The 235,656-nt window shown below is 41.1% G+C and overlaps 9 protein-coding genes and 1 long non-coding RNA gene across 28 annotated transcripts; 8 read left to right on the top strand and 2 right to left on the bottom strand.

The window, feature by feature from the left end:
* Positions 1-18,158: 18,158 nt before the first annotated feature.
* Positions 18,159-86,135, top strand: ighd (immunoglobulin heavy constant delta). Of its 7 annotated transcripts, XM_069525275.1 has the most exons (13): positions 18,159-18,236; positions 18,327-18,628; positions 75,541-75,592; positions 77,009-77,305; positions 82,126-82,440; positions 82,529-82,819; positions 82,905-83,216; positions 83,321-83,602; positions 83,773-84,099; positions 84,289-84,606; positions 85,180-85,467; positions 85,614-85,762; positions 85,851-86,135. In XM_069525275.1, the coding sequence occupies exons 1-13, from the start codon at positions 18,194-18,196 to the stop codon at positions 85,857-85,859; spliced, it is 2,985 nt and encodes a 994-aa protein (XP_069381376.1). In that variant the 5' UTR covers positions 18,159-18,193; the 3' UTR covers positions 85,860-86,135. The 7 variants fall into 7 exon arrangements, with proteins under 7 accessions (XP_069381376.1, XP_069381382.1, XP_069381379.1 ...); XM_069525281.1 differs by lacking the exons at positions 18,159-18,236; positions 18,327-18,628; positions 75,541-75,592 and adding an exon at positions 74,786-74,973; XM_069525280.1 differs by lacking the exons at positions 18,159-18,236; positions 18,327-18,628; positions 75,541-75,592 and adding an exon at positions 75,109-75,265.
* Positions 49,514-52,315, top strand: LOC138407780 (uncharacterized). The gene is made up of 3 exons (XR_011241119.1): positions 49,514-49,566; positions 49,657-49,733; positions 52,208-52,315. It is a non-coding gene; the product is annotated as an uncharacterized lncRNA (long non-coding RNA).
* Positions 86,136-90,646: 4,511 nt separating the features above from the next.
* Positions 90,647-104,990, top strand: nacc1a (nucleus accumbens associated 1, BEN and BTB (POZ) domain containing a). 3 transcript variants are annotated; one of them, XM_020102919.2, is made up of 8 exons: positions 90,647-91,093; positions 94,994-95,147; positions 96,277-96,543; positions 96,974-97,604; positions 97,859-98,029; positions 98,794-98,899; positions 99,069-99,166; positions 100,857-104,990. In XM_020102919.2, exons 2-8 carry the CDS (start codon positions 95,022-95,024, stop codon positions 101,153-101,155), a joined length of 1,698 nt encoding a protein of 565 aa, XP_019958478.1. In that variant the 5' UTR covers positions 90,647-91,093; positions 94,994-95,021; the 3' UTR covers positions 101,156-104,990. The 3 variants fall into 3 exon arrangements, with proteins under 3 accessions (XP_019958478.1, XP_019958477.1, XP_019958474.1); XM_020102918.2 differs by lacking the exon at positions 90,647-91,093 and adding an exon at positions 91,174-91,776 and having other exon boundaries at positions 100,857-101,629; XM_020102915.2 differs by lacking the exon at positions 90,647-91,093 and adding an exon at positions 92,098-92,321 and having other exon boundaries at positions 100,857-101,629.
* A 958-nt stretch (positions 104,991-105,948) lies between these two features.
* On the bottom strand, positions 105,949-111,901 carry olfcb1 (olfactory receptor C family, b1). Its single transcript, XM_069525259.1, is given in 9 exon segments — positions 105,949-106,988; positions 107,123-107,240; positions 107,456-107,671; positions 107,852-108,358; positions 109,614-109,844; positions 110,071-110,362; positions 110,767-110,842; positions 111,620-111,664; positions 111,880-111,901. Coding segments are annotated over 9 exon segments (2,430 nt in total). The 3' UTR covers positions 105,949-106,065.
* Positions 111,902-113,461: 1,560 nt separating this feature from the next.
* Positions 113,462-115,655, top strand: gstt2 (glutathione S-transferase theta 2). Its single transcript, XM_020102823.2, has 5 exons — positions 113,462-113,728; positions 114,460-114,547; positions 114,672-114,822; positions 114,976-115,152; positions 115,229-115,655. The coding sequence occupies exons 1-5, from the start codon at positions 113,605-113,607 to the stop codon at positions 115,373-115,375; spliced, it is 687 nt and encodes a 228-aa protein (XP_019958382.1). The 5' UTR covers positions 113,462-113,604; the 3' UTR covers positions 115,376-115,655.
* Positions 115,656-118,360: 2,705 nt separating this feature from the next.
* Positions 118,361-205,650, bottom strand: cacna1aa (calcium channel, voltage-dependent, P/Q type, alpha 1A subunit, a). Of its 11 annotated transcripts, none has more exons than XM_069525268.1 (49): positions 203,731-205,646; positions 183,679-183,785; positions 182,874-183,013; positions 174,902-174,993; positions 173,894-174,046; positions 173,361-173,548; positions 170,927-171,030; positions 170,654-170,769; positions 169,369-169,413; positions 169,187-169,270; positions 168,319-168,525; positions 167,558-167,670; positions 167,359-167,471; positions 167,117-167,248; positions 166,800-166,872; positions 166,341-166,458; positions 166,154-166,221; positions 165,891-165,997; positions 163,145-163,195; positions 162,168-162,336; positions 160,838-161,469; positions 160,302-160,651; positions 160,049-160,184; positions 159,758-159,887; positions 159,368-159,427; positions 159,146-159,252; positions 153,377-153,476; positions 152,897-153,057; positions 152,587-152,727; positions 152,293-152,494; positions 151,942-152,106; positions 151,521-151,631; positions 149,852-149,935; positions 146,013-146,129; positions 145,769-145,834; positions 145,266-145,363; positions 144,996-145,146; positions 144,689-144,816; positions 141,644-141,740; positions 137,113-137,230; positions 136,533-136,640; positions 135,361-135,464; positions 133,812-133,897; positions 133,575-133,707; positions 130,669-130,782; positions 129,315-129,353; positions 127,127-127,343; positions 126,622-126,899; positions 118,361-125,063 (listed from the first exon to the last, which is right to left on the bottom strand). In XM_069525268.1, the coding sequence occupies exons 1-49, from the start codon at positions 204,059-204,061 to the stop codon at positions 124,245-124,247; spliced, it is 7,563 nt and encodes a 2,520-aa protein (XP_069381369.1). In that variant the 5' UTR covers positions 204,062-205,646; the 3' UTR covers positions 118,361-124,244. The 11 variants fall into 11 exon arrangements, with proteins under 11 accessions (XP_069381369.1, XP_069381368.1, XP_069381370.1 ...); XM_069525267.1 differs by having other exon boundaries at positions 133,812-133,921; positions 135,361-135,461; XM_069525269.1 differs by having other exon boundaries at positions 135,361-135,461.
* ier2a (immediate early response 2a) lies at positions 118,433-119,428 on the top strand. The gene has a single exon (XM_020102803.2). It carries the CDS (start codon positions 118,433-118,435, stop codon positions 118,964-118,966), a length of 534 nt encoding a protein of 177 aa, XP_019958362.1. The 3' UTR covers positions 118,967-119,428.
* Positions 205,651-213,220: 7,570 nt separating the features above from the next.
* Positions 213,221-215,131, top strand: alkbh7 (alkB homolog 7). The gene is made up of 4 exons (XM_020102812.2): positions 213,221-213,613; positions 214,258-214,431; positions 214,581-214,705; positions 214,897-215,131. Exons 1-4 carry the CDS (start codon positions 213,347-213,349, stop codon positions 215,015-215,017), a joined length of 687 nt encoding a protein of 228 aa, XP_019958371.2. The 5' UTR covers positions 213,221-213,346; the 3' UTR covers positions 215,018-215,131.
* Positions 215,132-216,051: 920 nt separating this feature from the next.
* Positions 216,052-221,703, top strand: LOC109639395 (GDP-L-fucose synthase-like). Its single transcript, XM_020102825.2, has 10 exons — positions 216,052-217,712; positions 217,992-218,106; positions 218,794-218,922; positions 219,063-219,136; positions 219,443-219,576; positions 219,724-219,788; positions 219,920-219,986; positions 220,134-220,207; positions 220,392-220,491; positions 221,049-221,703. The coding sequence occupies exons 1-10, from the start codon at positions 217,558-217,560 to the stop codon at positions 221,102-221,104; spliced, it is 969 nt and encodes a 322-aa protein (XP_019958384.1). The 5' UTR covers positions 216,052-217,557; the 3' UTR covers positions 221,105-221,703.
* A 79-nt stretch (positions 221,704-221,782) lies between these two features.
* LOC109639390 (adhesion G protein-coupled receptor E1-like) lies at positions 221,783-231,943 on the top strand. The gene is made up of 21 exons (XM_069525154.1): positions 221,783-224,420; positions 224,563-224,694; positions 224,779-224,931; positions 225,027-225,152; positions 225,985-226,128; positions 226,247-226,393; positions 226,483-226,629; positions 226,738-226,775; positions 227,214-227,294; positions 227,670-227,699; positions 227,803-227,965; positions 228,060-228,173; positions 228,589-228,764; positions 228,852-229,028; positions 229,129-229,332; positions 229,604-229,845; positions 229,957-230,023; positions 230,118-230,209; positions 231,077-231,236; positions 231,381-231,446; positions 231,573-231,943. The coding sequence occupies exons 1-21, from the start codon at positions 223,979-223,981 to the stop codon at positions 231,618-231,620; spliced, it is 2,949 nt and encodes a 982-aa protein (XP_069381255.1). The 5' UTR covers positions 221,783-223,978; the 3' UTR covers positions 231,621-231,943.
* Positions 231,944-235,656: the final 3,713 nt, after the last annotated feature.

Genomic DNA, 235,656 nt, shown 5'->3' with positions numbered 1-235,656 from the left:
CCAACTGAGGCAGCATGATCACAGCTCACCCACTGTCATCACACTGACTCAATATTTACCACGTTTTCCGTCTGCAGGTGTGAAGTGTGAAACTTTGACGCAGCCAGCCTCTGTGACTGTGCAGCCAGGTCAACCTCTGACCATCAGCTGTCAGGTCTCTTATTCTGTCAGCAGCTACTGGACAGCTTGGATCAGACAGCCTGCAGCAAAAGGACTGGAGTGGATTGGGATGAGACATACAGGAGCTTCATACTATAAAGAGTCACTAAAGAACAAGTTCAGTATCGACTTAGACACTTCCAGCAACACAGTGACTCTAAAGGGACAGAACATGCAGCCTGGAGACACTGCTGTGTATTACTGTGCCAGAGACACAATGATACAAACCATCAGCCGACCTGAACAAAAACCCCTCAGTGCCTGAACACTAGTTACATGAAGCCACCAGAGGAGGAGCCCAAAGACTACTGATGATTTCAGACCAGTTTACTGGGACTGTAAAGAGGAATCAGTCCGTTTCATAAAAAAAAATCTGAAACAGAAAAACTTTTATTGCCAAGTAAGTTTTTTTACCCAGACATGGAATTTGTTTTGGTGTTGTTGGTGCATGTCAGACATATCTAAATATAAGATAAGAAAATCAAGTATTAAAATTTAACAATATAAATTTAAATTAAAAAATATATACACAGTATGTTTTAATGGTAAAAAAAATTGAGAAGAGCAGTACAGCGGGGTAGTACAATGTGCAAGTGTTCAGAGTATGCAGAGTATTTCCAATATGAAGGTATATAGCTGAGAGTTAATGTAAGCCATAGAGTTGTGAATGCAGTGTCAAAGTGACATATGGAGGCAGAGGTGGAGTGTGAAAGAGTGTCAGGGTGGGTTCCGGGCCTTGTTGATAAGGCTAGTAGCGGATGGGAAAAAACTGTTCTTGTGGCGTGAGGTTTTGGTCCAGATGGACCGCAGCCTTCTGCCAGAGGGGAGTGTCTCAAAGAGTTTGTGACTGGGATGGGAGGGATCAGCCACCATCTTTCCAGCAAGCTTCAGAGTCCTGGAGCGACGGTAGATTGCAGTCAATCACCTTCTCTGCAGACCGAATGACACGCTGCAGTCTGCTCTTGTCCTTGGCAGTGGCAGCAGCGTACCAGATGGTGATGGAGGATGTGAGAATGGACTCAATGATGGCTGTGTAGAAGTGCACCATCATTGTTTTTGGCAGGTTGAATTTCTTCAACTGCCGCAGGAAGTACATCCTCTGCACAGCTTTCTTGATGAGGGAGCTGATGTTCAGCTCCCACCTGAGGTCTTGGGAGATGATGGTTCCCAGGAAGCGGAAAGACTCCACAGTGTCAATTGTGGAGTCACAGAAGGTGATGGGGGCAGGTGAGGCTGAGTAGTCCACAACCATCTCCACTGTCTTTAGAGTGTTGAGCTCAAGGTTGTTTTGGCTGCACCAGTTCACAAGATGGTCTACCTCCCACCTGTAGGTAAAGTTTCATAATTGCAGGAACTCTTCATCAGTTCACTCATTCCTCCTGCATAACATGTCAAGAAATCACCCACCTTGCTCAATATCAGCAGAATCTCCAAATCTTAAAACCAAGAATGAAGCAGAACTTGATCAAATCATGTCAAAGAGCTTTATCCATCCATCTGTCCTCTTTCTGCACACAATTATATTCTATCATATAGGTGATGGCATCATGATGTGAAACGTTTTTGCAATGTAAGACGATAAACAGAACATTCTTATGACAAGAAGAGTTCCTTGTTATGTGATGAATGTACGCTACAATAACATGAAAAACATATTTTTATAACAATAATATGTTCAAGTCTTTATCATACACGTCTTCTTCTTTTCCTGCCGTGGCAGCTAAACACTTTCATGCATTCTGACACATGCCAGAGAGTCATGTATGGAAATGTTGCAGGAATGAGACCTAAAAGTTGGAAATAAGTTAGGAGTGTATGAGGAAAAGTTATTTCAGCCTCCAACATTGCTCTTATCTGTCAGTCTCCTGCTCAGTTCTACCTTACTCATTAACAAGACCCCGAATAATTAAACTCCTTCATTTGGTGTAGAATCTCCGTCCCAACACAAAGAAAGAGATCTGTTGTTTTCTAGCAGAGAACCATGGCCTCAGAGTTAAAGGTGCTGACCCTCATCCCAGCACACATGCAGGTCACAATGTGATGAAGTGAACAGAACCATATCATCTGCAAATAGCAAAGAGGAAATTCTGAGGCCCCCAAAACTGGACACAATCCTCCCCCTGGCTGCATCTTGAACTCATGTGAATCACAAACAGGGCTGGTGAAGAGGGACCTTGGCCTATAGGTCAATGCTCAGTTTGAGTTCCTCCTGAGAATACAGAAGACTAAATGATCACTTCATATTCTAAAAGGACCGGATTGTTCTTAGCAATGGCCCTAGAATCTGTATTCCCATCAATAATGGGAAGTTTGTCCAAATCAACTAATCATCTCATTTCACCAGGTACAAATTTGTCATATAGTCACCACTTTTTCTTTTGCAGGATAACTTCATGATTTATGACTAAACATTCTTCTTTTAACAGATGTGAAGTGTGAAACTTTGACGCAGCCAGCCTCTGTGACTGTGCAGCCAGGTCAAACTCTGACCATCAGCTGTCAGGTCTCTTATTCTGTCAGCAGCTACTGGACAGCTTGGATCAGACAGCCTGCAGGAAAAGGACTGGAGTGGATTGGAATGAGGCATGGTGGAGGATATACATTCTATAAAGAGTCACTAAAGAACAAGTTCAGTATTGACTTAGACACTTCCAGCAACACAGCAACTCTAAAGGGACAGAACATGCAGCCTGGAGACACTGCTGTGTATTACTGTGCCAGAGACACACAATGATACAAACCATCAGCCGACCTGAACAAAAACCCCTCAGTGCCTGAACACTAGTTACATGAAGCCACCAGAGGAGGAGCCCAAAGACTACTGATGATTTCAGACCAGTTTACTGGGTCTGTAAAGAGGAATCAGTCCGTTTCATAATTGCAGGAACTCTTCATCAGTTCACTCATTCCTCCTGCATAACATGTCAAGAAATCACCCACCTTGCTCAATATCAACAGAATCTCCAAATCTTAAACCCAAGAATGAAGCAGAACTTGATCAAATCATGTCAAAGAGCTTTATCCATCCATCTGTCCTCTTTCTGCACACACTTACATTCTATCATATAGGTGATGGCATCATGATGTGAAACGTTTTCGCAATGTAAGACGAGAAACAGAACATTCTTATGACAAGAAGAGTTCCCTGTTGTGTGATGAATATATGCTACACTAACATGAAAAACATATTTTTATAACAATAACATGTTCAAGTCTTTATGATACACGTCTTTTTCTTTTCCTGTCGTGGCAGCTAAACACTTCCATGCATTCTGACACATGCTAGAGAGTCATGTATGGAAATGTTGCAGGAATGAGTCCTAAAAGTTGGAAATAAGTTAGGAGTGTATGAGGAAAAGTTATTTCAGCCTCCAAATTGCTCGTATCTGTCAGTCTCCTGCTCAATTCTACCTTACTCATTAACAAGACCCCGAATAATTAAACTCCTTCATTTGGTGTAGAATCTCCGTCCCAACACAAAGAAAGAGATCTGTTGTTTTCTAGCAGAGAACCATGGCCTCAGAGTTAAAGGTGCTGACCCTCATCCCAGCACACATGCAGGTCACAATGTGATGAAGTGAACAGAACCATATCATCTGCAAATAGCAAAGAGGAAATTCTGAGGCCCCCAAAACTGGACACAATCCTCCCCCTGGCTGCATCTTGAACTCATGTGAATCACAAACAGGGCTGGTGAAGAGGGACCTTGGCCTATAGGTCAATGCTCAGTTTGAGTTCCTCCTGAGAATACAGAAGACTAAATGATCACTTCATATTCTACAATGACCGGATTGTTCTCAGCAATGGCCCTAGAATCTGTATTCCCATCGATAATGGGAAGTTTGTCCAAATCAACTAATCATCTCATTTCACCAGGTACAAATCTGAAATGTTGTCCAAACATTACATGTATGCCTTCATTGTTTCCTGCAAAGCAAAGCTCATGGTTTCATCAGCCTTACAATGTGATTTCAATGTGTTAAAACTGAGTAAATAATGAAATCAAAATACATCATGTTTTATAGTAAGCAGAGGTGATTCTCTGTCATGTTTTCCCAGAGCTGATCTAATAACACTGAGCAGCCTATTCTATTCTATTACCTCCAGTGACACCATCACTGATGATTAGTAGATTTGATTCTATGCAAACTCACAGACCTTCCTTGTTACTCAACTATAAAAACTTCCCAACAGACTGACAGGGGAGTTGACGGCACGTCAGATTCACCATAAACCATGTTTCCTGTAGCTGTGCTGCTGCTTTTGGCAGCTGGATCATGTGAGTCTCCCTGGATTTGTCATATAGTCACCACTTTTTCTTTTGCAGGATAACTTCATGATTTATGACTAAACATTCTTCTTTTAACAGATGTGAAGTGTGAAACTTTGACGCAGCCAGCCTCTGTGACTGTGCAGCCAGGTCAAACTCTGACCATCAGCTGTCAGGTCTCTTATTCTATGAGCAGCTACTACACAGCTTGGATCAGACAGCCTGCAGGAAAAGGACTGGAGTGGATTGGAATGAGGCATGGTGGAGGAACTACATACTATAAAGAGTCACTAAAGAACAAGTTCAGTATCGACTCAGACTCTTCCAGCAACACAGTGACTCTAAAGGGACAGAACATGCAGCCTGGAGACACTGCTGTGTATTACTGTGCCAGAGACACAATGATACAAACCATCAGTCGACCTGAACAAAAACCCCTCAGTGCCTGAACACTAGTTACATGAAGCCACCAGAGGAGGAGCCCAAAGACTACTGATGATTTCAGACCAGTTTACTGGGACTGTAAAGAGGAATCAGACATTGGTCTTAACGTCATTTAACAGTAACTATTTAAACCACTTTTAATACTCTGACATCACAGTGACTGACATGTCAGGTTGTATAATTTCAGTTTATAATAAATAATAATAAACATACAAGGAATTATGTTTTCTCAAGGTCTCAAAATTCACAAGTTACTCTGTGAGATTTCTTTTTTACAAAATCAATGAATGTAAGATAATAAAGTTTACGTGATTTTTCAGAAGAAAAATTTACAACAATTGATGACAAATTACCATAATTTACTTTCATCTGTGACTAAAAGAGACAGAATGACCGATACAACACACCCACACATGTAAATATATACATATAAATATATATAAAAAACTTTATTTCATCTCTTGGTTTTTTAGTCGAGTTGATGCAAATGATCTGATCTCTTCCATCTCTACATATGTGTTGGAGATTGAAGGACGGAGACACAGACAGACACATTATAAACCGGACAGAGACACTTTGCTTTTACGATGATTGGACCTGATTATTTAGTAGCTTTTCTGATCCTGTCCATTGCCTGGGATGGTAAGAACAGCAACTTCTTTGCTGACGGACCTCCTGATAAAGATAACATGCCTGTGTCTCAGTGGCTAACAACTTGTTGGAATTTCTCGAGGTACTAACGGGCAAACGCTGACTGAGTCTGGACCGACGGTTAAAGGGCCTGGAGATTCCCACACACTGACCTGCACATATTCTGGGTTTGGTGGTAATTACTGGAACGCTTGGATCAGGCAGGCTGCTGGAAAAGGACTAGAGTGGGTTGCTACTATCAGTGACGGCAGTAGCTCTATCTACTACTCTCAGTCAGTCTGTGGCCGGTTCACCATCTCCAGAGACAACAGCAAACAGCAGGTTCATCTGCAGATGAACAGTCTGAAAACAGAAGATTCTGCTGTTTATTATTGTGCTTGACAAATACAATGACTGAAGACAATGGAGCTGCTGAACAAAAACCTCCACAGACCACAAGCAGCAATGTGATCTCAGAGACGTCCGTTTTCCCAAAATCATGAAGTCCTTCACACACTTTACACACCTTCATACCAGCGTTTTAAATATATATAGTATACCAAAATCAATCATATGACAGTTTTTGTTCTTGTCTTCTTGATGTTACCTTCCAAACAGTCAGAAGTCAGAAATATGGTATTTGCCATTCTACACTGAAGGCCAATTGATCCTGACCAAGTAGAACAATAATCAACAAGATAATGGTTTCATTCTTTGTTGAAAATGAAGAAGGCAGATGAAGATTTTTGCGTCTGAGTTTCAGGATGACTTGACTGAAAAGTCTCCTAAAGTGTGCTGCAGAGAATCTGTCTGAGGTAAAGTTAGTAACATTTAGGAAGGTAAGACGAAATGTTCCTTATTTAGCTCTAGTACTGATAAAGACAAAACACATACACTCACACCTACTCATGTCAAAAAACATCACCACATATTTGTGCTACAAATCATCCAGAAATCCTTTTCCCTATCCATTCACTTATTTTCTGCATCCTCTTTTCCAAAGAATGTCTTCAGCACTTGAGCATATCCATGGACATACTGTATTTTACATCCATGAGGGTTTCCCAGCATGCACGAGCTTAAAGGTAATCTCTTCAAAGTGAATTAGAAACATTCAAACACAACAAAATTAAAAATACATCATATTTTATAGTAAGCAGAGGTGATTCTCTGTCATGTTTTCCCAGAGCTGATCTAATAACACTGAGCAGCCTATTTTATTCTATTACCTCCAGTGACACCATCACTGATGATTGGTAGATTTGATTCTATGCAAACTCACAGACCTTCCTTGTTACTCAACTATAAAAACTTCCCAACAGACTGACAGGGGAGTTGACGGCACGTCAGATTCACCATAAACCATGTTTCCTGTAGCTGTGCTGCTGCTTTTGGCAGCTGGATCATGTGAGTCTCCCTGGATTTGTCATATAGTCACCACTTTTTCTTTTGCAGGATAACTTCATGATTTATGACTAAACATTCTTCTTTTAACAGATGTGAAGTGTGAAACTTTGACGCAGCCAGCCTCTGTGACTGTGCAGCCAGGTCAAACTCTGACCATCAGCTGTCAGGTCTCTTATTCTGTCAGCAGCTACTGGACAGCTTGGATCAGACAGCCTGCAGGAAAAGGACTGGAGTGGATTGGGATGAGGCATGGTCGAGGATATACATACTATAAAGAGTCACTAAAGAACAAGTTCACTATCGACTTAGACACTTCCAGCAACACAGCAACTCTAAAGGGACAGAACATGCAGCCTGGAGACACTGCTGTGTATTACTGTGCCAGAGAGACACAATGATACAAACCATCAGCCGACCTGAACAAAAACCCCTCAGTGCCTGAACACTAGTTACATGAAGCCACCAGAGGAGGAGCCCAAAGACTACTGATGATTTCAGACCAGTTTACTGGGACTGTAAAGAGGAATCAGTCTGTTTCATAAAAGTTTCATAATTGCAGGAACTCTTCATCAGTTCACTCATTCCTCCTGCATAACATGTCAAGAAATCACCCACCTTGCTCAATATCAGCAGAATCTCCAAATCTTAAACCCAAGAATGAAGCAGAACTTGATCAAATCATGTCAAAGAGCTTTATCCATCCATCTGTCCTCTTTCTGCACACACTTATATTCTATCATATAGGTGATGGCTTCATGATGTGAAACGTTTTTGCAATGTAAGACGATAAACAGAACATTCTTATGACAAGAAGAGTTCCTTGTTATGTGATGAATGTACGCTACAATAACATGAAAAACATATTTATATAACAATAACATGTTCAAGTCTTTATGATACACGTCTTTTTCTTTTCCTGTCGTGGCAGCTAAACACTTCCATGCATTCTGACACATGCTAGAGAGTCATGTATGGAAATGTTGCAGGAATGAGTCCTAAAAGTTGGAAATAAGTTAGGAGTGTATGAGGAAAAGTTATTTCAGCCTCCAACATTGCTCGTATCTGTCAGTCTCCTGCTCAATTCTACCTTACTCATTAACAAGACCCCGAATAATTAAACTCCATCATTTGGTGTAGAATCGCCGTCCCAACACAAAGAAAGAGATCTGTTGTTTTCTAGCAGAGAACCATGGCCTCAGAGTTAAAGGTGCTGACCCTCATCCCAGCACACATGCAGGTCACAATGTGATGAAGTGAACAGAACCATATCATCTGCAAATAGCAAAGAGGAAATTCTGAGGCCCCCAAAACTGGACACAATCCTCCCCCTGGCTGCATCTTGAACTCATGTGAATCACAAACAGGGCTGGTGAAGAGGGACCTTGGCCTATAGGTCAATGCTCAGTCTGACTTCCTCCTGAGAATACAGAAGACTAAATGATCACTTCATATTCTACAAGGACGGGATTGTTCTTAGCAATGGCCCTAGAATCTGTATTCCCATCGATAATGGGAAGTTTGTCCAAATCAACTAATCATCTCATTTCACCAGGTACAAATCTGAAATGTTGTCCAAACATTACATGTATGCCTTCATTGTTTCCTGCAAAGCAAAGCTCATGGTTTCATCAGCCTTACAATGTGATTTCAATGTGTTAAAACTGAGTAAATAATGAAATCAAAATACATCATGTTTTATAGTAAGCAGAGGTGATTCTCTGTCATGTTTTCCCAGAGCTGATCTAATAACACTGAGCAGCCTATTCTATTCTATTACCTCCAGTGACACCATCACTGATGATTGGTAGATTTGATTCTATGCAAACTCACAGACCTTCCTTGTTACTCAACTATAAAAACTTCCCAACAGACTGACAGGGGAGTTGACGGCACGTCAGATTCACCATAAACCATGTTTCCTGTAGCTGTGCTGCTGCTTTTGGCAGCTGGATCATGTGAGTCTCCCTGGATTTGTCATATAGTCACCACTTTTTCTTTTGCAGGATAACTTCATGATGTATGACTAAACATTTTTCTTTTAACAGATGTGAAGTGTGAAACTTTGACGCAGCCAGCCTCTGTGACTGTGCAGCAAGGTCAAACTCTGACCATCAGCTGTCAGGTCTCTTATTCTGTCAGCAGCTACTACACATCTTGGATCAGACAGCCTGCAGGAAAAGGACTGGAGTGGATTGGAAGCAGGCATGGTGGAGGAACTACATACTATAAAGAGTCACTAAAGAACAAGTTCAGTATCGACTCAGACTCTTCCAGCAACACAGTGACTCTAAAGGGACAGAACATGCAGCCTGGAGACACTGCTGTGTATTACTGTGCCAGAGACACACAATGATACAAACCATCAGCCGACCTGAACAAAAACCCCTCAGTGCCTGAACACTAGTTACATGAAGCCACCAGAGGAGGAGCCCAAAGACTACTGATGATTTCAGACCAGTTTACTGGGACTGTAAAGAGGAATCAGACATTGGTCTTAACGTCATTTAACAGTAACTATTTAAACCACTTTTAATACTCTGACATCACAGTGACTGACATGTCAGGTTGTATAATTTCAGTTTATAATAAATAATAATAAACATACAAGGAATTATGTTTTCTCAAGGTCTCAAAATTCACAAGTTACTCTGTGAGATTTCTTTTTTTTTAAACCGATGAATGTAAGATAATAAAGTTTATGTGATTTTTCAGAAGAAAAATTTACAACAATTAATGACAAATTACCATAATTTACTTTCATCTGTGACTAAAAGAGACTGAATGACCGATACAACACACCCACACATGTAAATATATACATATAAATATATATAAAAAACTTTATTTCATCTCTTGGTTTTTTAGTCTAGTTGATGCAAATGATCTGATCTCTTCCATCTCTACATATGTGTTGGAGATTGAAGGACGGAGACACTGAGAGACACACTGTAGACCGGACAGAGACACCTTGCTTTTACGATGATTGGACCTGATTATTTAGTAGCTTTTCTGATCCTGTCCATTGCCTGGGATGGTAAGAACAGCAACTTCTTTGCTGACGGACCTCCTGATAAAGATAACATGCCTGTGTCTCAGTGGCTGACAAGTTGTTGGAATTTCTCGAGGTACTAACGGGCAAACGCTGGCTGAGTCTGGACCAGCGGTTAAAGGGCCTGGAGATTCCCACACACTGACCTGCACATATTCTGGGTTTGGTGGTAATTACTGGAACGCTTGGATCAGGCAGGCTGCTGGAAAAGGACTAGAGTGGGTTGTTACTATCAGTGACGGCAGTAGCTCTATCTACTACCTTCAGTCAGTCCGCGGCCGGTTCACCATCTCCAGAGACAACAGCAAACAGCAGGTGCATCTGCAGATGAACAGTCTGAAAACAGAAGATTCTGCTGTTTATTATTGTGCTCGACAAATACAATGACTGAAGACAATGGAGCTGCTGAACGAAAACCTCCACAGACCACAAGCAGCAATGTGATCTCAGTGACGTCCGTTTTCCTAAAATCATGAAGTCCTTCACACACTTTACACACCTTCATACCAGCGTTTTAAATATATATAGTATACCAAAATCAATCAAATGTCAGTTTCTGTTCTTGTCTTCTTGATGTTACGTTCCAAACAGTCAGAAGTCAGAAATATGGCTTTTGCCATTCTACACTGAAGGCCAATTGATCCTGACCAAGTAGAACAATAATCAACAAGTTAATGGTTTTATTCTTTGTTGAAAATGAAGAAGGCAGATGAAGATTTTTGCGTCTGTGTTTCAGGATGATTTGACTGAAAAGTCTCCTAAAGTGTGCTGCAGAGAATCTGTCTGAGGTAAAGTTAGTAACATTTAGGAAGGTAAGACGAAATGTTCCTTATTTAGCTCTAGTACTGATAAAGACAAAACACATACACTCACACCTACTCATGTCAAAAAACATCACCACATATTTGTGCTACAAATCATCCAGAAATCCTTTTCCCTATCCATTCACTTATTTTCTGCATCCTCTTTTCCAAAGAATGTCTTCAGCACTTGAGCATATCCATGGACATACTGTATTTTACATCCATGAGGGTTTCCCAGCATGCACAAGCTTAAAGGTAATCTCTTCAAAGTGAATTAGAAACATTCAAACACAACGAAATCAAAATACATCATATTTTATAGTAAGCAGAGGTGATTCTCTGTCATGTTTTCACAGAGCTGATCTAATAACACTGAGCAGCCTATTCTATTCTATTACCTCCAGTGACACCATCACTGATGATTGGTAGACTTGATTCTATGCAAACTCACAGACCTTCCTTGTTACTCAACTATAAAAACTTCCCAACAGACTGACAGGGGAGTTGACGGCACGTCAGATTCACCATAAACCATGTTTCCTGTAGCTGTGCTGCTGCTTTTGGCAGCTGGATCATGTGAGTCTCCCTGGATTTGTCATATAGTCACCACTTTTTCTTTTGCAGGATAACTTCATGATGTATGACTAAACATTCTTCTTTTAACAGATGTGAAGTGTCAAACTTTGACGCAGCCAGCCTCTGTGACTGTGCGGCCAGGTCAACATCTGACCATCAGCTGTCAGGTCTCTTATTCTGTCAGCAGCTACTACACAGCTTGGGTCAGACAGCCTGCAGGAAAAGGACTGGAGTGGATTGGGATGAGAGCTGGAGGAACTACATACTATAAAGAGTCACTAAAGAACAAGTTCAGTATCGACGTAGACACTTCCAGCAACACAGCGACTCTAAAGGGACAGAACATGCAGCCTGGAGACACTGCTGTGTATTACTGTGCCAGAGACACAATGATACAAACCATCAGCCGACCTGAACAAAAACCCCTCAGTGCCTGAACACTAGTTACATGAAGCCACCAGAGGAGGAGCCCAAAGACTACTGATGATTTCAGACCAGTTTACTGGGACTGTAAAGAGGAATCAGACATTGGTCTTAACGTCATTTAACAGCAACTATTTAAACCACTTTTAATACTCTGACATCACAGTGACTGACATGTCAGGTTGTATAATTTCTGTTTATAATAAATAATAATAAACATACAAGGAATTATGTTTTCTTAAGGTCTCAAAATTCACAAGTTACTCTGTGAGATTTATTTTTTATAAAACCGATGAATGTAAGATAATAAAGTTTACGTGATTTTTCCGAAGAAACATTTACAACAATTAATGACAAATTACCATCATTTACTTTCATCTGTGACTAAAAGAGACAAAATGACCGATACAACACACCCACACATGTAAATATATACATATAAATATATATAAAAACTTTATTTCATCTTTTAGTTTTTTAGTTGAGTTGATGCAAATGATCTGATCTCTTCCATCTCTACATATGTGTTGGAGACTGAAGGACGGAGACACTGACAGACACACTGTAGACCGGACAGAGACACTTTGCTTTTACGATGATTGGACCTGATTATTTAGTAGCTTTTCTGATCCTGTCCATTGCCTGGGATGGTAAGAACAGCAACTTCTTTGCTGACGGACCTCCTGATAAAGATAACATGCCTGTGTCTCAGTGGCTGACAAGTTGTTGAAATTTCTCGAGGTACTAACGGGCAAACGCTGACTGAGTCTGGACCGACGGTTAAAGGGCCTGGAGATTCCCACACACTGACCTGCACATATTCTGGGTTTGGTGGTAATTACTGGAACGCTTGGATCAGGCAGGCTGCTGGAAAGGGACTAGAGTGGGTTGGTACTATCAGTGACGGCAGTAGCTCTATCTACTACTCTCAGTCAGTCGGCGGCCGGTTCACCATCTCCAGAGACAACAGCAAACAGCAGGTGCATCTGCAGATGAACAGTCTGAAAACAGAAGATTCTGCTGTTTATTATTGTGCTCGACAAATACAATGACTGAAGACAATGGAGCTGCTGAACAAAAACCTCCACAGACCACAAGCAGCAATGGGATCTCAGTGACGTCCGTTTTCCCAAAATCATGAAGTCCTTCACACACTTTACACACCTTCATACCAGCGTTTTAAATATATATAGTATACCAAAATCAATCAAATGTCAGTTTCTGTTCTTGTCTTCTTGATGTTATGTTCCAAACAGTCAGAAGTCATAAATATGGCTTTTGCCATTCTACACTGAAGGCCAATTGATTCTGACCAAGTAGAACAATAATCAACAAGATAATGGTTTCATTCTTTGTTGAAAATGAAGAAGGCAGATGAAGATTTTTGCGTCTGAGTTTCAGGATGACTTGACTGAAAAGTCTCCTAAAGTGTGCTGCAGAGAATCTGTCTGAGGTAAAGTTAGTAATGTTTAGGAAGGTAAGACGAAATGTTCCTTATTTAGCTCTAGTACTGATACAGACAAAACACATACACTCACACCTACTCATGTCAAAAAACATCACCACATATTTGTGCTACAAATCATCCAGAAATCCTTTTCCCTATCCATTCACTTATTTTCTGCATCCTCTTTTCCAAAGAATGTCTTCAGCACTTGAGCATATCCATGGACATATTGTATTTTACATCCATGAGTGTTTCCCAGCATGCACGAGCTTAAAGGCAGGGTAATCTCTTCAAAGTGAATTAGAAACATTCAAACACAATGAAATAAAAAATACATCATATTTTATAGTAAGCAGAGGTGATTCTCTGTCATGTTTTCCCAGAGCTGATCTAATAACACTGAGCAGCCTATTCTATTCTATTACCTCCAGTGACACCATCACTGATGATTGGTAGATTTGATTCTATGCAAACTCACAGACCTTCCTTGTTACTCAACTATAAAAACTTCCCAACAGACTGACAGGGGAGTTGACGGCACGTCAGATTCACCATAAACCATGTTTCCTGTAGCTGTGCTGCTGCTTTTGGCAGCTGGATCATGTGAGTCTCCCTGGATTTGTCAAATAGTCACCACTTTTTCTTTTGCAGGATAACTTCATGATTTATGACAAAACATTCTTCTTTTAACAGATGTGAAGTGTGAAACTTTGACGCAGCCAGCCTCTGTGACTGTGCGGCCAGGTCAACCTCTGACCATCAGCTGTCAGGTCTCTTATTCTGTCAGCAGCTACTACACAGCTTGGATCAGACAGCCTGCAGGAAAAGGACTGGAGTGGATTGGAAGCAGGCGTGCTGGAGGAACTACATACTATAAAGAGTCACTAAAGAACAAGTTCAGTATCGACTTAGACACTTCCAGCAACACAGCGACTCTAAAGGGACAGAACATGCAGCCTGGAGACACTGCTGTGTATTACTGTGCCAGACACACACAATGATACAAACCATCAGCCGACCTGAACAAAAACCCCTCAGTGCCTGAACACTAGTTACATAAAGCCACCAGAGGAGGAGCCCAAAGACTACTGATGATTTCAGACCAGTTTACTGGGACTGTAAAGAGGAATCAGTCCGTTTCATAAAAGTTTCATAATTGCAGGAACTCTTCATCAGTTCACTCATTCCTCCTGCATAACATGTCAAGAAATCACCCACCTTGCTCAATATCAGCAGAATCTCCAAATCTTAAACCCAAGAATGAAGCAGAACTTGATCAAATCATGTCAAAGAGCTTTATCCATCCATCTGTCCTCTTTCTGTACACACTTATATTCTATCATATAGGTGATGGCTTCATGATGTGAAACGTTTTCGCAATGTAAGACGAGAAACAGAACATTCTTATGACAAGAAGAGTTCCTTGTTATGTGATGAATGTACGCTACAATAACATGAAAAACTAATTTTAAAACAATAAAGTGTTCAAGTCTTTATCTTACACGACTTTTTCTTTTCCTGTCGTGGCAGCTAAACACTTCCATGCATTCTGACACATGCTAGAGAGTCATGTATGGAAATGTTGCAGGAATGAGTCCTAAAAGTTGGAAATAAGTTAGGAGTGTATGAGGAAAAGTTATTTCAGCCTCCAACATTGCTCGTATCTGTCAGTCTCCTGCTCAATTCTACCTTACTCATTAACAAGACCCCGAATAATTAAACTCCTTCATTTGGTGTAGAATCTCTGTCCCAACACAAAGAAAGAGATCTGTTGTTTTCTAGCAGAGAACCATGGCCTCAGAGTTAAAGGTGCTGACCCTCATCCCAGCACACATGCAGGTCACAATGTGATGAAGTGAACAGAACCATATCATCTGCAAATAGCAAAGAGGAAATTCTGAGGCCCCCAAAACTGGACACAATCCTCCCCCTGGCTGCATCTTGAACTCATGTGAATCACAAACAGGGCTGGTGAAGAGGGACCTTGGCCGATAGGTCAATGCTCAGTTTGAGTTCCTCCTGAGAATACAGAAGACCAAATGATCACTTCATATTCTACAAGGACGGGATTGTTCTCAGCAATGGCCCTAGAATCTGTATTCCCATCGATAATGGGAAGTTTGTCCAAATCAACTAATCATCTCATTTCACCAGGTACAAATCTGAAATGTTGTCCAAACATTACATGTATGCCTTCATTGTTTCCTGCAAAGCAAAGCTCATGGTTTCATCAGCCTTACAATGTGATTTCAATGTGTTAAAACTGAGTAAATAATGAAATCAAAATACATCATATTTTATAGTAAGCAGAGGTGATTCTCTGTCATGTTTTCCCAGAGCTGATCTAATAACACTGAGCAGCCTATTTTATTCTATTACCTCCAGTGACACCATCACTGATGATTGGTAGATTTGATTCTATGCAAACTCACAGACCTTCCTTGTTACTCAACTATAAAAACTTCCCAACAGACTGACAGGGGAGTTGACGGCACGTCAGATTCACCATAAACCATGTTTCCTGTAGCTGTGCTGCTGCTTTTGGCAGCTGGATCATGTGAGTCTCCCTGGATTTGTCATATAGTCACCACTTTTTCTTTTGCAGGATAACTTCATGATGTATGACTAAACATTCTTCTTTTAACAGATGTGAAGTGTGAAACTTTGACGCAGCCAGCCTCTGTGACTGTGCAGCCAGGTCGACCTCTGACCATCAGCTGTCAGGTCTCTTATTCTCTTAGCTACTGGACAGCTTGGATCAGACAGCCTGCAGGAAAAGGACTGGAGTGGATTGGGATGAGAGATACAGGATCTTCATACTATAAAGAGTCACTAAAGAACAAGTTCAGCATCGACTTAGACACTTCCAGCAACACAGTGACTCTAAAGGGACAGAACATGCAGCCTGGAGACACTGCTGTGTATTACTGTGCCAGAGACACAATGATACAAACCATCAGCCGACCTGAACAAAAACCCCTCAGTGCCTGAACACTAGTTACATGAAGCCACCAGAGGAGGAGCCCAAAGACTACTGATGATTTCAGACCAGTTTACTGGGACTGTAAAGAGGAATCAGACATTGGTCTTTACGTCATTTAACAGTAACTATTTAAACCACTTTTAATACTCTGACATCACAGTGACTGACATGTCAGGTTGTATAATTTCAGTTTATAATAAATAATAATAAACATACAAGGAATTATGTTTTCTTAAGGTCTCAAAATTCACAAGTTACTCTGTGAGATTTCTTTTTTATAAAACCGATGAATGTAAGATAATAAAGTTTACGTGATTTTTCAGAAGAAAAATTTACAACAATTGATGAGAAATTACCATAATTTACTTTCATCTGTGACTAAAAGAGACAAAATGACCGATACAACACACCCACACATGTAAATATATACATATAAATATATATAAAAAACTTTATTTCATCTTTTAGTTTTTTAGTTGAGTTGATGCAAATGATCTGATCTCTTCCATCTCTACATATGTGTTGGAGATTGAAGGACATAGACACTGACAGACACACTGTAGACCGGACAGAGACACTTTGCTTTTACGATGATTGGACCTGATTATTTAGTAGCTTTTCTGATCCTGTCCATTGCCTGGGATGGTAAGAACAGAAACTTCTTTGCTGACGGACCTCCTGATAAAGATAACATGCCTGTGTCTCAGTGGCTAACAAGTTGTTGGAATTTCTCAAGGTACTAACGGGCAAACGCTGACTGAGTCTGGACAGACGGTTAAAGGGCCTGGAGATTCCCACACACTGACCTGCACATATTCTGGGTTTGGTGGTAATTACTGGAACGCTTGGATCAGGCAGGCTGCTGGAAAAGGACTAGAGTGGGTTGGTACTATCAGTGACGGCAGTAGCTCTATCTACTACTCTCAGTCAGTCCGCGGCTGGTTCACCATCTCCAGAGACAACAGCAAACAGCAGGTGCATCTGCAGATGAACAGTCTGAAAACAGAAGATTCTGCTGTTTATTATTGTGCTCGACAAATACAATGACTGAAGACAATGGAGCTGCTGAACAAAAACCTCCACAGACCACAAGCAGCAATGTGATCTCAGTGACGTCCGTTTTCCCAAAATCATGAAGTCCTTCACACACTTTACACACCTTCATACCAGCGTTTTAAATATATATAGTATACCAAAATCAATCATATGTCATTTTTTGTTCTTGTCTTCTTGATGTTACGTTCCAAACAGTCAGAAGTCAGAAATATGGTATTTGCCATTCTACACTGAAGGCCAATTGATCCTGACCAAGTAGAACAATAATCAACAAGATAATGGTTTCATTCTTTGTTGAAAATGAAGAAGGCAGATGAAGATTTTTGCTTCTGAGTTTCAGGATGACTTGACTGAAAAGTCTCCTAAAGTGTGCTGCAGAGAATCTGTCTGAGGTAAAGTTAGTAACATTTAGGAAGGTAAGACGAAATGTTCCTTATTTAGCTCTAGTACTGATAAAGACAAAACACATAGACTCACACCTACTCATGTCAAAAAACATCACCACATATTTGTGCTACAAATCATCCAGAAATCCTTTTCCCTATCCATTCACTTATTTTCTGCATCCTCTTTTCCAAAGAATGTCGTCAGCACTTGAGCATATCCATGGACATACTGTATTTTACATCCATGAGTGTTTCCCAGCATGCACAAGCTTAAAGGCAGGGTAATCTCTTCAAAGTGAATTAGAAACATTCAGATCCAACGAAATAAAAAATACATCATATTTTATAGTAAGCACAGGTGATTCTCTGTCATGTTTTCCCAGAGCTGATCTAATAACACTGAGCAGCCTATTCTATTCTATTACCTCCAGTGACACCATCAGTGATGATTAGTAGATTTGATTCTATGCAAACTCACAGACCTTCCTTGTTACTCAACTATAAAAACTTCCCAACAGACTGACAGGGGAGTTGACGGCACGTCAGATTCACCATAAACCATGTTTCCTGTAGCTGTGCTGCTGCTTTTGGCAGCTGGATCATGTGAGTCTCCCTGGATTTGTCATATAGTCACCACTTTTTCTTTTGCAGGATAACTTCATGATTTATGACTAAACATTCTTCTTTCAACAGATGTGAAGTGTGAAACTTTGACGCAGCCAGCCTCTGTGACTGTGCAGCCAGGTCAACCTCTGACCATCAGCTGTCAGGTCTCTTATTCTGTCAGCAGCTACGGCACAGCTTGGATCAGACAGCCTGCAGGAAAAGGACTGGAGTGGATTGGAAGACAGCGTGATGGATACAACCCAACCTATAAAGAGTCACTAAAGAACAAGTTCAGTATTGACTTAGACACTTCCAGCAACACAGCGACTCTAAAGGGACAGAACATGCAGCCTGGAGACACTGCTGTGTATTACTGTGCCAGAGACACAATGATACAAACCATCAGCCGACCTGAACAAAAACCCCTCAGTGCCTGAACACTAGTTACATGAAGCCACCAGAGGAGGAGCCCAAAGACTACTGATGATTTCAGACCAGTTTACTGGGACTGTAAAGAGGAATCAGTCCGTTTCATAAAAGTTTCATAATTGCAGGAACTCTTCATCAGTTCACTCATTCCTCCTGCATAACATGTCAAGAAATCACCCACCTTGCTCAATATCAGCAGAATCTCCAAATCTTAAAACCAAGAATGAAGCAGAACTTGATCAAATCATGTCAAAGAGCTTTATCCATCCATCTGTCCTCTTTCTGCACACACTTATATTCTATCATATAGGTGATGGCATCATGATGTGAAACGTTTTTGCAATGTAAGACGATAAACAGAACATTCTTATGACAAGAAGAGTTCCTTGTTATGTGATGAATGTACGCTACAATAACATGAAAAACATATTTATATAACAATAACATGTTCAAGTCTTTATCTTACACGTCTTTCTCTTTTCCTGTCGTGGCAGCTAAACACTTCCATGCATTCTGACACATGCCAGAGAGTCATGTATGGAAATGTTGCAGGAATGAGTCCTAAAAGTTGGAAATAAGTTAGGAGTGTATGAGGAAAAGTTATTTCAGCCTCCAACATTGCTCGTATCTGTCAGTCTCCTGCTCAATTCTACCTTACTCATTGACAAGACCCCGAATAATTAAACTCCTTCATTTGGTTTAGAATTCAATTCAATTCGATTCAATTTTATTTGTATAGCGCCAAATCACAATATACATTATCTCAAGGCACTTTACATAGAAGCTCAGGACCTTAAAATCTAAATATAGAGAAACCCAACAGTTCCCACAATGAGCAAGCACTTTGGCGACTGTGGAGAGGAAAAACTCCCTCATTAACAGGGAGAAACCTCTAGCAGAACCAGGCTTAATGTGGGCGGTCATCTGCCTCGACCGGTTGGGGTGAGCAAAGAAAACGGGGGAAGGAGATGAGAGATGGGTGGAAAAGAGGGGAGAGAAGAGAGAGGGATAGTGGGGAGGGGGAAGTAGGGGAGAGAAAGACCAGGGACACTTGAGCGCCATCAGGTATCAGATCTGACTAGTTAAAAAGTGAACAACAGTGTAAAGACTATTAATTATTGTGGATAACAGACACATTTGATATCATAATGAATTACTGCGATATTGTAATTAGTAATAGGAGAAGTTGTTGTCCTGAGGTTCTGGGGTCAGAGATATCTGAAATGAGAGAGAAAAAGAGAGAGAGAGACTATGAGAGTACAAAGTGAAATAGTCATTGACATGTATTAAAATAAATAAATGAGTGAATGTGGGGGGGCAGAGAGACAGAGAGAAGTGGAGAGGTGCTCAGTGGATGATGGGAGTTCCCCCAGCAGTCTAGACCGATAGCAGAATAACTAAGTGATGGTTCAGGACTCACCTGATCCAGAACTAACTATAGGCTTTATCAAAAAGGAACGTTTTAAGTTTAACTTTAAATGCTGAGATGGTGTCTGCCTCCCGAACCCAGAGTGGGAGCTGGTTCCACAGGAGAGGAGCCTGGTAGCTGAATGCTCTACCTCCTGTTCTACTCTTACAGACTCTTGGAACCACAAGAGAGCCTGTGTTTTGAGAACGAAGTGATCTATTTGGATAATATGGTGTTATCAAGTCTTTGATATATGAAGGGGTTTGATTATTAAGGGCTTTAAATGTGAGGAGCAGGATTTTGAAATCTATTCAGAATTTTACAGGGAGCCAATGTAGAGAAGCTAAGACAGGAGTAATACGATCTCTCCTTCTAGTTCCTGTCAGCGCTCGTGCTGCGGCATTTTGGACCAACTGGAGACTTTTTACTGATTTCCTGGGGCATCCTGACAATAAGGAATTACAATAATCTGGTCTAGAGGTAACAAATGCGTGGACTAGTTTTTCAGCATCCTTCTGAGACAGGATGTTTCTAATTTTGTTAATATTGCACAGGTAGAAGAAAGCTGTCCGAGAGACTTGTTTTATGTGTTGGTCAAATGACATGTCCTGGTCAAACATAACTCCAAGGTTCCTCACAGTTGAGCTGGGGGCCAAGCTGACACCATCCAATGTAACTATCTGTTCAGACAGTGATTCTCTAAGATGTTTAGGGCCAATTACAACGACCTCAGTTTTGTCTGAATTTAGAAGTAAGACGTTTTGGGTCATCCAGGCCTTGATGTTCTTGAGACATTCCTGAAGTTGAACTAAGTGATTAGATTCATCATGCCTCAGAGAAATGTACAGCTGGGTGTCATCTGCGTAACAATGGTAGTGTATGTGGTGCTTTCTCATGATGTTGCCTAAGGGGAGCATGTATAAGGTGAAGAGTATTGGTCCAAGAACAGAACCTTGTGGAACTCCATGACTAACTTGCATGTGCATGGAGGGGTCATTGTTGATGTTAACAAATTGAAATCTATCTGATAAATATGATTTAAACCAGTGTAGTGCAGTTCCTCTGATCCCTATATGTTGTTCTAGTCTCTGTAACAGGATCTTGTGATCTATGGTGTCAAATGCTGCACTAAGATCCAACAGGACGAGTACAGAGACAAGTCCATCATCTGAAGCCAGAAAAAGGTCATTAGTGACTTTCAATAGTGCTGTTTCTGTGCTGTGATGGATTCTAAATCCTGACTGAAATTTGTCCAGCAAACCGTTACTATCTAAGTAATCACACAGCTGATTAGCAACAGCTTTTTCTATGATTTTTGAAATGAAGGGCAGGTTTGATATGGGTCCATAATTAGCTAAAACCTCTGGATCAAGTATAGGCTTTTTAAGCAGAGGTTTAATAACAGCTACCTTAAAGGCTTGAGGTACATAGCCTGTTAATAAAGACATGTTAATCTGATTTAATATGGAACTGTCAATCAGCTGGAACATTTCCTTAAAAAGTCCAGTTGGGACAGAGTCTAATTGACAAGTTGTTGGTTTACATGATGAAACTAATGAGGTCAGTTCAGGAAGGTCAATAGAATAAAATTGGTTCAAACATAAATCTGAATCTCCGTCCCAACACAAAGAAAGAGATCTGTTGTTTTCTAGCAGAGAACCATGGCCTCAGAGTTAAAGGTGCTGACCCTCATCCCAGCACACATGCAGGTCACAATGTGATGAAGTGAACAGAACCATATCATCTGCAAATAGCAAAGAGGAAATTCTGAGGCCCCCAAAACTGGACACAATCCTCCCCCTGGCTGCATCTTGAACTCATGTGAATCACAAACAGGGCTGGTGAAGAGGGACCTTGGCCTATAGGTCAATGCTCAGTTTGACTTCCTCCTGAGAATACAGAAGACTAAATGATCACTTCATATTCTACAAGGACGGGATTGTTCTTAGCAATGGCCCTAGAATCTGTATTCCCATCGATAATGGGAAGTTTGTCCAAATCATCTAATCATCTCATTTCACCAGGTAAAAAATCTGAAATGTTGTCCAAACATTACATGTATGCCTTCATTGTTTCCTGCAAAGCAAAGCTCATGGTTTCATCAGCCTTACAATGTGATTTCAATGTGTTAAAACTGAGTAAATAATGAAATCAAAATACATCATGTTTTATAGTAAGCAGAGGTGATTCTCTGTCATGTTTTCCCAGGGCTGATCTAATAACACTGAGCAGCCTATTCTATTCTATTACCTCCAGTGACACCATCACTGATGATTGGTAGATTTGATTCTATGCAAACTCACAGACCTTCCTTGTTACTCAACTATAAAAACTTCCCAACAGACTGACAGGGGAGTTGACGGCAAGTCAGATTCACCATAAACCATGTTTCCTGTAGCTGTGCTGCTGCTTTTGGCAGCTGGATCATGTGAGTCTCCCTGGATTTGTCATATAGTCACCACTTTTTCTTTTGCAGGATAACTTCATGATTTATGACTAAACATTCTTCTTTTAACAGATGTGAAGTGTGAAACTTTGACGCAGCCAGCCTCTGTGACTGTGCAGCCAGGTCAACCTCTGACCATCAGCTGTCAGGTCTCGTATTCTATGAGCAGCTACTGGACAGCTTGGATCAGACAGCCTGCAGGAAAAGGACTGGAGTGGATTGGGGTGAAATCTACAGGATCTTCATACTATAAAGAGTCACTAAAGAACAAGTTCAGTATCGACTTAGACACTTCCAGCAACACAGCGACTCTAAAGGGACAGAACATGCAGCCTGGAGACACTGCTGTGTATTACTGTGCCGGAGACACACAATGATACAAACCATCAGCCGACCTGAACAAAAACCCCTCAGTGCCTGAACACTAGTTACATGAAGCCACCAGAGGAGGAGCCCAAAGACTACTGATGATTTCAGACCAGTTTACTGGGACTGTAAAGAGGAATCAGACATTGGTCTTAACGTCATTTAACAGCAACTATTTAAACCACTTTTAATACTCTGACATCACAGTGACTGACATGTCAGGTTGTATAATTTCAGTTTATAATAAATAATAATAAACATACAAGGAATTATGTTTTCTCAAGGTCTCAAAATTCACAAGATACTCTGTGAGATTTCTTTTTTACAAAATCAATGAATGTAAGATAATAAAGTTTATGTGATTTTTCAGAAGAAACATTTATACAACAATTGATGACAAATTACCATCATTTACTTTCATCTGTGACTAAAAGAGACAGAATGACCGATACAACACACCCACACATGTAAATATATACATATAAATATATATAAAAAACTTTATTTCATCTTTTAGTTTTTTAGTTGAGTTGATGCAAATGATCTGATCTCTTCCATCTCTACATATGTGTTGGAGACTGAAGGACGGAGACACTGACAGACACAATGTAGACCGGACAGAGACACTTTGCTTTTACGATGATTGGACCTGATTATTTAGTAGCTTTTCTGATCCTGTCCATTGCCTGGGATGGTAAGAACAGCCACTTCTTTGCTGACGGACCTCCTGAGAAAGATAACATGCCTGTGTCTCAGTGGCTAACAAGTTGTTGGAATTTCTCGAGGTACTAACGGGCAAACGCTGACTGAGTCTGGACCGACGGTTAAAGGGCCTGGAGATTCCCACACACTGACCTGCACATATTCTGGGTTTGGTGGTAATTACTGGAACGCTTGGATCAGGCAGGCTGCTGGAAAAGGACTAGAGTGGGTTGTTACTATCAGTGACGGCAGTAGCTCTATCTACTACTCTCAGTCAGTCTGTGGCCGGTTCACCATCTCCAGAGACAACAGCAAACAGCAGGTGCATCTGCAGATGAACAGTCTGAAAACAGAAGATTCTGCTGTTTATTATTGTGCTCGACAAATACAATGACTGAAGACAATGGAGCTGCTGAACGAAAACCTCCACAGACCACAAGCAGCAATGTGATCTCAGTGACGTCCGTTTTCCCAAAATCATGAAGTCCTTCACACACTTTACACACCTTCATACCAGCGTTTTAAATATATAGTATATCAAAATCAATCAAATGTCAGTTTTTGTTCTTGTCTTCTTGATGTTACGTTCCAAACAGTCAGAAGTCAGAAATATGGCTTTTGCCATTCTACACTGAAGGCCAATTGATCCTGACCAAGTAGAACAATAATCAACAAGATAATGGTTTCATTCTTTGTTGAAAATGAAGAAGGCAGATGAAGATTTTTGCTTCTGAGTTTCAGGATGACTTGACTGAAAAGTCTCCTAAAGTGTGCTGCAGAGAATCTGTCTGAGGTAAAGTTAGTTCTATTTAGGAAGGTAAGACGAAATGTTCCTTATTTAGCTCTAGTACTGATAAACACAAAACACATACACTCACACCTACTCATGTCAAAAACCATCACCACATATTTGTGCTACAGATCATCCTGAAATCCTTTTCCCTATCCATTCACTTATTTTCTGCATCCTCTTTTCCAAAGAATGTCTTCAGCACTTGAGCATATCCATGGACATACTGTATTTTACATCCATGAGTGTTTCCCAGCATGTACGAGCTTAAAGGCAGGGTAATCTCTTCAAAGTCAATTATAAACATTCAGATACAACGAAATAAAAAATACATCATATTTTATAGTAAGCAGAGGTGATTCTCTGTCATGTTTTCCGAGAGCTGATCTAATAACACTGAGCAGCCTATTTTATTCTATTACCTCCAGTGACACCATCACTGATGATTGGTAGATTTGATTCTATGCAAACTCACAGACCTTCCTTGTTACTCAACTATAAAAACTTCCCAACAGACTGACAGGGGAGTTGACGGCACGTCAGATTCACCATAAACGATGTCTCCTGTAGCTGTGCTGCTGCTTTTGGCAGCTGGATCATGTGAGTCTCCCTGGATTTGTCATATAGTCACCACTTTTTCTTTTGCAGGATAACTTCATGATTTATGACAAAACATTCTTCTTTTAACAGATGTGAAGTGTGAAACTTTGACGCAGCCAGCCTCTGTGACTGTGCAGCCAGGTCAACCTCTGACCATCAGCTGTCAGGTCTCTTATTCTGTAAGCGGCTACTACACAGCTTGGATCAGACAGCCTGCAGGAAAAGGACTGGAGTGGATTGGGATGAAATCTACAGGATATACATTCTATAAAGAGTCACTAAAGAACAAGTTCAGTATCGACTTAGACACTTCCAGCAACACAGCGACTCTAAAGGGACAGAACATGCAGCCTGGAGACACTGCTGTGTATTACTGTGCCAGAGACACAATGATACAAACCCTCAGCCGACCTGAACAAAAACCCCTCAGTGCCTGAACACTAGTTACATGAAGCCACCAGAGGAGGAGCCCAAAGACTACTGATGATTTCAGACCAGTTTACTGGGACTGTAAAGAGGAATCAGTCTGTTTCATAAAAGTTTCATAATTGCAGGAACTCTTCATCAGTTCACTCATTCCTCCTGCATAACATGTCAAGAAATCACCCACCTTGCTCTATATCAGCAGAATCTCCAAATCTTAAACCCAAGAATGAAGCAGAACTTGATCAAATCATGTCAAAGAGCTTTATTCATCCATCTGTCCTCTTTCTGCACACACTTATATTCTATCATATAGGTGATGGCTTCATGATGTGAAACGTTTTCGCAATGTAAGACGATAAACAGAACATTCTTATGACAAGAAGAGTTCCTTGTTATGTGATGAATGTACGCTACAATAACATGAAAAACATATTTTTATAACAATAACATGTTCAAGTCTTTATCTTACACGTCTTTTTCTTTTCCTGTTGTGGCAGCTAAACACTTCCATGCATTCTGACACATGCTAGAGAGTCATGTATGGAAATGTTGCAGGAATGAGTCCTAAAAGTTGGAAATAAGTTAGGAGTGTACGAGGAAAAGTTATTACAGACTCCAACATTGCTCGTATCTGTCAGTCTCCTGCTCAGTTCTACCTTACTCATTAACAAGACCCCGAATAATTAAACTCCTTCATTTGGTGTAGAATCTCCGTCCCAACACAAAGAAAGAGATCTGTTGTTTTCTAGCAGAGAACCATGGCCTCAGAGTTAAAGGTGCTGACCCTCATCCCAGCACACATGCAGGTCACAATGTGATGAAGTGAACAGAACCATATCATCTGCAAATAGCAAAGAGGAAATTCTGAGGCCCCCAAAACTGGACACAATCCTCCCCCTGGCTGCATCTTGAACTCATGTGAATCACAAACAGGGCTGGTGAAGAGGGACCTTGGCCTATAGGTCAATGCTCAGTCTGACTTCCTCCTGAGAATACAGAAGACTAAATGATCACTTCATATTCTACAAGGACGGGATTGTTCTCAGCAATGGCCCTAGAATCTGTATTCCCATCGATAATGGGAAGTTTGTCCAAATCATCTAATCATCTCATTTCACCAGGTACAAATCTGAAATGTTGTCCAAACATTACATGTATGCCTTCATTGTTTCCTGCAAAGCAAAGCTCATGGTTTCATCAGCCTTACAATGTGATTTCAATGTGTTAAAACTGAGTAAATAATGAAATCAAAATACATCATATTTTATAGTAAGCAGAGGTGATTCTCTGTCATGTTTTCCCAGAGCTGATCTAATAACACTGAGCAGCCTATTCTATTCTATTACCTCCAGTGACACCATCACTGATGATTGGTAGATTTGATTCTATGCAAACTCACAGACCTTCCTTGTTACTCAACTATAAAAACTTCCCAACAGACTGACAGGGGAGTTGACGGCACGTCAGATTCACCATAAACCATGTTTCCTGTAGCTGTGCTGCTGCTTTTGGCAGCTGGATCATGTGAGTCTCCCTGGATTTGTCATAGTCACCACTTTTTCTTTTGCAGGATAACTTCATAATTTATGACTAAACATTTTTCTTTTAACAGATGTGAAGTGTGAAACTTTGACGCAGCCAGCCTCTGTGACTGTGCAGCAAGGTCAACCTCTGACCATCAGCTGTCAGGTCTCTTATTCTTTTAGCAGCTACGGCTCAACTTGGATCAGACAGCCTGCAGGAAAAGGACTGGAGTGGATTGGAAGCACGCGTTATGGATACAGCACATACTATAAAGAGTCACTAAGGAACAAGTTCGGTATCCACTTGAACTATTCCAGCAACACAGCGACTCTAAAGGGACAGAACATGCAGCCTGGAGACACTGCTGTGTATTACTGTGCCAGAGACACACAATGATACAAACCATCAGCCGACCTGAACAAAAACCCCTCAGTGCCTGAACACTAGTTACATGAAGCCACCAGAGGAGGAGCCCAAAGACTACTGATGATTTCAGACCAGTTTACTGGGACTGTAAAGAGGAATAAGACATTGGTCTTAACGTCATTTAACAGTAACTATTTAAACCACTTTTAATACTCTGACATCACAGTGACTGACATGTCAGGTTGTATAATTTCAGTTTATAATAAATAATAATAAAACATACAAGGAATTATCTTTTCTTAAGGTTTTAAAAATTCACAAGTTACTCTGTGAGATTTCTTTTTTATAAAACCGATGAATGTAAGATAATAAAGTTTACGTGATTTTTCCGAAGAAACATTTACAACAATTGATGAGAAATTACCATAATTTACTTTCATCTGTGACTAAAAGAGACAAAATGACCGATACAACACACCCACACATGTAAATATATACATATAAATATATATAAAAAACTTTATTTCATCTTTTAGTTTTTTAGTTGAGTTGATGCAAATGATCTGATCTCTTCCATCTCTACATATGTGTTGGAGACTGAAGGACGGAGACACTGACAGACACACTGTAGACCGGACAGAGACACTTTGCCTTCACGATGATTGGACCTGATTATTTAGTAGCTTTTCTGATCCTGTCCATTGCTTGGGATGGTAAGAACAGCAACTTCTTTGCTGACGGACCTCCTGATAAAGATAACATGCCTGTGTCTCAGTGGCTAACAAGTTGTTGGAATTTCTCGAGGTACTAACGGGCAAACGCTGGCTGAGTCTGGACCGGCGGTTAAAGGGCCTGGAGATTCCCACACACTGACCTGCACATATTCTGGGTTTGGTGGTAATTACTGGAACGCTTGGATCAGGCAGGCTGCTGGAAAAGGACTAGAGTGGGTTGGTACTATCAGTGACGGCAGTAGCTCTATCTACTACTCTCAGTCAGTCCGCGGCCGGTTCACCATCTCCAGAGACAACAGCAAACAGCAGGTGCATCTGCAGATGAACAGTCTGAAAACAGAAGATTCTGCTGTTTATTATTGTGCTCGACAAATACAATGACTGAAGACAATGGAGCTAATGAACGAAAACCTCCATGACCACAAGCAGCAATGTGATCTCAGAGACGTCCGTTTCCCCAAAATCATGAAGTCCTTCACACACTTTACACACCTTCATACCAGCGTTTTAAATATATATAGTATACCAAAATCAATCAAATGTCAGTTTTTGTTCTTGTCTTCTTGATGTTACGTTCCAAACAGTCAGAAGTCAGAAATATGGCTTTTGCCATTCTACACTGAAGGCCAATTGATCCTGACCAAGTAGAACAATAATCAACAAGATAATGGTTTCATTCTTTGTTGAAAATGAAGAAGGCAGATGAAGATTTTTGCGTCTGAGTTTCAGGATGACTTGACTGAAAAGTCTCCTAAAGTGTGCTGCAGAGAATCTGTCTGAGGTAAAGTTAGTAACATTTAGGAAGGTAAGACGAAATGTTCCTTATTTAGCTCTAGTACTGATAAAGACAAAACACATACACTCACACCTACTCATGTCAAAAAACATCACCACATATTTGTGCTACAAATCATCCAGAAATCCTTTTCCCTATCCATTCACTTATTTTCTGCATCCTCTTTTCCAAAAAATGTCTTCAGCACTTGAGCATATCCATGGACATACTGTATTTTACATCCATGAGTGTTTCCCAGCATGTACGAGCTTAAAGGCAGGGTAATCTCTTCAAAGTGAATTAGAAACATTCAGATCCAACGAAATAAAAAATACATCATGTTTTATAGTAAGCAGAGGTGATTCTCTGTCATGTTTTCCCAGAGCTGATCTAATAACACTGAGCAGCCTATTCTATTTTATTACCTCCAGTGACACCATCACTGATGATTCATAGATTTGATTCTATGCAAACTCACAGACCTTCCTTGTTACTCAACTATAAAAACTTCCCAACAGACTGACAGGGGAGTTGACGGCACGTCAGATTCACCATAAACCATGTTTCCTGTAGCTGTGCTGCTGCTTTTGGCAGCTGGATCATGTGAGTCTCCCTGGATTTGTCATATAGTCACCACTTTTTCTTTTGCAGGATAACTTCATGATTTATGACTAAACATTCTTCTTTTAACAGATGTGAAGTGTGAAACTTTGATGCAGCCAGCCTCTGTGACTGTGCAGCCAGGTCAACCTCTGACCATCAGCTGTCAGGTCTCTTATTCTGTCAGCAGCTATGGGACAGCTTGGATCAGACAGCCTGCAGGAAAAGGACTGGAGTGGATTGGGGTGAAATATACAGGATCTTCATACTATAAAGAGTCACTAAAGAACAAGTTCAGTATCGACTTAGACACTTCCAGCAACACAGTGACTCTAAAGGGACAGAACATGCAGCCTGGAGACACTGCTGTGTATTACTGTGCCAGAGACACAATGATACAAACCATCAGCCGACCTGAACAAAAACCCCTCAGTGCCTGAACACTAGTTACATGAAGCCACCAGAGGAGGAGCCCAAAGACTACTGATGATTTCAGACCAGTTTACTGGGACTGTAAAGAGGAATCAGACATTGGTCTTAACGTCATTTAACAGCAACTATTTAAACCACTTTTAATACTCTGACATCACAGTGACTGACATGTCAGGTTGTATAATTTCAGTTTATAATAAATAATAATAAACATACAAGGAATTATGTTTTCTCAAGGTCTCAAAATTCACAAGTTACTCTGTGAGATTTCTTTTTTACAAAATCAATGAATGTAAGATAATAAAGTTTATGTGATTTTTCAGAAGAAAAATTTACAACAATTGATGAGAAATTACCATAATTTACTTTCATCTGTGACTAAAAGAGACAGAATGACCGATACAACACACCCACACATGTAAATATATACATATAAATATATATAAAAAACTTTATTTCATCTTTTAGTTTTTTAGTTGAGTTGATGCAAATGATCTGATCTCTTCCATCTCTACATATGTGTTGGAGACTGAAGGACGGAGACACTGACAGACACACTGTAGACCGGACAGAGACACTTTGCTTTTACGATGATTGGACCTGATTATTTAGTAGCTTTTCTAATCCTGTCCATTGCCTGGGATGGTAAGAACAGCAACTTCTTTGCTGACGGACCTCCTGATAAAGATAACATGCCTGTGTCTCAGTGGCTAACAAGTTGTTGGAATTTCTCGAGGTACTAACGGGCAAACGCTGACTGAGTCTGGACCGGCGGTTAAAGGGCCTGGAGATTCCCACACACTGACCTGCACATATTCTGGGTTCGGTGGTAATTACTGGAACGCTTGGATCAGGCAGGCTGCTGGAAAAGGACTAGAGTGGGTTGGTACTATCAGTGACGGCAGTAGCTCTATCTACTACTCTCAGTCAGTCCGCGGCCGGTTCACCATCTCCAGAGACAACAGCAAACAGCAGGTGCATCTGCAGATGAACAGTCTGAAAACAGAAGATTCTGCTGTTTATTATTGTGCTCGACAAATACAATGACTGAAGACAATGGAGCTGCTGAACAAAAACCTCCACAGACCACAAGCAGCAATGTGATCTCAGAGACGTCCGTTTTCCCAAAATCATGAAGTCCTTCACACACTTTACACACCTTCATACCAGCATTTTAAATATATATAGTATACCAAAATCAATCAAATGTCAGTTTCTGTTCTTGTCTTCTTGATGTTACGTTCCAAACAGTCAGAAGTCAGAAATATGGCTTTTGCCATTCTACACTGAAGGCCAATTGATCCTGACCAAGTAGAACAATAATCAACAAGATAATGGTTTCATTCTTTGTTGAAAATGAAGAAGGCAGATGAAGATTTTTGCGTCTGAGTTTCAGGATGACTTGACTGAAAAGTCTCCTAAAGTGTGCTGCAGAGAATCTGTCTGAGGTAAAGTTAGTTCTATTTAGGAAGGTAAGACGAAATGTTCCTTATTTAGCTCTAGTACTGATAAAGACAAAACACATACACTCACACCTACTCATGTCAAAAAACATCACCACATATTTGTGCTACAAATCATCCAGAAATCCTTTTCCCTATCCATTCACCTATTTTCTGCATCCTCTTTTCCAAAGAATGTCTTCAGCACTTGAGCATATCCATGGACATACTGTATTTTACATCCATGAGTGTTTCCCAGCATGCACGAGCTTAAAGGCAGGGTAATCTCTTCAAAGTCAATTATAAACATTCAGATACAACGAAATTAAAAATACATCATATTTTATAGTAAGCAGAGGTTATTCTCTGTCATGTTTTCCCAGAGCTGATCTAATAACACTGAGCAGCCTATTTTATTCTATTACCTCCAGTGACACCATCACTGATGATTGGTAGATTTGATTCTATGCAAACTCACAGACCTTCCTTGTTACTCAACTATAAAAACTTCCCAACAGACTGACAGGGGAGTTGACGGCACGTCAGATTCACCATAAACCATGTTTCCTGTAGCTGTGCTGCTGCTTTTGGCAGCTGGATCATGTGAGTCTCCCTGGATTTGTCATATAGTCACCACTTTTTCTTTTGCAGGATAACTTCATGATTTATGACTAAACATTCTTCTTTTAACAGATGTGAAGTGTGAAACTTTGACGCAGCCAGCCTCTGTGACTGTGCAGCCAGGTCAAACTCTGACCATCAGCTGTCAGGTCTCTTATTCTCTTGGCTACTGGACAGCTTGGATCAGACAGCCTGCAGGAAAAGGACTGGAGTGGATTGGGTTGAAAAATACAGGAAGTTCATACTATAAAGAGTCACTAAAGAACAAGTTCAGTATCGACTTAGACACTTCCAGCAAAACATTGACTCTAAAGGGACAGAACATGCAGCCTGGAGACACTGCTGTGTATTACTGTGCCAGACACACACAATGATACAAACCATCAGCCGACCTGAACAAAAACCCCTCAGTGCCTGAACACTAGTTACATGAAGCCACCAGAGGAGGAGCCCAAAGACTACTGATGATTTCAGACCAGTTTACTGGGACTGTAAAGAGGAATCAGACATTGGTCTTAACGTCATTTAACAGCAACTATTTAAACCACTTTTAATACTCTGACATCACAGTGACTGACATGTCAGGTTGTATAATTTCAGTTTATAATAAATAATAAGAAACATACAAGGAATTATTTTTTCTCAAGGTCTCAAAATTCACAAGTTACTCTGTGAGATTTCTTTTTTACAAAATCAATGAATGTAAGATAATAAAGTTTACGTGATTTTTCAGAAGAAAAATTTGCAACAATTGATGAGAAATTACCATCATTTACTTTCATCTGTGACTAAAAGAGACAAAATGACCGATACAACACACCCACACATGTAAATATATACATATAAATATATATAAAAAACTTTATTTCATCTTTTAGTTTTTTAGTTGAGTTGATGCAAATGATCTGATCTCTTCCATCTCTACATATGTGTTGGAGACTGAAGGGCGGAGACACTGACAGACACACTGTAGACCGGACAGAGACACTTTGCTTTTACGATGATTGGACCTGATTATTTAGTAGCTTTTCTGATCCTGTCCATTGCCTGGGATGGTAAGAACAGAAACTTCTTTGCTGACGGACCTCCTGATAAAGATAACATGCCTGTGTCTCAGTGGCTAACAAGTTGTTGGAATTTCTCGAGGTACTAACGGGCAAACGCTGACTGAGTCTGGACCGACGGTTAAAGGGCCTGGAGATTCCCACACACTGACCTGCACATATTCTGGGTTTGGTGGTAATTACTGGAACGCTTGGATCAGGCAGGCTGCTGGAAAAGGACTAGAGTGGGTTGGTACTATCAGTGACGGCAGTAGCTCTATCTACTACCTTCAGTCAGTCCGCGGCCGGTTCACCATCTCCAGAGACAACAGCAAACAGCAGGTGCATCTGCAGATGAACAGTCTGAAAACAGAAGATTCTGCTGTTTATTATTGTGCTCGACAAATACAATGACTGAAGACAATGGAGCTGCTGAACAAAAACCTCCACAGACCACAAGCAGCAATGTGATCTCAGTGACGTCCGTTTTCCCAAAATCATGAAGTCCTTCACACACTTTACACACCTTCATACCAGCGTTTTAAATATATATAGTATACCAAAATCAATCAAATGTCAGTTTCTGTTCTTGTCTTCTTGAGGTTACGTTCCAAACAGTCAGAAGTCAGAAATATGGTATTTGCCATTCTACACTGAAGGCCAATTGATCCTGACCAAGTAGAACAATAATCAACAAGATAATGGTTTCATTCTTTGTTGAAAATGAAGAAGGCAGATGAAGATTTTTGCTTCTGAGTTTCAGGATGACTTGACTGAAAAGTCTCCTAAAGTGTGCTGCAGAGAATCTGTCTGAAGTAAAGTTAGTAACATTTAGGAAGGTAAGACGAAATGTTCCTTATTTAGCTCTAGTACTGATAAAGACAAAACACATACACTCACACCTACTCATGCCAAAAAACATCACCACATATTTGTGCTACAAATCATGCAGAAATCCTTTTCCCTATCCATTCACTTATTTTCTGCATCCTCTTTTCCAAAGAATGTCTTCAGCACTTGAGCATATCCATGGACATACTGTATTTTACATCCATGAGTGTTTCCCAGCATGTACAAGCTTAAAGGCAGGGTAATCTCTTCAAAGTGAATTAGAAACATTCAAACACAACGAAATAAAAAATACATCATATTTTATAGTAAGCACAGGTGATTCTCTGTCATGTTTTCCCAGAGCTGATCTAATAACACTGAGCAGCCTATTTTATTCTATGACCTCCAGTGACACCATCACTGATGATTGGTAGATTTGATTCTATGCAAACTCACAGACCTTCCTTGTTACTCAACTATAAAAACTTCCCAACAGACTGACAGGGGAGTTGACGGCACGTCAGATTCACCATAAACCATGTTTCCTGTAGCTGTGCTGCTGCTTTTGGCAGCTGGATCATGTGAGTCTCCCTGGATTTGTCATATAGTCACCACTTTTTCTTTTGCAGGATAACTTCATGATTTATGACTAAACATTCTTCTTTTAACAGATGTGAAGTGTGAAACTTTGACGCAGCCAGCCTCTGTGACTGTGCGGCCAGGTCGACCTCTGACCATCAGCTGTCAGGTCTCTTATTCTGTCAGCAGCTACTGGACAGGTTGGATCAGACAGCCTGCAGGAAAAGGACTGGAGTGGATTGGAATCAGGCATGGTGGAGGAACTACATACTATAAAGAGTCACTAAAGAACAAGTTCAGTATTGACTCAGACACTTCCAGCAACACAGTGACTCTAAAGGGACAGAACATGCAGCCTGGAGACACTGCTGTGTATTACTGTGCCAGAGACACAATGATACAAACCATCAGCCGACCTGAACAAAAACCCCTCAGTGCCTGAACACTAGTTACATGAAGCCACCAGAGGAGGAGCCCAAAGACTACTGATGATTTCAGACCAGTTTACTGGGACTGTAAAGAGGAATCAGTCCGTTTCATAATTGCAGGAACTCTTCATCAGTTCACTCATTCCTCCTGCATAACATGTCAAGAAATCACCCACCTTGCTCAATATCAGCAGAATCTCCAAATCTTAAACCCAAGAATGAAGCAGAACTTGATCAAATCATGTCAAAGAGCTTTATCCATCCATCTGTCCTCTTTCTGCACACACTTACATTCTATCATATAGGTGATGGCTTCATGATGTGAAACGTTTTCGCAATGTAAGACGAGAAACAGAACATTCTTATGACAAGAAGAGTTCCTTGTTATGTGATGAATGTACGCTACAATAACATGAAAAACATATTTTTATAACAATAACATGTTCAATTCTTTATCTTACACGTCTTTTTCTTTTCCTGTCGTGGCAGCTAAACACTTCCATGCATTCTGACACATGCTAGAGAGTCATGTATGGAAATGTTGCAGGAATGAGTCCTAAAAGTTGGAAATAAGTTAGGAGTGTATGAGGAAAAGTTATTTCAGCCTCCAACATTGCTCGTATCTGTCAGTCTCCTGCTCAATTCTACCTTACTCATTAACAAGACCCCGAGATAATCAAACTCCTTCATTTGGTGTAGAATCTCCGTCCCAACACAAAGAAAGAGATCTGTTGTTTTCTAGCAGAGAACCATGGCCTCAGAGTTAAAGGTGCTGACCCTCATCCCAGCACACATGCAGGTCACAATGTGATGAAGTGAACAGAACCATATCATCTGCAAATAGCAAAGAGGAAATTCTGAGGCCCCCAAAACTGGACACAATCCTCCCCCTGGCTGCATCTTGAACTCATGTGAATCACAAACAGGGCTGGTGAAGAGGGACCTTGGCCTATAGGTCAATGCTCAGTTTGAGTTCCTCCTGAGAATACAGAAGACTAAATGATCACTTCATATTCTACAAGGACCGGATTGTTCTTAGCAATGGCCCTAGAATCTGTATTCCCATCGATAATGGGAAGTTTGTCCAAATCATCTAATCATCTCATTTCACCAGGTACAAATCTGAAATGTTGTCCAAACATTACATGTATGCCTTCATTGTTTCCTGCAAAGCAAAGCTCATGGTTTCATCAGCCTTACAATGTGATTTCAATGTGTTAAAACTGAGTAAATAATGAAATCAAAATACATCATATTTTATAGTAAGCAGAGGTTATTCTCTGTCATGTTTTCCCAGAGCTGATCTAATAACACTGAGCAGCCTATTTTATTCTATTACCTCCAGTGACACCATCACTGATGATTGGTAGATTTGATTCTATGCAAACTCACAGACCTTCCTTGTTACTCAACTATAAAAACTTCCCAACAGACTGACAGGGGAGTTGACGGCACGTCAGATTCACCATAAACCATGTTTCCTGTAGCTGTGCTGCTGCTTTTGGCAGCTGGATCATGTGAGTCTCCCTGGATTTGTCATATAGTCACCACTTTTTCTTTTGCAGGATAACTTCATGATTTATGACTAAACATTCTTCTTTTAACAGATGTGAAGTGTGAAACTTTGACGCAGCCAGCCTCTGTGACTGTGCAGCCAGGTCAACCTCTGACCATCAGCTGTCAGGTCTCTTATTCTATGAGCAGCTACTGGACAGCTTGGATCAGACAGCCTGCAGGAAAAGGACTGGAGTGGATTGGGGTGAAATCTACAGGATATACATTCTATAAAGAGTCACTAAAGAACAAGTTCAGTATCGACTTAGACTCTTCCAGCAAAACAGCGACTCTAAAGGGACAGAACATGCAGCCTGGAGACACTGCTGTGTATTACTGTGCCAGAGACACAATGATACAAACCATCAGCCGACCTGAACAAAAACCCCTCAGTGCCTGAACACTAGTTACATGAAGCCACCAGAGGAGGAGCCCAAAGACTACTGATGATTTCAGACCAGTTTACTGGGACTGTAAAGAGGAATCAGACATTGGTCTTTACGTCATTTAACAGCAACTATTTAAACCACTTTTAATACTCTGACATCACAGTGACTGACATGTCAGGTTTTATAATTTCAGTTTATAATAAATAATAATAAACATACAAGGAATTATGTTTTCTTAAGGTCTCAAAATTCACAAGTTACTCTGTGAGATTTCTTTTTTTTAAACCGATGAATGTAAGATAATAAAGTTTATGTGATTTTTCAGAAGAAAAATTTACAACAATTGATGAGAAATTACCATAATTTACTTTCATCTGTGACTAAAAGAGACAAAATGACCGATACAACACACCCACACATGTAAATATATACATATAAATATATATAAAAAACTTTATTTCATCTCTTGGTTTTTTAGTCGAGTTGATGCAAATGATCTGATCTCTTCCATCTCTACATATGTGTTGGAGACTGAAGGACGGAGACACTGACAGACACACTGTAGACCGGACAGAGACACTTTGCTTTTACGATGATTGGACCTGATTATTTAGTAGCTTTTCTGATCCTGTCCATTGCCTGGAATGGTAAGAACAGCAACTTCTTTGCTGACGGACCTCCTGATAAAGATAACATGCCTGTGTCTCAGTGGCTGACAAGTTGTTGGAATTTCTCGAGGTACTAACGGGCAAACGCTGACTGAGTCTGGACCGACGGTTAAAGGGCCTGGAGATTCCCACACACTGACCTGCACATATTCTGGGTTTGGTGGTAATTACTGGAACGCTTGGATCAGGCAGGCTGCTGGAAAAGGACTAGAGTGGGTTGCTATAATCAGTGATGGCAGTAGCTCTATCTACTACTCTCAGTCAGTCTGTGGCCGGTTCACCATCTCCAGAGACAACAGCAAACAGCAGGTGCATCTGCAGATGAACAGTCTGAAAACAGAAGATTCTGCTGTTTATTATTGTGCTCGACAAATACAATGACTGAAGACAATGGAGCTGCTGAACAAAAACCTCCACAGACCACAAGCAGCAATGTGATCTCAGTGACATCCATTTTCCCAAAATCATGAAGTCCTTCACACACTTTACACACCTTCATACCAGCGTTTTAAATATATATAGTATACCTAAATCAATCATATGTCAGTTTTTGTTCTTGTCTTCTTGATGTTACGTTCCAAACAGTCAGAAGTCAGAAATATGGTATTTGCCATTCTACACTGAAGGCCAATTGATCCTGACCAAGTAGAACAATAATCAACAAGATAATGGTTTCATTCTTTGTTGAAAATGAAGAAGGCAGATGAACATTTTTGCTTCTGAGTTTCAGGATGACTTGACTGAAAAGTCTCCTAAAGTGTGCTGCAGAGAATCTGTCTGAGGTAAAGTTAGTAACATTTAGGAAGGTAAGACGAAATGTTCCTTATTTAGCTCTAGTACTGATACAGACAAAACACATACACTCACACCTACTCATGTCAAAAAACATCACCACATATTTGTGCTACAAATCATCCAGAAATCCTTTTCCCTATCCATTCACTTATTTTCTGCATCCTCTTTTCCAAAGAATGTCTTCAGCACTTGAGCATATCCATGGACATACTGTATTTTACATCCATGAGTGTTTCCCAGCATGCACGAGCTTAAAGGCAGGGTAATCTCTTCAAAGTGAATTAGAAACATTCAAACACAACGAAATAAAAAATACATCATGTTTTATAGTAAGCAGAGGTGATTCTCTGTCATGTTTTCCCAGAGCTGATCTAATAACACTGAGCAGCCTATTCTATTCTATTACCTCCAGCGACACCATCACTGATGATTCAGATTTGATTCTATGCAAACTCACAGACCTTCCTTGTTACTCAACTATAAAAACTTCCCAACAGACTGACAGGGGAGTTGACGACACGTCAGATTCACCATAAACCATGTTTCCTGTAGCTGTGCTGCTGCTTTTGGCAGCTGGATCATGTGAGTCTCCCTGGATTTGTCAAATAGTCACCACTTTTTCTTTTGCAGGATAACTTCATGATTTATGACAAAACATTCTTCTTTTAACAGATGTGAAGTGTCAAACTTTGACGCAGCCAGCCTCTGTGACTGTGCAGCCAGGTCAACCTCTGACCATCAGCTGTCGGGTCTCTTATTCTGTCAGCAGCCACCACACAGCTTGGATCAGACAGCCTGCAGGAAAAGGACTGGAGTGGATTGGAAGCAGGCGTGTTGGATACAACCCAATCTATAAAGAGTCACTGAAGAACAAGTTCAGTATCGACTTAGACACTTCCAGCAAAACAGTGACTCTAAAGGGACAGAACATGCAGCCTGGAGACACTGCTGTGTATTACTGTGCCAGAGACACACAATGATACAAACCATCAGCCGACCTGAACAAAAACCCCTCAGTGCCTGAACACTAGTTACATGAAGCCACCAGAGGAGGAGCCCAAAGACTACTGATGATTTCAGACCAGTTTACTGGGACTGTAAAGAGGAATCAGTCTGTTAGTATCATAAAAGTTTCATAATTGCACGAACTCTTCATCAGTTCACTCATTCCTCCTGCATAACATGTCAAGAAATCACTCACCTTGCTCAATATCGGCAGAATCTCCAAATCTTAAACCCAAGAATGAAGCAGAACTTGATCAAATCATGTCAAAGAGCTTTATCCATCCATCTGTCCTCTTTCTGCACACACTAATATTCTATCATATAGGTGATGGCTTCATGATGTGAAACGTTTTTGCAATGTAAGACGATAAACAGAACATTCTTATGACAAGAAGAGTTCCTTGTTATGTGATGAATGTACGCTACAATAACATGAAAAACATATTTTTATAACAATAACATGTTCAAGTCTTTATGATACACGTCTTTTTCTTTTCCTGTCGTGGCAGCTAAACACTTTCATGCATTCTGACACATGCTAGAGAGTCATGTATGGAAATGTTGCAGGAATGAGTCCTAAAAGTTGGAAATAAGTTATGAGTGTATGAGGAAAAGTTATTTCAGCCTCCAACATTGCTCTTATCTGTCAGTCTCCTGCTCAATTCTACCTTACTCATTAACAAGACCCCGAATAATTAAACTCCTTCATTTGGTGTAGAATCTCCGTCCCAACACAAAGAAAGAGATCTGTTGTTTTCTAGCAGAGAACCATGGCCTCAGAGTTAAAGGTGCTGACCCTCATCCCAGCACACATGCAGGTCACAATGTGATGAAGTGAACAGAACCATATCATCTGCAAATAGCAAAGAGGAAATTCTGAGGCCCCCAAAACTGGACACAATCCTCCCCCTGGCTGCATCTTGAACTCATGTGAATCACAAACAGGGCTGGTGAAGAGGGACCTTGGCCTATAGGTCAATGCTCAGTTTGAGTTCCTCCTGAGAATACAGAAGACTAAATGATCACTTCATATTCTACAAGGACCGGATTGTTCTTAGCAATGGCCCTAGAATCTGTATTCCCATCGATAATGGGAAGTTTGTCCAAATCATCTAATCATCTCATTTCACCAGGTACAAATCTGAAATGTTGTCCAAACATTACATGTATGCCTTCATTGTTTCCTGCAAAGCAAAGCTCATGGTTTCATCAGCCTTACAATGTGATTTCAATGTGTTAAAACTGAGTAAATAATGAAATCAAAATACATCATATTTTATAGTAAGCAGAGGTGATTCTCTGTCATGTTTTCCCAGGGCTGATCTAATAACACTGAGCAGCCTATTCTATTCTATTACCTCCAGTGACACCATCACTGATGATTGGTAGATTTGATTCTATGCAAACTCACAGACCTTCCTTGTTACTCAACTATAAAAACTTCCCAACAGACTGACAGGGGAGTTGACGGCACGTCAGATTCACCATAAACCATGTTTCCTGTAGCTGTGCTGCTGCTTTTGGCAGCTGGATCATGTGAGTCTCCCTGGATTTGTCATATAGTCACCACTTTTTCTTTTGCAGGATAACTTCATGATTTATGACTAAACATTCTTCTTTTAACAGATGTGAAGTGTCAAACTTTGACGCAGCCAGCCTCTGTGACTGTGCAGCCAGGTCAACCTCTGACCATCAGCTGTCAGGTCTCTTATTCTGTCAGCAGCTACTACACAGCTTGGATCAGACAGCCTGCAGGAAAAGGACTGGAGTGGATTGGGATGAAATATACAGGAGCTTCATACTATAAAGAGTCACTAAAGAACAAGTTCAGTATCGACTTAGACACTTCCAGCAACACAGTGACTCTAAAGGGACAGAACATGCAGCCTGGAGACACTGCTGTGTATTACTGTGCCAGAGACACACAATGATACAAACCATCAGCCGACCTGAACAAAAACCCCTCAGTGCCTGAACACTAGTTACATGAAGCCACCAGAGGAGGAGCCCAAAGACTACTGATGATTTCAGACCAGTTTACTGGGACTGTAAAGAGGAATCAGACATTGGTCTTAACGTCATTTAACAGCAACTATTTAAACCACTTTTAATACTCTGACATCACAGTGACTGACATGTCAGGTTGTATAATTTCAGTTTATAATAAATAATAATAAACATACAAGGAATTATGTTTTCTCAAGGTCTCAAAATTCACAAGATACTCTGTGAGATTTCTTTTTTACAAAATCAATGAATGTAAGATAATAAAGTTTATGTGATTTTTCAGAAGAAACATTTACAACAATTGATGACAAATTACCATCATTTACTTTCATCTGTGACTAAAAGAGACAGAATGACCGATACAACACACCCACACATGTAAATATATACATATAAATATATATAAAAAACTTTATTTCATCTTTTAGTTTTTTAGTTGAGTTGATGCAAATGATCTGATCTCTTCCATCTCTACATATGTGTTGGAGACTGAAGGACGGAGACACTGACAGACACAATGTAGACCGGACAGAGACACTTTGCTTTTACGATGATTGGACCTGATTATTTAGTAGCTTTTCTGATCCTGTCCATTGCCTGGGATGGTAAGAACAGCAACTTCTTTGCTGACGGACCTCCTGATAAAGATAACATGCCTGTGTCTCAGTGGCTAACAAGTTGTTGGAATTTCTCGAGGTACTAACGGGCAAACGCTGACTGAGTCTGGACCGACGGTTAAAGGGCCTGGAGATTCCCACACACTGACCTGCACATATTCTGGGTTTGGTGGTAATTACTGGAACGCTTGGATCAGGCAGGCTGCTGGAAAAGGACTAGAGTGGTTTGCTACTATCAGTGACGGCAGTAGCTCTATCTACTACCTTCAGTCAGTCCGCGGCCGGTTCACCATCTCCAGAGACAACAGCAAACAGCAGGTGCATCTGCAGATGAACAGTCTGAAAACAGAAGATTCTGCTGTTTATTATTGTGCTCGACAAATACAATGACTGAAGACAATGGAGCTGCTGAACAAAAACCTCCACAGACCACAAGCAGCAATGTGATCTCAGTGACGTCCGTTTTCCCAAAATCATGAAGTCCTTCACACACTTTACACACCTTCATACCAGCGTTTTAAATATATATAGTATACCAAAATCAATCAAATGTCAGTTTTTGTTCTTGTCTTCTTGATGTTACGTTCCAAACAGTCAGAAGTCAGAATTATGGCTTTTGCCATTCTACACTGAAGGCCAATTGATCCTGACCAAGTAGAACAATAATCAACAAGATAATGGTTTCATTCTTTGTTGAAAATGAAGAAGGCAGATGAAGATTTTTGCGTCTGTGTTTCAGGATGACTTGACTGAAAAGTCTCCTAAAGTGTGCTGCGGAGAATCTGTCTGAGGTAAAGTTAGTTCTATTTAGGAAGGTAAGACGAAATGTTCCTTATTTAGCTCTAGTACTGATAAAGACAAAACACATACACTCACACCTACTCATGTCAAAAAACATCACCACATATTTGTGCTACAAATCATCCAGAAATCCTTTTCCCTATCCATTCACTTATTTTCTGCATCCTTTTTTCCATAGAATGTCTTCAGCACTTGAGCATATCCATGGACATACTGTATTTTACATCCATGAGGGTTTCCCAGCATGCACGAGCTTAAAGGTAATCTCTTCAAAGTCAATTAGAAACATTCAGATACAACGAAATTAAAAATACATCATATTTTATAGTAAGCAGAGGTGATTCTCTGTCATGTTTTCCCAGAGCTGATCTAATAACACTGAGCAGCCTATTTTATTCTATTACCTCCAGCGACACCATCAGTGATGATTGGTAGATGTGATTCTATGCAAACTCACAGACCTTCCTTGTTACTCAACTATAAAAACTTCCCAACAGACTGACAGGGGAGTTGACGGCACGTCAGATTCACCATAAACCATGTTTCCTGTAGCTGTGCTGCTGCTTTTGGCAGCTGGATCATGTGAGTCTCCCTGGATTTGTCATATAGTCACCACTTTTTCTTTTGCAGGATAACTTCATGATTTATGACTAAACATTCTTCTTTTAACAGATGTGAAGTGTCAAACTTTGACGCAGCCAGCCTCTGTGACTGTGCAGCCAGGTCAAACTCTGACCATCAGCTGTCAGGTCTCTTATTCTGTCAGCAGCTACTACACAGCTTGGGTCAGACAGCCTGCAGGAAAAGGACTGGAGTGGATTGGGGCGAAATATACAGGAGCTTCATACTATAAAGAGTCACTGAAGAACAAGTTCAGCATCGACTTAGACACTTCCAGCAACACAGCGACTCTAAAGGGACAGAACATGCAGCCTGGAGACACTGCTGTGTATTACTGTGCCAGACACACACAATGATACAAACCATCAGCCGACCTGAACAAAAACCCCTCAGTGCCTGAACACTAGTTACATGAAGCCACCAGAGGAGGAGCCCAAAGACTACTGATGATTTCAGACCAGTTTACTGGGACTGTAAAGAGGAATCAGTCCGTTTTATGAAAGTTTCATAATTGCAGGAACTCTTCATCAGTTCACTCATTCCTCCTGCATAACATGTCAAGAAATCACCCACCTTGCTCAATATCAGCAGAATCTCCAAATCTTAAACCCAAGAATGAAGCAGAACTTGATCAAATCATGTCAAAGAGCTTTATCCATTCATCTGTCCTCTTTCTGCACACACTTATATTCTATCATATAGGTGATGGCATCATGATGTGAAACGTTTTCGCAATGTAAGACGATAAACAGAACATTCTTATGACAAGAAGAGTTCCTTGTTATGTGATGAATGTACGCTACACTAACATGAAAAACATATTTTTATAACAATAACATGTTCAAGTCTTTATGATACACGTCTTTTTCTTTTCCTGTCGTGGCAGCTAAACACTTCCATGCATTCTGACACATGCTAGAGAGTCATGTATGGAAATGTTGCAGGAATGAGTCCTAAAAGTTGGAAATAAGTTAGGAGTGTACGAGGAAAAGTTATTTCAGCCTCCAAATTGCTCGTATCTGTCAGTCTCCTGCTCAATTCTACCTTACTCATTAACAAGACCCCGAATAATTAAACTCCTTCATTTGGTGTAGAATCTCCGTCCCAACACAAAGAAAGAGATCTGTTGTTTTCTAGCAGAGAACCATGGCCTCAGAGTTAAAGGTGCTGACCCTCATCCCAGCACACATGCAGGTCACAATGTGATGAAGTGAACAGAACCATATCATCTGCAAATAGCAAAGAGGAAATTCTGAGGCCCCCAAAACTGGACACAATCCTCCCCCTGGCTGCATCTTGAACTCATGTGAATCACAAACAGGGCTGGTGAAGAGGGACCTTGGCCTATAGGTCAATGCTCAGTTTGAGTTCCTCCTGAGAATACAGAAGACTAAATGATCACTTCATATTCTACAAGGACCGGATTGTTCTCAGCAATGGCCCTAGAATCTGTATTCCCATCGATAATGGGAAGTTTGTCCAAATCAACTAATCATCTCATTTCACCAGGTACAAATCTGAAATGTTGTCCAAACATTACATGTATGCCTTCATTGTTTCCTGCAAAGCAAAGCTCATGGTTTCATCAGCCTTACAATGTGATTTCAATGTGTTAAAACTGAGTAAATAATGAAATCAAAATACATCATATTTTATAGTAAGCAGAGGTGATTCTCTGTCATGTTTTCCCAGAGCTGATCTAATAACACTGAGCCGCCTATTTTATTCTATTACCTCCAGTGACACCATCACTGATGATTGGTAGATTTGATTCTATGCAAACTCACAGACCTTCCTTGTTACTCAACTATAAAAACTTCCCAACAGACTGACAGGGGAGTTGACGGCACGTCAGATTCACCATAAACCATGTTTCCTGTAGCTGTGCTGCTGCTTTTGGCAGCTGGATCATGTGAGTCTCCCTGGATTTGTCATATAGTCACCACTTTTTCTTTTGCAGGATAACTTCATGATTTATGACTAAACATTCTTCTTTTAACAGATGTGAAGTGTCAAACTTTGACGCAGCCAGCCTCTGTGACTGTGCAGCCAGGTCAACCTCTGACCATCAGCTGTCAGGTCTCTTATTCTATCAGCAGCTACTGGACAGGTTGGATCAGACAGCCTGCAGGAAAAGGACTGGAGTGGATTGGAAGCAGATATGGTGGAGGGAGCACTTACTATAAAGAGTCACTAAAGAACAAGTTCAGTATCGACTTAGACACTTCCAGCAACACAGCGACTCTAAAGGGACAGAACATGCAGCCTGGAGACACTGCTGTGTATTACTGTGCCAGAGACACAATGATACAAACCATCAGCCGACCTGAACAAAAACCCCTCAGTGCCTGAACACTAGTTACATGAAGCCACCAGAGGAGGAGCCCAAAGACTACTGATGATTTCAGACCAGTTTACTGGGACTGTAAAGAGGAATCAGACATTGGTCTTAACGTCATTTAACAGCAACTATTTAAACCACTTTTAATACTCTGACATCACAGTGACTGACATGTCAGGTTGTATAATTTCAGTTTATAATAAATAATAATAAACATACAAGGAATTATGTTTTCTCAAGGTCTCAAAATTCACAAGTTACTCTGTGAGATTTATTTTTTATAAAATCAATGAATGTAAGATAATAAAGTTTATGTGATTTTTCAGAAGAAAAATTTACAACAATTGATGAGAAATTACCATAATTTGCTTTCATCTGTGACTAAAAGAGACAAAATGACCGATACAACACACCCACACATGTAAATATATACATATAAATATATATAAAAAACTTTATTTCATCTTTTAGTTTTTTAGTTGAGTTGATGCAAATGATCTGATCTCTTCCATCTCTACATATGTGTTGGAGATTGAAGGACGGAGACACTGACAGACACACTGTAGGCCGGACAGAGACACTTTGCTTTTACGATGATTGGACCTGATTATTTAGTAGCTTTTCTAATCCTGTCCATTGCCTGGGATGGTAAGAACAGCAACTTCTTTGCTGACAGACCTCCTGAGAAAGATAACATGCCTGTGTCTCAGTGGCTAACAAGTTGTTGGAATTTCTCGAGGTACTAACGGGCAAACGCTGACTGAGTCTGGACCGGCGGTTAAAGGGCCTGGAGATTCCCACACACTGACCTGCACATATTCTGGGTTCGGTGGTAATTACTGGAACGCTTGGATCAGGCAGGCTGCTGGAAAAGGACTAGAGTGGGTTGGTACTATCAGTGACAGCAGTAGCTCTATCTACTACTCTCAGTCAGTCCGCGGCTGGTTCACCATCTCCAGAGACAACAGCAAACAGCAGGTGCATCTGCAGATGAACAGTCTGAAAACAGAAGATTCTGCTGTTTATTATTGTGCTCGACAAATACAATGACTGAAGACAATGGAGCTGCTGAACAAAAACCTCCACAGACCACAAGCAGCAATGTGATCTCAGTGACGTCCGTTTTCCCAAAATCATGAAGTCCTTCACACACTTTACACACCTTCATACCAGCGTTTTAAATATATATAGTATACCAAAATCAATCATATGTCAGTTTTTGTTCTTGTCTTCTTGATGTTACGTTCCAAACAGTCAGAAGTCAGAAATATGGCTTTTGCCATTCTACACTGAAGGCCAATTGATCCTGACCAAGTAGAACAATAATCAACAAGATAATGGTTTCATTCTTTGTTGAAAATGAAGAAGGCAGATGAAGATTTTTGCGTCTGAGTTTCAGGATGACTTGACTGAAAAGTCTCCTAAAGTGTCCTGCAGAGAATCTGTCTGAGGTAAAGTTAGTTCTATTTAGGAAGGTAAGACGAAATGTTCCTTATTTAGCTCTAGTACTGATAAAGACAAAACACATAGACTCACAACTACTCATGTCAAAAAACATCACCACATATTTGTGCTACAAATCATCCAGAAATCCTTTTCCCTATCCATTCACTTATTTTCTGCATCCTCTTTTCCAAAGAATGTCGTCAGCACTTGAGCATATCCATGGACATACTGTATTTTACATCCATGAGTGTTTCCCAGCATGCACGAGCTTAAAGGCAGGGTAATCTCTTCAAAGTGAATTAGAAACATTCAAACACAACGAAATTAAAAATACATCATATTTTATAGTAAGCAGAGGTGATTCTCTGTCATGTTTTCCCAGAGCTGATCTAATAACACTGAGCAGCCTATTCTATTCTATTACCTCCAGTGACACCATCACTGATGATTGGTAGATTTGATTCTATGCAAACTCACAGACCTTCCTTGTTACTCAACTATAAAAACTTCCCAACAGACTGACAGGGGAGTTGACGGCACGTCAGATTCACCATAAACCATGTTTCCTGTAGCTGTGCTGCTGCTTTTGGCAGCTGGATCATGTGAGTCTCCCTGGATTTGTCATATAGTCACCACTTTTTCTTTTGCAGGATAACTTCATGATTTATGACTAAACATTCTTCTTTTAACAGATGTGAAGTGTGAAACTTTGACGCAGCCAGCCTCTGTGACTGTGCAGCCAGGTCAACCTCTGACCATCAGCTGTCAGGTCTCTTATTCTATGAGCAGCTACTGGACAGCTTGGATCAGACAGCCTGCAGGAAAAGGACTGGAGTGGATTGGGATGAAATATACAGGAGGTTCACACTATAAAGAGTCACTAAAGAACAAGTTCAGTATCGACTTAGACACTTCCAGCAACACAGCGACTCTAAAGGGACAGAACATGCAGCCTGGAGACACTGCTGTGTATTACTGTGCCAGAGACACAATGATACAAACCATCAGCCGACCTGAACAAAAACCCCTCAGTGCCTGAACACTAGTTACATGAAGCCACCAGAGGAGGAGCCCAAAGACTACTGATGATTTCAGACCAGTTTACTGGGACTGTAAAGAGGAATCAGTCCGTTTCATAATTGCAGGAACTCTTCATCAGTTCACTCATTCCTCGTGCATAACATGTCAAGAAATCACCCACCTTGCTCAATATCAGCAGAATCTCCAAATCTTAAACCCAAGAATGAAGCAGAACTTGATCAAATCATGTCAAAGAGCTTTATCCATCCATCTGTCCTCTTTCTGCACACACTTATATTCTATCATATAGGTGATGGCATCATGATGTGAAACGTTTTTGCAATGTAAGACGATAAACAGAACATTCTTATGACAAGAAGAGTTCCTTGTTATGTGATGAATGTACGCTACGATAACATGAAAAACATATTTTTATAACAATAACATGTTCAAGTCTTTATCTTACACGTCTTCTTCTTTTCCTGTCGTGGCAGCTAAACACTTCCATGCATTCTGACACATGCTAGAGAGTCATGTATGGAAATGTTGCAGGAATGAGTCCTAAAAGTTGGAAATAAGTTAGGAGTGTATGAGGAAAAGTTATTTCAGCCTCCAACATTGCTCGTATCTGTCAGTCTCCTGCTCAGTTCTACCTTACTCATTAACAAGACCCCGAATAATTAAACTCCTTCATTTGGTGTAGAATCTCCGTCCCAACACAAAGAAAGAGATCTGTTGTTTTCTAGCAGAGAACCATGGCCTCAGAGTTAAAGGTGCTGACCCTCATCCCAGCACACATGCAGGTCACAATGTGATGAAGTGAACAGAACCATATCATCTGCAAATAGCAAAGAGGAAATTCTGAGGCCCCCAAAACTGGACACAATCCTCCCCCTGGCTGCATCTTGAACTCATGTGAATCACAAACAGGGCTGGTGAAGAGGGACCTTGGCCTATAGGTCAATGCTCAGTTTGAGTTCCTCCTGAGAATACAGAAGACTAAATGATCACTTCATATTCTACAAGGACGGGATTGTTCTTAGCAATGGCCCTAGAATCTGTATTCCCATCGATAATGGGAAGTTTGTCCAAATCATCTAATCATCTCATTTCACCAGGTACAAATCTGAAATGTTGTCCAAACATTACATGTATGCCTTCATTGTTTCCTGCAAAGCAAAGCTCATGGTTTCATCAGCCTTACAATGTGATTTCAATGTGTTAAAACTGAGTAAATAATGAAATCAAAATACATCATGTTTTATAGTAAGCAGAGGTGATTCTCTGTCATGTTTTCCCAGGGCTGATCTAATAACACTGAGCAGCCTATTCTATTCTATTACCTCCAGTGACACCATCACTGATGATTGGTAGATTTGATTCTATGCAAACTCACAGACCTTCCTTGTTACTCAACTATAAAAACTTCCCAACAGACTGACAGGGGAGTTGACGGCACGTCAGATTCACCATAAACCATGTTTCCTGTAGCTGTGCTGCTGCTTTTGGCAGCTGGATCATGTGAGTCTCCCTGGATTTGTCATATAGTCACCACTTTTTCTTTTGCAGGATAACTTCATGATTTATGACTAAACATTCTTCTTTTAACAGATGTGAAGTGTCAAACTTTGACGCAGCCAGCCTCTGTGACTGTGCAGCCAGGTCAACCTCTGACCATCAGCTGTCAGGTCTCTTATTCTATCAGCAGCTACTACACAGCTTGGATCAGACAGCCTGCAGGAAAAGGACTGGAGTGGATTGGGGTGAAATCTACAGGATCTTCATACTATAAAGAGTCACTAAAGAACAAGTTCAGTATCGACTTAGACACTTCCAGCAACACAGCGACTCTAAAGGGACAGAACATGCAGCCTGGAGACACTGCTGTGTATTACTGTGCCAGAGACACAATGATACAAACCATCAGCCGACCTGAACAAAAACCCCTCAGTGCCTGAACACTAGTTACATGAAGCCACCAGAGGAGGAGCCCAAAGACTACTGATGATTTCAGACCAGTTTACTGGGACTGTAAAGAGGAATCAGACATTGGTCTTAACGTCATTTAACAGCAACTATTTAAACCACTTTTAATACTCTGACATCACAGTGACTGACATGTCAGGTTGTATAATTTCAGTTTATAATAAATAATAATAAACATACAAGGAATTATGTTTTCTCAAGGTCTCAAAATTCACAAGATACTCTGTGAGATTTCTTTTTTACAAAATCAATGAATGTAAGATAATAAAGTTTATGTGATTTTTCAGAAGAAACATTTACAACAATTGATGACAAATTACCATCATTTACTTTCATCTGTGACTAAAAGAGACAGAATGACCGATACAACACACCCACACATGTAAATATATACATATAAATATATATAAAAAACTTTATTTCATCTTTTAGTTTTTTAGTTGAGTTGATGCAAATGATCTGATCTCTTCCATCTCTACATATGTGTTGGAGACTGAAGGACGGAGACACTGACAGACACAATGTAGACCGGACAGAGACACTTTGCTTTTACGATGATTGGACCTGATTATTTAGTAGCTTTTCTGATCCTGTCCATTGCCTGGGATGGTAAGAACAGCCACTTCTTTGCTGACGGACCTCCTGATAAAGATAACATGCCTGTGTCTCAGTGGCTAACAAGTTGTTGGAATTTCTCGAGGTACTAACGGGCAAACGCTGACTGAGTCTGGACCGACGGTTAAAGGGCCTGGAGATTCCCACACACTGACCTGCACATATTCTGGGTTTGGTGGTAATTACTGGAACGCTTGGATCAGGCAGGCTGCTGGAAAAGGACTAGAGTGGTTTGCTACTATCAGTGACGGCAGTAGCTCTATCTACTACCTTCAGTCAGTCCGCGGCCGGTTCACCATCTCCAGAGACAACAGCAAACAGCAGGTGCATCTGCAGATGAACAGTCTGAAAACAGAAGATTCTGCTGTTTATTATTGTGCTCGACAAATACAATGACTGAAGACAATGGAGCTGCTGAACAAAAACCTCCACAGACCACAAGCAGCAATGTGATCTCAGTGACGTCCGTTTTCCCAAAATCATGAAGTCCTTCACACACTTTACACACCTTCATACCAGCGTTTTAAATATATATAGTATACCAAAATCAATCAAATGTCAGTTTTTGTTCTTGTCTTCTTGATGTTACGTTCCAAACAGTCAGAAGTCAGAAATATGGCTTTTGCCATTCTACACTGAAGGCCAATTGATCCTGACCAAGTAGAACAATAATCAACAAGATAATGGTTTCATTCTTTGTTGAAAATGAAGAAGGCAGATGAAGATTTTTGCGTCTGAGTTTCAGGATGACTTGACTGAAAAGTCTCCTAAAGTGTGCTGCAGAGAATCTGTCTGAGGTAAAGTTAGTAACATTTAGGAAGGTAAGACGAAATGTTCCTTATTTAGCTCTAGTACTGATAAAGACAAAACACATACACTCACACCTACTCATGCCAAAAAACATCACCACATATTTGTGCTACAAATCATCCAGAAATCCTTTTCCCTATCCATTCACTTATTTTCTGCATCCTCTTTTCCAAAGAATGTCTTCAGCACTTGAGCATATCCATGGACATACTGTATTTTACATCCATGAGGGTTTCCCAGCATGTACAAGCTTAAAGGCAGGGTAATCTCTTCAAAGTGAATTAGAAACATTCAAACACAACGAAATAAAAAATACATCATATTTTATAGTAAGCACAGGTGATTCTCTGTCATGTTTTCCCAGAGCTGATCTAATAACACTGAGCAGCCTATTTTATTCTATGACCTCCAGTGACACCATCACTGATGATTGGTAGATTTGATTCTATGCAAACTCACAGACCTTCCTTGTTACTCAACTATAAAAACTTCCCAACAGACTGACAGGGGAGTTGACGGCACGTCAGATTCACCATAAACCATGTTTCCTGTAGCTGTGCTGCTGCTTTTGGCAGCTGGATCATGTGAGTCTCCCTGGATTTGTCATATAGTCACCACTTTTTCTTTTGCAGGATAACTTCATGATTTATGACAAAACATTCTTCTTTTAACAGATGTGAAGTGTGAAACTTTGACGCAGCCAGCCTCTGTGACTGTGCGGCCAGGTCAACCTCTGACCATCAGCTGTCAGGTCTCTTATTCTGTCAGCAGCTACTGGACAGGTTGGATCAGACAGCCTGCAGGAAAAGGACTGGAGTGGATTGGAATCAGGCATGGTGGAGGAACTACATACTATAAAGAGTCACTAAAGAACAAGTTCAGTATTGACTCAGACACTTCCAGCAACACAGTGACTCTAAAGGGACAGAACATGCAGCCTGGAGACACTGCTGTGTATTACTGTGCCAGAGACACAATGATACAAACCATCAGCCGACCTGAACAAAAACCCCTCAGTGCCTGAACACTAGTTACATGAAGCCACCAGAGGAGGAGCCCAAAGACTACTGATGATTTCAGACCAGTTTACTGGGACTGTAAAGAGGAATCAGTCCGTTTCATAATTGCAGGAACTCTTCATCAGTTCACTCATTCCTCGTGCATAACATGTCAAGAAATCACCCACCTTGCTCAATATCAGCAGAATCTCCAAATCTTAAACCCAAGAATGAAGCAGAACTTGATCAAATCATGTCAAAGAGCTTTATCCATCCATCTGTCCTCTTTCTGCACACACTTATATTCTATCATATAGGTGATGGCTTCATGATGTGAAACGTTTTCGCAATGTAAGACGAGAAACAGAACATTCTTATGACAAGAAGAGTTCCTTGTTATGTGATGAATGTACGCTACAATAACATGAAAAACATATTTTTATAACAATAACATGTTCAATTCTTTATCTTACACGTCTTTTTCTTTTCCTGTCGTGGCAGCCAAACACTTCCATGCATTCTGACACATGCTAGAGAGTCATGTATGGAAATGTTGCAGGAATGAGTCCTAAAAGTTGGAAATAAGTTAGGAGTGTATGAGGAAAAGTTATTTCAGCCTCCAACATTGCTCGTATCTGTCAGTCTCCTGCTCAATTCTACCTTACTCATTAACAAGACCCCGAGATAATCAAACTCCTTCATTTGGTGTAGAATCTCCGTCCCAACACAAAGAAAGAGATCTGTTGTTTTCTAGCAGAGAACCATGGCCTCAGAGTTAAAGGTGCTGACCCTCATCCCAGCACACATGCAGGTCACAATGTGATGAAGTGAACAGAACCATATCATCTGCAAATAGCAAAGAGGAAATTCTGAGGCCCCCAAAACTGGACACAATCCTCCCCCTGGCTGCATCTTGAACTCATGTGAATCACAAACAGGGCTGGTGAAGAGGGACCTTGGCCTATAGGTCAATGCTCAGTTTGAGTTCCTCCTGAGAATACAGAAGACTAAATGATCACTTCATATTCTACAAGGACGGGATTGTTCTCAGCAATGGCCCTAGAATCTGTATTCCCATCAATAATGGGAAGTTTGTCCAAATCAACTTATCATCTCATTTCACCAGGTACAAATCTGAAATGTTGTCCAAACATTACATGTATGCCTTCATTGTTTCCTGCAAAGCAAAGCTCATGGTTTCATCAGCCTTACAATGTGATTTCAATGTGTTAAAACTGAGTAAATAATGAAATCAAAATACATCATATTTTATAGTAAGCAGAGGTGATTCTCTGTCATGTTTTCCCAGAGCTGATCTAATAACACTGAGCAGCCTATTCTATTCTATTACCTCCAGTGACACCATCACTGATGATTGGTAGATTTGATTCTATGCAAACTCACAGACCTTCCTTGTTACTCAACTATAAAAACTTCCCAACAGACTGACAGGGGAGTTGACGGCACGTCAGATTCACCATAAACCATGTTTCCTGTAGCTGTGCTGCTGCTTTTGGCAGCTGGATCATGTGAGTCTCCCTGGATTTGTCATATAGTCACCACTTTTTCTTTTGCAGGATAACTTCATGATTTATGACTAAACATTCTTCTTTTAACAGATGTGAAGTGTGAAACTTTGACGCAGCCAGCCTCTGTGACTGTGCAGCCAGGTCAACCTCTGACCATCAGCTGTCAGGTCTCTTATTCTGTCAGCAGCTACTACACAGCTTGGATCAGACAGCCTGCAGGAAAAGGACTGGAGTGGATTGGAATGAGGCATGGTGGAGGAACTACATACTATAAAGAGTCACTAAAGAACAAGTTCAGTATTGACTCAGACTCTTCCAGCAACACAGTGACTCTAAAGGGACAGAACATGCAGCCTGGAGACACTGCTGTGTATTACTGTGCCAGACACACAATGATACAAACCATCAGCCGACCTGAACAAAAACCCCTCAGTGCCTGAACACTAGTTACATGAAGCCACCAGAGGAGGAGCCCAAAGACTACTGATGATTTCAGACCAGTTTACTGGGACTGTAAAGAGGAATCAGACATTGGTCTTAACGTCATTTAACAGCAACTATTTAATCCACTTTTAATACTCTGACATCACAGTGACTTACATGTCAGGTTTTATAATTTCAGTTTATAATAAATAATAATAAACATACAAGGAATTATGTTTTCTCAAGGTCTCAAAATTCACAAGTTACTCTGTGAGATTTCTTTTTTACAAAATCAATGAATGTAAGATAATAAAGTTTATGTGATTTTTCAGAAGAAAAATTTACAACAATTAATGACAAATTACCATAATTTACTTTCATCTGTGACTAAAAGAGACAAAATGACCGATACAACACACCCACACATGTAAATATATACATATAAATACATATAAAAAACTTTATTTCATCTTTTAGTTTTTTAGTTGAGTTGATGCAAATGATCTGATCTCTTCCATCTCTACATATGTGTTGGAGATTGAAGGACGGAGACACTGACAGACACACTGTAGGCCGGACAGAGACACTTTGCTTTTACGATGATTGGACCTGATTATTTAGTAGCTTTTCTGATCCTGTCCATTGCCTGGGATGGTAAGAACATCAACTTCTTTGCTGACGGACCTCCTGATAAAGATAGCATGCCTGTGTCTCAGTGGCTAACAAGTTGTTGGAATTTCTCGAGGTACTAATGGTCACTCATTCCTCCTGATAATCATGTAAAAGAGCTTTATCCATACATCTGTCCTCTTTCTGCACACACTTATATTCTATCATATAGGTGATGGCATCATGATGTGAAACGTTTTTGCAATGTAAGACGATAAACAGAACATTCTTATGACAAGAAGAGTTCCTTGTTATGTGATGAATGTACGCTACAATAACATGAAAAACATATTTATATAACAATAACATGTTCAAGTCTTTATCTTACACGTCTTTCTCTTTTCCTGTCGTGGCAGCTAAACACTTCCATGCATTCTGACACATGCTAGAGAGTCATGTATGGAAATGTTGGAGGAATGAGTCCTAAAAGTTGTAAATAAGTTAGGAGTGTATGAGGAAAAGTTATTTCAGCCTCCAACATTGCTCGTATCTGTCAGTCTCCTGCTCAATTCTACCTTACTCATTAACAAGACCTCGAGATAATTAAACTCCTTCATTTGGTGTAGAATCTCCGTCCCAACACAAAGAAAGAGATCTGTTGTTTTCTAGCAGAGAACCATGGCCTCAGAGTTAAAGGTGCTGACCCTCATCCCAGCACACATGCAGGTCACAATGTGATGAAGTGAACAGAACCATATCATCTGCAAATAGCAAAGAGGAAATTCTGAGGCCCCCAAAACTGGACACAATCCTCCCCCTGGCTGCATCTTGAACTCATGTGAATCACAAACAGGGCTGGTGAAGAGGGACCTTGGCCTATAGGTCAATGCTCAGTTTGAGTTCCTCCTGAGAATACAGAAGACTAAATGATCACTTCATATTCTACAAGGACGGGATTGTTCTTAGCAATGGCCCTAGAATCTGTATTCCCATCGATAATGGGAAGTTTGTCCAAATCATCTAATCATCTCATTTCACCAGGTACAAATCTGAAATGTTGTCCAAACATCACATGTATGCCTTCATTGTTTCCTGCAAAGCAAAGCTCATGGTTTCATCAGCCTTACAATGTGATTTCAATGTGTTAAAACTGAGTAAATAATGAAATCAAAATACATCATATTTTATAGTAAGCAGAGGTGATTCTCTGTCATGTTTTCCCAGAGCTGATCTAATAACACTGAGCAGCCTATTTTATTCTATTACCTCCAGTGACACCATCACTGATGATTGGTAGATTTGATTCTATGCAAACTCACAGACCTTCCTTGTTACTCAACTATAAAAACTTCCCAACAGACTGACAGGGGAGTTGACGGCACGTCAGATTCACCATAAACCATGTTTCCTGTAGCTGTGCTGCTGCTTTTGGCAGCTGGATCATGTGAGTCTCCCTGGATTTGTCATATAGTCACCACTTTTTCTTTTGCAGGATAACTTCATGATTTATGACTAAACATTCTTCTTTTAACAGATGTGAAGTGTCAAACTTTGACGCAGCCATCCTCTGTGACTGTGCAGCCAGGTCAAACTCTGACCATCAGCTGTCAGGTCTCTTATTCTCTTGGCTACTGGACAGCTTGGATCAGACAGCCTGCAGGAAAAGGACTGGAGTGGATTGGGTTGAAAAATACAGGAAGTTCATACTATAAAGAGTCACTAAAGAACAAGTTCAGTATCGACTTAGACACTTCCAGCAAAACAGTGACTCTAAAGGGACAGAACATGCAGCCTGGAGACACTGCTGTGTATTACTGTGCCAGACACACACAATGATACAAACCATCAGCCGACCTGAACAAAAACCCCTCAGTGCCTGAACACTAGTTACATGAAGCCACCAGAGGAGGAGCCCAAAGACTACTGATGATTTCAGACCAGTTTACTGGGACTGTAAAGAGGAATCAGACATTGGTCTGAACGTCATTTAACAGCAACTATTTAAACCACTTTTAATACTCTGACATCACAGTGACTGACATGTCAGGTTGTATAATTTCAGTTTATAATAAATAATAATAAACATACAAGGAATTATGTTTTCTCAAGGTCTCAAAATTCACAAGATACTCTGTGAGATTTCTTTTTTTTTAAACCGATGAATGTTAGATAAAAAAGTTTATGTGATTTTTCAGAAGAAAAATTTACAACAATTGATGAGAAATTACCATAATTTACTTTCATCTGTGACTAAAAGAGTCAGAATGACCGATACAACACACCCACACATGTAAATATATACATATAAATATATATAAAAAACTTTATTTCATCTCTTAGTTTTTTAGTCGAGTTGATGCAAATGATCTGATCTCTTCCATCTCTACATACGTGTTGGAGATTGAAGGACGGAGACACTGACAGACACACTATAGACCGGACAGAGACACTTTGCTTTTACGATGATTGGACCTGATTATTTAGTAGCTTTTCTGATCCTGTCCATTGCCTGGGATGGTAAGAACAGCAACTTCTTTGCTGACGGACCTCCTGAGAAAGATAATGTCTATCTATTACTCTTAGTCAGTCTGCGGCCAGTTCACCATCTCCAGAGACAACAGCAAACAGCAGGTGCATCTGCCGATTCATCAGCTGTACCAAATCCAACAGCATTTGTCTTTTACAGATCTGATTTCCTGATATAAAAAAACACGTACATAAGAAACAACGCTGTATCCCTTTGTGAAATTGTCAACATTGTCCAGATATGAATTACAGAAACACTACTTGTAAATATTTATGCCACTAAACAGTAAACAGTAAAATGTGACAGATAAGACATAATAGCCGGGCGGCACAGTGGATAAGAGGCGAGCACTGTCCCCTCGAACAAGTATGTCCCGGGTCCAAAACTTCCCGGCCAACTAGGGCCATTCTATGTTCAACACGTTAACCAGGTTCCTGTATGGGACTTGTCCTGCAGCGGATGTTAAATGGAGACTCGACCACGATGTCGGACCCAGTGAGAATGATCATCTCATCTCCAATTTGACTTCAATTTGGTTTGGCTTAGCCAGATCTCCAGATCTTGTTTGCATGTCTATAAACCAATCACTGTCGTCTTGGGCTGAACTAAGACCAGGATGCAGTTTCAAAGTCCCTCCAAATGAGTGTCAGGTGAAGCTTGTCGTGGTTGAACATTTGCACGTGGTCTGGTCCAGTTTTAAAATCAACAGCACGTTAGTTCAAGTTTAAGTCGGAGAGACGGAGGTCTGTGAGCGATTTGTAGCGATTTTTTATTAAAACATGTGGAAACATCATCTGAGAAACGAGAAAATGTAATGGGTGCAACACAGACAATAGCTAACACAAAGAAAACAACGAAATAATGAAAGGTCAAAGACAGACATGAGCATCAGTGAGCTGTTTCAATGGTCGAGAGACCACTGGGAGAAGTGGGCTGCGGCATCTACACACCAGGGCGTACCGTCCCTCAAGCAGACAGCAGCCAGTCAGGAACACTGGTGGTGCAGCAGAAACAGCACAGTCTGACTGTCTGCTTCTTCAGGGCCAGACAATCAGACAGTGTCACGGCTGATTCTGTTCGTTATATCAACAGTTGTTCCCCAGAATCTGTTACTTCACCTTTAATGATGGTCTGGTAAAAAGAGGCTACAGCAAACTCACTTCACTTACTGTCTCACTGAATGAAAATTGGAGGTGTCACATAGTCAAATAGAAAGAGACAGTAGCTTCAACTTGTAATACTTCTGACCAAGAGACTGTGCATTGATACCATTTAATTTCATCTATTTACAGTAATATATACTGTGTCAATATTCTCAATTGCATGAGGTTGACATGTGACTCTTTCAGTCCTAAAATCCTAAAACTGTCTATTAATTAGGTAACAAACCTGAGAGCAAAGTACAATCCTGTCTCCTCCCTGTGAGGAGGAGTCAATGCAAACCCCGATGTCCTCATCCTCTTCATATGTGTCCGCTCAGAGGACGACAGAGAACAGTGGACACACACTTTAACACGATGGACTCTCGGAGAGTGCTGCTGCTGGAAATCGTGAACATTTCACTATTTGAGTTACCATATTAACACGTTTGATGTTTTCTTTTTCTTCTCAACAGGTGTTGATGGTCAGACTCTGACACAATCTGAACCAGTGGTTAAAAGGCCTGAGGAATCACAAACACTGGCCTGTGCAGCCTCTGGGTTCACATTCAGCACCTTCAAGATGCACTGGGTCAGACAGGCTCCTGGAGCAGCTCTGGAGTGGGTCACTTACATCAGTCCTGACAGTGCCCACACCCTTTACTCTCAGTCAGTCCGAGACCGGTTCACCATCTCCAGAGACAACAGAAAAGAGCTGCATAACCTGCAGATGAACGGACTGAAAACAGAAGATTCTGCTGTTTATTATTGTGTTCGAGAGCCACAGTAACGGGAGCTGGTTCACCAGATGTACAAAATCCTATAGTGCTTACAGTTATAACTTCAGTTGTTAATTTCTAAACATTTTTCCATATATTCCAGAATATCAATCCACAATCAGACATTGACAAAGTGAGGAATCATGAAAACCACACACAAACACACACGACAACTCACCATCACAGTACAACAAAAATATTACCAGCGCACGGAGGAGGTCGAGGAGAGGGTCTCTGCCACGGAGGACAGAAACAGTGCCCAGGTCACCTGCACAACCGCCATGGAAAAAACAGTGAAGCAGCTGCTGCTGAAAATTGACGATCTAGAAAACCGTGGCCGTCGCAAAAATCTGAAAATTATCAACCTTCCAGAAAAGACGGAGGGCAACATCCCGCTTGCGGACTTTCTCCAGACAACATTACCGACTTTAATCGGCCTGCCTACTGACTACCCACCGCTGGAGATTGAACGCGCCCATCGGGTCCCGGCTCCCGCTCCGGCCTCGGACAAGCCCCCGAGAAGCGTCCTGGTGCGGTTTCTGCGATATTCCCAAAGAGAGGCTGTGCTCAGAGCAGCGCTAAAGAAACGCGACATCCACCTTGGCGGCTCCCCGCTGCGGTTCTACCCCGATCTGTCAGCTGAGGTCCTGCGACGGCGGCGAGAGTTTGACACCATGGGGAAAGCGCTGGCTCTTCACAACAAATACCGTGGATTTGCCTACCCAGCCCGCCTCCGGTGTCTCCATGAAGGGCAAATTCGCCTTTTCGACACCCCTGAGTCTGCAGCCACATTTCTGGATACCCTTAAATGAGGTAATTTCTTCTGCATTTCTGTTGTTACCAGTTATAATGGAAAAGGACAGACTTTACATGCACACGGAGCCCCCGCTGAACATTGTGTATTTTTCTGTGACCACCACACGGACTTTGAGAAAATAGTTTAATATCAACGGAGCTGATTGATCGACCCGTAGTTTTTTTTTTTCCCTGGGAATAAGGTGTTTTTATTTTACTCTCATTTTGTATTATATTTAGAGTGATTTCATACTATACTGCAGTGCTTTATTTCCCCCTTTTTTCTCTCTTTTTGTCACAAATACAGCACTTGCATTTTTTTATTTAGTTTGTTAATTCATATACCCTTATCGTATCAGCTCTGTGTGTCGTCTGTATTCAAAGAACACTTTGCACTAATGTTGTGGTCCAGGCAAAAGGTGGAAAACCACTATCCTGGGGTGTCTCATAGTGCTGTATATTACTTAGCCTGGGGTGTGGACAACGTTGTTGGTGTCCTAGTTGTTACTGTGATCTACCTGCTAAACTAGGATTTGGACTATGTTTAGTATGCCCAGTGACTTAATTTGGGGTAGTTTTTTCCTGTCGTTTGGGGACAGGATAGGGGAGGGTAAGCGCTGCTGTTTATATTTTTCGTGTTTTTTTTTTCCTTTTGTTGGATGATTGGAGTCTAGGTTTATTTTCTCATACAACTGCCTGCATTTTGACTAATTCCCCCGCACTCAGCTCCTGCTATTTAATCATTTTCCGGCTTTGTGGCTCTCATGTCTAGTTCACTTAAACTTATTACTTGGAATGTCCAGGGACTGGGCCATGTAATTAAAAGGAAGAAGATTTTAACATATTTTAAAAAACAAAAATCTGACATAGCATTACTTCAGGAAACCAGGCTATCTGATACAGAACATTTGAAACTTAAGAGGGGCTGGGTAGGCAAAGTTTACTTTTCCTCCAATCCACAGAATAAAAAAGGTACAGCCATTCTTATAAATAAGAACCTTCCCTTCATCTTGGAACATGAAGAAAAGGACTCAGAGGGGAGATTTATTTTGATTAAGGGTTCGATTCTTGAACAACATATAACTATTCTCAATATTTATGCACCAAATATTGACTCGCCCCAGTTTATGTCGCAAATGATTTTGATGTTTAACCATCACTGTAAGGGCTTGGGCTTTCTAGCCGGCGATTTGAATTGTTTAATGAACATTTCTCTGGATAAATCCTCTTCTGCAAACAAGTCTAACCCAAGAGCGTCGGCTGTCCTTAAAAACTTATGCACAGATACCGGATTGATAGATATATGGCGACACTTAAACCCTAAAATAAGAGACTACACGTTTTATTCAAATCCCCATAGCTCGTATTCCAGACTAGACTATTTTTTTATTCCCAAAGACTTTTTACATTCTGTCCAGACTTGCAGTATAGACTCTATTGTCTTATCAGACCACGCTCCGGTACATCTATGCATTAACCCATTATTTAACATTCCTAGAACACCCACTTGGAGATTCAACTCGTCATTTCTAGATAGTGACTCTTTTTGCGTTTTTGTCCGGAACAACTTATCACAATTCTGGCTCGACAATAAAAGCTCTCCAGTGTCCTCTGCTACAATCTGGGATGCAGCTAAAGCCACTTTACGTGGTTACCTTATATCTTATAGCTCCCACCAGAAAAAAGTTCTAGAGGAAAACAGAAAGAATCTTGAAAAAGAATTGACTAGGCTGGAGCAGATACATAAACAGTCACCTACCCCAGCAAACTTAAAGGCGCTAGTCGCTGTTAAGACTGCACTTAACTTGGATCATACTCGTCATGTTCAGAAACTGTTACTTTACACTAAACAGAAATATTATGAATTTGGCAATAAGTCCAGTCGCCTGCTTGCCCATCAACTGAAAAATCAAAATAATGATCGCTCAATTAACATGATAAGAACACAGAATGGGGATGTCACATATGATCCAACGATTATCAATAGTACTTTCCGGGATTTTTATAAATCCCTGTATAGTACAGATGAGGCTGACGAGGCTGACATTGCTTCATATTTGAACAATGTCCCTTTACCAACTATTGTGGAGGAGGATCGCTACAGCCTAGATGCTGCATTCACTCCAGAGGAGGTCTGGGCTGCAATTCAGTCTATGCCAAATGGGAAGTGTCCAGGCCCCGACGGGTTTCCACTCGAATTTTTTAAGAAATTCTGGCCAGAGATCCGCACAATGTTTATGCCTGCCGTTAATGGTATCTTGAGAGATGGCATGCCCCCCTCTTGGAGATACGCTTCCATTAGTTTACTTTTAAAAAAAGATAAAAACCCTTTAGACTGTTCATCATTTAGGCCTATTAGTCTCCTCAATGTGGACTACAAAATTATGGCAAAGGTATTGGCTCGGAGACTGGAAAACATCCTTCCGAAAATAATAAATCCAGATCAAGCGGGGTTTGTAAAATCAAGATATGGCACAGACAATGTACGTCGCGTTCTTAATATTGTTCAATATCTTAACACATCTTAAAATCCATCACTTATAGTCTCCCTTGATGCCGAAAAGGCTTTTGACCGGGTAGAATGGTCTTTTCTATTTCTGGTGTTAGCAAAATTTGGCCTGGGCTCTAATTTTATTAACATGATTAAAACCTTCTATTCAGACCCAATAACTACAGTTAATACAAATGGCTTGATGTCTGATGGCTTCCCGGTGCGAAGGGGTTGCAGACAGGGGTGCCCCCTGTCACCTTTACTGTTTATACTGTTTATTGAACCTCTGGCCGAGGTCATCAGAACTAACCCTGATATATTTGGGATCGGGGTGGGTGAGGAAAACCACATTATTTCCTTATTTGCAGATGATGTCCTTTTATACATAAATAAACCTGGGAAATCAATTCCGGCAGTTTTGAAATCTATAGCCACATTCAGTGCCCTGTCGGGTTATAAGATCAACTTGGGGAAGTCGGTTGTTACACCCTTTAATATCCCCCAGGATATGTCTATACAATCTCCTTTCCAAGTGTCCAGGAGCGGTTTTAAATATTTAGGTATCTTTGTCACCCCTGATTTAAATAATCTATTTGAAGCTAATTACTCAACTCTAATTCAAAGGGTTAAGAATGATCTGACAAAATGGGCCTCCCTACCAACTTCTTTCCTCGGGAGAATCAACACTATAAAAATGAATATTCTCCCTCGATTGAACTATTTATTTCAAAATCTCCCGTGCTATCTGACCTCTGCATTTTTTAAGTCTCTGAATTCTCATGTATCTCGCTATATTTGGAACAATAAACACCCAAGAGTTAAGTTCTCTACACTTACTAAGCCAAATGATCTCGGGGGCTTGTCTCTGCCTTCTCTACAACTATACTATTGGTCAGCACAACTTAAAATGATGTCAGAGTGGTTTTTGAATAGGAAAGATTCCTTATGGTTGGGTCTTGAATCTCAATCTTGTTATCCCAGAAAACTTACTTCCCTTCCATTCATCAATAATATAGATCATTTAAATCATCTCAAGAATAACATAATTGTTTATAACACACTACTAGTCTGGCGAGACGTGAGGAAATATCAAAATATTCCTCCTGTCTTTCTCTTTCCGATCTCCCCTGGCTCTGAATCCAGATTTACCAGTACAGATAAGAAGTATTGGTCTGTTGGAGTGGACATCTAAGGGCGTATCTAACTTTATGGACCTGTTGGACTCTGACTCTGTTAAAACATTTGAGCAAATCAGGGCTGATTTTAATATTCCTCACAAAGACTTCTATAAATATCTCCAAATTCATCACTTTATAGGGTCCCTTCTGAGGACAGGCAAGATTCGCATGGGACTGTCAGAGTTGGAAAACACAATAATCCTCGCTAAGTCTCCCAAAAAACTGATATCAAAGATTTATGTTTCACTATTTTATTTTGAATCTTCAGGTTATGACTCTTTGAAGCCTGTCTGGGAGCGCGACCTGGAGGTGACGTTTAATCCTAAAGAATGGGACAAGATCTGTAGTGGGGTTTTCCCTAAATGTACTTCAATCTCAATACATGAACAGAACTTTAAATTTTTTTTTAGAACCTATTACACGCCTGTTCGCCTCCAGAGAATGTTCCCTGACACGTCCAACCTTTGTTATAAATGTAAAATACATAAAGGTACGTTTATTCACTTGTTTTGGTCATGCGACCGTATACAGACTTTCTGGAAGGGGGTACACTCTGTAATTCAGGAGGTCACTGGTAAAATATTTTTGCTGACTTCTTCTTTCTGTCTCCTCAGTCATACCGTAGACAATCTCTTTGATGCGGACATCAATTCTTTGTTGATAATTCTTTTATTTTTGGCTAAAAAATTTATTTTGCTGAGGTGGTCAACTCCTCAGGTCCCTACAGTCGACATGTGGATATCACAGATTTCTTCTCTTTTTCCTATTGAGAAGTTGACCCATGACCTCAATCACAAATCAGCCAAGTTTTGGAGGATCTGGGAACCGATGCATTCATTCTTAAAGAAATCATAACTAATAATCTTTATCTGGAAGGGGAGGCCTGACTGCTTTTTTTATTTTATTTTGTTTCATTCTTTTTATTTTATACACGCTATTCCCTTGCCTGTCTCCTGTCATCCTGCTGATTGTGTATGTATATATGTTTGTGTATGCATGGATGTATGTGTGTGTATCTATGTATATGTAGATATATGTGTAAGGATATATATTGCAGTGCTCATTGTTAGTTTGGGGTGGGACTTTTTTGTTGTTTTGTTTGTTTTGCTGTCTGTTCTGTTTCCCTTATGTTTGTACTATAAAACGGTTAAAAACCAATAAAAAGAATATTACAAAAAAAAAAAATATATTACCACATATAGGTGCGCTCAAGCTTAGTTCAGAGAGGTGAGTTCTTTCTTTTCCATGACAAAACTTCATACACACACATCCAGAATTATGACTTAAAAAAACTATAAAAACTAAACAAAATCTTGAGACAGAATTTCATTTTTGTTTGTAGTGCTGTTCTTCTGTTTTCTAAAGTATTGCAGTGCACCTCAGGGCTGCTGCAGACCAGACCATAATTATATTAATTGTTTTAGGTTTTAAAAGCAAGGCTTTCACATAACACCACATTACTCCAAGTTTAATTACATATACCTGCTGCAGGGCTTCAAACTATCTTTATAGCTTTTTATGATTCCAAATCAAGTTGATGAACCAGACGAGGACAAGCAGGCAAGTTTCATACCCATGCTGGAAATTATTTAATTTTGTTTAACTGATATCTGGGGCCAACCTTCAAAAATGTTTAAATTCTGATGGTAATGTGGAGTGTCCAGTTTTTATTTTCGAGTCTTATCGACCACATTCATACAGCACTTCTATATACGCTGTCGACAGAGCCGCCAGGGGGAGGCAGCAGGGTTATTATAGTTTACGAAAACTAAGACTAAAACTAAAACTAGCAATGAAAAAATTATTTAGTTAACTGAAATCAAAATAAAAACGACAATTACAAAAAAACGGAAACTAAATAAAAACTACAATGAACAATGCAAAACTAACTAAAACTGAACTGAATTGCAGATAAATTCAGCTTCGTTGTTGTTTCATTTTCTCCCTGGATTACTGCCTGTCCTGCAGGTGATGGTTAAAGAATGAAATTAAAGGACTTGAGAAACCATATTTGGTGTCACACATTGTTTCATCCTTTTTCAGCTTCTAAAAGTCAAGGCTTTCTCTTAATACCTGGAAAAACTAAAACTAAGACTAAAACTAAATAAAAACTAAACTGAAACTAGTCGTTCCTCAAAATAAAAACTAAAACGACAAAATCACTTGTTGGACTAACTAAAACTAAACTGAAATAAAAAAGCAAACTGAAAAACTAAATAAAAATAAAAACTAAGGAAAATTTCAAAACTATAATAACCTTGGGAGGCAACCATGTCCTCCCTCTTTATACACTGTGTATGGAAAAGAGCAGGGTCAAAGAAGATGCACAAAACTTACTTATTCCTTATATAATAATATTATATATTATTTGAAGTAGTAAAAAGAATCAAAAAAATTTGAGAGATAAATTACATTAAATATAAAGTCGAGGGTTGTTTTGTCATATCTGTAGGTCTAGAAAAAAAAGAGATCTAGCTTTTTTATTGTTGTGCTCATGTGGCAGCAATGAGCTGATTACACTCAGAAATGTATTTGCTGAGCAGAGGAGCGAAGGTAAAAGAAATGGAATTTGAAATGTTTCCATGTTGATGTAGTTTTCACTTCCACTGCAGCAACTACAAAAGCATGAGCCAACCTTATTGTAGAAAGGGTTATTTCATGTGACAAATCTAACAGCTCAGAGTCGAGCATGAATGAAGAGATTCTCGTTATAGCAAAACTTCACTATTTTACATGTTCCTCTGCTGTTGTGGTTTATGAAAAAATATCAGTTTCTAGTTCCCTCTCAGACCTGTAGAGGGAGGTCTATGCAAACCTTTCCCTCATAAAAACACTTGCAACTGTCAGAACACAAGTCCTGACTAATATACAACTTTAATCACCAGTCAAAGAACTACAGTGTCTATCAGAGAATGGAAAACATTGATACACACAATGGGAAAATTCATATGTTACAGCAGCAGGAAGGTCAAAATGAGGTAGAATAAATTAAAATCAAAAAATGCTGAGTATATACATTATATATACCTTTTAACTGTAGTGGTTTGTATGAAATGCTATAAGTAAAGTGCAGTGGCACAGGATGATTGTACAAACAAGTAAAATCTGTTTAGTGCATAGGAAAAAACATTTGTACGTTAGAAAATTGTACATGAACACAAATGCAACAAACTTTTATTTTCTGGTTATTTGATTTATATCGATATCAACTGATATTAAAAGAATATCGTGATAAAAAATGTTTCCTTATCGCCCAGCTCTACTTACAGCTGTTAATTTTAGCTCCTAATTTTTCTGTTCTGAGTGCCTATGACTGTATCCTCACCCTCACCCTGTCAATAAATGTGCAATTTTAATCAAATACAATTTCTAACTCTCTGTGTCTTTATGCACAAAAAAAACATTATGATATGATAAACAAGCAATAAAAACAAGTAAAATGAGTACATAGAAAAAATCCTTTCAGTTGATCAATACATTTTCATCATGGTGAGGAGGAGTCAATGCAAATCATGATCTCTTCCATCTGTATTTATCTTTCACGGCAAACTGAAGACAAACCAAACCACCAACCAGACGTTCAACACACGTCCATGATGATTTTAACTAAATGCGCAACATTTCTGCTGCTGTCAGCCATTTCTGGTGAATTCCACACCTCCGCACACTTCTTTTTTAGCGTCCAGGCTCCTGTTTGGCTCCGTCCTTTAAACAAACCTATTTTTCTCCTCAGGTGTGTTCAGTCAGACTCTGACTGAATCTGAACCGGCGGTAAAGCGGCACGGAGAATCCCACAAACTGACCTGTACATATGCAGGGATATCTGACGACACTGCTGCTATCAGCTGGATCAGACAAGCTGAAGGAAAAGGCCTGGAGTGGGTTGCCCAAATTTCTGCTCCAAAAGGAGACAAGAAATATTATTCAGCATTTGTCCAGAATCGATTTACAATTTCCAGAAACAACGACATGGACCAGGTGTATCTGCACATGAGCAGCCTGATGACCGAAGACTCTGCTGTTTATTATTGTGCTCGAAGGCCACAGTGTCACAGGAAGCCACAGAGCTGTGCACAAAGCAGTGTGGATGTCTCTGTGTCACTCACTGAGTGTTTAAATATCTTCCTCTTCCAACACTGAAAATCCTTGAAGCTTTCCCCTCATGCAACATGTCCAGAACATTTTTGATTTACGAAAGGAATACTGCTTTTTTAAACTAATACAAGGGTTTATGATTGTACAGTTTTATTCAACATTATCTAATGAAGAAAAGATGGTTACTGGGTCAATATCACCAAATAAAGAAAAATAAAACGGACAGTTGGTCTTAGATAACTGAATTGTTATAGGCCTCTATATGCCACAAATGTATATCCCCTACTTTCCTCCAGTTCCTGTCTGTCGTCACTGTGTCTTACAAATAAAAGAATACAAGAATACAAAAAATAACGAGTAAAATTATGTAATTAAGTATAATTTCGTTGATTGGGATTTCAGTTGTTTTGAATCTTACCCACTGCTGACGACATGGGTCCCATTGCAGGAAACAGTGTTTGGTTTTTCTGGTATTTAGGGAACTGATTTTTGTAAATGATCAGCTAAATCAGAACTAAAAGTGAACTATAAATGTGTATTAGGTGGTGCAGCTTGATCGAATTTGAGCGCACTGTGCCTTGGCGGTGGTTAATTGTTTGTTCCTGAATGCATCTAATATTTTATTTTATTTGCAAAGCTTGAAAAACAGATGCCTGCGAGATAAAATTCAACTGATGCTACAATTAATGAATAATTCTGTGTAGTTTAATTTGCATCGACTTATGATTTAAAGGATTCTAATGTCCGTCTGCAGATCTGCTAGAGGGACATTTTGGTTCACATCTGGATCAGCCCTAAACAAGACTTATTTGTAGTCGCAGAGTGCTTGACACACAGGTCAGTCTAAGCTATCAATCATGACATATAACCGTGTTTATATAACATCAAACTTAATGGATGTTAACACTTGAATATACATCAGTGTGATCTACTGTAAATGACAGAATTATTATGACGTGTACTTTATATTTTGGTCCATGTCCCATCCACTAACTCATTGAAAGTGGCTTTGGATAAAGTGTCAACTAAATGATATGTAATGTAATGTGATGTAAAAAAGAGGCGATACTTGCGATCAATACTTCAACCCCTAGGTGGCGATTAAGACGCTTTGGCTTCACTTTGGGGAAGGTTTCCTGTCGTCTATCTTCAGATACAGTCTATCAACATGACAGAAATTATCTTTAACTGCAGTGACATAGTTTAAATAGTCTACATGTGGGACATCCCAACCCGTGAACAACAAGTCCTTATACGTGTGTTTTCAGATGTGGTCATGAGCAGTGTGCAGTGGAGACAAGATATTTAGAGGTGATATGACTGTTAAGCATTTAGGACCAGATCATACAAGGGGGCCTACATCAAAAGCATTTACAATCTGCTTGATGTTCGACATAGTGCAGCAGCAGTTCTGCCTCCGGGGCTGATTCTGCAAATGGAGATGCGTGCATAACATTACCGTGTTTGTGCTGCCATCTCGAGGTTCCTTTGTGCACTGTCCCCACTGTGTGAAGAGCCAGTGCATCAATGCCTTTCTTCACCGGTTCAATTTGGAGATAATATTTCAAAACAGCTTTGTGTCAGTGGTGGGAAGGATCGATAAAAGCACTAAAATAAAAATACACAAATAAATTCAATTACTTTTTTTTTTTTTAAGTAACAATAACATTACAAAGCTCACACCTAATACTGACCCAAAATGATGTGGAAGCAGATGGCAATGATTTTGGCTGCACCACATATAACATATTACCAGCAGCTAAATGTATATGAGCCTCTTTTCTAAAGAGTCCACATGTCATAACAAAGTAGTGGATCAGTTAACATCAAATTTAATGACCAAACACTCACTACTGTAATTCAATGTCTCTTTCCTTTATAAAGACCTTTCAGTGTTCAGAGAATAGTTTGGAGGAGTGAAGTGAGGTTTTGGGAAGAGCTTGTGTCACTGTGGTTCTATATACAGTAGCGGGTGGGTACACACTGTGATACACACCATAACAAAAAACCCTGCTGTGAAAACACATCCGTATTTCTGCTGTAAATCATAAAGCGAGTAACACTCTCAGTAAATGCCCGATGAGTGAGATGATCAGGTATTTATCAAAGCTTGTATTTGTATTATTAAATCAAATTTCCTCCAGTAAAAAGAAGGTTGTGCCATCATTATTATAGTTAACACAAGTAAACATGGGCTAACTTTGTAATGAAATGCAATCAATTATGGATATGTACTAGGGCTGATCATGAAATATGTCATTATTGTTTTTTTTATCGTTCAAAGACTGATTTCTGCTCCTTTGTGAAGGTTGTGGTTTTAAACTCAGAGCAGAGAATGAAACACTTGATAAACAGCAAAACATTCTACCAATCTGAGGTAGATCATTGATGTTTTACCTTCTCACAATGCTTATAATGATATAAATTGAATCATTGTTATATTGATGGAAATTATACTGCCATATTTAGTGATATTGTTTTATAAAAATACACAAATAAATTCAATTACTTTTTTTTTTTAAGTCACTATAACATTACAAAGCTCCAACCTAATACTGACCCAAAATGATGTGGAAGCAGATGGCAATGATTTTGGCTGCACCACATATAACATATTACCAGCAGCTAAATGTATATGAGCCTCTTTTCTAAAGAGTCCACATGTCATAACAAAGTAGTGGATCAGTTAACATCAAATTTAATGACCAAACACTCACTACTGTAATTCAATGTCTCTTTCCTTTATAAAGACCTTTCAGTGTTCAGAGAATAGTTTGGAGGAGTGAAGTGAGGTTTTGGGAAGAGCTTGTGTCACTGTGGTTCTATATAGCGGGAGCTGGGTACACTGTGATACACACCATAACAAAAAACCCTGCTGTGAAAACACATCCGTATTTCTGCTGTAAATCATAAAGCGAGTAACACTCTCAGTAAATGACCGATGAGTGAGATGATCAGGTATTTATTAAAGCTTGTATTTGTATTATTAAATTAAATTTCCTCCAGTAAAAAGAAGGTTGTGCCATCATTATTATAGTTAACACAAGTAAACATGGGCTTACTTTGTAATGAAATGCAATCAATTATGGATATGTACTAGGGCTGATCATGAAATATGTCATTATTGTTTTTTTTATCGTTCAAAGACTGATTTCTGCTCCTTTGTGAAGGTTGTGGTTTTAAACTCAGAGCAGAGAATGAAACACTTGATAAACAGCAAAACATTCTACCAATCTGAGGTAGATCATTGATGTTTTACCTTCTCACAATGCTTATATTGATATAAATTGAATCATTGTTATATTGATGGAAATCATACTGCCATATTTAGTGATATTGTTTTATCTCCCAGTCCTTATATGTTGAAGTTGAATAAGTTTGTGTTTTGTGTGTTATTCCACTGAAAGCAGCATTTGTTGCATTTTTACTGTGATAATAAAATTCTAATACAGGGATGACAAACTTTGAGGTCATCGAATAAAATGAGACCATAACATATGTGTCATAGTCTCTACGTGAGCATGTAGCACTGTGTATGGGTTTTTGTAGAGGGTGGCATCACTGTGTACTACAGTGGCCACAGTGATGCATCCTATTACAAAAACTTCCTTCCTCTGAGAGACAAAATGCTGCGTATGGAGCTGATACAGAAAACAAATACGTTAACAGACCTATAGAGTATGTGTCACATAAAACACGTCTTGGCAAGATGAAAGATTGACAGTAATGTGTTCTCACATAAAGGTGTGTATGAGGTCATCACAAAAAATTAAGTTTTAAAAATGTGATTTAAAATAAATAAATTAACTACAGTGCATACCCCATACCCCATAATGTAATGCTTTTTTTCTTCGTCCATGTTCTTTCCTTCTATGAAGTTTCATGGAAATCTGTTCAGTATTTTCTGTGTTGTCCTGCCTACATATAAACAAACAAGCCAACAGGGATGAAAACATAACCTCCTTGGCAGAGTTAACAAAAGTAAAATAGTGATCAAGATTCCATATTTTCAATACTGAAGTAAGATGCATGCAACAGTACATATACTGGTCATGCACCATCAGGCAGAGGTTTTTGTATGAGTAAATACAGCTGTGTACTATGGGGTAGCCACAGTGATATAATGCAATACAAAAACTTGTCTTGAACTTAACTGAGGCACATAGGCACTGTTCTCAAGAAAGAAGGAAAACAATAACATTTTCCATATTTATTAGACATAAGGGCTGTCACAGAATATTCTACATGTGTAATATATAAATTAAGAAGACGTTTGATTGAGAAAATCCATATGAGAGGAGTCACTTTCATTGATGGAAAATGATATGCAGATTAAGCTCTTACAAGTGGATAATTCAACAACCACCATGTGGTAATTATGGCATAAAGTTCACAACCACAGTTGGCTGCAAAGAGTCATTTTCGCTCCATAATGGTAAACTGCATTTGCTATCTATATCATCATTTAGTTTTACCCTGAAAACACATAAAAGTCAAGACATCTCAGGAAAAGCTCCACTGTTTCTTCCTCATGATATGACACATTTCATTTATCGAAAAAAGGAATGATTTTTGTCCATGGAATGTTTGGTGTCAAGTTAATTAACCTATGTTTAAAATGTGAGTTAACGGTTCAATCAATGATCCAATAAGTATTTAATTGTAACATTAACTTTTATTTGCTAGCCATATTTCAAATTGTACTGTAAGAAAACAAAAAGGTGTTAGACTCAAAGACTTCAATTAGAAAGACAAATGAAAATGTGTAAATTTTGGACTTGTGGTTAACAACATCCTTACTGGTTGATATTTATGTAATGCAGAGGAAATAATCTTCACCAGAACAGGTGCTTCCGCAGCCAGTTAACAAACTGAAACTTGAAGCCAAAGGCTCAGCAACCAGCACTAAAGGCCAGAGAGCCTACAGTATGTCCTCTTTTCAACAAATTGATTAGGCCAATAAACTCAATAAAAGAAAATATTTGATAAATACCACAACATTGTCTGAACTAGTACCACTTAAGTAATGCTGGGTGGAGTTTTCAGCTAATGCACTCTGAAACTCCTTATTCTGTAAGGTCATAGTGACCTTCACCTTTGACCAACAAATTCTAATCAGTACATCTGTGATTCCACATGAATGTTTGTCCGAAATTTGAAAAGATTCCCTTGTGGTGTTCCTAAGATATCATGTTCACAGGGCAAAAAATATGGCATAGGCCCACCAAAATGGAATCAGTTAATCCTTGAGTCCAAGCCAATGTTTGTACTAAATTTGAAGAAATTCCCTTGAGGCGTTCTTGGGGTATCGCATTTACAAGAATGGGACGGACAGAGAACCCGAAAACATGATGCCTCTGGCCACTGGCTGTTGCTGCCAGAGAAGCATAAAAATACACTGCTCAATAAAATTAACACTTAATCAACACAGCATAACACCAAGTCAGTTTAACTTCGGGATATCACTCTGTCCATTTGGAAGCACGAGTGATTGTGAATCAATTTCACCTGCGTTGGTGTGAAAAAAAAGAAACAACAGGTGCAATTGAGAGACAAAAGCAAGACAACCTCCAAAAAGGGAATAGTTTTACATGTGGTGGCCACAGACAAATCACTCTCTCCTTATCCTTCCTGACTGAGTTTTGTGTTCTGCTAGTGTCCTTGCCACTACTGGTAGCATGAGGCAGTATCAGGTTGTACAGTTATTCCAGCTCCTCCAGGATTGCACATCCAAAGGTTCAGTTGCTAGAGGGTTTGCTATTTGTCTCCCAGCACAGTCTCAAGAGCATGGGGGAGAAACCAGCAGACTAATGGTGTGCATTTTTCTGACCAGTAGGACCTGCTGCTCACAGCCCAAATCCATGCAGCTCGGTTGGCGTACGCCAGATCACAGCAGAATTGGCAGGTCCACCAGTGGTGCCCCATTCTCTTCACAGATGAGAGCAGGTTCACAATAAGCACATGTGCCAGGCGCAAAAGAGTCTGGAGATGCCGTGGTGAACGTTAGGTTGCCTGTAACATCATCCAGCATGACCGGTTTGGCGGTGGGTTAGTGATGGTCTGGGGAAGCATATCCTTGGAGGGTCGCACGGAGCTCCATGTCCTAGCCAATGGTACCCTGACTGCTGTTAGGTACCGGGATGAAATCCTCAGAGTGATTGACAGACCTTGCTCTGGTACAGTGGGCCCTTGGTTCCTCCTGGTGCAGGACAATGCCCAGCCTCATGTGGCCAGAGTGTGTTGACAGTTTCTGGATGAAGAAGGTATTGATGCCATTGAGTGACCCTCACATTCCCCTGACCTAAATCCAAATGTATCAGTGTATCGAATGCCTCCAAGTACCGCCACAGACAGCCCTCAATGGTTTGATGATTTTGGTTTCCATTGACAGTCGTCACGTCATTTTGTTCTCAATAAATTATACAATTCACATCAGTAAAGATTATTAACTTGAATAATTTGTTCATCAAAATTATGACAACATATGCATCTATCACGTTATCACATGAAATGTTTTAAGAAGGCATCATGCTAAAGTTTTACATTATAACCTGATCAAGAGTGTTTTGTTATAACCGAAAATTAATGTTTTTAAATTAATTTATGACAATGTGAACCTGCAGGCACAGAGCTCTATTGTGATTGTAACTTGTATCAGGCTTAATAAAAACAAGATGCAGTTGAATCCAGTGTTGTGTGAACTCCATGCTGCAAGAAGTGGAGCTGACAGGAGGGTCCTTTAAAGAGGAAGTGGTCTCCAACCGTCACAAAAGATCTCAAGGGAAATGGTTAATAAATAGTTCAGTGGGGACTGCTTTGTCAGTGAAACCTGTTTATGTTCCTTGGTTTGAACAACAACAATTAAGTATTTGTGCTAGACGCAGATTGAAATAGATCACTGTGATGACTACTTTGACTACTGGGGACAAGGGACAAAAGTCACAGTAACTTCTGGTGAGTAGGAATCTAATACATTTGGGTGAAAACTATTCCATTTTTCTATACTGTGACTCCTTTTTGTGACTAAAACAGGTCATTCTTTTAAGATTTTAAAGGTTAAGAGTGAGGGTAAGCTCTTCTGGGTCTGAAAATGTATTAGCCCTAATGGGAAATATAACATTTAGATTTAATTGGCATCAAGCTAATTCAATGAGGTAGTTTTTGTATGTTTAATGCATTGGTGTACTGCACTGTGATTATGGTTTCGATTACTGGGGGAAAGGCACAATGGTCACCGTCACCTCAGGTAAGCACATGTTACTTTTTTTAAATGCTCTATTTTGTAGATTTTGATTGAAAAACTTAAGAAACAGTTGTTGTGACATCTGCAGATAATTCATGTATGGGACAGGTGAACTCTATTTATGTTTTGGTGTTAAAATTATGAATTGTTCCATCCTACGAATCCTAATCTGCAAATTGAAATGTGTCAGAGGGTTGATATCATGAAAAAACCTACGATGAAAAGGGAAGATATCAGGGAACAAGTTTATGAATGCAGTGGTTAAGCGGTTGTTGCACTGTGATGCTTTTGACTACTGGGGAAAAGGCACTATGGTCACCGTCACCTCAGGTATGTAATTTTATTATTGAAAGAAATTGTCACCTCTAAAATATTTATAATCATTTTCATGTTGCCTTGACTCGGCCAGCCGACAATATTTAATCCCTTGAAAAAAACAAGTTTTTAACTCTTGGTCTGTCAACTTCAGTTGGATTTTAACTGCATGGCGTTAAAACCAAATTGTTAAGCGGGGTAACGAGTTTGTGAGACGTGTGACTTGATTCCATCTGAAATGTACAACAGGATTAGTTTAAAGCGTTTCAATTGTAATTTCTCATTATGTCAAGTCTCAATTCAAAGGGGAATTGTTTTAACACAGCGTGTAAAGTACAAACTGCAATATTTTCATTGGAAAACAATGATAAATGTTTTGGATCATTTAAACGAGAGTAATTAAACTTTAAGACCACATTTTTGTGCTCGTCATAAGTACATGTTGACTATATTAACGGGCAAGTAGATTCAGCACTGTGCTACTATCATGCTTTTGACTACTGGGGAAAAGGCACTATGGTCACCGTCACCTCAGGTATGTAATTTTATTATTGAAAGAAATTGTCACCTCTAAAATATTTATAATCATTTTCATGTTGCCTTGACTCGGCCAGCCGACAATATTTAATCCCTTGAAAAAAACAAGTTTTTAACTCTTGGTCTGTCAACTTCAGTTGGATTTTAACTGCATGGCGTTAAAACCAAATTGTTAAGTGGGGTAACGAGTTTGTGAGACGTGTGACTTGATTCCATCTGAAATGTACAACAGGATTAGTTTAAAGCGTTTCAATTGTAATTTCTCATTATGTCAAGTCTCAATTCAAAGGGGAATTGTTTTAACACAGCGTGTAAAGTACAGACTGCAATATTTTCATTGGAAAACAATGATAAACGTTTTGGATCATTTAAACGAGAGTAATTAAACTTTAAGACCACATTTTTGTGCTCGTCATAAGTACATGTTGATTAATGGGCAAGGTACAAAAGGGTACGACAGTAACAGTTTCTTCAGGTAAGAAAATTATTTAATCTGATACATAAATGCTGAAAATAGACAAAACATTTTTTGTAAGAATATGACAATGATTATTTGTTGAGTTTACTCCTTAATTCCTTCAAAATGTAATTTCAAAGTTGTGCATTTAAGATAAATGAATTTTTTTTGATCTAGAGGAAAAACTACATGACCTTGAATAATATTTTCGAGGTGGTTAATTTTAGTGCAACAAAAAACTAAATAATTTTCATTGAAATACATGAAGGAGCACAGAAGGAGGTCACCAGAAGAAGTCCACATTAAACATTTTGATTCTTCTGCACTCGATGCTGTACTTTGTTTGGGGACTGACCAGAAGCTTGATTGCTTCTTTCTGTCTTAGTTCAAGCTTGGCTAAGCATTTCTGTCATTTTTCTTTTTTCTTCCATTCTTAGCCACTCCAGCTATACCAACTCTGTTCCCTGTGATGCCATGTGGATCTGGGACTGGACAAACGGTCACTCTTGGCTGCCTCGCCACAGGCTTCACACCCTCCTCACTGACTTTCGCTTGGGACAAAAATGGAGCTGCCTTGACAGATGCTATTCAGTACCCTTCGGTACTGAAAGGCAACTTCTACACAGGAGTCAGTCAAATCCGAGTCCCGCGACAGGAGTGGGACAATAGCCGGCCATTTAAGTGTACTGTGACGCATGAAGCAGGAAGTCCACAAATTACCCTCCAAAAGCCAAGTAAGACCTATGTATAAGTCCTATATATATCTGAAGGAAGTTTTAGTTTGGTAATTGATTTGAATTCTAGCAGGTTTGCATTGGAGAGCTTGGAGGATAATTTAACAGTTTCATTATTAACATTAATTACAGGATACAACAATTGACTAGCAAAAGTTTGTGAATGACAACTGCTAAATAATGTAATCGGTTGGCTGTTGAGTGTAAGCTGAGGCTGCATACTGAGTGAAATACAATTTTATAATTTACTATTCCATAAAAAAATTACATACTAATAATCAAGTAAGTAAAATCTGAAAAGAATCTAACCTTTAACATTAGAAATCAAACAGGGAAGACATATATAAACTTTTGTTAATTTGAATTGTTTTTAATCTACTTGACTAGTAGTACAACGTTAACAGTGAGGTGGAATGAAAGGCTGAAGCTTGCCCTGAAGCTTGCCTGTCTGTTTTCAGCTTCTGGTCTCTATTAATATACTGTATAACCTTTGCTTCTGTCTCAGGACAGAATATCGCATTGTGCTCTTCTTTCCATTTGTCTGCTTAATCCCAGTTCTTTCCAATTTCTGTCTCCATTGTCATTGTATGTTGGTGATTAACATTCACATGAAATATGTGTGTGCTTGCCTGAAAAGTCAATGTATATGCAGAAGCCAGCATTAAATCTCTGCTTTTTGATTATGTAATCTTGTCTACTATGATCATATCATCTATTCAATCATATATTCATTTTTACCCTTATTGCACACTTAATAAGTAAAAACAAGTCACAGTCATGGTAGCACAGTGTTAATCCCTGCTTCTGCATATATATTATTCCCTGCTTCTGCAAACATATATCTGTGTATGTGTTTGTTTTTCAGAGGTATTATTTAGTTCACCCGAACTGAAAGTGTCTGCCTTCTATGGTGAGAAAAACGAGGCCTCCTTCTTCTGCTCTGCCGAAAATTTTTCACCAAAAGATTACCAGATCAAATGGATGAAAAATGGAGACGATTTCACTGACATAATCTCTGAAATCACAACATCCACTGAGGAACATAAAAGCGAGAATGGTACACTGTACAGTGCAACAAGTATTCTCAGAGTGCATACCAGTGACTTGCCTGAATCGGCTAAGATTAAATGCCAGTTCAAGGGGAAAGACGCCAGTGGTGTCAAACTCACTGAAGCCTTTGTGACCTACAAGCCCATAACATGCAGTGAGTATATATCTGTTTTCTGTCCATTTATTTTCAATGTCCATGGTTTTATACTGATGTCCCTTTAATAATTTCACACTCAGCAAAAGGATGTATGGAAGCAGACGTGGACGTATATATCGAAGGCCCCACAGAGCAGGACATGTTAGTAGACAAAACAGGAACCATAAAATGCCATGTTAAGGTGAAGAACCCAACTGTTATGAAGATTTATTGGGAAAACCATGATGGAGAGGAAATACCTGATGCCACTTTGAAACCTAATGGGAGAGGAGATTCATACATCGTTCCTGTTGACATCACATATGATGAATGGAGCCAGGGGATAAAGCTCAACTGTGTTGTGGAACACAGCGATTGGTTTGAGCTATTAAGGACACCCTATGAAAGGAGTACAGGTAAGACTATTCAATAACTGTGCATGTCATTGTGAGACTTTACGAGTATTATTTCCAAGTTCACTTTTAAACAGACATTTCTTGCAGAACTGTAGGAACTTCTTTGTTTGTCATGAGGCCTAATTGTGCTCTCGTGCTTCCAGGAGTGCAGACTCAGCGTCCGTCAGTGTTTATGATGCCACCAGTAGAACACGTTAAAAAAGACACAGTGACTCTGACTTGCTATGTGAAAGACTTCTCCCCTCCAGAGGTTTTCGTTTCTTGGCTTGTTGATGATGAATACCCTTCAGGATACAAGTTCAATACCACAAACCCTATTGAAAGCAATGGATCCTACTCGGCTTATGGCCAGTTATCACTCAGCCTCGAGCAGTGGAAAAAAGAGGGTGTGATGTACAGCTGCGTTGTTTACCACCAATCTGTGGTTAACAATACAAAAGCCATTGTGAGATCCATTGGCCACAAAACTTCTGAAACAACCAACCTGGTCAACCTCAACTTGAACATACCATGCAAGGCCCAGTAGATGCTATTTTATGTCTTCTGCTGTTTGTTAATGTTTGTTGCTTTTGATATGACATTGTGTTTGTCTTTTTAATGCAGATTCAAAATCAAAATAAAAAAAAAAGCACTTTGCAACTCTGTTGTTGTTTGTTGCATGTAGCTCATGTCTTGTCTAACCAATATTTGGAGATACATGTTTAGTGTAGTCAATGTTGTCAAAATGCCACACAAATAAGGCATTATTATTCATAATTAAATAAGAGTCACAATAAAATAAGCCTTCAAGCTCAATTTTATTCACCACAAAAAAAATGCAATCCCCATACCTCACTAACTTTAGGCGTTTAGGATGTTGTATGTAGATGGTGCATGAACACATTTTATGTCTTGATGTACGTGTGTTTCCTCTACTGGGTCTTGCACCCCCAACACAAGATAGATGACTGTTTCAGGACAAACTGCAGCTCTGTGGTCTCTCAGACAAATTATTAATATTTTCACAAGCTGATGAATCATGCCACACCAATCATGGGGTCTTTCAAAAGCAAATCAGCATCACAGTAGGAAAACTTTAATTAACATCAAAACTTAACAAAAGGGCATGTAAAACTATTACATACCCTATTAGCCAACAGGCTTAATATGCTAATAAGTCATAGGTCATAAGCAAGACGTTTTTTTATTTTACACTTGTCGGCTGTGGCTCAGGAGATAGAGCGGCTCGTCCACTAACCAGAAGGTTGGTGGTTCGATCCCCATGTTCCGCATGTCAAAGTGTCCTTGGGCAAGATACTGAATCCCAAATTGCCCCTGACAGCTGTGCTTGGTATTAATGAGTGAATGGCAAATAACTGCACTATAGGAAATTAAAAATAATCTATTGGTCACTACCTGGTGAGATTTTGTTCAATGGTGGGTGGGAAGTTTCCTTGATATTTATTGAATAATTATTGTACATTATATCCAGATATCCTGATTGAATGGGACAGTACCATGAAGGCAGACGTTGATAGCATGGGAAACACTGCCATCACCTTCATCATTCTCTTCCTCACCTCCATTCTGTTCATGATTGGAACCACTGCTTTCAAGGTAACAATGAGTTTAAGTTGAACTTGGCACTGATTTGGATTATCATGTTGCACAAGATAAAATGCTTTATTCACCACTTAATTTTCCACAACTTGTAACACCAATAACAGTAAGCCTGAGTCTCTTAATGCATTGAAACACAATAAAATTAAGAAAAAAGCTGACTAAGGTCAGCCGAGTATATTTTATCATCTCTGTGGTATAATAGAATTACATCTCATCAAAACATTTTGACTTCGAAAATCATTTATTCAAATTCCAAGAAAGTTGTGGTGAATTGAATTATGTGTGTTGCTGTAATTGTTACTGTTGGTGTGTTGAATAATGTTTCTTTCTCATGTTTAACATTGCAAAGATACTCATGATAACATGCAATTATGTCAAATTTGTATTTGTGATATATGTGATTTAGATTTTCATATAAATACTTTTTGGTGTAGTGCCTCACTTAACTATAATGTGCAGACTTCAAAAAGACCTGTAAATGACTTTGACTATATTCTATATGTTCATATTTTGTATACAACTATAATAGACACCCTGACAAGGAGGCCAGACCAACATTTATGATTAAAATATAATATTTGTATTTTTTATAAATGCAGCAATGTTGTAGCCGTTAAGTCCATATGTTCATCATATGATACACTTTAACCCCAATATTAAGTGCAGGCAGAAATTCAAGAATTTGGTGCAATATTGTTAATCAATTTTTTTATATTTTCTGTCTTTTCAGGTTAAATGAAACAAGGCAAACTTCCTGTACAGTAATACTTTTTCACATATTTTTTTCTTGTAATACATAGTATCATGTAAGTTACCACAGTTGCCCCCTTTTCCCATTAGAATTACAGGAGCTTTATGTCTTTTTAAAAATAAATGTTAAAATGCTGATACTGATGCTTTTCTTTTTTCCTCTTCACCATTACTTAGAAATTGTTTGCATCATCCAGTTTGAATGTGTTTTCTACAATCTTCATAACTGCGTTATATAATATTCCGTTTTTTTTTATTGTTTTATTGTATAATGTAATACAAGGTTATGTTCATCAACTCCTCAGTAAGTAAATCTGTAGATTGAACAATTGGTTAGTTTTCCAGTCATTAATGGACTTGAAAACTAAAGCCTTCAGCAGAGTCATGAGGCCACAGGAAATCTATGTGAAAACCTATGTAAACAGTTCTGAGATATTTAAATGTACACACTGTTTCTGTTACTGGCATAACCACACCTCACACCTGGTATCTGTGATGCACCGTTGCTCCTTGCATTGTTTCACTTCTGTATTTTGGTACTTTTTTGGGAGCTTGGTGTTTCTCAATGCTTCTGCTTGCTGCTAGCCGTGATCACTCTGCCCTGTCAAGCCTCAACATCTGTGCAACAGACTTCCAGCTCTATTTCCACCTGACTTTCAGACACCAGCCACTGTAAAAGTACAACTCTGCCATCTAGCCAAAATACAATGATATTACAGTTTGCATTGAGGCTATTCAGTTAATTACTTGACCAAAATCTGAAGGTATGTATCACTGATGAGAACATGTTCATTTCATATTCAAAACAATTTCATCTAACTTATGGAAGAAGGCACGTAAAGACATTAATCTTTGCTCTATCTCAGAAAGTCGGGTTGTCTCTCCAAACATCACACTTTACCCTGTCTGGGAAGGTGAATTTGGGGTCTCCCCAGTCAGACTCATCTGCACCCTAAGTGGCTTCTTCCCTGACCAATTGCAAGTGGAGTGGCATAAGGACAACCATCTCTTACATATTACTCCAACTCAAACGAAGCTGCAGAGTATGCAAGGAGAAGAGAAAACCTTCAGTCTAATCAGCGATATTGAGGCCGTGAATTGGAAAAGCAACTCAACATTTACATGCAAGGCTCAACACAACAACGACAAGAAATTTACAAAAACAGTAAATTTTGTTCAAAGTAAGTATGCTTTCTCCTAAGGCAATATTATATGAGTAATGTTTAAAAAAATGCATGTTGCTATTAAGTTTTATGATGTTTCTTGCAGTTTGTTCAAGTGCTGCTCCTTCCATTGATGTGGAGATTCCCAGCTTCAGGACTGTAATGACAGAATCTGCAGTGACAGCAAAATGTTCTGTCAACAATCGTTTTGGCGCCAAGGTCACCTGGCTGATGGATGGAAAAGCTGAATCAAAATACATAGTAACATCGAATGCAAACCAAACTCATACCATCAGTGAAGTGGCGGTTCCCCCAAGTCAGTGGAAACAACTCAAATCTATAACATGTAAAGCTGACCATCAGTGTTTCTCCACTCAGAGGACTGTGAATGTTGCAGGTATAAGAATATACAACATTCAAATTGGACACATTTTGAATGTAGAGGGATGTAAAGTAGTCATTCTGCTTTCTGTATCATGCAGGTCCTGCAGTTACAAATGCATCAGTGGAGATCAAGAGATCTTTCCCAGATTTGCTGAAGGGACAAAGTGCTGTGCTCGAGTGCGACATCACAAAACTCTCCTCTAGTGACCTCTACGTCACCTTTCAAGCCAACGATAAGGACATCTCTGAAAAACAGTATGTTGTTCTTCCTGAAGCCCCAGACCCCCAGTCAATCACCAGACGCTTCTCCATCCCTTCAAGTTATTGGAAGAAAGACACAACTTTCTCCTGCAAAGTCCATCAAGGCTTCTCCCCCAGCGTCAAGTCAAAGTCGACTGGCAACATTTTTGGTGAGAGGAATTCCAATTCTTTCCAATCATTACAGTCAATTTAATGGTTCACACTTGATTCATCTGCAGTAGATTGACTCATTGATGAATCCTCTCTCATTTAGTGGACCCTTCTGTGGAACTTCTACTGTTCCCCAATGAATTGTCAGGACCACAGAGACTCTTATGCTCTGGACGGGGCTTCAACCCTAAAATTCAATGGTTGTCTGTGTCCAACAAACTACCTTCAAACAACGACGTCACCATGGGAGCAGATGGACGTGTGGTAGTAACCAGTCAACTTCAGATTCCCCAAACTGAGTGGGAAACAGGGAAAGTCTATAGTTGTGAGGTGTCTGACACGTCCCTGAGTAAAACTGTCTCCAAGAATATCAGCCTCTGCTCAGGTAAAATGGGATACCTAAAATATCCATGATCAGATTAATGCAAGTATAGAATAAATACATTGATACTGTTTCTGAATCATGCCTTTAAATTGTGAGACATTTCTTCCTCATCATAACAACTTAATCAGTGTTGACTTTTCTCTCCCTTTAATATCATGTTCTGTTTTCAGTAACTCCAGCATCCTCTCAGATAGTTGGCGTATATGTTCAGGGGCCGCCACTCGAGGAATTCAAGAAAAAGGAACAGGTGACTATCACCTGTCTTCTTGTCGGCTCTCGTCTTAATGAATTCTCCATCACCTGGAAAGTAGCTGGGAAAAAATCTTCTCTGAATTTCAAAAAAGAGCCACCAGTGAGTCACAGCAATGGGACAGAGAGTTTGATGAGCGTCTTCAGTCCGTCCGCAGAGGACTGGCATGCGCATAAACAAGTGTCCTGTGAAGCAAAGCACCTATGCTCCAGCCAGGGCTACGAGGGCCATACAAGCAAAAGCAGAGGTAGTGTTTCTTTTTGATTCTTTGGAGGTGTTGATAGTCATTTCTGGATTTTAGAGTTTAACATAGTTTCAGAAGGCATTAGAAACTCATAAGTTGAAAAATCAAACTCTCCGTGACGAAATGGTGAAACTGAAATTTTAAAGTTAAAAATAAAAAGTCTTGACTGCTCTATTCTTTTTCTTTCTCAAGTCCTTCATCAACCAACAGTGAAGATAATACAACCAACTGCCTCTGAGCTCTCTGCACCAGACGACCTCCCACTTATTTGCCTAGTCTCTGGGTTCTACCCACCCAATGTCATCGTGTACTGGGAAGGGAGTGGCCAGAGACTCCCATCAACTCGCTACACCAACAGTGATGTGTGGACATACACAGGGAACAGTACTTATTCAATGAGCAGCAGACTGAACATATCCAAAACTGAAGACAAGAGCTCTACGTATTCTTGCTTTGTCAGACATGAGTCATCTGAAAAGCCTTTTAAAAACACAATAAAGAATGTGTTTGGTGAGTTGAGGATTGTCATTTAATAGAAATGATATTGTTCATCATACCCTAGAGTTTCTCTATCTTCTCTAGTCGCAGTAGGGCTGGGAAATAAAATAATAGGCCTATCACTAATTTGTAAGATATAATCTTTATCAATAGCAAAATTAAAAGATAATATATACACATATACAGTAGACCTTATGCATCCTGCGAGCATAAAGAGAGGGTACAACACATCATTGACAGATTCTATGACTACAAAAAAAAGGAATTTAAAATCACAACTTTCAATCAAGCAGCAAAAATCAGTCTTTAAACTTAATATTGAATAACGTGAAGATTATCTGGATAATTTTCAATATCTACTGATATATCGCCCAGCCCTAGGTATCACTAGATAGCACTTATATAAGCGCAAAGCTAAAGAAGAAAATAAGCATTTGCACTTTTTGATCTAAAAACTTAGAAGCATTCTGCTTCTGATTTCCATGCTTAAACTTCTGTGACTTGTGTGACTTGTAAATACTCATTACTCCATAATCTTCCTCAACAACAATGAATGAAATGTACTTTTATGACTATTTTCTGCAGCTACAGTCACTCACACTAAACCTTCAGCCACCTTGCTCCAAGGCACAAACGAACTTGTGTGCCTGGTCTTCGGCTTCAGCCCCGCATCCATTAACATCACATGGTTCCTTGATGAATCCACGCAACTGTTGGACTACAACACTAGCAAGCCCCACAAAAGCCAGAATGGAAAGTTCAGTGTCCGAAGCCACCTTCGTCTGCCCAAAGGCAACTGGTTACCAGGAGCAACCGTAACCTGCAGGGTGTCACATGCAACCACCAACCTATCCCTGAATATATCGAACCTAGGTGCTGGCTTCTTTCAAATCCACTGCATTTACTGGGTTAACGACCTATTTCACACATTGAGTATTTCTTTAAAATCTCTTTGCAGTCCTTGGACCATGGTAATGAAGTCAAAGTAACTAACAAATCGTATTTTAATTCTTTCACAGACAACTTGGAGCACTGCACTTTCTTCGATGAACTTTTGAATGCTGATGTGAATCAAGATATAGGTGTGGAAAGCTGGTATATGGCTTTAACTTTTCTGCTTCTTTTCCTGATCTCTGTCATCTTTGGTGTCTCAGCTACCATGATTAAAGTAAGTATTTTTCATATTTTAAATGCAGTATTAATATCTTTGGCCACTTTTTGTAATTTTAATAATTTCCTGTTTTGTTTTTTTATAGACTAAATGATGGTGATCGCGGGACAGATCCCTTGTAATGATCCAAATTTGGATAGTTAATGTCTTATGGCTTAGAAAGTTTTAACTTTTTTAATTCTTTTTCCCTTTTTCTTTATTTTATGTTTCTATTATTGTGGATTGCATTGTATTGCCTCTTCAAATGTCAACGTTGAGTTTTAAATCCCAATATAATGAACAAATATTCTTTGACTGGAGTCTTTCTTGTTCTTCAAAAACGATGTTGATAACAAAAACGATGTTGATAACAATAAAATAAATGATAACACATTCTGTCACAGGATATATTCTTCACAATTATACTCGATGAAATACAGTCAATTGTCTCGCAGTACCTACACCCCTGTATTACTCACTTTGTCCACATGAGTGAGACAAAGCTCCACATGCAGCAGTGGTGATTTAGCACCTCTATGACAAACAGGAGCCAGCAAGTAATTTGAAGATGCTGAGTTGTCTCTACTGAACTTGCTAAATGGTTTGATACAGATTCACTTAAAAATACAGAGACTGTTTGTGTGTCTTCTCCTTTCCATACATACACAAACAGTCACTGTAAGTGTGTGCACTCACTGTCTTTGAGTAGGAGTTGCATGTTTGGGTCTGCATTTGTGTACCTTGTGGGTTTTAAGGAATTCACATCTGGGAGGGATGACACTACGCACATCTAGGCTCACTATTGGTTGCCTCTGAGTGATCTGGCACTGTGGATGCCCCGATTGGCTAGGGACACCATGGCAGCCAGCCCATATCTGTGACGCTGTTGCTGGGATGGAGTCACAGCATGCGGCTGCCAGTCTCAGTGCCAAGGGGCCGGCTACAGGGAAGCAGGGAACCATGCCCAGCAGGCAGCCTGAGAGCGTCTCCCTGTCTAATACCCTATACCCTCCTATTCTCTCATACCAAGGCCCTCCTTCTTAGTCCTTGCTTGACCACTTTAATGGGTCCATATAAATAGGGACAAGCAACAAAAAACATCCTCACACTTTCAATAAGTATCCTCTCTTCCACAAATACTGTTGGGGCACCACTGAGCAAGGCACTCAACCACAACTATCCAGGGGCCAACAGTTGAAGGCTGTGGTTGTGCAGCAGCTCACAGCGTTAAATATGTTGAATTGAGTGTGAAGCAGTACAGTGATGAAAAGAGCTGAACGCTCGGTCAGCTTTAACTGGGAATTGAAGATCTATCTTGTCTTAAAAATATATGTAACAAATGTTATCTTAACACACACTCATCAAGAGAGAAGCGGTCATACATTTGCATCTTTGTAAAATGTCCTTTCAAACAATATGAGTTTAGAAGATACCAAAGAAAAATGTGGGAAGAGAGAAAGATCGGTAACAATCTATCTCCAATGAATGTGTGTTGCCATTCATATTCCAATTTCTGTGGTATCTTCATAACATATTTAGTGCTCCGTCTCTCTCTCTCGCTCTCTCTCTCACACTCACACACTTTACATGCACTTGCATATATGGTGGACGGTGGGGCCCTATTGTGACAACCAATAAAAAGTCTTTCAAAGAGTAATTTTTAGTCTGAAAAGTGTGAGTCTAGACTCTAGTGTACAGATATTTCTAAAATGATTAGCCTTTGAAAGGAAAAGGGAAAAAAGCATCCTAGCATAAACCACATCGCTCCATCTCGAGCTGAGTTCTCCTGATATATATTCAGTGTCCATCTTACTGTTAGAACTGCTGCCAATGAAGAAGACAGCGGGCCTGACAAGGAGGCCAAACCAAGAGCCCAACCACACCAACTACATCATGCCATGAGATGAGCCGAGATACACTGATGATACTTTGCTGTGTTAGCTTCCAGTTTTATATGTTAACACAGGTGTAGAGGTCCTACTTCTAACCAAGTATGCAAAAGGAAAACACGACTCACTAAATTTACAACCTCGTGGTTGTGTGCCTCCGACAGTCATGTTCTGTCCCTTTGAATAACATGTCACAGTGAACTTTACATTTTAGATGTAACATCACTTAATCATTATGGGCATTCATGGGAGATTTTGTGCTTACAAATATTATTGTTATTACTATTATCATTGTTATTTTTGTTACAACACTAGCTTAGCCAATGGTTAGCTAATTTTAAGTGCTGCATGGCATATGGTTATTACCTGAAAGTAAGAGGCCTATCTGTAGAAAATATTCAAAAATAAAACCTGTTTCATTTTGGTACAGCACAGTTTTAGGTCAAATTATTCACTGAGTGTTTAGCTTGAAGGCGTCTACCTATCCATCAGAATTGAACACTTAAAGAATAAACAGCAGATTGAGACAGTGTGGCTGCCACATATCTTAGCCTGGCTGAAATCAACATCATGTGCAAAGTCAAAACATTCACTCGCAAAAGTTCAACCCAAACTGACTCACCGTGTTTCCTTGCTGTGATTCACCTGATGGATTCACCTGTGTGGACGGTCCTGGAATGGCGGTTTTGCCTCTTTTGATTTTTAATGACAGTTGGCAAACCACTTCTTGGTGCATTAGCGCCACCCTCTGAACAGGAGTGTGGATGATCGGAACCATAAACCCTAGACCAGGGGTCACCAACCTTTTTGAAACTGAGAGCTACTTCCTGGGTACTTACTCAGTCATACAAAGGGCTACCACTTTGATACACTCTTCTGAAATAACAAATTTGGTCAGTTTGCCTTTAGTTATATATTATTATTAATGATAAATGATACTCATCTATGTGAAGACACTGATCACGTTAATGATTCCTCACAATAATTATCAACAATGACTTCACAAGGTGGGAGACAGATAATATCAATATTCAACACTTTGTTTCTAATAATCTCAGCAATTGTTTAAGTTTTCAGAAAATGTCCCATTTTCACTAGCCACTGACAAACCCTTTTAACAAATCATAGTCAATAGTCAAGTTCAATATGATAACACAAATTTGACAGTTTAAAAAATGAATAATTAAATTTAATTAGAAACGCATATCAAATTTTAGGCAGCTCACTGGTGAGTTGTGTTATTTTTAGAACAGGGATGCGGGTGATTCATGTGGTCCTTGGGGGCTACCTGGTGCCTGCTGGCACCATGTTGATGACCCCTGCCCTAGACTGAAAAATATGACATAAACTGTGAACGCTAAAGCCTATTGATGTTGCATAGGTCATAAATCCCGCCTCCTCCATGTTAATGGATGGAACATGGACCAAACTAAAAGGTCAGAGTAAGTGTCAAATACTTTTTCCCAAAGATGTTTATGTGTTTTTAGGTAGGTCTTATCATACTGATGTATGTTCGAGAGTTCATTTTTCTGATAAGTTTGGTTTTTATTAGTTATTTGATCCTTTAAAGATTGAAATGTCATGATTGACAGCTGAGTCTGATATATCCTCATATCTGGGATATTTAGCTTCATATCCTGGACAGTGAGAGGAATTTGAAACGTCTGGGGTTGGACCACAGTAGACCAAATAAATAAACATACTTAAAATGTCCAAGTGTGAGCATCTAACGTGTCTACAGACTTTCTCTGTCTGGCCCCTATAATGTCAGATTTTCCAGCTATTTTCCAAACATGGGAACAAGAAGTGAACCCAAATTTAAAAAAAAAAAAAAAAGTATAATTGTTTTGCTGACATTATTATTAAACTTGACTGATGTTTAATGGTGTGGTGATTAGGTTTTAAGATTAGATTTTAATTTATGTATTAGCAACAGACCTTCTGAGGAATTTGAATTCACTGCTGTGATAAGTGGATATAACATAACACAATTAAAACCAAATCACTGAGGATTCTGTAAACTGTCTTAGTTGTTTTATGACTTTTTGACTCATGACACACACACCATACTTGTTTAAATTCAAGTCAACTGATGTTATGTCCCTAACATCTGCTAACATTTACTGGTAGTTGGTAACTTAAATTTTGCAGAAGACCTTCAAACGTACAAGGGATATTCACCATCTAGTCCTATACTCTTAAATTAAATCAAATATTACTTACTTTTACACTTCTTATGTTTTATATCTGATTTTATTTATGTATTTTTCTGTTCTGTGTGTAACTCTTCTTAGCTTCTTTTAAAATGCAATAACTATTCATACACACTCCATACAGTTAAAGTCATTACACAGCTTTGAATAGTCTTAGCTTGACTTGTATGTATTTGTCCTTGTATACTTTTGTTGTTGTTGTTGTTTGTTGTACAATGTTCTGTTCTGCAGCTGTAGCACTTTGACCCAAGACTAATTTCCTCATGGGGACATTAGAGTTTATTTGATTTGATTTTACTTTTTTTTACAGTAAACTCTTTTTTCCTTGATTTTAATTTAACTGTAATGCTGAGCTGATGGTTTCTTCTTGTACAACACCTTTCATTGTACTGTTGACCCTGTGTTGAATGCATATGGCAAATGAAAACTTGAACTTCAAATGCTTCTTTTTGCTTTTACTATTTGTCATGTTTTATATGTTTTATATAGAGCACACTGAATTTCTTTGTTGTTGAAATGTGCTGTATGAATAAACTTGACTTGCCTGATAGTCTATTGCTGAATACAGTGGTGGAGCAGAGGTGACCTATATAGTCAGGCCTTAACATGCTTTATGGAGCATTCTAGACAATACAGATATAAGTAGGAGTTGATATACAGTTCAACTCTGGGTTCTGGTGGGTATGATGGTGTCATAGCACCTTGCATTTTGCACATGAAGATGTTTGCACTAAGCAAGGGCGCGGCTTTATTCCCGTTTTATATGCATGCTCCGAGTTCACCCAAGTTAAACAAGTGCACGCAGACACTCGGCCTACTTTCCCCGATTCTATCACTCATATGCGGAGAGAGAGAGAGCGGGAGACAGGGGGCAGAGAGGGGGGAGAGTGAGAGACGGTCCCCTCCTTGCAGACTGCTGGCTACTGTTGCTGTGCCAATGCGCAAACAGTCCACGCCGCGGGATAGGTCTCCACAAATTGAGGCTGCGCCCGAGACGATCATGCGATTGAATGACGAGCGCGTCATGCTTGTCTTCCCCCTCTCCTCCTGCTGCTGCTCTGCGCGATCGGTGGCTCTGTGTTCCGCAGTCCCCGGGGATACTGTACCGCCCTCGATGGCTCTGCTATCATCGGCGGCTCGCTCGCACTGAATGGCTGCCCGGAGCCAGGAGCAGCGGCGAGAGAGAGCGCCGCGTCTCCCCCTGTGAAAACCCAGCGCCCCCGCATCAGCTACTTCCCAGCGAGGGGGTGAGTGTTTCGTCTGCCGCCGCGTGTGTGCGTGTGTGTGTGTGTGTGTGGTGGTGGGGGGGGGCGTTCTGCCCGGGGTCGTGTGAGGATCCACCGGCAGGGGGAGGGAAGGGGGGAGGCAGAGAGAGAGAGAGGGGGGGGGGGGGGGGGGTCTGTGCCGGTGTTAGCTCCGCTGGATCGAGGTTGATGATGAACGGTCCAGCGGAGACGGGACAATAAAAAGTTCGGGACGAGAGAGGAAGAAGGGCCCGGTTTGAACTTTAGCCGATTCCAACTCCCCCTAAACGGCGAAAGCAGCCCTGCTACAGCGGCGTGTGGTAGCTTGGAGTCAAGCGGTTAACTCCACGGGGCTGTTGTCACAAATATGTGAAAATCCGATGGCATCCGTTTTTTTTTTGTTGTTGGCACGACAGCCCCCCTGTGTGAGCGCCGGTTGTAAAAGAATCGTGCCTTGTTGTGCTCCCGCCTCCCCCACCACCACCACCCCCCCGCTCCGTGCCGCACTGGTTCCGTCTGGCTCGCCCTCGGCTGCCGCTGCGTGTCCTGGGATGACCTGTTGATGTCGGTGGAATGGAGAGTGACAGGGGCAGCGATTTCCCCCATCACCGAAACGTTTAGATCGGCAACATTTCTGGGGGCTCCACGGCCGGCGTCGCAGCGCACCTCCCTCGCCCGCTCCGGCAGTAAGTGTCTCTGTTTATCTCCGCGAGTGTCGGGACTTTTTTTTTTTTTTTTTTTGAAACCACGGAAATCGCTCGACGTCGGGCTTCGAGTGTGCGTGAGGTGGATGGTGCGCCGGGGCGAACCCGAAATATTGAACAGTGGCGCTAGCTTAGCCGTTAGCCACCTCAGCGGGCCTGCTGCGGATGGGAGAGGAGGGGGGGGGGGGGGCATTCAAAACATTTTAACAGCCGCAAGGGAGAGAGGCAGGGGGCGAACAATAAGTGCCCGGACCGCTGGAGCGAGTTTACATTAATGTACACGAATGTCATTTCACGTTAAACAGTGAGACACCGGCTGCCATCCTGTGTCGCCCCCCTCCCTTCCTCCTGGTGCCTCCCGGCTTCGGTGCCAGCGGACCAGCGGGACTCTCCCGGCGGGTAGCCTGGCACACGACGCGGCTAGCCCCCGGTGCGTTAAAACACCGCATCCTATCCAGTTTAATGCTTATCCAGGGGCGGGCTGTAGTGTGCGGGACAAGCCTCGGCAATGTGGAGTTAAGAAGTTTGTAAGTGTGCCGCTGCTTTGACTCTGAGACTGTCCCTCTTTCAGATTAGAAGAATAATCACACACCAGGCCTGTGAGTGTCTTCATAGCCATGCAGGCACCGGCACACGAGAACCAGGATATGCCCACAGAGAGAATGCATTGTGGGCCAGCTCCATCAGTGACTCCACTATTATTACCCACATAGCAAAGCCCATGCTGTTTTCTATTGAACTGGATAAACTGGAAAGTATTCTCACATTAAAAGGTCAGAAATGTGTCAATGGCTATCTCACAACATAACATGAGCCACTTGGATGCAGGCAAAAACATTCTAAAGGCTTCCTATCAAAAGTCTAAGGTCTTAAGTATGTTGTGAGTATGTTTGACCTACTTTCCTCTCCAGGCTGGTTGGTGTGTGATCTAAACCACAGGGTGAATTTCACTGGTTCACATTGCTCAACTCTATATATTTAATGGAATAAGGACCTGAGATGATCCCTCTCATCTCTGCAGGCCCCGCTGCCCCTCCTTAAAGACACACATGCATGCACACACACACAGTCACATTCTCTATCGCTGTCAGGGCAAACTGTGCAAACACACCCAGCTCTCAGCCCTGTGTTTGTGTGTCTTTCTGTGCACGCATGTGTGCTTACTGCGGCTCGCCAAACTGTAAACAAGCAGTATTGTCTAATGTCTGTGTGACTCAGTGTGCCTTTTGTGGGTTTGTTTGAGTTTGTGTGTGCGCATCTGTGTTTTAGTATGAGGGAGAGGGAGCTTGAGTGAGACAGAGACAAAGAGAGCATTTCTCTTTACCCTGGAGCTTGGCGAGGTCCCAAATGAAAGGCTTTGGATATGATGGGGCGGCTCACTCCAGCCCTTGTCAGTCAGTCACACCAAAGTTGGTTGTATGCCTCTTGCAGGGTGGGCTTCGATCGTTTTGTTCTCATAGTGTCAGAAATTCTCTTTGGTATGTATCTTGTATATGCATTTGTGCAGCGTGCAGTCATGCAACACTTTTAAGTGGTAAAGCATCAGTGTCAAAAGCAGCTTTGGCTGTGCATGCACACTTTAGTGCAGCACAGGCCTATATCCTGCATCTGTCTTCACCTGCGAGAACATGTATAAAACAAAAAAGAAATTATCTTGTGTTTGCATCTTACATGTGTTTCTATAAGTCCTTTTACAGATTAAGAAGCTATCTTCTAGTACCAAGCAGAACCACAGCCTGCACATAGTGTTCACATCCACAGCAGAGGGAACATTGGCTCACTTTAATTTAATATTGACCGTCTTAATATAGGAATCTTTTGAGAGGATGCATGGCAAGGGGGTTTGTTTGCCTTTGACTGTTTAGAGAGGTGAATGGAAACATGCTATGTGGTGTTTGTTTAGGCAGCACACACTTGCACATAGAATAACAGAACATGACCCAGTTATATGAGGACACAGGATTTATAGCTCATAGAAGATAGAAAATTTTAAAAAAGGCTTTTACTGCTTTTGGCAATAACAAATGCTGCAAGGCTGAAGTGGTGTATAGGATTAATGCAGTGTAGATTATCCATGGAAGCTTCAACAAAACTTTGTTTTAAATATCTTTGTCCCATGAGTCTGCCAGAAGTTCCCAGTTAGGCTGTGTGAAGACATATTTGTGGCCTATGTCAATTGCCTATATGCCAAGGGACATAATTCTTTTTCAGGACTACTTTTCTCTAGAAAAGGGTCATTTCATTATTAATGTTTTGGTCTTGCAGTAATGAAAAATAGACTTACATTAGGTTTGGTTTATAATTAGAAAGATTTTGTACTAGTGAAACACTGTCAGCCATTTTATTGTGTCTGTTAATGTAAGAGTCTGACATTCCTCACCCTCTTTTTTTGTTTTAGCTCTGTTCTCCTTTAGCTTTTTGTCTTTTAACAGAGCCTTGTTACGTTACACCTCTTGCTCTCATTTCCTGCTGACACACTCCTCACACCAAAGAAACAGTACAGGATGAAACAGGTTTCTGTGATTGTTGCGAATGCGTCTGCCCAGGTTACCCCACTTGGCTGCGACCATGACACTGCTCTTGATCTTGGTGTCACCAGTGTATAGAGGGTAATAGATGAGTCATTGTATGAGTTATTCTTTGTTACTCTCCAGTTACAGCCTGGTGCTTCCAAGTGAAGTCCAATCCATGTTTTTCCTCAGTGCATACCTCTGAAGGCCCAACAGTCCCCCTTGAAACCACATGTATTTTATTTCTGGGGGGATCTACACCAAATTGCACACAGTCATAAATATCACTCCCTAAAACATGCCTGCATTTTATCAGCAATATCCATGAATTGTTTTCTGAGAAATCCATGTAAATGTGGAAAAACACCCTATGTCACAATGTTAAAGAAAGTGGAAAAAAATCCTGCATCTGCCCCCTGATCTAGATCTACTCTAAAATGTAATGGATTGTTCTCTGACCCATATCGCATCCTTCTACCAAGTTTCATGGTAATCCATCCACAGCGTCCAGTAGTGTTTGCATAATCCTTTAAACTAACAAGCAAATGCAGATGAAAAAATAAACTCCTTTGCGGAGGTAACACCCAGTGTGGTATAACTTATTCACTTACTATAACAGTGTCTTTTCTGTCTTCCTTCCCCGTGCTCCCAATCTCTTTTCTTGCTGTCCCTCTGTCTTCTCCAACTAGACCCTTTGGTGGTGTGCGCAGGCGCACCATGGCCCAGACCCTCCAGATGGCGATTCCAAACTTTGGCAACAATGTTTTAGAGTGTCTGAACGAGCAGCGACTGCAGGGCCTCTACTGCGATGTGTCTGTGGTGGTCAAGGGCCACGCTTTTAAGGTACCGAATGTGACATCAACGTATCTTTTTATTATACGTGTATTAAAAGTGAAAATTAAAGCTTGGGTGTAAACATGTACTCATGAGACTCCATGGTTGTGTTGCATGGAGGACTGAAGGCCAATATGTAGTTGCTGTTTGGACATTGTGAAAGCTGGGGGAGTCAGAAATTGTAACTTCTGTTTTTGTAACTTTGTACTTTGAGTTGATGATACATTTTTTCACAGTGTGCAGGTTTTCATCTGTACAAACTGATTTTGATGAGTTTGTCTTTATTTTGTTTGACAACATTCAAGCAATTTCAGACATGTTCCATGAAGGTAATAGGGTAAATATATTTTGTCAAACTCATCAAAAGTTTCTTGTTGTAAACTATCTAACTAACAAACAATCAACTTGGAATTTGTTAGCTAGTTTGGCATGACATTACCAATTAATGTGTGTTGGACACATTTTTCTGTAAAATGTAACCTTTTAAAAGCTGTGGAAAACTTAAGGTAGGTTTTCTTAATGTCTCTGTCCTGCAATCTCATTTTTAGGTCCCAAACTAAACAGTGTTACTTCAAACATGACTTTCTTTTCAAGAGAACTGAAATAATTTAAATCAGTATTGTATGATTCATATTTAACAGCAATAACTATAAATTAAATAAATTAAATAATGGCACAGAGCATCAATGGTTTTGAAAGTCTTTACAGAGTTGTTTGTTAATATATTAAAAACTAATTTAAACGCAACTATTAAACACTATTCAATATATTGTTATTCTGTTAAATAATAAAATATAAAAGTCATCACATGAACAAAGTTCTCTCTCTTCAGTTTTTGTTTTGATACCAAAACTCAGTTAGGTGACAAATGATATTCAGTGCTTAAAATTGGTATATTTCTTTTTAAGAATCTCCTGAGGTCATGTCCTCATAACAGCACACTCTTCACCTTTGTTTGGATCTCTGAGAGAGCCTTGTACTTTTCTGTGACATGTTGAGCAAAACATTTTTTCAGAAATTCTTTTTCATTTTAAACCATTAGGAGAGAGAAGTACATACCTCTTACATTTACTATTTTAAATCACCACTACTCACAGAAATACTAACAGGAGACTTTACGCTTTGTCTTTTGCCTCAGGCTCATCGGGCTGTTCTGGCTGCCAGCAGTTCTTATTTCCGGGACCTTTTCAGCAGCAATGGTGGAGGTGGCAGCAGCAATGACACCAGCCCCAATGTAGTGGAGCTTCCGCCGGCTGTGCAGCCCCAGAGCTTCCAGCAGATTTTGTCTTTCTGCTACACAGGCCGTCTCAGCATGACGGTGGGGGACCAGTTTCTCCTCATGTATACTGCCGGATTCCTGCAGATCCAACAGATCATGGAAAAAGGCACTGAATTCTTTCTCAAGGTAAAGCTAATGTGATTTTCAGTACAAACAGTAACTTTGAAATTCAAAAGGATTTTTAGTTTTAATGCTTTGAGTGCAATCATAGAGAGTATGACAACATCCTAGAAGCGAAACCAAATCATCTTGACCTGCCACCCGGTGGCTGGCTGCAGTATAGGTCATTAATCTCGCCTCCTCCATGATAATGGATGAGGGAGAAAAAAAATCCAAGTTCAAGTGAAAGATGGTTTCTATCATTGACATCATGCTGATGTACGTTCAAGTGTTCACCACATGCAGTGATCTCAAACCAGGTTAAACCAAACTGAAACTGTTCTACCACAATCACCATTGTTTTTAATTGAAGCAACAGCTCTTATGGCAGGACCATAAGAACCAGCACCTATCGACTGGTTCACCAATGTATTGTGTACTCTGTATGTATTTCTAGGTCTCCTCCCCCAGCTGTGACTCCCAGGGCCTTCATGCAGAGGAGGCCCCACCTTCTGAGCCCCAGAGTCCTGTAACACAAACCAGTAACAGTGCAGCCCGGCCTGCCTCCTGCCTGACGCCGCTCCCTCTGGTATCACGAGTGAAGACAGAGCAACCTGCTAGCCAGCCGGAAGCAGCCACTCCCTATTCAGTGGTCTGCACCCCTGTAGCCAAGCGGCTGTGGGAGGGTGGCAGTAGCCGGGATGGAGGTGGGGTAGGTTCAGGAGGAGGGGGTGGGGCCAGGAAGGCTGCCCGTTATTCCCAGGAGGCGGTGCGGGGCAGCGCCATCCAAAGCCCTGGAGCCCTCGGACTGGCCATGGGAATGGGAGCCACTGCAACCAGTCTGGCAGGCATGGTGACCAGTGGCGGGGTTAGCGGCAGTACCAGCACCAACGGAAGCTCTGCAGCAGGACTCGGCATGTCAGAGGGCGCCAGCCCAGGAACCTTGAGTACCTACACCAGTGACTCACCCATCAGCTACCACGATGATGAAGAGGAGGAGGAGGGAACAGATGAATGTGCTGAAGAGCAGTACAGGCAAATCTGCAATATGTATACCATGTACAGCATGCTCAACATGGGAGCTGCAGGTAATCAATATGAGAAATTTCCTGTAAATGCAGCTGCATGGATACGTACCTTACATTACTTGCCTGAATATGAAAGATCTTTTTTCTTCGACTTTGCTTAGATTTGGTATCAAATTTTTATGGATTTCATATCTAATGCATGTCTTATTTGAACAGACTCTGTCCTAAAGGTTAATAAGCGAAAAATAGTTTCTATTTTTATATGTGATGTGTTTTTTATTTTATTCTAACTTTGCGGTATTGCTTCTCTCGAGCTGCTGGTGAGCGTGTTGACGCTCTACCAGACCACACAGAGACACGGGGTCGGATGCGAGGTAGAGATCTTACTTGTCTCCCTGCAGAACTCATCGCTCAGATAGGCAACCGCTGTCACCCCAAACTGTACGAGGAAGGAGACCCCGCTGAGAAGCTAGAGTTAGTCTCAGGTATGTTTGCGTGTGTGTATACAATATTTAGTTGTATAGCTCAACATTGTGAGGACGAGTTTAAGGTTTAAACCTCCTCACTGTCTGAAACACCTGCAAAGTGTTTTGAGTTAGAGTTAGACATTTAGCTGGCTTAGAGGCAGAGGATGGATTCTCGGCCTTTAAAGATTTTTGGAAGCTATACTGTATTATGGAATCTGTATTATGGAATGATGCAACTGAACGATAAAGTAATCACGCAGCTATATACCAGTGTTACTTGATATATGGGTCTTAAAAGGACAAGGCCAACGGCTGTGATATGTATACAGATTTCGAGGAAGCTGTCCTCAAATGACTGGGCTTGGCATTGGCATGCAGATTACGCAGCAGTATTGCACATGTGACTCATTGTGTATATGTCAAGGACACTGTGGGAGTGTCTGTTACCGTGGTTGCATACCTCTGTATAAACTGTGCATGTGACTGAGAGATAGAGCCATAAAAAAAGCACAGTTTGTCTATTTCTTACTTTTGACACAGTTTTAGAATAGAAAGATAGAAAAATGTAAAGCAAAATAAACAAGCACTTTAAAATTGCAAAGATGCAAAATGAAATCTCAGACCTACTGCCTCGTCACTCCATAGCTACAGCTGCAATGTGTGATATGACTCAGAGCTGTCATTCTGCTGAACTAAAGTGAAGCCACAAACCCTGAACTTAAACATGTCAATAATACTTTGAGGTTTGTTTGTTGATTTTGGTTCGCATGCATTCTTTACAGGTACTTCAGTGTATATATCGCGAGCCCAGCTAATGAACTGTCATGTGAGTGCCGGGACCAGACACAAAGTGCTGCTGAGGAGGCTGCTGGCCGCCTTCTTTGACAGGTTTGTTGCTTCTTTGTCTGGGTCTATTTCTGCAAGTGTTTCATGTAAAGTTCAGCAAAACTTGGTTTTGATATAGAAATGAACTATTTTCTACTTTGGCGTAAAGAGAATAAAAGAACTATTTTTGTTTTCCTCTGTTCTGTGCATCCATTTTATTTTGATGTATCAGGAATACTCTGGCCAATAGCTGTGGAACAGGCATCCGCTCGTCCACCAACGACCCGAGCCGCAAGCCCCTGGACAACAGAGTGCTGCACGCTGTCAAATGTGAGTGCACATGTTGGTCTATATGTGGGTGTTTGCCCAAAAGCATGCAAACAATATTAACAATGGCTTGTGATGTTGTACACAAATAGAGGGGGAATGTGCATGTTTGTATTCATACTATACATACAAACATTGTGTATAACATATTGTAAAGCACAATTAAAAGATTGGGGTTTAAAGATTGACCTGTTTATTTGGGCTAGTTCTTGATAAAGATGCAGATGTTAGATTATTCAGTACTTACTGCAGCTGTCTCTATAGGACTGGGTGTTGTTGTGAAGGTAATGTCTCTCAGTGACCACTAGATAGCAACATTCACCCTGAAAGTGAGTGAACAGCAGTCCGACCCTAAAGAAAACACTGTATTGTATAGTTAGTTGTATACTTAACTTGGCAAATTTGTATTCATGTCCATCTATAATATAATTTAAAAAAGGGAACATTTCAAATGTGTAATTCCTGCAGTGCTCAGTGAATTTGGGCTTGATTTGTACAGATGAACAAATTTTCCTACATAGCACCGGTGATGAGTAAGGCAGCTGGAGATCTGTCTCTCAGATGTTTGATTCAAAATTGCTATAACAGCTACCTTAGGGAGACTCTTACATTTACTCATATTAAAGCAAAGGTTTAAGATTTTGGGAAACCTGCTTTTTGGCTGCTGTTCATTAGATATTCAACCAGCAGTCGGATTAGTTTACTTTTGTACAGAGGAATACACAAAAAAAAGAAGATACTTAAGACTACTTTTGTTCCTTAATGCACCTTAAAAACGGGAACCATACAACCCATTTGTTGGATCACTTCACCCAGGTTGAGATTGTAAAACACACCTTATGTGATAGAGTTTTAATCAGACCAATAAACATCAAAAACTTTCATATGAGACACAGCTTGATAATGAATTTGGGAAGTGTTTATAAAAGATAATGAGCCAGTTTATAGTGAGCCATTACAGCAAACTATTATATGAAATAAACAGCTGTGTGATTGAACTTCTACGTACACGGACATTAAGAATTCAGGCATTAAAAATACTGCATCACGTATAAGATTTGATACAAAACGCTACTCTTTATAGACATATATCCAAAGTTAGTATTATGCTAATCGGCACTTGTGCGTGCATGTGATTTAGATACACGGACTAAAGAGTGGAAGACAAGTTCTGGCATTACATGCCACTGACAGGCAGCCACACAACTGCAGCTGAAACTATGAGATCGAACTGTTTGCGTGAATGGTAACAACATTATGGATGATAGCACAAGCGCATGACAAATAGCACAACACACAGCTTTACATTGCAGCAACGGAGCAAAACACAGACTCAACAATCTCTCATGTCATTGAGAGTAAATTATTATTATGGTTCATTATGAAACTGTGGCAGGACAAGGTGGAACCCGCCACAGTCTAGATAATTAATGGGAAACACTGCAGAGACATGCAGAATATCAATCCATATTTTGTAAAGCATCTACTTCAAGTGATGGTTGAGAGTCTGAGAATAAGAATTCATTTTTAATTTTGGAACATTTTCACAGAAGTAGTTGGTAAAAAATGGTATGGCACACACACAGCTTCTCTTGCTTTTCCTATAATCCCAAGCCCTGTTTTTGTGTATGAGGTTCCTCTATGTCACGACAAATGGTGCAAACCTGTGTGTGTTTTTCTTCCTCCATGTCAGTTTATTGCCAGAACTTTGCCACCAGCTTCAAAGAGAGTGAGATGAATGCCATTGCAGCCGACATGTGCACCAACGCCCGGCGTGTGGTCCGTAAGAGCTGGATCCCGAAGCTTAAGCTGCTGATGGCAGAGAGTGACGCCTACTCCGCTTTCCTCCCCGACAATGTCAAGACGGAGGACGACACCCTGGGAGTGGATCAAGCATTTGACCCCTCCTCCCTGGAGGCCACCGGCGGTGCTGGCATGGAGTCAGGTGAATCACTACCAGGTGTGGGGGGGGACGGAGGACCTTTGTTTTGAACACTGTGTCTGGGGAAGGTTGAAATTTGTTGACACATACCAGTACTCCCCAGTTCTGCTTGCCTCCTCACTCTTTGGCCCACACTGATATCTCACATTTGACTGTCTATGCTACACTGCTGGGGTTGTTGATACCCTGATGTAACCAGGACATGAAAACTTAAAATCTTTGCTTTATGACTGTACAATGGAGCTAGTTGAATGGGAGAGAGTTAGTTTCAACCTAACCGCCCTCTGCCTCCCCTTGTCTTTTTAAGGTGTGTAAGCGCATCCACTGTTGCATATGAAATACATTCCCTGACGTGCGGGTGATGGGGGAAGTTACCAGTGCAGCCCGGGGGGAGGAGAAAGGGGGTTTGGCTGATAGACAGATTAGGAGAAGAGGTGGCGAGTATATTGAATGTAAGTGTCAGTGGCATTTTTCTCTATTCAAGCCTGACACCTTGTATTCCAGCCTCGGGAAAGAAAAGAAAATCTGAAATAGAAATGTTGTTAAAATAAATGAACACTACACGTTCTTCCTCCTCCTCCATCTTCCACTCATCACCCTGCAAGTATCCTTCACCCCCACCTCACCTCTCTTGAGACCAGAGAATCTCACCTGAGTGTTTCACTGTGCGGTATCTTATAGAAATAAATCTCATCTTTCTGTTTTCTAATTCTCAGCAGATAAAGTCAAATTTTTGTTTGTCTATAAACTGAAAAGTGATCCAGAGAGAAGGGAAAAGCTTTACTGAGATGACTGTAAAGAAAACTGAAGGGCAACAGGTAATCAAAGACGGTCATATTTTTAGAAGACAAACTATATTTATACGAGTGCCCACGCCTAGGATGGTGTGAGCAAAGAGAGTGAGAGGGATTGTTTTAAAATCTCGATCTTCATGTTTTATTGAAAAGAGGTCTTGTCGAACAAGGAGAAGTGCTATTTTTGCAGAAAAAAGGAGCATAATAAAGTCTTATCATAGGTCCCATAGTCATTTATTTTTATCTTTATTTTACTGTGTGGAGTGATGGAATGAGCAGTTGAACTGCTAAATTTGAAGCATTTCATCTTCTCTTCACAAGCTTAAAAGGAATAAGACTGATTCAGCTGGCTCGACTGTTTGTCTGTGATAACCATTTCTTGTTAGGTTATGAACCTGCAGCGTTTACTTGTAGAAAATATAAAGGTTATATTGATCTGACAACTCAGCTAGTTTCTTCTATGTAAGAACGGTATTGAAAAGAAAAAAAACCTGCTGACATTTTGTGGAAATGCAAAAGTCACAGGAAATAATTGTGGAATATTGGAATGTGCCTTTAAATTGAAATCAATAAGAAGAATGCTGGTGGGTTTGGTGACGTCAATAGAGATATTGCTTGAAGAAAATAGGTGCGATGGTACTGTTCGTGTGTGTGTGTGTGTGTGAGAAATTGCTCTCTGCCAATTCTGGCATGTGGTTTATTAACGTATATGCACCACCTCTTTAATATGGAAATTCAAAATGGCTGACAGTTTTGTTTTAGAGTTTGAGATGATTTTGCACCTTCCATGAGAGGAAAGGGGGGGGGGGGGGGGGGGGGTTCCGCACCTTAATGACAAGAACCAGTGGTTCATGCACCTTTTGGAGAAATGTTGTGTAGCAATTGAATCCTTTTAGGTGGAATTTGTCATTTTTTCCATGTCTACCTGTGTTTTTTTTTTTTTTTTTTTTTTGTGGCACAAAGTCCTACTGTAAATAATCAAGACGACTGTTGAGTTGAATCCCAAGTGTTCCTCCTCTCTGTTGCTTCATGTGTCTGATTGCGAAGCGACAAAAAGCCGAGCTATTTTTTATGTGAACGTAAGTGTTGAATGCATGTTGACGAGTAGAATGAAGATCAGTACGGGGGTAACGTTATTCCTGTTGCAGGTGGATATACGTCTGAGTTAGGAATGTGCTCTCATCCTGAAATGCTCACACAGATGACTGATTACTTTCTCCCTCTGGAAAGGCATTTTTAAAAAAAGGTTCTATTTTTCTGAAGACTGGTACAGTGTAAAAACTGGGAAGGAATTTATGCTTCTTACTCAAGGCAGTTGAGTCCATCTTATTAGAATAAATAACTTAAAGCATGTCAACCTGTTTTCATTATTGTTTAAAGTTATAAGAATGAGTTTGCTTCGGTGCTTTGACGGGGAGATATATATGAAAAGAACAAAAATGCAGTACCTTATAAGTATAATAAAGTATAATGACAATAAAACCTCACATTTGCATTTGACTGTAGATGCCAAATGAGCACCCCTCCCCCACTTACCTCCTCAGTATCGTTGAAGACTGTTGCGCTTCCTGTCCCTCGTGCAGCTGGTGTCATGGTTCACTTCCACAAGTTTATTCATGTGTGTCTGAGAGAGGCAAAGCAGTGGTTTCATGTAGTTAAATCTGATTTGTAATAGATGTACGTTTGATTTGCTTAGTTTCAGGTGTTTTTTTTTGTATCAGGACCCAAATTCTACAGTTCAACACATTTTTAATTTTGACAGTACTGTTAACGTTAGGTCTGAAGATTTTCATAAAGCTGAAAACCTCAACACACTTTTTAAAAATCAATCATTTGTAATGGGAGGGACAAGTATTCAGTGTAGGGAGATTTGGGACAATTCCATATAATTCTATGACAAATGTAACTTCTGAATATCTCATGATATTTCAACATCTATCCAATTTGTTTATGTTTCTGCTAAATGATGATAATGATGAGGTAGAAAAAAAAGCCAAATTATTGTTTAAATTGCCATAATTACAGGATTGTGTGTGATTGTGTGTCCCAGAAGGGTGAATCAGTGAAATATAAAGACCATTGACACCCATAGAATGAGTGTCTCCGATAGAAAAAAGATGAAAATAATAAATAAGGTTTTTGAAGCAATTTAGAGCAAGAAGCAATAAGGGCTTAAATGAGCTTCTGACTGTAACCGTCAACTCTGTTCTGACTAAAGCTGAAATCTCACCAGTGAACTTATTAAATATAAGGAAGCCATATTAGTCTGCACTCACGAAACAGTGGCCCAGTCCAAATACAAAGACCTTTGATAGAGTCAGAATATCCTGCTGTTGTGCCTCACAAGCAAAGCTTCCCAACACTGCTTTAGACACTCTGTGGAGATCAGTTGGTAAATAAGTAGTAAAAACTATGGTTACGGTACATGTCAGGGGTTCTACCTACTGTAAGCCTTCAGGGCCAATTCTATTTCTTTTGACTCAGTAAGAGTCCATCACTCACAACCCACTCGCACAGCTCTTTATCTGCAGTAGGTGTGCCAGTGTGGTTGTGTTTTACTTTGTGTGCGTTCGAAGCAAAATGTAATTTCTGTACCTTTCTGCATTTGTGTTTACACTTCACAAAACATGTAGACCTACACACTTGAATGGATAAGGTGTGGCACGGCATGGGGAACTTTTTGTCACTAAACAGTACATATATAAATATGATTATATACATGTATAGATAAATATTGTATATTATATATAGACGCACACATAGAGGTCAGATTGTTTGTTGTGCACTCACAGCATGAGGTATATATTTACCTAGAAACAGCGCTTCATCACAACCTGTGCAGTAACTGGTCTGCCCATGTCTCTGCCCCTGCGCCTTGCCCTCTGTAACCCTGTAGCTCCAGTTGACCTCCTGTACTGCTCATCCTATTCTGTGTTCCAAGTGCCAATAACTTTGTGAAAGCCCTGTAACTGTGACCCAACATTATCAAAGGTAATTGCACATTAACTGACTGTAAAATAAATACAAATCATAGATAAAATGTCAAAATGAATTAAATAATGAATATCTTAATAAAAGATTTGTAACAATTTCTGCCGGATTTCTTTTCTTTTTTCTTTTTAAACCGTTAATCGTTTTGTTGGGTGTTTTGTTTTTTGATTCACTCTTCAGCCTGCACCTGGATATTATGAAAATATTAAGTGATTATGCTCATGGACAATGTAGATAGTTGGAAACATATCCACCTATTTCTTTACTGACAAAATCCAGCTATGAAAACAACTTTTGAATTTCCAATTTTTTAATTAAACAATTAAACAATTTATTGTGAGTAATGTCCATAAACCTGCAGATTCTGCTCATTTTTGAATCTTGCACACATCAGTGATTGCACACCTGGAGGCTGCCACATGTTCATTGATCTTCATGGTTCATGAACTTATCCCCACAGTTGTTTTGACCTTCATTTGCATATGGTTTTGCTTTCATATTTATCTGTATTAGTGTACAGCACAGATGCAGTGCTTTGCATACTTGAAATCATACTTACATCCTGAAAGAGAGCAAAGTATATCTTAATATTTTATATGATCTTAAACTATATAAACAGATTTATTTTTGTGTATTTACAGAAAGTGAGTACTTGTTATCAAGAAATTAACATTAAATCAATCAATTGTGATTAGTAACTTCTCCACCAATTTAAGGAATGTTAGACCAATAGCATGAAGAACTGGCACATCTAATTCATGGACTCAAAATTTGAAATCCTCGCTGATTGAGTTTTCAGAAACAGGCAGACCCTAAAAATAATGAGCTGCTGGGGGATTTTGTTTGATGAGAAGGTCAGCGACCCAAAGAAATGTTCAAACACACAGGAAAGTGCCATTAATGTCCATTAAGAATGTGATGAGAATCCCCAGAATTATAGTGAATTATTAATGAGTAAATTACCCATTACCTTTAAAGGTGTTTAGTGTGAATTATAATGAAAGTGTGCACAAATGATGAAAACAATTCAAAAGTAGGAAAAGCTATTTTGTTTTAACTGCAATGTTTAATAATACTTTTATAACTATACAAATTAGTACAGAGCACATTAAAATTTACATGGATCTCAGGTACAAATTATTTAACAAAGCTTTTATATATACAATATACAATTTTTAAAACGATGTACTCCTTATCCTTGTGTTATTTCTAAGCCTGATTGGTCGGGGGTCCCTGTTTGACCCCCTAAATGCTTCATAGCACTTGGGGAAAAAATGGCAGAAGAAGATTCCATAGCTTGATACTAGAATGGCTGACGCCTACACAATAGTGCCCTCTTCATTTCTGGTAATATAGACTGGGATAAAACACACCCATACAAACAAGTGCATTAGCATGCTGAAAATGATGTAGCCTGTTTCACTGTTCTCCTGAGGAACCCTCCTGCCTTTGAAGGCCAAGAGGAAGCAAACAAATACTAGTAGACCTATGTAGCTCAACAGAATACCAAAACCTATGTACGTCTCACCTTCAGTGCACTGGATTATCTTCTCTATGCTTTGCAGGGATGGAAGTGTGTCATCAATGTCGGGAGAATCAAAGATCATCCAGAGAAGACAGATGATCCCCTGGACACCAGTTAACACACTGATAATCACAGGTGGCTTGTAAAGTTTGTGTAGTGGCCTGCTTGTTATATGGTCAAGGGGGAAGAAGGCCAGGAAGGTCCGATAGGCCTTGACTACGATGCAGGACACACACAAGGTGAAGCTCATGGCATATACGACTTGGCGGGCCCGGCAGAGGTGTACACTAGGCTTGCCCATGAAGCATAGCATGCTTACAAAGCTCGCTGCCACACCAGCCTTCATCACACAGGACAATCTCAACTCAGCTTTTTTTATAGCTGGGGAATATCTGTACACCAAAAAGATAATCAAGGTAAAAAGCAAAAGCAAAATGCCTAGGGCTGCCGCTGTGGTGACAGCGATGGGATAAGGATTGCTCCATCGCAGGTAGGACTCCGATCTTGGCTGGCAGTGGTCCCAACCCTTGAGAGACCAAGTTCCACTGGGACTCATTTTGCAGTTATTAAGCTCTGTTAAGGAAAATATACATACACGGTTTAATTTACATTAATTTGGGCATCAGTATCTCAAGCTGGTTTCAACATTTTAATATTTTGAAACTACAATTAAAAGAAGATAAAAATGATATGCAAATCTGGGATACCTGGATCATCCGAGTACATCCCCTCCACACATTGGGTGCAGTTGTAACAGCAGGATACATTTAAAATCTTCTTTTCCGAACCACCTGGGCAGGGCTCAGAGCATCTAGACCGAGGAGCCTGCAAGAGCAAAACAAGAACAATTTGACAAACATGTTAAAAACATTAGAAGAACTATTAAATTAAACGAAACATGCTAATGTGTGGAAATCTTATCTGCAAGTGTTTATATGGCTGGCTTAGATACTGCCTTGCCTAAGGACACACAGAAAGTGAGTCCCACTATTGTATAAATCAAGCCCATGAATTGTAAGGTGAGTGAGGTGTTGTCATACCGTGATATTGCCAGTCGAATACCAAGTGAAATCTTCACCATCAAATTCTACTTGTTCATTAAGGACCTGGTATGTCCCACTTTTTAAAAATCTTCTGTGTTGCCCAAACATTTCCCATCTGAGGAGGTCATATCCATTGGTAGAATCATCATTTATGTTGAAGTGAAAATTCATGTTGTCGTACGTGAACTCAACCTCCTTCAGTTCCCTGAGAAGCTGGAGAGCAGAATTTCAAATAAATTTCCCAGAGCTGAATAATCACTGAAACAGGTGATATCCTACTATTGTTCATAAGAATTCAAAGAAAATATACACAACAATGTCATTCCTAAAATACAAGGAAGTGACATTTTAAAGTTGAGTCTGCTCTCACGTGAAGATGATAATAATTCTCACCTCCCATGGTGCAAAGTTTATATCTCCTGAGCATGAGGAGCTGTTGCACTTCAGTAGCTTTTTGAGAGCATTTGCTGTGGCCCACACTGCAACTCTATGGAGGAATGTTTCACTCTTTTCCAGAGCTGTGAGAAAACATTCAGGAGAACAGTTGAATCTCAGGCTCTTGTACTCTTCAGTGAAGTGGTTGTATCCTCCTGGGGTTGCTGAAAGATTCTTCAGATAATTATCAAATGATTCACTCTTGCCTGCAACAAAGGTGAAGCCTAAGATGTCTCCAACCCTATTAATACCATCCATCTGGGCCAGGGACCCACTCCTGGACCACGCATCACTGGCTATCCAGGTCCTTGTTGTTCTGGTCCTGATCATTTCCTTAAAGAGCAACTCCACCAGCTCTGCCTTGAGGATTAGCACAACCACCTGGGCATTTGAGGAACGGATCTGCTGAGCAACCTGCTTGATGCGTTGCTCATTGTTCACATGATCGAGGTAATGTGGCACCACCTCCTGGTAGGCCAAGCACACATTATTTGCACCAGCATCTCTGATGAAGCTGAAAAAGCTGCCTTGCCGTAATCGCCGTATCCATAAACAACCCCGACCCAGTTCCACTGATAGTGATGCATAATTTTGGCCACTGCTTTGGTCTGATGAATACATACATCCCCTCCACACATTGGGTGCAGTTGTAACAGCAGGATACATTTAAAATCTTCTTTTCCGAACCACCTGGGCAGGGCTCAGAGCATCTAGGCTGAGGAGCCTGCAAGAGCAAAACAAGAACAATTTGACAAACATGTTAAAAACATTAGAAACGAAACATGCTAATGTGTGGAAATCTTATCTGCAATTGTTTATATGGCCGGCTTAGATACTGCCTTGCCTAAGGACACACAGAAAGTGAGTTCCACTATTGTATAAATCAAGCCCATGAATTGTAAGGTGAGTGAGGTGTTGTCATACCGTGATATTGCCAGTCGAATACCAAGTGAAATCTTCACCATCAAATTCTACTTGTTCATTAAGGACCTGGTATGTCCCACTTTTTAAAAATCTTCTGTGTTGCCCAAACATTTCCCATCTGAGGAGGTCATATCCATTGGTAGAATCATCATTTATGTTGAAGTGAAAATTCATGTTGTCGTACGTGAACTCAACCTCCTTCAGTTCCCTGAGAAGCTGGAGAGCAGAATTTCAAATAAATTTCCCAGAGCTGAATAATCACTGAAACAGGTGATATCCTACTATTGTTCATAAGAATTCAAAGAAAATATACACAACAATGTCATTCCTAAAATACAAGGAAGTGACATTTTTAAAGTTGAGTCTGCTCTCACGTGAAGATGATAATAATTCTCACCTCCCATGGTGCAAAGTTTATATCTCCTGAGCATGAGGAGCTGTTGCACTTCAGTAGCTTTTTGAGAGCATTTGCTGTGGCCCACACTGCAACTCTATGGAGGAATGTTTCATTCGTGTCCAGAGCTGTGAGAAAACATTCAGGAGAACAGTTGAATCTCAGGTTCTTGTACTCTTCGGTGAAGTGGTTGTATCCTCCTGGGGTTAATGAAAGATTCTTCAGATAATTATCAAATGATTCAGTCTTGCCTGCAACAAAGGTGAAGCCTAAGATGTCTCCAACCCTATTAATACCATCCATCTGGGCCAGGGACCCACTCCTGGACCACGCATCACTGGCTATCCAGGTCCTTGTTGTTCATTGCTCATTGTTCACATGATCGAGGTAATGTGGCACCACCTCCTGGTAGGCCAAGCACACATTATTTGCACCAGCATCTCTGATGAAGCTATCAAAAGTTGCCTTGCCGTCATCATCGTCTCCATAAACAACCCCGTCCCAGTTCCACTGATAGTGATGCATAATTTTGGTCACTGCTTTGGTCTGATGAATATCACTGGGAACGATACGAACAAAACTTGGGTAGCGGGGCTTGTCACTCAGCTCTTGTGAAGATGATGTGCTGCTTAGCTGGTAAAATATAATAAGACTAGATTAGACCCCCAAAAATATTAACATACACACAAACACACATAACATTTTCCTGCAGTAAACTCATACATGGGTTAACTTGGACATTTTACAACGAGGCTGACAGGAAAAGTTCTGGAAAATGTGAAGTATTTCTTAATGAGAACAAAGATGGAATGATATATTTGCAGTAAAATGAATTTGTAGAATAGCATGTGTGACTTACTAGAGGGACCATGTAGACATTTAGCAGTCGGGCCACAGCAATGGACTCCTCAGAGTATAGTGCCCCTAAAATAATCTTGACTCCGGGTCTGAAGTCAGTGTAGTTACATGCTACATTTAGAGAGCCGTTGACTGCAAGCATGTGCATGACATTCTGCAGTGCTTTGCTTGCATATGAGCATGTGTCGCACATCAAATATCCAAGACGGACTCCTGGGAGGAAACCAGCCGTGTTTATCTTCTCAATTTCATGGATTGTAGCCAAGGATCTAATAAACGATGTAGGGTCAAAGCTGACAACAGAAAGTGGGGGGGGAAATGAACGTTAAGTTCTGTGCTTCAGGAACTGTGGCAAATTGTATACATAAAAGATGATGTCAATAACAGACTGACTACATTGGCTTGAAAAGGAAAATTTATCAAGAAATTGCCTCATAGAAAAAACAAGACATTTTAAAAGAGATGGCATGTGTTTGATGAGAAATTCAAAACCACAAGGTAACAAAACACATTTCCCTCTCGTAAATTATTAGAATTCAACATGTACCTTACACAATACAATCAATACAAAACAGCAACATCTTTCTAAAACAGTGAATACACTTGACTATCCACTGACCTATATGTCAAAAGTGCCTAACTATTGTTAGCAAAACTTTTTGGTGCATATAGTGAATACATCAGGTCTCATACTCACTCTGAGCACTGGAAGGTTTCTGGTCTTATCCGTTCATGAATCGCCTTCACTTTCCGATGACATGGCAACAATATACCTATAATAACATCCCAACATTGACTGAGCAAAATCCCATCCACCCTCAGAAGCCAGGACACTGCTCATAATCATTAGGGCCGAGAGGGGCCCACACAGCAGGTGAAACATCTGCATCTCAAATGGAGCAATGAGCCCTTCTGCGATCTGCAAGAACACATTCGGTCTCTCATCTGGAATTTAGGAGGTGCATGACAGTACGTGCAAGAAAACCTGTTTTACTGAGGGTTTTATCTTAAATCAAATACAGCCATCCAGGCATTCTTACTCTGACAGGTGCTGGCACAAGAGAGTGAGGTACCATTCTGCTGCACTCAATAATGGAGGGAGCCATTTGTGCTGTTCCCTGGGTGCAGTTCAGGGACCTTGAGGACTTGAGTGTCTTGATGCACAACCCCCCCCCCCCCCCCCCCCCCCCCCCCAACTTTCTTTAACTTGCAAGATAGGACGTTTTCTATATTTTCCCCCGGAATACTTCATGGATCTTGACTAAAAAAACAATAAATGAATGAATCGCCCAATCAATGAAAATATCTCTCCAACACAATTTAAGAAAACACATGCAAATGGAGAATCTCCCTCAATCTGACACACCTGTGGCAAACAGACGACACTGCAAATACTCACAACCCTACCAAATACTCACAACACTAACAAATACTCACGATACTCACAACACTAACAAATACTCACAACCCTACCAAATACTCACGATACTCACAACACTAACAAATACTCACAACACTAACAAATACTCACAACACTAACAAATACTCACAAAAACAGTCATCTCCACAGTCTGTGTGTGCCAGCGCAGCTTCATCTGAAATACACATTGAAGAAGGAATTAATCTTTTGTCTTGTGGTCACTAAATAAACACAATATCATTATATAGACTAAATCATTTAACTTACCTTACACCACCTGGTCGGTTGTCTCCTCCATGGTTTCTAACAAAGAAGTGGCTGAAACTTTAGAGAAACTTTATGGTTACACAGTTTGCAGTTCCCCTTTAATATTCTCCTAAGCTAAACTACTCAGGAGGGACTGGACTTCCATGTCGGCCCATCTGTCAAAGGGTTTCTTCTGTGGCTCCATAATGTTGATATACTTTAACAACTGTATAAGCAGCTACAGTTTTCAAAAAGTATTGGCTGGATGAGGGCCTGCAACATTCACCTGCATGCATGTATGTGCATGTATGTATGTGTGTGTGTATGTGTGTGTGTGTAGCCATGCCCTATATGTCACGGTTGTGTAAAGCAGGTGAAAATGTAAAATAAGAGGCAGACCTGGCAGGAAACAAACAGGCGAACTCAAACTGTTCAGGAAAAACAAGGCAGGATAAGGAACTTGAAGCTGAAAGAGACTAAACAGACGAACTGAACTCAGGACAAACAGATGAAACAAATCAAGACAACAATCCACACTGGAGGGAAAGACAAAGGCAGGAAGTAAAGTGCACAGAGACACATGAGAGAGAACTTCAAAATAAGAACAGGAAACTTCAAACTACGACAGATAACCATGACACAAGAGTGCACAACTGATCAGGTGTGTCCAGCACTGCAGGCCCCTCCTCAAGGTTCAGGTACTTTAGTGAGGAATTACCACATGACCACCAGGGACTTTTGGAGGGGCAAAAAGATTTTCACAGAACCCACGCCTGGAACTTAATTTAGATGTTAGATCATCGGTGGCATTCATCATTTTCTCATATTTAATACTGATTTTGAAAAAACTTTGAGGCGTGACGCAGACATTTCACCTCACTCTTGTTCATGGTGACCCCCACTGTCTGTATGACAAGTTTCAGAAGATTTGAATGTTACTATCTTTTGTCTTGCGATTGGAACACATGTCATATTTTTTCATTGCAGCAAACACACACCGACCATAGAATTTACTGTAAATAACGAAGCTCGCACTGTTAACGCTGCTGCGCCACTAGGTGGCGTTATAAGACCACGGTGCATTTACTCCCATGTGACTGTTGAGTGGAACCCAGTGGTTCACTGATAGTAGTTATTTTATTACTGTTTTATTTCTATTAATTTTAATAATAGTATTTGCATTTTTTTGAAGCCGTGTCATTGTAATTGTTCAACTGTGAGACATTTTTTGCATACTGATTGTTAAAGTTTATAAAGAATAACGATTCTATGAATTAAGTCTAAATAACATAATGATACTACTACTACTACTACTACTACTACTACTACAGCTACTACTACTAGTAGTAGTACTACTACTACTAATAATAATAATAATAACAATAATAGAAGTAAGTGTTATTGTTATTGTCATTATTATTTTACGACAGGTGGGACACTAGAGAAAATTTGACCCTTTGAATCCGGACATGAGAAATAAGTATCAGGATATTCTGTTTTCTGTATTTTTCTTAACTATATTTGTTTATTGAAACCTTCAAAATGTAAAAGCTTTGTGTAGTTTTAATTAGATTATATATCTATACTAAATAAATTATATAATACTTGTCATATATGGCAATTCATCGATTATTTTTCCTCTTTTACTGATATTTCGCAGAGTTCTCTGAGTATTTTCTTTATATCACATGTTCTCTGGAGCAGCTGCAGTGTGTGGATCGGCCTGCAGAGGGCGCACGGGAGCCGCTAACTTCGTGCAGACACAGCAGAAGAAGAGCTGCAGTTTGTGGAGAATGAAAGTGAAGCGTCTCTTGAAAATTGAACATTGAACATTTCCAGTCGGTAAAAGGTGAAACTCTCTCGGGCTCCATGGCGGCGGGCGGGTCGGTGAAGGTGTATCTGGACCTGTTGTCGCAGCCCTGCCGGGCGCTGCACATCTTCCTCAACTGCGTTCGAATCCCACACAGAGTCCAGACCGTGGCACTGAGGAAAGGTGGGTTAAACACAACCAGCTGTCACTGAGGGAACTGACCAACTGACCGGTCTGTGCTGAGGTCAGTTTACCAGCCATTGCTTTTTTGCTCAGGAGACTTTCCCTCGTCGTGACCTTTGCCCCAGAGAACTTTGCCCCACTCGTGTCGCACTGTAACCAAACTCCTTCAAAATAAGTGACGATTCGACGCTTGCGTTTCAAATGTGCAACAACATAACAGGTGAAACACATCTGAGGATTTCAGACGTGTTTTGAAGGGGCATCTGTAAAGTTCGGCACGTGAATTAATGTTAAAAAATAAATATATCAGCTGATCTGCTCACTTTTGTTTATATGTTAACTTGTAGTTTCCAATGAGAAAGCCTTCTACCCCTTGCACAGTGTTATGAAAATCAGAAACATTTAATTCACTTCTAAATTTCAATCAGAGAGGACAGAAGAAGGCTGTAAGCCGCCTATCAACAGAGAGGAAAGTCATTGTCATTGCCCATCAAACGATACATGGCTGGAATTTTTTTTTAAAGAAGGCAATGATAAGAGAGTGTAAAACACATCTGAGGATTTAAAACAAAGTTCAGCACATGAATACACTGTTATACAACGTCCTGTGGAAATGTCGCTCTTTAGGCTGTGTGTGGTGTTTTGTATGTGTGGTTAACACCGTGTAGGGATTATTAAACCACTTGATTTCTGAATGGAGTTTGGTTTGAGCTGCTTTTTCAACTTTACAGGGGAGCAAAGGACTGAGGAGTTCATTAAATTGAATCCCATGCAGAAGGTTCCAGTCATGGTTGATAATGGCTTTGTGCTCACAGAGAGGTAAACACACATATTCACACTTACATATTTGTTTCCAGATCAAACTCATTGCTGTCACTATGTTATCTCTATTTTTGTAGTTTACTTGTGTTTGCATGTTTTTTTCTGTTTGTGTGTGTTGCAGTGATGCCATCCTGAAGTACCTGGCCAACAAGTATGACGTCCCAGATCACTGGTATCCACGACACCCAGAAAGACGAGCCAGAGTGGACGAATACACAGCCTGGCATCACAGCTACACACGACCACATGCTGCTAAAGTTTTCATTCTGGAGGTACCAGCACATTTCTGATGCCGATATTTATAAACATATTTAATTTTAAAAAATTGACAATGATTCCTATGATGCCATTAACTAACCCTTATGAGAAATAAAGGTTTGTGTCCAGTCGCTGATAAACACTGTCTTTGTCTCCACCCGCCTCAGTTTCTCCTCCCAGCTCAGTCGGGCACTCCGGTGGATGAGGTGCATTTGAATCATGCTCTGTCTCAGCTTGATGACACGCTGGATAAACTGGAGTCCATGTACCTTCACAGGCAGCCTTTCCTCTGTGGTGACGACATCTCTGTGGCTGACCTGCTCGCGGTTTGTGAGCTCATGCAGGTCAGATTGATAGAGACACTGATCAGCTGACTGAGTCGTTTCTGTTGCTAACCTGAGTTAACCTGTGTCTCTGCAGCCCATGGGGGGTGGCAGGGACGTCCTGAATGATCGTCCTCAGCTGCAGAGGTGGAGGAGCAGAGTTCAGTCGGCTGTCGGTGATGCCTTCGACAAAGCTCACGCCGTTCTGTACGGCATCAGAGACCGTCGTAAAGCCAAGCTATGACATAATCACAGAGCGAGACCACTGCAGTGAAGTCACACAGAGGGGCGGGGCTAAGAGACACCTGCAGCCACACTGAAGGAGGAGCCCATCAACATCTAATAATCTTTATATTATAATAATCTTCATCATTATCGTGTAACTATTAGTCTGGTTAATTGTGACACATTGATTATGGCCGACATTAGGGATTAGTGTCCGTGGCTACTACCCCAAATGTTTTATTAATACCTTTGGATGTAAAAAAATATTAATTTATTAAAGAATCAGCTGATCTACTCACTATTTGGCTCATGTGTATTTTGTGTAATGGGTTCTTCCCTGACCCAGGTTGACGCTTGGTACCAGTTAACTCGCTCACCTCAAGACTCACCTTTGTAACATTGTCCGAATGTGGTGGATCAAATTGTGTTGCAGGCTGTTCAACCAGAGGACACAGGTCCCTCTCCCCTGGTTCAAAAAATGCACTACACTCTAGTTTGGTAGTTATATAATTCTTCAGATTTGGGGCACAGGAATTTTAGCAGTTCAAAACGGTGATAACGTTTCAGTGCAAGTTTTTACATGGGTATGAGAGATCACAAAGCATTGCTGATGCCATTGGTGAAATGGTGTGGACCCCACTGACAGCAGTGATATTACCTACAGGAGAGTCTTTAGATATTAGTCTGGATTAATTAAATGATTGAAATAATGCAGGCCCAGTAGAAAATCTGGTGAATAATGCATCAGTCAGGCCTGTAGGTGAGTTCTGTGTTCTGTCCTCTCTAAAGTACACATAATGTAACACCCCTGAACAGGCTCCACAATTTTGCTTCAATGCAATGAAATGAACACAGGGGGCACTATTTGCCAGTGAGAGGATTTTCAGTAGCTCAACAATCAACCAAAAAATGAATTACCTGCAAATAAGGTGATGCTTTGAACCCATGACCAGTGTGACCATGCATTTCAAAATAGCAGTAGATTAGTTGCATGATGCTGTAAAAGATGAGACACCATTTTGATTCACACCTGCCACAAAGACAAGTTTCTACTGTTGAATCATGTTTTTTAAATGCAGACGTCGGCCTGTTTTCCTCTGTAGGTTGTAATTAGTCAAAATGCCACAACACCAGAAACAAGAAGTTGCACAACAAACAACAAACGCTCTCTAAAATCTGCAGGAGCAGCAAACCTCCAGTTGATGCTCGACAGAATGACATTATAGTTTTTATGATGTCACAGCATTGTAACTAAGAGTTCCAGGGACTAGTGAAATCACTGGGCTTTTTCTAACCTCCACACAGACTGGAGGAATGGATTCCATTGCCCAAATATGGGCTCAGGGAAGCGGCAGGCCCTGACGCAATGCTGTGCTGCTGTTGCTTTAAATGGCTCCAGGAAACAAGGGCTCCCACTCACGTCATGGGTTTTCCTCTGGATGTACCACATGAGCAGGATGTGCTTAATAAGGGCATCTGTCTGTTAAACCCCCCCCCCCCCTCCTTCCTTTTCTTTTTTCCTGCTAAAGGAAGTGAGACACTGGGGGGATGGGTGAGACTGGTTGAGAGCCTTCAATGACTGTTCCAGATAGCTGGGGCAGTGGAATGCTTTTCATTCCTCATGTGAGAGAGACTAAACATGGACAGAAACATCTGCTTCAACTTCTGTTCGTCAAGCAGCGTATTACAGTCAACTTGGAATTTGTAAATAGTTTAGAGCACATCAAAAAAATGTGGCAGAGCTCATTTAACCTGACGTGCTTTAAAGCTGCAGAGGGAGTTTCAGTGTAAAACGTGAACCCTTAGGTTGTTCACTAATGAGACACTAACTGTGCAGGTGAGATTTTAAAACTAATGTGTCTGAAGGAAATGTATCACAGGCCGTCCCTTCACAACCAGCTCAGTCGACCACATGCACCACATACTTCGACTGCACTGTAAACTCGCTCTGGCTGAACTTCATGTATACTGTGCAAAACTCATTTTCTATCTGTACAAAGTCCTTGGTGAAATCCTTTTATATCCTATATATTCAGTTTTACGCTGTATACAGTTCACAATGTACATATTATGTTTAAATATATATTTTAAATTTGCTTGTGCTTGTAATGCATATCTACAAATGTACCACTTTCACTGATATTTCTATTTCCAATTTCTCCTTTGACCTTTTCCAGCATACACACAGCCCTTGTTGGTTGACCTTTTGGCAACCAGTGCCTGGTCCAGAAGAGGCAAACACGGTGGCTGAGAAAGCTCAATGCACTGCAAATTAATAAATAAAAAAACATGTGCAAATTAAGAAAAACCCTTTATATATTTGACCTCAATACCTCAAAGAATTGAACAACAGCCAAGTTCATCACTCTTTTGGGTCCCCTCTGCACATGTCATTAAAAATTGGTGGTTTTCTTAATTGGCACATCTTTATTTTATTTGCATGTGTTTTCATAACTTGCAGGTTTAAAACATGGTGTAAACGATGCTGTTTCCAGTCAGGGCTTGAGGACACTTGGATGACGCCACATGAGCAGTATGGAGGAGGCTATGTTTTGTTTTTGTGGTCACCGGTTTCCTAAATTGTATTTCAGCGGACTGTCCCTTGAAGGTTGGGGTTAGTAGTGAAGTGACTGTGGTTAGGGGAAAAAGGTTTTGCCCACTATGAATGTAAGTCAATGCACAGTCCTAATAAGGGCAGCTGCACAAACCTGTGTGTGTGTGTGTGTGTTGTTGTTGTCTGCACCTCATGTTCACATGAGCACTGGTTATGAGTGTGAGTCATCCCCTGCTGTGATGCTGTGTTTTCACTGTGTTCAGATCGCTAATCATGTGTGGACACAGGACACTGAATTTAAATATAGCCGCAGTTGTCCAACCAGTTGTTGCGGGGCTGTTTGAAACCGCACACCGGGGGTCAGGCCCGTGGGCGGGGCTCGGTCCTATGACGCCGCGGCCGGCAACGTCACAGAGGTGATAAATACGAGTCGTGAGGCCGAGCGGCGTCGTGTCCGCTGTGAAGTCAGAGAAGAGACGTGAAGCACGAGCGAACCTGCTTCTGTTGTTGTAGTTGGAAAACATGGAGGTCAGCGCCGAGGCCAAGAGGATCATGGTCGTGGCTCTGGGGAAACTGTACAGCTCCCGCAGCCAGAGAGGAGGTCTCCGCCTGCACCGGAGCCTCCTGCTCACCCTGGTCATGAAGTCCGCCCGGGACATCTACCACGAGGCCCAGGCGACGGCGGAGGGTGTCGAACCCGGCTGCGAACAACAACAGCCGGCGGCGGCTCAGGGGAACACGGAGTCCTCTTGTGTGGAACTCCGGGGTCCCGCTTCGCTCCGGACTTTACCCCGAGAGGAAGTCGTTGCTCCCCGCACGGAGGACAAGGAGAACCGGTGCCCGAGCGTCACCGTCGCGGCTCAACCGTCGAGGAAGAGACGAGGCAAAGCGGCCGCCGAGCCGGATTTCCTCCCGTGTAAGAAAGCGAAACTGGAGCAGACGAGCTGCCCCCAACAGCTGCTTGTGAGCCCGGTGCTCATGGACTATATGAACTGTAGCAGCCTGGGAGCGCACCCAGCCCCCATGCCCATACACAGAGCCATAGCAGCGTGTTGAAACCCAGAACAGGGGGATATGAACTTTTCCCACAGGAGCCTGAACGCACCCGACAGCGGGCCAGTACCCGGGGGGTCACACGGATAAACACCGCGGGGGTGGTGGATCCTGGAGAGGCCCCCCGGGCCCGGACGTGACTCCCAACAAGGCCGGACATGCTCCAGGAATCACGGAAGCGGATGGATGAGAAGTCCTCAGTGACTTTAGGCCTGAACAGGAGCCACAGCTCGGAGCTCAGCTGGAGTGGTGCTTCCCCGGGACCAGGCCTCAAACCTGCCTTTATGAACAACAATGAACTTTACATGAACATCTGTGTGAGCACTCATCTGCTCAGATGTGTTGTTGTTGTTGGAGTGTGTTGTGTGGAGGCCTTCATGCTGACTGAAGGTGGCAAAGTGTAAAAAACATTGGATGACTGCATCTACCTCAGTATTTATTAAACCTTTTCTACTCGCAAAGAAACCTGAGTGATGTTATTTGTAAACATGTCATATGTGTGATATCGAGGAAAAGTTATATATGTGTGTGGGGGGGGGGTTGGTTCAGAGAAGTTGGTGTGAAAAGTAGTGTGTGTGACACAGGAAGCTGGTTTGGGTGTGAAGAAGTTTGTTTCCTTCCCCCCACAGTGATTTGCAGAACAAAAGCTGGGACGATCTGGTGGGCTGTCAAACACTGGGGACAATTGGGGGTCCCCTGGCTGTTTAAGAGCCGGGGGCCTTTATTTAGTGGTGGCAACATGCTGTGGTTCAGAAGAAATCTATTACTTCTGGAGTAACGCAAGTAAATGTATAGGTAACCTACTGTATTTTAAGATTGAAGCATGTTTAATGAAACACATGAGTTATCAACCTGCATTGCACCATTACATAAAGATTTTGTTTACAAAGCTCACTCAATTTAAATGAACAGATCATATTTATAATGGACATCGAACTTGGCCATATGTAGAAACGTGCATTTCAAAAAGAAAGCAGTAGGTTCCATCTACATTTACATCAATGTTTCTGAAAGCTGTGCATACCAGACAGCAACAGACGAGGTGGTGGGGGTGTGCGACAGGGATTCACCGGTGGCTGTGTGTTTGGGGGGAAGGGGGATAAGCCAGGAAAACACAGAGAGAGGAATGTGGGGGGAAGTGCCTGTGTGAGACAGTGAGCCCCCCCCATGAGGCCCCAACTGTGCCGCTTGTTCTTCCGGCTGAAATCAGAGCAGCCCGTCTCTCTGTCTGTGCACACAGGGATTTGAGGAGGGGCCGGAACCGTCTGGACATGCCTGTGAAAATACACGTCATACACTTAAACACACACATGCACTTTCGCCCATCTCATGTTAGTAAGTACATCTGCCTTTTCCTAAAAATGTTTTATTTCCTAGTGGATATTGGGATTTATTTGCGAGAACAAAGGGAACAGAAACTGGGGTAAAAGGACTGTAAAGCATATGAGATGAATTCATGCATAATTTCCTCATCTGCACATTACGTTTATTAACTTAAAGCCGCACTTAAGAATCTTTTTATTCTAACAGTTAATAACAGTTGCAAGGTATATTATGAAAGTCGGCAGTCAACAGAGTGTTTTATGCATCTTACAGCTCATAGCTTCTGTTTAGTTCAGTCTCACTACTCACAACTCATCAACCCTGTTTCCAGCTTCAGTGTTTTCAAGGAAGAAGCTGTGCCCATGTATGAAAACTTATTGAACTCACCTTTAGCCCAAAGTCTGAGCCTCACACAGCAAACAAAACAAACAGATAGAGCAATAATGTGGATAAGAACATGAGGCCAGACGGTGTGCATTCTCTCTGGATTTTATTCTTTAGGAAGAGTTCTGTTTGGAATTACAAAATGCACTGGTAGAAATAGCGGTGAGACAGGTTGAGAGTGCGACAGATAAAGAGTGAGAGAGAGAGAGAGTCAGAGAGAGAGAGAGAGAGAGAAAGAAAAGAGGGAGTGAGTGAGAGCTCAAAGGTTCCACAGCCAGTTATAATGATTACATCATCAGATGTGGCCTCCTCCTGCGCCCCCTGACCCCCACAAAAAGTAGAAGGGAGAATACACCGTTTTCTGAACTGCACTTTCTTTTCTTTATATATATTTTTTTCCATTAAAAACAGTTCTTCTTTTGTGGTGTCCTGAACATGGTTGGGTTGTGCCTCAAACCCATGTAACAGAAGAAAAAAACGAGACTCTGACTCTAACCAAAGTCTCTTTTGTGTTTTCATTCTTTAGACATTTTTTTTTGTAGTTTTTAACCTTTTTTGTTCTCAAAAATAGAAGGAAAAAAAGGAAACATTGCTTTTTAAAAACATCTATCTATTTATATATCTTTTTTTATTCCTCTGAATTCATTAATCTGCTTTTTCTTTTATGTCCTGAAGATGACTGTTAATCCACGGTGTGGCATGCACATAGCACATGCATTTCTGGAACTAGATATTTTTTCTTGTTTTTTCAATCTTTTGTACTTAAAAAAGTTTTTTTTGTCTGTTTTTTATTCAGTAGCGGCTTTACATTGCTTTTTGAAGACTTTGTGTGGTTAATCAGCGTGTTAGTGGATTTCACTGCAGCATAGACACTAAGATGGATGGTGAATGTTTGGGGCTTTACATGATTCATTCAGTGGTTTTTTAAATAACTCTCATACTCTTTCACACTCACACACACACACACACACACACAATAATTATTACAATGACTTGACTGGAAAATCATAAGATTCAAATTAGAGTTCTGGAGAAAAGAAAAAGAAAGCAAAGCAAGCACAAGAATAAAACATCTACACACACACGCACACACACACACAACCAGGAGCTACATACCTAGTGTGCTTTCTGATTTTAAGTGTAGAGATGTGAAAATATACTTGTCTGTGACATTCCACTGAGGTTGGAAAGACACTTAATAGGCAGTTTTTTTTTCTTTTCAATTTTTTCGGTGCATTCTCTGGTCAACATGTGATAGGCCTCCAGGTAAAATATTGGTCAAATACATAAATAAAATGATGATGGTCATGTCGGGGCTGACAGTGATGTGTGTTAGTGACGACAAGTGTTAGTTTGAGGCACACAGAGAAACACGCAGATTGAAATAAAGATATATAGGAGTGAAACACACATAACATTAATTTTTTTTTTACCCCCCCAGGATCATGACAAGGTCCGGAAATCTTTGTTTCCAACCCATCTGAAGTGTGAGTCACCTGTGTGTTACCACAGATGAGGTGTTGTTACTAGTGAGAGAATGAACTGATCAGTGTGTAACAGCTCCGACTCTAAGGTGAAGAAAAGGGGGAGCCGCCAAAAACCACAGGCTGTTTGTCTGACACTGCCACCTAAAGGTCACGAGTGGTGGGACTCTATGTTAGCAACTGCAGGAGGGTAAACCTTTTTTGAATTCAGAAACCAGTAGTGAAGCAATCTCATTATCATCCACTCTCTATATTCTAAAATTCATTAACCTATTGACTGCTTATCTTTGACGTATGTTTGCCCTCCTGCAAACCCATTCTCCCACAATGCAAGTGCAGGTTGGAAAAATGATTTGTTGTGCTTAAAATTAAACAAACACACAGAAAACTATATGGAGAATCTGCCTCATTATCACGATCATCATGATCATTTGAAGTTATTATATTATCTGTGTATCCATTATGATGATCGGGAACAAAGAAAACAACAATGACGAGTTCCTCTCCTTTCTATTGGTCTCTTTCTCTCTAGTGTTTCTATTTTAACCCAAAACCCTGGAAGACTTTTGAGATGTTACTAATTTGTCAAACTTGCTCACCAACATGGACACTTTTTTTCCACCGCTCTACATTACCCTGCTTCCCAGTGTATCATTTTAGGATTTATCACCTTAGTTACAAAAAGTTACTTCCACAAAAATATGTGCAATTCCAGCTGTATCAGTGGCAAGCATTTGGCACAGAACATACAGACAAGCAAGCAAAAAGTAATCATTTTGTTCTGTCGAGATTTACGAACAGTAACTCTCCGGTCTCCCCATATCCTTCGGTCACTTGATTTTAGTGTGGATGAAGGTACAGAGAGAGGAATGTCAAACAGATGAGAGAGAGAGAGAGAGAGAGAGAGAGTGAGAGAGAGAGAGAAACAGAAAGGCTTTTTTTTTAAACCAAAGAAACAAAAAGAGAAACCCTACAGACCACAACAGAAAGGACTGAGGAAAACTTCCCCCCACATACAGTAGATTCTCATTGTTGCTATTAATATATTTTTTTGTATCATTCATGCAGGATTCCACAGGGTGTAAAACTCCGCAAGTCTAAAAAACGAAGCTGTGTGGGGTGCAACAGAAGATTCAAGCTTCGATGTTTTGAAGAAGTAGAAGAGAAGGAGGAAGAAGAAGAAGCAGCTGCAGGAATAGAAGAAATACTGCAGAAAACAGTTCCTGGTTTGTTTTTTCGTTTCTGAAACCCATCTCCACATTTTTGTTTTTCTTCTCTTTTAGGTTATTGGTTGAGGTTGGTTAAATTGTTTCAGGGAGGAGGGTGTTCTCTGGGGACAGGGGTAAACTTCCCCAAAAACAACCCCATCCTGTCCTCTAGATTTTGACTGAGACTTATCAACCCTGTGCAACGCTCCCCAACTCTCCCACCCACTTAGACTTCTCACCTCATACAGGCGGAGGGCTAATTGTCAGTTTTGTTCTTATTTAAAAACACAGATGATAAAACTCATCAATATTCAACTGGTGGCTGGGAGGGTTGGATTCGATTCTTTTCTCTGCTAACTTTACTCGCGTTAGCTTAAAAAAAAGTGGTCATTCTTGTCTCTGACTGTAAAGTGTCTTTTGTCGAGTCGCAACTCTTGACATCTTGTAAGTGGCTGTAGCTCGTTGCCAGAGGCAAAATTTAAGACACACAAAGACTAGTGTCCATCACCCCTCCTGCTTGCATCCTTAAAATTTGCAGTTTGAGGTTGGTCTCATTTGGCATCAAGAGAATGAATGCAACAACAACGCCAGCAGAACATGGAGGTGGCTTGTGATTCCCCTCTTACCCATTTGTTTCTCAAGATCCTGCCTCGGCATTTCTGTTCCATCCCCTCATCCTGACACCCATCCCTTCATGTAGCCCACCATCGCTGGGACATGCCAAGCACCGGAGGAGAGGAAAAATTGAATTGAATCGACAAGAAAGAAAAAGTCGTGGTTTCCCTTGGCAGTCATTGCTCCGGCCGAGAGCTCCCCATGTCCATCTTTCAGTCCATCTATCTGTCTTTTTTCCTCCTTATGCCCATCCCCCTCCCCCAGAGGCTAGCACCAGTCGTCGTCCTCCGTCTCGCTGTAGGGTTCATGCAGGCCCTTGCGGGGCCCCCTAGGATGCCCAGCTGGAGGGGGCACCTTGTGAGGCCCAGTATGTGGAGGTCCATGGAGATGTGTGGAAGGTGATGAGGAGCGGTAGCCATTGGGTAGGCGACGCTGGGCAGCAGACTGCACCTGGCCCTGCACAGGCCCAGTCAGGGCAGTGGTGGGAGGAGGCGCGTGGTGTACAGTCCTAGGTGAGGTGCGAGTGGGCTGTGGGTGGGCCGGTGGATGAGGGTGAGGATTGTTTACGGAGTGTGGCTGGGGTGGAGGGAGGGGATGGGGGTTATGTGGCTGTGGTTGTGGCGGGGGCGGCAGTGGGTGGTTGGCCATGGCGTGTGGATGAGGGTTACCCCCCTGTATGGGGTTCTGCTCATAGGCAGGGGGTTCATGGTGGGGCTCATAGTCCTGGTATTCCTGGTTGTAGAAGCAGCCATCCCCTTCAATGGAGCCACCTCCTCCACCTGTGTCTCCCCAACGAGGCGGGGGATGATGACCCTGGCGAGCAGTGCCATGGTGGATGAGTGGGAGGCCAGTGTGGGGAGGGCCTTGACCTTGGGGAGGCTCAGGAGAAAAGCGGCGAGGGGCTGGGGCTGGGGGTCTGCCCTGTGGCCCTGCAGGGGGCGTGGGCATGGCCTTACGGACCACAGGGGAGTAAGTAACATGGGGCCGGGGTGTTGCGGGGGTCTGAGGCAACTGTCGACGGCCTCGACGTGGCGTACTGGTCCCCGAAGTTGAGGGGACAGGACTTCCGCTGACCGAACTACTGCCCTACACAAAAAGTGAAATAAAGCAAATAAAAAGAACGAACCACAAATTCAACGACAGAACATGTAGAATAAAGTAGAAGATGGGAGAGAGAGGTGTATGAGACAAATAGAAAGGGAGAGAAAGAGTACAAGATAGAGAGACAGAGAGACAGCAGGAGGAGTCCCGATAGAAAAGTAAGAAAAGACAACAATAACCACAGCAACAATAAGAATAAAAGCACCAGTCATAATGTCAGTGGAGTGGAGGAGAGGTCGGTCGAAATGAAAGGCATCAAAACAGAAACGAAGCAGATGTGGATTCCAAACAGCAGCAAACATAGAGAAGCAACATGTCACGCAGAGGAGAGAAAACAAAAGACGACAGGAGAAAAGAAGGGTAAAGGGTTGATTTCTTGAGCAACAAATGTGGCACAGGGTAAATATGGTGACTAGACAATACATAAAATATGTTTGCCTTTAAACTTCGTGCTGTGTGACAGCAAGTTTCAAGGAGCCATTTAACAAATCTATGTTCAAATGGGAGAAAAATCTTCTCATTGAAAGAGAATTACTCTTTTTTCTCAAGCTATCACAAAAAGAGTCAAAAATTCAACATATTATGCTGAATGATGAGCATCACAAAAGTTTTGGAGCATGCGACGATCATACTTTTGTGTTTTCTATTTTAATAAGAAGTTTAAAACGTTAAGGTTGTTGTAAAAGGAAAGGTAGTGAGGGAACATGAGAGAACAATCCAAAAACACTCAGGCAGGGACAACAGTCAAATATACATTTTTCTGCATATTTGTTTGGTTGCTGGAACATTGGAACAGTGACTTCATTAACAAAAAACATCTGCATATGTACTTACATGAATTTACCCACAATAATATGCTTGTTTGTGTGCATGTAGTCAAAACCTGTGTCTTGTGAGGGAAAACAACACTTGTTGGCCTCTAGTTTGAGGGCAGCATCACATAGAGTATCCAGATTCCCTACAATAACTAGAATAGTACAACAGTCTCTTTCAATTGAATTGATCTGCTCCAAGATTTCACACACTCATAGTTCCCTGAAATCTCCAGATGTTTTTCATCAAGATCTACGAACTATTCCCTGGGAAAATGGTGGAAAAACGCCTAATCTTGCAATGTTAAAGAAAGTGAAAAATAAATCCTGGATCTGCACCAAAGTGTTTGGTCCCTGACGCACACCTGGTAACCAGTCCAATAGTTTTTGCATTAAAACAACAGACAAACAGATGTGTTATTTTTCCTGATCAACAGTGAGTTTTTAGTATTTTTCAGCGTCCTATACTGAAGTTTGCAAGATGTCACAGGTCTCGATGAGCTCGGAGCTGATCAGTATTTCGCAACAAAACCACATCTGAAAAATTCAACACAGACTTCCAGGACATTATTAACATTTTGCACCAGTTAGCCTCCATCAAACTAGAGGCCCCTGGGTTATATTTTTCAGCATAAGACAGAAAATGTGTTCCACCACTGCAATGTCTATTAGAAAGCAACTTACTGCTCTCACACTAGACACTACATGCACACAAGCACACAGAAGCCCACCTGTCTGTGTGTCATGCACTCGCGACCCTCGCTGGGCGATCGGGACCAGCGCCGGTCCCTCTCCCTCTCTCGGTCATGCTCTCTGTCACGGGAGTGCCTGTGTCCGTACTCGCCGCCTCGCTCCGCCACGTAGCGCTCCTTCTCCACGGAGCCATGGTGATGGTGATGATGGTGGTGGTGTTTGCGGTCTTTGGATCGTCCACGATCTCTGTCACGATCCTTTTCTTTGGACGTGAGGTCGCCTGACTGGGTGGTCGTGCTCAGGTCTGTGCCCAGGCCTGATGGGATGTTTGTCGGAGATGTCAGTGGGGTGAGGTGTTTTGAAAACACTAAAGATTGTGATATGAGATACACAATATGACATCTCTCATAGAGAAAATTATATTATTTCTTTAGGTTTTTTTTCTCTAATGCAGCTTCAGTGCAATTGTGTTAACATGGCATCTGTCAAACCTTCATGTTATTGTCTATGGTTGTTTCTGTGTGTGTGTATCGTCTGTCCTACCTGTGTCAGCCTCCGTGTAACGACAGAGGGACCTCTCGGACGCCCGATGGCTCCGGTCTTTTCGCCGGTGTCCGTGTCTGGAAGTCCTCCCCTCCTCAGGTATGACACGGTCCATGTTGTAGTCTTCTGCCCCTCCTTTGTCTCTGTGACCTCGCCCGGACCTGCTGTGGCCCAGTGATGAAGCCGAGCGCTTCATGGGACTGCTGTCATTGATGGTCTGAGAGAGAAAGAGAGAGAGAGAGACCACCAGGGGACAGAGGGAGAGAAAGGGATGTGAGGCAACAAAAGGTGTTTCCTTTGCTTTTTGACTTGGTGTCTTCTGTGAGCCGTGGAGTTAAGAGACACTATGTATTGTGTGTCTTTGTGTGTGAATTGGGTCCATTTCTTAATCTGAATGCAGACCCCCCACCCAACCCCACCTTCCGCCCACATTCCTTCACAAATCAAACCTTCCCACATTAGAAATAATGTACCATTCATGCCATTAAAAAATATTTATAGACACTATATATAGCTTATAAGGCAGGGGTCGGCAAAAAATCTGACATGTTTAGGGGACTGTGTGTTTATGAGTGTGTGCATTGTGATGCAGATCAAAATAAAATAAATCCAGATCTATACGGGGGCTGTTGGGCCCTGGAAGAGGTGTGCACTCTGCTGGGTGAGGAAGTTTTTATCAGAGTCAAAGTTGTTTCTTATTGTGAGTTACTATAAATTCTCAGAGTGCAAGTTTTTGTGAGATTTAACAAATTAATCAGACACAAAATCCTTGGCTCACCCATAAAACACTGAAACACCAACCTGAATGTTTGAATAATCTCTTATGTTTACAGATTAATAAAAGAAAAGAAAAAAGAATGACCTCCATGTGTCTCCACTGCACATGTAAACCTGAGCTAGTCCTCAAATGGACAATATTAAGAAAAACTGGCTCAGGGCTGAAACTACAGTAATTGCCGACCCCTGATGCAGAGGCATAAAAAAGTATAGGAGTAAAAGAAATCAAATAAAAGAGATGATGGCAAACGGCCATGCCTTCCATGCTTCTGTTACTTGCTTTGTGAAAGAGCAAAAGGGGAAGAAGGGTCAGTATGACTTGCAACACTCCTCCATCCTCACCACCCTTAACACCCCCCCCCCCGAACATGGCACATTCCAAATTCCAATTTTTCTGCTCTGCCTCAGCGTGCTTCTCTCCAGCCATGCAGGTACATAGGGGTTGTCCTGAGTCCTCTGCCCACAAGAGGCCTCACGCTCTGAGGCGGGACCGCAGGACAGAGCCTATGGTGCCATGAGTAGCTGACCTGGGCATGTAAACCACATCAGACTACTTCAGTGCTAGGTCCTTTCGGCAGCTGTGCTGTTTATTTCCAGTTATTGTGTCACTGACATGTGACGGGTCGGCAGATGTAAATAAAACACCAGAATATCGGGCCTCATTGGAGTAGCACTGAGAATCCCAGCAACATATCCATTCATGCACACACGTACCCAAATCATTCCTCAGTCTTCATTCATCTTTTTGTCTCTCTCTCAGTCACTCACACAGACAGACACACACACATACACAAAAACACACCCACTCAATTTAACACATTTTAACAATTTGCTTGCATGCAGGTGTAAATGGAGACTTGGACACAGACGGGAAACATCGACAACGCCGTCATAGACGAGCAGGCAGGCATGAAGACAAAGAGCAACAAAGCAATAGCAGCGGCAGCAGCAGCTGAGAGAGACAGAGAGAGAGAAACAGAGAGAGAGAGAGAAATAGAGAGAGAGAGAAACAGAGAGAGAGAGAAACAGAGGCCACAGGACAGTGGCCGTTGATCATAAGAGGGGACATGCAGAATTAGGCCCAGTTCCAAACCCTCTATGTTAAGTGCATTACAGACGTTGCTACGGGTGCTGGGGTCAGTTTGGAAGTTGGGCTGTTACCAGATTTGGTCATGCTGAAAAAATATTAACCTTAAAAATTCTATTTAAATTCTAGTGTAGAAATGATAAAGACACAACATGGAGACATGATAAATAAGGAAAACGCAGAGTTTCAGAGTGTGTAAGAGGAAAAGGGAGAGAAAACAGAGAGAAAACAGAGAGAGAGAGAGAGAGAGAGAGAGAGAGAGAGAGAGAGAGAGAGAGAGAGAGAGAGAGAAGAGAGACGAGACAGGGAAGACAGGGTACATACACTGAGGTTACTGCCACGTTGTTTCCCTCTCCTCCGCTGCTGTATGAGCACAGAGAAGACACACACACACACACACAGCCACAAATACACCAAAGTCACACATGGAGGATACATAAAGAACCAGAAAGGGAGGCAGAGGGAAGGGAGACAGGGATGGATGGATACACAGTGAAAAAGATAAAAGAAGGGGTACAGAGGAATACAAGTAAAAAGGAGAATTAGTTGGGGTTTAACCCAAAAAGAGATGGGGTGCAACAGTGAAGAGAGGAAAGAGAGAGACAGGAAGAGGAGGAGGGACAGAGAGAGTCTGATTAGACACCGAAGCAGCAGTGAAGGTGGAAGAGAAAGACTTACCACAGACACTGCGGGTGGCTGGAGCCAGAACAGTGTAATACACAACTTCACCATGAAAAAGCTCAATCAACGGCACCGCGGTCACAACAACGGCAATGACGACAATCAGCAAAGAGACACACAGATATGGAGACGCACATTCACAGAAACACACACACACACACATGACAAAAGTCAAACGGCAGACAACAATGTGACAGGAACAGTGTGAGAGAACATGTACTGTACAACACACACGCACACACACACGTATACGCACACACGCTTGGAACATTTAATATCATGCTGGTTCCAGTCCTGGTTGAAAAAAAAACAACAGCTCCCAAAATTGAAAAAGAGGCAGAACATTTTTAACAGGAAGGAAGAGACAGTTTAGTAGAAGATCAACAAAAGATAAATGAATCAGGGTTCTGACAAAAAAGAGGAAATAATGGGGTCAGAAAAGTGCTTCAACTGCATGTGTGTGTGTGCGAGTGTGTGTGTGTGCGTGTGTGTGTGCGAGTGTGCTCACATTGATCTGTTGTGTGCATGTGACAACCAGAGCACTGACTGGGAGATGAAACAATATAAGATGGATGAGTGTGTTTGATGGAAAACGGAACGACCACTGTTAAAAAACTTCAATGCAGGTGTAGGATGAGATAAAGACAAGAGGAGAGAAGAGAAGAAGAAAGAAAAGGAACAGAAGGTCTAACTTTGCCTCGCTGTGGTGCTTCTGAATTCTAGTTGGGAGTTTCAGCAAAAACATTTTCCTTCGGGAAAGGACGGCCCCGCAACACAAGTGGTTTTGTGGCTAAAAATGTGATTCATACCAAACTGCTTTAATTTAGAAGAAATCCCTTTAACCCTTTGCTAAACTTGCTCCAACATGGATTCCAGGGAACACAGCAACACGTCTTTAAGCAAAGAGTCAGACCTTTATGAATGTGATCAAACAAAAGGAACATATATGTAATGAGGGGGAATAGAACGAGAGTGGAAAAGTGAGAATGCTGCTCACTTGGTTGTCGCCTGGGAGGCGGGGCATGGAAGCGGCCCTGCCGTGGCCTTCCATTGGTGGAAAGTGCTCAGTATCCGAGTAACCATCCTGCCCCATCTCTCTCATCTCTACCGTCTGCAAACAGAGCAGGAGAGCAGGAGATGGTGTGACTGGCTGCCATGAAAACTGATAGGGGAGCAGGGGGTGGGGGAAAGTTTGTTATCCAAAGAAAGCTCAGGTCTCAGAGAAGAAGAAGCAGTCAGAGGGAGAATCTGATGAGAGAGAGAGAGTGTGTGTGTGTGTGTGTGTGTGTGTGTGTGTGTGTGTGTGTGTGTGTGTGTGTGTGTGTGAGTGTGAGTGTGTGTGAGTGTGAGTGTGAGTGTGTGTGTGTGTGTGTGTGTGTGTGGTGAGTGACTTTGCCACTTTCTTTGTTGTTTTGGTTTTAAATGAATGAAATGTGGATAAGACTGAGAGTATTTTCCAAACAAAATCTGTTTGTGTGTTTGCTGTCAAACACCGAGCAGCCAGCGAATACTGGCACAGGAAGGTGGAGACTCTCTGTTTATACCAGATGGAGCTTGTGAGTCAGAGCAGGAACGGATTTGAGAGGAAAATCATATGCAGCTCAGACAATGTGTGAAAAAAAGACATCTGATCAGCAGAGGTGGGATGTAACAAAGTATTTCATTACTTAAGTACATTTTTCAGTATCTTTACTATACTTATGTAGATTTATTTTCACTTTCCATCCACTACAAATATCAGCAAGTATCTGTACTCTCTACTCCTCTACATTTTTACAATATATTTCTTCACATTGTTTTTCTATATCTGTAAAAGTTCAGATCAGTAATGAGAGGGGAACTGACGGTGAGACCACACCACGAGACTAGTGGACTGTTGGAGAGGAGGATACTCGAAAATAACTTTGAGTACTTTACATATATTAAGTACTTAAAAATAATATAAAAAGTTAACCAAGTACATTTTCGTCTATTTATTTGTACTTTTACAATAATACTTCCTCCACCATTTCTGATCAGATGTTGTTGGCACTGGCACATTGTGCGTTTTAACTGAGGTTGTGTAAAATGTTTTGGTCAGAACTATAGTCTGTTTCAATCGCCAATCAGCAAGTCTTCATTTCTCCCGTAGTTTTGGTTTCCAGCTCCAAATGTGCAAGACGGCAGCGTTCGCATGTGGGATATGTTAGCTTCATTTCTGAATAGTGGGAGAAAGTGGAGGCGCATCGTCCATCTTTATAAACAGTAAGGTAAGAGGCAGTGCCAGCTACTTCAGCAGGTACATTTTTACATTTATTTAAATGCTCGCTTGCAACATGTGCTGACTGCTCATTGACTGCCGTCTCATTTCAGGGTTGTGTTGTCTCATATTGCCTGATGTTCTTATGATTCGATTTGCCTTCCATCTAACTGGTTTGCATGAAGCCCACAGCCACTCTCTTCTATCCAACTTTTAAACTTCTCTCGACCTCTGTTGACTGATATGGAGAAGTGTTATTGCGTTGACTGATACAGGGACCTGTCAGCCGCTGGAGGAGGTCTACAAGCAGAGAGGTTTAACGACATGAAGACGGACACATGAACCGCAAGACAGACTCCGAATGAAATGAGCAAACTCATGGTGAAGGAAAACTTCACTCAGATAGAAAATTGCGTTTAAAAAAAAATGTCTGAGAGATGGAGCCAGTCAAAGAATGGTCAACGCTATATCACTGGGAACTTAAGAATCGAGGTAAGACAGATTGCATTAAAATGATCGACGAGGCAACAAGGCAGGACAGATGAGAGCGCATGAGCTCGGAACTTCTCTATTTTGTGCCTTGGAGAGATAGTTGTCCAGTCCATTTTTAGCTTGAGCAAATATCTTTGCCCTGTTCAGACCTGGTATTAACATCTGATGGTGTCTCCTGTGATCACTTGTAATCGCATCTCACTTCCCTGCTCAACGTGCAAATAAACACGCATGACATTTGTGTTCATGAAGACCAAATAATGTCGTTTTTACACAGTCCCGAGTTTAAAGGTGTGTCCAATGACAATGTCTGTGCATGTTGGTGTGTGCTTGTGTCTTTTGAGCAAAAGAGAGAGAGCAAACGGAGTTAAGAGGGGCTGAATGAATCAATGAGGCATTGGCAGCTCTGCTATGAGGAAAGATTTTACTTTCTATCCATCGTGAAAATGTAGGAGGTCAGAGGATGTCCTTCGTATGTGGCCCAGGACACATTTGCGCTTGCACAGTGAAATAAATGTGACCACGTGTCTCAGACGGCCTCTGAATGTGGATCTCAGGACGCATCAAGGGTGCGTTTGGATGCGTTCAAACCCGACCACTTGCGATCGGATCCCTCTGGATGGATGTTCATACCAGATCTGAATGGAGTCTTGTTTACTGGAGAGAAGCTTCAGATTACACAGCACATGAAGGAAGTTGTTTGTTCTCACACTGACCAGGGTAACCTCAAGTTTATGTGTAGGATACCATTGATGATGTTGATTTGACAAGAAGGGACTGAGAAGCAAGAATCAAGTGGATGCCCTGATCAACAACAGGCTGCTGCGTTTCTATTTTAACCTCAGTTATAATGAACCAAAACAAACGTGATGTCTCTGTGACTTCACCTGATTCAGGAGTTTAGTGAATAACACAAACTCTGCTCTCCATAGAAGTGGAGACACAATCTGTATCACACTTCATTTTACCTTCAGTGTCCTCAGCTCCGCTTTGCTCTGGTTCATTTGGTAGCAATGACATGAAAGTCAAAACAAATGTTGAATGGATCGAGTGTTTGTACTTGTTCACAAAAACGACAAGGATGTTTTCATGTATGTTGTCTGTATAGTGTGTCTGGGTGTGATGGTGTGTGTGTGGTCCTAGGTGTGTGTGTGTGTGTGAGAGCTGTCTACCTGAGAGTTGCTCATGCTTCCCAGGCCATCCTCAGGGTGTCCCTCTGGGCTCCAGCTGCCAACTTTCTGGGACATCTCCTGAGCACGGGCTGTCACCCATGAATGGCTCTCCGGGACCCCCCCCTCCACTGGCCTATGGCGCGCACGCACACACACACACACACACGTTCTATAACTGGTCTGCTTTCAACGGAGCACCTCCTGTGACGTCAAACACGCAAACAACATTCAACTCACAGGCTGTTTACAGTCGTCTCAGGTGGAGGGAGGGCGTTGTTAAGTCCCGGGCCCCCATCCTGGGTGGGGGAAGGAGGTTCCACGCGCTGAAACAGTAATGGCGTTCGATTCTGTGTGAGATATACAACATGGCCGTCGCCAGCTATCAGGCAGACTGACAGGGAAATGGGAAGGAAAAGATGCAGAGCAGGAGCAGAGGGGACGTAGAAAAGGGGGCTGTCGGCTGAAGTGAGACAAAAGAAGTGAGGTGAGGGGTCTCGGATGCCCAGCAGCTGGCTGGAGGAGGAGATGGGTGCATTCTGGGACATAACAGTCCTATCTTTCTGGATCCAGAACTCTTAACCATTAGAGGCCCTTATACTGAAAAGCCCAAACAGGAATTCACCCACTCAGTAGCTCAGGATCCGATGGATAGGAATGATCAGTAATTTTTCTGGATTTCATGTGATGATCAATTGTCATCTGATGATGGATTTAAATACTGTGATGTTGATGTAGAAAGCTGAAGAAAATACATTTCAGTGAAACTGGAAGTAAAGAAGAGGGGAGCGGTAAGAGAGGGGCCTCGTTCAGAAGAGGGATAGAGAACATTGTGGCAGAAAAACACTGCACAAACCCTGTGGAAGGGAACATATACCAGGTGAAATGCATGATGGGACAAGTCAAATATGAAACTTTGCATTCAGCCATACAATTATTTGTCATACACTTAAGATGTTGCAACTGTAACACCTAATAACAACCTCTCCCCACTTTAATGTGCTCATAAACGTGTTAAACATGCAAGTTGGATAAAAAAAGCACCAACAAATTAAATCTTTCACAGTCTAATTTCCCAATTTTTGAGCTTTGTGAATTTAAAAACAAGTAATTTCCTTGTTTCAAATCCAAACGGTGGGAAACCTCCTAAATCCATGTGTGCAAGATCAAAATATGATGTCACACTTTTATTAAAGGGGGCGGTGTGCAGACAGAAGGTTGCGGTGCTATCGTGATGCAAATCTAACATTCCTGGGTCACAAGCTTGGAGTATGGGGAGTGAGAAGGTAAAGGTGTCTTCACAAGCGGTCGAGACGAGAGGGCCGAAGGTTTCCATGATGTTGAGGCATGGGCACCTTAAGGACTGTGACAACATCTCAGCCTGCTTGAAAATACAATATAAACTGGTAAAATATGCACATTAACTTAAACCAACTCCTGTATTATTGTTGTATTGAGTATAAATTACGTTTTTGTCTGCTCAGAGCTAAAGTTACTGTAAATGAATAAGTGACAAACTGTGTCCAGCAGATGGCAGCATTGATTCTGCTGTTGGTCAAGAAGCCTTGCATGAGGGAGCAGATTGTGAAGTTTTTATTTTCACCTCCTGTTTGGACTTTTCTATGTGACTGAATGAAGACTCCTCCCTGATCTACAGGAGTTGTCACAGCCCAGGCTCGTATGAATGGGGGCAGCAGCCCTGCAGCCTTGATTTCAGTGCGTCAGTCTGCCTTTAAAAGGGTCGGATGCAGGTCGAGTGGAGGCTTATTCTGCCTGAAGACGACAATACCTGCTCATCACGAAGAGCCTGCGAGCGCTTGATCTTGCTCTGGCGGTAGTACTCCATGATCATCATGGCAGCGTAGATTTTCCCCACTGTCAGGTCTGTCGCTGCTGAGAGAATGACAAGTTACCCTGCAAGATTAGACCCTTTGGTATGGACCCTGAGCGCAAGGAATGGCAGAGAGGGGTGATGCGTGCACACAGGAAAACACTCACTCTCACACACAGATCTCACATACACATGAACATTGAGCAAAAGGTCTTTTCACAGACAGATTGATATTTTTTAAAAATCTTAAGTCACTTATTTTTTCTTTTCTTTTTTTTTTTTAAAGGCTTTTTGTTTTAACTTTATATGGTACAGATGTCAAATCTTGTATCGGAGGATCTCATGCCTGCAACAGACAATGCTTGGTATGAAATACCAAACAACAAAACAAAACGCGGTCGCTTCAGGAATTAGTAATCATGCGATCATAAGAATTACACAAAAATAATAACACAATAAAATCTGCGATTGAAAATGAATATTTGGACTTGATTGCAAATTTATTTTCAATATATACTAAATTTTCTAGCTCCTAAATATGCTAATAGCAAATTTCATGCACTGCACAAACTAAAATAACGGCTGTATTGGGCAACTGTGCACTTGTTCTCAGTCTAAATAATAGTTTAAATACATAGTGTTTTTTGTCACATGCAATCAGCCACTTAACGCACAGAACTGACTGCCCCTGGAGTGAAAAGACATCTATAGAGAGTTGATCTATAGTAGGGCACCCTCTGATCTCAGGCACAGACAGCTGGGGGTCTCCGACTAGTGACGGGTCTTTTCTAGTCAGTGTGCTTTCTGTTGCTAGAGGATGGTGTGTGTACAGCTGTCTGTTTCTGTAGGTGCTGACTGTTTGTGTCCACATCTTAGCCGTACACTACTTGGGCTTCTGTTGCTGATGTTGATGATATAAATATGTCTCGACAGACTAGAGGTGTGAGGTCCTGCATGTTTGTGGGGGGGGGGCGATGTGCCAGCTGATTCAGAGGGTGCAGCAGTGAGAGAGACTGGCTGAGAGAAGCGGTCCTCGGGTGGCGTGAAGAGAAAACAAACGTCGGAGCGCCGGGCGTCGCAGGGTGGCTGCATCCAAGCCGCATTGCTGCGCCTGCACTCTTTCAACTTACACTTGTGCGGCGTCACCAGCAAATCCAGAGTCTTTTGGGAGAGGTTGGGCCAGATCGCCATCATCTCTTTCCTCAGCTCTGCGTCCATCTGGTGCTTGTCAATACCACCTAGGCATATTCAACGAACACACACATGCGTGCATGCACACACGCACACACACGCACGCATGCACGCACAGACAGATACACGGACAAACATGCCCAAACAAGTACATAGACAAACCCAAAGTCAGACATGTGGACATGCATGCACACAAGAGGAACAGTACCATCCAGACAAAAGGTAAGAGGGAGGACACACAGACATGAAAACAAACAGACAGAAGAAAGTTTCTATTAGTTAGATAACAATAGGAGATACGATCAATTCAACTGTAGAGGACGATGTACGCAGGCTGAGATTCCACAGGACCTCAACCTTCACGCCACACACACTAACAGTAGGAGAAGCATCAGGAGGAGCCGGAGGCCTCTGGGTTCACGGCACAGAGAAAGCAGACGTGTGCTGCACTCGAGGGGGGGGAGAAAACAGAGCCTTTAAAAATGTTTGAATCAAAGGAGGTAAGAGGGATTTCCAAACCTTCCGTACCACCCTTGGCGATCTTGATGTCCAGAGCCGTGCGGATCAAGGCCATGAGGGTGGAGTTGAAGTGGACCGTGTTGTCGTCGGCCACGGGCAGATCCATGCGGAGCAGCCTCTGTGGGAGAGCCAATCGAGGGAGAAGCCGTGAGAGAACTGGGGTGGCGTGTGTGTGTGTGTGTATGTGTGTGTTTGGAACCTCCAGGTGACAGGAAGGGGGGAAAGGGAGCGAGGAGAAAGAAAGGGGGTTGAGGAGGGTGAAGGAGCTGTGAAGAACATCTGCAGCAGCCAATGACCACGTCCGTCTCTTCCTGTAACACGTTTATACTCGGATGTGGTGTCAAATTGCACATATTTAAATTTTAGTGCTGGATTCAAAGATTTTTAAAGTGTTTTCTGATATGAAAGAGACTGTGAGCACCACGGTGACCGTTAAAGACTAGATCTAGAATCATCCACACCTTATATACATCCAATCATTTCACTCTCATGTTACGTTTGTATGCGTTTCGATGCCTCACAGGTTTGTTGAATCTGAAAAATTGAACCATTAATGAGAAAACAGGAGGAACAACTGAACCGCAGGTCTGGCTATCCACAGCTCCTCCTAGGGGTTTGGAGGTTCACATTGAAAACAACAGAGACCAGATGACAAACCAATAAACCACAAAATGATCTAAGGAAAGGGAACTTTTGTTTTCGTTCATTGGTTTGATCCTTTTTCTTTGGTCTTGTTGGTTTATATAAGATACACAGACACACACCAACTGACAGATGACGTTCGTGTGCGTGTGGTGACAGAAAACGGCGAAAACCCAGACATGCAGCATATCATGCTTCCCCTCTACATCCTGATTAAATGCCTCTCCTTTAATCCATCTATCAAAACTTTTTTTTTAATCCACACAACCCCCACCCCCCCAAAAACCCTTCTTGCACATCCCACCCTCATGCGGCATGCGATGCGCACACAATAGGCCTCACAGGACAAGCAGCTGCACAGCCGTACACAGAAAGCATCCTCTGTTGACAACATTACAATGAGTTTGTGAGTTGTTTTTTAACGTGACTGTTCTTGGAGGGAAATAAGAAAATCTGTAGACAATGGGGCTATAGGCTGTAACGATAGAGCAACTAGCTCTATCGCTAATCATCTGATGTCTAATGTGTGAGAAATGGGCACACACTCGGAGGTTAATAGGTGAGAGAGAGCAGCATTCTGTGGAAAAAGAAATATGAAGGAGGAACTAAACAATGGCCGCCATGGAAATGTTGTTTTGGTGCATGATTGCAGGCGACCGTAATCCACGTGTGTGTAGGAAATATGTGATGAACATTCTGCCAGAAAATAGATGTAAGAAGAGGTGAAGGAAAAGAGATGATAGAGGAATAAAGATTGATTGTTTATAAGCTCGAGCAGGTAAAGAGAGAAAAAGTGACCAAACTACTAGACGAAAAAAAAGAAAGATAAACACATCACCATACTTAGTTGGCTGTGTCTGTGGATAAAAAAAAGCGATCCTGCCTGTAGGCTCTGCTGTCTCGCCTCAGGACAGAGAAGATCGGAGGTTATAAGCAGTGGAGCTAGACGGACCACTGTTCTGTGGACTGGACGGAAGGTCAAAGGTATAAGAGGCTGGGCTTTCTCTCATTGGTGCTTATGGAAAAATGGACAAGGGAGGTAATAATCATCGAGGAGCAGATAAAGATGCTCGGGAAGGGTTTAGCCAAACACCACGGATGAAAAGCACGTTAGGTTGTTGAGGAGGAGAGATTCACTTTAACTGCAGGGAGGAGGCTTTGGGTAAAACAGTTTGAGGGTAAAATGAAGAAGGTAGAAGAGAGAGAAAGCACCTGATGTAAAGATGGAAGATGGCAGAGGTTGGGGTTAAATACATAAACATGATTTACTAAGAAGGAAACAAAGCTCGAGCTGCAAAACCTGGGTGGAATAGTACCATTAAGCAACCAAGATGGTTTCACCCCTGTCCGTTTGTGTGTTTGTAAGATTATATAAAAACTACGGCTCAGGTTACCATGAAACTTGGTGGAAGGATGTGTCAGGGAAGAACCCATTATATTTTGGTGTGGATCCAGATCAGTCCGATTTCTTTAACATTGCAAGACAATGGATCTTGATGAAAAAATATCACTATGTGCAATTTGGTGCAGATCCAAATAAATAATCTGAATCAACTTTTAGTGGAGGTTATGAATGGGTAGGAAGACACATAATAAATTGTACTCTTATATAAACCACAACCATATGGAAGCATACTTAGTGTATAATATTAGCACTATTTTCGCAGGTCTGCTGGAGAAGGAGGGAGGATAAAGCAATGGTTGGCGATGGGGTGATCTCCTGTGCCTACAGGCTGTTTGGCCGGCTGCCCCCTGAGGCTCACAGTGATCCGCCAATGATGTCTCGTGATTCTGTCACGCTGATCACAAGAGGAGTTGCAGAAGATCGTGGTAACATGAATCTAAATCTGTTTGTTATCATTCTGTTTAACAATTCTAACAATTTGAGCACGATGAGGTGTGCCATGACAGACAGGGTGTGCGTGTGCAGGTGGTCGTGGTGGTTTACGGTCATGCAGAAGACAGGTGAGGGAGTGTGTAATGTGCGGGGAGGAGAGCGATTTGCAGGAGATGAAGGGGGGCTGGAAACAGAATAGAACTGCATTGACGACAGAACCAAAGGACAAAGAGAAGATTGGACTTGCAGATAGAAAAGGCTGCTCGGGGGAAGGGGAGGGGGGCTTGGAGCTGCTACATGAAGGGTGACAGAAAAAAGAACAGCCTCTGTGTGGCGACCAAAGGCTCTCAGAGGAAAACACATCACTGACACAAGCCCTTCTGCTCTCTCTACCATGAGGAATAACAGAGAAGATCCTAAGTGGAGGTTGATGTGACCTGATTCTGTGTGTGTTTGTGTGGAAATGTGTGCGAGTCCGCCCCCATCCACAGGACGGAACGAGTCAGAGGACGTAAGTCTGGCGGACCTTCCAAGCCCTGCTGCACACGCATGCTTCTAAGAGTGTGTGTCTTCAGCAGCGTCTACATGTGCGATAGATGAATATATTTCTTTTTTTGTACTGAAAATAATTGCTTTAACGTATACACTCACTACAATCACTCTGTTTGCAGAATAATATGAAGCAGTGCTGATTGTAATGTGCATACTTGTCTAAATGAGCTCGTGTCCATCGTATACGGTGCAAACGAGCTGAGAAGGTCCCTCTTTTCGTCCCCTCCTGTGGATACACAACCTGCCCAACCCCTCGTCATAAGTGTCTTGCTACCTGTGCCCACCAATCCCACACCACCACACAACGCCACAACACCGATCAGCCCACCCCCACTTTCCACGAGAAAAGAAACAGAAACAGAGAACCAAATAAACAACGACACTAAAGTTTACAGCACGTTGAGCGCTAATAAGTCCCGGGCCCCTCCCCCAAAAGCCCTCCCTGACACCCATACAAGACTCGGGTGTAGACGGGCTCCTTTCTGACCTTGTAGGCCACCCGTGCTGGACACCTCTTCCCGAGGCCTAGTGGAGGACACATGTGCCTCAGCATGTCATACATTTCCCTGCAACTGATCCTGCCACTGCATCATCGGCCAGTGCCACCAACCCGTTAACAAAAGAACAAAAGAAAGGGGAGAGACAGAGGTGTTGAGAAAGGGAGAAACAAGATGCAGCGAAAGAGAGATGGAGGAGACGAGTGATTAGAGGATAGAGTCAAAAAGAGAGAGGTGGGTCACAAAGTCAGAAATTGAGAGTAGACAAAGGGAGAGAGGGAAAACAAAGCAAAAGAACAAAACAACAGAAAGACAAGGTTATTGGGCTGATTTGGAGAAACTGTGGCCATGTGGCTCCTCTGTGAGCTACAGGACTCTAACACTGTCATGTGAAAAAAAGAGGGGGGGGTAAATGACAAAGGGAAAGGAGACAACAGGAGGAAGATTTGAGAAAAGAAATGTTCTCAAAAGACAATTCTGTTGAAGCAGGACAACAGTATATACGGTGCGTGTGTCCGAGTGTGTGCACAGAGGAGCAGGGCAGATGCCAAGCTACTCCTGCGCAGACGAGGAGAGAGGGGAGGAGGAGGAAGGGGTGTCAATGCAGTTTCTGTCTTTCCCCCAACCCCCAAAAACCAAGAACAATGCAACACTACAGTGGGCAACCATAGCTTGCTATAGTATAGCCATGGCTCCACAGCAAGCAAAATAAAAAGAATATTAAAAATAAAATAAAAATTATTTTAAAATGTGGTAAAACTTCTTAATATGCTTTTTTTTTTCTTTTTCATTTCACTTGTGCATTTCACATGCTTCTCTGGGTGTCTGCATTGTCCCGCACATTCTCTAAGCAGTTCAGAATGCAAGTCGATAATGGTGGAAAAGAAGTTGTAAAAATTGAAATGAAAAATAAATCAATAAATAAAGCAGCATTCATTCCATTCCTGGATGCTGTGGCTAGCACGTGTGGTTGAGAGAGATTTTGTTTGAGTGGAAGTCAAACCTTGCAGGCCACCCTATGGGGGCATTTCTTGCCTAAGCCCAGAGGCGGGTCGATAACTCGTAATAAACTGTACATGTCCTTATAATGAATGCGCCCGCTGCAAGAAGAATACAGGGAGTTAAGAAACACACGAGAGCACACACACAGGAGAACACACACAAAAACATCCAGAAATAAGAGAGAACATAGGGAGGAAGAGCACAAGATTGACAAGTATACACAGTAAATACTTTTATACTAAAATATGTTAACTATCAAATAATCTCTATAAATAGATTCTGCATAGGAATATGCAGAATCTGTAGGCGTGGGACACGATTTTGGAGCCAAAGTCTGTTTCTAGTTTGACCAATCACATTTGAGCAGACTTTGGTCGCCCGCAGGTTAACAGTCGGTAAGGAGAGAAAAAAAGACATTGGCTGAAATGCATCAGCTATCGGCCATTTTTCTGCATTCACATGCAAATAGCTGTTAATCATGATGAGCCAAAATGTCATCTGGACCTAAAGCACCCTCAAAAAATATCCGTTTGTGTTTTGTGTGCAGAAACGTTTGACTCATTCCTACTGATGTGTGACGTTCCACTGTAAATGGCAAATGGAAGATGGCGTCTACACTGGAAGCCACAAAATATTGGCTGTTGCCCCCAGAGGCTAATCATCAGACACTAGCCGATGGGACCCGAGATTGACTCTTAATGGATCGCAGAGTCTTCAGACAGATTCACACCTGAGTGCACCTATGCACACTCCACATACACATAGATGTACGCACACATAGACCCCCGTACACACCTGGTCTTAACATCCGTCATCAGAGTTCTGATCACAAGGCCCCAGCGCCAAGTACGTCTGTTCACCCCTGGCATTAAAATACACCCTGAATGTCTCCTGTGATACTTGTGATTGGATCTCACTTCTCCGCCCTACATGCAAATTAACACGTCGTGTGTGAGCGAAGACCAAATAATGTTGTTTTGAGCCCGTCTGAGTTTACAGATGTGTCACTGTTTGTGTGTCACCATTAAGAGAGAGAGATGCAGTGAAGATTTTATCAATTTAAGAAAAGTATCAGTCAGTACGTATACATGGGATAGCTTGATTAAGCCATATACCGATTTTGTAACTGGACGGGCTGCTGTCACTTGTCTGAGTATATATGCCGTTCAGAGAATCGAATAAATGGCCGGTGCCTGGCTGACTCCGCTAAGCTATGTGGCGCTGTAGCCCTTTCAATAGGTGGTTGTAGAGCCACCTCCGGTTGACCTATACGTCACAGCAACAACAAACTATCGGGCAACATTTCAAACAAAGATGGCGTACGGATCTCCTTGTGCGTCCAGAAGTGAGTTGTTGATTTCGCTGAAGCCATGCTGTCGTTTGACCTTTTCCGGCAACAACACTACTATTTATTAACAGTGCCCTCTCCTTCCACTTCCGGGTGAAAGCGGGAATGCAAAATTCGATTTAGATACGATGCCTGAGTATACAAGGCGTTAGAATGCTGACAATGAATTATCTAGGTGTTTTTTTCCAATTTTGAGATTCTGTTATGGTCCTTTTTTTTTACCGATGCAGATCGGACTAAGGTGTTTACATGCATTTTAAAAGTCCAAACTCTGTCTTATACGATCAGAAATTCGGTTCTTTGGCTGCATGTAACTCCACTGAGTGATGATACTCGAGGTCAGAGTTGATATTGTGGAGATAGTCACAAAGACCACCTCCGAATGTGATCTGGTGTGATTAGATCGCTTTCCGATCTGAATGCGTTCACACCTGAACTCAGAGACGTTCGACTTGAGATCAGATCACAAAAACCACATGTTAATACCAGGTGTGTACGGGGCCACACACACGCACATAAGCACACAATTTATTCATTTGTTTTATTCCTCTCCGTCTTTTCTCCAGTCCAAACCCCTGACAGGATATGTGCACGATATAATTAAGGAATTGCTAACAGAGTAGAAAAGCATATGCTTGGGTGAACAGCTAAATGCTTAATAGCTGCTTGTGTTGTGTGCAGATCGCCTCCCTCTTAAATATGTGTTCAGTGTCATCCACGTGTCTGTGCTTCCTTTCGTCTGCATCCCGAGCAGCTGTGTCCATTTCACAGTCCGTGATGTAGCAGTTGAAAAACAGCATGTTAGCTCCAAGACAAGCAATGCTCTAACACCTACGAGGTAACATTTTGAAATGAGACTTCACTTATTAATTTTCGTTTACGTATCTTTCCTGTAAATCTGATTATCAGCCTCTCATCTCTTTTTCCTTTACGTTCCTAACGCTGCTGTTTAAAGTATTCTACCTGTATGTGCAGTCTACAGGACAGCATGAGGGAAACACACAGGCACTGGAATACAGATACCATGAAACTTAGCATGTCTACAGTATGTTTAGGCTTCAGGAGTCAGACAGGGAGGAGGCTTGTTTGGAGTGTAGACGTTGCCACATTAAGTTTTTGGCAGTATTCAGATTCCAGAAGAAGGGAAGGTGTTTGGGAACGGGTTTGAGGGGGGGAGGTGGTTATTTAAGGACAGTTTACAGAAAAAGGGTGGAGGAGGAGGGGTTGTACGGTGCGAGAGAGATAACCAGCTGCCAGAGGTTTGAGGTTATTCTCTAATCCGTTACAGCCCTCTTGCAGCTATCAACTAATTGACGCTTGTGCTTTTGTCATGTGCCGTTTAAATTACAATGTGCTGGCGTTTGACCGAAATAAGTACGTAAAAAAAAACAGATTCACAAAACTGTTGAGAGGTCACTGCTTAGGCCTTGCTCTGTATGAATAAGCATATTAAAGAAACATACAAGAAACATACAATGAAGCATTTGGTGTGTCTGACGTCGTAAACAGCATCTGGATTTAGAAATGTGATATGTTGAGAGTTGAATATTTGGCCAATTCTAATTCCTGTGCAAACATAATGTGTGCAAGTGGTTCTAGGCAGGAAGATAAGAGTTTTCACTGTGAGCGGGTGTGTTTTAAAAAAAAAGAAGATATGTGTGAGTATGTGCACCCGAGGGCATGCATGTTACCACGCACCAGGCAGCAGGATCATACTCGGCCCATATCCTGACATACTCATCCAGGTGGTGAGGTCCCAGTATGGATGAATCTCTTGTCAGGTACTCAAAGTTGTCCATAATGACGGCTACGAACAGATTCAGCATCTACACATGAAAACACACGTGCACAAGAAGACAGCCGACGTTAAAAAATCATAGCCACGGGTGAAGTTACAATTTAAATTGCCTGTATTTTGTATATATACTCTATAATCTTATAATCACAAAAAAGATTATCCATCTGCTTGAATGGTGACAGAGGAGTTGGATCATTGTGTGCTCACCAAGAACGAACAGAAGAAGATGAAGGAGACAAAGTAGAGGTAGGCAAACTGGCTGCCACACTCTGGCTCTGTGTTCCCTGACAGGATGTCACAGTCTTTACTCCCCAGACATGACAGCATGATCTCGTGCCACGCCTCCCCTGTTGCACTCCTACAAAAACACAAAAAGAGATTCATTGATTCAGGATTCAAAAGATTTTTAAAAATGTTTTTGGACGATAAAGACCATGTAATGTAGACATTACAAACACAACATTGAAACACACGCACCTGAAGAGGAGCATGAGAGCCTGTACGAAGGTCCTGAAGTTGTTGTGCTGGTTGATGGCGCTCTCTCTTTCTTCTTCAATAGCAATATTCCCAAACAGCTGTCAAACACAAGAACTGTTAACATGGACTTTTTAAATCCAAAACTTTAAAACTAGTTTACAAAATCTAAGGACATACCATCATTGTATTTAATTTTATAATTTATCAATTTCATTGGTAGAATTTAATTTATTTTTAAATGTTTATACAGATTCTATTCTTTCTTTTAAGCACTTTGCCTCCTTTATTGGCTCCTGGCACCTTGAATCTACCTCTGTGTATGAAATGTCCACTGCTTTCTTAATTAACCTTTCCCTCCCATCATGCCCCGACTCCTTACGACCACCATCCTCCTCCAGCTGCTTCTATACCTCGTCAACCTACTTATCATCGTTACCCTATAAAATACATTTAATGCTTCCCAAATGCATCCTAGCACATTTTAGCACAAGGCCGTCACCCACCTGCATCCCAATGATGGCGTAGATGAAGAACAGCATGGCAATGAGGAGGCAGACATAAGGCAGAGCCTGAGGAGAGATACATTCATCGTATGAGGGCCTCGTGCACGCTAGTTTACGAGACTGCACAGAGGAATTGTCTATGTATATGTACACAATATTAGACGTGTGTAGGAAAAATGCAGACATGTGGATATATATAATTTCCCCCCTGTGTGTGTGATATGCTGAGGAGTTGTGAGTGAACCTTGAAGGACTGAACGAAGGTCCAAAGCAAGATGCGGATGGTTTCTCCCTGCCTCAGCAGCTTGATGAGACGAGCTGCCCTGAACAGCCTCAGGAAACTTAGGTTGATGAAATTATTCTACAGAGTACAGCAACGACATAACCAGAGAGAGAGAGAGAGAGAGAGAGAGAGAGAGAGATGGGGTGTAGAAAGGATTAGGATTGAAAGGTGAAGATAGAAAAGTGAAGGAAGCAATAAGGAAGATGAAAGCAGAGGGAGAGGGAGGAGTTGGGGTCAGAATAAAGGGAGATAGTTTTAGTACAAAGTGTGCAAATTATTTTCTGCACAAAACCAAAGCAATAAAATGAAAGGAAAGACAGTCAAAAACAAAACTGATTCAAACTCAACACAAACGAAAAGAACCAGGAGCCAAACAAGTCAAAGCAAACCAAACTCAAATCAGCAAGGCTCTGACAAGCGTTTCATATCCATCGGGTTAGACAAAACCAAACAAAACAACACAGGGGGGGAGGGAAGTCATCCAAATCTAACTAGTTTCATCCAATTGGGTTATGTGGGAGTCATTGTGGTGAGTAGTTAATGTGCAGGGATGTCAGGACGTTTTCTTGGAAGGACAACCAAATGCACTAATTCTCTCAAGGCAGGAATATGCAATCGTTTTAAAATAAAGCAAGCACACAGCATGCAGATGTGCACCGATACGAGGCAATCCAATAGGATTGGCTGCCAAAGTCATGTGACATACGACAGCTATGTCACAGACGAATAAGAGCAAGACGGTGGTTGATGGACCAGTTAAGGTCTTTATATATAAGTTAATATATATCCAATATCATCAGTTTGATATGACGTAGCATGAGGCCACATAAAAGGAAAAAAGTCGAGAACAAAGTTGAAATATCACATGAATGAACTCATAATATTAAGAGAACAAAGTTCTAATATAAAGATAAAGAGAACGAAGCTGTAATATTAAGAGAATAAAGTTGTAACACTAAGAAAAAAAAGTTGTATTGTGACGGGTATTGTTGTTTACGTCTTATATTGTTTAGAAAATAGTGTTTTGTATTTTCTCAAGATTTTGGATACAAGGATACAAAGGAATGGAACTGTTTTTCTTGAAATATGTTTATTTTTAATTAATTACAACTTTATTCTTATTATTACAACTTTTTCTAATTAAATTACGACTTTTTTCTTGTAATATTATGATGAATATAATTTTCACAATATTACAACTTTATTCGACTTTCTTTCCCCCTAATTATGGCTCTAATGCTCCGTGGTGTGTATGATGATCTGAAAGTTAATTCTATTTAAAAATGTAATTTAAATTAATATAAAGTTAAACAAAATCTGTTATATGATAGAGCTCAACCATTTACCACAGTAAAGTACAAAAGATGGCAGTTTGTTTTTAAAAGGGACTGGCAGCAGGCACATGCAGGTCATAATACACTGTGTGTGTGTGTGTGTGTGTGTGTGTGTCTGTGTGTGTGTGTGTTTGTGTGTGTGTGTTATCAAAGTAAGGAGTTCCTGCCACAGACATGCAAGGGGCCTCATGCATCACTTGTTCTCTCTGCCAGGGGCTAAGCTTTAGACTCGCTCAGTCGTTTCTGGAAACATTCTCCCAGTCACTGCCTTATGTACGGACATGTTCATATGTGCATACAATGAATGGCAAATCTCAGTGGAAAAAAAATCCAATCCTTTACAAACGGAGCTCTAGTTTTCTGTAAAGGATGAACATTTATGGCTGAGCAATATATGAGAATACAGTATTGATACAGTGACTGGCAGAGAGGTTAGTAAACTTGGTGACAAATTAAAAATGTTAACAATTTTGTAGTTCTGTGTGGTGGAGGGTCAAGCAAAGCGTTCACATTTCACAGCCGTTAACACTGGCCGGGATGCAGGGAAAACGGATGCAGGAAAATAAGATCTCCAAAAAAATTACAAACCATCTACATGTGGATGTTGCAGACATATGGTTTATAGCAGCAAATTTTTGGAATTTTTTTTGGTTGGTTCGAAGAACAACCAGAGAGATTGACCAAGCCGGGGTGTCATGGGTGGACACAGAGGATTCATAGTGCATTTTGATTGGATGGAGTCGCAGGAAGTAGTAGTTGTTGGGAGTGGGGGAGAGGGGGGAGAAGGGGATGGGGGACGAGGGGCGAAGTAGATTACAGCGGGTCGTCGTAAAGTTTGTAGACGATTTAAAGAAAGCATGTGAAAAGATAAAAAACAAGAAAGAAATGGAACGTCATTACAGAGACAGGTTAGCACAGCAGCAGCTTTCAGTCTGCAGATTCTACGTGTAGCAGGGATACCAAGACAGCACGGGATCGATTCTGAATAAATATAAATAGTAACTGTAAACAAGTTTAAAAACAAACCAGCCTCAGAAATATCTACTACAACCTGGCTGGTGAAATAGCATCAATTTAATCTTTGAACGAGCTTGAGTCACTGGTATCCCTTGCTTCCCCAGATAGACCTGGTAGGTAAGAGTGTGGGTGAAGCGAATACTGTATTGATCTGATTTTGAAATACTTTGTATTCACGAATACAGTTTAAGCGTCCCGTCCCTACCAGGTGTATCTCCAAATCTGCAAGAGCAACTCTTGAAAAGTTGATCAGACAGAACGCAAAGCAAATTTTCACCTCACGTTATTATCACAGATTTGTCCCACTAAGTTAGGTCAGAGCTGCTGTGAGGATTTGTCTGTCACTCACTCGTCTTCTCGACTGAGCTTTTATGAAGTAGATATATAAAGAGTCAGGACAAGTGCAATTTCTTTTTGTTCAAATCATAGAGATGCATCTTCACCTCAGTTTTGACGTGTCAGAATCCCTGTCCCACCTCACGTACATACCCCACGTTCTGTCTGACCGCACCTTTTGAAATCATTTTCTAAATAAAATAATCATTTAAAATAGACTCTTAACATGTATATACACTCACACATAGATACATATATACACACAGCACACGTTAGAAGTTCTACGGCCATATTGACGGATAAGAAAGTGAAAGAAGTTCTCGCTTGTTAGAAAACTGCATTGGATGCCACTCGGAGGAGATCTGACTGTCTACGTGGATGGTAAAAACTTTATGGACATAGTGCCAGTGAGCATGATGCAAATAGCACTGCAGACAGGTCAAGGAGACAGTGGAGCGAAACACTAACTTACAGATTTATTATGTTTTTATGATATTATATGACGGGCCACCACAGTTTAGATAACTAATGTGCAACACAAACTGTTTATTTTGCACATCAATATAACAAGTAAATATTACATATTTCGGTTTAACACTATTTAAACATCAGGAATGTTGCAAATATTCCTTGTTATAATTGTTCTTTAAGTTTTGTGATAGATAGAAAACCAAGTTATTTTTGTCTCCCTTTTTTTTTCTGATCTGAAAAACGACCCGAACAAAAACCATGATCTGATCTAATCCGAGCCGCGAGTGTTGTGATCCGTTGCACCCTGACTTGCTACAGAGCATCAGCCCGGCTTTCTGCCTTTTTTTTTTTCCTTCTGCGGCTCAGTGCCGGCGAGCCTGAGTCGGGTCTCTCCTCGTCCCACCAACTGGGACAATTATATAAGACTTTCAATAGATGTTTGTGCATGAATGAACAACAGTGGCCTCTAACTCATGCTCTCCCCTCCTTGTCTTGACTACTGTATGTTTTTCAGACAATGTGACGGACGTGTGAGGCTCACAGTCTTTACTTGGTCACTAGCAACATACATGTCTAACACAATATCACTTCTCTCCCTCAAACATATAGACACATATAGACGCATGAGATCCTGCTACTTACCCCCAGCTCAGTAACCAGAATGTCGGTGATGCTGCCCAGAACTGTCACACAGTCAAAAATATTCCAGGCATCTTTGAAATAATTCTGTGGGACGGAGGGAACAGAGAAGATGGAGGGAGGGTGAGAGGAAATGGGGAAGTTGGGAAGGTGATGAGAATGACACGGTAAGATTTAGACAAACACGGATGTTTGAGAGAGATTGACAGAGAAATGGGCGGCGCAGCGAGATGGAGCGCACATGGACCGCATTGAAATAACAAGGACAACGGTAAAACAGGAGGGAAGTCACGTTGAAATGAAAAAGACAAAAAGAGAGAGAGAATGAGGGTAAAGAAAGAGAGAGAATGAAAACAAGAAAACATGTCAGTATCCGACAGGAACAGGAGAGAAATCAGATGGGACAAAGGGACAATCAGAGACAGCATGTTAAACGGATGCCAGCAGACAGGCCAGCTGAGGACAACCTGTCCTGCACCAGAAGACGACGACATCACATACTGTATCTGAATGTTAGAAATCAAACCCCCCAAAAATCCTTCTCTTACATCTATTCAATAAACTGGATCCACATATCTGCGCAGACACAAATAATTGTTTTAATTTGTTCTCTTTATACGTCAAAGAGAAAAGATGATGAGGACAAAATGCTGTTGAGTGAAGTCTACTTCTTTTTTTGCTCTCCTACATGTCGCCTGTAGCCAAACTGTGCATTAGACAAGTGGAGGGACATGGAGAGAGCAAGGGAGGCGGCTATTAAAATAAACCACCTTGACACACACACAGGCCTGGAGTTATTTGTGCGTATGCAGGCTGAGGGGCACGAGTGTGTTTCAGGATGCTCCCCTCATTCCAAATCCTGTGCCACTTAATCTCCACCCTCTCTGCAATCGTTGCTTATTACCGCCCATCTGTCATTCATTCTCCCTCTTCTAATTACTGAAATATCTTCTTGTTTGTCCTGTATCTCCTCCCTAAACTTCTACATGTCCTCTTTCCCTATTTTTTTCTCTTCTTCACCCTCTGTCCGTTCTTCTGCAGCTCTAATGACTGCTGATTTCTAGCAGTTTCCTATTTCTTTATTACCCATAATCGTGTCTCTGCTGCTCATAATTTCCCTCAAAGTTTCTCTTTAAATACGTGAGCATTAATCAACGACAAACAATGTGTCCCAGTGGTACAACATAATGGATGGAGCTGCGGTGAAGTCCTCCACAATATGAAAAATAGCGGCATGCAATCTTCCTAATCGATTGTTCTCTACATTAGTTGTTTTTAGTTGCTTTTGTTTATCTTAGTGTAGCTTAATATACCTTTCTCCTGCGACTTATACCGTTACCCAAAAACATAACGCAGAACTGAAATCCCTGATTTAACTTTTTACCATTGTTCTATTTTTTGTTGGGGATATTTCCTGCAGAGTTGACAATCTGCTTCCTGTTTATATTGTTATGCACAGGCCCAGTGTATGTGATTCATCCGTTATATGTGTTTTCAGGTGAGTTAGTATGTTTTTTTATTTGCTTCTGAGTGCATCTGCAGTTTGTCCGTCAGCATTTGCATTTGCCGTCTCACTGTTGTTCTCTGCCTGGTGACCAATAACAGTCTATGTGGATACAGATTTTCAGGACTGTCTACAAAAATACAGTAGAACACACACACACACACTCACCAGTGCTCCAAAGGCGATGATCTTGAGTACACACTCCATGGAGAAGAGGGAGGTAAACACTATGTTCAGGTTGCCTAACACAGCTTCATAGGTATCAGAAGCTCCATCATACTACAAACAAACAAACACACACACACACACAAGCAGCGCACACATTCATGCCAGCAAACCAACACAACCGAGTGGAAGACACAAACACACACACGACCAGAGACAGAAAGGAGGGTTATTATAAAGTCAGAGACACAATTGAGCTCACACTATTCAGAGAAACATTCATTAGCACATAAGGAAAATAGTGCAACATCTAAAATAAGCAACATCTAAAAAAAAGTCTGAACTAATGAGATAAAGGTGCAGACAGACATGGATGTTAACTCAATAATCAGATGACGTGTGTTAAGATAATCTGAGTGTTTACCTTCATCATGAGCACGACAGTGTTGAGCGCGATCATTGCCATGATAGTATACTCAAATGGCGGCGACACCACAAACTCCCACATTCGGTATTGAAAGCTCAGCTTGTTCTGGGGCATGTGGCGTGTCAGAGGCCTGGCGTTGATGGCAAAGTCTATACAGGCTCTCTGCAAAAAAAAAAAAACACAACAAATGTTTTGTTCTGCTGAAATCTTGTCCCAACTTTCCCTCTTTTCTTCAATCTATCCCTTCTTTTCCACCCAGCAGTTATAATCCTCCCACTTCCTGCCTTCCAGACATTCTCCCCATAATCTGCATCTCTATCCTCCTTCACTCCGTTAATCCCTGCTCACCTCATTCTTTTCTAAACTATAGTCCTCCATCATCTTGTCTCCTTGCTCCTGGAACGTGATGATGATGAGAGCCACAAAGATGTTGACGAAGAAGAAGGGGAAGACCACGAAGTACACCACGTAAAAGATGGACATTTCCATCCTGTATCCGGGGCTCGGGCCCTGATTCTCGTAAGTCGCATCCACTGAATGCTTCAGCACCCTGCGGAGGAAGCGAAGGGAATGAGGAGAAGGTTATAGGTCATCGGGGAGCACGTGCGCTTCATGTGACTGAGCATGTTCTCGCATACTCACTGCGGCCACCCCTCTCCAGTAGACACGGTGAAGAGGGTGAGAAGGGCCCAAGCCACATTGTCGTAGTGGAAATCGTACTTCTTCCACTCCCGCTTCTGCGCCTTCACTTCGTTATGTCGTTCATACACCAGATATTCGCCTCTGAAATACACAAACCACATCGTCAGCGCAATGTGTGTACATGCTTGTGTTTCTGAGCAGGTAATAAACACGCAGAGGCAGGGGAGGAGACACTTGAGGAGATATGCATGTCTGAAGGGGCTCGACTCAATCTTAATAATACTTTTTGAAACGCTGAAGGTTTCCTGACCTGCAGTCGCGCTCAAACTCTTTGGACTCATCAGTGCAGTAAAAGAAGCGTCCCTTGAAAAGCTGCACGGCCACCACAGCAAAGATGAACATGAAGAGCAAGTAGACGATCAGGATGTTGAGCACATTCTTCAGAGAGTTCACTACGCAGTCAAACACAGCCTGAGGATTGAGACAGAGAGAGAGAGAGGAGGGGGGGCACAGACACAGACTGTAATTATTATCTGAGAGAAACACATAGGATTACAATCATTTCTGTATTTTGGTCTGAAATTGTGGCTTCAATGCTGTTAAATGATTAAAATTAAAAAAGATTACAAAGCTTTTTTCAACATTGTCACCAAATTCCAAAGGAATAATTCATGGATCTTGAGGAAAACTAAATCTGTACAATTTCGATAATTCATATCTATAGCTGCGACGCAAAAATGAAAGTACAGATAACTCTGATCTCAGGTGGGACATCATCTCCTGAACGTACCTTGAGTTTTGGAAGACGTTTGATCGTCTTCAGAGGTCGCAACACCCTCAGGACCCTCAGGGACTTGATGGTGCTGATGTCTTTTCCCTTACTGCTCCCCCTGGATGTGCACACACGCACACACACACACACACACACACACAAGCACACAACACAGATGCATGCATACACACATGTACACAACAAACAAACACACACACACATTGAAAGAGTTAGTTTGGTTCATGAGTGATTGACAGACTTCATCCTCTGGATTCCACAATGGCAGCGGGCAGCCATTCCTCGATGGTAACTTGTGTCCGAGTTAACTCAAGATGAGTAACTGCGTCTGGATTAAATACGTAGCAACACATGCAGTATTGCTATCATATTCCATCTGAGCCTTATTTTCTACGTGTGGGGTTAGCATTGTTGCTACATGCTAGAGTTAGGTGGTGTATTACAGCTGCGGTACATGCTATGGAAAAGACTGATATCATTCCTGTCTGAATGCTATCTGCTAGCTACACCTGTTTAACACTTTGCAATGTGTTTCAATGCTTTACAGAGACGGGTAAAGCTTTGGCTTGCACATGCCCAGCTTACGGTGAAATATATTCATGCTGCATCGAAACCTTGCTTTCCATGCTGCAATATTTCTCTTTTTTAAGCAGCAGTTTGAGTGATGGAGAAACTCTATTCTACATAGAGACATTGGCAGAGAGAGTTTAGTCGAGGTTGGACACAAGCAACCCCATATTCTGTCAGCAGCTGCAAACAGAGGCCTGGTCGGAGAGAAGTGTCCTGTTGACACAATGACAGTTTCTTGACGCTTCCAATTGTAGACTCAAAAAGGTGATAACTTCCAAAGTAAGTCACAATTTAATTTAAATGTAATTCAAAGCCAAACTCTCTCTTCTGATGACTCAACCAGTAAATTACTAGGAACTCTAAACTACTACTACTACTGGGATCAGCTGGTTTCACAGCATTGTTCAGACAGCATGGAATCTTGTCTTGTCGGCCGTTTGCCAAAGACAAAGATATTTTAGCGAGCATTTCATTGTCTGAAATGCTGAGCCAAACCTCTTTCTGTTTGGATTCACATGTATGAGAGAAGGGGAGGTAATATTTCAGCTGCACCAAAACACTCACTCAAAACTAAAAAGAATTTAAAACTACATGGAAGCCTGTGCTTTACGAAACTAAATCTAATCACATGGTAAAGAATCAATACTTTGTTAACTAATAACAAAAGTCAGCTACACTGTAAACAATAAAATCTCAACCTGTTTACTTCAATAAATACTTTTAATATCATGGAAACTGATAAATTCCTCAGATTAGGGTAAAGAGAATAAGGTTAAAGGTCACCGATGGTCCTGAGGGGAGTAGCAGCTGTGTGTATGGTGCATGTGTCTTACAGCTGTTATACCAGATGTTAGACTGCTACTGTTTGTGTGAGTGAGTTGAGTTTTGTGCACAAGTGTGCACACATGTCCGTCTCTGTGTGTGCATGATCACACCACTGTTCTTCAACAATAAAAAAAAGAAATCACACATCGGCTTGAGGTTTAGTTGTGTTTGAGTCAGAGCTGTTCCATGTTGAACAATGATTCAGAAAAGGGAAGAGGAGACAAGTACAGAAACCAACGGTGATGAAGGATGGAGGAAAAGGAAAGGTGTTCAGAAACACGGGCACCGAGAGTGCAGAGGGCTGAGGGGGAGAAATGAGGAGGAAAAAGAGAGAGATCTTTACCCGCCGCCGCTGTTGGTGGTCCAGATGGAGAGATGAGAGAGGGGTGAGAGACAGTGAGACCAAGAGAGAGAGACAAAAAGACAAGAGGGTGGGAGGAAGAAACAGAATGGGACACAGAGAAAGGAGGGGTTTTCGAAAACATTCACATGAGACAGAAAAGAAGAAAACACAGAGAATCGTCCCCTTACATTGAATAAAACTGAGGATTTTTCTCGGTTTGATTATTCTAGGAAACGTTTTGGATAATGTAAGTACACAAGTCAACAAAATATATCACATCGATAGGTCGGTTTCTTCAAATGCTGAGTTGCCTTAATAATAAAATGACTGCATAGTATTCTATTTCCACCACAACCTTCCAAGTCTAGTTGAACTTTTAAAATCCCTCTCTGTAGCAAAACTCTAAATGAACTGGGAGCAGAACACTCACAGGTTTGAGGACTGCAAGTGATGCGAGACCAGTGTGCTCACATATAACCACATCTATTGCTTGCTAGAACAAATATCGCCTGATGAGAGGAAATTTCAAAATGCCAAGAAATCCCTTTAAGCTGTAGCCACACTTGGTCAGTTACCAGGCAGCCAGCGTCTCTGCGTCTGGAGCCTGTCTGGACGTGAAGCACAGACCGACTGCAGTAATGTGCAGGACAAGCGGCTGAAGTGGCCCAAGACACCAGCAGCCCTCAGACCAGACTAATACGATTAAAGGGGAGATAAACATCTCCGGCGAGACTGCTGATCCTTCCTCAAATGCTGTTTGATTTCCACCGATTGAATTAAGGCACTATCTGGATGCATATGAGTCTGTTCGGACTGGTTCAGATTTCCCCATTAGGCATTAGTGTCTTTAACCCCCATCGTAGGTAAATCAGATTATTATTGGTTAAACTGGCTTGATGAAATTGAATGATTTGTGAATTCATGATCAAATCTATTTGTCTCGGGTGCTAATTTATTGGTAAAATGAACGTTGTGCTGCTTTCGCATTCTCTTTAGTTATTTTGTATTTTTCGTCACAGGTCATTATTTTCGCTCAGTAATTGTAACCTAATTTATATCCCTGCACACATCTACGACTACATTCATCGCTCTATGCTTGATGATTCCTCCGGAGACTTCAGAGAGACACAGACGTCACAGAGAGAAGAAATACAGACACCTGCAGAGTTCAACCACATCTAAATATGCAACACAAAGAGTTTAGAGGGCACAGCGTTAAGGACAAGCACACAGATAATACACACACTGACAGGTCTATGTGTAGCACATACATAAGTAGATTAAACTGAAATCAGAGAGTTAGTGAGAGAACACATATAAAAAGATGATTCAGGAAGAAAGACTTGTCTAGTGGATGGGGCACCGCCACTAGAACCCTGGAGCACCTGCCATGGTTAGGCTTTCGTTATTCATGCTGACCTGGAATCAGTATTGATGCTACTGGTTTAAGAGCACAGTCTTCATTCAAAGAATCTACACATTGATTAAATGTGAAAAAACAAAGCTATGTGAGATCTTGCTGACGTTGGCTCTACCACAGCCAGAGTCTGACAGCAGAGACGGTTGCGGCGCTTGCAAAAAATCTGTGGCAAACACTTTTCCGTGACTTCTGTTATGAGACCACATTTTTCATTGATGCTACTTGGCAGAGACTCAAATTCATCTTAATGCACCATCATGCAATGCAGCCACGGGACATTAAACAAATAAATAAGTGGTTGTGGATCGAAACAGAAAACAGCTTATTATAGTTCAAAATTACCTTGATTCACAAACTAAAACTACTGATGAAAATCAAATGAAATGGATGATTTTTCCTTCTGTGCAATGTTCAGTACTGACCATGGACTGCACTACAAAATATCTGTGGTGAACTCTATAATGAAGTTATAATGAAGTTGAAAGATGCATTTTCTTTTGACTTTTGATGATGAGTAGGAAGAAGAACGAGAGATTCCGGGTGTTGGTGAAAGATGGTGAAAGGATGGAGGAGGGAGGAGGAAGGTGAAGTGGGGACTGATCTGTATTTTGTTCTTTGACCATAAAAGATTTCACTGCAGGTAGTTTGAAAGATGAGTGATTGTGTCTAAATTCCCGACCAATGGAAAAACTGTTGGAGGATACCATGGTGGGGAAATGGAAGGTGGAGTTGTTTTTGTTAGGAATGCATCAGCTTATTTACCAAACGCATTGTGCAGAATTCAGCCACTCTGGATTTAGATTTCTACGAACAATCAGAAACAACAAGCACATACCCTCTGATGTCTCAACTGGAATTCAGCTGGAGAACAGGTATTTGGTTCTGGACAAGCAGCTTGTACGTGAGCCAAATTGTATAATTTCATCAAGCATTAGCAAGGCTAGTTAAGAAAGTAATGCAGAGGTTCCCCGATGGCTCCCCTGGGTGAGCGCCAAGGCTGGAGTCCTCTGCAGCAGCCACAGGTTTAGTTCCAGCCCGTCCCTTTGCCTGCTCTCTCTCCCACTTTTTACGCTTGTGTTCGATCCTGTCATCAACATCCACGGTGCCCAGAAGTATCTTGAAAAAAGAAGAACTAACGCTTCACGACAGCATCAAGAGGTAAACAGGAAAGAAAATAAACGTTTTATCTGATAAATACCTGGTTTTCCTCTTTAAGGCTAAAAAACTGGGCTTCTTTGAGCATTTCTGGAAGCAACATCATTGCTTCAGAATGGGCGAGGTTCAGCTTAACTTCCCCTCCCTCCTCGCCTCTCAACCAACACGAGCTCAGGATGCAGATAAAAGCGAGTGATGGGTTGTAAGAATGTGGCAACAAAAGTTCCTGCTCATCCAAACAAAACCGGAACAGTCTCCCTGCAGTCAGCATTCTGCAGCGTGCTGACATCTAGGACTGACTGGGTCCATGCCGCACCTTCCCTCGTGACTTATGCCTCCCTCGTCACACCCCAGTCTAGTCTGACTCTGGTCACGGGTCAACCACACAGTATCAGACAATGCTTTTCATGCACTAAACACTGAAGCCTCTGATTTTGCTCACTGGTTCAGATTCTCTTTAAAACATTTGATCCTCTCTAATTTACCATTTAGGTGATTTTTGTTTTATCAGAAAACATTGATTTCATTACTTTCAATTCATTTTCTTGTCGTCTTTTATTTGTCCTTCATTGCGAAGCTGTCTTGAGAGGTGCCATATTAATGAAGTTATTCTAAAGTCATATAATAGGATCACAACCTCATGTTTCTGCAGGTGACCTGTGTGAGAATGTAATAGAAGGTTACAGCATCACCATTATACACTGTACTTAGTATGTGCATCTTGTGACTATAACAATATTAAATTAGATCCTGCAACTCTGCTTCACTTTATATTCCTCATGCAAAAGCAGAATAGCAAATCTTAAAACTCAAAATTCATGCTTCATACCCAGCATAGTACACATCACCTATAAGCTCTAACTTAACTATTAAAACCTGCAGTCATGCAGATTAGGTAAGATTCAAAGTACCTGCTTTGTCGAGCTGATGGTTGTGGAGAGTTTTGGGAGCGAACTCAGCATGACCTGGCCAGGCTTTGCATGGGGCCTTTAATTCTAGAACGCCCTGGGCACTAAAGGGTTACAGGTGCAAAGGGTGGTCCTCACCTCTCACAGTAGGAAGAGGAGGCGGCCAGGGAGGGAATGCTGGGATACTATTTTATGCCATGAAGGGACATAGGGGGTCGTGGTGGGGCTTTGGAATGGCGGGACTGTGGTACCAAAGTTGAATGAGAGAGAAAAGGCAGAGGAAATGGCCAGCTACAGGGGGTTGGCCATTTTTCAGCAGAGATAGGATAAAGTTTAATGGAGGAGCAGACAAGAGAGAAGGGAATGGAGTAATCCTTAGAGAGCGAGAGAGGCTGAAAGAGCAGAGGATGAAGAGAGAGAGAGTCCAAACATGAGCCATGGGTGATTCGAGAAGAACGTGAGGAGGCTGTACTCCAAGGTGCCAGTGAGGCAGTAAACAGGGATGTGAGAGGGAGGAGCAAGGGGGGGAAGGCAGGAGGGAGACTTACGTGAAGGCGAAGGCCACCAGAGCACCACTAACCACTATAAAGTCAAGGATGTTCCACAAGTCCCGGAAATAAGAGCCCTGGTGCAAGACCAACCCCAAATCCACCATCTACGAGAGAAGATGAGAGCGTGACTATGATGCAGTTTGGCCACAATGTGGAATGAAAATGTCTGATTTGACCTGAAGTTCTCTGGAGTAAATCATTTTTTCTTAATATCATTACCTTTATCAGCATTTCAAATGTGAACACTCCAGTGAAGACATAATCAAAATAGCGTAGAACCTGTATGAAGAGAGAGAGATGGTTAAACTTGAAGTTTTTCTCACTCAGGCTTCATTTGAAACACCTTCAGACTTCAGAAACTGAAACATGGTAGGTTTTGACTTTCGGACCAATTGGCTAGAAGAAGAAAACCCATACAGGTGATGATGACAGAACGTACGTATGTCATACAAAAGTCTTTAGTCCACTTTCTAAATTAATATGTGAAACAAAAACTAATGTAAACAAAGGCATACTTTAATTGTTTCTTTATTTAGTTTTTATTCACTGGTCTGGCTGGAGGGCTGCATATGACACCACAATAAAAAACCTAACCAGCGAATGTCTTACATTGTTGCGAGGAGATTCAGGCCAGACGGGGTCTTCAGCAGCCAGAGCGATGCTGCTCATGGCGATAACCAGCAGGATGCACATCTCAAAGTATCGCAGGGTGCAGACGTAGTGACACGCACGTCGAAACCTAAGAGCAGACAGACATTTTTTCCCCTCCTCTGTTTGTGTTAAGGACGCCATTAGATCTGGATTGTTGAAGAAGTATGAAGTATTTTCTAGAAATGAATACTGGGTGAACACCTCAGGTTTGTATTCCTGTGTATCAACCTATGCAGTCGTTTTACTTACGGGTTGGTGGTGGACAGGATGAACATGGAGCTGAAGGGAGGCATGGGCCTGGGTCCTCCTTCACCTCCCTTCTCATCGTCGTCGTCGTCCTTGTCCTCCTTCGCTGGCAGAGGCTCCGTGTTGGCGTTCTTGTTGACTGGATCAGAGTAGGAGGGAGAACAAATGGGGTAAAGAAGAATGAGTGTTTGTTATTTCAGCTGAAAAGAGAGTTAAAAAAGAGAGTTAACAAAACACTGAGTCATGTTGCTGTTACCCTGCAGTATGGCATTGGTGGATGGAAAAATTGGCATGTCTATTGCTGTGTAGTCAGGGTGGGGCAGCCTGATGACACTGTTGGCACGGCTATGTCCGATGTTCCCGTAGCTATCTAACGTGACCAAACTCCCGTGAGTGCCACTGTTAGCAAGATGGAGGGCAGATCCATAGCCGGGGGCCACAGTGCGGCTGGCAACTGGAATGGGGTGACCCTCGCTGGGCGGGGTGGAGCCAGAGACCAGCTTGGTATTCATGAGGTTGTCCATATCCTCGCTGTACTGGCTGTCCTGTCTGGAGAGGCTCTTTTGGATGGGCCGTGTGGTAGAGAGGTTGGGGACACTGCAATCCCTGGAAAAGAGGGAGTGAGAGGAAAAAGATAAGAAAGAGAGGAGAGTGGAGAATGGTGAGAAAATGGTGTGAAATGGAGAGAAGTGACAGGAGCATACAACAGATGAGATTATCCAAACATCAGTTTGGTGAAAATCCAACAATATTTTATTTATTAAATCTTATTTCCATGTGCAATGGACGTACTTCCTTCTATGCTGACACATCCTCTTCCCCTCGCCCTCTGTTTGGTTGCCATGGCGACTTCTTCTTGGCCTCCTCTCACTGCCTTCGCCAGCTCCCTCCTGCTCTCCTCCTTCTCCACCTCCTTCCACCCCTTTGCTCTTGTGCCTCCCCGTTTTTCCACCACTTCCCCCGCCGTCCTCGCCTTCCGCGGCAATCTTTCGATGCGACCTGGGCTTCCTGTGTTCTGACTGCCCTCCCCCTCGACTCCCGCTGCGGGTGTGGTGGTGGCGTCTCGAAGGCCTCTCCTCCGAGCCTGGCCCAGGTATCACCGTGGCATCCAGTCGGACGTGCGAGGAGTGGTGGTGGTGCTCACCTTTACGGCTCCGCCTGCTTTCTGTGGACTCACCCCGCTGTAAGGGAGGTCTGACTGGACCCGAACCTCCACCACCACCCCCACCTACTTCCCCAGCATGTTCGTGGAGGCGTGTTTGTCTGTGGAGCTCGTCGGCGGGATGGTGCTGGCTGAAGCAGAGGTCTGAATTGTTGGCAGTGGTCTTGTTGGTGTTGTTGTTCCGGTTCTCAAGGGGGTCGACAACCAAGGGTCGATCCAGGTGGGTCTTCATGTCTGGACGGATGTGTCGAGAATAGTTCACCTGCAACGAGAGCAAAGGATGGAGAGGCAGCCACGGGGGAAAGATTGAAGATACAGAAGACAGAAGAGAAGTTTTTATTCTTTCTAGGTGGACAAAAGTGAAAAAACATTATATTAGATAGACCTAGTCTATAGATTATATTCACATTTGCACTAAAGAGTATTAGGACCATGTTAAAAAAACAAACAAACAAGTAAGTCATAATATAAAAGTATTTCATAATATAACGAGTAAAAAATAAAATCATAATTTTAGGCTACATGTCATGTTGCTGTGTTAAATTAAGCGTTATGGATTATTTTCTTAATATAATACTTGAGCTTTTGGCTCATCAGCACCACATCATCATACAAATCATTGAAAAGATTGTGTATGAAACTTATAATGTTGCCTATCATTAGAATAGAAGTGTCTATGTCTAAGTTTCACCTTAATTATGACTTTATTCTCTTAGTACTTTATTCTTGATATCTCAGAATTTATTTTCTTCAACATGGCCCTTATACACCAGCGCACATTTGGCATTGTCCAGTAATTACACTGATAACTGATGGGAAATTTACCATTAATAAATAAACTACACATAATAAACACCAGATAAACATGTAATTCATCACCATCACATCATTAGTATATTTGCCGTCACTTGTGTACACTGATACCACAAGTCTAGGGCCTTTGTTTGCCTTGTCCTTTACATTGTTTTGCTCCTCCCTCCCTGCCCTTGCCTTCCAGCGGTCGTCGGGGTCCAGCTCGTTGTAGAGGGCCTCTCGGCTGGACGCCAGAGTCTGCTTCCTCAGCTCCTTGGTACGCTGTTCCCACACCGACTTATTAATTCCCTTATTGTTGTTCTTCTGTTGCTCCTTACTGCAAAAACGGAACAGGGTGGACAGGGAGGAGGGGGGTTGGCAGCGTTAAAAGAGCCGTTCTGAGACACACACTGCTGCGCAAATATACACACAGACATGAGAGGGATGTGAAAACCAACACCAAAATATAAGTACGTAAAATAGCCAGGACATAAAGACACACTAGGGGCCACAGACATTTAAAGGGTCATTTGGCTGGACCTATATAACAAGGCAGCTTGACAGATCGAGGTTTTGGGTGTCCACACAGCTTGCCAAAGCACGAGGCGGGACAGCTTCGCTTTGATAAACCATGTAGGGACACAAAATGGTGGATAACAGAGGCAAGGTAAGAATTTGTTATGACGACCTATAATTAACCTACCCGAACAAAAATGGCACCCAAAACCCCCCATTGAGCTCGTCACGATGATTACAAGAATGTGTTATTGGCTGGATTGACGGAGCAGTTATTTAATCTACGTGATGCAGAAACACCCCAAAACAGCCAGTGACCACCTCTTGTCTTACCCTCCAAAACTTCTACCGGTAAATCAACTCTAACTCCCACTTCTCTCGCGGCCAACAGTCAACCACAGTAAAGCAACAGCCATACTGCGAGGTGCAGGCAACAGAAAATGTACTCGTAAAAAATAAGCCAACACAAAGGACAGCTAAAGAAAGCCAAGTATGTGATTCATAAACAGAGTAAAGAACAAGGGGACAAGGAGAGGGGGGCGTTCTAAAACACAAAAAGAAAGCGAGGGATGGTGGTAAAGTCAATAAACAGAAGGTATTCAGAAATGAATAAACAAATAAATAAATACCAGTCCAGAAAGGGGTCGGTAGCGTTGTGACACTCACTGTGTACTTTGTTGCTGAGGAGGGAAACAGCTGGTGAGTGAGATGGCACGAAAAAACAGAAGGAGGATTTCATTCCAAAATGGGCTGTCCATCCACCACTTAATAAAAAAAACAGCCTGTCTGCACTGAAAGACGGTCACTGTTCAAATCAACTGCGCTGTAAAAACTTAAAATTTGCAAAATACATTCCTAAAATGCAAAAAGTGAACAGATCTGGCGACATTTTTGCCAAAAAGATTTGGCATTTTGGAATGCAACCCTTCACACACACACACAAAGACACACACAGATACCAGAAGTTCACGCACACTCAACCTCTACAATTTGTTCCATCTCTTGATCAATTCATTTTTCATTATCCTCCTTTTTTGCAATATCACAAATTTCATCTTCCTTGCATCACACACTTAACTTGCCCCGTTCTCTTCGGTCTTTGCATCTTTTACAAGATCTCCCCTCGATCTGAGTTTTATCTCATGTTCCTGTTTGTGCTTGCAGTGTCTTTAATTTAAAACATTTGAATCTCTTACTATTCCATGCTTTTTATTCAAATTCCTCCTGTTTTAATTCTAATATCCATCTTTACTACAGCAAATGTCTCAACTAGTATGTTACTGTAATTTCCAAAAAAGATACTTTACCCACAATGCCATGCAAATTGCGGTAACTAACTGGAAGGATGTTTTATGGTATTTTTACTGTGTATTTTGTGATATTTAACTGAAAATACAGCAGAGGTTAAAAGTCGACACCACTAAGCACTGCAACAAATAAACTACTACGACTACAAACTACTTTTTGTGCTCATTGCATTGAATGTAATAATAAGCCTGTGGTGATGAGGACAAATCATACAAAGATATAGTTTAGTAAACAAATATCACAGAAGTTGTAATCCATTAACTACTGAAATACTTTGTAAGTAACATTTCTAAAAACTGATTTACTATGTAGCTGCTATGTAGCCTTACAAGTGTTTCCCATGGGTGTTCTGTAACTTTCATGGCAGACGACTGGCCTGAATTTACCATAGAATATCTTCTTAAGAGATTCTTCATGCACCACTGGTCTCAAAGTTTAAAATCCCTGCTTGGTGCTCGGAAGATAAAAAGATCATGTTGGAATTTCAATATTTTCTTTTTAAAAGTACAGAAATGAGGGGTTTAGATTAAAACTAATATATTGGAATGTGATGCACCTTGTAGCCCTTCATCAGCAGAACTGTGATATATAGTTTAATTAAAAATATAGAAAAGAAACGTGGAACTAAAATATACTTAGGTATTTGGTTTTTAAAGTATGAAATACTCAAGCAATGTAAATATGCAATATAAATGTTTTCATCTGCGTTTATTAGTTATTTGGCAGGTTTACGGAAAAACTACTCAACGAAAGATTTTGTGTAAGGGTGGGGCACAACCCAAGGAAGAACCCATTTAATTTTGGTGTGGATGTGGAGCGGGGGAGCAGATCATAGATCCTAGTTTTTTTTTCCATTTTCTTTAACGATGCTACATTGTTTTCTCATACATGGATTTTGATATTAAAATAACCAGGCATGTCTAGGGGATCAATATCTCTGAGTGTGTACAATTTAGTGCAGATCAAAATAAAAATGTGGTTTCATATGGGGACTGTGGGTCTTGGTGGAGGTATGCAAGTTTGCTGCAGGATGCAAATGAAGATTTCTAATTAAACTAACAAATAGCCTTCTCTTTTTTACTCTTTCTTTCTCTTTCTCTCTCTCTCTCTCTCTCACACACACACACACACACACACACACACGCATTGTATTGAAAAATAAATATTTAACCTTTATAGAACTCCCAACTAAAATAAGGCTTACTGATACACAGACACAAATGTACACAGCACGGTAAAGTGCACAACATACAGCACACAAAGTAACAACGAGTGTGATTCACAAGATGATGAACACAAATCATGAGGATCTGCAGGGAGAATTTTACTCTTTAGCACGTTTGTTCCTTGCATCTGTGAATGAACTGTATGATATAATGTGTGTGATATAAAATGGCCCAAAGGCACATATATCAAAGCAGTAAAGGTCAGGACTGCGTGTACGTGTGTGTGGCTTGGGCTCACCTCTTGTGCTTTTTTTTATACAGGCGGAGCTATGTGGATTGTGTGTGTGTGTGTGTGTCTATGAGTGAGAGTGTGTGAACTTTACCAGGAGTGAAAAGGAAAGACCCCTGTGTACACAGAGAAAAAGGGATCAAAGACTCCGACTCTCCTGACCAGAGGAGGGCAGGCACAGATCAATCCAATGCTGGCTTTGTGTGTGTGTGTGTGTGTGTGTGTGTGTGTGTGTGTGTGTTTTAGTATGCACAAAAGCATATGAGAAAGAGAAGGTGACAGAGGAGAGGAGAAAAAATATCTATATCCATGTTTAAGTTTAGTTCTAAATGTACTGTCAGTAGATTAAAATGTGCATGTCGTCCTATGAATGTTAAAACATTTATTCTGAGTCAAAGAAACATTTGGAAGGGATTGACTTATTATTGTAAAGATGAAGAAGATGAATCGTTCTCTAAGCCTCTCTGTGATGCATAATTGCATCAGACCGATACCTGATGAAGAAAAGGTCCAAACTTACACGGAACAATTCATTTTGTAAATGCAGTAAACTTTGCTTTCTCAATCTCCTCAATCAAAACAAGAGCGCAGGAGGAAGACTCAGAAACTCACGCTGCGATGGAGAGGTTGGCGGCAGACAGCGGGCTGACTTCAGCCACCTCCTTGGCTTTCTGCAGGGCGATCTTCTGACTGGCAGCCTCCTCTTCCTCCTGCTCATCCTGCACAGACAGACATGAGGAGCAAGAGATGAATTGGATGGGAAATATTGCCAATAAAAGAAACAGAGGGAGTAGAGGAGCATAACTCCTGCAGCTTTTAGAACTCAGAAAATAAACAGTGCAGATATGTTGGTAAAAGTGGCGACTGAAGTGAACCTTGGTCAGCTCCTGTGCATTTGCCAAATTGTCCACAGCGATGGCCAAGAACACATTGAGTAGAGTGTCTGAACACAGAGTTAAAGGAAATCCAGCATGCGGATATTTATTTGAACATGAAGTAACCGACTGGCTGACAAACATTGGAGTATTGTAGTAATGTGTGAGTTCCACTGTCGAAGGATACAGTTGCCAAAAAGTGTGAGTACGATGAAGAAGACAGAGAAGGCCATGCCCTTGTTGACTCCGCCCTGAGACTTGATGCCATCGTACATCACCATGTTCCAGTCCTCACCGGTCAGTATCTGAGACACACACACACAAATAGGAAGACGAGGCCACACCCACACCAAGGACATCTAGTGATTTGACGATTGATTGATGCTTTGATAGAATACATACTGTACACCCAGACACATTATCTATTCATTTAAGATGCAAAAGTCAAAACTACAAATTCTTTTTGACTAATGACATTTAAGATTTGAAAACTTGAATTCTACATTTTATATTGTCCCCTCTTCTGCAAATCCTCTTTCGTCCTTTAATCGCCTAATCCAGTCCTCGTCTTCTCCTACCATTCTGCTGCCCTCCCTCCACCAGTCCCTCCCTCCCTCCCCTCTGCAGTTCATTGTCTTCTGCTCACCTGGAACACCGTCATTATTGCTGCAGGGAAGGTATCGAAGTTGGTTGAAGGAGTGCCATTTTCAAAATTAAACCTAGCAGGGGGAAAAAAAGAATAGAGAGAGTGAGAGTTGGAAAGAAGAAGTGTGAGAAGGAATGCAGAGAGAGGGACAGGAAATGAAATGAAAAAGCATCTTGCAAGCACAACAAATATCTGCTCTGAAAAACTGCTCTGAAATGACTTTGGCAATTAACAGAAATGAATCTCTGAGCAGAAAATTAAATGTAGACTATAAAAAGGGGGGGGGGCTAGCATAAGTGAAGGCAAACAGCACTGACTGTCCTCCGAAGAGCTGCATGCCCAGCAGGGCAAAGACGACGATGAAGAGGAAGAGCAGGAAGAGCAAGCTGATGATGGACTTCATGGAGTTGAGCAGAGAAACGACGAGGTTACGTAAAGATGCCCAGTACCTGACGGACAGACAGAAGACACGTTTTTATTTTGGATTGATATGACATCTTTAATATTATGTCTCTGTGTAACTATAAGAAATAACATTACTGTATCGTAACTGACTCACTTGGTGACTTTGAAGATCCTCAATAACCTGAGAGCTCGCAGCACACTGATGCCAAACGACGTGCCCGGCTGGATGATGGACCACAGCACTTCAAATATACTACCACAGATCACCTGACACAAATACGAGCAATTGATGAGCACGCATCAGCAACTCAACACATTTTTATGTGGCATGTTTGTGTGTGTATGTGACTCACAATGCAGTCGAAGCAGTTGAAGGAGGAGTTGAGGTAGGCCTGTCTGCCCAGGCCATACAGCTTTATACACATCTCTGTCAAGAATATCCCCAGGAAGATGAATTCAGCAAAATCTACATGGAAGGAGGAAGACGAGAAGTGAGGAGGAGGAGAGGAGGCTCAAACGAGAGAGGAGACCATCAATCCCTGCAGGTTTCAACCTTCCATGCTTCCGTTCAAGGAAGGGTAGTGTTTTAGGTATACTATACTACTGTTGGTGTTTTAGGTCCAGACGACATTTTGGATAATAACAGCTATCTGCTAATGAAGGCAGATAAATATAAAAAGCTAATGCATTTCAATGTGTTTCGCCTCTTTTGCTCTCCACAAGGACTGCTTACATATAACATAACACATAAACATAAATAAAATATAAACTAACAACAGAAAGCAGAAGGCTTCAGGCCTCAAAATCTTGTCCCTCCCCTGTTAATTGACATTTATCTTTTTATATTGAACTTATTTCTCATTTCAATACTATTTGTGTCTGTGTATGTACCATATACATGTAAACGATAGAGACAAACACTAAACTGTGTACAAGAGGAGGACAGAGCTTGTTTGGATGTGCTCTGTTATGGATTTAGTCACATGTACTTTAAGAATTTGCTCACCCACTCTCTTCCAGTAATCTGCGATGAGAGTATTTGTGCATATTGCAGAGATAATCTGTGCTATGCTTGCACCTAAGTATGCATGTATACCCATGCCCTCCTACTCACTCAGAAAATCCGAAAGTGGTTCTGGCTGGTCATAGTGAACTACAGCCACACACAGCGTGTTGAGGCCAACCAAACACAGCACAGTCCAGTAGAAGGCCTGGGACTTAACAACGTGTCTGATAAAGAAGCGCAGCCGGCGCTCGCGTCTCTTGAACGTTGATCCTTCCAGCTTGGAGCTCTTCAAGCTGGCACGAGCAAATGGTGAACCTGGAAGGGAACGCAAGATAAATGTTATATAATTATCTGAACAGAGAAGTCATATGTGGGTTATTGACACGTTTAGTATCTAGGAAAGACAAAATGGTGCACAAGATGATCTGCTTCCCTCATTGGTCCCATAAACACAGGAAGAGATACAAGATGTAACACAATCCAATTCATGAAAATGTTCTACTTGAGCAGTTCCTAATATACAGTATATAACTGCATAGAAACTTTGGATGAAAAGACTGGAAGAAGAGGGGTTGGTGGAGAGAAGGAGGGAGGAGGCAGTCGGTATAGACTGATAGATAGATGGGTGCAAGGAGGAGGGGGAATAAGCATGTGTAGAATCTACAATTTCCACTGTCGGGTAAAAATGAATGAACTATTAAACCAACCATTAACTAATTAAAAGATAAGTTAAGGTTTGCAGTGAAGGTTTTTTTGCATTCTGGGAAAAAAGGTGAAGGATGAGAGGGGTTAAAGACAAGAGAAAGGAAAGACAATGTAAGACGAGAAGAGAGGCACAGAGCAGCGGAGGACAGGAGAGGGAAGGAGGGGGGAGGAGAGCGGGGTCAGGTAATGCTGATATGCAAGATAAGATAGCATCTGTATGTACCTGTGGTTTGCGTTTGTGTGTGTGTGTGTGTGTGTGAGGCTCTCTTACCTACGGCCAGATCTCCCTCTCCTTCCTCTGGGTTCAGCAGCTCAGCTTTGCTCTTATGGTTCTTTGTGGCTCTCCTACGAGACCCTGTTTAAAAAAAAAACCAAAAACGTGTGACTACTGGATGTGCAAAAACGTACATGCATTAAAAAAAAAAAATCACTTTCACGCAAACAAATTCTTACCATCGTAATCATTTTCATTCTCATCATCTGCCAAGATGACCTCTTCTGCAAACCACACACAAATAATAATGTCAATACAGTGTCAAGTCTAAAGCTGAATGTATATTTAACGGCTTCCACATTATAAATCTATCTTATTTCGTCATTTCTCATTTAATTAAAGTTAAAAGTCTTTGGCCTGCACCTGTCCTTGAAACACATCGCTCCCTTCTTTGTTTTCAGCTTCCTTGTTTTTATGTAGATCGTCTTTTCAAGATGATCAAAGGTCTGCCCTTATTCTATCTGCCCCTTTATCTGCTCCTTCCAGCCTCCACCTCTCCATTCCTCTTATCCTCCCCACATCTTTACTGCCCTCCCCACACAGGCCACAGTGGAGAGACAGGAGAGAAAGGGAACTGGGCTGGGTCTCAAGCATCAAACAAGTGTCTTTAATCCTGTGCCAGAGCCATGTTAATCAAGGCTGTTCACTTATATTCAACTGTTTGGTTGTGATTGTAAAGGGGTCAGCTTGCTTGAAAACTGCTCGACATCACCACTTCAAAAGCTACATTTATTCTTGTAAATTTGGCGTTTTCTCAGATCTGAAACTCCAAAGGTTCATGTCTTTGTTAAGTTGCACTTCAGATAGTGGAGTAAAGACTGTTGTATGACACAGATAGTCCTGTTGTCATCACCTATACTTTCATTTTGTTGCCACGTACCAGCATCACAAACTCTTGGCGCAGTACTCTACATGAGTTCAAACGAACAATCTCATCATTCAAACACTATATTGTGAGAGGTGAAGATAAATTATCCTGTGAGCCTGAGCTCGGATTCTGGACCAGCAAGGCTTCCACTGTTTAATGCCGTCTCAACTTCCTGCAATTGGTCCGAAAGACAGAGCTTTCTAATTGCAAACAAACCGAACTTGATCTGGACTGAAGCCACCTTATTTAGTCGGAATACTTTTGGTCCATTGGTCCAAACTGTGGTCTGAAGCACCTTTCACACCGGTAATTTGGTTCAGACTAAACTGAAAATGGCATAAACCAAACAAGGTAGGTGTGAAAGCCCCCTAAAATGCTATTTAACACATGACAGATCATTTTGTGTTGACTGATCAACTGAAAAAATTCAGAAATATCACTTTAAATAATAATATTCCAGTTGCTATAGGCCACAAATTCCTGCAGCTGAAGCATTAACAACATATTTATGTCTAAAACATTCCTGATGGATTGAGAATTGGGGACAAAATATTTGAATGAATAGCTTCTTTATGTGTGTGTATGTTTGTGCATACCAGCTTTGCAGATCCACTCCAGGTAACCATTGAGTTCTCTCTCAATCTGCTGCTGTCTTCTGAGCTTGAGGAACTCACTCCTGTTCTCCACACGCTCTCTCTCTTTGGCAAACTCCCTGCAGACACACACACAACCCCGACCTTAGCGGTTACTTTTAATGTCGACATTTTGTCGTTTGAGTGTGTCACGCATACAATAAACTCCACATTTGTTTAATATTTCATAAATTAGGTGAAACATTACAAATAAACAACCTTTACTGTGACACTTACCCTGACAACACACCCAGCACCAGGTTGAGCATGAAGAAGGAGCCAATGATGATGAGGGGGATGAAGTACATCCAGTTCCATGCACTCCCTGAGGCATCGTTGCTCTGGAAACAAACACACACACACTGGTAATCAATGTTTTGCTCTTCCCCCTGAACTCGATATAACAGCACCTAAGCCAACGGAAACATTACCTGGTTAACAGATTATTAAAGTGAGAAATGGGAAATTCACCACAACTCCTGACAACCAAAGATTTGATCGACTGAGACATGATACCTTCCAGACCAGTGTAGAGTAGTCTGCAGGCTGGACATGTAGAATAACTAACTGCATGTTTCAATCTGTCTTCACACCCCTGTACAAAACACCGGTGTCATTTTTTGGGCCTGTTTGTTAAATTAAGATGCATTTACAGTATTTGCATGGAGGCACTCTACACGATCAGCAGTCTCAAATTCTCATTCTCATTTAGAGTGATCAAGTTTCCCACATTTGCCTGAAACTCATTTAATACCCAGAGAGTGTGGCTATTAAAAAGATGGAGGCCCGTGAACTCAGAAGTGCTGTCCACTGCTGTTGGAAATATAAACAACAGCAGGGCTGACATGACTTTGCTTTAAGTCATCTCAATAAGTAAATGCATATCTGCCACTCTATTTAGCTGCTCTGAGCAGAGTAAATAATGTATGATGCTTTGCTCTCTTCCTCTCCGTCTCTACCATCCTCCTCTTCTCTAGACTCTCCCTCCTTCCATTTCCTTTGTTCACTCCTCATTGTTTTTCGCTGTCTTTTTTCATCGCCCTCCGAAACGCTTCCTCCTGCTTTTACCAAACGTATTACTTTCATTTTAATGCTCGTTCATTTTATTTCTTCCTCTACTCTCTTCCTGTCTCTGTTCAATCCCTCCATTATTCCTCAAAGTCCCAGATCAGACTCTACATTGATTCTTAATTTCACCCAAACTCAACTCCACATTCTGCTCTCTTTCTCATATAGCCTCCCTCCCTCCCTCTCTCTCTCTCCCCACCATCTTCCTCCATCTTTCCTTCTTCCCTGGTATTGCGGCTGTGTACCCAACGTACCGCAGACCCTTTTTTATACCATTAAACTTTTATCACTCCCCTCCCCAGCAGCTGCAAGAATAACTTGGACTGAACAGGCCCTTTAAATATAGAGCAGCAGCGGGAAGGAGGGACAGCGATTGAGAGGGACAGGGGGGGAAGGAAGGAAGAGAGGAATGAAGACGGCAAGAGGAGGGACGATAAGAAGGAAAGAAAAAAAAAAGATGGAATAAAGAAAGAAAAAAGAGCAATGGGGAGAATGTGATTAACTGAGGGGAAGAGGAGAAAGGAAAAGAGATGACTACAGTAACACTCAAAGACCCTCATCTACCTCTGGTCTCCATGGCAACCGTTGCCAATGACAACAGGGAACTATTCCGTGTTGGGCATGAGCGATGACACCATTCAAGACCTGCTGCCGATTTAATGGGTAAATGCACTGTTTGCCCAGTGAAAATCACCAGACGTCTTAACACTTACTTAAAATTACGTTTTAGTTTATGAGACGGCTGCTTTGTTTGTGCAGGTTCAGGCTAAAGATTGAAAATATGAATGTGACTGTTGAAACCATGTTAGAGAAACACGAGGTCTAAATTGCATTTGACTCAATATTAATTATTTTTCCAGATATTCTGAGGCAGTTTAATCCAAACAAAATGGCGTCCAAATTTGACAACAATTTAAATACCCATCCAACATAAGCATTATCTCAAAAAACAGGGTCCACATGATAAAATAATTCTGTTCTGTACAATTCCCACTGCAACATAATGACTAACTGATTAACTGATTATGTCACATGTTGGGATCATGTTTCCAAACGGATCAGGTCCTGTTTAATTGCTGAGGGTCTCCCGTTTAATATAATGAGTAACATGCATACACTGTCTATAAAGATGAAGCTAAAATATCCCGGCTATAACGCTGCCATCTTGCAACTTACAACATTTTATAAACATAAGAAGAAAGAAAAAATGGCTCCATTGCAAAAATACATATATTCCTTGAATGTCTCTGGAGAATAGACGCAGCTGGTTCAGAGACGTTAGAGGCAGAGCGGAGCTGAGGCAAATGGTAAACATGTACGAGTGCCCTACTCAGGAGGTGAAGGGTTAGAGAGCAGCGATCACACTTGTCTCGCAGAGCACGGAATGATAGCAAATTAGCAATGCCAACATTAGCAGCTGTGGCAATGAACAACCAATCGTTATTATAGTTCAAAAGGGCAAAACAGTCGAAGAAGGATCATTTCAACTGACAGAATGGTGTGGTTCGGTTCTGGGTTCTGGTTTGGACTCAGCCAACTCAGCCCTATCTCTTTATTGACACTAGTGGTCACAGAGTGAGTAAATGTTTTCAGCAGTACATACGTAGTAGAGCAGCTCGGTCCAGCCCTCCATGGTGATACACTGGAAGACGGTGAGGATAGCAAACAGGATGTTGTCAAACTGGGTGATGCCATAGTTCGGTCCCAGCCAGTATTGTCTACACATGGTGCCCTCTGGACACAGCCGCGACGGAAGCTCCGTCCCGCATGGAAACTCTTCTCGGATCTCACCTGGACATGGGTGGAGGTGGGGAGGTGTTTCAAAACAGAAGGCGGGCACATGATATTAATATGTGGTTAGTTTTCTGTGACACAGCAAACTGGACAAACCTACTTGACTTGTATGGACATTTGAGAGTCCTCCTAAAAGCTCCTAAATAAGCCAACTAACTCCTCCTCAATCGCCATATGGAGAAAAAAAAAAAAATGGAGTGGAAGAACCACAAGCAATTTATCTCAGAGGATCTTATTTTATCGAGCTAAATTGCATTTCTAAATTTAGCACTGTGACTATTTGAAGTGCACTCGAACAAACACTTACACACATTCCAAACAGTAACACACAAAATCCTTTACCTGTGTGATTGTCAAAGCAGGTTGTGTGGAATTTGCCCATGTAGAACTCCAGGCCAATGATGGCGAACATGAGGATAGCGAAGAAAAGTAACAGGCCGATTTGCAGCAGAGGAATCATGGCCTTCATGATGGATTTGAGCACCACCTGTAAGCCTGGAGGAAACAGTGTGCACATTATTTCAGGAATAACCTGATGTACATCATCACATTCAGTGTTATTTTGCACCATGAGGATTAGGTCCAGGGATCTTTTAATTGTCAAACTAGAAAACTACTCTTATCAACCATCACTTTATGATCACCCACCAGGTTCATGGATGGAGGGATTGAACCTATGATTATGTAATATAATCCATAAAATAATACGCATTTAGTTGAGGTGAAATAAACGATAACCATATGTTTTCAACATATAAAATAATATTCAGTGACTTTCAAATACATGCCACGTCACACATTGTAATGGAACTCTAATTTGGGGTGGCTGTGGCTGAGGGGGTAGAGCGGTCGTCCTCCGGTCAGAAGTTCAATCCCCAGTCTTCCCATCTGCATGCCAAAGTGTCCTTTTGACTGTAGTGTAAAGCGCTTTGAGTGGTCTTCAAGACTAGAAAAGCGCTATATAAATACAACCATTTACCATTTAATTTGGTTTCTACAGGAAGCTTATTGGTGACTTTAGTGATGAGTAAGCCTTGGTTTGCCTGTTCAGCCCTGTAGTGGAGTCAAAGCTATTAATAACACTGCAGTGGTGCCGGAACACAACTGCCACTATAACATTTAAAAAAGGAGCCGAGTGCAGAGGAGAACCACTTTGGTTGGAACACTTCGGGTGCATTATGCAGAGAAACACAGAAGCTGCAGAAAACCTTGACACAAAATGCGTCTTCGAGCTATTTTGATCAACCAATAAAACTTGAAACTGAAATATTACTAACAAGGAATGACAAAGAGGCTGTTATGTATATTCATTTTGAGGTGTCACACGTCGGACGAAGACTTCTGACTTACTGGGAATACCGGACACCAGTTTGAGGGGCCTCAGTACGCGCACAGCCCTGAGGGTCCGCAGGTCGAAGTCTGAACCCACAGTGGACAGGATCCTAAAGAGAAGGAGACAAATGCACAGACGCGTGCACAGGCAATCAATATTTAAGCTGGTCAAGCTTGTCACGGTCAGTCAGCCTCTCCCTGTTTCACCCCGTCTTTCTTACTTCTACAAACAAGCACATTAACACCGAACCATGCCAGGTTATTAGAAGGGTGGTGAACTCTATGTAAATCCTGCATGAGCTAATCAATAGAGCTGACAAGTGAAGGACTGGTATCAGGATGAGAGAGAGACTATAAAACCAAAAAGGAGAAAAAAAAGGTGGAGAGTGATGGAGAGAAGAGGGACAGAGAAGACAGAAAGGAAGTTTAAGTGTGTGGAGAGACAAAGCGCCAGAGAGAGGGAGCGCTGGCAGATGGGGAGAATCAGAGATGCTGACTTGCTTCTTCCTGCTTATTTTTAATCTCGGTACATTTAAATAATTTCTCTTCAGGCCGTCATCTGACTCCAGAGTGAACGTGGTGTGTGCCGCAGCAGCACCTGTATCGCTGCTCATTATCTGAATAGATGGTTGTAAACACCATGACTGTGTATGTGTGCACTTGAGAGGGTTAAGATGTTCTCCTGCGCTGCCAGACTTCCAGTCAGTCCCCTCGTCTGACGCACACTGTGAATCATCCGCTTTCCCACTTCTCTCTCTCTCTTTTGTTCTGTCTCTCTGACACATTTCCACTTTCCTCTGCTCCACTAAGAGGCCCGGTGACACAGCAGAGCCTTAATCACAGGTCTGAAGTCAGTCTGCTTTGCTTGGAAACCCACAAAATTGGCACAAAGTGAAAAGTTACACCGGCCCAGGATCTATGGATAAAGGTATACTCGCCTGTGGTTTCCAATGCAGCATTGCATTACCAGCAAGCTCCCCAGTGGCAGGTGCTCCATCACCAGAGTAAGCTGGGGTCCTTGTAATGACATTGTGTGATATCAAATGCCTCATCAGAGGCTGACTTGTAACTGAGAGGATCCTGGTTACTATACTTGGACTGGACTATACTGTAATCTGCTTTTTTCTCAGAGGTACAACATATCTATTTTGAATTACTATCAAGCTCCACCAAATCACACACACTCAAAGATATCAGTTCTCTAAGTGTCCCTGATTTTGTCATCAACATCAGTGAATTATTTCCTGGGAAACTGGTCAAAATGTAACACAAAAAAATTCTAGGATCTGTCCCTTTGTCTGGATCCACAGCAAAACTGAATGGGTTCTTTTTTTAATTCTAAAGTTTCGTGGAAATCCACCCAGTAGTTTTTGTGTAATCTTACTGACAAAGAAACTTAAAAACAAAGCAACATGCCGGGTGCAAACATAATCGACTCTGTAGAAAATAATTTGCAGCCAAGATAAGTTTGAAATTGTGTCTCAGTTTGTCAACCAGGGAGCAGTGACAAGTACTGTCTCATTTAACTGTGTATGAATCTTTGCCATAATTTTAACTGAACAAAATTCTCATCACCGCTGTTCCTCTGACAAACATGCAGTGGAGGACAGACTCAAAGATACATAAGAAGGCAGCGCCTGAAAAATACTGAAACCCTGGAACCATTGCATGACACTTTTTCAGTAGGTTATGTTGCAGGCATGTCTGTGAGCAGTCAAGCTTAAAAACGTGTTGATAGATCTGAATGAACTTTGTGAAAAATGAGGCCATGGCCACTGAAACAAAAACACTGAGGGCAAGATTATAGAAACAATCTAAGTGCGTGGTCTGAAGCCCGCATGCACCGAGTGTATTCAGAGCGTGTCCAAATCTTCTTGGTTGAACTTAATTAATCATGGCTGTGTTTTGTGTGTAACATGCAATAAACCAAACTCTTTTCCTTTGAAAGCCAGGTGCACTTGCACCCTGGTGGATTGCTATAATGGTCGTAAGAGAAATAACACTTCACTGAAGAGGAAACACACCTGCTCTGTGTTTATTGTTAATTCATGTATTAAAATAAAGTATTCAGTATATAGTAGAACATAATTGTCAACTTTTTTCTTCTCGTAAAAAGGTTTCAAATATGTGAGGATTTGTCATCTTCCTCCGTCTTATCAACACAAATTCTCCCAATAGCTTTGTGTTTTCCTTCAATGCAGAACCAGGATCTCTGACGTCCGTTTCAATGGGACTTTGAAATCTTCGTGAAACGCTGCACCGCTGACTTCACACCAGGTTTGTTTGGTCAGCCACGCCATTGCTTTTCACTATTGTGGCTGAGGGGTAGAGTGGTCGTCCTCCAACCAGAAGATACTTGTGTCATGTTTGGTGCCACTTTGCGCTCGATTTCTAACATGGGACAATACATTTAGTGGATTTTAATATTTAATAATGTATATGCATTCAATATTTATGAACTATTTATCAATGATCTCAATTTACATGATGGTTATAATGATGAGGATGGTAATGAAGAGGGTGTTAATAATGATGATGACAATGAAAATGATGAGGATGAGTAGGGTGTTAATAATGATGATGATGAGAATAATGAGGATAGTAATAATAATGATGATGATGACAAGCATAATGCCGATGAAGAAAATGATGAAGAATTCTTCTCAACAACATCCTTTGCCACAAACAGTGTCACGCCGATGAGGCAGTTCACACCGTCTCCACGGTGACTGGGTCCTTTCCCATTCATAAGTGTTTCCATAGCAACAGGGACCTTGGCTCATTGATAGAATCTCAGTATCACCTTGGTAACAGGGCCAAGGGAGGAGCCTGATTAATTGTTTTTATCCCCCGCTCTTCTCTCTTTAATGTAAATGTGTCACAACTCAAACAAACACATGTACACAGACACACACACAAAAGCAGACAAAAAACCACACACACATCTGTGTAGCAAACAGGTTCTGGTTGGAGATCAAACATATTGAGCGAGAATCATTTTCTTCACGTATGCGCACTGGAAAGTAGGTCATTTCGAATAACCAATGGAAAGCAATCTTTCCTTGTCAGGGAAAGAGAAGCCGTCTACAGTACATCTTACATACCTAAACTAAACACACACACAGGCAAACACACAGACACACAACCTGCTCATATCCAGAGAAACACAAATGATTAGTGGGAAACACATTAAGCAATATTGCTATTACACAATCTCCCGGCTGACCCTTTCTCCAGGGAATCGAACACATTATACAAACAATCTTTTTCCTCAGCTCTCTCCGTCTGCTTTCATGCTGACTTCAGCGAAATGTTGCTAATTATCTTTATCCACATCACTGACCAACCTGCTTCAGCTCTCCTCCAAACTCTCAGCCCCTCTTACATCTTTGCTTTCCTCTGCTGGCATGAATCAACAATTTCACATTAAATGTGTCCCTGCAACCATAAAAGCTCTCTCATGTCAACATTTTTACATGAATATCTGTTGTTGTTCTTATTAACATTCTATCAAAAATTGCATTTCCATGTCAGATAAAAAACACATGAACACGTGAACAAGAAGGAGGCACAGAGGGGAGGATGCAAAGCAAGAATGGCTATAAACTATGGGTAATTGGACTAATAATCAATAATGGGGATAAAAAACAACAAGCTCCTTCCCAGTGCCAAGTCACTCAGGAAACACACACACACACACACACTTTGGCACAGAAACATAGAAGACGCAAATCTACCGAAATCCAACAAGGTTGTAAAATGAGCAGCTAATCTATTCAGACAGGTTAAGTGCCATCTGTGTGTTTGTCTTTGTATCTGTTTAAAGACGGCGCCTGCAAGTGCACCAGGGGTGAGAGGGAAATGGAAAGGAAAGTTTGAAGTGGAAATGTGTGTGTGTGTGTGTGTGTGTGTGTGCGCGCGCCATGGTCAGTGAGGTATCAAAGGTTTCAGCCAGAGGTGGGTAGAAAGGCCAAGTAGCCTTTCATGTTCAAAGGGCTAAAAACACAACCACCATTCATCGACAGCTAAAAAAACCCTCTCTGTTTGTGTTTGTGTGTGTGTCTGTGTGTGTGTATGTGATCTATGGATACTGATTGGTCGGGAACTTAAACTGTTTAAACAAGCACCTTATGGGATTTGTCTCCTCATGAGGACGAAAAACAAAAGTTCAGGTTTACATTGAGGTACAGGGTTAACGTTTGGTTTAAGGTTAGGGTTAGGATTAGAGTAAATCTAAATGAATGGAGGTCATGGAGACACAACTGTTTTTTTTAATTGTAAAAAAGTGTGTGTTTTGGTGTGGGGGTGTAATTTGTGGACTTCAGATACAATGACAACCCTGGTTTTGTGTTTGTTGTTTACACTTTAATGTTAATATATTGTTTAATTTGAAATAGTAGTTAATTTTAGCTTCATTAAAATACTTATTTCATGATATTCTTCTAATCCTTCCTTATGTATGTCCATTGCCTTCTTCCTCTCTATCAGTCACACATTTATTTTTCTATGATGATGCTATTGTTCCTCTTAATTTTTAGCCCTTAAATAACTTCACATTAAACACGACAGATACCCGTGATGAATAAAGAATCTGTAGCAGCGGCTGCAGAGCACAGGTTTGTCCTTCTTCTAAATTTAACACAGGAAATCACAAACATTTGTTATGAGAGACCTAAATGTCATCTGGACAGTAACTCTGAGAAGATATTTTTGCTTACATGTCGGAGCAGCGACTCCAGTGCAACAGCAGCAGTGCCTGTGCCTTCCAGGAGAAGGTTTAACTGCTGTGTCATGCTTACTCAGAGGCTTATACTTTTCAAAATATAAAGATTTCTTATTATAAAAGACGGGGAGGGGTGGGGAGGGGGATTATGGGAGACCAGGCATTTACTGGAAGTTTTAAGGACTGCTTCACTTCCTCCCACTCTGCCTCTCCCTTCCTCTCTCTGCCTCTCCAACACTCATCTTCTCTCTTTCAGTCTCTCTGTTGTGGCACGCAGAGATGAGCTTGGCTTCATGATTGCTCTTATTAAAGCATAAGGACATTCTGCCAGAGTGTGTGTGTGTGTGTGTGTTTGTGTGTGTGAGAGAGAGAGAGAATGAGAGAGGAAGGGAGAAAGAGGGAGGGCTGAGGCAAGCGAACATTAGTTTCATTGGTGCTTTGTCAGCAAAAATGCGGAGGGTTTATGTAACCCATGAAGCTTTCCAAATCACCACATGCACATACAGTACACACATGCAATGACCTCAACATAACAATCTGTGCCAGTACACAGAGTTTTACTACATGACTTGTCTAGTGAGCAAAAACAGCAAATCAGGAAACAGTCTGCGTGACTGCAGTGATTTATTGCATGTTTCAGTTTTAATGGACAGAATTAATGTTATCTGGAATTTGCCGAGTTGGTAACTGAACCTGGCATTAAGGACAATGTGTTTTTCTTTAGAGATGTTCTGATATTATACAAATACTGATTCCTCTACCTGGACTTTGTGTATTGACCTATACAGAGAAACGATAACAATGTATTTTTATAAATAGCAACTTATATATAATATTTTAATAGCTGATGCTACGACAGAATATTATATATTTACTGCCTGGCTCAGGTTTAGATAACAAAGACATGAGGAGAATTAATAACATATTTTTTTATTATCTAGTTTGACTGTAATGACTGAAGGAATCTAGTTATACACAATAATAAAATCCTTTAAATATATCTGTTAAAAAGCAGTAGTTAAAAATAAGTAAATTAAGTAGCATCACACTTCGAAACTGAAGTCTTGCATACGATACACGTCGTTATTTTACTTGTGGGACTTTCCAGCATGTAATATTGCCAAATTGCTGTCATTTATAACTAATTCTTAGGCTTTGTGATTATAAGACGTGCTCAGGCAAATCTGAGCTTGGAGCTGCAGTTAACTGAGGGTCTGCAACAGTAAGACCTTCGTGGACATTTAATGCAGATTTCCCTCTTTTCACTAACCATCACTCATCTGATCACATTAATCTGTAAATACGAACTGTGGCACAAAGACCAGCGTGCGACAGCTGCAAACATATCAGCACACAGCCTGCAGCACTTTCGTAGATATGAAAGAAAGGAAGGAATGACATTTCATACAGTCATGTGTCACACGGATGGATGCATTAACAGACACATGACATGATGGGTATAAAATGGGAAAAAAAACTGCATTTGTGTACATGCGATCGTTAAGCTTTATTTCTGTCACTACATTATGTCATCTATTTACTCTGGTCCATTTCTATGACCTATAATCTAATCGGTACAGTAATTCTATGCTAATCCTATCAAGGGTTTTAATTCTCCCTTGTTGACACCCTTTCTGTCACAGGCCCCAGACTGCATCCAAATTTCTTCCCTTTGCCCTCATCTTCACCATTTCACTGAGCTTTAAAATAACATGTCAGAATAATCAATAAGATAAGACTGTTTTATGTTGTCGATCTTGTACTATCCCTCATTTGTTTTCCATCATTTCCTGCAGTGTAGGATACGTGTGAGCAGAGCACCACATAAGATCTTCCTGAGGTGAAATGCATTTCAGGACGCAGCCTTTCTCACAAGCTGTAAATTAGGTTTAAGGCCATTCACCTCTCAGGCGTGGTATCAATCTGGAACTGGTGTTAAAATAAAAGGCCCTGCTCATTCCTGGCATCCGTGAATTAATCACAAGGAGACAGATCTAAGTTTGTCAGTGTCTCTGACCACTTATGATTGGACCTCACTTCCCTCCTCTGGAAAAAAATCAAGAGACCACTTCAGATTTGTCTTAAATCTGTATCTTTACATGTACTGCAGCCATTTCCTCCAATGTCTGTTAAATTTGGAATTGTGTCTGTGGCTTAAAGAATAGAACAAAAATATTTGTCTTTTCTTAACACTTACCTATGAATAGTAAAATCAGAAAAACTGATAATCTTATAGTGGTCTCTTCAACATTTTCAAGAGCTGTACGTCATTTTTGTTAGATACCAAACAGTGTTGTTTTTAGTCTTTCGGACTATGTTAGAATGATGTCTGTGTGTGTGTGTATGTGTGTGTGTGGGAGAGAGACAGAAAGAGAAAGGAAGTGTGGGCCATGGAGAGGCTGAGCAAATCAATGTGCTGCGTTCAGTGAAGTCTCACAATGAAATAAGGTTTCACTCATTTGAAATAGCAAAAAAAAAAAAATCAATATGTGGTGGCCAATGTTGAAAAGGTGGCAGTGGCCACAAATAAATCAATGTATGGGAAATATTTATGGTTCATTGTGAAACTGTGGCAGGACAGAGGACGTCAGCTGAGAAGGCGATCGTTCATGTGTGGCCTGGCACACGTGTTCACACGCTTAAACGAATGTGGCGAGCGATTGTTTTCATATGGGGCCATTGACTTTGTTTTCTGTAGCTTACTTTTTACTCACTTTACGGATCTGATTCTTTGTTCAATTTCAAGATCATTCTCTCCCAAAGTTTAAATGTGTGTTATAGAAACTGTTTATCAAGAGAGACAGTTTATTTAGTTTTATTCTGCTGACTCACAGATGATATCGCTCCGTAAATAATTAAAGTGGTTCTGCACAATAATTCTGATTAACGCCATATTTCTCCAACACAATTGATTTTTTTTTTAATCCGCTTTTCTTACGTTCTCTCTAATGTCTGTTCCCTCTGTGCCCCCCGCCCCCTGTCTCTGTGTATATTGTGGTGACATTTGTTCACTACCCGGGTAGTTGGCCACCTGCAGCTCTGCTCTGTGATCTGACTGCTGCCTCACACAGAATGGGGCCATTCATTAGGGCAAAGGAGCAGAGAACACACACACACTTGCTCACACACACACCCACACACACACGCACCCACACACACACCACATCTGATGCTAACCGTGTAAGCATTTTTGTCTTCATGCAGGTTACAAGCTGTGCGTGTGTGCACTGCATGTGTTTGGCTCATGTCTGTTTGCTCGCCACTCACCCTGTGAGCACCACCACAAAGTCCATGACGTTCCATCCATTCCTCAGGTAAGAGTTCTTGTGAAAGGCAAAACCAAGAGCCAGGATCTTTATTCCAGACTCGAAACAGAAGATCCCAATGAAGTACGGCTCTGTGTCATCCTGAGGGGAGAGAGAGAGCAAACAAGGGAGGCAAGGGGCGAAAAGAAAGGAAAAGGGAGGAGGAAGTGAGGTTAAGAAAGAAGAAAGTGAGAGAGATGGTGGTGGCTAGAGGATCTGGGGTCTTTTCCAACTTTGTGAATGTAAATAAAAGTTAATTATGATATGTTAATTTTGATTGAGGGAAAATAGATTCATTTCACTCTATAATGCTCCTTGACACCATATAGGCAGCATCTACCTTTTTCCAAAAGATTTGTAAATGCATTATTTGTGGCACTATTTAACTTGCTTCTTACAGCAAATATTGATATGAGATTCATTTTAATTAATCAATCACAAAATATGCACTAATTGGATTAATTATTGAATCCCTTGACAACTCTATTTCAGTCATAACATTATTATTTCTTGTTGTGATGATGTCTCTTTATAAATACTGCACTGCATAATCCTATACGATGTAATGCTATGAATAAGAATGCGTATGGTTCTCATTTGTCGTAGTTTTTCGAGGAGAAAAAACATCCTCGTTTTCTTTGCCTCTCTTAGCTGAGTAGCTGCATACATCTCCACTGAAGTAAAATCAATAAGGACTCTGAACTGTCACCTGGATTTAATCATGTTTACATATGACTCCCACACAGTACCGTGTCTTTTTAACTCACCAGGCGCTCAGACAGTGGCGTCTTGTCTCCATCGGGCAAATGTTGTTCCAGAGCCAGGACGATGCAGTTGGCAATGATGGTGGCGAGAATCATCCACTCAAATGGAGTGAGGAAGGTCAGTCAAGGAACAAACACTTCCACAATCATAAATCTGAACAGTTAAAAATACAGCTTGGCATTGGTACTTTTTTTTTACATAATCATAAAATCAAGTGCGTCACCTTCATAATTTTCCAACAGGATGTGCTGCAATATGCTGCATCAATTAAAATAATCAAATCCCTTAATCAATGCAAATTTGTACCCGTTCTCAGCTTGGACTGTAAAAAAAAGATGAAGACATGAAAAGTGAAGCAAATGTGTCTTGATCACCACCTGGTGGCTGGCTGCAGTATAGGTCATAAATCCGACCTCCTCCATGTTAGTGGATTGAACCAAACTAAAAAGTACACATCAAATATATTTTTCTTAAAGATGGTTTCTATCGTTTCAGCTAGTTCCTATCACATTGATGTCTGTTTAACCAGTTTTAAGTTTAAGTTATTTGATGCTTATTTGGTCGAGTGCGTGTATTGACTCTGGCGTACTTCAAATGTCTCCAAATGCACAAGATGGCAGTGTTTGTATCCGGAATATTTTAGCTTCATTTCTGAAAGGTGGGAGGAAGTGCAGATGCGTCGTCCATCTTTATATACAGGTTTGAAGTGGCTCAATGACGGGGTTTCAATCAAGCATACATGCTTATGTCAACACATTTTCCAATAGACTTCTCTCTATACTCAGACAAGGGCACAAACCTGCAGTACAGATTAATTACGACAATGTTTACACATAGATATATATTTTTACTTCTTATCTACTGCATTTACAATAATGTGTCCATGGAAACCAAAAGGAACAGGCAACAATACCATCTTTAGTGCATAACGTGGAATAGGGGCAGGACCCAACACTCTTGAAAAATAATTTGCACAATGATACAAAATAAATACAACCTCAACATTGAGGATCAAAAATTAAACCTTTACAGCATTTAAAAATCAGAAGGTTGGTCTCTTTGACGCGATCTAACAGGTCAGACTTTAAAACCTGAACCAGGACTACACACACACACACACACACACACACACACACATCATTATGAGTCAGTTAAATATGTTCTGCTGTGTACGTTCTGGTAACACACCACCCACACAGACAAAACAAATAAACACTCAAACAGAAACAGCAACATAGGGCTGTATGAAAGTGTTAGTGTGTGATAGCGTGGTCCGGAGACTGAGTGAGATTTAGTGTGACATCACTGTTTGGCTCCATGTACATAACGTCCGAGGGCGAGTTCACTGAGAGAGAGAGAGAGAGAGAGAGACAACGGAGGGAGTATCTCATTGTACAACTAATTTTGTTTGTCACATTCTCTAATGCGCGCGCGCACACACACACACACACAGTGTCTTTTTAAATCAATCCTCCTGTCTGGTTAAGGTCACAAGATAAATAGTTACATTTAAAAGAGGAGCAAGAGTGAGTGGAGAGAGTGAGAGAGTGAGTGAGAGAGAGAGAGAGAGAGAGTGAGTGCAAATGTAGAGATGAATGAGGGATCAAGACAAAGGGAGGGACGGCCAGAGGAAGGAAAACATGATGACGATAGAAGTAAAGAGGAGGTTTGACTTTTAAAATGAATATAAAGTACAGTGAAGTATCAATATTGACAGTATATGAAGGAGGGATATGAATACCACTCTGTTCCTGTTCTATTCTTTCTCCCTTTCTTCACCTTTTTCCTATTTGCTTGCTTCCTGTGGGAAAAACCATTCCCATGGCAGAGGGGAGGAGGGGAACATTTGAAAGGTGAAGGAAGAAAGGCAAAGCTATTTATGGAAAAATATATCCCATGTGTGCGCGTATGTATATGTATGCCAGAATGTGTGTACACCTCAATGCCATTTGTTTTCCTCGGTCATGATCGCAGGGTCGCAGCCCACAATGTGTGCGACTGTTGTTGTTCACATGTGTTTGACCGCTCCACACAGGGACACGTTACTCTAACACCCAGGGCACCATGCAATTAGCTTCCTTGGCCCCCAGCGATGTGTGTGTGACAAACGTGAGCGTGTACATGCATGTATGTATGTGTATGTGTTCAGCTCTGAGAGGCCAGAGTGTCACAGATTGCAAAAAAAACAAAAAAAGGGAAAGAGAGAGAGAGAGGGAGGCAGGGGGGACAGATGGAGCCACTGACAAACGGGAAACTGACAATCGAGGATCCACCACTCACATCATGCGACTCACAACATACATTGGCAAATAAAATAAATCACTAGTGGTGGATTGCTGAAAAAGGAACCCCTCAATACAAACTAGTGACTACTCCTTGTCTGACATCTCTGTGGCAAGATGCAAAAGATGCTGATGTCATTTCTGGCACCACAGACTGTTACAAGCTAAATATGGCAGTAGGCACTGACCAGTAAGAGTATGTGGCAGCACAATGCATCTCTCTCTTCTCTTACGTCCAAGCTGGTTTAGTTTAGCTCTTATCCGGCTTCTCTTCCCTTTCAGTAACTACCATACTGCAACCTGAGCTTTTTCTACACACTTGATAGCAGACTGAAGACTGAAGCAATTGCTAGTTATCATATTAATTTGTGTGATTATCAAGTGTATCAGACAGAGAGGGAACATGGATGAAGGATGGATGAGGAGAGAGAGGAGGGGAGGCAGGGGAAGAAAGCGCAGAAAAAAGAGAGAAAGATGAGACGGAATATACACTGTAATGAATTGCTGTATATTTACGGTGGATTTACAACAGTATCTTACTGTATTTTAAAATAATTGTAAAATACTGTTAAATATTCATGCTTACATGTAAATTAACAGTTAATGCTCAGTTAACTGACAGTTACAGTTAAACTACAGTTACAATTACAGTTAAACTGTAATTTAACAGCATAAAACAGTATTTTCTGTCAAGCAGTGGAAACATCCCTTCTTAAGTCCAGTCATTATCCATCAGCATCTTACTGATGATGCAGTCTTTTGTTTCTATTTTCATGATAGCACTTCTTTACTGATCAAACTCCTCAAACTCCTCATTTTTGAGTGACAATATACTGACTGGCTTTTCCCGAACTCGACTTTGGAGAGCACAGCTCCGTCATATCATTCCAGAAGTCCATGTGGAGTTCATCAGAGCAGGTAAAGTAAAGTTATGCTTATCTCCTGAAATTGTTAGTGTCCAGTGTTGCTTTGTCTGCATGATTATTGAACTGTTGACATTTCAGATGTTTTATTAGGTCTGTTTCATTAGTTCAGGTTGCCTGGATAAGTGAAAGCTAGCTCTGTAGCTAGCTTGAGCTCAATTAGCTGTAGGTGTTGCTGACCTTCATAAAGTTTTTTTTATTGTAAAATGTATGTCGTTAAGATCTCAGAGATTGTTACGTTATTAAAGTTAATCACCAATTTTGTGAAGATATAACTAACTTGTGTTAACTTGTGCTTTTATAGAGCTGACTGTGCAAACACAAACAGGAAGGAACGGAGGATTTTCCAAAGGGAGTGAGTTAGGACCTACAGTCTCTCACCAAGTGGAGAAGTAAGGTGTGTCAGTGTGTTCCTGCCAGGAGCAACATTAAACACATCAGACACATTTTATTATGTACTCCATTGTAGTAATGTCTGTCTTTCTCAATCAGTGAAATTAAAGAAGGAAACAAATCAGCTTCCTTAACTTTGCTTAATCATTTCATCATATAGGCAAGTCTGCACATTTAAACTGCATGATATTGTCATATTAGCCAAGTAATGCTGTGTAATGCGAACATACAGTAGCCTACTTTGTTTTTCTTAAATGCCAGAAGTTATTCTTTTATCACACTAAAGCTGAAAACACATTTTTGTTGTCAAAGACAGACATTTAACTAAAGCAATATATATATGACAAAGATGTCAGATGTCTGATATCTTGGCTCTCTCTCTCTCTATCTGGTCTTTAACCATTTTCTGCAAGAAGTTGTGTGTTATAAAATCTGCTATTTTTGCACATTATAAATCCTCACCCATTTAAAACCAAAGTATGCAGGGCCTTTTAAATACCCAGCCCTAGGCTACCACATTCATCCCGACAGCCAGTCAACATCCAGAAGTCCTACAATAAACACAAAGCTTGACTTTCCTTGTATTTTAATAATGTCTAGCCTTCTAGTGCTTAGAGCGGATCAGAAACACATTCAGCAACAACATGCATTCATCACTGTTCATCTGTCTGTGCTCAAATGAAGAAAAGTAGCAGGTTAAGCTAGCAGAGGATACATAGGAGGAGAGTAGCAAAGAGTGGACAGTACAAGGAGCGCTTAGTCTTTCTGTTTTCAAGAACCAGAACCGATAGTACAGAGCTCTCACTTTAATCTTATTCAGCTGATATTTAATTTCACTTAATAACTTATTTCACTTAATAACTTCTACCAAACTGTCTGAGCTGTGTCTGCCTCAGTTTCTATCTAACATAGGGTTTCTATGCATGCTGGCTCAATGAAGAGACATAATCATAACTGAAGTGATTACATTTTGTTGTTTTTGCCAATGATTCCTAACCTCTGACCTTGTATAAAATCAGATGCAGACCTTTAAGTAATAAGTTTGAGAACCCTGGTATAGAGCACAACAGAATATACATTCCATAACATTGCTGTAGTTTAGTGCTCATTTGTACAGCAGACTTTGTAAGATTAGTAATATTGAGAACATTTGTATTACAATAATGACAAGGTATTGCATTACCATATTTGGAAGAAACTGTCTCCAATTCAATCATTAGTGACAGACTTTACTGAACTCAAGAGCATAACCTCAGACGCTGAATTAAAATACCATCTAGAACAGTGTAACAGTGCATTAAAGTACCATCTAGAACAGTGTAACTGAACAGTCTAGCTTGAAAACAAGTCTTTTGCATGTGAACTATGAACTATGAACAGTGGGAGTGGAGAAAGAAAAGGGGGAGAAAGAAAGAGTGAGTACTTGACAGCAGCGTTTGGCTGGTCTCCTCAGTCACCAATGACAAGTGCCTGTAAAAAAAAAAAAATAAAATAAAATTAGCAACACAACTTCTTGCAGAAAATGGTTAAAGACCAGATAGAGAGAGAGAGAGCCAAGATATCAGACATCTGACATCTTTGTCATATATATATATATAGATATTGCTTTAGTTAAATGTCTGTCTTTGACAACAAAAATGTGTTTTCAGCTTTAGTGTGATAAAAGAATAACTACTAGGCTACTGTATGTTCGCATAACACAGCAATACTTGGCTAATGTGACAATATCATGCAGTTTAAATGTGCAGACTTGCCTATATGATGAAATGATTAAGCAAAGTTAAGGAAGCTGATTTGTTTCCTTCTTCAATTTCACTGATTGAGAAAGACAGACATTACTACAATGGAGTACATAATAAAATGTGTGTGATGTGTTTAATGTTGCTCCTGGCAGGAACACACTGACACACCTTACTTCTCCACTTGGTGAGAGACTGTAGGTCCTAACTCACTCCCTTTGGAAAATCCTCCGTTCCTTCCTGTTTGTGTTTGCACAGTCAGCTCTATAAAAGCACAAGTTAACACAAGTTAGTTATATCTTCACAAAATTGGTGATTAACTTTAATAACGTAACAATCTCTGAGATCTTAATGACATACATTTTACGATAAAAAAAACTTTATGAAGGTCAGCAACACCTACAGCTAATTGAGCTCAAGCTAGCTACAGAGCTAGCTTTCACTTAGCCAGGCAACCTGAACTAATGAAACAGACCTAATAAAACATCTGAAATGTCAACAGTTCAATAATCATGCAGACAAAGCAACACTGGACACTAACAATTTCAGGAGATAAACATAACTTTACTTTACCTGCTCTGATGAACTCCACATGGACTTCTGGAATGATATGACGGAGCTGTGCTCTCCAAAGTCGAGTTCGGGAAAAGCCAGTCAGTATATTGTCACTCAAAAATGAGGAGTTTGAGGAGTTTGATCAGTAAAGAAGTGCTATCATGAAAATAGAAACAAAAGACTGCATCATCAGTAAGATGCTGATGGATAATGACTGGACTTAAGAAGGGATGTTTCCACTGCTTGACAGAAAATACTGTTTTATGCTGTTAAATTACAGTTTAACTGTAATTGTAACTGTAGTTTAACTGTAACTGTCAGTTAACTGAGCATTAACTGTTAATTTACATGTTAGCATGAATATTTAACAGTATTTTACAATTATTTTAAAATACAGTAGGATACTGTTGTAATCCACTTTAAATTTACAGCAATTCATTACAAATACTGTTTTATGCTGTTAAATTACAGTTATCTACTGGTGTTGTTAAAGGACTGATTTAACTGTTAATTTACATGTGAGGGATGAATATTTAACAGTATTTTACAATTCTTATAAAATACAGTAGGATACTGTTGTAAATCCACCGTAAATATACAGCAATTCGTTACTGAGAGAGAAGTCGTTGTAATTTTACGAGAATATGTTACAATAATACAAGTTATTTTTAATTTTACTGGTATGAAGAAACAATATCACAAGAAAAAGTGGGAAAGTTTACTAGAACAAAGACGAAATATTACTGATAAATGCAGCGACAGGCTGATCTGATATTCCCCTCTAAAATTACAACTTTATTCTCATAACTTCTTAAGACCTCAGATATCGTTCCCCTTTCAGTGGTCTTATAATTCTTGTAGGATTGGACCCAGACTAACCTCATGTTCCAAGATTTAAGTGAAGGTAAACTTGGTTGTACCATATTTCAAATGTTAAGTCTGTCCCCCCACCAAACTTCCTGATCCATAGGAAATGCTGACGTACGTATAGGTGTGTGAAATATTCACCAGAACCCTCCTGTGCACACATACACATATATACAAAATTCAACACATGACTCACGCTGTGCCCTTTTAATAATAAATCTCCTCTTCCTCCTTCCTCAATGGATCGGGCAACATGGCAGAGATAAAAGAGGAAGAATCACGGGTGTGAGAGAGAGAGATGAAAATATGTTGCTCTCATCCTCTCTCTCCCTTCATCTTACTGATGTTTTCTTCAGTCTCTCTCTCTTTTGCTTCCCTTGTGTCTCTTACTCTACCCATAGTTCTGCACACGCTTGCTTTTATTATCTGGGCAGGTGTGTGTATTTATTTATATATATATATATATATATATATATATGGGGACAGGAGTAGGTTGTAGACGGAGAGTTCTCGCCAAGAAAAAGGGAAGTGAGGCCCTCAAAGTCTAACACTGGAGCCAAATGACGCAAGCACACGCGCATATACATACTGGCACTGGCCTTTTCTTAACCTTGTCCATCACCGCTCCACCATCTTCCCTCCCTCTCCACCTTTTCTCCTCCTCAGTCGAGCCCCCGTCTGTTCCTCACTGATATATTTCTCCCTCTCTCTAACCAGTTAAACCTCATCTCTTTCTCCCATAAATCTCCACTTCCTAATCCCGACACCTTCTTCTATCCCTCTATCTGTCCCTCTCATTCTTTCCCACATCTTTTCCTCTCTGCCATCTCCCTCCTCCCCATTTTTCCTCCATCCACCTCATTGAGCACGTCCATCAACCATCCAAATCCCTATCATGCCATCTTCATTCAATATCGAATGAGAGAGGGAGAGAGGAGGAAGGAGAGATGCCACATCAGCAAATGTGAGTGGACACCAACAGAAAGAGACACAGAATGAGAAATAAGGTTGCATGGTAGGGAAATATATGAAAGACTAAATGAAAGAGTGGAAGAGAGAGATAGAGAAAGAATGAAGGAGAGGAACTGTCCTGTGGGCACAGAATGATTGAAAAGAGTGAGTGGTGAGGAATAAAAAAGAGGGATGGGGGGGGGACTTAGCAGAGAGAGAGAGGGAGACAACATAGAAGAAGAGGGAAGGGCAGAGACGAAGAGCCCGGGAGTGCTGAATGAGGGATAAACTGAGAGAATGACAGAGCGGTGTGAAAGTATTGCGGCATTTTCTTCTCCTGAGCTGGTGTATATGCTCTGTCAAAAGTAGGTTAGTGGCAGAACACACACACACACACACACACACACACACACACACACACACACACACAGCAAGGGAGGGGGAATGAAAGGAACATAGGAGAGTGGGTGGGAGGCAATACATCATACTGTCACATACAGTATGTAAGTGTGCCACTGGTATGGAACCGCTGCAGCCTTTACCTGCTTCCATGCATCGACACAAGAAGGCATAACGCTCCCCTGTTATCCAATCAAGCTGCACCAAAATCACACACACTCATAGACATCAGTTCCCTAAATAGGCCTGATTTTTTTTCCATTAACATCCATGAATTATTGGAATAAGGAAATTAGGGAAAATGTCAATAAAACACTCATAATCTCATAATGTTAAAGAAAGCGATTCCTGCATCTGCCCCCAGATCTGCAGCAAATTTGAATGGTTTCCTCCCTGAACCACGTATCATGACAATCTTACCAACTAACCAACAACTGCAACTGAAAACTTAACTCGGGCCACAATTTTCTGTCCAAATCCGACTGAGCCAGAGAGAGAATTAGCCGAGCCACACCCAAACCCGACAGGCTTTAAGTTCTTTGAGTCCAAATCCAACCCAAGTCCTATTATTTCCCCAATTAGAGGAATGTGCAGTATAAAAAATTAAAGTAGAAAACCCAATCAATGTGACCAAAACCTGAACGTCATTTCAAAATGTTTGTCGCAACTCATCGGTAGCTTTTGGGACCCGGGTCAGGTATCCACACTCTGTAGTCATATATGTGCTCTACATACACACACCAACTCGAGACTTCATTACGCTACACTTGTCTTCCAATGGAGTCCGGACCAGCTGCTACCCTTTGGGAAGGTGCCAGCCTTACTATTAATAACACAAAGCCTGATGGCACACGCAGGCCTCTCTCACTCCGACACTCACTGACTATTTTTAATAAATACCACCACTCTTATCCGTTTACTTTATTAACAGTTGTATAGCTGAGAAAAACCTGGATCTATAGTAGCAAACATGTAATTATATAAATCTATAAACTTGAGAGCGACGAGGGTCCGACTCTGCAATCAAAGAAAATCTAATGGGGCCACAAGCAGCATGATTAACGTCCAGTACATTTGTCTCCTCCCTCTCTTGTGCCATGCGTGTGTGTGTCATACTCATGAATGCACTTTGCTGTTGCTGCATACATGCATTTGCATGTAAGAAAAGTTTATTCGAATGTTTTGTGTTATCCTTTACACATAGAAAAAGAACATAGGAATCGACGATTAAAGTGGCTAGAAGCTGAACTGTCCCTTTGCAACCTTCCCTTTTCTTCCACACCCAGCTTCTATGTATCCTTCCCTCCGTCCCTCTCTCTCTCCATTCTGTTACATTATGCAGCAGAGCAGCGGCAAAACAGCTCAAATGACTACTTCATCTTCTTGTCACTTTCCCCTCAGAAGCGCTGATTTGATAAAAATGAATAAGATTAAGCGCTGTGGTTGAAACCCTTCTAATTGTTTTGATAATCAGCAGCCATAAAAGATAAGAGACATGGCTGGAGCACAAGGGCATTGCACATGTGGATGTTATGGGCGTTGCGGAAACCAAACTTTCACAAAACAATGATGAGATTAAATCCTATTAAACAAAAAGAAAAAAAAAACGTGCATCATCTCATCCATATTTGTTTAGGGCAGGAAAACACAATAAGGGAAGATGAAGGTAAAACTTTACACAGGTGAGCAGTCAAATTAAATTAGTTTTAAGATTTGCTCTCATCTTATCACAATCAGAAACACTTTATTGATCCCCGAGGCTAAATTGGGTTTATTACAATAGCTCCAAAAAATTGAAGACATGTCGATAATAAAGAAAAAAGGGTGTGCAAACATATGTGCATTTATAAAATCCATGCAAAAGTGTGTTTTTTATTTACATTAAGGTGAGTGAAGGAAGTAGTACTGCACCTTAGTGTCTCACCCATAGATTATATTCAAAGATAGAGGACATGACAGCTTCCCAAAAGTGAAGCCAAAGCCCCAATCACACACCTAATGTTTAAAGAATAGGTCATAAATCCTGCCTCCTCTGTGTTAGTTGATGGGACATGGACCAAAATAAAAAGGCAAAGTACACATTCGTTTTTGCAAAGATAAATAAAAACATGGTGTAACATCATGGTTGACATGATATCTTGCAGTGTAAGTTTATCTTTATTTAATATTTCTGTAAAATAAGAATCAATAATGACTGAATCTGTTTTCCATTGTTAAGCCAAGATTTTAAAAGACTCTCTTGATTCTAGTTTAAAGCCAAGAAAAATAAATTCCACAATATAACATGGAGTCAATCAATATACAATTTCACATGTACGTCTCGTTCAGAATACGGAAATGCAATACACTCATTTGAATGTGAGGGCTCTCCATAGCAAGTAAAATGGTCACCACTAAGCAGCACTGTATCATGGGACAATATTCCTCTATAAATTAAAAAACAAAAAATGATGTTTTTGTGATGTTTCTGCTTCCACGTTCAAACCTTCAACCAAACGCAGGACGACAACTTGGATTAAAATACGATCCAAACCGAGCACATTGTCCTCAAGGCTACAAAACATATAATGATTTTACATTTATTCCACTTTAGCCCCATGTTTGGCTGCGTTGCCGAACAAACAGAAGTGCCTGAAGGCCAGTTTAGCCGTGCTTGGCCTCCCTCATTCTGATTCAGCATCAGGCGCTGTGTATAGGCACTTCACCCTCTCCTCCTCGCTGGTTATTCCATATGGCATATGTTGTGTTGCTATCTCACCCCTGCCACCGCCTCTCGCTTTTCACCCACATACAGCCAAGCTGTCATTTTGTACAAGATGCTGACGCTGGTGTGTGTGTGTGTGTGTGTGTGTGTGTGTGTGTGTGTGTGTGCGTATTAGTGTGAAGTATGTGACATTTTTAGTTCTGGATGGCAGTGCAGGTTTGTTGGTATGAATGTGTAATCGACAGTACTTGCTGATTTAACTATGTGCAGTCGTCTGTTTTGTCTGCCAAAGTGTGCGTGCATGTATGTGCATGTGTCTGTGTGCGCAGGTTTCCACCAGGGTTTGTCTAGTAACAGCCGCAGCACGTGACTGAAGAAAAGAACATGGGCACGGAAAAAAAAATAAAAATCAATCCATCACAGTCTCTGTTTCTCTATATTTTTCTCTTTCTCCACGTATCCAAATACCAAAAATAGCTCTACCCCACGTCACTGCCCCCCCCTCACACACACACACTCACAGACACACACCTAATGTGCACACACATCCAAACTAGCCTGCAACTGAAACTGAATTATTCAAGAGAGCCAGAATGCACAGCTAAGAGAAAGGGGAATGAGAAAAATGCTGAGGGAGAGGACAGGGAGAGAAAAACATCAATTCTCTGTCCGGTGTGAACACAATAAACATGGACACACACTCGACCAGCCCATGAAACCAAGGTGTCCATCAAAGCTTTAAGAATGTTGTTCGTCTATATCAGATTTAAACTGGTTATTTTAGGAAATGCATGACATGACGGCATGACTGCAATGTCCTCCATACTAAACCTTCATACTGATCTCTGCAGCGTAAAAGTTTCTCTTTTAAATCCTTTTAAATTCTGATGTGTCATGTCAGAGCAGGTATTTTAAGATGATGGTAACAGGCGACGCCCTGTCCGAAACATGTAATGGGGATCTAAGACTGCACCAAATTATTTTGATGTGGTGTAAAACATATGCACGCACAAGGTTTGACTCAGGCTCAGCAGAATTTGCCAGTGGCTACTGATACCAGATATTTCTATTGTGATTTATGTCCTGTTGCTATGCTAGCAGCATGTTTCCATATTGATTTTGCTTCCATTGCTCAATTGCCATATATGTTAGAAAGGCCGTGCATCAAAAGAAAACTGACAACGTGAAGCATTTATCAGACTTGAGAAGCTCAATTTACAATCTGAATGAAGTGAGGCTTTGCATTTTTATCTAGAGACCCACACCTCCCTGACACCACATTGCATTACAAAGTTGCTTTCCATTTACTTTCATTACATAATTTGTGAGTTATAAGAATTTAAGAAAATATTTATATATGATTGTTGTGATTTAATTTTAAATATAAAACTAATTCAAATGCTGTGATGAGAAATCAAACACTACACCAAAAAAATATTGTGAATCATTTGGTCTGAAACTTAAATCGTTCATTTGAGTTAATCTGTGAATCTCCTCACATCGTTTCATTCACTACACTTCTTTCTGTGGACATATCAATTATTTCAAAATAAAATAAAATTGAACAGGGAAGCGAGAGACAGACAAGCACTACCTTGAATTACCTCAGTGTTTCTCTACCTCAATGTAAGAACACGAACACACACACACACACACACACCAAGACAAAGTACAAGTCACACAATACTCTGATGATAATCAATATTACAAAGATATTTAGTAAAGATGTTGTGGTTTAAATGGAAAGCAGATATTTTCAGTTCTTATTTAAAGTAGTGTTCTTAAATGTCTTAAATTACTCTTTAATTCTAAAAATAGAGTCCCTTTTGTCAAAGACAACAATATAAAATACACATATAAAATATTCACTGCGCATACTAAGAAAAACATAAAGTATTTTTCCAAGTGTGAAAAAGAAGAAGAAAAACATCTAAAGATTAGACTTTCTTATAGGTTCAATTTGGTTCGAGATCTAGTGTTTACTGTGTGTGTGCGTGAGTGCGTGCATGCTCGTGCAAACCCCAGTGTCGAGTCTGCCCGTAGGGACTCGGGATACGGATCAATTCCCACATTTATTACCAGACAGTCAAAGGTATGAGGTAGGCAGATTGAGCCCAGAGGGCACACACACACACACGCATGTATACGCACACACACCACATGCACCTCTTGTTGCTGACAATTACCAGCAAAAAAACCTGGAGACTTGCAGTCACCAGGAGGATTTTTGCACAATATCCCCAAAACGTCTAATAAAAATAAATAAGAAGAATTAGTCAAAGTCAAATTGTCAAATAAGAAGCAGAATAAGATGCAGTGGTGGAGATTGAATACAACGGAAAGTCATGTCAGAGAGGGAGAGAGAGAGAGAGAGAGAAAAAAGAATGTGAAAAGGTTTGTGTGTGTGCGGTTGTGAAATATGTTGAATCTGTTACATTAAGGAAAGTCTCCTCCCATTCACGGAAAAAAAACTAAACCTGGTATAATTCCTGGTTAAGAACACTGGTTGTGATTTGGATTAGACGTGTCACTGTTGGTTGGGTTTGTGCAGGAACAAATGCTCTGTCAACACAATGCATGTGGAAGCGACACAAACAGGTTCACGTGTGTTCTGGCTACAGTGTAGCTGGCCAACCCTGAGCGTTTGTCTCTCCACCACTTTGTGTTAAATGATTTATATGCAGACAGGCAGTTTGATTCCCTCTCTCCCTCTCCATTGTTTCTCATTAGTCTATCCCACTCTATAATGTCTCTCTCTTACTGACTATCTCCCTCCCTTCTCTATTTCTGTCTCTCCATCATCCATCTCTCTACTTCAGCTGCACATTACAAGGACAGAAACAACCTTTTACCTCCATCTCTCTCTCTCCTTCCTCTGCTTAACAACAGATCATTGTATCCCACGAAGTGCAGACTCACACGGCTGCCTTTTGCTTGGTTGTGAAAGGTGAGAGGTTGGTAACACTTGATATAAGGGGGAGGGAAAGGTAGGATACCTCATGATGCGATATGCGATACACGGGCCACAATAACGATAATATCACGACACAGAGATTCTGTGATAATAAATATATTGCAATAAAATCCTAGTTATACATGTGTCTGACTGAGGAATACAACATGTCCCTAAAGAGGTAAGGTGAAGGAATTGTGAACACCTGAGTGAGGACGGCGATATATTGCCATAGCGATAGTTTGTCCCACCCCTCCCTGATATATCTTTAAAAAGAAACACACACATACACAACATGGTTCCACAATGATGCTGTAAACTTTTCTAGGAATCAAGTCTATGCATCAACTAAAGAAAATACGCAGCGTGTTGTTAAGACTCCCTGTGAGCAGAGTACAGTAACAGTGGATCTATGCTTTGTAAATGATGGCACAGAGAAAGAAAAATCCCCGTCAGAGTGACTGACCAACAAACTGCTATAGACCTGTGAAAGAATATGAAACAACCCATGCCTATACACCCCCCCCCCCCCCCCCCCACACACATACACATATATAAAAAGCTGATGTTAAGTCTGTGTAGTTATCAGCTGACAGTTGCAAGCTGGAGAAAGGCCAATAAATAATTTAGATTCTGCAGTCAACGTAGATCACTGACTCTCCACATCCACCCAAAAACACCCAGGCCCCTCTCTATGTCTCACTCTGTCTCTCTCTCTTAATCCCTTATACACTGCACATGGCCTGACTATGTCCGTCTCTGGACCAAACAGTCCTGACTATTCTCCATGAGGTTCCTGGTGTCATGGTACAATACATGTGTGAGGGTTAAAAACATGCTGCTCACTCACAGACCCTGAACAAATTTGCGCTCCCCTCGCCCTTTTGTTGACGCTTTCAGGAGGAAACAAAAACAACGTCGTACCGACCAGTATTTGTTAGCAGCTGTAGAAAAAAAGCACTGAAGCGGTGTTATTGAAGGGTTTGATGACAGCATGTGTACGTGGATAACACAAAACACAACAAAACAACTTATTGTAACATATTGAACGAGAATGGCCCTCAAAATAGATCACATACCTCAGCCAAGGCCAAACAGTCCCGTTAAATTCAATCAAATTGCACTAATTTGCACACTCTCATCGATAACAATCCAGTAAATGTGCAATTTTTTCAATCAAAGGAATATTTTCAAAAAACGCCCTAACACGCGATGTTAAAGAAAGTGTCCCCTGATCTGGATCCACGCCAAAATTAACGGGTTCTTCCGTGACACCACATTCTTCCAAGTTTCATAGTAATCCATCCAGGAGTTTTCGCATTATCCTGCTTATTAACAGACAAACACCAATGAAAACATAACCTCCTTGGCAAAGGTAATGAGGCAAATCTATGATCTGCAGAGTTGCTTTTAATTAAATCTTCTATTTTTTACCACAACTTCAGAAAAACGAGAGAGAAGCAGGAAGAGGTGGACTGCTCAGTGAAACAGCTGAGCCAAGAGATTAAACTCAAATGTCTTGGCTGGTCATTTGTTCTCTCATAGATTCTGGGTCATATATGATCAGATATAAAAGAAGGAGATTAACGCTCTGCTTGTCACACACAACACAAATGTCCTGGTCTAAACAACACACAAATTCACTAATGGCATTCTATTGCATTCTGCTGTATTAACATTAAATACTTCACATATTATCCTCAATAATTTCTCTATCTTAATATCTTCTGGTTATTTCATAAAAAACATGACCTGTATTATATTTCATATTGAGCTCTTTCTTACTATAGATAGCTAGAACATATATTGACTTCCTCTCTATTTACAACAGCAGGGGAAAACACACTTAAGTGTGTGCTGATGACCCATGCAACCCCATATGGTGTGTATGTAATTGTTTATATGCTTAAATCAAAGTCCTGCAGAGGTACACATTTAAAAGTTGCAGACATTTCCTAAATATCTAGAAAGAAACATACAACATGCTTTTGCATTGTTACAGGGTTTTTGATTCGTTCGTACATCCGGTGTAAAACACCTGATATGGATTTGACAAGGTCAAAGATCAGATATGGATTTAATTTCTAAGGTCCTGTAACATCCTGTTTAGTTTCAACTTCCCCCAGGATGTAACATGATATATTATATATCTGGGCACATTATGAAGACAATAAGAGCACAATCGTGATGTATGATGTTGAATATTTGTATTGTTTTAGTTTAAATGTAGGTAATTTTTTGCTTTTGGAACAAAAATGGTTTAAATATGATATTCAAAATCATTTTTTAAATAGTACTCTCCTGGAAATCATCTTGCGACCCTCCTTCTGTGTCTCATGATGCCCTGGTTTGTCAACCACTGAGTTAGAAAGGCATAAAGTTCAGTTGGATACTACAAAACTAGAATAGCACTCATAGCACTCAAAAACTACCACAAAAGGACACACAACCACAAAGAGAGACAAAACCACTGCTCCAGTAAGTACGCAGATCCTATAAAGGGGGTGTTGGAGTGGCTGTGTATGCCCGGGTCCTCTTTTTCTTGTGATACATACTTGGTGATAGTGACCAGGTGAATAAGAAACCTTCAAGGCACCAGAATACAAACAGTAAACACAAGCACTAATACTCTGGAGAACACGGAATCCCAGTAGATGTGTGTTGTTTAAAGTTTACCTGTGTCATCATCTGACATGTGGCCTTTAAAACATGTGGGTCCACATCATGTGAACATCACATGACCTCAGCTGCTGCCTCACCTGCAGTGAAACCAGACGCTAACATTAACATTTCCCTCTGTGCAGTTGACTGCTCGGGTCCATGACTTTGCAGGAAGGACTTATTAGATTAATAGCGACGTTTGTGGAGCCACCGGTTGTTTCCCCGGCGCACAGCGGAGTGTGAGGCCGAGGACAGGAAGCTCTGTGACGGACAGAGCTGCACCAGGAGCCGGGGAGGAGGAGGGGCGGGTCGAACACTTGATGGACAGGTGCACACGCACTGATACACTGTAAACTATCAGATAAAAGTCATGTTTAATAATATATATGGACATTGGTATTATGTTTGTGCACTGTGCAAGTATGTGAGGATGTATAAACATAACTGATGGAGCAAAAATGAGTCTTGAAAATTAAGAGAAATAATAATGCTGCTGTTTATAACATTTGACGAGTCGCTTTTGTCTACCACTTGTTTCAAAAAAAGAAAACGGCACCAGAATGGGTCTAAACTCTGTAGTTCTGATTCTTATTTAACGACCAAGTACTTGTCTAAATGTGGATGTGAGCAAATAGTTATTTATATGGTTCTCCCATGGGTCCAGAGTCGGTTCACAACTAAATAAAGCTGCAGGTCATGATTCTGTTTTTTTTTTAAAATGAACCAGAATTTCTCCATATAACTATTCCACTAATATTTCTGAGCTCCTCTCTGCTTTGTATTAGGGATTAGGATTTACTTAATTTCTGGCTATTAACCTCAGTGAGGTATTACACGTATCAGTAAAGAGAAAAACCTCTTAAATTACAGGTGTGAGATGGATTTAGACACAAAGTCAATCTTACACATCAGCAGGAAAAAAGGGTGGAGGCTCAATGCTGCTCAAATTAAGTTCATGTGTCATGGACTTGGGAGGCAGAGCGGTGCAGTGTGGTCTGAAGTTAACTCAGATGACCTTTTAACTACACCCCCTCCTGCACAGTAGGTCATTTAGATGGACCTAAACTTTTCAAAAGGACAATTAAACATGAATCAGACGCATATAATTCAACCCTTGGCAATAAATGAGTAATTTAAGAACTGATTAGTAATGAGACCTCTGCTGTTTCAGAAACACAAAGAATTTTGTCATTGAAATATCATTCGATGAAAGTTTGGATCTCAAATTAGTGTTTCACGAAATCCATTTGGTTCCTTCTTCTTACCTCAGCTTGGTTAGTTTCCCCACATTCAGCCACATAATAACATCATCTGTATCTCAAACTTCATCAGGCTGGGCCACAATACACCACATTATACAGAGGATGGACAGTATAATGGTGCATTTATTCACTATTGGGAGGGAGGGTAGAAATGATGGTACTATCGGTGCATCTCGCAATTTATTACAATCCAGTTAACAGCAACACCCTGACACAGCCTCAGCAAATATTGGACATGATAAGCTTGACAAAAGCAGGAGGGTGGTTCAGAGCTATTGTGTTGGATTGCATTGGATTGTTACTGTTGTTGTGTCAAATGCTTCAAACGTGTACCTGAAAAACAATGCAAGTAACCCTAAAAGCATTGATTATTATAGTTTCAACACTCGACATCAACTAAAATACACAATTCTACTGCAAAAGCTGTTTAAAGATTAGATAAACCAAATAATCTGGAACAACACCTCTCACCTCGTTCATTTTACAGCTTTGCACATTACAACACATATTGAACTACTTCTCTTCCTGTTTACGATTATATTTCACACAAACACTGGAGGACAGGGGCGCCCTGGTTTCCCCGGTTTGTGTCTGACCTTTCATATATGTCTCTCTCTCTCTCATTTCCTGTCATCTTTTCACATTCAGCTACAGTATCCCATAAAGATGTGTGACGACTGCCTGTGTTTTTTTTTCTTTTTAAAGATACCAGCTTCATTTCAGGTTGTTCAGCCTTGTTCTTGGGTTGTTCACGAAGCTGCTGTCTGGTACTGTGCAGTGTTTGTCTTTCACATAAAGACAAACTGTCATGATGTAAAGCACGCATGTAGCTAAACAATAACATTGGCTTATTTTCATTTACGTATCCCATTGAGGACAGACAGTAGAGTCAGCATGCACAACCCCAGAACCCTAAAGCTCAAGCAGCTAAATGGAAATAACGGGTCAGAATAAGGAGTGAACTATAGTTATCAGTGCAAAACTATATTTCTCACTCGTATCTGTGTTTTACTTTTGTTCGATAAAGTATTTTGTAGATGAAATCTGTGGATATTCAGCATCAAATTTCCTACACAACTCTCTCTCTCTCAATAAAACACATCTGTCATTTAGAATAGTGAACAGACATGATTCAGAGGCGTTATAAGTAGCTCCTGCATTTCACCCGAGCAGCCCAATTAGAGTGTGTAGTTATGTCATGGCTCAAGCATCAGAATGGATCAATACAATCATTATTCCAATTTCCGCTCTTAACACTCACAGAGAAACTTGCTTTTGTGCTTTCAGCCGAATAAACACAAAAGCCGAAAAATGGAAATCTCGTACTATTTCTGCCCAGAATGGTGCAATATGTTCCAGTTTCTATAAAAGATGCAAATGCAGGGGAATGCTGCAAATTTGACGATATCACAGTCTGTTGGTAGTATGCACGTGCACGCGCGCACACACACACACACACACACACACACACACACACACAAAGATTGAAATGATACCTGCATATCATGATTAAGAGGGGGAGTCTCAAAATGTGAACAAATGATTAAATAACCTACTGTGTCAATGCACCAGCTAATAAGCTACCATGCTCACAATTCTATCTCTCTCACACACACACACACACACACACACACACACACACACACACACACACACAATCTAGAGACACCTGCATCGTGCTGATATGGGAGCTTGTGTGTACAATGCAAGGACACACACACACACACACACACACACACACACACACACACACACACACAAATTGTAGCTGCTTATTTTCATCTCTCTCCCACCTTTCCCTCCCTTCCCTCCCTTCCCCCTCTCTCCTGTGCCTCCATACCCGCGCTAGGCCTTTAGCCCACTGTACATGCAACCAGCAGCGCCCCCTAGACACCCCCACACCCAAACCCCAACCTCCACTCTCTCTCTCTCTCACTCTCACACACACACACACACACACACACACACACACACACACACACACACACACACACACACACACACACACACACAGGGAGCGTATATCAGAGCAGGTCCCAGACCAGTGTGACATGAATTGACAAACATATGGAATTGATGTTGATCTACAGCCTCATAAAAGAGGCCCCTGGTTCATGTCCCTTCCCCTTAATTACCTATAAATTAGCCAACATGTCCAGCATTTCCTGTTGCCCCCTGTGCCCCCCCCCCCTACTCGCATCGATGCATCTTACACCTTTGACTTTGGGTCTTAGAGTAAAACCTGCACCTCATGGAACAAGAAGAAAATGTGAGCCATTAGTCAGACGCCTGTCAGCACTTTACCTGATCCTCGGGCATGGTCTAACCGCTTTCACTCACTGTACACTGCCAGCAAAAGGATATGGCCATTCGGTGATCTTTTTGGCGTATTTTCTCACGAAGTTGTCCTCACTGAAAATGAACAGCGAGCGGTTGACAGTGAAACAGTTCTGGCGCACGGGGATGGGATTATAGAGGGCCATAGTCCGGGCTCTCTGCGCCATAGACTGCTTGTACATTCTCTGGGTCCCGGGCCCACCGGGTGGACCGTGGCCATGGCCGTGTCCGTGCCCGTGTCCGTGACCGTGTCCATGTCCGTGGGGGCCTCCTTGCCTGCTACCACCGCGGCCGCCCGGGCCCCCTCCGCCGGGCCCTCCGCCGTACCTGGACGGTACCTCGTCTCCGAACCGCGCCATTCTCTGGACACCAAAAGCCAATCTTCACGAAGCAGCGGAGAAGGAGACCGATAATGCTCAGCTGTGCAGCCACACAACATTACATCCCATCTGGATCGGAACGTCTCATATGCACAACGGGTTGTCTAGTGAGCTTCTGCTGAACACCTGCACCCGGCGAGCAGTTCTGCAGCTCTTGGTTTTAGCAGACGAGGACGCCCATGTACCGTCTCTGCGCGTCTGTGCCAACAGCCGATTGTAGGTGTGAGGAAATTAAATGTGTGGTCGGCTGGTTGACCGTGTGGTCACTGTGTGGTGTCTCAGTCCCGTCGTGTGTCCGCAAAGAGCAGGATTCGTCCCCAGCATGAAATCAAGGGGAGACTGTAGCGAGTTAACATGAATGTTTCATGTTCTCCATGGTTCATGCCTGTATCAGAGCGCACAGCCTCCTCAGCCTTTATGGACGATTTATCGCTTTACTGCCATGATGCCTTGTATTGACTAAAAGATCTTAAATATCACACAGGCCTCAATTAATCAAATTGTTAAAAAAAATATCTGAATATGTCTATGAGCCTTTACATACGGCAGTCAGTGACGTTTGAGTTGGCATTTTGGAAACAGATGCGCCTCCGAAGATTTAAAAGGCATTGAAAGGGGAAAAAAGCTCCTGCTATTTATTTATTTATTTTGAAATATCCGCAAGGTTTGATACTGTATGTGGCAATAATGTGGCTCTCGAACCTCACAGTTGTCTTCCCAGAGCGCTCGGACAAGCCCTGAGAACAGGGAAATTGTTGCATTTCACGAGTGTGATTTCAGAAAGCACAATCTCGAGTGGAAAGAAGGAGAAATACCGTTTTCCTTTGGACTGTCGCTGTCACCGTTCGTCTTGCGCCTTGGATGAAATAATTTTCTCAGACAGACATTTCGGTAGCATCCTCCTTCGTTGCGACCATCATCTACTGTCCGTCACCTGCGCGGCCATCCACAAGCTGAGCGAGGGACACACGGACGGCGTCGTCAAAGACAAGGGTACGACGGCCGCTTCTCCGCCGTCTTACACCCTCTCATGATCTTGGTTCGGCCGTTCGAGTTGCAGCAGTGCCGAGAAAGTCCCTCACCATCCCCGCCCCGAAAAGTCTATACCTTCGTCCGCAATGATAAGCCCAAATGTCCTGGCAGCGCGTCCTCTCTCTCTCTCTCTCTCTCTCTCTCTCTCTCTCTCTCTCTCTCCCTCTCTCTCTATGTGTGGAGTATAGACTGGTGCGCTCCTCACGGCCTCCTCTCTCTTCCTCCAGCGGCCCCAAGGGGAGGAGGAGAGGGACAGACGGGAGGACGGATGGATGGAGGGAGGGATGGATGGATGGATCGGTGAATGGATGGAGACAAAAATGAAAGGGAGGGGACCAGCTGTTTCTGTGGAATTCAGTGCAGAGTCTGTCTGTATGTGAAATAAATCGCACCGTGCGCGAAATCGTTGCCTCTGCAGCTTGTGTGAATTGTAACGAGAGCTCGGTCGGTTCTGCAGCTGCAGCACATGACGCACGCAGCTCGCTCAACTTCCAGACGTAGGTCACGGATCGAGGCACCGTCTCTCCCCTGTTTATTTCACGGTGCTTCGGGCTACACGGCCCTGCCCAGTTGGACCAGACCTCTCGTGTCCATGCGTAAAAAAGCCAGTTGGCGTTAGATGATGGGGTGACATGTGTCTGTGTTTCTCATGTCTCCACACCACTGCATCAAGAATGCTTTGCTTATTATAGCCAAGTGTGCGTGTGTGTCTGCGTGCGTGTGTATTTGTGAGGAGAGGGGGGGGGGGGGGGGGGGGGGGGGGGGATTGGCATCATGCAGCTCCGCGCAAAGATACAGCTGCAACCCAAGCTGACAATGACTGCGCACACATGTAGGCGCGTGAGTATTGCGCGTCAAAGTGTGTGCGTGCGTTTTTTAGGGAAGGTGGAGTGGGGTGGGGGTGGGGGGCTATTCTTAGCAACAGACATTTGGAAATTAATGGACGAAGAGAGCTCCCTCCTCCCTCCCACCCCGAAAAAAGGACTTGAGGATCTTCTTCCTCCTCTCCTATACTCTTCTCTCCTCTCCTCTCCTCTCACTCTCCTCCTCTCCTTCTATTTTCCTCTCCTCTCCCTTCTTCTCTCCTCTCTTCTCCTCTCCTATTTTCCTCTACTCTCCCTTTTTCTCCTCTTCTCTCCTTTCCTCCTACTCTTATCCTCTACTCTTCTCTCATCGCTCCACCAAAACAGTGGCGCCTGTTCAAGGTGCGACCATATGCTTTGCGCTATGGCACAGGCACAACAAATATTTTGAGTGACATAACACCCATAGGAAACAAAGGTAAGGTGGGTGGACCAAATGTAAAGAGAATAAACAGGAGTTTTCGTTTCTTTTTTGCTACGACATGTGAGCTAATCCACTAATTCTACTAGAGCTGTCACATCTGGTGAACAAATCAGAAATGATGCAGTTCCAGTCTGAATACTTGTTTTATTTCTATCGTGCTTGGACAGAAAAACTAAATCTTCTGTTTATTAGACAGAACGTCTCATATTCAGTGAATGCCATGAGTCAACATTAACTACACGGTAAGCACATACACTGCTGCCGCGAAGAGGAATCGATCACATCACAACATTTTCTTAATCTATTATGTGACCTAATTGACTGAGTCCAGAAATAGCCGCCTCTGTGAATGGGAAATGATCATACACATACAGCAGGCTGTGCGGGTTTAAGGGTGACCGGGGGAATTAATTCACCTCAGCGAGAGATCGAGTCAGGAGAGAAACCTTGCACGTGGGAACGCCAATCGATAACGGCGCGACCTTAAACGTCCATCCGATATGTCAGAATGGGATCGTTTTGCTTTTGTGTCCACTTAAGTACGGCTTCCGGCTGTGAGTGTGAGACCGACCCCACCACAAGGGCATACAAGAACACAAAATGTAATTCTCTATCATGGATGGATGGATGGATGGATGGATGGGCAGATAGATAGATGTTTAAAATAGATTTGATGAGCTGATAAAAGTGATAAAACACGTCGTCATCATCATCCGTTGTTGTCCACTGGTGAAAAGAACTAGTGGTTTCCTCAGTGACGAGGAGAATTAATTCACCTCTCTGAGAGATTGAGTCAGAACAGATCACATCACTGACATCAGAAAAACATTCAGCTGACATCAGGGGTGAGTGTCACACTTCTCACCTCACTGTCATCACTTCAGCACCATGGACAGCACGGCGACAGCACCAAGAATATATGGTGCAATCATGTCAGGACCACGGAGAGCGCCACAAAACCAGAATTAATGCCCCACTATTGTGGACAAATCAGCACCACAGACAGCACCTCACTATCTTAGTACTGTAAGATTTACAAGAAGAAATGTTGGTACTTCACCACAAGCACCACAACACTAAATTACATGCAGGAGGAGTAACCTTGCACTGTGCATATACATTAATAGGACTGCATATAGAGGAGTGTATGGTCAAGAGGAGGCTCGGGAGAATTCGAGTCGAGACATTCTGAGTTAGGGAGCAGACATATTCTTCATTCACTTGTTTTAGATATATCCTTATGTCTCTCTGTTGAGATGTTAAGCTTATGTCTGGTGCATATGTTCTTATGGGTGTGTTAAATGCTAATCCTCTGGAGTTTGTGGAAAAATGTCACATCTTAGCATTTTTTTTGCAAATAAACTCATACATGAAACAAGCAAATATGACATGTATTTGTATTTTTTATTTTGAAAATCTGTCTTCTAGTTTTATGGGCTGTCCTATCGTGTGTGTGTGTGTGTGTGTGTGTGTGTGTTGGCTGAGATGTGAACTCATCTATTGTCCCTCAGAGCTGGAGACTTTAAGGAGCAGCAGCCCTCTGTCCAAACCCGTTATTTCACATAGCACAGCACAAGAAGCACAGGAGAGCAGCGGCTCCAAGGCCACCCATGCATTAAACATTGTTAGTCCACAAGAACACATACACTGTCTCTATAGATACATGCTAAACATGGTGTACATATAGTGTGTTTGGCTGAGATAATAATCCATCATGATAGGTATCTTTGTCCTACAGCTGTGTCTTTGTGAGAGTGGAATCTAACCTTCTGAAGACAACAACTAAAACCACCACCCTCTGTTTCATTTGAGAGAAGGAGAATAACTTGTTATGAAAGGGGGATTTAAAAAAAAATACAGTCACCTACACATAGGAATCTAAATTCATAATATGTCCAAAGAACGAGATGGGACATAATGTTTGTCCAGTTAGTATCTGCTATCATGATATTATGTCTTTGAATCCAGCAGGTCTTATGTATTTACACACTGTCCATTTCATTATAAAATACAACAATGCTCATTCCCTTTAATAAAACATGCAGTATCTAGACTACTAGCATGTTCCAGAAATAATGTGTAGTTTGGTGCAGGTGAAGATTACAGTTACATTCTGTCTGGATGGTGAAATCTGTGAGAAAGCAGTTGTGATGACAACCACATTTTCCAAAATGAAGATAATGACTCAGCACAGCTGCTTGGAAATAACTGAACTTTTGAGAACTTAACTGAAAAGGAGGACAGCAAACAAACGAATGATCCCAACAGGATTGAAAAGTATCTGCTGTCATCGTTTGTATGTTAAGACTTGAAAACACAATGTACATTTTATGTCATTCAAGTGCCAAGATTGTTTCTCTGTCAGATGTTCTCATAGCGGTTGGCTGTGAGGCTGCAGCTCTGAGACGAGGATCTAAAAAGGAGTTTTGTGACTCAATGATTCATAAGGCTGAATAATTCAATGGCTGGATGCATGTAGAGCACTCCGCCCCTGCTGAACTCGGTCCTCCACCGACTCAATGCAGACTTGCGTATGAACCTCTGCAAGACTGCTCCACACATTCTCACAATTAAGTGGGACTGTAGTCGACGGCCAAATGTAAGTTAATAACATATTAAAACATAGGTCGAAAATATTATTTTGCTGTGGCCGAGACGTCCACCTTTACATAACCAGAGTGAAAAATAAAGGAGGTGAAGAAGTGCCTCACCATAGAAAACTGGGTCAGATGCTCGAGTTGAAACAACATTTAATTTAGGTGTAATATGAGGCTGTCAAACAGATGTAATAGCAAACACACTGCAAAGTGTTAATTAAATCATGGTTGGTTTGAGCACATGAACACACACACATGAACACACACACACGCACACACACACGCACACGCACACGCACACACAAGCATGCACGCACACACACACACGCGCACACACACACACACATGCACGCCAAGCAGGTTCATGACCATCAGAGCCAGACCAGAAGATATGGAACATGTTGGAAGCTGTATACTTGAATATTCAATGATCCCAATTCAAATGCTTGAAATCAACAATGAAGGGGAAGAGACCTGACAAGCCCTGGTGCAAGGCTGTGGTTTTATGGGTCAGGGAAGAACCCATTGGATTTTTGTGCAGATCAGGATCAATCAGGAATATTCAGGGAACTGAAGTGTGTGAAATTTGGTGCAGGTTGGCTGAATTTAAGGGGACTGCTGGGCCTCGGCAGGGTCATTCTAGTTCTAGTAGTATGGTAATGGCAGACAGGCTGCACATATAACTTCAACACCGACCACTGCCAAGTATTTTTCTGGTGATTTCCAGTTAAATTGCATGATTCAACAGAAGGTATAAGGGTGCCTCCAGGACAAAATGACCAATGCATATGCAGTGAATCATAGAAGCTTTAAATGAGTGCACCAACGGGGAATTAGAATATGAATCCAAAACACTCATCATGGCTGGATGAACGTAATGCTGGGGGCAGCACCATGGCATCCAACAATGAAATGGGCATCACATCAGCTATGTATGTGTGTGTGTTGGAGGAGGGGGGAGTGTGAGTTTTATTATGGATGCTCACTGACCGAGACCAACAGCAGCCTCACAGATGGAGCACTAATAATCCCTGTGTATATGCAGCGGGTGTGTTTGGATGAACGTGCTGTATGTTTAGGCTCATGCTAAACTACATGTCTGTGAATATGGTGGATGTACCACAAGGAATTACACACAAAAAACCCATTGAATAGTTTCAAATCCTGAAATATGCACGTCTAAATCTATTAACTCAGTCATAAATTGGGTAACACATGCATGATCATCTCTGAACGTCTCTCATAGCTCTCCTGGCTCAGTGGAAGTTTTTTTTCCATATCTGAACTATCTGATACAGAACACAAACCTCAGTTTCAGTTCATCTTGTGAAGGCAAAAGAGATGCATCACTCTCCTCGTAGGTTTTCCTGACAAAGGGTTCCCCTGGAAAGAAAGTAAATGAGGGAGCATAAGAGAGATGGCGGTAACCTGTCCTGAGTTGTAAGTAGGCCAATGCTTTTTTCTTTCTGCTGAAATCTCTAGTGAGGATGAAGTCACTGCTTTATCAGCACTCAGAACTATGTTTTGCTCTTTTGCTTTTTTCATACTCCTTCCAGTACTTTAAGGTAAGTGATTTAAGTAGGTTTCCTATCTACTACCTCTCACTGTGAGTGCACATAAGGATCCAGGGACATTTTATTTTGTTGCATCATCTCTGTATTTAGTAATTGTATTCTGTACATTTTTTCATATTTCATAAATGTCCTTAATTTACACAAAAATCCATATTCCTACATGATGATATTAATTATGTAATTAAAATCCAGTTGCTCTAGAAATGCTAAACACTTGACAATGAAAAATGGATCTTTAAAATTGGCCCTGCATTAATAAGACCTTTTTGAATGTTTTATCCACTTAACAAACTTCACTTTGGATGGATCAGAAACACCTCCTCCTCCCTGGATGATTTATTTTGAAGGTTTTGACAACTGACCTGAATGTGTTGACAATCACGGGCTGCCCCCCAGTGTTCAGAGGGAAGAACTGCAACATCTGCATTTACTGCACTCCGTGTTGTTGCTTGACCCCTTGAGTGTTTATGTCCCAAAGCTATGAGATCAACAGAGAAAAGAAGGCTTGCTCTCTTCTTTACTGCATGAAGGGCTGGAAGGCTGCACACGACAATACTACACAAACACATGTAGTGAAACACGGCTGCTGGATTAGTGACAGCACATAAATCTGTTCATTGTGGTCTTTTGATCTCACAGATAAGGATCAATATAATATGATGTCACCAACAGGTGACCATGAGTAAACCTGCCTGTCAACACCATCTGCAGGAAGAATTAGACTGGCAACACAAAACAAAACAAACCAAGCACATAAATCAGAATCGGCTTTACATGTGTACACATAGGCTGGAAGGAACTTGACTCCATTCATTCTAGCATTGCTCTCAGTGTATGGACACACAGAGACATATACTTCTAGAGATTAGGGCAACAACAACTGAACATATGACTCAAAAAGTAAATACCACATGAATATATACGGATGTGGGCCACTTGAGGCAATGATGCAGCACTCCAGGTCATCTTGTGACCCAGACAAAATGAATGAGCCCATTTGTGAAATAGCAAATGTGGCCCAAATATCCCAGGGAGAGTTCATCGAAAAATGAAAAAACACTCATTATCTACTCACCCCTATGCCGATGAAGGGGTGGGTGAAGTGTCTGAGATCCACAAAACACTTTAGGAGTTTTAGGGGAAAAAGGTGTTTCAGCCAAAGTGACCTCTTCTTCAGACGTAATAAAACAACATAAAAAAAACACAACATGCCTCCATGCTGCTCCTGTGGTGTCACTTAAGTGTCCTTAAGCCCAGACATTCATATTCAACTCGAAACGCGGTCATTTACACTGTGTTTTAGCCTAAAAGTCCATCACCAGGAGTGGCAATGCTAGCGGATGTAGGCACGTGAACGTGTGCCCTTGCAGGGTTTGTGCAGGTTTCCAGTGAGCAAGTGCATACATGAACCCGCCACCCAGGAGGATATCAGTGGACTTTTAGGCTAAAAACACGATGTAAATGATGTCGTTTGAGTCGGATATGAAGGTCGGGGCTTACGGACACTTGGATGACACCACGGGAGCAGCATGGAGGCATGTTGGGTTTTTTTTCTGTTGTTTTATTATGTCTAAAGAAGAGTTCACACTTTAATTTGTATTGACTTTGTATTGGATTCGGCTGCAATGCTGTTTACCCCTGAAACTCCAAAAGTGTTATGTGGACTCAAACTTTTCACTCACCCCTCCATCGGCATAATGATGAATAGAAAATGAGTGCATTTTCATTTTTTGGTGAACTATCCCTCTAAAGGGGGGAGATTCTGCAGTGCGTTCCTGTATCTCCTCAGATTTATTGTCCCGAACACAAGAAAGACTGGTCTATCAGGTTTACCCACCCCCATTCTCACTGCCCTCTCCCTTTTGTGTTTGTTTTAATGTCCACGCCAGTGTGTAAGCTTCACCCACATTTGTTTCACCTCACACGCATTCCCTCAGCATTATGAATAAATGACTAATAGGCTTCATGTTGGACCAAAAATATTCTCTCTGTGCTCTGGTCTTTGTGCTCAACAGAGAAAAGAAGGCTTGCTCTCTTCTTTAGTGCATGAAGGGCTGGAAGGCTGCACACGACAATACTATACAAACACATGTAGTGAAACACGGCTGATGGATTAGTGACAGCACATAAATCTGTTCATTGTGGTCTTTTGATCTCACAGATAAGGATCAATATAATATGATGTCACCAACAGGTGACCATGAGTAAACCTGCCTGTCAACACCATCTGCAGGAAGAATTAGACTGGCAACACAAAACAAATCAAACCAAGCACATAAATCAGAATTGGCTTTACATGTGTACACATAGGCTGGAAGGAACTTGACTCCATTCATTCTAGCATTGCTCTCAGTGTATGGACACACAGAGACATATACTTCTAGAGATTAGGGCAACAACAACTGAACATATTTGTTGGGACACGCTGTTTGCTGTGGTTAACCTGTGGCCGGGTCAGGCAAACAGGAGCCGCTCGGGTGCCATCATTCGCCGAGGATGACGTGTGGGTCAGATCTGGGCTCGAACAATTTAACTCTGTGGCACACACGCACATTATTAAAACACTTATTACACATATATTCGAACAAATACGTTTCAAAGGCCTTTTTCTCTGATTCACGTAAGTCTAACGTTGGAGGACTACACCCCCCACAATGCATTGCGCATTCAACATGGCGCCTCCCGTAACCGTCTGACATCTGTGAAAAAGACAACAACTGAGAGGAAGGTAAAAAAGTGTCGTGCAGCGAGTCGATCATATTTCACACAGGAGGATGAAACTGTTGTTGTCGGTGTTCACGCGTCTCCACAAACCTCCCGCTCTCACTGGCGCTCGGCTCAGCTCCGGTGCCCGCGGAGGCCCGGTAGCTGCCGGGGACGAGGCTCTGATCCGGGGCTCAAGCCCGGAGCTGGTGCGCGGTCTCGGCTCGCAGGTGGAGGTGAGGACGGCCTTCATCACCGAGGACGAGGAGGGGGCTCTGCTGAGGGAGCTGGAGCCTGGACTCCGGAAGAAACGATACGAATTCAACCACTGGGACGATGTGAGTTAGATCACACAAGCGCAGACAACACACGTCCCTCACTTGTTCACGTATAGATGCTTTATTCACTCATTACTAATCCCCAAGGAATCCAGACCAATAAACAGTGGCTGAGATTCCCGGAAGAAGTTTATTTGTTCAACACGTTTCAGCAGCAAAGAGTCTTGAACGTTAGCTAGTTCTTGAACTTCAAATATGTAGAAATAGCACCTTGTAGGTAGGTGGAATGAGGGAAACGGGGGTCGAACCACGAGCCTTCCAATTGGTGTAACATATACATATAATAAGAAATGAAAAAGTGAAAGTAACAGTGAATAATGAATAATAATGACATTTAGTAAAAGGCAGGAAAGTCTTAAGCCTTGACTTGAACCACTTCACCAATTTGCAAATTTACACCATCCAACGTACATCCTTTACAGCTGCCAGTGGCAAACAGGGAGACGTGAGTAGTTTGGCCAAGATGGGCTAACCCTAACTTGTGTAAACATCACAATTGGAGAAAGTTCTCCTGGCAGCCTGTCATAGTCCAGGCCTTTATACACTGCATTGAAAGGAAGTCATATACTTCACTGTTGCAAAGTAAGTGAGAGTGATGCCGACCTGCTTGCACATTTGTGCTTTGATCCCTTACCCACATTCAGGCTATTCACGGCTACCGGGAGACTGAGCGCGAGAGGTGGGGGGAAGCATGTGAGAAGGTCTTGAGTCGTGTCCGGTCCGTTGCGTTTTCGGAGGCTTGTTCGCTCCTCGGGCCCGTGCACGTTCTGGATCTGGACAAGACTGGCTACATCAAGCCGCATGTCGACAGCGTCAAGGTAGATTTCTCTTTTCTTTCTCTGTATGTCCAGACCAGAAAACGGGCGATCACATATGTTTGGTTTTAAGATGGACAGAAAAGCTTTGATAAAACCTTCTGTGTGTGATATGCTATTATGCCAGCTTTGCACTAACTGCGTATTCTCAGTTTTGTGGCAGCACCATTGCTGGGTTGAGTCTTCTGTCGGACAGTATCATGCGTTTGGTGAGGGAGGATGCCAAAGGCCATTGGCTGGACCTTCTGTTGCCCCGACGCTCACTCTATATACTGAGGTTGAGTAAACTTTATACTAAATTTACAATGATATATTCGGATGTTATTCTGATATGAACTGTTTGAGTTCTTGAATACCACTTCTCATGTGCAGTAAATATAAGGTGCATGGCAGTTGTTTAATAATTTGAAATATACCTTTAAGAAGAGCATTGATGTTTATAATTCTGTTCTCTCGACATCCGTCCAGGGACCAGGCCCGATATGACTTCACCCATGAGATCCTGAAAGATGACGAGTCTGTGTTCAATGGAGAGAGAGTTCCTCGGCAGCGTCGCATCTCTGTCATCTGTCGAAACCTCCCGGACTGACGCACACACTGACTCGACGTGGACATTCAAAACAGAGCATAACTTGAATTTAAAGGAACTGTGTCACTGATCTCCATTTTTGAAGATATAACTAAAAGTCCTGTTCTAAAGTTTGCTCTGGAGTGAAGTGTTTATTTTTATATTATACTGAACTAACACACAGAGAGGTAAGTCACACACAAAGTTCTTTGCATCAAAGCTGCATAAAATCTGACTTTGTCTATAGATTTTGATCTTAAATAATAAAATGTAACACGCAGGTGAATGACAGCCTACCTAATGGATGATATTTAATTTATTGAAAGAGGTATATAAACTACATTTAAAAATCTTCAGGAAAAGTCACATGGGCCTATTTTTGCACTGATGATTTTTAATTTTTAAGTAAGTAACACATCTGATGAAAATATTAACTAACTTTTACTTTATGAGTTTCAAAGAAGCAATCCATCATACTATAATAAAAATACAAAAACCTATAGAGAAATAAAGCCAGCTGATAGTCACCTGTATCATATTAATGATAATGATATATTGTAATTCAAGATACCACCTGTACTGGACCTATGATTATGCAAGAGACATACCTGCCCACATTGGATTGATAGGAGCTTCTCACCAATCATCTCTCAGTTGAAAACAATGGAGCATACTGTGTAAAACATTTTGAAAACACAGAGTTTCGGGAAGTGCAAGAGCTTGGCAAATGTCCACTCCCTTGACACCACAGATATGAGACTGCGTAATCAGGCAATACTGTGTCCAGAATTAGAAAATACATTTGATTGTTTAGGAACTAGCAGACCCATAGACTAAATGAACTGTAGGGGTTTAAAGTGTGACCACAGGAAAGCACACTTCAGAATATGAGATGACATCATGCACAGTTGTTGTATTGATGGATTCTGATTTTTCTCCTTGGCCAAGCTTCAATAAATATTTCAGCATAAGACGTCAAAGGGCTCCTGAAAACTTTCTTCACTGATGAGTTGACTGGCAGATTTAAGATTTTATCTTAGAGGCTTAGAGGGGAATCCAAAAATATGAAAACATTAATGGGGTTGCAGTATCTACCATATTTTAAGCTGCATATCCATTTACATCTGTTGTTAAAAGTTTTTCGTTTATTTTCACCATTTCAATGTGTGGAGCTTGGATCACATCTCTGTCTGGTCACTGTCATCACGGCTGTCCTTTGTGGGGATTTGTTTGTCCATGTTGCTGCTTAATGAAGCCATTAATGTTTGAATTGACTTTATACAAACTTTTAAACTTAATCATGTGTCACCTTCAGGATGAAATGTTCACTTGTGCTTTGTGCAACTGTCCACATGCATTAACCTTTGTTAGACATCAGTCTCATAAACCAGTAAAAGTCATCGTTTCATTTTCTCTGTTCAAAAAGGCACAGGGATGATGTGGGAGGAGTCAGAAATTGAGTCATTGGCTTAAAACCCTATTATTCAAGGTGATTCTGGAAGGGGGGGGGCGTTAGAATAAACCAGTGAACAAAAGTTAAAAAAACGTGTTGGACAGGATGAAGGAGGCATTTTGTGCCTTTATTGATGCTCACTCTTTCTTCAGCTCTTGAACACACAGGTAAAGAACATGAAGTCATTTGAAATATTTATTTTGTCATATTATCATCTGCTTTTAGAGAGTACATGGATGTAGTACATTTATGTTGATCAGATTTATTTATTCATTCATTCATTTTTGTTGTTATTTTTTGCATCTTAGGTCTTTAGGTCTCTATGTCAAACGTCTGGACACAGGTCTCACTCTAATTTCATTTACTGTGAACTGTTTTTTGTGATAACCATGACCTTATTGCAGAGGTACAGAGCAAGGTTATTATAGTTTTTCATTTTCATTAGTTTTGATTTTTATTTAGTTTTTCATTTTGCTTTTTTATTTCAGTTTAGTTTTAGTTAGTTCAACAAGTGATTTTGTCGTTTTAGTTTAGTTTTTATTTTGAGGAATCGACTAGTTTCAGTTTAGTTTTTATTTAGTTTTAGTCTTAGTTTTAGTTTTTCCAGGTATTAAGAGAAAGCCTTGACTTGTAGAAGTTGAAAAAGGATGAAACAATGTGTGACACCAAATATGGTTTATCAAGTCCTTTAATTTCATTCTTTAACCATCACCTGCAGGACAGGCAGTAATCGAGGGAGAAAACGAAGCTGAATTTATCTGCAATTCAGTTTAGTTTTAGTTAGTTTTGCATTTAGTTTTCGTTTATTTTGTAATTGTTGTTTTTATTTTTATGTCAGTTAACTAAATAATTTTTTCATTGCTAGTTTTAGTTTAAGTCTCAGTTTTCGTTAACTATAATAACCGTGGTACAGAGTCGTCACAAACAGCCACCCTGTGTCTCATGGTCAGATAGTCTCTCATAGTGGGATCTGCAATGAGGAAATTTGGATTTACACTTTCCCCCTCTAAAGACAACCTTCAGAATTGAGTGGACTCCCACAGTTTAACTGGTATTGCTCATCACTTCTCTACTCCTCAGTCCCCTAAAGACAGCAAAGCTATAGACGATGGCCTCAGAGAGCAATGCACTGCCAAGACGTGTCCTCGTGACCGGTGCATCTGGGTTGATCGGCAAAGCCATCCAGCATGTGGTCCTAACAGAAGGTGGAAAACTTGACGGAGAGGAATGGTTCTTCATCTCTTCTAAAGATGCAGATCTTAGGTAAGTTGCTTCTTCTCACTTTCATCTTGTTTTTTTTTGGGAAGGGGGGGCCCTATCGCCCCCTATTGACCAGTCACCCCTCTTTAATGCACTCAGATATGTAGTGTATTATAAGTGTTGGCTATCAAGTGTACTGTATCATACTGTACGTATTAAAATACTAGTACCAGACATTCTCTTAATCAATCGAGCAAATAATCAGTGAAGCTTAAAGGCAGTTCTCAAACCTGTTATTGACTGAAAATAGTTGTGGTGTTTAAACTGTGTAAATGTGAACAGGGATGTTGGACAGACCAGGGCTGTGTTTGAGAAGCATCGTCCCACTGATGTCATCCACCTCGCTGCCAGAGTGGCAGGGCTCTTTTTTCTCTCGAAGGAGAACCTGCAGTTTCTGGTGAGATAATGTTGACGTGTTATACGACGACCAATTGTAGCGACCTCAGACACGAAGCTGGTGGACTTAAATGCACGACTCTGTGGCAGTAGTAAATATAACAAAAGACGCTCTCTAGGAGATATGAAAAGTAACGAATAAACGCTTACAAAACTGACAACCGAAAAAGACCATAAACTTGATAAAGACCATAAACTTGACTTGACAGTGATACTCCAATAAACACTCATGGACTTAACAGGAGGAATTGGCACAGGACAAAGGGAGACAAGGACTCTTTATACATGAGGTAGGGGAAAACAGGTGAAACCAATCAGGGGCAGGGAAGATGATCACAAAGGTGGGAACATCACACAAAGGGAGGAGGTCAGGGGCTGAAACGAGAGGGAAAAGGTGAGTACAAAATAAAACACAACAAGACTAGACATGAGTGAAGTTTAACTTAACATAGAGTGCTCAAAACACACAAGACTAAACATGAACTAAACTAAGGCATGGCATAACTCTAAACATGAACATGAATAAAATTAACTTAATTGACGAGACACAACACCAATCCCATTTGTCAAATAGTGCAACTGTTGCAGCAGAGTCTTTTCTTTTTACCTTACTGTAAAAGTGTGGTCTATGGCAAATATCTACATTCTCTTGTGATGGTCGGTCACTGACAGTCTGACACCTTCACAGAGGGACAACGTAAAGATTGATGACAATGTACTGCACACGGCCCATCAGATGGACGTCACCAAGGTCGTGTCTTGCCTGTCAAGTTGTATCTTCCCTGACAAAACTACATATCCCATCGACGAGACCATGGTGAGCTTCTTTTAAGACGCTTTAGTTGCCCTGTGTAGCTCCTGCTGTTGTCTTATTGTAGGAGAAACGCAGCCACGTTGTTTGGTGCAGATTTTAAAGAACCTAACAAACTTGTGTAATGTGATTCTCTACTCTCCAAGATACACAATGGGCCACCTCATGAATCCAACTTTGGATACGCATATGCTAAAAGAATGATTGACATTCAAAACAGGTAAGAAGCTTTGCTGTACAAACAGTAGTGTGTGTTCTGAACATGTATGTAACATGTAAATCCAGCTGAGGATGTGCCTGTTCTGACAAGAGATTCTTTTGCTCATTCTGTGGTGCTGCCTCCGAGCTGAAACATGACAACTGCGCTGTTCAAAATGTCTGTTTAACTGCAGGTGCACATTGACCTGAGATTACTGCTCCCTTTTCAGACCAGTTAAATTTATGACATGTTTGTTCTGAAGCTGGAAGCTTCAACTGAAAATATGTCTGACTCTTTGTTGGCGTGTGTGTGCGTGTGTGTTGACAGGGCATACTTTCGGCAGCATGGACGCTGTTACACATCGGTTGTCCCGACCAATGTGTTTGGGCCCCATGACAACTTCACTGCAGAAAATGGCCACGTGCTCTCAGCCGTCATTGGCAAGACATACAAAGCCAAACGTGAGAAACTCGCATCCACTGATCAGTCCTGATTCACACACACAGACTGCAAGCAGGGAATAACACATCACAGACTACAAGCAGGGAATAACACTTCACAGACTACAAGCAGGTGAAAGAGTGGATTTTCTCCTCTGTCTCCTACAGTGGAAGGAACTCAGGTGAATGTGTGTGGCACTGGAAATCCTCGGAGGCAGTTTACCTATTCTCTGGTAAAGTATCTGTGTGCTGGAACCTGCCATGTGAAGGAACAGTACATGTTTTAAATGTCAACTTAGAAAATAACACAATGAACACACTATAACATGAATACGAAAGTTCCATTGTTTGTGTTTATTCTCAGGACCTGGCTCGTATAATGGTTTGGGTCATGAGAGAATATAAAGAGATTGACCCTCTTATCATCTCTGGTGAGTACAGCGCTGCGCTCACCCTTCATAATGTGCACATTGTAAATATCTTGTGTGATACACCGCAAGTGGGAATTTAGTTAATAGTTCAAAACATAGAGATATGTGACACTGTTCATTAATTTTCCACTGTTGGTTTTATTTCAGTGGAGGAGGAGATGGCCATCAAAGAGGCTGTGGAGGTGATAGCAGAGTCTTTGGACTTCAAAGGCAACATACATGTATCCTTCAAACATTAACATCCAGTGATTCACCTCCGTCCCTTTGAGCTGGTTTCATTACGACATGACTCCACTTATTTTCTGTTGTTAAAATTATTTGAATGAACAAAATATTATTGTCGTGGAGCCAGGTTATACTGTAACCACAATTATCATCTGGGTTCCCCTTGACTCTTCACATCAGTATGACACCACCATGTCCGATGGTCAGATAAGGAAGACGGCCACCACTGCCAAGCTGAGACGCTACCTCCCTGACTTCACCTTCACACCCGTTAAAGAAGGTCAGAGTCCATTGCGCTGTGCATCTTACTGATGAAATATTTATGCATTCTGCTTAATGCTTAGTGCTGTGAGGCAGCAGAAGAAATCCACTGGCACATGTTCTACCTAAAGGTTCAGTGTGTAAGATTTAGTGACATCTAGTAGTGAAGTTGCATGTTGCAGCTGAATACTCCTCATCTCACCCTCCCCTTCCAAACATGACAGAGAACCTGTGGTAACTTTCAGTTGTCATAAAAACTCAAAAGGTGTTTAGTGTGGGCTACTGTAAAAAACATGGCGGCCTCTGTAGAAGTATTTAAATATAAAGGGCCCATTCTAGGGTAATGAAAACAATTCTTACAATTTAGATGATTACACATTGGTAAAAACTTCACTAGGATTATTTTATATAACATTTTCACCAATAGATCCCTTTCACCTAAATCTTACACACAAGACCTTTAAGACAACTTAAGTGATGTGGCAGGGCAGTTAACAATCACTAAAAGGCAGGTTTGAGAGAATGTTTTGTCCTCAGCCCAGTGACGCTATCCTGTCTTTGTTTCTGTCTTTCTAGCTATAAAGATGACCTGCGACTGGTTCGTGGCCAACTACGACATTGCCAATAAATGACGCGTCCAAATACTAAGTTGAGAGTTAACCACCACATCTATTCACTCTTCATAATGTTGGTTTACACACTGTCACAAGTAATCTTGTACATATTCTCCAGTGTATCAAACACTCATTAACTCTGGATGGCAACACATTTCTTAAATATCTAATTAATATCTAATCAGCTTTATTACACATACAAGGAATTTCCGTTGCTCTCAACTTACGAAAAAAAATTATTTGCATAAGGGGAATTTTTGATCTTTATGAAAATTAGGGGTGGGTGATATAATCTATATAACCTTTAAATCATTCTACTCTTATTTTGGATTTTTTATGGTGACAATGCATACAAAATCATACAGCCTTCCAAAATTTAAAGGGATACTTAATATTGTCATACCAATTTTGTTGGCAATTGTTTCATTTAAAGAAAGCAAAAAGGCCTGGCCTACATGTGTTTGCAGAAGTTAATTAAGCTGTATTTTAATCAATTTTGTGTCAATGTAATCATGTGAGTCGTTCTCAGAATCAGCCATGTTGTTGTTTGGATCTGTGAATGAACCATTGTGGAGAAACCTGGATCTACGCAATAAAGAATAAAAAAAATACAAAAATGCTGTTTGGATTTAATGTTGAACAAACTATAAGTATCAGAACACAGAACACATAACCAGTATTATCAGATACTGCATGTAAAAACATGTAAATGAATATTTACATATGGAACCGAGAGACGGAAGCTCCAGATATGGTCAGGGTGAGGCAATGCAAGGCAATTTTACTTGTAAAGGTCAGGTTCAAAGGTTCCTTCTCACGTTTGGCAGCTGCTGCCTTAAAAACACAAATCCTGTTTTTTCTTCATTCGTATTCACAGAGATTTGTAAGCTTATTTCCATGCAACCTTCTCCATTAAGTCACAATTTTACAAGACAAATGGACATGACAGTGAAAGCTTGCACTCCTGAGGTGCTTCACTATTTGCATTCATGGTAAATACAACAGGTTTGATTCCACCGAGCTCATATACTGTGTTCTTATATTTTTTCCACCTTCGACAGACTATGACACATGACTGTCCAGCCTATGCAAAAACTCATTTACACCCACTGAGAAACAGTGACTTCAACAGCAAAATCGAATTTTGTGCCTCACACAGGCTCAAATCAAAGTGTCATTCTATAAGAAAATAATTTAGGTCATGATAAATTGGTCCGAAGCAAGTTTACTGTGTGCATCAGGTTTTTGTTATTTAGTTTGACAAATTCAGTGTGAAGTTTGAAGACTGAAGTTTCTCCCCGTCCGAGGGGAATCCATTAGTATTGTAAACATGTTCAACAAAACGTAATGTAACACAAGATAACACAACACAAATAACACATTACACAAAATGATACAACACAAATTAACTTAACATTACTAAACAATATAACGTGACATAACACAACTCTGCTCTGTGCCTGTATTCAAACATGTCATCTCTAGTACTTTTTAAGTTGCACAGATTGCAGTGCAGTGAGCGCTCTCCCCTCTTCATTTCCTGACGTGAGCTTTGTTGTACTTAAAGCTTTTCTATTGCAAGTAAGTGCATTTGCATTGTCTTTTGCACTGGTGCCAAACCTTGTAAAAACAATTTTGCTGCAGTGCAAATTGCTAAAATCTACATAGAGGTAGCTTTCACAGTGATAAGTGCTGTTTGACTGAGAGGGACCTGCCACGATGAACTGCTGCACCTTCATACTTCTCTTTGGTAAGTTTATTCATGTTTTCTATGCAGATAATTAAGATGAACTAGATTTTCCACTTGAATTTGTCATTGTGATCTGATCTTTGTCTAAGTCTCCAGGAAAGACGTACACAATGTGTTTAAGATTATAACACACAAGCCATTGTAATTTGTGTGTTGTGCGACTCTTTACCATGGTGGTGGAAAAAGTAAGCGAGCCTGGTGGAAAAATATATCTTGAGTTTGTTACACTGCTTCTCTACTGGTTTAATGTCTTTTCTCTGACGGGGCCACATCAAAAAAACTGATTTCCTTTGTTTAAAGTCATTTTCATTGTCTGTTGAACTTCAGCTGGTAGAGAGTCTCCCTGACTTTGTCCTGTAAGATACACTGGTAAACTTGAGAACTAATTTATCCCTCGATGATAAAGTTTGCTCCATTTTCTTGTTAACAGCCAATTTAAAATGCCTGAGTGTCTTTTAGTTATTCATTTGACTTGACTGCAGGTTTTCTACATTCTGATTCCAGTAAAGTTTTGTTCATGCTCGGGATTCATATTGTTTTTTTCACCAACATGAATACCATATTCAATATGAATAAAAACAATGCATTTGTGAGTTATAATCTACATTTTTGACAATACGGCACATTTGAAAGATTCATATAAAAATACAGGTCATTCCAAAAGGTTTACTCTAATCTTAATGTTCTTGATATTTTCTCAGGACCTTTTTCAGTTTTTCTTCTGACATATAAAAATCAGTTTTAGTACATTTAAAGGTATGGTGTACTTTTTAAACATTATTTTGAACCACAAAATGATTTTATAATGTGCAATATGTTGTTGTAGCCTAACACATGCTGTTGGAGTTGATGTTATCTTCTTAATCATCATAATTTATGTCATAGCCATCTATTGATTTTCCTTTGTTAGATTATCAGACAGACATTCTTCTGTTCAATAGTTGGACATGGACAAATGCAAATGCATCATGTATTTGATATATGTTGAGAAGTTCACTTTTTGAAACCACTGACATCAGTTTACAGAAACACCTGTGTCCTCTTTGTCTTTGTTACTTCACAGGTTCACTCCTCACCCTCGGCCACTGTGCTTTTCCCATTGGTATGGCTGATATTTAAATTGTAAACATCAGATTCTGGCTATGGGTGAAATAACAATCATTTTTGTGTATGTTATTTTTAACACTCCTACATTCACGTATTTGCTGTTTCTCATAGGTTCTTGTGATGGATACCAGAACATAACTGACCCATGGCGCAATCTATTATTTAAATCAAGCTCCTTCTCTGGCTACCCACACGACGATGTTGAACTTGTCAATAAGTGGTGGCGCTTCACAGGGATTGGTGGAGACAGAGTCATTAATACATGCAACACTGGCACTGCGGGTGGGGCCCAATATTCTGCTCATGTTTCATTTGCATATCCAACAACTGAATCTGGAACTTCAAGTGGGACTGCATATGCCGACGTTGGAGCCTGCAATTATTATTCTTTCACCATGAATGTGGTGCTCTGTCCTGGAGGATTCTACATCTACAAACCAGACAGTCACCCATATAGCAATATGGGATATGTAACCTGTAAGAAATGATTACTCATGGCCATTCTCTGCTTTATATTGACCCATGTGCAGCTTGCTGCTGTTAAGGAGACCTACCTCTCCCCATCAATATAATTACTGTGTGTTTTGTGTGCATGTGTGTGTGTGTTGACTCTATTTAGATCATTACCAGTGTAACCCAGACTCCTGCGGAACACTTGCTAAGTGCGATTCTGGGGGGGGTTGTTCTTGCGTACTTGGGTATGAGATTCCTCCTCAACACCTTCCCACTGGAGATTCGTACGGTTGTGTTGGTAAGTGCATTTTATTCAATTTATACTGGAGGGCATGTACTACACTTCCCATCTGAAACCCCCGTCTGCAACATCTCTCGGCAGACATAGATGAGTGTGTGAAAACTGCAGGAATTTGTGGTCCTTCCTCCACTTCCACTTGTACCAACAAGCTTGGTTCATATTTGTGTACCTGTGTGAAAGGATACACTGCCACAAATACAACATTTCCACCTGGAAATACCAATGAATGCATAGGTACGAGACTGTCTTACCACCTGTCTCAAATGAGAGCTTCTTTCTCTTGAGCTGCTGCGGCATCGTTGTCTTATGCAAGTTTTTTTTCTTTATAGATATTGACGAGTGTCTTGAAAACATCTGTGGAGAACATGGGACCTGTGACAACAAACCAGGAACTTTTGAGTGTAAATGCCACAAAGGCTACAAAGTTGTACTCGAAGCAAATCCAATATGCAAAGGTCTGTTTATTGTAACTTAACCGTGCATTAAAGACGGGTTGATTATGTTCTCTAAGCTTGTATTTGGAATATTTAAACTAATGAATTGAATCTGTGAGTTACCATCTTAAGTTGTTGTTGGAATGCTGTGTGCTAAAACAATCACCAGGCAGATTTGGCCTTGTCAGCTGGACAGGGACACATCAGAAACTGTTTGAAAACGATTGATCAATCAGTCTTTTCTTGACCAAACATGCTAATATAATACTTGAACTTAGATGCCCATCTGTTCAGCACTTAAGCCCCTTTTCAACTGGTCAAAAAACCCACTATAACCCACTGACATCTGGATTTTGTCTGCAATGGGACTGGATACAATCACCAATTACTCCTAGACCAAATGACTCTGCAGTAGACAAAGGTTTTTATCGGCTCAGATTAGCAGTTATAGATATTGGCAAGACAGCAATGTTAGAAAACTGAGCGCCTCAGTTTTTGGGGCATTTGTGATGTCAAATATGATGCACTGGGGAAAAAACAGAAAGGCAAACAAAAAAGGCAATAGACAAGGAACCAAATTTATTTTCTTAGCTTGTGTACTCGTGTTTAAAAAAAACCTGCATATACCATCTATTTTTGGTGTAAAAGAGGTATTCGATAGGAAGAAGCTTCAAGGTCAGCAAAAATTTCGACTGAAAAAACATTTTTATCTCTGCACACAATATTGCTAGTGAGAGAATCTTTCTCTTTTAGTTGTTGTTGGTGAATTCATATTGCAGTGCTTTTGTTTCGGAGAAAATCCACATCATAGACATGACTCTTTTTCCAACTGTGTTAACCGTTCCCTCATCAGATGTTGACGAATGTTTCAACTCCACCATCTGTGGCCCTGAGTCTATTTGCACCAACACACCTGGCTCTCATGTCTGCACGTGTCAACCTGGCTATGCACCAACTCAACCAGAGCACCAGCCCAACATGACCAACATCTGTATCGGTATTTGGAGTCCGCTGGAAAAATTACAAAATCAGCTGTCAACTTTTTCGTGGTTGTAACACAAGTCAAGAGTTGTACATGAAATTGTGTGTTTGATTGTTTGATTTGTATTTGGCAGATGTTGACGAGTGTGTCCAATACACTGCCATCTGTGGTCCATATTCCAACTGCTCAAACACCATCGGATCTCATCTCTGTGCCTGCTTCAGTGGTTTTCGGCTTAACAACCCCAGTGTAATAGCCAGCAAATCTAACCCATGCACAGGTGTGTATGTGTGCACACTATGGACCTATGCGACATATGATTTTAGTATCATGATATTACTTTCATGTGTATGTTTTCTCTCTCTATAGATATAGATGAGTGCAGTGAGACACCAGGAATATGTGGAAGACAAACTATATGCACTAATGTACCTGGAACCTTCTATTGCTCTTGTCCAGAAGGATTCTACCCATCCACAGGAATTGTTTGGACACTGGGTATTTCATTTTGTCAAAGTAAGCTTTGTAAGGATTCGGTTGAAGCTCTTGCAACATTTTGATATGTCCTGATGTGGTGAAGGACCATTTTTTTCATTTTGATTTTCTTCTGCACCAACTCAACAGGTATTCAGCAGATTCTAGATGAGATACAAGTCCCAGAGGTAAATGTGACAGCAAAGTGACATCGTCATAAAAATAACAATCTTACATTCAGCGAAAATACGTGTGTGTGAACTAATACAGAATACAATGAAAAAATCTGTATTTGGAGTCTGTCCGAATCCAATTTATGGGTCATTGCTTGTGGATAGATCAAAAATACCATGAGACGAGTTAGTTAGCCTGACTAACAACTCATTAGTGAATAGTGATAATGGCCCTTTTGTGTTGTTATCATTCAGTATGGTGGATTTAAATTTAAAGATAAAGTCATGCACCACACACAGATGCTCTAAACCATCACACAGTTGGGATATTATGTTGAATCATATGCGCAAATGTTCAAATCTTTTGTCAAAATTCAGTCATTATGATTACTGTGCGTGAACTGTGAACTCTGCTTGTAACATTAAAGATGACCCTTTTTGTATCGCCTGCAGGGACAGACCAAAGAGAGAGCTTTTCTTGGCAATATGGAGCAACAACTGAAAGAAAATTCAGGCCGGGTCTTACCAGGACCGGTAAGTGGAAAACGTTGTGATATTTCCTTCATAGAAACGTTTAAAAAGACAAGATTTTATCTACTAAGTTTAAATTGGTTTCATCAATGATGTAATATGTAACAATTTTTCATCAAAATGTCTAAAAACGACCAAACTTATGATGATAATCATCAAAAACAACAATGTTGGAACAAGTTCAAACCGAGGCCAAACTTACATATTGGATGTTTAAGATATGGTCCTGGTCACTGTAGTTTCCTGAGGAGCTAGCTTCCCATGAGATAACCTGTAAATTAATTTAACTGCATTTTAGGTTTTGCTAATGTTGTCTGAATAACACTGCAAAGCGCATTTACCTTATGCTCCCCCCTCTCTCTTGTGTTCCCTCTGCAGACTGTGGCAAACAGCTTCTCAGCATCTATGGTACATGTTCAACAAATAATGTCTTTTTTTGTTTTTTATTCTAATTTGGGATGACAACATCAGCCAGCTGAGTCATTTCCCACAAATATTTGATTTGTTAAAGGAGGTGTCAGGTGTTGGACAACGTGCCAGGTCATTCACAGTGAGCAGTGAAGGCGATGGGGAGACTGGCAGTATGATCCTGGGCATCTCAGACCGCTTAGTGACGGGTATGGTGATTCCAGGTCAGAACCAATCCAAAACCACCGTGAGGAGCTCAACACTGGGTAAGATCAACTCATCTGACTTGACTGCAGACACTTGCTGTGTGTGTACTCAGAGGAATTCAATTCAAGCTGTTGTAACTTTAATGTGTGTTAGATTTAAGTCTTGAAACTATTGGACCCGGAAACAGCAATGGAGAGAACTCTCTTCTCTCAGCTAATGGAAACACCATGCAGATCAACCTTGAAGGACTCGCCAAAAACAACAATGGTGAGTGAACGTGCACAGTTAAAAAGGCTGGAGATACTTACCAAAGTATACATACACCAACAATGTTGCAGCCACAGATACTACACCTTGTTGTTCCACCTTTTGCAATGAAAATGTACAGACTGTCAATTATATGTTATGAATAGGGTGAATTCAGGTAATCTGCAATTTTAACTTATTCTGATATCTGTTTTACACATTACATCAACATTTTATACCTTTTCTGCAATCCATCACATGCTATGCTAATGCTAACTTATAGTAAAAGTCCTGTAGACTAGATTTTGCTGGAACAGGAAACAAACAGACTGAATCTTAGGATTACTTTTTAAAGTTGATCTTGTAGTATTTGGAGTATTTGGAATATAAGTGGTATGTGTAAGTGTTGATATGACCACTGTGTTTGAATTCCCAGACTCTGCAGCGGCTGCCTTCATGACGCTACAGGGGATGGAGAGTCTCCTCAGTCATCAATACTTCAAAACAGAAAACAGGACAGAGATGTACTCTGACGTTATCACTGCCATCCTACCCTTAATGAACAACACCAACCTCACAGAGCCCGTCAATTTTACCATCTATCACAAGAAGGTACTCTCCGGCTCAGAAATACTTCTGAAGTCCACAACTTTAGCGTCACAAAAAAGAAAACAATCTAGAAATCTCTGTTTGTTCCAGCAGGCAGTGCGTGAGTCTGGTTTGGTAACCTGTGTGTACTGGGAGGACAAAACACAGGAGACGAGGTCTATACAGTGGTCAGTCGAGGGCTGTTGGGCTGCATACACTAACGAAAACTACACAGTGTGCAGCTGCTCCCATCTCTCCACATTTGCCCTCATCCTGCAGATCGCAGAGGTATTTTATCGATAAGCCTGTGAATGTGTATTCTCGAATATGTGCTCCCAATATTCCTTTCATCACATCATATGTTGGCCTGTACATCGTGTGCTTTCAGCCTCCACCAGAGGATGATTTCTTAGAGTGGCTGAACCGGCTGTGTGTGATTGTCGGACTGTTCTTCTTTGCGCTCGCCATCCTCACCTTCCTGTTGTGCAGCTGGAACCCCAAGATCAACAACACCGCCCGTCTTCACCTCTGTCTCAGCCTCGCCTTATCTCATCTCCTGCTGCTGTGGAACGACAGATACGTTAAACAGGAGGTACAGTAAAATTCAGAAGCAGATTGTTTCCACTGCAAAGGAGGTTGTGTTTGCTGGTTTGGCAATTTGTCAGTGGAATTACACAAAAAGTTCTGAACAGATGCGTGGATGGACCTGGGACCAAAGGGCGGTTAAAGGGTTAAAAGGTGCAGATCCAACATTTGGATGTGAACCTACAAAACAAACAAAGGATGGTGACAACAAAGGTAACAAACTGTGTTTCCAGAAGCAATTTATTAATTCTGAGTTTCCCTCTTTCCTGTTTCCCCAGCTGGCCTGCACTGTCATGGCCGGCCTGCTCCACTTCTTAATTGTTGCAAGTTTTGTGTGGATGCTGCTGGAGGCACTGCAGCTCTACCTGCTGGTCCGGAGGCTCTCTAAGGTGCAGGTCATCCAGAGAGATGGCCTCCCCAGGCCACTTCTCTACCTGATCGGCTACGGTGTTCCATTTGTCATTGTGGGTGTTTCTGCACTTGTGTATTCTGATGGATATGGTGCTACTAAGGCAGAGGTGTGAGTAGCATGAACAGTGATACACACATTGATCGACTGTGCGGTTGTGATTAGTGTTTTGTATTTTAAAATGGATTGTTTGTTGTATGTTGTGTAATGTGTGTCGTGCAGGTGCTGGCTGTCGCAGGAACGCCACTTCAATTGGGCTTTGACAGGGCCAGTGATCACTGTACTTTTAGTGAGTCTACTGTCTATGTGTTTTAATATAAGCAGCTGCAGTGAATCATCATTGGCCTCCTCCAAACTCATTCTCAATGTTTTCCCCCTGTTAGTTTAACTGCATCTTGTTCTGTGCTACTTTATGGAGTCTAAGACCCACCTTGGCCAACATGAAGAGTGATGTCTCTCAGTCTAAAGATACAAGGTGAGTGGAAGTTTGTTTTTTTCTCTCATGCAAAAGTCTTATTTGTAAAGCCCAAATTCACGAATCACAGTTTGTCTCATACGGCTTAGCAAGGTGCGACATCCTCTGCCCTTAACTCCTCAGCAAGAATGAGGAAAAACTACCAAAACAAAAAAAAACTTTTACCAAGAGGGAAAAATAAAACATAGAAACCTCAGGGTGAACAACCTGTGGGGGATTCCTCTCCCAGGACAGACAGAAGTGCAGTGCAGCACATCAAGAAAATAACAGCATTTATCCCTGAGAAAAGACAGTGTTTAACATAAATGGAGGGGTGTATGTATGTGTATGTTTATACAAAAGTGCGACGGAGATAAAGGGAGCAGCAATCATACAACCAGCTCGGCCAGTTGAACTAAATGGACCCATTATGGAATCTAACTCTGGATTAACTCTCTTAACTGTGCAATATTCATTCTGTCAATACAATGGTTCATGTGCAATCCATTCACTGTACATATTCTCACACTGTACATATTGTTCTTGTATTTACACTGTATGTATTAGTTTATATTGCATTCATATTTTTTAAATTTCCTTACACTCTGTACTCTACATTACTGATGCCTACTTCTGACTCTTGCTGCTGTAATATTGCAAATTTCCTTATTGTGGGACTAATAAAGGATTATCTTATCTTGTCTTATCTTATAGAGGTATTGCCAGTAAGTGTAGTATATGAGAGTAGACATATATACTTATAATCCACGATCAGCTGCCGCCATGATCATGATCCATCATCAGTCATCAAAACTGACTTTTTAAAAATACATTGTTGGAGTAGTTGCCAAACACCCTGCGCTCACTTTGTATTTGTTTTGCTCGCAGATTGATTGTGTTCAAGATCCTGGCTCAGTTTGTCATCCTGGGCTGCACCTGGATTCTGGGCCTGTACCAGTCAAATCTTTTCTTTCAGGTCCTCTTCATACTCCTTAACTCCCAGCAGGGCACCTTCCTCTTCATCGTCCACTGCCTGCTCAATAAGGAGGTAACATCACTCTCTGTTCCTGTCAATCTGATGTGTGTCATAAGCTGCCATCACTAACAATGGCAGCAATTAGAACAGCCTGCCTTCCTTTCACTTGCATGAACACACGACTCTGAACAGGTTGTATTTCATTGTTTTTTCTAGGTGAGGGAGGAATACATAAAATGGCTGACTTGTTCTTTCAATAAACCCAGAGAAGCAGGATCTGTGGTGAGCTTTATTCTGGATTATGTCCAAGGCACCACACAAAATGTCTCTTAGTGAATCTATAATCTGTACGATGTTGCATGGATGTTGCCTCTATGTTGACGAGGTATAAATGATATATTTCAACAGAAAGATGCTCCTTCAGTGTCCGAGGACTTTGACAAGACTCAAGAATAAAGAGGCTAATGGAGATTTAACAGGTTTGATACAAAGAAGATGGAAGACAAATGCAAACCTTATATTTTTGTGTGTGGGTTATTGGAAGATTTACCTAATACCTGCAATAACTGTAGTGTCATTGATCATCGTCCTTGCTCCTTTTACACAACAGCTTTTAGGACAAGTAGAGAATCAAACATCAGTAATATACTTATAAAGTAAGATCAGAATAAATGGTCTGGATGTGTACAATGAATCAGAACCTTCTAGTTAGCAGTGTGATGGTTCTTGCGTGACAGGCACACAGTATTTTTGTGAGCTGGTTTGTATATTTCGTGTGCTTTGTCTATGGTCTTTCTCTGAGTCCATAATAAACTTCTGCTGCAGTAGAGCTGTCTCAGTTTGTTTCGTTAAAATAGCCAGAAAAAAATACAACTCAAGCTCAAGCAAGCGCACACCTTCTGCACAGCTGTACATGTGGTGTGCTTCCTGCCATTCAGAGCCTGGAAGCTGGGAAGTTGTACAACAAATACACTTAAAAACTGTAAAACTATATTCACTGTTGGGTTTTCACGTTATGTATCAGACACTGACTCATAATAAAGGGTTCAATTCGGTTTATTTTAGCCGTCCCTCATTTGGGTTAGGGAGCTTTACCAAACACGTCACCGCCCGCACCCTCAGATAGTCACCGTCAAAAAAGAAACACATTTTGCACAAAGTAAAAACAATCACGCCTCTGTTGTTTCTTCATCGCCCCATTTGTATTGTGTTTACATGAGAGCTGGAGTACCTTGAGGTGTGTCAAACTTTACAAGACAAATTCAAGGGACAGGAAAGCCAAGTGTATTCTCTGTCATTTACATCATATTTACATCTTGCACTTACTCAGAATACACACAAACACATGTTATATGAATAGATTGGTGATGGAGTGTGAGGATAAGTCAAATTTCTTTAAGTGTCAAGTGTCTCCATCAGACAAAGTAATGTATGTAATACTGAACAAAATCTGCCTATTTATCATTGTTGGTAGGCAACAATATTGTGCACTTCACATTTGGCTGCTTCCCTTTCAAATATTTATTATTTCCTTGGGATAAAAATCAGTTTACTTTAAAACTTTTCTACGAATAATTTACATGAATCAATATAACTGTGGCAGTCACATCACATGGCCTCTAGGGGACAGAGGTTGTCTGTCTTATCCTCTCAAAGGATAATTAGCTCTGACCAGTTACTCTGCACAACCACAGTGGAGTGACTGGGTTTACAGATCATGCAACCTGCTGAAATCCAGTATAGAATAATTTCCTCTTTTCCCATCTTACCCAACTAACACCTCAAACTGCACTTAACTGAGACAGAGTCTTACAACTGATGGTACGGCCCACAGAGCCCTGACATCAATGTCATGGACACATTGTGGGAGTACACTGTTGTTCTTTACAGAGTAAAGCAGCCTCCTGTCTTATCTCTAAAGAAGTGAATCATTAACAGAGCCGAGATTTAAAATTCAAATCCCAAACTTGACACATTTACTGATATTGGTGCAGTTCTCCCTGGTGACTACTAGATGGTAGCAACGGACCATATTTTACTGGTTTCTGTGAAAGGCTTTGGGTTCAACATTTTCATTTTTTGATGACATTTAAACTGGGAACTGTGCAATGATTTTTTCATAAACTTGTGTGTGATCTTTGGTTGGTTAGTTTTTGCCAATTTCTTATGAATCTGTTGTTATGGTTGTTGCTATGGATGCTTCCCTCACTGTCACTCACACGTGGGGTGACCACAGTTTCAAACTCCCGAACCTGGACCTCTGAGTGTACCGCATGTATGTACACGCTCATGCACCCACCAGGGGTGCGTTTCATGTGACTATGTTGCTGTAGTAGTTTCCTGATCCTGCCTTCAGCTCTGTCCAGGCACGAGGCCTCTGGTGACACAGCATTGCTCTCTTCACAACCAGTCATTTTGTTTCTCAAACACTGATTCACTAACATACAAATCAGCTTTCTCAAATGTTCCTGTAAATACTGCAGCATAGAAAACAACTTCAGAGAAGCAGTCAGTTGGTGAACCACCTAATTCAACACGTGACAACATTACAAGTGACAGATGGACAACTGTGCTTTAGTTGCCTGACAGCACATATATCATGTCTCTTAATTCTATGTTTCTCCTAATTTTGCAGTATCCCATGTTTTTCTGTGGTTGTTTTAGCACTGCTGCTAATTCCACCAGGATCTGGTTCAGGCTTCATACATAAGCAATGCCTATATTCCTCCACTGTTTGCCAAATGATCTCAGAGCATCTCTAACAATCTACAGACCGGCAAATTAGTTACATAAATCCAGAATGTGTGCATCTCTGCCGAGCTAGAGCAGCGAGAGGCAATAATGTTAATGGATTGGGAGTGGAGTTGTGCAAGCAAACAATGTCAAGACAGATATTAAAGTCTGTACAAATGTGAGAGGCACTCATGCTCACACTGCTCTGACATGGTATCCAAGCTACAGCTGCCTACGAAGGAGGGAGAGAGAAAGGAGAAGAGAGAAAAAAGTGCTGCTCAGGGTTAGCTTCAGTGTCTCTGCTTCTCTTTCCTCCCATTGCTCCTCTTCTCAATACTATCACTTGGTTACCATGGAAACACACTTGCAGCGCTGGAGTCGTGAGGCCAGACGGCTGAGATGAGGGTCTGGCAAACAGTCCTGTGATTCCGGGCGGAATATGTTGGACGCATGTCAGAGTTTGTCAAATTGTGTCGACATCAGACAAAGGTCATAGGTGCCAGGGAGGTGGGAGGACCCGGGATGGAGCTGAGACAGCAGCTGTGACAACTTTAAACTTTTTTTTATTGTGCAAGACAGGGAACATAAATAAGATAACCCAAGCAACTGACTGCAGCCCAACCTGATTATATACAGACATAAAGGGAAAAGAGATAATCTATAGGTATAATGAAACATAATTCCCCATAATTATGAGTCAAACTGGTGGAATTTGATGGTATATTGTACTTCACAGTAGAGCAGTCATTTTCCTGCCTGTTATCATCATTATCGTCAGAGGATAAGCCTTTATTAATTGTACCCATTGTCTATACGATGAGGCAAAGCCCTTTGGAGACTCAAAAAGCAGTACAGCTAATGTGTGGAGGCGTGACTGTGTATGAAGTTAAATGTAATATATGAAACATTATCCTGTGAGAGAATCAATGCAAAAACCTTTGGTTTACTGTTACATGCAGATCAGAGCTGCTCTTTAAACCAAGTTAATTTAGAGTAGGTGGGTGCATGAGCCATCTCTCATTTGCCAACTGGAATTACAGGCAAAGACTGATGTGAATTATTCTGATTAATATACTGATGCTCGTGATTTGATGCTCTGTATGTACAGTGTGTTTCCCCCTGTTAGGCCCAGTCTTTAGTTTAAAAAGTAAATCAAGATGCTTGATAGTGAGACTGAGGCTAAAACCAGCAGACTCTAAAGATAACTCTGAAACATCAGGGTATAAAACGGCTGCAATTTTAGCTCTTAAACGTGGGAAATGATAGTGGAACAAAGTCGTGCAGACCTAGACCCACCCAGAAAAGCCTGCATGGATCAGGACACTGCCACAGCAGAAGCATTGAGCTTTAAAATGGAGAAAACACATGAGGAGTGTAAAAAACAAATCAAATGAAACAAATCAAGTAAAAAGAAAGCAAAGAGTGAATCTATACAGGTTCCTCTTTTCCAGGATTTCTGTAAAAGAGAAGCGACTAAAAACTGCTGCTCTGTAACTACTGCAGCAGAGTGCATACCTCCACCATGTCCCCTTAAACTCAATCAAGCTGCACCAAATTGCACACACTCAGAGATTTCACTTAAATGTGCCTGAGCTTTTTCCATCAAGATCCATGAGATGTTCTTTGGTAAAATGGTGGAAATGTCCAATCCACCCCAAAACTAAATGGTTCCTCTCCGAACCATCAAATTTCATGGGCAAGCCGCTATTTTTTTTGCTTTAACGTGCTTACAAACATACAAACCAACCAACCAACCAAC

The sequence above is a fragment of the Paralichthys olivaceus genome, chromosome 5 (genome assembly GCF_024713975.1).
Source record: "Paralichthys olivaceus isolate ysfri-2021 chromosome 5, ASM2471397v2, whole genome shotgun sequence".
Taxonomy (NCBI): domain Eukaryota; kingdom Metazoa; phylum Chordata; class Actinopteri; order Pleuronectiformes; family Paralichthyidae; genus Paralichthys; species Paralichthys olivaceus.
The sequence above is the reverse complement of the archived record's forward strand: the minus strand, read 5'-3'. Positions and strand labels throughout refer to the sequence as shown.

Excerpts from the sequence above, each read along its gene's own strand:
- ighd (XM_069525275.1), top strand. The coding sequence starts at position 18,194 with ATGTTTCCTGTAGCTGTGCTGCTGCTTTTGGCAGCTGGATCAT. Across the intron at positions 75,593-77,008 it reads TATGGTCACCGTCACCTCAG|CCACTCCAGCTATACCAACT; the intron begins GTATGTAATTTT and ends TTCCATTCTTAG. Across the intron at positions 84,100-84,288 it reads CCATACAAGCAAAAGCAGAG|TCCTTCATCAACCAACAGTG; the intron begins GTAGTGTTTCTT and ends TTCTTTCTCAAG.
- nacc1a (XM_020102915.2), top strand. The coding sequence starts at position 92,257 with ATGCTTATCCAGGGGCGGGCTGTAGTGTGCGGGACAAGCCTCGGCAAT. Across the intron at positions 98,030-98,793 it reads GAAGCTAGAGTTAGTCTCAG|GTACTTCAGTGTATATATCG; the intron begins GTATGTTTGCGT and ends CATTCTTTACAG. Across the intron at positions 99,167-100,856 it reads AGTGCTGCACGCTGTCAAAT|TTTATTGCCAGAACTTTGCC; the intron begins GTGAGTGCACAT and ends CCTCCATGTCAG.
- gstt2 (XM_020102823.2), top strand. The coding sequence starts at position 113,605 with ATGGCGGCGGGCGGGTCGGTGAAGGTGTATCTGGACCTGTTGTCGCAG. Across the intron at positions 114,548-114,671 it reads GGCTTTGTGCTCACAGAGAG|TGATGCCATCCTGAAGTACC; the intron begins GTAAACACACAT and ends TGTGTGTTGCAG. Across the intron at positions 114,823-114,975 it reads CTAAAGTTTTCATTCTGGAG|TTTCTCCTCCCAGCTCAGTC; the intron begins GTACCAGCACAT and ends CACCCGCCTCAG.
- ier2a (XM_020102803.2), top strand. The coding sequence starts at position 118,433 with ATGGAGGTCAGCGCCGAGGCCAAGAGGATCATGGTCGTGGCTCTGGGG.
- cacna1aa (XM_069525265.1), bottom strand. The coding sequence starts at position 204,061 with ATGGCGCGGTTCGGAGACGAGGTACCGTCCAGGTACGGCGGAGGGCCC. Across the intron at positions 161,470-162,167 it reads GGAGGGAGGAGCAAAACAAT|GTGAACTATTCTCGACACAT; the intron begins GTAAAGGACAAG and ends CTCTCGTTGCAG. Across the intron at positions 152,495-152,586 it reads ACTGGAGAGGGGTGGCCGCA|GGTGCTGAAGCATTCAGTGG; the intron begins GTGAGTATGCGA and ends CTTCCTCCGCAG.
- alkbh7 (XM_020102812.2), top strand. The coding sequence starts at position 213,347 with ATGAAACTGTTGTTGTCGGTGTTCACGCGTCTCCACAAACCTCCCGCT. Across the intron at positions 214,432-214,580 it reads CGCATGTCGACAGCGTCAAG|TTTTGTGGCAGCACCATTGC; the intron begins GTAGATTTCTCT and ends GCGTATTCTCAG. Across the intron at positions 214,706-214,896 it reads CGCTCACTCTATATACTGAG|GGACCAGGCCCGATATGACT; the intron begins GTTGAGTAAACT and ends ACATCCGTCCAG.
- LOC109639395 (XM_020102825.2), top strand. The coding sequence starts at position 217,558 with ATGGCCTCAGAGAGCAATGCACTGCCAAGACGTGTCCTCGTGACCGGT. Across the intron at positions 219,137-219,442 it reads ATGATTGACATTCAAAACAG|GGCATACTTTCGGCAGCATG; the intron begins GTAAGAAGCTTT and ends GTGTGTTGACAG. Across the intron at positions 219,987-220,133 it reads TGACCCTCTTATCATCTCTG|TGGAGGAGGAGATGGCCATC; the intron begins GTGAGTACAGCG and ends GTTTTATTTCAG.
- LOC109639390 (XM_069525154.1), top strand. The coding sequence starts at position 223,979 with ATGGGTGAAATAACAATCATTTTTGTGTATGTTATTTTTAACACTCCT. Across the intron at positions 226,776-227,213 it reads ATGAGATACAAGTCCCAGAG|GGACAGACCAAAGAGAGAGC; the intron begins GTAAATGTGACA and ends TATCGCCTGCAG. Across the intron at positions 229,333-229,603 it reads ACAGATACGTTAAACAGGAG|CTGGCCTGCACTGTCATGGC; the intron begins GTACAGTAAAAT and ends CTGTTTCCCCAG.